The sequence below is a fragment of the Phocoena sinus genome, chromosome 4, assembly GCF_008692025.1.
Source record: "Phocoena sinus isolate mPhoSin1 chromosome 4, mPhoSin1.pri, whole genome shotgun sequence".
Taxonomy (NCBI): domain Eukaryota; kingdom Metazoa; phylum Chordata; class Mammalia; order Artiodactyla; family Phocoenidae; genus Phocoena; species Phocoena sinus.
In genome coordinates this window covers 88,770,776-89,038,731 of record NC_045766.1, presented here as the reverse complement: position 1 = coordinate 89,038,731, position 267,956 = coordinate 88,770,776, and the positions used below count along the sequence as shown (strand labels likewise).

Here is a 267,956-nt window from a genome sequence, read left to right as displayed (position 1 = left end):
ATATATGTGCCTTACTCTTGGGACCCCATATTTGGTGTTGGCTGTGAAATGTCCATGGAAGCAGGGTTTGAATCACAGACATATTGGGAGCGGTGTTAAAGGTTTCTGAGGCAGAACAGGGTGAGGACTCCTGTGAGAAACAAGTCAACAGCAACATGCAGCAGGAGCAAAAATGGTAACAGGGACCTTATGTTCAGGCAACATGAAAGATTCCCTCTAGGGAAGTGGAGGTGCCTCCAAAAACACACTCAGGATTGAATTTCATACAATCTTAACACGTGCATAATTAATTTGATTTACACAATAAAAGCAATGTAACTTTTCCTGTTCCAGAGACTGATCTACTCAAACACCAACCCAAATGAACAGGGTTTCTCTTGCAGAAATAAATCACAGCACTACAGCCAGAGAAACGGGGCAACAGCAAAAATATGGAGCACAACTTCTTTCAAGGCTTTTGTTTAATGATTGCTCAGATTCACCTTGCCTGAGATGGCTCTGACAGTAAGTGCACTAAATATTAACAAAGCAATATAATAAAATTGACTTTTTAAATGTTGACGTTGTTGTGTCCTGATTATTTTATTTGGTGGCTGTTTATCAGTATAAAGCTGTACAAAAGTGATACAAATTTCTGTCTTCAACATTTTATTGGCCTCACTTTCTATCCAGGATAATTAAACAAGTAAAGATAATTGGGCAAATGAAGGTGAAAAAAGCATGGTAATCACTTGTCATTCTAATCTCATCAGCAGATAATTCATCTAGCTCAGACATGCTACTATTTAATGTACCTCCTTTCAATTTGGGTAGTGTTGCACTCTAATCAGGGGAATTAAAGCATACTCAGTTATAGAGGAACGATCTATAAGGTAGGAGGGCTGAAAAAGCTAAGCTCTCTGTATGTGCATTTTGCTTAATAGCACCTGCCTATGTGTCACCAACAAAAGTCAAACTCTTTGACTCTACTTTCAAAGTCAATTGGTATTGAGTGAAAAGTAAATAAATGTTTCCTTAATAATCAATATCTTGTGTTCAGTAAGGAAAAGGAAATGATTCTGAAGAAAAGTGAAAACAAAAGCCTCTGCTAAATTTGAAACTGGCCCATTTTTCCAAAACTAATTAGACTCATATTAAATCATTCCAGTGGTTCTTTGGGCTTTAGTAACTTTATCACGATTTATTCATAATAGCTTTCTCCTTTCATCACTAGATATGGGGGGCAGGGGGGGGAAGCCCACCAAATAGCATAATAACAAAGAGCTGTTGGATGTGATAGAAATTTCCTAAGAAGGAAAATATGCTTAATATTATTTTTCTCATCTTTTTGCTGTGTTTTGAAAGCTGCTTATCACAGAACAGGTTGTATATAATGTATTTATCATGTTACATAAAAAGTGAGAGAGTATACAGTGAGCCTAATCATGCTGTGTGTGTTGGAAACAGTTTTTGCCTGAGTAGGGCCAGAAAAGGATTCCTACCAAAATCCCAAATCCACACTGACTCCAAACTGCTGCCCACTACTTATCATGCCTCTCGGCACTTGGTTCTGACGTTTCTACTTTATTTTTGTATGCTTCCAAGGGAGCTCAGAGAGCTCAGAAAAGCACTGCAGTGGGGCCATATGATCTGAGACACAGCACCCCACCCCCAATAACTCTCAAGGGTTTTGTAGGGCCCCTCCAGGATATGCTGCAAAGCAAAGGGCTTTGTCACTTTTCTGACAATGCATAAACCCAAGAGGAAAGCCTTTCTGTTTGTTTTGTATTGAAATTCAATTTCATTTCAAAAATAGAAGTCGAGTCAAATCGAACTATTTGCTATTTGTTGCATAGATTCTTAAGTTCTTCAAGGAATGAAGTTCTCTACCGGGCAGAATGTCAAAAAGGTCAGGGATCCCTTTGATAAGTGCTGAATCGTGATCTTGTTTCCATTTTTCTAAGGTGTGCGTGGGCTGAGTAGCTTGTATACAGATGGAACAGTCAAGGAAAGAATCTAAGGATTTCATTTTTAAATGTGTACAAATTTTTGCAAGTCTACAGATTGGCTTAGCACATCAGAAAAGGATCTTCTCCTCTCTGGGCCTCTGCCTTGCCCACTTGCTGCTTTTGAGAGAACTACCCAAAGCCATGTGTCCAGCTGAGATGGTCACATACTATACCACTCAACCCATGGCTGACCCAAGGGTAGTCCCTGGTCACTGGACTATAATATGATCTGTTATATGGATCTTTTTCAAGCCAAGGAGTAATGACAATTCACTGGACCAATCAGATTCAATATTGCTATTTTTTTAGGCTGGAGATTACTGAAAAAAACCATAATTTGTAGTGGGTCTAGAATGAGAAAGACAGTAAGAAGCAGAGGGAGAAAGAATATCTGAAAAATATAGTGGCATAACTCTAGAACAAGGATCTGTGTTAAGTGCTCCTAAAGGCAGCTTTACTAGAATTCAGTTTGTATCACCAGAGCTGCCATCCATCAGACCACTAGAGCTATTGCTGTGTCATGAAGATATTTCTGTCTCACTGAAACTTGGACGCATAGGTCATTTATTAATTCAACAGATATTTATCAAGCACTTAGTATATGCTAGGCACGGTTCTTGATGTGGACAACACCACAGTGAAACAGCAGATGAGACAGCATGTCCCTCGTGGGATGTATATTTTAATGGGGAGAGGCAGAGAATACAAAAAATAAATTAGTAAATTGTATGATCTATTAGAAGGAAAATTATTGTGGGGAAAATAAAGCAAGAAGAGGAACATGGTGGGTAGAGGGAGTGATGGGTAGTTACAGTTTCAAATATGGTAATCAAGAAAGGCCTAAGAAGGTTTGAGCAATGATCTGCAGGAGGTGAAAGAGCTATCCATGAGGATAGCTGGGGCAAGAATTTTCCACATGAACTAAACAGTAACTGCCATGGTTCTGAGGCGGGAATACGTTCAACATATGAGCAGAATAGCATGCAGGCCACTGTGGCAGCATCAGGGTGAGTGAGGGGGAAATAGGAGGAAAGGAGTCAACAGAGGTAAATGGGGGTGGGAGGGGAGAATGTATGGGACCTTATAGGCCACTGTATGGATTTTGGCTTTGGTGACAGGGAGCCCTTGAAAGATTTAGGGCACAGTGATTAGACTATGTTTTAACAGAGTCTCTCTGGCTGCTGTATTAAATTTAGATAGTAGGCAGTCAAGGGGAGAGCAATCATGACATAATTGCAATAATTCATATGGGAGATGATGATGGTTTGAGCCAAAATGGTAGCAGTGATGAGGAGTGTTTGGATTCTGGGTATGTATTTTGAGAGTGTCCATGTTCCTTTCTGAGTTTTTTAGATTCTTTTATTTACCAAACTCAAGAAGAGAGCATTTGTTTGATGAAAATACATTAATTGAAAAAAATTGACTTCTGCTTCCAGGAACATGGAATGTACATAATTTTCCTATTTCTCCCACTGAATACAACTAAAACCCCTGAGCATTATATATGTGACAAACATAAGAAGACTTGAGAGGTTGAGAGAAGAAGCAGACCAGCTAGGGACTTAGAGTCCCAAGAAACAACAAAGAAGTGAGTTTCTTTTTGTCTCATACGTCCCATACTTGGAACTAAAGAAGCCAAGCAACCCGAAAATGCCAACAAGCCCAAACAGAAGAGCTTAGTCTCTCTAGCTAAGGGACCAGGAAAGAGGCAGCCTAGCAAGACAAAAAGCTTTTAGACAATAACTGGTCAACTCCAGTCAAATACCATAGAGAAAACTGTGGCCTCATCTCCATTCATGCAAGCAAAGGCTAAGTGAGAGGCCTAGACTTCCACACTCATGACGCTGTAAGAGGCATCCCAAAACCCCCACCAGAGTGGTGTCAAGGAAGGCCAGTAGAGAGCCAGGATTTTCATCTCCCTCCCACCTCAGATGGTAACAAGGTCCTCCTCTCCATCCCGCAGGATCAGTGGAGCTCATACAGAGAACATAGACTTCCCCCTTTCACCCAACCATTTTAAGGGAGCCCTTCTCCTCATCACTTGGCAGGGGTAGGGGCATCAGAGGAGGCTTCATGGAGAGTCAGAACACTCAGCATTGCCCAGCAATAATGAGACCACTCTCAACTGATTGATTAAGACACTCAATAGGTGCCAACACTGAGATGACAGAGATGTTACAATGATCTGAAAAAGATTTTAAAACAGGAATGATAAAATAAAAAGCTTCAATGAGAAATTATGAACATGCTTGAAACAAATGAAAACACAACCTCAGCAAAGACGTAGAAGACATAAAGAACAAAAGAGAAATTTTAGAACTGAAAAATACAAACCTCAAAATGAAACCTCAGTAGATGGGCTCAACAGCAGAATGGAGAGGACAGGAGAAAGAATCAGTGAACTAAAGATTGAACAGTAGAAATTATCCAGTACTTTTTGAACAAAAGAGAAAAAATAGACTGAAAAAAATAGAGTATCAGGAATCTGTAGGATTATAAAAAAAATCAAACATTAGTATCAATGGTGTTTCCAAAGGAGAGGAGGAAAAGGCCAGAGCTGAAAAAGTACTCGAAGAAAAAATGGCTAGAAATTTCCCAAATTTGGCAAGAAACAGAAACCTACATGTTCAAAAAGCTAACCAAACCCCAAACAGGATAAACCCAAAGACATCCATGCCATTAATGGGTGTTGAATTTTGTCAAATGTCTTTTCTGAATCAATTGATATGATCATATGACTTTTCTTCTTTAGTCCCTTAATATGGTGAATTACACTGATTGATTTTTTTGAATGCTGGACTAACCTTGCATCCCTGGAGTGAACTGTTTGGTCATGGTTTATAATTCTTTTACTACATGGCCGAATTCTATTGGCTAATATTTTACTGAGGCTTTTGCATCTATATTCATGAGGGAAATCAAAACCCCTGCAATTTTTTTTTAGATATAAACAAGTATATTCTAAAATTTTTTTTTTGCTGTTGTTTTGTTTTGTTTTGTTTTTTTGCGTTACGCAGGCCTCTCACTGTTGCGGCCTCTCTCGTTGCGGAGCACAGGCTCCAGACGCGCAGGCTCAGCGGCCATGGCTCACGGGGCCAGCCACTCCGCAGCATGTGGGATCTTCCCGGACTGGGGCACGACTGGTGTCCCCTGCATCGGCAGGCGGACTCTCAACCACTGCGCCACCAGGGAAGCCCCTAAAATGTTTTTTTAATGTTTTTATTGGAGTATAATTGCTTTACAATGGTGTGTTAGTTTCTGCTTTATAACAAAGTAAATCAGTTATACATATACATATATCCCCATATCTCTTCCCTCTTGCGTCTTCCTCCCTCCCACCCTCCCTATCCCACCCCTCTAGCTGGTCACGAAGCACCGAGCTGATCTCCCTGTGCTATGCGACTGCTTCCCACTAGCTATCTATTTTACATTTGGTAGTGTATATATGTCCATCTACACACTACCACTCTCTCATTTTGTCCCAGCTTACCCTTCCCCCTCCCCGTGTCCTCAAGTCCATTCTCTAGTAGGTCTGTGTCTTTATTCCCGTCTTGCCCCTAGGTTCTTCATGACCATTTTTTGTTTTTTAGATTCCATATATATGTGTTAGTATACAGCATTTGTTTTTCTCTTTCTGACTTACCTCACTCTGTATGACAGACTCTAGGTCCATCCACCTCACTACAAATAACTCAATTTCATTTCTTTTTATGGCTGAGTAGTATATTCTAAAATTTATATGAAAAGGCAAAGTAACTTGATATAGCTAAAACAATTTTGGACAAGATAAAGTGAACATAATCAGTCTACTTAATTTCAAGATATTATATAGCTAATGTAACCAAGATTGTGTGTCATTGGCAGAAGTTTGGACACATATCAATGGAACAGAATACGGAACCCAAAATAGACTCACATAAATATGTCCAACCAATTTTTGACAAAGTTGCAAAAGCAATTCAATACAGGAAAGATAGCCACTTCAACTAAAGGTGCTGGAGCAAACAGACATCCGTAGGCAAAAAAATGGACTTTGACAGAAGTCTCATATCTTATACAAAATTTAATTCAAAATAGATCACAGACTTAAGTGGTAAATATAAAACTTAAAACATTAGGAAAAATCACAGGAGAAAATCTTTGGGATCCAGAGTTAGTCAAAGAGTTCTTCAATGATACCAAAAGCACTATTCATAAAAGGAAAAAAGTTTGATAAATTAGTGTTATCAAATTAAAAACTTTGGACTTTGAAAGACCCTGTTAAAATGATGACTAGGCTACAGAAAGAAAGTATTTGTAAAACACACATGTGACAAAAGATGAGTATCTAAAATATATAAAGAACCCTCAAAATTCAACTGTTTAAAAAAAAAATCCAGTTGAAAAATAGGCTAAAGACATTTCACTGAACAGGATATACAGATGGCAAATAATCACATGAAAAGATGTTCAACCATTAACCCTTAGGGAAACTCAAAAATATAATGAGATATCACTACATATCTATCAGAATGGCTAAATAAAAAATAGTGGCAAACCACAAGCTGGTGAGAATGTGGAAAAACTGGATTATTCACACATTATTGGTGGGAATGTAAAATGGGACAGCTATATAATCCCTATATTGCACTACAGTTTTGCAAGGTGTTACCACTATGCAAACTGAGGAAATGGTACAGAGAATCTCGCTGTATTTTTCCTACAACTGCATGTGAATCTACAATTATCTAAAAATAAAAAAAGTTTAATTAACCAAAAGCAAGTTACTACATGAAAATCAGTATGGAAACAGAAAATATGGTATCCAATCTGATTCTAAAGTTTGAGAGGTCATGCTGTGCCAACAATTATAGTAACTGTAATTAATTAAAAATAAAATTAAAATATTCCTTTCCAAAGAATTTTATTTTCTTCCAGATAGTAGCACATCTACATAATTCCACCTCCTTGTGCTTTTACAGCAATTCAATCACACATCCTTCAAAGAAACAAGGAAAGGCAGTGATATAAACACTTTCAAGATCTCAGAAGGTATTCTGAAAGTGTCATGAAAGTCCTCCATGTCCACTGAATAATTGAATTACCATTGTTTGTAAAATTCTGAGTTGAACTGTCCTTGCTTTCTTTCACAGTGCTTCTCAAGATTTGCAGTTTTATACTCCTAATGTAATTTATTTGTTTAATAACTCCCACTGGCATTTAAACTCCAAGAGGGCATGGTCCATGTCTGGTTTTATTGCCTCTTGTCTCCGTAGTGTCTCTCTCAGAGTCTGGCAGACAATAGGTCTACAATAGATATTTTATGAATTAAAGAACAAACTAATGAATGTCTCTTTCTGTCTCTGCCCACTTCATCAATCCCACTCTCCTAGCAGCACAGAGACTCATGGACTTATCTTTCTGTCTAAAGAATTCACTGGGCAGTAGGCTCAATGGGGGCTATGGCTAGATAGATGTGGATGCACCTTCTTCATTTCAGTTCATACGTTTAAGGGATATCCAGCTCTACCTGGGGTGATGGCTGCTGCTCCTGCCTCTTATTCCTATTAGAAGTGGTTGGAAAAAATGAAACAAAGAGGTTGTGAAGAAAAGGGAACTCTCATGCACTGTTGCTGGGATTGTAAATTGGTACAGCCACTGTGAAAAACAGAATGGAGGTTCCTCAAAAAATTAAAAATAAAACTACTGGGATTCCCTGGTGGCGCAGTGGTTGAGAGTCCGTCTGCCAATGCGGGGGACGTGGGTTCGTTCCCTGGTCTGGGAAGATCCCACATGCCGCGGAGCGGCTGCGCCCGTGAGCCATGGCCGCTGAGCCTGCGCGTCTGGAGCCTGTGCTCCGCAACGGGAGAAGCCACAACAGTGAGAGGCCCGCGTACCGCAAAAAAAAAAAAAAAACTACTATGTGATTCAGCATTTCAATTCTGCATATTTACCTAAAGAAAACAAAAACATTAATTTGAAAAGATATACACACCCTAATGTTCATTGCTGCATTATTTACAATAACCAAGATATGGAAGCAACCTGTGTCCATTGACAGATAAACAGATAAAAAAGACGTGGTATATATACACATATACACAGTTGACCCTAGAACAACATGGGAGTTAGGGGTGTTGACCCTAACTTCACAGTTGGCCCTCAGTATTCTTGGTTCCATATCCATGTATTCAACCAACCATGGATCACGTAGTACTGGAGTTTGTATTTAGCAAAAAAAAAAAAAATCCATGTGTAAGTGGATCCGCACAGTTCAAACCCATGTTGTTCAAGGGTCCATTGTACAATGGAGTACTACCCAGCCACTACAAAAAAAAAAAAAAGAAATCTTGCCATTTATGACCACATGGGTAGATCAAGAGGGTTTTACTCTAAGTGAAATAAGTCAAAGACAAATACCATATGATCTCACTTACATGTGGAATCTAAAAAAACAAAACGAAACAGAAACAGAGTCATAGATACAGAGATCAAAAGGGTGGTTGCCAGAGGGAACCGCCCTCTGGTGGGGGGTGGGGGTTTGGGAGAAATAGGTGAAGGGGATTAAGAGGTACAAACCTCCATTTATAAAAAGATAAGCCATGGGGATGTGATATACAACATAAGGAATATAGTCAATAATATTGTAATGACTTTGTATGGGGCAGATGGTTACTAGACTCATCATGGTGATCATTTTGTAATGTATGCAAATATACAACTTAGTGATTTGACATCTGAAACTAACTCAATATTGTATATCAACGATATAAACAAACAAAAAAACACTTGGTATCCACTCAGTTGAGAATAATGCAATTGTGCAAAATCACTTTGTGTACTAGTTAATGTAATGTAGATTTGGTTAGGGGCTTTCTTTTCTTTGAGCTACAAGACCATTAGTCTGGTTTTCCTCATAACTTTTTTCAGAGAAAAATAATTGATCTTCTACTATAATAACTATAGTACCTGCATTTTAATGTTTCATGATCCAAAACAGGTCACACATTCTATTTTTCTCACCTGATACGACCTTAGCGTTTTAAATTGCTATTCAGTCAGTATATGAGGTATACTAGCTGTGACCACACTAGCTTTGTTGCAATGTATTTCTGCCTAAAAGAATGTAGCTGAAAATACTGAATAATTTTCAAAATTGAAAACAAGCAGAGTGTGTGTTTTAATGGACAATCTTAGCCTATACAGAAAAAAATAATACATTTCCTAACTTTAATCAGAACAGAAGGCAACACAGAAAGCTACTTATTCTCTTTTGTATAGACACCAATTATTTTACACTGCGAGATCATTGAACCATCTGTTATATGTTAATTATGTTGGGTATTCAGTGCTACTGCACAAATTTCACATTTTTTCACAACAGGGACTCTGGAGGGACTCTTGCCCGGAGAGAACAGCAATTTAGAGTTTTTTGTGTAGGAATTACGTTTCTAATGCAACTGTCTTGATTATCAGTCTCCCCTCCAACTCCCCATTTTCCCCTACTACCAAAACACACTTTCCTACTGCTGGTCTTAACTTTGCTCACCTGTCCTAGCCAACCTCATATTAAATTGGAGGATAGATTTTAAAAGGATGCTGTGCGTTTAAGCCCTCAAAATTCATGATTGGATCACAAACTACCTTTATAGACTATTTTGGGGAAAATCCAAGTAACAAATAATATTTTGAAATCAAACTGTTTTGCTTTCAACAGTGTCTTCTTAAATTATCACTGAACAAAACCACTGAACAAATTGCCGTATCTTCTTTATGTAATGTTTCATATATTTTTTGCTAAGCGTAAGTGTAAACCACCAAAAAAGTCTCTCCGCCAAATGAACAGTATTGGAAAAAAATTAAAGTGACCAGTGCTTCAGATGGTGATTTTACTGCAGAACAGTTTTCCACGTCTAAACTTGTATGTGGCTTTTTGGTAATGCAGCTGTTATCATGAACAAAATGTCTGCATCATACATAAAATATCTGTCTCATTTTTTGTTATTATTCAGTTTCAAATAAACTATTTTTTAAAAACTTACTTGAAGTCATTTTCCTATAAATGGACATCTTATTCCTGAGCTTTACCAGCTTTAAATATAGCTGTGGAAAATGAAGTTTGGACTGGCTTGATAGTACACTGTTCATATTCAAATTGCCATCATTTTTCAGCCTCAAAGCTTTTTGTTTGGTTTTATTTCTTTTTTGTGACCAATATACAAGATTGTCATTTAAAATTATGCCGACACAATGTCTAATACCACCTTTCTAAAGAGGCAAATGGTCAGAATAAATATTCGCTGAATATTAGTGCCTGGTAGGTTTCTAAAAGTGTTGTTGGAAAGAAATTAGACTGAGAAAACATCACTGGTTATAAAAATGTAATCAAGAACTTGTTTAAGCCTGCTTCAAATGTTCAAACGAACATATCCGATTTCTGAAAAATAAAGATATATTTCAGTAATATTTTACGTAACCTAGTGGGCTACATCTGAAGGGAAATTATATGTCAAAGGATTTATAATGACATCTAATTTAAAGATATGTTATATTTTGGATAGAAAATATGAACAAGAGCAGAGTTTGTTATATAAACTTTTGGGGAGCATTCTGCCATGTCCCCCTTTAATTAGTGGAATTCTTAAGATATACTGTAAATAATAAAAAGCAATGTAAATGACACTTGGAAAATTTTTTTTCAATCTCTGTCTGCAAACTTTGACTCCAGCTCTGGGAAAGCGTATTTCCCTATAGATTCATGTTGCTCATTAAACGAGATCTCGGTGACTCCGTAGGATAATCATCACCACAGCCTGTAATTCGCCTTAAGGAAAAAAAAAAAAAAACTACAGACATTTACCCATCTATTTCATTCTACTGCTTGCTGGAAACAGGCACTGCAATTAGAGGGAAAGGAAACATGTAGAGATAAAAAAAAAAAAAGTAGGAGAGAGTGGAGGAAGCCATGCTGAGTCAGTAGGCTGAGGTCTAGCTTCATTTATTCATTCAAAAACTATTTCGCAGCCCCTGCCATTTGCCAGCTGGATAATAGCCCTAAGATAGAATGGGGGAAATGAATAATTATACAAAGAAGTGTAAATCAATGACTCCAGAAAAAAAAAAAAAGGATCTTGTTAGGGAATTTGGGATCATTTACCCAAGGGCGTATCATTTGAGCTAAACTCTGAAGGAAGGTAGTACTGGATAAATGGAAAAGAAAAATCTTTTCTGAGAGTGGTTACAGTAAAGCAAAGGCCCTATGTCAAGAGGAAGCATGATGAAGAGAAATTGAAAGATGACTGAAGCACCCAGTATGGAGGAAGCACAGAGGAAGCACAGTGTGAGCTGAGGCTCACAGAAAAAGCCAGACAAGGTAGAGCCTTATAGAGCCTCATATTAATGACCTGTGGAGGGTTTGAATTCCAATGACTGATGAATTAACTCCCTTAAACACAGGCCACCTGGGCTTGCAATCCTTTCATTGGAAGATAGGCATACTGATCAAGAGCTGGCTGCCCACACTGGCTGCTAATCAGCCAGCAGGGATCTGGAGCAGAAAGTTGGATGGCAGAAGAGCCACACAAAACACTGTGGTTCCAGAAAGTCAATTTTCCATCTGCCTGCTGGTGTGAGGGTCTGCCCTTGGGTCATTAAAGTGGTGAACAGAACAGGGTATCTGAAGGGAGACCAGGAGAGAAGTAATAATACAAAAGTGACTCGTTGTTTTCTCTTTATTTTAATAATCTTTGGAAAGTTATACAGAGACAGATTTAAGACCCTGACAACAAATAACTTCCTAATAGAGTGACCCAAAGACTGGGTAGGCTTTCAAGGAGGAAGACTGTTGCCATGTTTGAGATGTTCATGTAGAGACGACAGATGGGTCAGATGCCTGAAGCAGATATGGTGGATTGATACGCAGTAGCCGATCAGTTTACCATTCTTGATATTTCTTATTATGCTGTGAGCATTATAGTGTTTAATGGGTGAAATTTGTTGCTTCAGTGGGTGGGAAACAAAACAGTAGAAAAATGACCCTTGTTTGTCAAAAGCCAAGGCAAAGAGCCTTGAAGGACTCAGACAATAAAATTTTTGTCCTAAACAAAATTTTGGGAATATTTGGAAATATATATGAAAAGCCAGGCTACAGTGTCCCCTCTTAAATAAAGATTCTTTAGAAGGAGAGTGTTTAATATGAAATAATAGAGTTAGAAGCTGAGATTTCTGAAAATTATCTGTGCCTTATTTCAGGTACCTGATCCCTGCCTCTAACCTGGCCCAAACCCAACTCAAACCTTAAGGAAGGGGAAATCAAGAGCAGGGTAGTCCTCTGACACCAAGCCCCTTCCTCCAATTCTTGTGTAGAAGAGGAAGATGTGAGGCCCATAACCTCCCCCATGTCCCAAGGACTAGTAAAGAAGACACAGTTCCTATGGCCCAAAGTGGGATAAGTGTAGTATAATGCATTTAATATTCCTGTGAAGCACTTGGATACGGCATAGAAACTTCTATGGGGACAAAAATGTGGCTCTGGCTTGGGTGAACCAATAGTTGAAGACCAGAAGGGCAAGGTCATCAGTAAGTGTTGTTCATTTGTACTAATTAGTTACTACAGGCATCAGTTTTGATTGTGCCTGTGCCATTTTGAGTTTTGAATATTCCTAATATATTTGGATGATTATTCTTGATCACTATGGAAGTCAACTGGATATATGGCAACACACACTAGATCCCACCCTCTCATACATCGGTGTCACCAGCAAAGCCCCTTAACAATTCCCAAGAAATAAAAATAGAATCTGGGTGATAAAATGAAATATCACATTTTTCCTTCCTTTGTGCCTAGTCTAGTTTCACCTGCACATAGGGTTCCACGAGCAGACGCCCTGCACCTCGCCCTTCAGACCAGAGTTCCTCGTGCAAAATGGCTGCTCCTGACACCTCAGCTCCGCGGGCGAGGGCAGAATTCAAGATGGCGGCAGCAGGCTGCATGCAGAGATGCAGCTCCCACACTGAGATCTGGAGCGAGAGCAGCACAGCCGTGCCAGCCTCACGAGAACTCTTTCCTTCCCAGCCGATGGGATCCCTGCTTTGTAAAGCAGCCCCCAAGGGCCTTTCTCAGGGAGGTCATGTACTCTGGAGCTCGAGCTCGCACCTCTCCAGTCTTTGATCAAAGAATAAAGCTTTCCTTTGCTTCTGAACCAAACTCCTTCTTGTTCCACTGGTTTGAACGACACTGGGCAGAGGGACCCTCATTGGGGAACGACTTGAAAGGGTTGGTAATGTTTAGTATTCAATAAGTTCACCTTACTACAGGCGAAAGAGAGAATGGAAAAGAGTTTCTAAATTGAGATTAGCGTTCTTCTTGGTAGTAGAAATGTAATCTTAAAATAGTTTTTAAGTACAATTATAGAAAATACATTACACTCCCCACACATCTGACTCTGTGGACTGACAGTTCATGCATACATGAACATTTTACGCACACACACACACACACACACACACACACACACACACACACAGTCCCCAGAGTTTGTAGCAATGTCATGTTGCTATTTCATTAGTGGCTTTTTGTGTAGATTCACTTTCTGTGACATCTATCAGTATGAGACAGGCAGTGCTAATTCAGTACTCTGTTTACCATCTAAAACAAAAATCTCTTCCTCTTTAGGAGAGGAAAATTTACTTCCCTGAGAACAAAATAAATAAATAAATAGAAATATAAACATATCAAAGTAAGTGACAACAAAAACACTGAACCCAGTCAACTTATGAATTCTCCCAGTAAATATCATCTAGGTGTCAAGACTCATCAAGGATGTTGTTTATTTTATATAAACTTTCCACCAATAGCCCAATTCTCACAGGCATCTCAAACCTAATGAACTGCTCACTAGAGGAGAACAGCCTAAACACCATCCTTTTTAAAATTGGCTGTAGTCGCTTTAAGTCAGGGAACATTGGCAAGCTGTTCCCTGCCTCTGAGCCTGGCTGTCAGAACCATTTCAACTAAAACACATCACCAAAGCAGGTACACACATCTCTTTCTGTCCACATCTGGTTGGTCCCTGATGCATACTTCCACTGTTTTTAATATTTATTGTCTTTCAGTTAAGTGCTAGGGAAATAAGTATTGGAAGAAGCTGTATAGGTTAAAATAGGAAGCTCTTTGGTGAGGTTGGCATTTTGGGAGTGGTGGTCAGGGGGGCACAGAAAGTTGCATTCATCAATCTTACTCATTTTAAATTCATTACTTATTTCACCCTTGAAGCCACAATTGTTGGGGCAGAGTTAGGAATAGAATCCAAGCCTTTTAACTTCAAATCAAGGTTATTTCTATTGCACCAAACTGCTTTTAATCATATTCTGCAATGTGGGATGTGGGAGCAATTTTGGGAAGCCCAATAGTATGGAATCCTCACTCTGCCTGGTACCGTGTTTTGCCAAATGAACTGAAAATAAAAGAACAGTGGGTAAGACTAACTCAGCTGATGGCAGACAAATAACAATAAGTGGACAGCGAAGAACATTCTGATTACAGGGATTAATGTCCAGAGAGGCCGGGAAACTTGAAAAAAATCATGTTGTATCTCTATTACCCTCATTTTGTACCAAAGTATCATTCTCATACTTAGTTTCCCTTTCTCCAGTATTCCTCTTTCATATAGATACATTTAAAGATTTTTAATAGAGATAATATGTAAATAGAGTCTCCTTTTTCAAAATCTGACACAGTCTTATCTCTTTCTGGTCTTGAATTGGAAATGAGAGTCAGGGATTGATGTCACTATAACACAGAAGATGCTTTGGTTCCTACATGAAATTTTCCATCTTATTAGTATTTTGAAGTGATCAGGACAAGCTTTTTCACAATTCAAGAGAAAACTTTAAAAACATATGAAACCTTAGAGAAAAAAAGAAAAAAGGAAAATCTTGCAAGAGTATCTTCCTTCATCCCAAGTAGTGGCTGAACTGCCTCAATTTCCACACCTTTAAGCTATCTGGTGAGGCTGCGAGTACAGATAAAGAATCTATGAAGGATATAATTTCCCCTTGGTTAAAAAAAAGTGATTGATGGAGAAGGCTACCCTTTCATTTTAATTCTGATGAGCTTGGCCTCTACCAGAAGCAAATGCTGTCAGGGGTGCACATTCTGATGGAGAAGGCCTGAGTTGGGGTTTAAGGCCATGGGGATCTACTGACTATGGTTGGAAATTTAACTGTTTAGTATTTTTGATACAATTTTTATTAGTTTTTGAGTGCGTGTTCTACTTACACAACTGCATTGTTTTTGAATAGTTTCCCTCTATTTTTTCCATAAGCCCAATTATTTTTCATGTACAATTTTGCAGAACATGTGGCTTTTCAAGAGTACACATGTCACTTTATAACAGAAAGACCACCGTTGCAGGTTGGGTTCTCTGGAAAGCAGACTCCGAGACAGAGTATTCGTGCAGAATGTTTATTATGGACGATCCGTGAACAACACCTGTGGAAGGAAGTGAGCAGGGATGCAAGCTGAACAGCCTCATCTGACTCCATTGGGTAGCTGTGGAGCTAGAGTGGTCCTTAGACTGCTTATCATTGGTCTGAAATAGCTGGGGTTTTCTACCCTCCCTTTGATCAGTTATTCTGTGTGGGACACGCCCTTCTAGCACCAAGGGTGTGACCTTGAATGAGACAGCTCTCTGCAGTTGGAGCAATTCCAGAAGGAGCTGCATCTGGGGGTTGTCTGCTGAGAACACATTCAGCAGCTGGGGCAACAAGCCCTTCCTTGAAGCAGGATCTGGGCAACATCACAATTGTGATGTAGTCAGTAGATCCCCATAGCCTTAAACCCCGACTCAGGCCTTCTCCATCAGAATGTGCACCCCTGACAGCATTTGCTTCTGGTAGAGGCCAAGCTCATCAGAATTAAAATGAAAGGGTAGCCTTCTCCATCAATCACTTTTTTTAACCAAGGGGAAATTATATCCTTCATAGATTCTTTATCTGTACTCGCAGCCTCACCAGATAGCTGTCCACCACATCCTGAATTATATATAAAACTAGAGACTCTCACCCACCACCCTCACAATTAATCATTCTTGGGATTTTTGATGTGTCCCAACAGACCTTTTCCTATGTATCACTGTACTGTTTCCTCTGTGTCTGTGTGTGTGTATGTGAGCGTGTAAGTGGCATTAGACCATAGGTTTCGATCCATAACTTTTTCATTCACCAATAGGACTTAGAGATCTACCTTGATTCTTTTGGATTAGCATGGCCCTAACAATATACCACTTATATGAATATTGTTAAGAACTGATATTTGCCAATCCAGTATCCATTCTACCCTTCCTCTTTCCTCCTGATTTTATTTAGGGTGACAATGTGCCCAGATAAAGCAGTACATTCTCCAGGCGCCTTTGTATGCAGTTCTGGCCAAGATATAGAAGTGGAGGTCACTATGTGAGGCTTCTAGGAAAGCTCTTCAAACGCTGCTGACTCAGCTGTCATGTACTCTCCCTCCTCCCTTCTATTTAGAGCATAGTTGTGATGCCTGAGGAGAGTGTCAGGAACCTCCCTGAGACCAGCTGGATGGGAGCAAGGCTTAAGGACAGCAGGGAGGAAAGGTAGAAGGGACCTGGTCTGTTGATGGTATTGTGGATCTGTTTCACCAGCCCTGGACCAACTATCTCCAAATTCTTCAGTGTGAGAAAGAAATCATCTATTTGGCCAAGGCACTCTTATCTATTATGTGCACCAGGAACCAGTCCCTAACTAATGCAAGTATACTACAGTTTACCAATTCCAAGTTGATAATTTGTTTTCGACTTTACAAAGCCACAATAAGCATCCTTGTATAAGTCTCCTTGTGTGTATGTATGAATGTTTCACTAGACTAGGTTCAGAAACGAGGAATTTCAGGCTGATAGGGCAAAAACATGTTCAATGTTAACCAGAGTGACTCTAAAGACAATGAGATCGTTACAGAACCAGGTTCATTTGGCCCCGAGGCACAGCAAGCCAAAACACTGAGGCCCCGAGGTAGCAGCAAAGAGAGTTTCTTTGCAAGCAGCTAAGCAAGAAGATGGAAGGACAAATCTCAAGTCCTCCTACACGAAGGCAAGGGACTCAGGGTATTTATGAAATAAAGAATAAAAATACAGGGCGGTCTGAGCGGTGGGGAGCATGGGGAACGGTGATTGGAAAAAGGTGCGATAATCATTCTGTGCAGGTGTAATTTGGCTTCTGGGCTCTGCACATTCTGAGGGTGGAGTTTTCAGCCCTCTGATGTTAAAAGGTCACACTCTCGCATGCCTATTTGGAGGGTTGGAAGTTCCAGGTAGTCCTAACCTGCAGCTCAAAATAGAGGCAGCTGACTCCAAGTTCCTGGAAAACAGCTTGGGCAGACATCTTATTGTTTAGGCTACATGCAGCTTAGAGGACTTACAAGTCTCAAAACAACCTTGATTAGTGAAGGCAGGGGAAGTGGATTTGCCTAATAATTACCCACAGTTTCAACATCGCCTCCACTCTTTGTTTTCATCCACCATCAATTTCAATCTTGATATTATTACCTCTACTTTTTCCCAATTGATGACTACAACATTGTTTTATTTTGCATTTTCTATATTATTAGTGGTAAACATATGTTTGGTGAATAACTGTTGCCAAACTATGTACATTTTTCCATTTGGTTACTTATCTTTTTCTTACTGATTTTTAGGAATTTTTCACTTGACATTTAACTTTCTCTTTATATCATGATATTTTAAACCTATGATAAAAAATTAATTCTGGAATTTTATCAATTTAAGTTTAATGTTAGTTGATAATACTTTAGAATTTGGTTTCTATAATAATTAAAATTATAAAGGTAATTTTTCCATAAAACTTTACTGCCTTGGAGCAATTAAGACAAACTAGATTGAATTGGAAGGAAAGCCCAATTTATAGATGAATATAAACCAGTGGTTATGAAATTGTATTAACAAAGTGTTTGGTATAGTCCTTCACTATTCAAAAAAATATTTGAAATTAATGTGCAAATTGTTTAACTTCTAATAGCTATTGCTATATCATTTTGGAAATATTTTGTATTTTATATGTTCCAGAATTTTTCAAAACCACCATCAGGGGGTATTTTTTGGAAATTTATACCTGAAAATTTATAAAATTATTCAGTTTAGTTAAATGTAACAGACATTTATTGAATATATACTAAGTGCAAGGGACCATGGCAAGATTTGTAACATGGGTGGACCTCAAGGGCATTACGTGTAAGTGAAATAAATCAGACAGAGGAAGACAAATACTACATGATCTCACTTATATGTGGAATCTGAAAAAGCCTAATTCAGAGGAACAGAGAGTAGAATGGTGGTTGCCAGGAGCTAGGGGTTGGGAGTAAGAAGGAGATATTGGTCAAAGGGTAAAAACATCCAATTATAAGATGACTAAGTTCTGGGGATAATATACAGAATGGTGACTTTAGTTAACAATACTGTATTATATACTTGAAAGTTTTTAAGAGTGTAGATCATCATATACACATACACACACATGGTAATTATATGAGGTGATGGAGGCGTTAATTAACTTATTATGGTAATCATTTTGCAATATACGTGTATATCAAATCATCACATTGTACATCTTTAACACAGTGTTATATGTCAATTATATCTCAGTAAAGCTGGGGAAAAAGGGACCATGGCAAGGGCACAGAATATAAAAAGTGAGTAGCAAATCGATTGGAAGGATTGCTGTAATAATTATAAGACCTAAATTTTATTGTGCACTTACAATATATATCTAAATACAATGCTAGGTTAGTTTCAATAAGTAGTTGTAAATCAGAAATTGTCGATAAAGATAGGTACATATCCTTGAGGTAGTTGATCACAAAATCCTCAATATGAAATTTGAGTCAAATAATTAAAATATCTTGATAATTTCCTCTCTAAATCCCCAGCAAATTCCATTTTACTATACACTTAGTAAATAACTTGGGATCATATAACAAACTTGCATTGCACGGTTTGTGGGATCATAGCTTCCCGACCAAGGATTGAACCCAGGCCCTCAGCAGTGAGAGCATGGAGTCCTAATCACTGGAGTACCAGGGAATTCCCTGGATCATATAAGTTTGAAAGTGAACAGTAGTTTAGCAAGGATTAAATATTTCATAAATTCTGGATAAGTAGAGTCCAAATTAACATTAACCGTACCTAGGCTGCTCATTTGGCCCTTAACCAAGTTAAAACCCTGACTTTGAACCTCTGCTCTGTGGAGGCCAGGGAATTGTAGTTGATCTCAGCTAGTGCCTGGAATGGTTTGAAACAGACTTAGCATTCATAAGACCGTGAAATTTTCTAGCTCCATTGCCCATCACAACTTCTCAACATTCCTCTCCAACTGTTATTATTTGCGGGGGGAGTACAGTGTTATGACTTAGAGTATAAGATTTAGGATAAAAAGCATATATTTAAGTCCTGATTTGGGGACTTAATGACCTAAGATCTCTTAAGATGATCTGAGCTTTAATTTCTTCATCTATAAATTAGGAAACTTAATAAAGACTCCCTCAAATAGCTTCTATGAGGATCAAATAGATAACGAACGAGTGTGAAAGTTCTTTGTAAATTGGAAAGTTCTGTACAGATGCTATTATTTGTTGTTGCTGAATTAAACTGAATTCAGCTGATTCCCTTTGAAGATAGTATTAATTTTGCCTTGGTGGAGAAGAACAGCATTGAGATCTGTCTCCACGTCTTTTACGGTCCGTTGATAGTCATGGGAAGTCTTGTTAAAGGTGTGATATATCTATATCTACAAGGACATATGTGTCAATATATCTCTGTATCCATATGGAACCTAGTATCTCTATGACTTATTCTGACACAGTCACTCAAGAGAGATTTGTGTCCAGGGGAAAAGTTCAAGATAATAAACACACCTTGCTACTACTGTGAGGCCTTTATCCATAACAATGAGGAACCCAATTCTAATGAGTTACATTCTATTACATAAAGAATTCCTTTTGCCTAGGTTACAGGGAGGCTTAGTACCTAGAAGTGTCTGTAAACTGAAATGCCCAGAAAGCCAAAGCAAATCTTTTTAATTAGTGACCCTGACTGGTCATATCAATACAAAGTGGTGGAAACTGGGAAGAACTTTTTGTCTAGAGGCCACAGCTGCTACTCAACAGCTGCCCACTATTTCCCCAATCTTCCAACTTTAAGAGAAGATAAAAATCTAGATTTTTATGGAATTTGTTTTCCAATTTTCAAAATATACTGTGGGCAGCAAAAAATGGTTGCATCTGGCCCATGAACTTCTTACTTGGGATTCACGGCCTACAACCAACACAGGCAGAGCTACTTCCTTGTCTATTCCCTCTGAGGCTCCGATTACATCTCAGTCCTTTGTGTTTTAGAAGCAAGACCTGTCTAGGGAGGAGTGAGCAAGCAGACTGACATCAGCGGGTCAGTGGTGGCAGCCTTGGTTGCATATTGTGATCATCTGAAGAGCTTTCAAAAATGCTGACGCCTAGGTCCCAATCCCAGAGATTCCAATTCACCTGACCTGGTTTACATCCCAAGCATGGGAATTTTGTAAAATTTCCCAAGAGATTCTAATGTGCAGCCCAGTTGTTGTCACCAAAGTGATAAAGGGAAGTGGAGAGTTTGCCCAACACCTAGAGTAGTGGTTGTTAGTACATTCAGACAGAAGTGGGAAAGTGCTGAAGCCTTATGGGGATCCACATCAGAAAAGGAAATAGTTTTGAGCACTGACATTAAAATCCTAAACAGGAAAGGATTTATACAGTATTTTTAGACCATGTTTAATGTTTCAGACCACGATTAAAATTTGCATAGACTCTGCAAAGTTTGTGTTTCTACAATATTTCATGAAAGATGTTTTGCCTTACTTTGTCATGCACTTAGTTCTCTAAAGGAGAGGTAGTTGAACACTGCCACAGGTGGTGTGAAATGAGGCAGAGTACTTTTGGAACTTCAGTGACATATGCTATTCTCGTCTATCCAGCTTTCCCTCCCCTCTGGAAACAGAGCTCTTCTCTGTTGTGGGAAAACCATTCTTAAGATTCAGGGGAGGCTGATGTTTGCTCCCACTCCCAGCACCTCAATATACACCAATTCAAAGAGGGTGAGCACGTGAGCAAGTTTAGCCAAGCCCCCCATCCTCCTGGCCAGTGATTGATGCAGGCAATGACCTGAGAGAGTCAGTCTTCCCTAAGATTTGATATCTGGGTGCTTTCTGGGAGGAAGGGGGGAAAAGACAGATACTGATAGAGTTGGAGCTATAGAGATAAAGAAAGAAATAGAGAGGGATAGAGAGATGGGGGGGCGGGGAGGCTCTCTTTCTTTGGAATGGAGCATTGTAAAAATAATTTAGGTTAGGTTCATTTGCAGCCATCTGTCTCAGCCTCAGGGAGGACATTGAAAAGAATGAGGCCAAGTACAGAGACAATCAGACATGAGAGATCCAAAGAGCTGATACATTCTTTGAGCCCCGTATCCAGCTGTCTGAATGTTTGTTATGTGAGTAGATTCCCTTTTCTACCTAAGCTATTTTAAGCTAGCTTTCTGCGGTTGACTACTGCATTGGAATTAATCTGCAACCTCAATTCCTAAACTGGTGTGAGTAGGGTCATCAATTTACTCTAAACCATGATACACACACCTGGTAAAATGGGACTTAGTTCAGAAGACAGGAAAAATGAGCTTTCTTTTCTACACCAGATTAAAATTTTATTAGAAGGGAATAATCCAAGTGGAAAAATATACCCATTACACCAGCCAGTAAATCTGCAGAGACCTAAGCTCTCATCAGGTCCAGTTTTATTCCATATACAGGACCTGAGAGAGGAGCTCAGGGAGCATTAACAGAGGAAGACATACACATCCCCTATCTTTCAGTTCATTCTCCCTAAACTGACTTATAAATTCAAAGTAATTCTAGTGATTTTTGTGGAAGTTGACAAGCTGATTTTACACTTTATATGGGAATGCCAAGGGTCAAGAATAGCTGAGACAATTGCAAAGTAGAAAGCAGATATCAAGACTTATAACATCATACTAATTAAGAGTATGAATCACTGCAGAGACAGAGATAGAACAGAGCATCTATTATTTTCCTAAACTTTTTGAACAAATTTTAAACTTACAGAAAAGTTGCAAGAATAGTACAAAACAATTATCTTATATCCAGTACCCCACAACCCCTAATATTACCATCTTATGACTGACTTTTAAAATAAGCTATTTTTTATTGGAGTATAATTGCTTTACAATGTTGTGTTAGTTTCTGCTCTACAACAAAGTGAATCAGGTATATGTATACATATATCCCCTCCCTCTTTGACCTTCCTTTCCCCCACTGCCCAGCCATTCCACCCATCTAGGTCATCAAGATGAGCTCCCTGTGCTATACAGCAGGTTCCCACTAGCTATTTATTTTACACATGGTAGTGTATATTTGACAAGTGAAACTGTTTTGTTTAAATTTGTGGTGTTTTTTTTCCTATTATCTGTGACCTTGAATACTGATTAACAAACACAAAGAAAAGTTTTCAGTTGTATTTTCTACTTTGCACATTTTCTTTCCTGATGACTTCCCAATCTTTGGAGTCTTAGTGTTTTTCCTGTAAATTTGTCTGAACTTTTATATTTTAAGTGTGATGTCACACTGGTACAAATAAATTCAACATATTATTTACCTTTTAATTTTTTTATCCAATAGTTTAGTTAAAAATCTAATACTTAAACATCTTTTTAAAAATCTATTCACATTTTGAGAGCTATATTGCTCTCAATGGTGACATATCATTTTACTCTTTGAGAAATATTTTGAATTCTGAAAAGTGCCAGGAACCATTCATAGCTGGTTCTGGTAACCAGAGTACAGATACACAAATATCATTTTGGTAAAAAAATGAACAAACTAGAAAACAAAACCATCAGCCAGCTGTGATGATAATATGATGATAACATTATGATTTTCTTGTGTGATTAAGAAACTGCTTGAAAGCAAATTTCAAAAGCATTTTTTAAATGGCAGCATCAGATGGATTATATGAGATCTTATGGAAGTTAATTTGAAGGATAATGGAAAAAATTATTTCACCATTCTGACTTTTGTGACATAATGAAGGGACACATGAGGTGGAAGAAAGGCTCTGCAGAGAGACTCAGAGGAGCTCTGTTAGCTCCAGTCACTATTAAGATGTATAATCATTGGCAAGTTTCACAATTCCTCTATTCATTCAACAAATACTTATTGAGCAGAAGCAAGAGAACTACAGTCCTGCCGCCTGTGGAACAAAAACCACATTCACAGAAAAATAGACAAGATGAAAAGGCAGAGGGCTATATACCAGATGAAGGAACAACATAAAACCCCAGAAAAACAACTAAATGAAATGGAGATAGGCAACCTTCCAGAAAAAGAATTCAGAATAATGATAGTGAAGATGATCCAGGACCTCGGAAAAAGAATGGAGGAAAAGATCGAGAAGATGCAAGAAATGTTTAACAAAGATCTAGAAGAATTGAAGAACAAACAAACAGAGGTGAACAATACAATAACTGAAATGAAAAATACACTAGAAGGAATCAATAGCAGAATAACTGAAGCAGAAGAACGGATAAGTGACCTGGAAGACAGAATGGTGGAATCCACTGCCACAGAACAAAATAAAGAAAAGAGAATGAAAAGAAATGAAGACAGCTTAAGAGACCTCTGGGACAACATTAAATGCAAAAACATTCGCATTATACGGGGCCAGGAAGGAGAAGAGAGACAGAAAGGACCTGAGAAAATATTTGAAGAAATTATAGCCAAAAATTTCCCTAACATGGGAAAGGAAATACCCATCCAAGTCCAGGAAGCACAGAGAGTCCCATACAGGATAAACCCAAGGAGAAACACACCAAGACACAAAGTAATCAAACTGGCAAAAATTAAACACAAAGAAAAATTATTGAAAGCAGCAAGGGAAAAATAACATACAAGGGAACTCCCATAACGTTAACAGCTGATTTCTCAGCAAAAACTCTACAAGCTAGAAAGGAGTGGCATGATATACTTAAAGTGATGAAAGGGAAGAAACTACAACAAAGATTACTCTACCCAGCAAGGATCTCATTCAGATTCGATGGAGAAATCAAAAGCTTTACAGATAAGCAAAAGCTAAGAGAATTCAGCACCACCAAACCAGCTCTACACAAACGCTAAAGGAAATTCTCTAAGTGGGAAACACAAGAGAAGAAAAGGACCTACAAAAACAAACCCAAATCAATTAAGAAAATGGTAATAGGAACAAACATATCAATAATTACCTTAAACATGAATGGATTAAATGTGCCAACCAAAAGACATAGGCTTGCTGAATGGATACAAAAACAAGACCCATATATATGCTGTCTACAAGAGACCCACTTCAGACCTAGGGACACATACAGACTGAAAGTGAGGGGATGGAAAAGAATAATTCATGCAAATGGAATTCAGAAGAAAGCTGGAGTAGCAATACTCATATCAGATAAAATAGAATTTAAAATAAAGAATGTTACAAGAGACAAGGAAGTACACTACATAATAATCAAGGGATCAATCCAAGAAGAAGATATAACACTTATAAATATATATGCACCCAACACAGGAGCACCTCAATACCTAAGGCAACTGCTAACAGCTATAAAAGAGGAAATCGACAGTAACACAATAATAGTGGGGGCCTTTAACACCTCACTTACACCAATGGACAGATCATCCAAACAGAAAATTAATAAGGAAACACAAGCTTTAAATGGCACAGTAGACCAGATAGATATAACTGATATTTAGAGGACATTCAATCCCAAAACTGCAGATTACATTTTCTTCTCAAGTGCTCACAGAACACTCTCCAGGACAGATGACATCTTGGGTCCCAAACCAAGACTCAGTAAATTTAAGAAAATTGAAATCATATTAAGCATCTTTTCTGACCACAACGCTATGAGATTAGAAATGAATTACAGGGGAAAAAAACGTAAAAAACACAACACATGGCAGCTAAACAATACATTACTAAATAACCAAGAGATCACTGAAGAAATCAAAGAGGAAATCAAAAAATACCTAGAGACAAATGACAATGAAAACACAACAATCCAAAACCTATGGGATGTAGCAAAAGCAGCCCTAAGAGGGAAATTATAGCTATAAAAGCGTACCTCAAGAAATAAGAAAGATCTCAAATAAACAATCTAACGTCACACCTAAAGGAACTAGAGAGAGAAGAGCAAACAAACTCCAAAGTTAGCAGAAGGAAGGAAATCATAAAGATCAGAACAGAAATAAATGAAATAGAAACAAAGAAAACAATAGCAAAGATTAATAAAACTAAAAGCTGGTTGTTTGAGAAGATAAACAAAATTGATAAACCATGAGCCAAACTGATCAAGAAAAAGAGGGAGAGGACTTAAATCAATAAAAGTAGAAATGAAAAAGGAGAAGTTACAACAGACACCACAGAAATACAAAGCATCCTAAGAGACTACTACAAGCAACTCTATGCCAATAAAATGGACAACCTGGAAGAAATGGACAAATTCTTAGAAAGGTATAACCTTCCAAGACTGAACCAGGAAGAAATAGAAAATATGAACAGACCAATCATAAGTAATGAAATTGAAACTGTGATTAAAAATCTTCCAACAAACAAAAGTCCAGGACAAGATGGCTTCATAGGTGAATTCTATCAAACATTTAGAGAAGAGCTAACACCCATCCTTCTCAAACTCTTCCCAAAAATTGCAGACGAAAGAATACTCTCAAACTCATTCTATGAGTCCACCATCACCCTCATACCAAAATCAGACAAAGATACTACATAAAAAGAAAATCACAGACCAATATCACTGATGAATATAGATGCAAAAATCCTCAACAAAATACTAGCAAACAGAATCCAACAACACATTAAAAGGATCATACACTGTGATCAAGTGGGATTTATCACAGGGTTGCAAGGATTCTTCAATATATGCAAATCAATCAATGTGATACACCATATTAACAAATGGAAAAATAAAAACCATAGGATCATCTCAATAGATGCAGAAAAAGCTTTTGACAAAATTCAACACCCATTTATGATAAAAACTCTCTAGAAAGTGGGCATAGAGGGAAACTACCTCAACATAATAAAGGCCATATATGACAAATCCACAGCAAACATCATTCTCAATGGTGAAAAATGGAAAGCATTTGCTCTAAGATCAGGAACAAGACAAGGATGTCCACTCTCACCACTATTATTCAACATACTTTTGAAAGTCCTAGCGATGGCAATCAAAGAAGAAAAAGAAATAAAAGGAATACAAATTGGAAAAGAAGAAGTAAAACAGTCACTGTCTGCAGATGACATGATACTATACATAGAGAATCCTAAAGATGCCACCAGAAAACTACTAGAGTTAATCAATGAATTTGGTAAAGTTGCAGGATACAAAATTAATGCATAGAAATCTCTTGCATTCCTATACACTAATGATGAAAAATCTGAAAGAGAAATTAAGGAATCAGTCCCATTTACCATTGTAACAAGAATAAAATACCTAGGAATAAACCTACTTAGGGAGAGAAAAGACCTGTATGCAGAAAACTATAAGACACTGATGAAAGAAATTAAACATGTTACCAACAGATGGAGAGATATACCATGTTCTAGGATGGGAAGAATCAATAATGTGAAAATGACTGTACTACCCTAAGCAATCTACAGATTCAATGTAATCCCTATCAAATTGCCAATGGCATTTTTTACAGAACTACAACAAAAAAATCTTTGTATGGAGACACAAATTTGTATGGAGACACAAAAGACCCTGAATAGTCAAAGCAGTCTTGAGGGAAAAAAAACGGAGTGGAGGAATCTGACTCCCTGACTTCAGACTTTACTACAAAGCTACAGTTATCAAGACAACATGGTACTGGCACAAAAACAGAAATATAGATCAATGGAACATGATAGAAAGCCCAGAGATAAACCCATGCACCTATGGTCCACTAATCTGTGAGAAAGGAGGCAAGGACATACAATGGAGAAAAGACAGTCTCTTCAATAAGTGGTCCTGGGAAAACTGGAGAGCTACATGTAAAAGAATGAAATTAGAACACTCCCTAACACCATACACAAAAATAAATTCAAAATGGAGTAGAGACCTAAACGTAAGACCGGACACTATAAAACTCTTAGAGGAAAACATAGGAAGGACACTCTTTGACAGAAATCACAGCAAGAACTTTTTTGACCCACCTCCTAGAGTAATGGAAATAAAAACAAAAATAAACAAATGGGACCTAATGAAACTTCAAAGCTTTTGCACAGCAAAGGAAACCATAAACAAGACAAAAAGACAACCCTCTGAATGGGAGAAAATATTTGCAAATGAACCATTGGACAAAGGATTAATCTCCAAAATATATAAACAGCTCATGCAGCTCAATATTAATAAAACAAACAACCCAATCCAAAAATGGGCAGAAAACCTAGACATTTCTCCAAAGAAGACATACAGATGGCCACGAAGCACATGAAATGCTCTCAACATTACTAATTATTAGAGAAATGTAAATCAAAACTACAATGAGGTATCACCTCACACCAGTTAGAATGGGCATCATCAGAAAATCTACAAACAACAAATGCTGGAGCGGGTGTGGAGAAAAGGGAACCCTCTTGCACTGTTGGTGGGAATGTAAATTGATACAGCCACTATGGAGAACAGTATGGAGATTCCTTAAAGAATTAAATATAGAATTACCATATGATCCAGCAATCCCACTACTGGGCATATACCCAGAGAAAACCATAATTCAAAAAGACACATGCACCCCAATGTTCATTGCAGTACTATTTACAATAGCCAGGTCATGGAAGCAACCTAAATGCCCATCGACAGATGACTGGGTAAAGCAGATGTGGTACATATATACAATGGAATATTACTCAGCCATAAAAGGGAATGAAATTGGGTTATTTGTAGAGACATGGATGGATCCAGAGAATATCATACAGAGTGAAGTAAGTCAGAAAGAGAAAAACAAATATTGTTTATTAACACATATATGTGGAACCTAGAAAATGGTACAGATGAACCGGTTTGCAGAGCAGATATTGAGACACAGAAGTAGAGAAAAGACGTTTGGACACCAAGGGGGGAAAGTGGCGGCAAGTGGGGTGTTGGTGGGATGAATTGGGAGATTGGGATTGACATGTATACACTGATGTGTATAAAATGGATGACTAGTAAGAAAAAATAAATAAAAATAAACAAAATAAATAAATTAATTAACAATTAAAAAAATAAAACAAAAAAACCAAATACTTGTTGAGTGCTTACTGCATGCTGGGCTCTGTCTTAAGCACTGGAGATATGTTAATAAACCAAACAGCCAACAATTTTGCTTTGTAGAATTTGTATTCTAATGGGAAGTGGCAAAGAATAAACAAAACAAGCAGTGAAATAGTAGATTAGAAGATAAATTTATTCGAAATTTATTCCGTAGCACTAGTTAAGTAGAGAAGGGCCATAGGGAGCATGAGGGTGGAGAGAAGGGACATTTGCAATTTTAAGTAGGTAGTCAGGGAAAGACCTCATTGAGAAGGTGAGAAGTTAAGCATACAGCTTGAAGGAGGTGAGAGAAAAAGCCAGGTTGCTATCTGGGGAGAAGCATCCTAGGCAGAGAGAAGAAGAAAGTCCCTGAGGAGGACTGGTGCCAGGGATATTTTAGGAAGAGAAAGCAGCTACTATGGCTGAGGTGAGGTGAATGAGGGGAAGAGTCACAGCAGAGGAACTGAGAAAGATACGGGGAATGGGGAGGGCAGATAAGGCCAAGAACTCTGGCTTTTATTTCGAGAGAAACTAGGAGCCACACGACGTTTGGATTGACGTGATCTGCCTTTCGCTTTAGCTGGAGCACTGTGGCGCTCTGCTGAGAACAGGTTGTGGAGGGAAGAGGGTGGGAGCAGGGAGTCTAGTCAGGAGGTTGCTATGATAATCCAGGTGAGGGACGATGGCAGCCTAGAGCTTCTGGTTGTGTGGGAGGTGGTAGCTTGGTAGAGAATGGGGTCAAGTTCTGGATATATTTTTTATTCAATATTCTCATATGGATTGCTCATAATATGATAATCGTAATATCTAAATTATCTTAATAAATTGTGAATAGTTTTGATATTATGTTTCTTAAGATGCTCATAAAAGTATAAAATGTTATAGAAATGTAAAGTGCGTGATCAGAAGGAATGATCGTATGTACTGGAGCAGGGACCAAGTGTACAGTCTGATTGTAAGACTCTTGTCTGTAAATGCATATGAGGGTTCATTGTCATTTGAAGAACATGGGCAAAATAGTAAAAGTCTTCAGCTGACAGTTAGATGACCCATTCCCTGTGGGCATGTTAAAGGTTTTGCCCACCTAGAGATAATAGTTTATCGATGACTCTTTTCTCAGATTTCATTAGAAGAGCCAATTAAATATGGCTTGAGAAGCTAGGGATTAAAGTATCTGGGACAAGCATATAGTCTCTCTCTAGGCCAGAATGGAATTTATTCCCTAAGAAGTAGGCTTAGCTCCATGTATCTAAGGCCTTAAATATTCTAAAAGTTAGAGAAACAGCATGTACTAAGCGTATACTAGGCCAAGCTCTGTGGTAGGTGCTTATATATGTTCTCTCCTGCCATCTTCATAACAATTCATTGGAGTATTTTTAATCTCATTTCATGAGTGTGGAAACTCAGACACATTGAGGGAAAATGACTTAAAGGGTAATACAGTTCGTGAGTGAGGGAGGTAGGATTTAAATTAGTCTGCAGGCCTACATGCAAGACTGATCTTTTTGTCGAATGTTATAAATGAAGTATGCAGGACTCCATGGCTCCAAAGAACTTAAAAAGATCAATGCTGGGAGACAGTGTGGATGGATGACCGCGGGGGTGGGTATCTCAGAGAGGAGATGTGGGCAGTTGAGGTTTCAACACCTGGTCATGCATTAGAATCACCAGGGATATCGGGGATATCAAAACATTTATTTTGAAAAAGACTTTCAGGTGACTTCTCTGTAGGCAGCCTGTCAATTATCTTCCCTTCCATTCAGGATGGGGAGCAACTCAGATTGAGGGGTTAGGCCCCAAAGTAACAAACGGAAACATAGAGCCCACAGGGAGCAACCTGAAACTCACTGGCCATGAGTCTAAAGAAATCTGGGCTTCATGCAATTTGTGTCAAACAAGTTTTCTCTTAAATTTTGTTTCTAAGCAACTAATCTTTTTGAGGTACTGAGGCGTCATTCCCTGCATTATGAATGTGTCATGGAATCATAGAAAACTAAAGGTGGAAGGGACCTCAGAGATTTTCCCGACACCCACACTGCTTTGTGAGCTGAGCAGACCGAGACTCAGAGGGGTAAATGGCTTGTCAAAAGGTCACAAGAATCCGGGCCACTGCTCTTTCCACCAAGCAATTCTGCCTCCCCAAGTATTTTTCTCAATCTTGTCAGTCATCCTACTGATAAAACTTTGTATTCCCTGGGTTTAGTCTGGATGTCCAATTTTGCCTAACTACAGCTGTCCCCACAGACTCTGAGTATTGAAAAAGCTACTCCCTGTCCACACTGTTTTAACGATTTAGGTTTCTTCAGCAAGCATAAGACTGTAGCTTGGTTTTAAATGTCAGGAATTTTCTGTATTTCATTTTCATTTTAAAGGTTACTCTAATATAAATTTGGTGGGTGAGGGAGGGAGCAGAGGAGGCAGGTTCTTTCCAGCACTCATCTTGTTTCTTTAATGCAGTAACCCTTCCTTTAGGCCTCTTCATTTGCCTCTCAGACATATACTTAATTTTAAACAAACCATATTTTCTCATTTCCTTTCCCATTACACTTATGCCAATACATTTTGGAAAGAAAAATGAAGGAAATATTTGCCCTACCTAAACCATTCTGCTGTCCCCACAAGCATACTCTTCTGCTTTAAACCACAGTTCTATGTCAGTAGACTCTTCTCTAGGGGGAGTGTCCCCTCTCTGTGCCAGAAAGAACCAAGGCAGGCAACAACTACACACCAGTCTCTGACTTGAGGAGAAAGAAGAGAAATTGCATTGGAGAGCTCATTCTCATCTTGCGCCAGCTGCCACTCATCTCTTTTCCCTTCTTATTTCCTTCCTTTGTGGATATTTGGGCCAAAGAAACAGGCCATATTCCTTCTGCTGCATCTTTATGTAGAGAGATGTGAGTGATAGGATTTCGGCCTTCTTTTTTAAGGGGGGGGTATTTTTATAAAGGTAAAGATTATTAGCTCCTTTAATACCTTCCCTTTTATCTTTTTCTCTTCTTAAAATAGAGTCACTTTCCTTCAAAACATCAAAGAATTATTTTTTAAAAAGAGGAAAATACATTGGAAGATCTAGGATCTCGTTAGATGCTATAATTCTACTGCCCTTTGATAAATGGGAGTGACAGAAGTCTCAGAAGTTAAAGTTGTTGAGGTTCTTCACACACCAGTCCCTACTTGTCATGGATCCCTTGCCTGAAATTTTACTGTAAAACCATTAGTGGGGAAACACATGGAATTCTGATAAATATAATAAAAATTCAAAAAAAAATCACTGGGCAGAGGCTCTGATTAAAGCTTATCATCTAAAGGAGGAATTTAAATTTACTTTAAAATATTCAGTTCATTAAAGTAACATGACCTCATATTTTAATTAGGACTATTTCCTTGGACTGAGCGTCACAATGCTAAGTTACAGAAGAAACCATAGAGAAGAACATGACTTTGGGGAGATATGGTCTTAAGAGATGGAGACTGGAAGGAAAGAATATGGTTCTGTTTTTCCAGCTTTTTTTTTTGACCTTACCTATCCATGATTTAATCTAAATTCTTTTGTACCTGAATTGCAGCTCATCTCCTTCTTAGGACCATCCTCAGCAAAACTATGTAGTAGACATTATTTTATGATTTGTTTTCTAATAACAGACAGCTAGTATCTTCACATCCTTCAACTATACCCACAAACCCACTTTCCTAAGAAGCTGACAAGTGTATGCCCTGTGGGCTTACCTACCCTTCTTACAGATGAACAAAGCTATTCTTTGGAAAGGGAAGGGAGTACTGCTCTCACTTCTCCTCCATAAGCCTTGGGTCAACTTGAGAAGAGGTAGATCTGGAGTGAGAGCTGGGTATAGTGATGGAACAGAGCTTAGAAATCTAAGAGGCAGCATCCAAGAAAAAACTGAAACCGAACCTGGTAAATTAAACAAACCAGTCATGATTCCAAAGCGGGTGATGAATGGAGGAGGAGAATCCAAGGAGGCAACAGGGTGACTGGAGCCTGAGGAGGCCACCTGAGAACCACAGGGTTCAAAGCATAAAGTGGTAGATGGGACCTGGGATAAAGCAGAGCTTGGATGCTCTTACTATGGTACCTATGGGTGGGGAGGTGTCCTTAAGTTGTCTACTGGGCTTGTCCCACCTATTCCATCTGTGCTGGTAATTAAGCTATAAACCCTCAGCTCCAAACCCATCCTTCCATATTCCTCTCTGTGGTGCTGGGCTGGGGTCCTGCTGACTACATTGCTCTGTTGCCAGCAGTTTCCCTGTTATGCTCAACCTGTAACATGTGATACTATCAGGCAATAATCTGGGAAAATGATCACTTCTTTGAGTCTCAGCTACCAGACATAAAGTGGGGATAACAGTCACATCACTGGGCTATTAGTATTAAACAAGCCCACTCAGCACAATTCCAGAGTAAGGACTCAGTACATAGAGGGAAAGGAAGGGGTGAGTTTCCCACCCTAAAGAGGACTGACCCTTCAATCGGTCAGGGCCCAGGATCAGTCAGGATCCCGTTAGGGAAACAGGAAACACACCAATTATTTTACCAGAGAGAATTTAATACAAAAAAATGGTTAAAAAGACATTGGAGGACTGGAAAAGCACAGGGAAGACACTAAAGTAACACAGAAATGGCAGGGAGCAGCTTCCATCCTAGACTGGGAAAACAAAGGGAAGGGGTTGAGGTTATTAGAACACAGAAGCCTGGAAGGGGGAACTGGGACCCATTTTTATGTGGAAAGGATATTGGGTGCCTCAGAGGAATGTGGGTGAAAAAAAAAATGAAATCAACCACTACTGCAGGATGGGGCTGATGCTGGGGTAAGACTGTAATGATGTTTTCCTTTTCACCTCTACTGCTAGGGAGCTCAGAGTCCAGTGGGTAGCCCACCTTTGCCAAATGAGCAGGACTTTGTGGCATTATGGCTGCAATGATTTTTCTCACCTTACTTTATCTGTGATCATTTTATTTCAACATATTTTACATTACATTATGTACTTTGTAAATCTCCTCAAAGCCTACTGGAAGATCCTAGAATATTTCTACTTCCATCTATATGATCTTCATCTGTATCTTCATCAATATATTTGCCTATAACTTTCCTACCTCCATTTACACTTCATTTCTACTGCCATGTGTGTCTCATCTATAACTCTATCTATAGTTTATCCACATCTGTAACTATGGAGGAGATAGGGACAGTCCACTCCTGTATTTGTAGTTTAAGTTGTGTGTTTTTAACCCAAATTTGAAAGTGTAATTAGGAAGCTTTTAACATAAAGACAGCTTACATCTCCTCTTCAATCTCCACTGTGCTTCCATAAGAAGCATGGCATTGACAGAGGTACTAATGGGCCTGTGATATAGAACCCAAAACTTTAAAAGTTCTAACCCATCAAGAAATCCCATTCATCATTTCATTTTTGGGAAAGGATATAAAAAATGAAATGTCAGAGCTATAATGTCAGGACTGTTTGAAATGTCAAGTGCTTATTGTTGCACAGCCTGGCTGTCTGCTGTTCTGATCAAACCTCCAACTGGCATAATAATTACAGATGATGCATCGCATTTTCATGCACAATTGGACCCAGATTTTTAACAAATCAGATGGAAACATTCTCATTGCCCAGCTGGAAATTTTCTCCTTTTACTACATAGTTTAAGACTTTTCCTTCGGAGCAGGACATTACTACTGATTCAAGACAGCGTTCAGAGTAGGGGAGGAGAAAAAGGGCAGAAAAAAAAAAAAGTTTCTCAACAGACCAGAACTCAGTCACTTATAATATACAGATGCGACAAGAGCCACGAGGCAGCAAACACATGTGCCAAATGCACGTTTAGTCTAAGAATGCTAAGCTGTGGAGACACTGCCCAGATAATCCAGTTCTATTTCAAGATGCAGACCAAATTAGGTGGGCAAGAAAACATACATGCGAGCTCTATTTTGAACTGATAGCTATGGAGGCAATCCTTCAGTTTAATCACCCCATTCTAATCTGCGGAGAGAGGACTAATGTATAAACAGAAGCAACACTGCTTCTGTCTAGGATCTTTATGACAGTCTCTGTGGGACTTAAGTGGGTTATTCATAAGCGGACACCAATGATAATAAAAACCTGAAATCAATAGCACGTATGTACAGAAAATCACATTTCTTCTCCACTGAAAGTTTTGTATCCAATGAAAGCTGGCTAAGGCGTTCCCATAGCCACTTCATTTTCACCTTCCCTAGACAAGCCTTGTCAGATGGTTTGGAAGAAGCCTCTCTCCTACGTCTATCTGGCTGTTTCCCATCACAGATTACTTGCAGTACATTGGAAAGGTCGAAACTCTTGGAAACAACCTCCAGAAGATGCTATTCTTTTTTCATGCCATTGATAAATTCTTCTAAAGTCAATTCTCCCATAAAATAGTAAAAGAACAATTAGCAAGAGCCTTTGTCTAATACCACCCACTAGCATATACAATATATTCACTGGCATTTTTATCGACATTCGTCTTTTTATATCCTTTCATCTCAACCAGACTCTCAATTCCTTGAATGTCCTTATATAGAAAAGCATTCAATGGTAGGGTTGTTAGGTGAAAATACAGGTGACGAATAAAATCTCTTTTCATTTTGAGTTGAGAACATCAGGTAATGTACCTGTGTTCACATATACATTTACATCTCTACACGATATTGATTATTTGACCTTTAATCTTGAAGCTATGACCAAGTCATAGGAGCATGAAAATTGCAGACTTCTAAGATCAGAAGGAAATGACTGTTTGCAAGGCTGTTTTCAATATTCTTCTCCCTGAGGAAATAATTTCAAGGACCATCCAAAGCTGTGCAGAAGGTTAAACGTTTATTCATTCCCTAGTTCTCCTCTCCTTTTCTCGTTTTTTGATTTCTCATTGTATCACCTTGACTTAAGCCTTAGGTCTATGCTGACCAGCCCAGTGCTATAAAACTATCGCCTTATACCCATGGGCACCTGCTGACTTGTTTCCCACTACCCTCATCCTACAAGACAACTTTTCAACATTTGGGGGTTGGGCATGAGGGGTTCTCGATTTAAATCATTTGGATTGTAATTATGGGCATATTCAAGTTGAAAGGTACAGATGAATTTTCTGATCTTAAGGAGACTGTACTTAATAGGGTTTGTGGCTTGGTGGGAGGTCAACCAAGGACAAGCGAAGTACACTGAGTCACTAACTAGGGAACATGCCCCTGAGGCAGAAAGTCAGCAGGAAGTGAAAGCAAGTGTTATACTCTCCCTGTACTTTTTAATGGATAAAGACAACTATCTAAATGCCACAATAGTGGCTCAAATATAAAGCATACATCATCACATTCTCATAAGATACTTTCCTTTTGGTTTCCATGGCAAAATACTAATATAGGTTTTGTCTTTTTTTTTTTTTTTTTCACAGAGAAATCTAATCTTTGTTCCTTATGTTTTCCTTATGCCAAAGAAGTCTGTGCAAAACCCCGGTAACAGCAGGTAGGATTAGAATTCCCTATGTATCCCAGGAAAAGTCAGGGGATCATAAGTAACAGAAGAATAACCATCCTTTGCAAAGGGAAAACACACTGCTAAGTTCACAACCCGAAAGATTTTTCAAACTTCTAGGGACTCAGCATGACCAACAGAGAAGTGGGAGTGGAGATAGGGGAGCTGAAATCTGTTTTGACCACTTAGTTATAATAACACTTCTCCATTCTCACTGCTGGCAAGGAAAGAAGCTGTATCGGAAGGTGCTGGGAGATAGTTGCCTGTGTTGAAAAGCAATGCAGGTTACTGATGTGGAAAAGAGAAGAAAGAAAATGCTTTTGGGGGATTCTTTTTATTGCAATATAATTGACATAACATATTAGTTTAAGGGGTGCAACATAATAATTTGATATGTATATATTGTAAAATGATTACCACAGTAAGTTTAGTCAATATCCATCACCTCACATAGTTACAAGTATTTTTCTTGTGATGACAACTTTTAATATTTCCTCTTTTAACAACTTAAAAGATGGAATTTTTCGCTGATGTTTCATCACGTTTTTCAAAATACCATGAACTCTGCATATTTGCTTTTTCCACGTTATCACTTACCAAAAAAGAATTTCTCTTTTCCAAATTAAGCCAACCTCTACCTATAGCAACTTATGATGCTTACTATTTCTAAATACGTATTTTGAAGTTTTCCTCGCTCTTTTCCTTCTAAGTCTTAGCATTAATTCATTCATTCTCCGAACATTTATCAAGCCCTGACTACAACTGCCATTTCCATCACTACACGGCCCCACCAGCACAGCCAACCAGGGTTGTGAATGTGGAAGGTGCTCAGAAATCCTAGGCTGACGAATTGCTTTCCTTCTTCTGATATTCTTACACATTGCTTCCTAATCCTCTTCAGTTTGCCTGTGGATTTACGCCCAGACAAATTAGAAGGTTGGTTGCTGGGTCTCCCTAGAAAGGATTGCCTGTGCAGATCCAGAAGCTTCCCATCAAAAGATCGACCAGCCAAGAGCTGAAGCTGCTGAGAGATGATTGAGCTGGAGATCATGGGACTCAGAAGGACCTAAAATCATGTCTGAGTTTTCATTATTTTTTTTTCTATTTAAAAACACATATCAATCTTTGTCAGGCATAATTCAGAATTGCACAGTTTTTATATGTTGAAATATACATATGCACATAATTTATATCCACGTTATTCAGGGCTGTTTGTTGTGTTGGTGAACACATTCGCTACTCCTGGGGACTCTGAAGTTCAGTGCTGTGGATGCTTTTCCATTACTCACTACCAAGTTCAGCAGTTTAATTGGTGATAGGACAGCTGCTCGAATATTGTCTTTAGTCTTGTTTTTGCAATCTGGTTATTTTGTTGATATTTATGGATCATGTATTTCTTCCCATTAATATCTTAAATGTTCTTATAACACTACCCAAAAATTGCCTCTTCCCTCCAAAAAGTCAAAACTTACTGTACACGCTCACATTAGCATTTCTTGCTCTAAAGAAGTCAACCTAGAAAAGAAGCCAACCTGTGTCAAGGAATTGTTTTTCAATTCTTTCAAATAAGAACCTCATGAAAATTTGTGCTGGGGCTGGGAAATTAGCAAAGGTGGGACTGGAGTGTCTCGGGAGATAAGAAGAACCAGATTCTCAAGGGAGGATGCAGGATTTTAAATGACAAGCTCTGTATTCATTAGCAAGGTGGCACTAGAGGCATTTAGCAGTATTTTATAGCAGAGTGTTAAACGCTGCAGTTTTTTCTCTTTTATAAAGAAACTTGATTCCGTATTATCTCCTGGTAGTTCCCAGTTTCCCAGTTTGATTCCATGGTGTTCCAGTCTAAAACACTGGTCTTTCTGGTTAGTCGCTCAGTAAAAGGTCTTCCATTATGTTCTGTCCCTGTTTTCTTTTACTCCAAATATCTGCTCAATAACCTTTCATTTCCTCTCTTTTCACTTGCATGGTTTATTATTACGAGCCACTTAAGTCTCCTTTGTCCCTGGGCTATTTGGCGCTTTGTTGTCTGGACACTTTCTGCTCTTGAGGTTGTGAACAGTATCTATAAATCTTCCTAAATCATGTCAAGAACGACTCCTAAGCAGCGCATGGTAGCATGCCAATTGCTATACTTCCAAGTAAAGTCTGCAGAATTTCATGCTCGATCATGTATCCTGACTTGTCTTGAGGACCCTTCTGTTTTCATTCTTCAATAATATTGAATGTTGAGCTTCAATTTTCTGTCCTTGTGATTCTCTTCAAGATCTCCTTCCTGGAAGCTTTTGTTCATAAAATAAAAATAAAAACTAACTTGTTGAATTATAGCAATGATACATGCTTATGGTAACAAAAACAAAAAACAACTAACCCTACAGAAAAGTGTAATAAAAAGAAAGAATCTCCCTTTAACCTCTCTCTGGCCCCCCAGTGCTACTTTCCACTGGTAATTAACTTCTGCTAAACAATCTGTGTTTATATTTTGACATTTGCAATGCATTTTCAAGTATATGTTAATTTCCAAACTTGTCTCCTAGAGGCCTTTCTTCCTACAGATAGCATTGCATATTGCTCGTTTCTTCTTTATTTCTTCATTTCCTTTTCATATGACATCTTATCAGACACTCATTCATTTTACAACTATTTATGGAGCACTTATTATGTGCCAGAAAGTGTGAGAGCACAGGAAGTACCAAAGTACGTAAAACAGAATAGCTCTTGCCCTCATGGAGCTTATGGCTCTTCATCATTTTATTATCTTAGCATTAACCCTATACCTCTCTTTTGATTAATCTTCTAACTTTGATTTGCTAATGACCATGATAATTATGTCTAGAATTCTACAGCTATTGTGTATTTTTCTGTTCCAACAGATTTGATGTTGGTCATTCTTTTGCAGACAATTGGCATTCAAATTGGGATTTTCATATATGTTCCTGAAGTTGTTTTGGTTGTATCTGGGTGTGCTGGGGATCTGTGGTTTCAATATTCATTGGATCACCAGATACCAGTAGTGTGCTTGCTGCTTTTTATTTTGAGAAATCAAAAAAGATATAAGTTGGCACATAGGCAACACTATTCTGGTACACCTAATCAAACATCCCCATTTCTCCCAACACTGATGTTTCGATAACAATGATAACAACAGAAATCTTATTTGAGGTATATACACTTAGGCTTGTACAACTGCAAATATTCTCTGTGATGCTCACTTTCCCTTTACATGTGAGTGAAGCACTTTATTCTCCTCTGTCAAATACTGGCAAAGTCCTTTTACACTTCTGCAAATATCAGCCCTCTATGTCTTCATTACTTTCTCTTCCTTGTCCTCTGGTGCACCGAGCTGTCTGTGTTCAACAGAACAATTTTAGCATCTTTTTTTCTTGATACATGGAATGACCCAGCTGTCCCTTGACGAGATAATACAACAGTCTCCAATAATTTCCATGTAAAAGCAAGTTCTATCAGTTTTAATTCCGTATATGCATTTGCCAAGAAACAGTGTTTCATTGTTACTCCAGAGTGTAACTAGTTTATTTGATATCTTCATTTTACAAAAGCCAATATTTTTCCTTAAAATATAAGTTTTTATATCAGAGGAAATGAATTGTGCGATTAGATCTCTAAACTGTCCAGAAATCATAATGTATCCTCTTCCTTCTGAGATACTCTTACAGGTCAAAGATCCTAGTTCCCGAATTGCAGGTAACCTCAGTTGCCTGAGCCCAACACCTTCTCTCTTTCAGATTCACATCCTTTTTCAACTTAGCTCTTTCTATTTCTAGGCCCCTTCCAACTACATTCCCTATTTTATTGGTTCCTTATACTTTGTTCTTGAGGAACCAGCACAGATAGGAAACAAAAAGTCCTGCACAATTTTCTGTTTTCTGGAACATGTTTTCCGATTCCTCAAACTGAGCCACCCTCATACTTCTCTATGGGAAGTCACTTTTCCTATTCCCCAACACCCCCCCACCTGCTGCCAGCACTACAAGCAGGATCCATGGATATTTTCAAACATTCTTGACCTGTCCTTTTGAAATTCACTTACAATGCTAAGTCTTAAACGTTCATGATGTTCCGTCTACTTCCAGAATACTCATCCTTTGAGCAACGATTTTGACCCTGGGTTGAATGGTTTATCCTCTCTACTCCAACCCCTGCCATCTTGCAGCCCCTCTGGGATTAAAAATGAAAACAAAACACGACAAAATCTCTGGCATTTCTCCTGTTTGATGATTACCATTTTCGGATGCATATTCCAAATAAAGTTTTCAGTGGCCTCACCGGGCCTTCCTCTCTCCATTTTTCTGGTTCTTTTCTAGCTTTACCTAGCCTCCTTATCAACTCTGGGTGGTCTGAATCTGTTCCTTGCAAGCTTTCACATGAACTGACTTGTTCATTTGTTTTGTTTGTTTGTTTTTTGCGGTACGCGGGCCTCTCACTGTTGTGGCCTCTCCCGTTGTGGAGCACAGGCTCCGGATGCGCAGGCTCAGAGGCCATGGCTCACGGGTCCAGCCACTCCGCGGCATGTGGGATCTTCCCGGACCGCGGCAAGAACCCGTGTGCCCTGCATCGGCAGGCGGACTCTCAACCACTGTGCCACCAGGGAAACCCCACCCCTTTTTAATCTTACTAACATCATATTTTCCACAATTCCAAGCTTTCTGTTTCTCAAGGATCATCCCTAGATATGATGCCTCCATCTCAAATATGCTCATCTCCCAGTTTACAGATTAAAACCATTTGGTGTAAACACCCTCCCTTCTCACTCCTACCTCTGACGAAGCGCACCTTCTCTGAGATAAAGAGGAGACCAGATTTTCAGGTAAAAAACGCAGCTGAAGAAATGAGCAGAAAGAGTAGAAATGTAGAAAAGATAGAGCAGAAGTGGAGGCAAGTGTGGACAACTCTTTCCGGAAATGTACTGCCAAAGGGAAGGAAAAATCTGATAGAAGATGGCATAATTGAAGTTAGGAGGGAAAACAAGTTTATTCGTAAGTTGATGAGAAGCCTCTAGTAGAAAGAAATTCCCAGAGCAAACAGCAGAGGGCCCTTCATCTCCTATTCTCTAACTTTTTTTTCCTTTTATCTCCCTTTACTCTTCTTTATATATACCAAAGTCTCAATCCCTGTGCATTAAGTGTAAATATGGTCAATAAATATTTATTCAATTCAATTGTATCAACTGGAGAACATTGTACCGGTCAAATTATGAAGCCCCAGTGATATTACAAGTGGGGTTTGCTTGAAAGGTTCATGCTTTTGTCTAAATGGGGCATCTCGCACACTGTCACTAACTCCTGCTCGGTAAGAAAAGTGAGACCAAGGTGAGTAGCTACTTTGCTGTCATCGTTTGTATCGATCTTATGGAACACCAAGTTGGTAAATTCTTCAAGATTCAGAGTTTGCTGGCCATTGAGGGCTTGTAGTGCCTGCAAAGAAACTAAATCAGAGAGTTCAACTCTTCTGGAAGCAAACTCATTTTGTGACATTTCTTACCCCAATGTGACAGAATTGGGGCAATTGTTTATGTCAGTTTTGCTATCCAACCTGTTTCAGTTGTTAAAAACAGATAAAAAGATTGTGTATCAGTTCTGGGTAATGAGGCTTGGAAATTAAATGAACTGAGTATAGTCTAGGTTTTTTCTACAGAACAAAGGGATCCATTCAACATATTAAGTAACAAAAGATTCTAAGAGCCCACTGGAGAAAACATCGAAGTGGTAACTGTCATAAGAATTCTGGACCCAGAAAACAGTGTTCTCATTTTAGACTAATTATCTTTGATCTTAAGATGAATATAAAAGGATGCTCTGTAAGCATCTAATCCTTCCTCTCTGGCTTCTGCCACTGGCACCTTTGGTTTTTTTTGTGCCCTTTTGCAGAGTGATCAACTGGGAAGACAGATATGCATGCCTTGGAAGGACACTGAATTTCTCACACCCCACTAGCAACTTTTCATCATAAAAGCTATCAGGGGACGCAGGGAAAATGACATTTCCAGCTTTCCTAGAGAGACGATTCAACCATCCTTCCCCCCCACCCCCACCCTTGCCCCAGGTGATTAAATTAAATGACCCATATTTGATGTAGAAATTCCTAATAAAATGAAAGAGAGACAGAGAGAGAATGGATTAGTCATCTGGGAATTTGAACATAACTATCCTGATTGAACATGAAGGAATCTTTAGAAAAACTGCTGGCAACATATTTCAATTAGAGGCATGGTCTTAAATAGAACTCTCTCTTGCTGCTTCCCAAGCATTACTAATCCTGAATCCAAGGATCAATCATAATTAACAGTGGCAAAGCACCACTCTTGGCCTTAGCAAGCTAAGATCTCACAGTCAGATAATACAAGAGTAACGGTTAGATACAGGTAGCCTATTAGATGAAAGTTTTTAAGGTTTCTCAGTGTCTTTGCAGAGGCTCTGAAAGCCTTGAAAGATTGGCTAGGCATCCAGTATTCCCACATCCTGAAGTGATACTAGACTGCATGCATAAGTCATAAGAAAAGATTATGAAATTTCTAGAATTTGTCCATCACCCAACTCCAGGCAATATAAGTGAGAGTGAAGGATTGACTGGAAGATTGATGAGGCCTAAGAGGATAATAATTTGAAGGGAGATGTCAGGGTGCCTCATACTTTCCCTCTTCTTCTAGGAGAAGCATGGGGGTAGGGCAAGGAGGCATGGTTTGTTTCCTTCTTTCCTTCCTCATTTAGTACATCTACTCTTTCTCCTGCATCTTACTAAGCCCTTCTCTGACCCCTCTGAGTGTGAACAGCAGGAGAGAGGAGAGAAAAGGGGACCAGGAGAGCCCTGACTTGGCAGGTACTGTCATGATCATATAGTTTCAGAGCTCTCCGGATAGCAGATGTTTAAAGACCACTATTTCTCTGAGGCCTCCCACCCCCTTTTCACTACTGAGACTCTCCTGCAACTCCCTAGACATGAATCACGCAGTTTTTTTAAAGTATGTGGAATTCATGCATGTTGTTGTACATAGCAATAGTTTATTTATCCTCATTGTTTTATAGTATATCATTGGGAAAATATACCACAATTTAAAGCCATTCTACTGTTGATGTACATGAGCTATTTCCACTTCTTGATTATTACAAAAATTGTTATGAACACTCCTGGTCAGGTCTTTTGATGATCATGTACACAAATTTTTGTTGAGCATATATGCAAGAATGGTATTTCTATTTCTACCTATTCCAGCTGATCCCTTGAGGCTCCCTCTACAGGCTCCAAGTCTGGGTTTCTCAACATCTGCACCACTGACGTTTTGGACTCGACAATTCTTTCTTGCTCTGCATTGTCCTGTGCATGGTAGAATGTTTAGCAGCATCCCTGGTCCCTAAACAATAGATAGTAGTAGCACCACACCCTCCCCATCTCTCCAGTTGACAACCAAAATGTCTCCACACTTTGCCAAGTGTTCCCTGGGGGAATAGGAGTGGAAAGTCGCTCCTGGTTGAGAACCGCTCTCCAGATCTACCTCTAGTTTTCTTCTTCTGAGGAGTCCTCACTTCTCCAAGTGGCTCAGCTGGACAAGATCCAAGACAGCTCTCTGCCGGCTTCTTCTCTCAGTGGCCCATAGCTGATCCATGGAGAAACCCAAGCATCCTTTGTCCCAGCAGATTCCAGGAATGCATCCTGCTACTCTGCTGCCACGGTCTGCTCTTTAGATTTCTCACGTGTGACTCAAACACTGGAACATCATGTTCCCCAAACTGCAGGGCACGCCACACCTCACTGGTCTCCTTAAACCCTCATGCTACTGACGTGGGGGCTTTCACACAAGAAATCCTCTCCAGCAGTCCTTCTCCAAAACCCTCATCTTGACCGTTTCATACCCTTAAAGTGAGATTAAGATGTAACTACTTCCATTGTAAATTCTGCCTATAATCTAGTACTTCCTTCGAATCTCTTGATACCTAGGCTGAATTCCATTTTAACATCCTGGTATCATATGTTGAGAGAACTTATGTTATACAGTATGTATTATTCTTTACCCTGTTTTTCTTTCACTTGCCATTATATAGAGAGTATTTTTGTAGACCACTGATTTTTTTTATAAGTACATATTCCATTGCATTAATTTAAAAATTACCCTCCTTTAGGTTGTTTTTTATTTTTACTATCTTAAATGATTTTGTGATGTAAAATCATAGAACGTTTATCTTTGGCAACATTAATTATTGTTTTTCCTGACCAAAAGTAAGTAACGTTGACCCTAAAAATGAAGATAAATTTTAGCCTGTTAATGCAGACCACCCAATTTCCAGGAATGTTATATCCATTTATGCTCCCTCTACAGTGTGTAAGGGCGCTCTTCTCACAGTGCCCTTGACAGAATTACATCTTATTGTTTTTAATCTTTATTGATTTAATCAAAGACAAATAGTATCCAATTATTAAATTAATTTCTGCTCTGTGCTTTCATTATTTGTTTCCCTACTTTTATTTTGTTCTCTTTCTAAACATTTTAAGGAAAAACTCAACTAGCTACTTAATATTTCTCTTTCCTTGACTCACTAAGCTATACATTTTAACTAATGAAAACCTATGTAAATTTTCCTATAAGATTTAGAAAATAATCACTTTTATCCTTCTGTTCTTCCTAGTTCTTTTGAAAATATGATGACCCTCTCCCTCCCCTGAAGAAAATGGATCACGTGCAGGCAAAATTTTGCCCTTGATTCCAAGGGGGTGGCCAAGGATTCCTGAAGGCCATAGATCCATAGATCCCAGAATACAAACCCCTGATCTGAGTACTGCTTTGGAGGCACCCCCTAATACTTGTATGCTGTATTACTTTTTTAATGTTTTTAAAATAAGTATATTTAAGAGGATATTTGAAAATTTACATGGGGTTGGGAATTCTCTATAGAATATTTTAGATTCCCAATTTTGTGTTGCAACATGTAGTATGTATGCCGAATTTCTGAATTTTAATGCTTACAAAGTTCAACTACAAAATACATCTTAGTACTCTTTCTGATGAGATTAAAGTGGAAGCAATATTAGTATTATCATACTCTTGAATTCTTTCCATATATTGGTTAACTATACATTTGCTAAAATAGTTTTAAATTTTTAACAGCTTTGTCCATTTGTTAAAATATTCAGTCATAATTGTAGCTCTACCCATTGATTTTTCCTCGCATTTTTGCTAAGATTTATACTATGTATCATGTTTGGGACTCAGCTGCATCTATAGAGGGGAGCATTTGGACCAGATCATTTCTAAGATATCTGATTCTGTGTTACAAATTCAGTGTATTACATTCATAATGTTTATTTTACTTCATATCTTTATTCAGGCACAGTGTCCCACTTAATACTCTTTTACTCTGGGACCCATTTTATCTCATACCATGGTAATCACTATCCTCATTCCACTGGCAGAGGGTGGGGCGGTAAGATTTATAAAGGGACTCCTTGAACTTTAGAGGTGGAAAGGATCTCTGAGATCCCTGAGCTATCTATTAGAAAATACTTTAGTCGAGCTCCCAGAAAGATTAGTTCCTCAGGTACCTTTATTCTTTGTCCATGTCTTTTTGCTATATAAACCATCTTGTATTTTAGCTGCTCCCACAGACTTTCTGCACCGAGGCAGAGAAAACATGATAAGTTGTTTTAGGACATCATGTTTACTTTATTATTATTATTATTATTTTTTTTTTTTTTGCGGTACACGGGCTCCGGACGCACAGGCTCAGCGGCCATGGCTCACGGGCCCAGCTGCTTCGTGGCATGTGGGATCCTCCCGGACCGGGGCACGAACCCACGTCCCCTGCATCCACAGGCGGACTCTCAACCACTACGCCACCAGGGAAGCCCATCATCCTGTTTATTTTTCATCTCAATACCCTGCTAAGTTTGTAAGCTTCAGAGTGGACTGCACCCAGAAGAAAATGCTGATACACAATTGCACATTCAGTAACCAACAGGATGGTGAAACTGACATTGCTTCAGCCATTCCAAACATATATCCCGAGAATAGCCGACCACATAGGGAACTGTCACTGACTCCACAGGGAAGAAAACTGAATTAACTATATAATGTCCTGAAAAGGATAGCCGACCACATAGGGAACTGTCACTGACTCCACAGGGAAGAAAACTGAATTAACTATATAATGTCCTGAAAAGGATACTTTACTACTTCACTTACCACGAAGATGTTCAGTAGTTCCCTTTTGTCAATAGAACCATTTCCATCTGCATCATGGAGAAGTTTTGCTTCATTTTTCCTTGTACTACTAGATTTACAGCAGCAATACATCCATCCTATGGAAAGCAAGGTGGAAAGGGAAATAAATATTTAAGACCAATTATTTTTTATTTGCAAAGTCATCATTCATGAGCAGGACCATCAGTACAATTTAATACAACCCACAAGATTTTGGCATAAAACTTTTCCCTGGCACTTAATTTTTTTTTAATGGGTATAAAGTGTACAAAAACAAGTAACTTTAAATAGGTGAGTACATTTTTAGAGAAAATGTCTACTTCTTATGACAAAAAAAGGTTCTGAAATGCCATGATGGAAGGCTGAGTCCTCACCACTGAGCACCCTACAGTAGTTGTCTTCTTCTGAATATCTTCAGGTTTTGTCGTCCACTCAGCGAGAAGACCAGGAACGAATTTTTAATTGAAGGGAAACATACCAAGTAGCTAAATTCTGTACTGTTTTAGAGAAACTGGTGGAAGTTTTTGGACTGCTAATCTCCAGGATTCCTTTTAATTGCATCATTTTCAGTATGAATCAAAATTTATTAGCCTCCTTTTTTTTTTTTAAATTCTTGGCCTCCCAGGGGAGATCGAACCTGTGCCCCCTGCATTGGAAGGCGGAGTCTTAACCACTGGACCCCCGGGGAAGTCCCCTTATTAGCCTCTTTTTTTCTGTTTTTTTCTTTTTTCTTTTTTTCTTGAGGAGGGACCAGGATCCTGTTTTAATTGCTGCACTACAGTTTCTTGATTGTTCCTCCTTTGTTACTGCATTCCCTCTTTCCTTGATTAGTAGCTGTTTGAATCGGCCCTTTGGAACTCAGGGCAGGTCTAGGAGGCTGAAACCTTTACCCTGGAAATAAGAAATGGGGGACCTGGAAAGTCTTTTGTGCCCAGGAGGGCCCCACAGGGTCCTGCTCGGTTTCGGTAAGAAGTTGAATTCAGCATTGCTTCTTAAATTCTCCAAAAGCATATCAACATGACATTATGACTCCAATAGATTCAAAATTCAGAAACATTTTTGTATTAGACATGGTTTTCAGAGATTGTAACAGCAAGAGGTTTGTGAAGCAGAAAGAGCCTTGAACTTGAAGCCGTGGCAGATTTGGTTTAATCTTGGACCTAATGTGCAGTATAGGAGGAAATTTCCCCTGGTCCTGGTGGAAAGAAGAAAAAGAGGAAGAAAGAAAGAAAGAGAGAGAGAGAGAGAGAAAGAGAAAGAAAGGAAGGAAGAAGGGGGGGAGGGAGGAAAGGAGGGAGGGAGGGGAGGGAGCAGTATCCCTCAGAGAATCACTTTTACATGTTAGCTCATTTCATATTCAATCAAAGTACCTGAAAGGAAATAATGCAGACATATACCAGTGATGCCAAAATCTTGGCCTCTGTGCACCGGTGCCAAATCGAATCTCAGAGGCAGAGTTTTGGGTGAAGTAGAAAAGAATAACTTTATTGCTTTGCCAGGCAGAGGGGGACACAGTAGGCTTGTGCTTCAAAAACTGTGTGTCCCCAGCCTCTTTTTTAATAATGATTTTTGTTATATTCAATCTTAGAAAAGATTGTTTAAGGGGTGCAAGCTTAGGTGGTTCCCCTCGTTCTGTTTTAAATCTGTAAAACATTCTCAGTTGAAAACAGAAACAGCCTGTGCCATTCTTAAGAATCATATACTTCAAACCTTGCTCAGCCAAAGGCTCAGCTGTTTTGAGAAAGGTGGCCAGCTCTAGGCAGGTGTCTGACTCACTCTCCACTGTTTCTCCATGCGCTTTTAGCTGCTCATGGCAGCATCTTCAGCCCAGGAAAACATGCTATCTGCTGCATTCTCTTTGGAATATTTGGGATATCAAGTCCTATTTACAAAACAGAATGTGATATAACATACCCCTTTCCCTTGGAAATAAAGGGCTTTAGGCTTATTGGTCTGTAAAGTGATATGTGTTTGATTTGAGTCTTAAGCTTTTAAGTCTAGTTCCACCAAGTCTCTAAGAAAAGTAACTGAGAAACCGCCAGCAGTTCTGGATGTGAAGCAAGCCTGTTTGGCTGGTTAATGCTTTTTTTTTTTTTTTTTTTTAAGACAACAACAACATCTCAGATATTGGAAGCCTGTGTGTTAATCACTATAGCATTGTCTTCAAAATGTATTACACTTTAAAATTTTCTACACTGTGGAAAGAAAGAAAAAAATATTTAAAAATCATTTCACTACCTTTGGGTATTAGATTTTTACAACAGGCATCTTTAGCCCATCAATAATTAATATGTTTTTTAAGAGATAAGACATCTGCTAACAGATAGGAATCTGGTAGAATGGTTTCCTAAAGGAAGTTGGCTCAAGTATCCAAAACATTAAGTGGTTTTACCTTTTATCCATCTGCCTTTCTTATTGCTTGCTACTGCTTCACTTATTAATCCCTAGCAGAGCTATGGCTGAGACAAGGGAAATACATTATTATAGAGTTGAAATTTATTTAAGATGAATATCGTCTTCAAGATATCATCTCCAGATTTGGTGGGACATGATCATTACAGGATAGAGAGGTATGGAGGATATAAGCTAGGTGGAACAGTATCTAACCACGGGTACATCTGCTCCTAGGTCTTCTTACTCGTGCGTCTCCAGGGCTGACCAATCAATACAGCCATTTCCTGGGTAGTTATTGTGCATGTTTACCAAAAGGTCACAGAAGCATCTTCCCTGGAGGACTGAGCTGGCAAGTTGATATTCCAGCGTTTCCACAAAATCATATATTTCATAATGATTCATTTCACATTGAGTCCCGCTTCAGGAATCACAATTTTCTGTGTCACCTGCATGATGAATGGCGACAGGCTAGATTGAGCAATGTTGTCTTTAGAACTTTTGGTATTTTATGATGAGGCACCATGGGTGGGTGGTCCTAACACCTTCCAATCAAGGCTCTGAAAGCTCTAGGCAAACCCTACCAGGAGACAAGCATAAATATTTTCATTGTGTGGTTTACAAATGGGCAACCTGGGTAATCTACAGCCAAAGTTGATTATGGGTGAGGAAACATTTCTACTTAGACAGATGCAGCCTCTTTCAAAGGCTCCTGCAAGCAAAACATTTCGTGTTTTCATTGCAGCATTCTGTTATGTAGTCAGGCAAATTAATCCTTACAATCCGCACCCTACTACTCTTTTTTCCAATTATCGTCCTATTAAGATTTTGTAGAAATTTGCATTGGTGAGACAACCCCGGTGAATGTAATTTAATAGCTTGTGTTCGTGTTGGAGAGGGTTTTAGATAAATGCTTGTTCTGTAAAACAGAAAAAAACAATTCTTGTCTTCAGTTGATCTACAGATTACAAAGAAGGGTGAGGGGAGATAAAGAGCCCCAGAGAAGGCGAGATGTCTCTGCAAAAATGACTAGGAAGCATGCAATAGAAAATGTCTAGAGACTTTTCTTTGGGCCAACCCAAAGGAACACTGCTAAGATTATATTTCTGTGGTTGAGCTACAGGAGCCCCCATGGCACACAGAACTCTGGAGAAGTCTGACACTTACTGGCCTTGAGCCAGAATGGGGTTCATAAACACTCTGTGTCAGAATCATGTGGGGACAATGAAATATTGCAGATTCCTAGACTCTGACCCCAACAAAGCATCAAAACTACTTGGGATGGGGTCCAAGATGTAAAATGATCCTCAGGTGACTCTTATGTATCCTAAGCTCTGCGAACTACGGACCTACGCTGTTTTTCTTATCCGTGGCTCTTCGTAGGTGATGTTAACATCTAACCAATCACTCCAAGTGGCTCTTATCATTGTGGCTTTGTCTCACATGAATTTAACCTTATTAAGACTAATTAGAAAAATTATGACCCACATGGTTCAGTCTCAGAATAATGACATAGTCATGAATACAGTCCAGCCACCAAAAATTAATTCCAAAATAACAGCAAGTCTTTCATTTCTGGAAAGAACACAACTTGCAAGACATTTATGGGTTTCTTCACAACACCGCCTTCCTCTCCCATCTGTTCCTCCACGTACACCCTGCTGCTCAGTGTTCAGCGATCTCCATGGCCCTATTCTTTCACTGCCAGCCCTACCATGAGAACATTTCATTCTTTTCTTCCACCAACTTCTCTCATAATTCTGCATCACAAAATCCTAAAAAATGAGTTTGGCAAGGGCAGGATCCTCCTTTGAGGTTGAAGGAGAGGGGAAAATTGGGTGCAGACAAAGCCATTCTGGTGAGCCTCAGGAAAGGAGAGTTTGGGAGCCTATGTACAAAAATAATTTTACTCCCAACATGTTTATAGATTTATATATCTTGTTCTTAGGATGGAGTAGATTACAGGGAAGAGTTAAACAGGGGTCAAAATATGGAAACATGAAAGTTTCTCAGGTTCCTGAAGGAGTTTGGCTCCATTAATATGTTATCATTTTGTAGAGGGGGGTTCAAATGAGAGAAAGAGAAAAAAAATGCATGGAAACTTCAAATTTAAGCTTTCTCATGGTCTCTAAAATGTACAGAAAATATAAGGTATACTTTATATCTATAAAGGTTAAAGATTTAAAAACTAAGTTTTTGCTACCACTAAAGAGATGAAATTTTAGAAGTCTAATAAAAAATAAGGAAATCAGTCATGTGTTTTTGTCCAACAGGAAATCCACAGGTGAATGTGTGATCTCCAGGTGATGTTCATGCCCCGCCATAAATCACAGTTGTTTTAAGAGTATAATCAATTTGAAATGAAGGTAGAAAGTTAAATTATAGAGCTGATATGCATATGAAGACAATTGTTTTATTATTTATTACTAAGAATGAAACTTAATATATTTTAAGAAAAGGTCGGGAGTAGCCCACGTCCCAGTGACTGTGCTGGTCACTCTCCATGCATCTCTCTCATTCTAACAGCAGCCTTATAGGTAGCCTTATTCTTATCTTACACAAGAGAAAACTGATTTTCAGAGAGGTTAGATAAACTAGTTAAAGTAGCAAAACTGGGGTATGGGTAGATCCAGGATTTAAGATCCAGTCAGCCTTACTCTAAGACTCTTCATATCATCCAATATTGCCTTCAAAATTCATAACAATTGAATTCTCTTTCTGGAAGAGGTGTTTGTAGACTTGAATAGATGGGACATGTTCAGTGCAGTGGGTTGTTGTGGATTCCTACGTGTGAACTACTTGGTAGTGCAATCATATAAAGTGAGCTAACTCAAGAGCATCTGAAGATGCTGCACCTTGGGTCCTGTTTCCTTCATACCTGGTGTTGCCCAAGGTAAAGCTGGCCATGTGCTCTAAGCCACTCAGCCTAGGGGAGACTTGTGAGCCTCCACTGCCAGGCCTTCCCTCATCCTGCCACCGTAAGCATCTGGCTCAGCAGGACAGAAGGTGTTCATCCTTCCTCTTGCCCTCTCCTGCTCCCATGTTTGATGAACATTTCTGTCCATTCTGGAATCCTTAGCCCCTCTTTCCTGACCCATGGTTTAGCCTCCAGCACCCCATAGAGAACAGCCTCTCTCTGCTTACAGTTTCCCCTAGGAAATGTTCCCAGCTGCTCCTCCAGGATGGCTGATTGGCTGAACCAGCACACAAACTGGTTCTCTTTCAGCCGATCCTGTTCTTAGTTTTCACCCATGCTCTTGGCTGGGAATCTAGAGCCTTCCTTTACTGTGCAGCTGGTCCTTGCTTTGGTTCAGCATTTCCCCCCCCCTCTTCAGGGCTTCACACCTGCATTACATTCTGCATTACAGCCCTCACTCCTCCATTCTCCCCACCCTATAAAACCTTTGGGTAAAATCTCACTGCAGATATCATCTGATAGGCTCAATATGGTCCCGCCATCATTGTTTGCCTGAGTGACCTTGAGATATGTATATTGAAAGTTATCTCAGTATATTTGAGACATTCTCTTTAGGGTTTTGTCCCAATGATAGAACCATGAATTTATGAATTGGGTAATATCATTAGGGAAACTTGGCTTCATTTCATTGATTCAAATCATAGAATTTTAGTGGAAACAGTCCTTCATTTTGCAGATGAAAAATGGACTGGACTAGTAATAACAATTATAATAATAATCATGACGGCAGTGACAACTGTTGGTGTTGATGTAATCTTTGCTATACATATAGGGCCAGGCATTGTGCTTTACATATAGGAGCTCATTTAACCCTAACAAGGCCCTAACAGTATTAACCATGAAGCGCGGCATCTGGGTTCTAGTAACATTAAGATCGTGGAAATAGAAATGAGTGTTATTACAACAACTAGCCATAAAACCCCGTTTGTTCTAGTGCACCCTCAGGAAATAATCCAAATCCAACAAAAATCCAAACTTTAGCCCAGATTAAAACTATTCCCTTCAACAGCATTAACTTTCTGCTACTTTTCACAGAATCACTATCTGTGAAAAATTCATGAATCGTCACAGCCTCTAACCTAGAGACATTTAGATGTTTTCATTCTTTTACATGTGACACTTCAGTGACATTTTGCCAGTTGTGGCAGGTCAGTAGCAACATATGAACTGAAATTTCTGCCTGAAAATGGTTACTCAGATGGTCGGAAGGAAACCCAGAGAGCGAGTATAGCACATTATATTGTTGATCAACAACTGTCCGTGATACTTATGTTGCATTTTAGGAACTGAAAAGAAAGTAGGCAATAAGGGTCATCTCTGTCACATCAAATACATGTGAATACTTTTTAAATACTTTTGTGAATTTTTAAAACCTGTTAAGGGAAACGTGACGTTTGGCATTTATGACCTAGCTCATTTTCACCTACTGACACTTCTACTAACAGCAAACATAGTCTCTTTCGGCCATGGAATTGCTGGAATGTCCTGAGGAGAACCTTGCCTCTGTGATATGAGAAATACGATGCTGGCCTGGTAAATTGGTTCTATAATGTGATTGTTATGCAGATCAGACATGGTTGTTCTTGTCTTGGCCGTGACTATACAAAATCTGAGGATTCTAGGACAAAGCCTTGTCAAACAAGGTCCTGACTGTTAATAGGTCTCCCGGGTATCAGGGAGCCTTGACCATCTGACCCCAGAATGCAGCCAGCAACGTACCCGGCCCATGGTGAATTAGAAGTCAGTCTCGCATATGTTTGGGAGAAGGCAAGATAATCGTCCGAGTTTGATCACTTGTGCACAAGCCAACTTCAGAAGACCTGCCCCCGACTATAGCAACCGCAGCCTTCCGCAAGGAACTTCTTCAACTAGCCAATGTGGGTTTCTTCTTACGAGCACCTGTCTCCTTCAACTGATACTGCAACAGATAAAATAAAAGCCAGCCTCACCCTAACTCAGTCAGCCTGCCTCCTAAGACTGTATTATTTCCCATGGAGGAGGCTGGACCCTAGTTCTTTAGTAACTAGGAGAAGTGGGGATATGGACGCCAGCAGGCTAGAAGGTAGAAAGTGTGTACCTATATAATTCCTGGCTTCAGCACTTTTTTTTTCTTACTATGGCTGTATCTAAAAGAACAGTCAGAGGAACTGTTTCTGAATTAATAGTTTGGGACCCAGAATTCCCTTTTTATATGTATCCATGGTACACAGCTCTTTGTACCAATGGGCCTAGAACCCAGTTTTCTGCCACTCTGCGGTCTTTCTGGTATAACAGCAGTGCTGGCTGCACATTTGAACCCCCTGACAGAGTAAAACAAAACATCATTTTGATTCAGTTGGACTGAGGTGGAGACCCAGCCCCTGGTATTTGTAATACCCCCAGGTGCTTCTGTTACCGAACCAAACTTGGGTCCGCTCAGCTGCGTGCAGTAAGTCCAATCTACCGATACCGGGTTGTGCTGAAGGAAAGTGCAGGGTTTGATTGCAAGGCCAAGCAAGGAGTATTAGCGGCTAATGCTCAAAAGACCTGAACTCCCCAGTGGATTTCAGGGAAAGGTTTTTAAAGACAGGGTGAGGGAGAAGGTTGCTGAGTGCTTGATCAGCTTGTGGACATACTTCTAGTCAGCTGGTGGTGAGGTAATCCGAAGTCAACATCAACCTTCTAGTTCCAACCAGTTTGGGGATCTACGTGCTTGTGGTCAGCATGCAGTTTAACTTCTTCCACCTGGTGGGCATTTCAGTATCTGCCCAAGAGCTCAAGGGTGTGGTTCAGGAGGAACTAAAGGTCCTTGACTTGAATGGCTAAGCTATTATTTTGTCTTGCTTGACTGTTTTCCTTTGTTTCTGCGTTTTCTCACTTTTCTGATTAAATTTGCTCTTTGGAATCTGGGGAAGGCCTTAGAGGCTCAAGTTTTCTGTAAGCAAGAGGCAGGCAGAGGACATGGGGTGGTCTCTCCCAGGAAGGTCCCATAGGGTTCTACTCAGTTGCACCTCTAGTATGCAACGAGAATTAAGAACCACAATTCCAACAGATTTTGTTAACATATGAGTTACAACAGCTTAAGTTTAAATGTACTGTACATCAGCAAGTACAGTTGGTATCTTTAACAGGTAAAAGCCTGAGAGACTCAGCCAAAATGTTAATAATCGGTGGTATACGGGAAAAGGCTTTGTAAATTCTAAAGTGCTAAACAAATGAGGTATTTTTATTAATCACCAACAAATGTTTCCTAAGAATGTCTGTGCTGGGAGTTCTGAAGTTAGTAGCCTTGGTTTTCACCCTTATTAAGAGATTTTGGCCTAGTTGTTTACAATCGAATAGATGGTCATCTGTTTCCAGTAAATGTGTCCTATAGCAGTAATTGCAATCACCTTGTAGGCCAGACAACCAGATACAGTATTACAGGCTGCAGGGCAGCCAGGGGGTTAATGATCAGCAACAATTATGACACAAGTTAAAAAGCCAGGTTGCCTACTGCAATTTTTAAGGGCTCTCACACAAAGAGAAGCTAAGAAACCAGGTAACCAAAGGTCACTTCTGAATGTCAAGTAGAGCTGGGGCTCCCTTTCAGGTGTCCTGGGTTAGATTAAGAAGACAGTCAAAACTCTTAAGATGATTCCCATGTAATAAATTTTGTTCTGTGACTGGCAACCATTACATAGGGCCAGTGTTGCCCCAACCAGCAAGGTGAATGTCTGATGCACTCAGGTCAATAAAAGACAAGAAATTGCAGGAAAGCAACCCCTGCACGTGTAGGCATGTCTTGTCGTTTGGAAGTATAACTGGAGCTGGTAACAAGGAGAGTTAATCTGTTGGGGCCTGAGGTCAGTGTTACCTGCATTTTACAGATAAACATACCCTCCTTTTGTGGGCTGTTTATTACACATATTTTCAAAGTTTTCTCCAACATTATTTCACATGAGCTCAGTGATAATGTAGGCAGTATAGGTTTTGCCTCAGTTTGGGGATTGAAGACTTTGACACAAAGAGGTCATGAGCCTTGTCCACAGCAGTAAGGGTCAGAGGTGGGCCAGAAGCCCAGCAATCCCACCCTTCCCAAGGTACTGCCCCCACTGGCCCTTCGGTGACCGGCCGGTGATTTAAGAGATTCACAGAAGGGCTCCTTAAAAAGAGCAAGGACTTCTGATATGTTAAAGCAAAGATTTGATTTGTGTACATATTATGAGTAAACTATTACATTGTAATCATCATTAAATCCCACAGCTTGCCCTTCTCACTTTTCTTCCTGTAAACAGGTTAATCACCCATGCTTCTAAAACTTCCTCACCATTCCCTCATGCTTGATTCCCAGGATTTGTCTGAGGTCGCTAATTTAAATAATCTGAGAATTTGTGTTGGCGGTTTTGTTTTATCCTAGTGTTCCAATGTATCCTTGTTGACAATGTTTTCTGGCTCAAACCACTGCTCTATTTATGGTTTTGTAACAAAGAACAGAACACCACATTGAAACTGTTTCCCTCATTCTTTAGCCTATGTATTTTACTACTTTAGCCCTTCAGGTCAAAAGTTAAGCGTTAAAGAAATGTTTCTTGTGACCGAATAGCTCATTAAGTCCCCTTAAGAAAGTTCCCATCCCGTAGTCCTGGGTTAGTTACAGACATTACTTGTAGATAAATTCACTTTTAGCCTAGAAACCTTTCGAATAAGCAGAGATAAGAGTGGTAAAGTAAAAGTAACTGCTAACTACTTGAATTTTTTGCTGGAGCTCTGTGATCCAGCCCACCTGAGCAAGCAGAGAAAGAAATGGGATGCTTTCCTTCAAGGCCAAGTGGCTCTAAGAAGTCTGCAATCCCGCTTTTTCCTTAGCAGTAGAGAGGCCTGAATTGTACCCCGAATTAAGATAGCTCTTTAGGATATTAGCCCGCCATCTTCTTGGTCTGCTGGCTTTCCAAAAAGTCTGTATTCTGGCCCTAACACCATCCCCTGACTTATTGGCCTGCCGTGCAGCAAGCAAGTTGTACGAGCTGGGACTCGGTACGAGTTTGAGTTCCAAACCCACAAATTTAGAGAAACTTCTACCTCCCTTGTAAGCCCTCAGAGTTTTACAGGAGCCAAAGCTTCTGACAAGTCTTTTAGGTCCATTTTCCCCCCACCATTTCTTCTAGACCGGTAATCAGACTTCTGTTACCCCACTTCTGTCTGAGGAAATGGCCTCATCCCTGCCCTCCTGCAGGTCCATACCTAACAAAAGATTATTCTTAGAGAACCCTGGACTCAGTCTAAGAGCTGACAATGGCACTGCTTGGAGAGCACCAGTTACGGTTTGTTTTGCCCTGACCACAGCAAGCCAAGATGCTGAGATACCGAGATTTGAGGCAGTTATATATTTGCGGCAAGGCAGTCAGACGAAGAGACAGAAAAACAGAACTCAAATCTTCCCCGCAGAAAGCAAGGGGCGGGGGTATTTATGGGATGAGGAATGAAGCAGCAGGGTGGTCTGAGGCGTGGAGAGCATGGAGAGGTGGGGACAGGTGATTGGAAAAAGGTGCGGTAATCGACATTCTGCGCAGGCGTAACTAGGCTACGGGCCTCCACGTTCAAAAGGTCACTGAGCGACACTCGCGCATGCCCAGTTGGATGGTCGGTGGTCCTATCTCATCTTAATCGGCTCAGCTCGAACTAGGAGCAGCTGACTCTGAGTTCCTGGACAACTCGGGCAAACATCTTATTATTTAGGCTACGTGCAGCTTGGAGGACATGCAAATCTTAAAATGACCTTGATTAGTGAAGGCAGGTGAAATGGATTTAACCCACGGTTTCATCCCCAGATGCCTAGGTGTGGCCCTGAGGGTTGTGCATTGACCTTCACACCTATTACAGCAGCAAGAATGTGGATCAGGAGCCAGAGGGACCGAGGGCTGGTTTTCTGCTTTGAGATTCTCCAGGCAAGTCCCTCCTAGCATCTTGGTTCTTTGAGTGCCTCATTTCTCAGCCACAATGTAAGAATAAATGTAGTCCCAGCAACAGACTGGTTGTCTGCATGGATCAAAAGATATAGGTGAGGTGCCTAGAGTGTGTGCTTCCAAGTTATGCTCTAGCAGTAACCCTCTGCCTTAGTTAGGTCCCCACTGACCCTTCTGTCTCCTACCTTGTACTTTAATTTGAGCTGTTCTCTTGGTTGAAATATTCAACTATTTTGTTAAAGGTGGAATACCATAGCAATTTAGAGTGAAGCCCCTGGAGTCAGACTGCCAGCATTCCAATTCTGCTGTGTAGTTTTAGGCAATTTACTTAACCTCTCTGTGCCTCAGTGTCCTCATCTATAAAATGGGAATGATAAAAATAGTACCTACTTTTACGTTATTGTTGAGGATTCTATAATAAATGTAAAGTGTTTAAGACAGTGACTGGTATAGAAATGTTCAGCAACTGTTACTTTTCTTAGTAATAATTCAATCTCTTAACTTCTTTCAACATCTCAAAATGTCTCAGCTTCTCCAAAAGCCTCTCCTAACTCGGCAACTTAGTTTTCATTGCATCTTCTGATCCCAGTAGATGTACCTTGAATAGCACAACCCTGCTATAGTTTGTTATATTATACTGCCTTATTTTCTTCTTAAGGCATTTAATCTCGACATGACTTTTATCCACTAGACTGTAAACACTTTGGGGGCACAGAAAATCATATCTTCTACCTGCCTGCTCACACACCCCTTCAAAATTTGAGTGTGATTTTTCTATTACCTGCCCTGCTGGGATGGGATTGAAGAGTTCCCCTGGCCCTTCCATCCAGTTTGCCTGTCTAGGCATAGGCTGGATCATTACTCACAATACTGGGCAGGTCTTAAAAGCAGCCTTATAATATCCAAGACTCATCTGGAACCTTGAAGCTAGAGAGTCAGTACAATGCTTTTCCCTCTTTCAATCTGACTCTTCATTTACTAACTTTTATTTTTTGAGGATGCATTTGTCATCTCACTAGATTGTAAACTCCTTTGAGTACAGGGATCAATTCCTATAAATCTTTGTGCCTTCCTTCCTTCCACCATGCCTCCCAGCAGCTCAATAAAGTTTTGCAAATGCAGTGGAGTAATAATATTGTGTATCAAGGATGTGACTTTGTTCCTGGTAATCCCTTCTATCATCCAGCCCTCCCACATTCAGTAAAGACATTCATTGCCTGAGAGATAAGTCATTGTAACAGAAAAGCAGAAATCGAGAGTTCATTCTTAGCTCTTGAGTTTCAATAGTTTAAGCCATTTAGGATTCACAGCATAAAGTTTATGCCACAAACAAAAGATTTGGAAGAACACATAATTAGAGCCAGTTTCTCCTGGCTACTCTCAAGCTAGATAAAAGCTCCATAGGCTGGGGAAGTGTGGAACAGGGAAGGAAAAGAGAATTACAAGAGAGTGGGTTAGGGGCACTGCTCTGTGAGGGTCAAGACTAGTTGGGGGGGGGGGGGGGCGGGGCGGAGAGAGACACACCAGGTGTGGCTGGCAGATGTAAGAGCAGAAGCACTTGTGATTTACTGGGTAGAAACTCACCAAGTTTCCCTGAACCTAACATAGCTTGGGAGGAAAGTCTGTAAGGAGTATCTAGTCAGACAACCCTGAGCCAGCCTAACAGGCTTCCAAGCCTAGGAGTATAAAGTAACTGAGAGAGAATCTGACTCAGGAGGCCTAGCCGTGCGGAGACAGCAGCCTTCTAAGTGAAGCAGGAGATGAGAGATTCTGTCTCAGTGAATACCAGTGTGGACGGGTGCTCCTCTGACCTGTGTTAATACCTTGAGTTTTAGATGCACCCGTGGGGTTTATATGCAACCCTGGTAAGTGGAGGGAGAAATCTCCTTGGTAAAATGGGGACTCAAAATATAAATTAATTTTATTATGAAAATCAAAAGTTACATTTTTAAAATGCCTGAGTGTGTGAGCTGAAATTCTTACCAACGACACAAATAAAAAATACATTTAAAAATTTCCCTTCAGATAATCACTCCAGTTGGGCACTAGGTTAAAATTTGGAAGACACAGTAGCCTTCCTTGGTATAAATACGGGGAAAAGGGGGAGTGAAGGAGAGAGAGAGGAATGGAAAGGAAAGAAGTCCATGTATAAAAGATAGGGTACTGAAGTTGTTACGTCCCTTATTATTTTATTTAATGACTCAGTATATATTTGTTCAACATCCACTTTATGCCAATGTGCTAGGGGCGTAGTCTGCATTAGCACGTGGGGTTTACAGGGGATGATTAATTCTTCATTTTTATTATTCAGTTTCTGCACTGCTGTTTCACGAGGATGAATTCATGTACCACTTGCATTTAAAAAGAAAAAAGAGACACGAAGAAGGGCAAACTGAAGGTGTAGTGTGAAGCAAGCAGTGTGGCTGGAATGCAAGGAGTACAGGATGAAGAGCAGTGCTAGGTGCTCCTTCATTGCCAGGCTCTGCCCGAACTTCAGCAGAGCAGAAGTAAGTTCAGTGTCATGCACTCTGGATGCATAGAGCCCAGGGTGCAGGGTCATGTCTAGTATAGGAAGTAGTTTCCAGGGAACTGGGCATTTTGCATCCATCTCTCAGTGAAGCATGTGGATACTTAGGTGAGAACAGTGTAGTCCATGTCCACTTTCACTGCCTTTTAGGAACCAGTATCCAGCAACATCTACAATTTCACAGTGTTTCTTGTTTTTGGAATATTGGTGCTGGCCTAGACCCAGCTCGAATGCTCATCAGCCTTTCATCAGCTTCTCCTTTGGCAGTGAGTCAGTAGGCAATGACTCATTTTCCCTAGCAAATCAATGGCGTGAATGTTGGGGGAGGAGGTGGCCCTGGTCAGTCCTTGGAGCCCACTTAACTTCAAGTCCCACAGTCTCACCCTGTGTGTGTTTAATACTGACCACGAGAGCCACACACTTTCATCATGTTGCACTTTTTTTTTCAGTTTTTTTTTCTTAATTGGAGTATAGTTGCTTTACAATGCTGTGTTAGTTTCTGCTGTACAGCAAAGTGAATCAGCTATACATATACATATGTCCCCTCTTTTTTGGATGTCCTTCCCATTTAGGTCACCTCAGAGCATTGAGTAGAGTTCCCTGTGCTGTACAGTTGGTTCTCATTAGTTATCTATTTTATACATAGTAGTGTATATATGTCAATCCGAATCTCCCAATCAATCCCACACCCCCTTTCCCCTCTTGGTAACCACACTAAGAAAGTCAGAAAGAGAAAAACAAATATCGTATGTTAACGCATATATGTGGAATCTAGAAAACATCGTGTTGTACTTTTTAATGGAGACTTCATGTTTTGACGAGGTTACTCACTACCAAGTTTGGGCCAGGCTAGACCCTCAGCTTCAAGTCCATAGGATTTCCATAATGGAATGGACAATTCCTAGTTGTAGAAATGAGGGAATCTATGTTGTTTCTTGCACAGAGACAGACCTTTTTTTTTTGAGGAGAGCCGTTTCCATCACTGACCTCACCTACAAAGATTTGCTAATATCTTTCGTGTTACCATCATTTTTTCCATTTCTTTTTTGTTATAAAATTTTTAAAAAATCAGTTTTAATTTTTTATCATGTATGTACATGTATAAGACTAAAAGTCTCATAATTTAAAACTTTGAACTTTGGGGCTATTTTTTCTTTTATTTACATGTTTGCAATTGAGATGCTTATTCTGCTTATGTCCTGATTGATCAATTTTAGACTTTATTTACTTCCTGTTATAGCAAGTGACAAGTATTTAACTCTGTGACTCCTATACATATCCCAGTGGTGTGCTGGAGCTTATTCTACCTGCTGATAGGAGCTGACTGTTAAATTTTCAGAAAATTTGCAAGTCAACCATTAAATGATTGTTAGCTTGGAATTGGCCATGGTGGGAGTATTTATGCCATGGAAACCAGCAAATGTTATCAGGGCTATTTCCCCCCAGAAAACTAGTTGTTACACATTTCCCAGCATACCACTGTTCCTCCTGCATACTCTCACAATTGTAGATTAATCTAAAAGTCAGAAGTTTGATTTTAACAACTCTGGTAAATTTTGTTCTCTGCATAGCTCATTGGTATACCAAAATTATTGACTTCCTTATTTTATATGGAGTTAATAATTGCCTCATTGTGCTGACACCTTCTGAAGTTAACGGACAATCCACAAAAAGTAAGGCAACCAGTAATTATGTGCTTATGAAGTATTCTTGCCAAACAAATGAATCTGAATCTATTTAAGCTTCAACAGCTAAATACCAGTTTATGGGTAATACGAAGAATAGAAAGCAAATTAGATGACACAAGAAAGCAACCAACTAAATCTAGAATGTAGGATATTCTACAGGACCAACGACTCACTTTTCCTACTAACTCAATAGCATAAATGAAGCAGGGAGGTAGGAAAACTATTATAGAAAAATCAGACTTAAAAGTCATAACCCCCTGTTTTCATGTATGGACCTTGTTTGGACCCAAACTCAAATCAAGGAAAAATTAAAAAGTATATTTGAGACAATCAGGAAAATTTGCCCATAGACCAGGTATTAGATGACATTAGGAATTATTGTTGTCTTTGCCATGTATGATAATGGCATAGTAGTTATGGCTAAAAAGTGTCCTTATTGGTAATAGGTGAATAATGAAGTATTTGCAGGTGAAATCCTGCAAAGTTTGAGTAATTTTTTTCTTTTAAAAAACCCTGGGAAAAATATAGGGGGACATGAAACAAAGTGATAAAATTTGGTAACTGTTGATTGAAGATGGATGATGGGTCTATGCAAGATTACTAGATTATTCTACTTAGGTGTAAAATTTTCATAATAAAAGAATGTAATTGCTTCACTCTAAATCTATTCAATAGTTTTCTTTGTGCTTACTAGCCTTGTAACTTTTTTCCAATGTACCACATCAGATTGGTTAAATATCAGCTAATGAATTAATACTGTTTTTGAAATCCTTAAACATAGATAATCCATCAATGTCATTTCTTCAGGTTTTCCTCCCTGAGTCCCCTTTCTTCCTTTTCAATCGGAGAGCAGCACGTTGGGCTTTCTGCATAGCTGTTGATCTGCACTGCCCTCCTCCATGACCCTGAACTGCCCACATCTGTTTTCCTATGTTGGATTCATTTTCTCCCTCTTTGTTGATCTAGTCCCTCATTTTGCTGGAGCACCTGTTCCAGTAGCTTCCTAAGAAAAAATAAATGTGAAGTAAAACTTTTCAGCCCTTGAATGTTATTTTTTTTTTCCCCCACATTTGATTTGGCCTCATACCTTCCTCCTCAAAATTTTGGAAGATTTTCTCCATTTACTTCTAGTCTCCGGTGTAGGTGTTAAGAAGCTCAATGCTAATTTGATTTCCATTTACCCCCCTTTTATGAAAATTACAAAATTTCTCAGCATATGCTATAGGTTGATCTCTATTTTTGATTGTGCCAGGCCCTTATGAAACATGTGTCTGATAGTGTCTGATTTTTCTGGTTTGTTATGTCGTCTTACATTTTCTCTGGGCTGTTTTTCCATGACTCTCACTCACAGGATATTAGACCTATCAATCCCAATTTAAGGATTTTATTTGGAAAAACGCTGTGTGGAAGGAAACAAGAAGGAAGTCAGGGAAGGTTGAACGAGCTGCCAGACCAGGATGCTAATCTGACCCAGGTGAAGAGAGCAAGAGAAGGTTGGGTGGAAGTGTCCTTGACACTCCTGAAACTTACGGTTCAACAAATCCGCCAGGGAATCCTTGAGCCATAGCCAGCTGACAGAGGAGACCCCTTGTCTTAGGAACGGGCTGACCGTATTATTTCTGCTGCACTCAATCACTGGTCATATTCTAAACCTGGGCACAGACTCAGCTCAAGTGCAGTGATGGATTTCAAAGCGATGCACCTGGGGCCCTGGTCAATTACCTTTCCTGGAGGTCTGGGGTGCTAACATCATGGCCACTATTGTAAAGCAGGTTTTATTATCATTATGTTGGGTGTGTTAGTCTATGTACTGTGCCTAGAACAGGGGTAGGCACATCACAAGTGCTCAGAAAGCCTTAGCTGTTTTTACTGAGTGCCAAAGAGCAGGCTGCAAATGTGTGTGATTAGCCAAAGAATAGTTATAAACTTTATACTCTAAATTTTGGAATCTATTTACTTTAAGCACTATTCTAATAGTCTTGGTTAACTTGAGTACAAGCCGAAGCCACTTAGAAATGGCAGAGTAGAAAGAGATTGGAAGCTTTTTGGTATTATAACAACCAGAAAGATGGGTAAAGTGTGTTTGACAGCAGGGAAAGGGACAGAAAAACAGTAAGAGCAAACACAACAAAAGTGCATACTTTCAGGGTTTTTGACATCAGGGAACGTAGCTCCAGCAACTTCAATAGGCATAGATGCTTCTTGGCATTTCATAAATGAAATAACCAATGTTCATAATAATGACTCTAATATCAAGAAAATGTTTTACCAGCACTTTGAGGAAGCAGGAAAGTGTTTTAGAATGATGTCCATCCAGAATAGTAAAACTGCAGAGGAGCTTCTTAGAGTAAATCCTCCAGGTTTCTGGACAGCCGATAGTTTTATTGATCTAATTAAACATGTGGCTTTTTTGTTTTCCTGTGCATAACTGCATATCATTTCTCGCGATCACCTGATAATGAGCAATCCTTACTCTTCTCATCTTACGACCTGATTTTACGTTGACATCTCCACACCTTTCGTGGCATTAGTCATCACTGCCTGCCTAGGTTCACTTGCTCCCTAAGCAAACATGAAATCTCTATGATAAATCATAAAGAGAAGAACTTCCAAGCCATTTCAGTTGAGCTCCTGAGATGGGTTTGGCCATCCCATGACTGTCACTAAGAGGATTCTCACTCCAGTGGCACACAAGCCCCAGACACTTTGGCCACTGTCTGTGCCTGCTTCCTCGACAGCATGTTCCTGTTCTTGCATATGAACCACTGACACTCACAGTGCTTCCACAAACATTGGGCTAACAACAAAATTACTGGCCTGGGACATGACATCAACACCTTTGGAGAATAACTAAAGAACGTGATAGTTCATCTTCTAAACTCTCAGGAATGCCACCATTGGAGCCTAAGAAGCTGCTGTCTAGAGCAACAGACTTCCATTGTGAAATAGGGACGCTCACAGCAGGCACAGTGGGTCAGCAGCTGCCACATGAGTGAGACACAGAATGACAGAGAGGGAGAGAGAGCAGAGAGATACATATACAGACAGAGACAAAGAGAGACAACATGCCAGTGTGCACACAGGGTCGTCCTGTTTAGTCCAGGCTGCTACCACAAAAATACCATAGACTGGAAGGTTTAAACACATTTATTTCTCACATTTCTTAGTCTGGGAAGTCCAAGATCAAAGGCATAGGCAGATTCAGTGTCTGGTGAGGGCCCATTTCCTGGGCCCATAGACAATGCATTTCCCGTAGACAACCGTCTTCTCATTGTGTCCTCACATGGAGGAAGGGGCAAGGGAGTTCTCTGGGGCCTCCTTATAAAAGCACTGATCTCATTCATGAATGCTCTGCCCTCATGACCTAATCACCCCCCCAAGACCCCCCACCTCCAAATACCATCATACTGGAGTTTGGATTTCAACATATGATTTGAGAGGGGAACATAAATACTCAGTCTATAGCATATCCAAAACCTTTTTCAGAGTTAAAAGCAGAATCTGCCTCATTTTTCTACTGATTTGTAAGCTCCTCGGGGGCAGAGCCGGGTTTGCTTGCAACTACACTAAGCAAAAATTTATGAGGAGGGAAACAGTCATGATAAGCAGGCAGTCCTTAATTCATATTTTAAAACAAAGAACAAAGGACAGTAATGTCCTAAAAGAAATGTTCCTGACATTGCTACAAGGATTCAAATAGCTGTTAATTTTGCATAGGTTTAATTTTCCCCAGTTCCTGGATGTTACCTCCTTTTAAGTCATCTGGTTTTTTTGGCCTAAGGGCTCAAAAGGCTGTATTAGATTCCATACATACTAATGGACAGCCAGTTGTTTTAACTGTACTGAATTAATTATCCCTTCTTTATCTTCTATTATCATGCACAGCCTTCTAAAGTCATCTATTTTTCTACCAGTAGTATTTCCCGTTCCCTTTTATTCTAGATGGCATCAGCACATTTTGAAATATACAGATCTAGAAGTAAAACAACTGAAATGTACAAGGAAAAGCAGACAGTAGCCTAGTATTTCAGATTGTTACTTTTTGGCTTATTTTTTTTCTATTCCATATTTTCTTTTCTCGTTTTTATATTTTTTTAAGACATGAAATAAAACGTGCTGCAGCTCAGGAATGAGTAAATTCAAGACAACAGTTGAGTAACAATCTTTAGAAACTAATATTTATCTGAACTTAAAACTAAATTATTTTGTTTTTCCCCAAAATAAATTGGTCAGATATGAAAAAAAGAAAAGGATTATGAAGCATTCTAACTTTTGATTTGAGTGTGAACATGTTGGCTAATTTGTATTTTTATCTGCCGATCTAGATGCAATCACACTTTTAAAAGCAGATTCCTGTAATTTGCTTTTCTATAAAATGTCGCCAATGCATTAAATACTCTGAAAACAGTCTTTGTAAATCAATCTGCACTTACTAGATTTGTTTAAAGGATAGCATTAGAATTCCATGCCAAGATTTAATTTGGTTTTAAAATAACTCCCGGGCTTCCCTGGTGGCGCAGTTGTTGAGAGTCCGCCTGCCGATGCAGGGGACATGGGTTCATGCCCCGGTCCAGGAAGATCCCACATGCCGCGGAGCGGCTGGGCCCGTGAGCCATGGCTGCTGAGCCTGCGTGTCTGGAGCCTGTGCTCCGCAACGGGAGAGGCCACAACAGTGAGAGGCCCGCGAACCGCAAAAAATAAATAAATAAATAAAATAACTCCCTACATGCAGAACATTTCCAAGGGCAGAGAGGCTAGTTCCCAATTATCTTCATGCCGGCAGTGCTAAATGTGTTTAATGACTCACCTACAAGCTGTGGGTTCTCTGAAGACCTCCACATTCAGTGGAACACACACTTTTTACCTTAGGCTATTTTACTGAAAAAAGAGGGAAATGGAGAATCATAGCCAAATGATAAGTGAAAGTTCTTACTTTGTTCTTGTCAATGGTATTACAGATTTGATCAACACGTTGACTGGCTTTTTGATTCAGACCTTGCAGACGCAAGCATGTCTTAAATTCACACAGTGTTTGCAGACCGGATGGATATTGCATTTTAAGTTTTCTGTACCACACACAGGTCTCTAGCAGGAGGTGCTGTCTCACCACCAGCTATAGATTCGCTATTCCCCAACATGATTCACAGTCTACAGGTTTTCTCCCGCTGTTTTCATGTAAGGTCTTTCTGGATTTAGTCCCTCACTCTTCACTAAAACTTGAGGTTAACATATGCACTTAGAAACTACGCTAAACCTCTTATGGCTATAGGCTAAGTAAGAATAGAAAGCCAGTGAGATTAATTTACCTGTACAATTTTAAGACCAAGGTCACTTACTAGCTGATGGGATTGTTGCTTACTGCCATTCAGAGATAGAGTTTTCTGTAAAGGACAGAGACAGTATTTTAGAGGGTAACCCTTGCCATATCGTTAGCCATAAGTTATGCCTACATTATTGAGTGGTACAGTGGGGTTTAATGGAAGGAACTTAGAGTTGCAATCAGAAAGTCTGGGTTCTAGTCTTTGTTTACCACTTGTTAATAACTACATTGAACGATTACTTCAGTTAAGTCTCAGTTTCCCATCTGTAAAATAGTATTAAGAGTATCTGCCTTCTCACATCTGAATATTGTGAAGATAAATTTAGATGAAGAACATTGTTTTAAGCCATGGAAAAATTAAACATTCTGAGTACTGTTAAAGGAATTCTATGTACGAGAGGGAAACAGGCAGAGATAACTAGATAATAAGTAGTTAGAAGAGTTGTAGATGTAGTAGGCTGTAAAGTGTGGACTGCACGTAAAGGAAGATACGGGGCTGTGTCTTCCGGCATTGTACCTGTCACTGCCCGCACCCACCCGCCCCACCCCCGCTTTCTGTTCCTGTCTTTTGTCTCTCAAACCTGCATCTAGCCATACCCTCTGCCTGCTGGTTTTATCCCACTCTAGTTCCTGAGCTTATTTGGTCCCAGCCAAGCCCAAATTGCCAATGGACTTCAGAGCTGATCCAATGGGCCTAAGAACTGTATCCATGGTCTAATAATGGAAATGAATTGCCCCGTGTTGTCCCCAAGCCATCTTGCTACCAAACATACTTAGGAGCAACAGAATTATATTATTTCCTCCTGGAGTCATCTGGTCCCAACATGGCTCTCCTCCCCTAAACTTACTCCATTTTTCCCCCCCGATTCCCATGTTGACTCAGTTCATAAGTCTAGTTACTACTTTAGTCCCCATTCCTTAGTCCTAGCTGATTACCTATTTAAAACCCCAGATCCTCAAAGAACTGGAGACACTGGGGCCTAAATGAACTGCCTTGACAGGAATCGGAGAGGTTATGATTAATTTTCTGTCAAACATACCAATATAGACTTTCAATAGAAAATTTCTATTTCATAACTAGATTTAAATGAAGTGTTCAATCAGGTCATAGAAATTTAGAACTTATTCATTTGGAAGTATTACTTGAAACCATTAGAGTACATGAGATTTCTTACGCAGAGTAAAAAGAGAGATGAGATAATGAGGACTCAGCCCTTGGGAATATTCAGTTAGGAAATATGAGGAATATCCTGTAAAAATCTTCAAAAACCATTCTCTGAGGAAGTCCCCCTTCAGACTCTTTCTAAATGTCTGCCAGAAGAATGCTCAGAGGCATTGACTTCTTATCGCCATTAATATTCATTAATCACCAATTTTTAGATTAAAGGAAGAATGGATACTGATGTAGGCAGAGGAAGATAATGAAAGTTTTTAAGGGGCCAAGAAAATCCCTTGTGGAAGGAAAACTTTGTATAGATCAACAATGCAAGGACCTGAGATCCAGAAACTGTTTGATCATATAAATTATGCTTTAAAAAAAACTGCATAATGATTACTTGAAATAAAGAGAATTCTTACACTGGATACAATATTTATATCTCAAAATCAGAAATCTTGCTATATAAAATATTAACTAGTCATAATGGGAAAAAAGATTCATTTTTTTTTTTTTTTTTTTTTTTTTTGGCACGCGGGCCTCTCACTGTTGTGGCCTCTCCCGCTGCGGAGCACAGGCTCCGGACACGCAGGCTCAGCGGACATGGCTCACGGGCCCAGCCGCTCCGCGGCACGTGGGATCCTCCCAGACCGGGGCCCGAACCTGCGTCCCCTGCACCGGCAGGCAGACTCTCAACCACTGCGCCACCAGGGAAGCCCCAAGATTCATTTTTAATAGGCCATAGAGTACATCTAATTAATTACAAAAAATATAACTATAATATACTAGATATATTTGAAGAAAAATTTTAAATAATAATATGGGTCACTAATGAAGCCCTGAACATACAGAAAGGCATATTTCGGTCTTGGGTAGAAAGACTTATATATATATACATATATATGCACAAACCCAACAAAGTACAAATAAAACTTGAGGGGTAGGTACTGAATTGAAACCTAATTCTAAGTTTGAATAAGAATTATACACGCGGCTTCCGGGAAGATGGCGGAAGAGTAAGACGCGGAGATCACCTTCCTCCCCACAGATACACCAGAAATACATCTACACGTGGAACAACTCCCACAGAACACCGACTGAAGGCTGGCAGAAGACCTCAGACCTCCCAAAAGGCAAGAAACTCCCCACGTACCTGGGTAGGGCAAAAGAAAAAAAGAATAACAGAGACAAAAGGATAGGGACGGGACCTGCACCAGTGGGAGGGAGCTGTGAAGGAGGAAAGGTTTCCAAACACTAGGAAGCCCCTTCGCGGGCGGAGACTGCGGGTGGCGGAAGGGGAAAGCTACGGAGCACCGGAGGAGAGCACAGCAACAGGGGTGCGGAGGGCAAAGCGGAGAGATTTCCGCCCAGAGGATCAGGGCCGACCAGCACTCACCAGTCTGAGGCTTCTCTGCTCACCCACCGGGGCAGGCGGGGCCTGGAGTTCAGGCTCTGGCTTCGGTCTGAGCGCCGGGAGAGGACTGGGGTTGGCGGCATGAACACAGCCTGCAGGGAGTTAGTGCGCCACGACTAGCCGGGAGGGAGTCCAGGAAAGTCTGGACCGGCCGAAGAAGCAAGAGACTTTTTCTTCCCTCTTTGTTTCCTGGTGCGCGAGGAGAGGGGATTAAGAGCCCTGCTTAAAGGAGCTCCAGAGACGGGCGCGAGCCGCGGCTAAAAGCGCGGACCCCAGAGACAGGCATGAGACGCTAAGGCTGCTGCCGCCGCCCCCAACAAGCCTGTGGGGGAGCACAGATCACTATCCACACCCCTCTTCCGGGGAACCTGTGCAGCCCGCCACTGCCAGGGTCCCGGGATCCAGGGACAACTCCCCCGGGAGAACGCACGGCACGCCTCAGGCTGGTGCAACGTCACGCCGGCCTCTGCCGCCGCACGCTGGCCCCGCCCTCCGTGCCCCGCGCCCCCCCCCCCCCCCGCCACCGGCCTGAGTCAGCCAGAGCACCCGAATCAGCGGCTCTTTTAACCCCGTCCTGTCTGAGCAAAGAACAGACGCCCTCCGGCGACCTACACGCAGAAGCTGGGTCAAATCCAAAGCTGAGCCCCTGGGAGCTGTGAGAACAAAGAAGAGAAAGGGAAATCTCTCCCAGCAGCCTCAGAAGCAGTGAATTAAAGCTCCACAATCAACTTGATGTACCCTTCACCTGTGGAATACATGAATAGACAACGAATCATCCTGAATTGAGGTGAACTTTGAGAGCAAGATTTATGATTTTTTCCCCTTTTCCTCTTTTTGCGAGGGTATATGTGTATGCTTCTGTGTGAGATTTTGTCTGTATAGCTTTGCTTCCACCATTTGTCCTAGGGTTCTATCCGTCCGTTTTTTGTTTGTGTAAAATTTTTTTTCTCTTAATAATTATTTTTTTATTTTAATAACTTTATTATATTTTATCTTACTTTATTTTATTTTACTTTATCTTCTTTCTTTCTTTTTCCCCTTCCTTCCCTCCTTCCTTCCTTCTTTCCTCCCTCCTTTCTTTTTCTTTCTTTCTTTCTACTTCTACTAATTCTTTCTTTCTACTTTTTCTCCCTTTTTTTCTGAGCCGTGTGGATGAAAGGATCTTGGTGCTTCAGCCAGGAGTCAGTGCTGTGCCTCTGAGGTGGGAGAGCCAACTTCAGGACACTGGTCCACAAGAGACCCCCCAGATTCACATAATATCAAATGGCAAATATCTCCCAGAGATCTCCATCTCAACACCAGCACCCAGCTTCACTCAACAACCAGCAAGCTACAGTGCTGGACATCCTATGCCAAACAACTAGCAAGACAGGAACACAAACCCACCCATTAGCAGAGAGGCTGCCTAAAATCATAATAAGTCCACAGACATCCGAAAACACACCACCAGACGTGGACCTGCCCACGAGAACGACAAGATCCAGCCTTATCCACCAGAACACAGGCAATACTCCCCTCCACCAGGAAGCCTACACAACCCACTGAACCAACCTTAGCCACTGGGGACAGACACCAAAAACAACGGGAACTACGAACCTGCAGCCTGCTAAAAGGAGACCCCAAACACAGTAAGATAAGCAAAATGAGAAGACAGAAAAATACACAGCAGATGAAGGAGCAAGATAAAAAACCCACCAGACATAACAAATGAATAGGAAATAGGCAGTCTACCTGAAAAAGAATTCAGAATAATGATAGTAAAGATGATCCAAAATCTTGGAAATAGAATAGACAAAATGCAAGAAACATTTAACAAGGAACTAGAAGAACTAAAGATGAAACAAACAATGATGAACAACACAATAAATGAAATTAAAAATACTCTAGATGGGATCAATAGCAGAATAACTGAGACAGAAGAACGGATAAGTGACGAGGAAGATAATATAGTGGAAATAACTACTGCAGAGCAGAATAAACAGAAAAGAATGAAAAGAACTGAGGACAGTCTCAGAGACCTCTGGGACAACATTAAATGCACCAACATTCGAATTATAGGGGTTCCAGAAGATGAAGAGAAAAAGAAAGGGACTGAGAAAATATTTGAAGAGATTATAGTTGAAAACTTCCCTAATATGGGAAAGGAAATAGTTAATCAAGTCCAGGAAGCACAGAGAGTCCCATACAGGATAAATCCAAGGAGAAATACACCAAGACACATATTAATCAAACTGTCAAAAATTAAATACAAAGAAAACATATTAAAAGCAGCAAGGGAAAAACAACAAATAACACACAAAAGAATCCCCATAAGGTTAACAGCTGATCTTTCAGCAGAAACTCCGCAAGCCAGAAGGGACTGGCAGGACATATTTAAAGTGATAAAGGAGAAAAACCTACAACCAAGATTACTCTACCCAGCAAGGATCTCATTCAGATTTGATGGAGAAATTAAAACCTTTACAGACAAGCAAAAGCTGAGAGAGTTCAGCACCACCAAACCAGCTTTACAACAAATGGTAAAGGAACTTCTCTAGGCAAGAAACACAAGAGAAGGAAAACACCTCCAATAACGAACCCAAAACAATTAAGAAAATGGGAATAGGAACATACATATGGATAATTACCTTAAATGTAAATGGACTAAATGATCTCACCAAAAGACACAGATTGGCTGAATGGATACAAAAACAAGACCCATATATATGCTGTCTACAAGAGACCCACTTCAGACCTAGAGACACATACAGACTGAAAGTAAGGGGATGGAAAAAGGTATTTCATGCAAATGGAAACCAAAAGAAAGCTGGTGTAGCAATTCTTGTATCAGACAAAATAGACTTTAAAATGAAGACTTACAAGAGACAAAGAAGGACACTACATAATGATCAAGGGATCGATCCAAGAAGAACATATAACAATTGTAAATATTTCTGCACCCAACATAGGAGCACCTCAATACATAAGGCAAATACTAACAGCCATAAAAGGGGAAATCAACAGTAACACATTCATAGTAGGGGACTTTAACACCCCACTTTCACCCATGGACAGATCATCCAAAATGAAAATAAATAAGGAAACACAAGCTTTAAATGATACATTAAACAGGATGGACTTAATTGATATTTATAGAACATTCCATCCAAAAACAACAGAATACACATTTTCTCAAGCGCTCATGGAACATTCTCCAGGATAGATCATATCTTGGGTCACAAATCAAGCCTCGGTAAATTTAAGAAAATTGAAATTGCATCAAGTATCTTTCCTGACTACAACGCTATGAGACTAGATATCAATTACAGGAAAAGATCTGTAAAAAATACAAACACATGGAGGCTAAACAATACACTAAAAAATACAAACACATGGAGGCTAAACAATACACTAATAACGAAGTGATCACTGAAGAAATCAAAGAGGAAATCAAAAAATCCCTAGACACAAATGAAAATGGAGACACGATGATCCAAAACGTATGGGATGCATCAAAAGCACTTCTAAGAGGGAAGTTTATAGCAGTACAATCCTACCTTAAGAAACAGGAAACATCTCGAATAAACAACCTAACCTTGCACCTAAAGCAACTAGAGAAAGAAGAACAAACAAACCCCAAAGTTAGCAGAAGGAAAGAAATCATAAAAATCAGATCAGAAATAAAGGAAAAAGAAATGAAGAAACGATAGCAAAGATCAATAAAACTAAAAGCTGGTTCTTTGAAAAGATAAACAAAATTGATAAACCACTAGCCAGACTCATCAAGAAAAAAAGGGAGAAGACTCAAATCAATAGAATTAGAAATGAAAAAGGAGAAGTAACAACTGAAACTGCAGAAATACAAAAGATCATGAGAGATTACTACAAGCAACTCTATGGCAATAAAATGGACAACCTGGAAGAAATGAACAAATTCTTAGAAATGCACAACCTGCCAAGACTGAATCAGGAAGAAATAGAAAATATGAACAGACCAATCACAAGCACTGAAATTGAAACTGTGATTAAAAATCTTCCAACAAACAAAAGCCCAGGATCAGATGGCTTCACAGGTGAATTCAATCAAACATTTAAAGAGCTAACACCTATCCTTCTCAAACTCTTCCAAAATATAGCAGAGGGACGAACACTCCCCAACTCATTCTACAAGGCCACCATCACCCTAATACCAAAACCAGACAACGATGTCACAAAGAAAGAAAACTACAGGCCAATATCACTGATGAACATAGATGCAAAAATCCTCAACAAAATACTAGCAAACAGAATCCAAGAGCACATTAAATGGATCATACACCATGATCAAGTGGGGTTTATTCCAGGAACACAAGGATTCTTTAATATACGCAAATCAATCAATGTGATACACCATATAACAAATTGAAGGAGAAAAACCATATGATCATCTCAATAGATGCAGAGAAGCTTTCGACGAAATTAAACACCCATTTATGATAAAAACCCTGCATAAAGTAGGCATAGAGGGAACTTACCTCAACATAATAAAGGCCATATATGACAAACCCACAGCCAACATCATCCTCAATGGTGAAAAACTGAAAGCATTTCCACTAAGATCAGGAACAAGACAAGGTTGCCCACTCTCACCACTCTTATTCAACATAGTTTTCAAAGTTTTAGCCACAGCAAATGGAGAAGAAAAGAAAATAAAAGGAATCCAAATCGGAAAAGAAGAAGTAAAGCTGTCACTGTTTGCAGATGACATGATACTATACATAGAGAATCCTAAAGATGCTACCAGAAAACTACTAGAGCTAATCCATGAATTTGGTAAAGTAGCAGGATACAAAATTAATGCACAGAAATCTCTGGCATTCCTATACACTAATGATGAAAAATCGGAAAGTTAAATCAAGAAAACACTCCCATTTACCATTGCAACAAAAAGAATAAAATATCTAGGAATAAACCCACCTAAGGAGACAAAAGACCTGTATGCAGAAAATTATAAGACACTGATGAAAGAAATTAAAGATGATACAAATAGATGGAGAGATATACCATGTTCTTGGATTGGAAGAATCAACATTGTGAAAATGACTCTACTACCCAAAGCAATCTACAGATTCAATGCAATCTGTATCAAACTACGACTGGCATTTTTCACAGAACTAGAACAAAAAATTTCACAATTTGTATGGAAACACAAAAGACCCCGAATAGCCAAAGCAATCTTGAGAACGAAAAACGGAGCTGGAGGAATCAGGATCCCTGACTTCAGACTATACTACAAAGCTACAGTAATCAAGACAGTATGGTACTGGCACAAAATCAGATAGATCAATGGAACAGGATAGAAAGCCCAGAGATAAACCCACGCACATACGGTCACCTTATCTTCGATAAAGGAGGCAGGAATGTACAATGGAGAAAGGACAGCCTCTACAATAAGTGGTGCTGGGAAAACTGGACAGGTACATATAAAAGTATGAGATTAGATCACTCCCTAACACCATACACAAAAATAAGCTCAAAATGGATTAAAGACCTAAATGTAAGGCCAGACACTATGAAACTCTTAGAGGAAAACATAGGCAGAACACTCTATGACATAAATCACAGCAAGATCCTTTTTGACCCACCTCCTAGAGAAATGGAAATAAAAACAAAAATAAACAAATGGGACCTAATGAAACTTCAAAGCTTTTGCACAGCAAAGGCAACCATAAACAAGACCAAAAGACAACCCTCAGAGTGGGAGAAAATATTTGCAAATGAAGTAACTGACAAAAGATTAATCTCCAAAATTTACAAGCAGCTCATGCAGCTCAATAACAACAAAACAAACAACCCAATCCAAAAATGGGCAGAAGACCTAAACAGCCATTTCTCCAAAGAAGATACACAGACTGCCAACAAACACATGAAAGAATGCTCAACATCATTAATCATTAGAGAAATGCAAATCAAAACTACCATGAGATATCATCTCACACCAGTCAGAATGGCCATCATCAAAAAATCTAGAAACAATAACTGCTGGAGAGGGTGTGGAGAAAAGGGAACCCTCTTGCACTGTTGGTGGGAATGTAAATTGATACAGCCACTATGGAGAACAGTATGGAGGTTCCTTTAAAAAAACTACAAGTAGAACTACCATATGACCCAGCAATCCCACTACTGGGCATATACCCTGAGAAAACCATAATTCAGAAAGAGTCATATACCAAAATGTTCATTGCAGCTCTATTTACAATAGCCCAGAGATGAAAACAACCTAAGTGTTCATCATCAGATGAATGGATAAAGAAGATGTGGCACATATATACAATGGAATATTACTCAGCCATAAAAAGAAATGAAATTGAGCTATTTGTAATGAGGTGGATAGACCTAGAGTCTGTCATACAGAGTGAAGTAAGTCAGAAAGAGAAAGACAAATACCGTATGCTAACACATATATATATATATATGGAAGTTAAGGGAAAAATAGTGTCATGAAGAACCTAGGGGTAAGACAGGAATAAAGACAGAGACCTACTAGAGAATGGACTTGAGGATATGAGGAGGGGGAAGGGTAAGCTGTGACAAAGCGAGAGAGAGGCATGGACATTTATACACTACCAAACCTATGGTAGATAGCTAGTGGGAAGCAGCCGCATAGCACAGGGAGATCAGCTCGGTGCTTTGTAACTGCCTGGTGGGGTGGGATAGGGAGGGTGGGAGGGAGGGAGACGCAAGAGGGAAGAGATATGGGAACATATGTATATGTATAACTGATTCACTTTGTTATAAAGCAGAGATTAACACACCATTTGAAAGCAATTATACTCCAATAAAGGTGTAAAATTATATATATATATATATAATTAAAAAGAATTATACACGCAAAGATACAGAGGAAATTTTCGAAAAATAAAATTATTAGCTAGCCCTACCAAAACAACATGGATTCAATAAGAGAAAAGATGAAACAATCAATGGAAAAAAATAGAGATCTTTTTGTGTTTTAGAACTCAGTGCAAATACAAATAGGAATTTAACCTGCGATAAGGTGGTATTGCAGATCATTGGGGAAAAGGTTTATTCAACTGATAATTCTGGGACATTATTGTGGAAACACACACACACAACAACATCAGATCTCTAACTTACTCCTGACAGCAAAATAAGTTCTAGATGAATCAAAGATTTAGCAATATGATTATCAAAATCATTAGAGAAAACAATGTAAAATTTCTTTACAATTTTAGCATTGGAAAGTACTCTCTAAATATGACTAAAAGTCTCAGAAGCCATAAATGAAAGGAAATTAAAGCAAACATTTTTGAAAATCTCACATGGCTCAAAACATAATAAAAACATTAAAAAATGAAAAATTATGAGAAAACATTTGTGACACACATCATATAAAGAAGATAATTGCCCTAATATGAAAATAGTTCCTATAAATTAGTAGGAAAATATAACCAAGTTGAAAAATGAACAAAGGCCAAATTTGAAAATTCAAATGAATTTTTTTTTTTTTTTTTTTTTTGCAGTACGCAGGCCACTTACTGTTGTGGCCTCTCCTGTTGTGGAGTACAGGCTCCGGACGCGCAGGCTCAGCGGCCATGGCTCATGGCCCCAGCCGCTCCGCGGCATGTGGGACCCTCCCGGACAGGGGCACAAACCCGTGTACCCTGTATTGGCAGGCGGACTCTCAACCACTGCACTACCAGGGAAGCCCTCAAATGAATTTTAAACATGAAAAGGTGCTCAGTCTTACTCATAAGAAATGTACATTAAAGCTACAAGTATATACCACTTTTCACCTATTTGATCAATGACATAAGAATGCTTATAATTCACGGGATAGGTGAAGGTGTGAGAAACAGACATTAATATATTGCTGGAGGGTATTTATTAATACAATTTTTATGAAGTGTTATTAGGCAATATCTATTAATAATATCTGTATGTACCCTTTGACCCAGCAATGCATCTTCTGAAGTTTATTTAACAAGTATAATTGCATATATGTGAAATGAACATATTTACAAGAATGTTCACTGTTGTGTGCATGTAAATCCAAAAGGATGAGAACATGTAAACGTGAAAAAAAAAATGAGCACTAACAATGAAATATCAGAAAGGGAATGTAAAAGAACAATCCGTTTTAAAATTGCATCAAAAAACAATTATTTAGGAATAATCCTGACCAAGGAGGTGAAAGACTTATATGCTGAGAAGTCTAAAACATTAATAAAGGAAACTGAAGATGATTCAAAGGAATGGAAAGATATTCCATGCACTTGGATTGGAAGAATTAACATTGTTAAAATGGCCACACCACCCAAAGCAATCTATAGACTTAATGTGATCCCTATCAAATTACCCATCACATTTTTCACAGAACTAAAATAATCCTACAATTTATGTGGAACCATAAAAGTCCCAGAATTGGCCAAGAAATCCTGAGGAAAAAGAACAAAGCAGGAGGCATAACCCTCCCAGACTTCAGACGATACTACAAAGCTACAGTTATCACAACAGCATGGTATTGGCACAAAAACAGACATAGGGATCAACAGAACAGAATAGAGAGCTCAGAAATAAACCCAAACACCTACAGTCAATTAATCTTTGACAAAGGAGGCAAGAATATACAATGGAGAAAAGACAGTCTCTTCAGCAAGTGGTGTTGGAAAAGCTGGACAGCTGCATGTCAATCAATTCAGTTAGAACATACCCTCACATCATACAGAAAAATAAATTCAAAATGGCTTAAAGACTTAAATATAAGACATGATACAACAAAACTCCTAGAAGAGAACACAGGCAAAACATTCTCTGACATAAATCATACCAATTTTTCTTAGGTCAGTCTCCCAAGGCAACAGAAATAAAGCAAAAATAAACACATGGGACCTAATCATACTTAAAAGCTTTTGCACAGCAAAGGAAACCATAAACAAAATGAAAAGAAAACCTATGGACTGGGAGAAATTATTTGCAAATGATGTGACCAATGAGGGCTTAATTTCCAAAATATATAAACAGCTCATACAACTCAATAACAAAAAATCAAACAATCCAATCAAAAAATGGGCAGAAGACCTAAATAGACATTTCTCCAAAGAAGAAATACATATGGCCAATATGCACATGAAAAGATGCTCAACATCACTAATCATTAGAGAAATGCAAATCAAAATTACACTGAGGTACCACCTCACACCAGTCAGCAACAGCCGTCATTAAAAAGTCTACAAATAACAAATGCTAGAGAGGGTGTGGAGAAAAGGGAACCCTCCTGTTGTTGGTGGGAATGTAAATTGGTGCAGCCACTATGGAAAACAGAATGGAGATTCCTCAAAAAACTAAAAATTGAATTGCCATATGATCCAACAATCCCACTCCCGGACATATACCCAGACAAAACTATAATTCAAAAAGATATATGCACCCCAATGTTCATAGCAGCATTATTTACAATAGCCAAGACGTGGAAACAACCTAAGTGTCCATCAACAGATGAATGGATAAAGAAGATGTGGTACATATATACACAAGGGACTATTATTCAGCCATAAAAAGGAGTGAAATAATGCCATTTGCAGCAACATGGATGGACTCAGATTATCATACTAAGCAAAGTAAGTGAGAAAGAGAAAGAGAAGTACCATATAATATCACTTATACATAGAATCTAAAATATGACACAAATGAACTTACCTATGAAACAGAAACAGACTCACAGACATAGACAACAGACTTATGGTTGCCAAGGTGGGGGGGGAGAGGGAGGGATGAATCGGGAGTTTGGGATTAGCAAATGCAAACTATTATATATATGTATAGCTGAATTACTTTGCTGTACACCAGAAACTAACAAAACACTGTAAATCAACTATACCTTAATAAAATAAAATTTTTAAAAAAGAAAGAAAAGCAAAAGCCTTATAAAAGAGAAAAAAAAGGAAAAATGTAAATGTCCATCATAAGATGGATATTTACCTAAAATAAATTTTGGTATACCTACAGAATCGAACAATAAAGAGCAGTTTAAAGACAATGAGACAGCGCTACATATACTGATCCTGATATGGAATGATCTTGAAGATATATTAAATGGAAAAAAACAAAAGCATATTCTGGATGCTATTACACCCATATTTATATTCACATAATGATTTATATGGTTTTATATACATTGACTGCTTTTGGATGAATTCATAAGTAACTAGTAAAACCATGCCTCTTGAGAAGAGTAATTAAGTAACTAAAGACAAGAACGGGATGAAGACTTTTCACTGTACTGTATTCCATTTCACATGTTCTGAATTTTGTACTATGTGCATGTACATAAAAATTATACAATTACACAAACATTTATTAAATGTTTTATTGCTTTTGTCCAAAGTTGCAGACATTTCTAAACAAATAAAACAAACAGTTGTCAAGGAAAATGTAAAACACAATTCTTACATATATATAATATGTATTCATATTATGCTTAGAAGATTGGTTCTTTTACTATAACTCAATAATAAAATTAACATATAAAATATATCTCAAAGTTCTTTTGGGATGTATATTATCTGCTTTACTGAGTACTGGCTGTAGTGGAGAAGGGGTATAATGTCTTTCTTTTTCAACTCAAGTTTCAAAAGGAGGTGATTCTGTAGTTCTTTGGCTCTTAAAAACCACTGTTTTCCAGTTTTTACAATCTTTTTAGTGAAAACAAAATTTAAGCCTAAATGACATTTCCATCTTTCTTAGCAGCTCACGGGAACTAGAGAACTCTAGAAATGGTTTCTGAAAGAACAGGAATAGTTAGGGAATAGAACTGGGAAACATACAAATTGTAAACCAGTCTCCATTTCTAAAACATAAAATTTTCTTACTGTTAAACAAGATGAACTTTACAATAACAAGTGCAGAGGAGATATTTTTACAGAATCTTCTTTTTTTCTTATTAGCATTTTAAAAAATGGAATGTCTTTTCTTTTAATTTTGAGAAGTACTTTCCTTTTTTTCTGAAAGGAGACTATGTCCTGTACCTGCAGTCATTTTATTTAAAAGTCTTCTGAAAAAGGAGATTATCTTCTTTAAGCAGAGCTTCTAAATAACTGTCAATTTGCTCCAGGTCTCCTGCTGGACCGCCCTGGAAAAGAGAAGCAACAATCATAGGAGGGGAAGAAGCTACAGGGTTTATTCCTGTAATCTGGGTGGCCTTGGACCAGTCTTCCCTATGATTAATGTAGCAACAAAACCCAGCTTGCATTCGAATAATGCTTTTAACCTTTTGAAATGTTTTTGCATTTAATCTCATTTTATGCTCACAAGTGGTTAGGAACTTGAATCTTTTTTTTTTTTTTCTTCTTCTTCTTCTTTAGTGGAAATTAGTTCAACTGTGCTTTTTGGGGTTTTTTTTTTTCCCCTTCTATATAATTACTTGTCATATTCCTAAAGCCCCCACCCTCATCTCATTTTTCTGTTATAGGCTCTCATGAATTTTTAGCCTTAGAGGCAAAACAGACGGGTAGGCAAATTCTGACTTCTCTGTTTCTCCTTTTTCCTCTGTAGCATCTTTTCCCACAACCTTTGGCTTGCTGCCCTGATCTGTCCCCTTTTCTCTTTCCCTCAGTTCTCTATTGGGGTAATCTCAAGCTCTCCTTCCTTGAGCTTCTTGATCCATGAACAGCTGGACAAATGCTCCCCCTCTTTACTGACCTAAGTCTCACTCCCTCAGGCCCAACCATGGGATCAACTCATTCTCCAACTGCGCTGATGGACAGGAGAATTTTTAGGAAGGACCTTTCAGAAATAATCCCAATGTTATTATTGTTTCCAGTAAGTGTCTGGCACTATCACAGTTTCTCCATCCCTCATCTGGTTCCATTAAATGTGTTTTTGCTTTGCTCCCTTTGCCCTAGATTTGCTCAGTCTTCTAACAAGCCTGAATTGTACTGAGTCCCAGCTTTGTAACTAGGACGCTGTTTGAGTTTCCATGATACTGATATTCACTAGGATTTCCAAATATTCACTGACCCTGAGGAATGCCCTGTGTGATCCTTTCTGACACCGACAGCTCTCAGCCTGTTCGGTCTGGTCTAATCCTTTGGCTCCTGCTTTCTACCCTGCAGACTAGACTTCCTGCTAGGACTCCAGGTTGATCCTGTTCCCAGGTTCTTCACGTGCTGCCCCAACCGTCTGTTCCAGGTCCACCGCATCTCATGTGTCTGCTCTACTCCATGGTAGCTGCTCGCGCAATTAAAGGCACTGAAAATGTAAATTTCAAGTGGGGGATGAGAGTAAACATATCTGGGCAGGAGCCTTTTGAGTACCTCTCCAATGATACTGGATAAAACATTTCACATTCTGTGGGCTAAAGCCCTTCACCTCTTTACTAAAGTTTGTGAATAAAACAAATTAAGTTAGTATAATTACTCTGGCTACTGTGAGGGAACCCAGGGGTTTGACACAGAAGGAAGAGTAAACTACTATTCTTTCATTCTGTTTTTCCTAGCTGAACAGATTTGCTATTGTGAGAACCAAATAATTTTTATGAACTTTCTTGATAGACAGTGGTATTCCATTACTATGATAAAGAACTTCTTTGGTCTCTCTAGTTGTTCTTGTTAGTGAAACAACAGTCATCACTGAAACCCTACCATGTGTGAGGCTCCACCAGACCTTTCACATGCAAAAACATTCACCACCCTCTGTAGCCAAAAGAACCCAAAGGAGCTCCACTCAAATCCCACTCTCACAAATTGGCTTAGGTAGTACTGTTGACAGAAGGACAAATATAATTACCATTATGTGAAAATCATTAGCTTTAATCATCCTTTTTATTTTAATAATGAAACATTTTAACTTTGCCTAGACCACCCAAGAAGAGAGGGATCGTCTCTTTTGGCTATATACTTAATCAAAAATACTTTCTGTGTTTTTATTTTGTATTTTATATAAGAGAAATCCCAGCACATCCAAAGATGTGTAGTTTTTGAAAGAGCAATGAACTCTCACACTGACTGAAAACCAGACAGTCGGCTTCAAAGTCCATGCTCATCATGTTCAATACTGATGCTCAGCAAGTTTCCTGTCTGTCTCTCCGCGACCCCCTTCCTGGGCAAAGCCGTCCTCCAGGCCTCCCAGGCAGGTTTCTCTGGGAGACAGCTCCTGCCCTCTCTCCCTGCATGGCCCAGGAAGGACCTGTCTCCTGTTCCAGACTCAGGGCCTATGTCTGAGTTTTGTCTGGGTCCTGAGACAATTTTCTCCCCGTCAGACCCTATTTCCATATACTTTTTTAAAGCAGGCTAGATGATATCTAAGGAGCTTCCAGTTTACCATGACAATAAACTGAGCCAAAGGCTAGTCTTGAGGCAGCCCAGAGAGTGCCCACGTGTCCATCACCAGTGCTGGGGAAGCAACACAAAGTGCTGGGTGCTGAGTGCATGATGCCAAGTTGCTCCAGACACAGACCTGCCCTTGCAGGCCCCCAGAGAGCTCTCTGACCCCCTCTTAGGGAGCTTTCCTAGGAGTCCCACTGAACAACCTTCGTTTATACCCCAAGGAAAGCTGAGAAACACAGTCATAGTTCCTGGGCTCACTGTTGATTTCTCAATTTATTTCTAGCATCTACAGAAAGACTTTTCAACATTGGATATATATACTTTAATTTTTGATGTTTTCTCCCCAGCATTTGTATATGCTATAGTAGAAGATGGGTATTTCCTCACTGGCTCAATCTATCATAGAAGCCCAATTCTTTATGCATTCAAATATATAAATAAACAAGAAGAACAGTAATTCATAGTTACATGATATTTTCCTCTAAGATTAGAAGAGTCTGTTTTTTTAACCTCTGTATTAGGATAAAAATTAAAATATTTTGTTGTCTGAAAAAATTAGGAAAAAATTTCCTACTGGAAATATGCTACTGAGGAGACAGCATGATCGAACTATACCAACAGCACAAGCAAAGCTTCTGATTTTTCAAAGGGAAAATATAATAGGCCTTTAAAACAGTGTTCTAATTTATACTTTCAAAGTTCATTTATTTGTGATTTCAATATCCATTAAGAGAGAGTTGGGGCTCGGTTAAGTGACGCGTCAAAAGTCATAAGTGGATGACGACATTAGGAGAGGAAGCTAGCCCAGCGCTCTCTACACAATGTGTGTTCCTATTACTCAAGTAAAATTTCATTTCTTACCAGCTGAAGTTTCTGCAATAATACTGTCAGTTTCACACGAAGATTATTCAGTTTGTCTTCAGTGATTTTTCTTTTTTTTTCACATTGTCCCAGGGATACTTCATTAACCACTCCTCTTCTGTTTGCATCATAGATAATGGATTGCATGGTTTCCTTTAGTTTTTTTTCATATTGGACCATGTAAACATTATGGATCTGGGAATGTTTTAAAAACAGTTTTAGTATATTCTTAAAATATTACTTTCCTCCCTAATAGCAGAATATCAGATTCCAATCCTACACATATATACCACGTGTCAACTCTGTCCATATGTACTATGGGTGGTCTACATTTAAGATATGTTGATCCCTTAAGGAACTAACAATCTGATGGAAGAGGAAGAGAAAGAAGGAAAAATGCACAATAGTCCAGTAACTATAGTATAAAGAGGCACGCCAAGGTCAGCTCAGAAACCCTTGCTTTGGAATAAAGAAGAAACCTAGTAATGCTTGAATTTGTTCTCCTACCAGGGCTACGTAGTCTTCAAGGCACAAAGGGGACAGGTGCCTGTGACTACTCGCCACAGCACCAGTAACTCATAGATGACGACAGAGTGTCCAGCCACTTGGGGCTTTAAATGTGTGATTTATAACTCAAGTCTGTAGCATCTGAAAAGCACAGAAGCTACAGTAAGAGGAATTCCTAGTCTGCCACTCTCCTTGGGTTCCCTAATCTGATGTAAAGAGTACGGTTATATACTAACGCATGTGACCTTTGCTAATTCATGAGTCTTGGTTATTTTCCAAGAGCTTGTGTTGCGCCTGAGACACTCACAGAGTAGAAAGAAGTAATGGAGTGGCCAAATGCTTCAATTTCAAGATGACATTAATTGCCTGTATCAACATTTTGAGAGGGCCGGGGGATATTCTGAGAAAAGAGATACAGGGCAAATCCTGTTTTGATAAACATTTGAATGTTTCAGCAATAAGAAGATTTCTGTATTCTAATATGCTGGGTTGCCAGGAAAATTGTAAGGTAGCCTCGTTTGTCTTCTGGGTCCACCCTGTCCCCCTTCACCCTCCTCCACTACACTCACTAATACATGCAGGCCCTTCCCCAACACTGCCACATCATCCCCTTTAAGCACTCATTGACCTCACACATTTCTCCTTTTTCTATAAAATTCTTTAAACAAACAAACAAAACCCCCTGAGTATACTGAATTCTGTTTAACAGACGTTCACCAACTACTTCCTAAATTCGAGGCACTGAACTTTATTATAGGTGATGCAGAGATATGTAAGATTCAGTCTTTGCCCTCAAGAAGCTTCTAGTCTACAGAATGAGATAATACAAGTACGCAAATATTGTATCTTTATGGGAAAAAATGTATTGTGCCCCAAGTAAGGCACAGATATTATTAGAGTTGAGAGGTGGGTGTGGAGTCTCCATTAAATAGAAGAGCATTAAAGCCCTGACTTAAGGTATTTGAGTTGGATTGACATCACTAATTTACCTGCAATTATGTATACTATTCATGTGCTATTAACTGAGAGGAATATTTGGGAGCAGGGACCCAAATACCACTCCACAGTAGTAAATAATGGCCATATATGTGTGCATTTATATATATATACACACATACATTCACACATATATATCATATGTTGTATTAAAGGTGAGACTTAATTGTGAAATCTGTAGATTGCCACGTAAAGAAATCTTAGATTTCTTTCGAGACTTACACTGCCTGGATGTTTGTGTGAGGGCACAAGGAATTAGACTCTGAAATCCTTGACCTGGCTCTGCCTATTCTTACCTCATTTCCTGAGTTCTAGGCCTCGCCCTTCCAGGTATACATCAAGCTCCCTCCTGCCACAGGCCCTTTGCCCTTGCTGCTCTCTTTGTTCAGCAGATTCAGCTCCAGATATACACAAGGCTCACTGTTGGTCTCAACCAATATGAAAACATGGCTCAGATATTCCTTGCTCTCTGTATCTGAAATAGCCTCCCCTTCCCCAACACACCATCACTGTCTATCCCCTGGCCTTGCACAATTATTTTATGGCACGTCACATTGTATGTTTATTTATGTTTTATTTAAGTGTTTGTTATCTATCTTTCCCTTGGGAATGTAACCTCAATGTAAAAAAAAATTTCGGTTTTGTACACCTCTCTATTTCTAACACCTGCCACATGGCACTAAATAGTGAAGAGTTAGGACAGCAGATGTTCAGAATTCACAGCAAAGGGACTTCAAATACGAGGGCCAAACCTGCCTTGAAATGCAGGCTACATTCTGAGATCTTGGAGGGGCATCCTTTTTTGAACATGCTCAATTCAACCTACAAGAAGTTGATGGCTTAAAACTAAGGCAATAACCACCTCCTCCAAGAAGCTTCATAGGTGCTTCCCGTGGAGGCTTCTGTCAAACCCAGGAAGTGAGTTCTCCCACGGCCTGAAGGTAGGGTAGGGTAAATAATTCAACACAGCTGGAATAATGAGGACAGAGTCATGGACAGTTCAGATGTCAGCAGCCAATAATAGTTCTTAGTTTTCAGAAATTTAGAATCTTATAGCTTTTGCCATCCTAAACAATAGCCAGGAAACACTTTCTTGTAAAAAGCAACAACAATAATAAAACAAACCAAAACAAATAAAATTAAAAATATAAAATATGGAAAACAATATTACCTAGAAAAAGAACAGTATTGCTCATCAGCAATAAAAAGAAACACACGATTGATATACTTAATGGATCTGAAGGACATTATGCTAAGTGAATAAAGCCAATGATAAAGTGACACCTACTGTATGATACCATTTTGATAACATCCCTCAATAAGTGGTGCTGGGAAAAACGGACAGCTACATGTAAAGGAATGAAATTAGAACACTCCCTAACACCATACACAAAAAGAAACTCAAAATGGATTAGAGACCTCAATGTAAGACCGGACATTATAAAACTCTTAGAGGAAAACATAGGAAGAACACTCTTTGAGATAAATCACAGCAAGATCTTTTTTGACCCACCTCCTAGAGTAATGGAAATAAAAACAAACAAATGGGACCCAATGAAACTTCAAAGCTTTTGCACGGCAAAGGAAACCATAAACAAAACGAAAAGACACCCCTTAGAATGGGAGAAAATATTTGCAAACGAATCAACGGACAAAGGATTGATCTCCAAAATATATAAACAGCTCATGCAGCTCAATATTAAAGAAACAAACAACCCAATCCAAAAATGGGCAGAAGACCTAAATAGACATTCCTCCAAAGAAGACATACAGATGGCCAAGAAGCACATGAAAAGCTGCTCAACGTCACTCATCATTAGAGAAATGCAAATCAAAACTACAATGAGGTATCATCTCACACCAGTTAGAATGGGCATCATCAGAAAATCTACAAACAACAAATGCTGGAGAGGGTGTGGAGAAAAGGGAACCCTCTTGCACTGTTGGTGGGAATGTAAATTGATACAGCCATTATGGAGAACAGTATGGACGTTTCTTAAAAAACTAAAAATAGAACTACCATATGACCCATCAATCCCACTACTGGGCGTCTACCCAGAGAAAACCCTAATCCAAAAAGACACATGCACCTCACTGTTCATTGCAGTACTATTTTCAATAGCCAGGTCATGGAAGCAACCTAGATGCCCATCGACAGACGACTGGATAAAGCAGATGTGGTACATATATACAATGGAATATTACTCAGCCATAAAAAGGAATGAAATTGGGACATTTGTAGAGACGTGGATGGATACAGAGACTGTCATACAGAGTGAAGTAAGTCAGAAAGAGAAAAACAATTATCGTATACTAACGCATATTTGTGGAACCTAGAAAAGTAGTACAGATGCACCAGTTTGCAGGGCAGAAATTGAGACGCAGATGTAGAGAACAAACGTATGGACACCAAGGGGGGAAGCGGCGGGGGTGTTGGTGGTGTTGGTGGGATGAACTGGGAGATTGGGATTGACATGTATACACTAATATGTATAAAATAGATAACTAATAAGAACCTGCTGTATAAGAAAATAAATAAAATAAAAATCAAAAATGAAAAAAAGAATGTTTGTACAGCATGCTACATTCAAAATCATGTTCAGTCTCTCAACGTTCACTATTTTGTAACCAGCAAACTGTATTTCCTTCAAGCACTAGCGGCCAGTTTAGCCAGTTTCCTGACTTATGCTTCTTCCTTTCTCAGGCTAACATCTCAATGAGGTTTCTATAAAAGGTAACACTTTTGACAACTTTTAAAGCTCAATATAAAAGGACTTCTGGTTGTTTTAACATTTTAATTAAGGTGAGTATAGAACTGTAACAGGATGAGAGGCTTAGTTCTGCTGGTTAAACTCACTCTTGTAGAGGTATTTGTGGCAAATCAAAAATGGAATTCTTCCAAACCCCATTAATTCAGAATGGAATTAGGATTTGAAAGAAAGGATATTCAACTGAGATTTTAATTTTCTGCCTTGAATTTAAAAAGTCAGAGTTCTGGCAGCTCTGGAGCTCCAGAATCCTAATAAGTTTGCACAAAGTAAGGCAGGACTACAAAATCTATAGATTTTGCACCCTATTTACAAGAAGATGCATGTGTTTGTGTGGGCAGACACTACAGCAGAAACAATCAACTTTGAGTCAATGCACAATAGTAAAGTCCAGATGCATTCAAAGCTACTTACTGATGTTGCTAGGATATGAGAAGATTGCTAATTTCAAGGATTCGATAATCTAGTTGGGGAGAAAATAAAATACAGGAAACTACTGTAATGCAAGGCAGAAAATTTAATTAATGCTAAAGTAGAGTTTTAAGGTCCTCTCAGAACACAGAAGTCAAGATTAATTTCACACGGAGAGACTGAGGTAGGCTTGATGTAGAAGGTAGCATTGATCAGGCTGTACAAAGGGTGGGCAGGATTTCCAGAGGCCAACCGTGGACTGGGAGAGTGGAGAAGAGTATTCGGGGGGACAGCACGGGGAAACGCTCAGAGGCAGGCCAGTCTAGTAGGTTGGAGCAACTCCACTTTGGATGGAGCAGATGGCTTGCAAGAGGAAAGAATAAAAGATGGTGGTTCAGGTTGGGTTGCAAAGGACCACCAATGCTGTCATGAATCATCTGCTACTCTAATAGTTATGGACACTGCTGATGTGGTCAGGGCGAGGTGACCAAAAAAGTTTGTGCTTTACAAAGGGTCCTCCCTTTATTAAAGGTACACACCTTAAAGCAAGGTGCATAGAGTTAACCCTACATGGATTTCAGTAAATGATTTCAATAGTTTTTATAACCATCCACTTAAAGCCACTAATCATTAATAAAGTCCTTAAGACCAGTTTCATGTGAAGAAAATCGCGATTCCAATTGTTCTGTATTTTGCTTGCAACATCTCCATTTCAACAGGAACTCATGGTCTCTTGACTGTTTATCTTGCTTTGATTCTTTGAACCCCACTTGCCCTGAACATTACGAGGATTCTACTCATCATCTATGCTAACACCTTGAATAAACACTTATTCAGTCTGGCCTCCAAGACCCAACAACTTGGCTCCATTACTGAGTGTAGACACTGAAAAAATACCATTTAGAAACAGACATGAAGGACATGTATAAGCTTGGATACGCTAAGATGTATGATAAACTAATTCTTAGCAAGTTTCTAAGTTTTTTAGTATAAATAGTTAAATCAGAGTTCCCTAACCAGAAGGTAAGGATGTGTCAAGAGGTCCAGGAACCCGGCTGGTGATTTGTCAAGCTGGCTGCCACAGACAGAGTTGGGACAATTCCTGGTGGGACAGTAAACAACCTGCCTACCACATGCCCTCCCCACACCGTATTTTACTGTCAGCATCTCCCCATATACATCTCACCATGTAATATCAAGGTCTCTAGTAAGTAAACAATCATTCTTTTATGCCAATAGGCTGAGAAGCTGTAGTATACCTACTGCAAGTAATACTTGCAAACTTTATCATAAGGATGAAGTATTACAGTCTGGATAAGAATGAGATGGTATAAAGTGAGGTAGTGAAAAGAGCTTTGGAGTGGCACAAATCTGGGTTCCAATCCTGAATCTACTACTTACTTGCATCACGACATTGGAAGGTTATCTTTCTGGTTCTCCATTTCCTCATTACTAACATGGAGAGAGTGGCACCTGTACATCCCAGAGTTGTGAGAATTAAATGAGGTAACATATATAAAAGGCCTAGTTTAGTGCCTGGAGCTAGTGGCTCTTAATCAATCACAGTGTTAGATTTTTTTTTTTTTTTTTTTTTTTTTTTTTGGGGTACACGGGCCTCTCACTGTTGTGGCCTCTCCCGTTGCAGAGCACAGGCTCCGGACGCGCAGGCTCAGCGGCCATGGCTAACGGGCCTAGCCGCTCCGCGGCATGTGGGATCTTCCCGGACCGGGGCACGAACCCGTGTCCCCTGCATCGGCAGGCGGACTCTCAACCACTGCGCCACCAGGGAAGCCCCCACAGTGTTAGATTTGCTGATGAAAATAATACTAGTAAAATAATAATAATAATAGTGCTAGAATAGGGTCAAAAATATGTTGGATAAAAGCTGTCTTTTACTCTAATTAGGAAATGACAACTAAGTCTTCACACCGAAAATGTTCAACTACTGCTTTTTCAACAAAATGCTGCTCAGAAAATAAATTCACTTTTCAGTTGAACAATGATGAGAAATTAAGAACCACAATATTCCTTCATTTCCAGTTGCTTATCACAGGCCAGTAGGCACTCAGGCAGAAATATCAGAGGAAAATATATCAACAGGGGTATTACATTTAGGCACACCCTAAAATCCAAACACTTGGTGACACAGCCTTTCTAAGAAGAAATCTAGTTTAGGTTCTAATTTTCATTTCAAGTTTGCCTAGTTATATACTTTGGGGAACTTACGTCCCAATTCTATTTCATTTATGAAACATGAGTATTCAAATATATTCCATTCCCCACAAAAGAGATGAGGCGGCGCCTGTGCTTACAGCTGTGCTGTGCACAATTCCAGGGAGCATCATTCATCTCCCAGTCTTGCATATTATTATGAGAGTTTTCCAGAAGATGGCTGTAAGCATAAGCACTTGGAAGAAGATGCTAGTATATGTGCTAGTGATAGAGCTGGTGCACCTGTTTGAGCAAACACAGGTGAAGTGTCAGCAGAGACCTAAGCATCTCAATATTGATCCTGGTGGCATGAAAAGTTCTAGACTGTTGTGGCCTCCATGAAGTATCTGGGAACCTCAGTGGCTGTACTGGCTCCAATGCTAATGCCCTGTGTTAGTTGGGCCAGGTTCACATCTTGGAGTCTCAGTTCCCTTGACCGTGATTTAAGGAAGTTGAGGGCATATGATTTTTTGAGATATTTCTCTAGTAGAACTGAAAGACTATGGACTCTTCCCTGCCACCACCAAGGAAATCTTTAAGAACTAGATACACAGTATTATAAGAAAACTGTAAAAAAAAAAAAAAACAACAACAAAAAACAAAAAACCATCTACCCAGAGAGAGAGAAAGGTTGTAATGAAACACACCAAAAAATACCAGTGATCTTGGAATGGTTTGGGACTATGGATGAATTTCTTAAAATTCCTTTTACTTTCTTTTATTAGCATTATTTTATAGCTGCTTTTAAAATAGAAAAATCATAAACTTAAAAAAACTGTTGATAGAATTTTAAAATCCCAGAGAGATATCAAATTGTCCAAAATAATTAAAGACTTTTGTACAAAAGATTTCTGATTTAGCACAGTGTCTCGAGGATCCAGTGAACCTATTACTTAAAGACTCAGAATGTCATGTTTCCTGTTCAAAATATAGTCCTACTCCAAGTGTTTCATAACCTTTATGGTTTGGAAACATTTGCATCTTTAAAATTCAAAAAGATGTTGCTTTGTGGCATCTGATATGCTACAGATTAATCTAAGTCTTGATAAGTAAATGCAAATTTGATTTCCTTTCAAACCTAACATTTGGAAATGTATATTATTTCTCCTTTGGAATACAGGATCATTTAGAATATAAATGATTACGTTGAAAGGAAGCTTACCTGGTTGAAACACATTTTCAGCTTCTTGTTTGTCTGCTCTGGGCATTGCTCCAGCTGTTTTCATAAATGATAACAGAACAGGATATTAACTTTTAGGGAATGAGCTGTCTACAATAGAGTTATAACATGCAAGTACCTAGCATAAAAAAGCATCAAAGCCTAGAACTTGCCAACATTGGTGCTGTGGGTCTTTTAAGCCAGGGTCTAATTATATTATACAACATGGTTTTAAAATTTTTCAGATGAAAAAGAAAATCAAGGTGAAGGAAAAGTAAATGATAAATAATAAAGCCGTTGGAGTCTAGATATCTTGGATGGGGACGCCACAGAAATAGACCGGGGAGAGTCACTGGCATGTGGGATAGTATTTAAAGTCAGAGACTAGCTGAGGTCACCTAGAAACAACATTTAATAGAGAGAAGAAAGTGGTCCAGGAACAAGCCCTCAGACACACCGACATTTAGAAACCAAATAGAGAAGGAGCTGCCAGCGCAGAGGATGGGAGGGAGGGAAGCAGGAAAATGAGAAGTGTGTTGTCATGGAAGCCACATAAAGAAAGTGCTTCAAGAAAGAAAGAGTGGTCAGCTGGGCTGAAGAGGTCAGGTAAGATAAGTGACTACTGCACTTGTCAGCACAGTGGTCACTGGTGGTTTGACAAGACAGTCCCAGTGACGCTGTTGAGTCAGAAGACCCACGGGAAAGAATGAGGTGAGAGTAGATGGTGAAGAAGCAGAAACAATGATGTAGGACTTCATCCAGGATCAGATGAAGACATATGGCACCTCTGCAAATTAATCATGTGGTGCTCTTTTCACTGATAGCTTTTCACGTGTATCCATCCCTTCCACAAGCAACACCGAGCACGAGGGTGGCGAAGAAGGCCCCCACCCTCCTGTACCTGGCAGGGTTCTTCCAGTCCCGTGAGCAGCTCCGGCGGCCTGAGGCCTGCACCCCTCACTCAGCTTCCCCACAGCCTGCTGTGACTCAGCAGCTCAGGGACCGCCCACTGTGGGCCAGTGCCAGGCTCACCCTGTGCACCCCAGGTAGCTGCTGATCAAAGTTTTCCTTCCCATCATATATAGTATGGCCTCTGAGACGAGATTTGGTAAATGCAATTTTCTTCATCTTTCCCTGTGATGTCTTAGTGATTCTAACCCAATCTTCACCTCAGTTCCTCATAAAAGGTAGCTGAGGAAGTGTATCTAAGGGATAGGAACTATTTTTGGTGCAGGGAGAGAAGTTAAGGACTATATCCTGTCTCTTTTCATCTCAGAGACTGACTACTCTCAGTCTGTACAATCTTCCCAGAGTTTATTTAAACCTTGGCCATGCTGGTTTCCCATGCAGCTTTAATTCCGAGTTACCCACTTAGTACAAAGATCCCCATGCTCATTCACTTAAGCTATTCTAGGTCCTCTCATTGGTAACCCTTTACATTTTTCTTCACTGAAGATTCAATTCAGGGTGTTCTGTCATTCCCTCAAAGTTCAAAAAAAGTCAGCTTGCCTCCAAACTTGCTGTAAGTTCCTCCAGAGACGTGTGGCCAAATTCTGATGGTAGACAATACTCGGGGAAAAAATACAGAAGAATCTCCCTAGGAATATAAGCACAGCAGAGATGAGAATATACCAGGAAAAGAGAGGCAGCGCTCAACTGTCCGAACTGGCTCTATCTCCTGGGTTTTGTTAAATATCTTGGCAAAGACGAACATTTGTGCCTGCCAAATAGTTTGTTTTTATAAGTGGCATCAAAGTGTTCTTCAAAAGGCATTGACTGGGGAGAGGGAGGTGGCCATGGCTATAAAAGGGCAACAGGAAGAATCCTTGTGGTGATGGAAGTCTTCTGTACCTTGACTGTGTCAATGTCAATATCCTAATTTCCGTATTGTTCTATAGTTTTGCAAAATGATACAATTGGGAGAAACTGGGTAAAGGGTACAGGGGATATCTCTGTACATTTATCTTCAAATAAAACGTTTATTAAAGCAAGCAAGCATGAGCTCACAATGCCCATCCATAACCAAGCAGTGCAGGAAAGCCTTGCACCTACCTGAATTTCTCCTTGGCAGACAGCTAAGTCAGCATTGCAAAATTCCCGGAGGAAAAGAGGCTGACTACAGGCTTACTGACTTTTCCCTAAGAAAACCAAAGAACTTAACTCTTTGGAGTAATTCTTTCATCGGGGCCTCTGGGACTACCCCTAGAAATCATACATGGACCCTGCTCTTTCCAGACAGCCATGGTCATTGTTCTGACAGGTGCTTCATTTCGTCAAAAGGCAGGAGCACCCCACCCTTCTAGTGTGATGGCTTTTCTAGGATTAATCCCCTAGATGACATACATTTCACTCCTGGGAGAATATGAAATCTAGAAATTTACAGTTACCACATCTTAAAAGGATATAGAGTGTTTTATGTTGAAGTGTTCCAAGAACTTCATGTATATTACCCAAGGGACTTATAAAATTTTTCAATTATAAAATAACATGGCACACAAAGGATAAAACAGCTATTTCTTATATAATTTACATTCCTAGTATTTTAATTATATTATTTGTGGCAATATTCATTTGTAATTTTAAGGAGATTCAATCCAAAAAGTTAAAAATCCTCAGCATTTCACAACATCAAATGTAACACACACACACACACACACACACACACACACACACAGAGTCCTCAGAATTATTTGCCTGGCTGGTAAGAAGATGAGTAGGGAAGAGGCAGGATGAGAAAGGGCTTCTGGGTATTTGAGCTGAGCAGAAATCAGATGGCATAGAAAGAAAAGCTTCAAGTGGAGTCCCTGGGAAAGGAAGCCTGTGGTCAAGTTTACGGTAGGTTTCGTGGAGGAGAAGTGGTGAGAGGTATTTTTAAATACAAACCACCTCTTTCCTCCCCTAAATCCAGCCTCCCTTCCTCCAATACAGGGTTGAAACCCCTGTACTGGTCCTGAGTATTGGTCCTTTTCATGGTGGGTATAAATTCTGTGGGGTTTAGATTTAGAGCTAATCAGCAATCTTCCAAGGAAGTATTTCTAGAAAAACAAATATTCGGAGGTGGTGGCATTTGGTGGGGAGTGGGAAAGGGTGAAGGGGCAGGTTGGGGAGAGACAAAGTTCTGAATCAGTTCTGGATTATTCTCAGTCTGTGAAATCTCTACATCAAAATTTACATGAAACACCATTATAGTCTGAATAATGTCTCACACGTGTGTACTATTATTTCTAAAGACAGGTAAAGAGACAAAGACACACAGAGAGAAGGAGAGATTATTTTAAAGTGAAACACTTTATGTAAAGGTTTTATTGGAATCACTTGTCACAAGTAGCTCATCATGTTGTATTTTCTCAATATCCTCAAGCTCATTAATTCCACAGACATTCCCTGAACGCTACTAAAACAAAGCCTTTATCTAGTGCACCTTCCAGAGCCTGGCATTGTGCCCCATGCTAGGAACCCAATACATTCTAATTACACTGAATTCAGCCTAGTAGGGAACGCAGACAAGGAAGCAAACTATTCCAGTGACAGAAGGTAGAATGGGAATGCAGCACCATGGCTACCTAGAGGAGGGGCCCAAATTCGTATTTGGGAAGCCCCAAAGGAAGGGTAGGAGTCAGCTAGCTGTGCAGGGCAGGCGGGTACAGCCTGTGAAGAAAGAATGCCAGGCCAACTGCACTATATGTTGGGGAACTGAGTATTTTCTGACGGTATTGAGCACCCTGGTCAAATTCATCCATTCTTTATAAAGTGCTGGAAATGTGCTAAGTGTTGCTATAGGCTTCATATACAAAACTTCATGTCATCTTTATGGAAGCTCTTTGATTGAGGACTTATTCCTATTTTGAACGTCTCTGGTTCCCTAATTGTTAAGGATCCTCATGTCCACGCCCACCTGTACTCTCCTTTGCCCCTCTCCCTCCAAGACCTTAGTATCCACCTTTGTACTCTCTCCTCCATCTCACTTCTGCTAAATGGCTCTTCCCTTGGGGATTCTGTCCCACGAGACTGACTGGAGAGGAAGACAAATTATCCTGTTCCTGTAGTCTCTAAGCACAAACGCACAGACCTCCGCATTTTCCTTTTCCTGAAAAAATAATCCAGGAAAACTGTTAGATCCTCTTAAAAACTGTAAGCTACCAAAAATCATAAATGTGGGGGCTGAATGTAGATGCTTAAGAACTCTTTAAAAATTCCTTCATTTATTGTCTTGAGTCCCTTTCTTCGATGCAATTCTTCAATGACACCTTCTTTTGTTCCTGAGGAGGGTATATATAATCAAACTTCTCTCCACCCTCAAACTTCAGGTTTCCTTTAAGACAGAAACAGTGATCCTCTAATTCAAAAAAGGTCCTTCAACGATGTCCTCAGCACAGAACTATAGGAATAACCTGGTGTCTGGAGTATCGAAATGTATACTGTGTATTTTGGAGGGACTCAAGAACCAAGTGCTACCATTCAAGGGGAGTCTTTTCTTACCAAGAACACCCCTTCTTCCCTTGGAGCTTTTATTCATAGTTCCACCTCCAAACTTGCTAATAAAATCAGGAATTTGTCTTTATTAACATTATCTCTCTTCTTGGGGATTCAAGAAATAAGTAACCTGAAGATCTTCCAGAGCTATTGTTTGCACCCAGGACTGTAATAGGTTCTTGGCTATAATGCCCATTTCAGTTGAATTCCTACAGAAACCATATCCATATCTACAAGTTTGAGTTGGAAATTTTTATGGAGTTCAACTAGCTGAGCTACAACACTAAATCAGCTCTGTCTCCATATATGACGACCAAGCTTTGAAAAGCTCCAGCTAAGGGCCATTTCCTTTTCATTCCATGGTCATATCCTTTCTCAACAGGGTAATTTTTCCTTAAGAAAAATCTTTCTTGTGTTAATATAACTCTGCTCTTTCTAGACATGAGCAGAGATACACAGAGGTTCCTGGTTATCCTGCTGTTCTTTTTAAAGAGTAAACTAGTTAATAATAAGCTTGGTCTTGGCTAAGGAGAAGAGCAAGCCTCCTACCTGAGGTAGAGCGAAACTCTCTCCTTCAACCCAGTGAAAGGCTATGGAAATGGCATGGCTCCACTTTCTAAAACCAGGAGTCAGGTCCTGGTTTTTGATAGACCTCAATTGCTAATTTTCTTTTTTTTTTTTTGTGGTCTTTTCTTTTGCTTCAGTAACTGGCAGCAACCTGTAAAAAGTGACTTTCATTTTAAAATTTATTTTTGGTATTTTTAAAAGTTAAGATAACATGAAGCATGTTTGCACTTTTGTAGAGGTGAAATAAATGAAGCCTGACTTATATCGAGTTTACATATACAACGATAAACTAAAACAAGGCATTATAGGTTAGCATTTGTGAGTAAGGACTATGAGACCAGACTGCCAATATTCAAATCCCAGCTCTACCACTTAAGAGTTATGTAATGCTGGGCAAATTACTTAACCTCTGCATACCTCAATTTTCTCATCTGTAAAATGGGGATAATAAAAGTATCTATTTATAGGGTTGTTGTAAGGTTTAAGTGAGTTAACATATGCAGAGCCCTTAGGACAGTGCCTGGCACATAGTAAGTGCATAAAAAATATTATTATTATTGTTGTTGTTGTTGTTGAAAGTGATCTGAGGTTTGATACTGCTTCAATGTTTAGGACCATTTGGTAAAATTTAACAATCTGGATCTCAGTTTACCTTATTTACCTCTGATTTATTCACACAACTCAGTTGCACCCCATTATTTGAAAACACTTTAACATCCAGTAGTACTATTCACTGCTTTTTACATTAATCCCTTTCAATTTAACTAAAATTATTTTTGAAAATCTACTAATACACGTTGGACACTGTGGAAAATTCAATCTGTTTTCAAAGGAGTTACTACATTTGGGGATTAAATAAATTAATACACATAAAACAAAACATAATGCAAGATAGGAAAATGTTAAACTGAGCATAATCGGGTGATAAAAAAGGATAATAAGAATGACTATTGTTTATTAATTTATAACATGAAACTAATAGAAGAGGCCCATTTAGCAGTGTAGGAAGGGATAAGGATGATGTCATGTTCAAAGTGAACCAAGTGGAGGGAACACTCCACACACTTCAAAGGGCCTGACTGCTCTCTTATCTGTGACAAGCAAGGCAAGTCTGGTGAACAATCGTGAGTGTAAAGAACATGGTCCCCTCCACACTGTACATGGCCAGCCACAATCTTCATGCCTGGAGGAATTTAAAGTCTAGTAAACACAAGGACTAATATGTGGACCAGACAATAGAATAGTGCAGTACAGGGAAGAAAACATAAAGAAGACAAGAAATCTGTTTTCACTGGTGAAATGTGAGAAAACATATGACATGCTGCCAAAGGCAAAAGAGAAAATTGGTAAATGAGGAGCTCCTTTTGTTCCAGTTAAAGCCTTGTGTTGTGTACAATTCTTTTCCCACTGAATATTTTTATAAAACAATCACCACAAAAAAATTCAAGCTGGTACAGAAAGGAGCTTATTTATTAATTCATCTGGCTTTCAGAGTGTTCAGTTGATAACAGTATGATGATTTCAAGTACTAAAAGGTTCTACATGTTCATTAGGGAGATGGTTTCTGGGAAATTTAAATTTTCTATTGATGCCTAATTATAGAGGTGGGTGCACCTTAAAGCCTTAGTACACTCAATCAGATTATCTCCTTTTTGATCACATGTAACTCATGAAAATTAATAATGATGATACACTTAGAGGCAGAACAAAAATTAGCCAAGAAAAAATAAAGAAAATGATAATGCAGAGCTGTACATCCAAACTCTGCTGCAACACAACCAGGCAAATCTCTCCAGGCGCATAGTGCGGAGAGCAGCAAAGCGTGTGTGGGTGTCTGTGTGTGTGTATATGTAGTGAATATTACAAAGTGTGTGTGTATGTATGTAAGTATGTACATATGTATGTGTGAGTATATATATACACCGTGATTAAAAGCAAGAGCTTCCAAATCAGGGAGCCCTGTCCTTAGTAGCTGTGTAATTGTCTTTGTGATTTTGAGTGTTACTCAGTTTCTCTTTTTCAGTTTAGCGTTTTAAAAAAAAAAAAAAATTAAAAATAATACCAGCCTTGTAAGTTTGTCTAAGGAGCTAATGTATACAAAGCACTTAGGTGACTGTGTAAAATATAATAATGACTCATAAATAGTGGCTATTATTATCATCAAGAAGGCCTGGCTCACTTGAAGCAATGTCCCAATCATTGACATGACATATCCATACATTTTTTAATAATATGCACACATTTATTCAGATATACACAGGCATACTGATATATAATTTTTTCCATACTACCATGTCTTAGGGACCAATTGACATGCCTGAATCTCAGAACTAGTGAGTAAGAAACCAGGATTCAAATTTAAGGCTCCCCAACGTCAAGGATGAGGATCTTACATACGTCCAGACGAACACTGATAGAAGGCAAGAAGATGGTTGGAGAATCCCATTTTCTAGGGACTATACTGTAGGCCATGGCAGTATGAGACTGACATCCATCCAGATCACTGGATGAACGGCCTTTTCAACCTCATAATATTTGTACAACCCTGAGGTCTGGCTTGCTTCTGTCCCGTTCCCAGGCTCGTGCAAGCTTGCCAACCCAGACACTGTGCAGATCTGGTAGTCAGAACTTACTGTTCAGGAATGCAGCACTCTGGCTTCACTCCTTGATCAGTGACTTGTTTCTGGATCCCTAGTGTCATTAGTGAAAATGTGTCCTGATGCAAAGTCCAAGTTGGATCCACCTGAATATAACAAGAGCGTCCTCCTTTCTCCTAGGGCAGGACGGATGTTAGGTGTGTGTTCCTAAAGGATGGTAGGTGGGGCCCTCATCCATGTAAGCACAGCCCCACAGCCCTAGACACAGAAACTTCCATAAAGCCCAGGGCAACTGCAGAATGGAATTCATGGCTTCCAGTGGTCTGCAGTCTACTGTCACACACAGGAACCTAGACCCTATCCTGGACCTGCGTAGGGGCCATAGCTCCCTATATATATGCCCCACCTCTAACTTTCTCTTCCTTCCTGTTTCTATCCTTTGCCAACTCCTTTCTTCAGGAAGATTTTGTCAGTCACTGGTCAGAAAGTCAAAGTAACATCCTAAGGGAAAACACTATTCCAGCTAGAGCATGTTGTATTTCCCTCTGCTTGAAAGCCTCTTTCCTCACCCAGGCCCCTCAAAGCTTGTGAAGCCCAACCAAACCAACTGGCTGTACTAACTGGCTGTGGTGCTTCTGCTACTGTCCCCCACCCGCTCATATGACACCTATTTGAGAGCACTCTTCTGTATACTAACTTCTTTGGCTTGACTGTAAAGCCCCCTCCTATCATTGGTCCCTACCTGGAAAAACTCTGAACCTTGGACTTTACCCCCTCCCTGTCTCCATCCTTTGAGAACTGAGATCCAGACATTTAAATCCCTCATTAACCGTGCCCACAAATGTTAAGATTGTACACTGAACCACAAAGTAAAACTCAGTTTCTCTCAATAAGTTCAGTAGCTAAAGCTACAAAAAGAGACTTTCTAGAAGGCCATAATGTCATGAGGGTCTTCGTGAGGCAGTAAAAAAAAAAAAAAAAAAAAGAGAAAGAACGGAAAGAAAGGGAGGGAGGGAAGAAGGAAGGAAGGAAGAAATTCAGTAAGAATTTTTTTTTCCCCCGTTCATTATAAATGGCCCCTATTTGTTTTTGGGTTTTTTTTTTAAACATCTTTATTGGAGCATCATTGCTTTACAATGGTGTGTTAGTTTCTGCTTTATAACAAAGTGAATCAGCTATACATATACATATATCCCCATGTCTCCTCCCTCTTGCGTCTCCCTCCCACCCTCCCTATCCCACCCCTCTAGGTGGACACAAAGCACCGAGCTGATCTACCTGTGCTATGCGGCTGCTTCCCACTGTCATACAGAGTGCAGTAAGTCAGAAAGGGAAAAAAAAATACCATATACTAACACATATATATGGAATCTAAAAAAAAAAAATGGTTCTGAAGAACCTAGGGACAGGACAGGAATAAAGACGCAGACATAGAGAATGGACTTAAGGACATGGGGAGGGGGAAGGGTAAGCTGGGACGAAGTGAGATAGTGGCATGGACATATATACACTACCATTTGTCTGTTTTTAATAGCCCTTTCTGTCCTGTCTTCTATCCTTACAAATCCTGGTTCTTTATTACACTGGAGAGAGGATTAACATCCACCATATTGCTGGACCATGTAACAAGAGGGCAGTTAGTGACAACAGTTCTCTTTCAAAAGACATGTCACCCACGTTATATCTAAATCAGTGCAGTTAGGAGACAAGTCATAAAGTCATTCTATTGCATTTTCTCAATAATATCACCACCCAACAGAGAAAAGAATATCAGGAATTGTCACTGCTTAGAAAATTCAACAAAGCATATGTAGAAATATGCTAGTAAGTATCTTTACCTTAAATTAGATGTCAGTTTTCTTACTGTTTCCTTGACAGATGTGCTTTGAGAAGATGTTGTCAGTGAAGAAGCAACTTTACAACCACTCCTCACAGACACGCTGGCTTCGTATCCAGAACTTGAATTTAAATCTTCCACTGGCCTACTGGGCAAAAACAAGCCAAGGTTTATAGTTTCTAAGTAGAAATCACATTAGATACTAATAAATTCAGAAATATTAATACACAACAAATGAAATATTAATACACAAAAAATGAAAGCTAGGACATAGATGTAATGCTGAAAACTGTCATTTATGTAGTTATATAAAATCAATTCTCAGGTATAAGAATTACTATTTATTCCTGACAAATCTTGTTTCAAGGTTTTTGGGTAGCCCCAATTAAATAGAATTGGCAGTAATTTATTCTTAATAACAGTAGTCATATACCATTTGTCTCTTATTTGCTGAAAGAGGCTTTTAAACCCAAGTTCTACTTTAGCCTGGGGGAAGGTAGGTCCAGAAGGTAGGTCCAGAAATAAAGCAAAGTCAGTTGACAGAAATATGCAGTCAAGATCTGGTGGAAGGAGAGCGTTCCAGGTGAAGTGTAATGATCCTGGGGGAGAAACAAGGTAGGGCTGTTGAGAGACACACGAGAAGGCCAGGGCTGCAGGGGGGGTGTGCACAGGAAGAAGAGGCAGAGAGAGGAGGTGAGAGGCACTGGCCATGGGGTGGGGACTGGAGTTTATTTTAAGCAGAGCAGGTGCTACCATTGGAGGGTTTCTTCTATGGGAGTGAGGTGATCTGATTGATACATGTTTTAAAAAGATAACTGGCTGCAGCGTGGAGAAGAGCTCACAATGAGGATGCAAAAAGTAGTGTGTAGTGTGTTAATGAGCCCCAAGGCTTTCAGTACCGGGGCAACAAAAAAGCTCAGGAGGGCTGGGGGACACGCAATACGGGAGGCGAAGCTGGGTAGGCAGGTGGGGGCCAGATCATGTAGGGTCTTATTTGTCAAGTGAAAAGGAGATTTTAGTAATCCCTTCATGCTAACGCCCATGAATTAAGACCACAACTCTAGAGAGTTTCCTATGTTTACAATGTATGGACCTTTTTTAAAAAATTGGATAATAGCTTATATCAAATGGAACATGTTTCTACTGTCAACAGTTCTTTGTCAGTAATTATACTGCCTAACTTCAGCTGATACTTTATATAAGATTAAGAACACTGTGTTATAACTAATGCTTAATTGTCTGTTAAAGAACACTCACACAATGTCTGAAGCCTATTAATTATAACCTCTTTTATGCTGAAATTTTATTAAAGAAGTCCTTAAATTTAATTTTTTTTTTTTTTTTTTTTTTTTACCATTTTTGGGATGCTGGAAATTTGTGCTGGGGTGGGAGGTGGAGGGTAAAATGCACTACACCAGAGCACAGAGATCCCTCCCTGAACCTTTGTTTCTTCTTCTGCCAAATAATAATAGTGCCTGCCTCACAGAGCTGTGCTGAGGATTACATAATACATACACAGAACTTAGCTCAATGCCTACTAACAGTAAGTGCTCAGCAGACAGTACCTAGTTATCAATGTTATTATAATCATCTCCATTATTACTACCACTACTAATGAATTTGATAAGATTCTCCCATTAAGATTGTTTTAATTGGATAATAGTTCTAACATTCATATTGTAGTTATGACTCAAAGATTATTTTTAAAAAAACACAAGTTCATAAAAGCCTAAAAGTAATATATGAAATAATACACACACAGGCAAAAAAACATGTTTTAGTTTTTGGATGGATTTTAAATTTCAACTCAAATTTTAGTAAATAACTTTAGGTTAAAGCATCGTCCATAAAATGACCTAACAACAGCACTGGAGGGAAAATTACATCATTTATTCAATCAACAAATATTATAGAATGCCAACTCTGAGGCAGGTGCTATTCTGGACACTAAGGACACAGTGGTGAGTAAGACAGCCCCTGCTCTTGTGGAGTGAGTTAGTTTCAAGTGAAAATACAGAAAATAAGAAAGCTAGAATGTAAAGTGTTAAAAGAAATAGATAATTGAATAAGATACTTTAAAATAATAATAAAGGCTCTGAAAGAAATACAGTGGGATGATACAATTTGATGGTGTGCGTTATCAGAAGCGGGGTGGGCTATTTTAGATGGAGTGTTCGGGAAAGATCTGTCAGAGGCCAGAGTTACAAAGAAGAAAAGATATGAGCCCTGTCCTTCATGAAGCTCACATGCAGAGGGAAGACAGATACTCAGACGACAATTCCACCTGACGTGAGGAGTTGTTCACACTGTGTGTCAGAACGTGGTTGGTATTTAACAAATAATTACTGCAGTTGAATGAACTATGATGCAATCTGATCCCCGCAGTGGTGGCTCTGTGAACACCTGAGTCTGTCCAGGAGAATCGGGGCCCCCAACGGAGAGAACACTTGCACTGGGACGTGAATGAAAGGATAACAGACCAGTACACAAGAGGGCATTCAAACCCAGGAAGTGGTGTGGAAAAAGAGGTGGAATTTTGTGATATAACAGAACGGGAAGCAACTTTGAAAGTCTGGGAAGCAAAGTGGGAGCTAACCTGGGAGTCATGAGCACAGGGGGCTTGTGCCATGCTCAGGAGTTTCTGCCTTGTCTTAAAAGTGGCGGGGCTATGAAAGGCTTCTGAGTGGAAGAGTGGAGGGATGGGATTTGAGGGTTAGAGTGACTACTCAGTCAGCAAGTGCAGGACAATAACAGCTCCTCTTAGGTTTGGTTTTGTTTTGTTTTTCTTGTACTTAACTCAGTGCGCCCCTCTGCAAAAAGAACACAGGATTCTTCCCAGCAACACTGGGTCTGAATGCTTGGAAAGCAGCTTAGACAAATTTGGAGCAGCGTGAGGATAAGAATCTGCTTCCTTGAAAACATTTTTTTTTCATTCTATTGGATAACCAAAATATCCAGCTTCTATTTAAAAGTGACAAGAGTCTTATGTCAAGAAAATTCTAGCATACGACGATTATTGCACATATGTATGGCAATAAGATAATGAGAGACACAAAAAAAATCAGCTCATGATTTCATAGTCATACGTATATGTGACATTTTTAGTTCTTTGACTATATTACAATAATTTGAATTAGTTGCTTTCTGTGAGCGGGAGGGAAGTTAAGCCTGTTCCATTTCGTAATTCCCAAATCCTCACAAAAGAAAATGAAAAAGTTTGGGAAAAGGGTAAGAAATCTAGTGTATTCTATTCTTTCCTGTCTCCTTTGTAAAATCTGGTTCCACTCTTCATTGCCTTTGCTTGTTGCTATTATTTTCTTTCTTCTTGTATTTAAACATTGATAATTACTTTTCAACAATATAATTGTACTCCCTTGGAATTTGTATAATTGCAGTACACTCACCTTTCCCAGTTAGGTGACGAAGGGTTTCTCTCTATTTCTGCAGTATCACTGCACAGCTCCTGTTTTTCTTCAAAAGAACATAGACAAAATGAAGAAAGTCAATCACATTTTGGCAATTACACAATGAAGTGAACTGAAAGAAGTGTTAGCAGTTCATTAACAAATTGTATATAATTTGGCTTTGTATTCAAACACTCTTTTGTAAAACTGCACCAATGTGTTCTTAAGGCAAGTTATAATAACCTCTTAATAAAGAATCCAAGAGCCTCTGTAGCTTGTTTTTTATAATTTCTTTTTAATGATGCTTATTTTTTGCTATTGCTGTGCACGGGATGACTAATGGGAACTGTCCAGTGTCCCTTCTCTCAGCAGCCTCTGCCCAGACAACCACTTGTCTTCCCCCAGTATCTTACTCTCTTCCATTTTGAGTTCAGGTTCAAAGACATCCTGACAGATCCCAATCAGAAATGTGCCTCTAGGAGAGAGCAGAACTTTAAAGCAGAAAGCGACCTACAGTCATCGAGTTAATCTCACTCAGGGAACTTCAGAATCCGAGGTTCAGAGAGGTTAGTGATTTGTTTACAGTCCATAGAAGAGCGGAAATGCTTTGATCCCCTCGGATTGGTTTCAAGAGTGTCTTGGGGAGCGTGTTAAGGAATAGGTCAATGTGTTCTTCTTCCAGCTAATATCTCTAGAATTCTTTTTGATAACTGTGATCTTGTGCCACCAAGTAAACCCTTGCCAATAAGTTTAGGGCCACTGAAGGCCAAGGGGAACAGGACAGCAACAAGGAAAGTTTTGGATGGTGAGTAAATGGCTGAGGACCTGCCTGACTCCTCTAAGGAAACATAAAAGAGAAGAGACAGGTTTTCCAAGCACACTGCAGGCACAGTTGGTTTTGCTCATGATCTGCATGCAAAGTACAATTTCTTAACCCATTAGCCAACTAATTCATAACTACAGTCATTTGAAAATATTTCACAATTCGTTCCTTCCAAATCCAGGGTGAGTATTTGAAATTAAATATTAATTTTAGGATCAAAATTGTATTAACAATTTTTTCATTACAATTTGGAAATCCAACAGGCACATACTTGAAGGCATGTTAATAGTTTGAAACTTCTATAAAAGACTGGCTTTAAAATTAAGAGACCCTTACAAAAGAAATCTTGATTGTGGAATGGCTAACTATCCTAGTTATGATGAAAGAGAAAAAGTGTGATTTCTTATGGACCTCACTAATGGGTTCAAATATAAAGATGTGACTGATTAGGTTACCTAAGCAACGAAGTATCAAAGAAGGGAGAGCTTACAACCAAGAGTGAACACGAAATGATGGCATGGATCGACACAAAAACAACTGGAAATTATGGAGTCAAAATGAACTGAGACCTGTTTAGGAGACTAAGAAAGGCTTTAAAACTTATTTCAGAATAAGAAGATGACAATGAAAAGAATGGTCCTGCTGCTTAGGCCCAATGGTATAATTTTACAGTAAAGGAGACAATGGTATAATAATAATATAACACATAATAAAAGAATTCTACTAATAATAATGAATGGACACTAAGAAAATAAAATTTTCTGAGTCCAGCTTGTTTCCAGCTTCTCTATGCAGGGAAATTGTCTTTAGATTGAATATTATCAGATGGCAACTTTATGCTTAAAAGAAGCTCAAGTCTCTCACCTAAGACAAATTACATCCCATGGACATGAAGGAACTAATAAATGCGTTTGTTGAACTATTCTTAGTGATCTCAGAGGAATCATGCAAAATAGCGAAAGAACTAAAATGACTGAAAACAGAGGAATGTCATCGTAATATTCAAAAATAGTTTCTGAAAATTATAGGCCTGATATCAGTCGTCAGCAAATTTCTAAGTAGAATTCAATGAGGGGGTGACAGACGTCCACTGTTGGAATTTCAGGCAGTGAGGTAGTACTGGGGGAAGTGCGCTCAGGCAGGAAGTGTCCCCCTGCCCCTCCAAAATGTGTGAGGTTGGCAGCTCACTCTCTATCCACCTCTCCTCCCACTATTGGAACAACAGATTTAATTTTTTAAAATCCGAACTGCTACCAAACTTCTGATCTATATCCTACATAAGATATGTGGCATAAGTCATACTGAAAAAGACTCAAGACATTACAGCTAATATATGTAAACTGAATTCTTTTTTTACCTTTATTCATAAGAGAAACTTCCTTTTCTTCTTGTCTCAGTGAAACATCAGGGTCACTTTTATCTAAAACCTGAAAAACAAGCTCTGTATTTAAAGCTGTACAAAAACAAAGGACATATAGTAAGGTGCAAAACTGACCTTGAACATCAATGCCCATATCAGAGAGAGACCATAAGGTTGCCAGGACAGTTTAGGGACATGTTCTAAAGGTAGACAATCATACGTGTTGTCAAAAATTATACTGGCATGCAGCTCAAGGATGGTTGCATTATAATTGTCATGTTTATGTCTATCATTTCTTTAGTGGGATTTTTACATTTCTACCAATATTTGCATAGAAAACTTACATTTTGGGAATGTGCTTCTTTAGATCAGACAGAGAGAGAGAGAGAGAGAGAGAGAGAGAGAGAGAGACAGATGGAGTTTGTTTATGCCACCCAAGAAAACAGATCCAGAAGCTCCTTTCACGTATTTTTAAGTGTCTGAGAAGGTGGGGCAAAGGCAGTAAAAAAAAGGAATCTGAAGAAGACAGGGGTAAAGCAAAAGCTCTGTCTGCTCCTTGATCTGAAGACCCCTCAACACGTGCTGAGACACACTGGGCTCCTGACTCCGTCACCTGGTGTGAGGTGTACAGCTCTCAGTTTTCTGGAGCTTACCCATTGTGTGTATCCTTCGCCTTTCAATGCCCCCTCTAAACTGCTAAACAAACGTGGGATGGGGAGGCTATCAATCTTCCTTTTCTCCCCTCCCAGGAAACAAAGGCATATATTTTACACGGCATTCTGGAAACTGTGCTCTGTCAGGAAGCAGGTTAAATGGACACACATGTAACCTAGCAACGAAAGAACTGTGAGGCCGTCCATCACCGTCATTTTCTATTTTATCCAAATTAAGAGAAAGCAAGCCTTGTAGTAGGGGGAAATAAATAAAACTGATTCTAAGTTACTTTGGTCCATTTCAAAATATTTTTATTCTTATACTGTAAATAAATTCATGCCCCAGGAAGTAAATAAAATGCATATATATATTTTTTAACATCTTTATTGGAGTATAATTGCTTTACAATGTTGTGTTAGTTTCTGCTGTATAACAAAGTGAATCAGCTATATGTATACATATAACCCCATATCCCCTCCCTCTTGTGTGTCCCTCCCACCCTTCCTATCCCACCCCTCTAGGTGGTCACAAGGCACCAAGCTGATCTCCCTGTGCGATGCAGCTACTTCCCACTAGCTATCCATCTTACATTTGGTAGTGTATACATGTTAATGCTACTCTCTCACTTCGTCCCATCTTACCTCCCCCTCCCTGTGTCCTCAAGTCGCAGGACAGAAATGCATATATTTTTAAAGTTCATTTTGCAAAATGACTTTAAAATGGTATCTTCTTTATTTCTGATGTAACATAAAATCTAAAGTTTTCTCCTGATGTGTTGATATGTAAGGAAAAGCTCCATACTTTGTGTCTTCCCTTTGAAGTGAATATTTTTTGACCAGTTTATAAGCAGCATAGACTATTTCCTACCACAGTTAACAGCAACCACAAGATAAGCTCATGAGAAGAACGACTTCACGCCTTTAGTAATAACCACTTTGTAATAATCTATGATGATCCTACTCAGGATGTGTTCATTTTCTTTGGTAACTTCTCCTTATGACGGAAATCAGACAAGATAAAAGTATCCAAGCTTAACAAAAATGACAGCACTTCCAGCAGGGAACTCCTGGTGGCGGTATTATTAACACAGCCTCTTGAAATTATTTTTGCATTTTATTGTTTGGTTCTCTGCTTTGAGCTCTGCCGTGTGAGGGCTGTTTCCATGAGGGTCAGATATGGTCCCCTCACCCCAAAAGTGTTACTTACACGAGGCTTTACCGTCTCTATTGCAGGAGAGATTTCCTTCTTTTCTTTTCCTTTCTTTTATTTCCTTTATTCTTTGGCATAGTAATGTTTAAAATATTTTGGATAAACAATTCACAGCCTACAGTATTTCCTTTTAAATGACACTGTGTAAATATCTGAGTTCATAGGATGCCGCCTTTTTTTTTTACAATGTACTTGCAGCTTTGAAGGTCTGGATTTTTTCAAGCTGAGACAAGAAAACGCGCAGTTGTCTTTTCAATGACACTATTTGTGTATTTTGATACTTGTGAAGCTCTTTCACATACATTACTTCATTTCAGCATTAGAAATGCTCTCCAGCCACTTAGGCTTAACTGTGTCTCATACTCTGCAGTTTGAGTATATCGCTTTCCTAAGATTTTACTTCCGGTCATGGAATAGATAATACTTCCCACACAGTAAATGAGATTACAGTTAAGTCTTAACAAGGGGTTTTAGACACCTTAATTAAAATTATGTTAACAATGAGTAGAGTGGGATTTGTCAACTCCCCGAGGCATGCAAAGGATCAGCATGATATCACATGCTCAATTTTGTGAAGTATCTATTTAAGAGGATAAATAAATCATAACTAAGTTAGAGAGAGGAAAAAGAGCATAGCATAGCCAACTGTGTAACACTTTTCTCATGCAACCCGCGTTAAGGAAGCTTAAGAACTGGTTGATGGGGGGGACCTTGAAGATGGCGGAAGAGTAAGACGCGGAGATCGCCTTCCTCCCCACGGATACACCAGAAATACATCCACACGTGGAACAACTCCTACAGAACTCCTACTGAAGGCTGGCAGAAGACCTCAGACCTCCCAAAAGGCAAGAAACTCCCCACGTAACTGGGTAGGGCAAAAGAAAAAACAGAGACAAAAGAATAAGGACGGCACCTGCACCAGTGGGAGGGAGCTGTGAAGGAGGAAAAGTTTCCACACACTAGGAAGCCCCTCCGCGGGCGGAGACTGCGGGAGGCAGAGGGGGGAGTTTCGGGACCGCGGAGTAGTGCACAGCGACGGGTGCGGAGGGCAAAGCGGGGAGATTCCTGCACAGACGATCGGTGCTGACCGGCACTCACCAGCCCGAGAGGCTTGTCTGCTCACCCGCCGGGGCGGGCGGGGCTGCGAGCTGAGGCTCGGGTTTTGGTTTTGGACGGAGCTCAGGGAGAGGACTGGGGTTGGCGGCTTGAACATAGCCTGAAGGGGTTATTGCACCATGACTAGCCGGGAGGGAGTTCGGGGAAAAGCCTGCACTGGCCGAAGAGGCAAGAGACTTTTTCTTCCCTCTTTGTTTCCTGGTGCGCGAGGAGAGGGGTTTAAGACCGCTGCTTAAAGGAACTCCAGAGACGGGCGCGAGCCGCGGCTAAAAGCGCGAACCCCAGAGACGGGCGCGAGCCGCGGCTGAGGGCGCGAGCCCCCGAGACGGGCGCGAGCCGCGGCTGAAAGCGCAAACCCCAGAGACGGGCGCGAGCCGCGGCTAAAACCGCGGACCCCAGAGACGGGCGGGAGACGCTAAGGCTGCTGCTGCCGCCACCAAGGGGCCTGTGTGCGAGCACAGGTCACTCTCCACACCCCTCTTCCGCGGAGCCTGTGCAGCCCGCCACTGCCAGGTTCCCGGGATCCAGGGACAACTTCCCCGGGACAACGCACGGCGGGTCTCAGGCTGGTGCAACATCACGCCGGCCTCTGCCGCAACGTCACGCTGCCTCTGCAGCCGCAGGCCCGCCCCGCACGTAGTGCCCCTCCTACCCCCATCCCCCAACCCCCGGCCTGAGTGAGCCGGAGGCCCCGAATCAGCGGCTCCTTTAACCCCGTCCTGTCTGAGCGAAAAAACAGACGCCCTCCAGCGACCTACACGCAGAGGCAGGGCCAAATCCAAAGCTGAGCTCCTGTGAGCTGTGAGAACAAAGAAGAGAAAGGGAAATCTCTCCCAGCAGCCACAGAAGCAGCGGATTAAAGCTCCACAATCAACTTGATATACCCTGCATCTGTGGAATACCTGAATAGACAAGGAATGATCCCAAATTGAAGAGGTGGAATTTAGGAGCGAGATCTATGATTTTTTTCCCTTTTCCTCTTTTTGTGAATGTGTACGTGTATGCTTCTGTGTGAGATCCTGTCTGTATACTCTTGCTTCCACCATTTGTCCTAGGGCTCTATCCGTCCATGACTTTTTTTTAAAAATTCTTTTTCTTAATAATTAAGTTTAATTGTAATAACTTTATTATACTTTACCTTCGTTCTTTCTTTCTTTCCTTCCTTCCTTCCCTCCTTTAGACAACGAATCACCTCAAATTGAGGAGGTGGTCTCAGGGAGCAGGATTTATGATTTTTCCCCCTTTACCTCTTTTTGTGAAGGTGTATGTGTATGCTTCTGTGTAAGATTTTCTCTGTATAGCTTTGCTTCCAACATTTGTCCTAAGGTTCTATCCGTCCCTTTTTTTTTTTTTTTTTCTAAATATTTTTTAATTCAATAACTATATTATACTTTATTTTATTTTTACTGTATCATCTTTCTTTCTGTCTTTTTTCCTTCTTTCCCTCCTTCCTTCCTTCCTCCCTCCCTCCCTCCCTCCTTTCTTTCCTTCTTTGCTTCTTTCTTCCTTCCTTCCTTTCCTCCTTTCCTTCTTTCTTTACTCATACTTCTACTAATTCTCCCTACTTTTTCTCCCTTTTATTCTGAGCTGTGTGGATGAAAGGCTCTTGGTGCTCCAGCCAGGAGTCAGGGCTCTGCCTCTGAGGTAGGAGAGCCAACTTCAGGACACTGGTCAACAAGAGACCTCCCAGCTCCACATAATATTAAACGGTGGAAATATCCCAGAGACCTCCATCTTAACACCAGCACCCAGCTTCACTCAACGACCAGCAAGCCACAGTGCTGGACAACCTATGCCAAACAACTAGCAAAACAGGAACACAACCCCACCCATTAGCAGAGAGGCTGCCTAAAATCATAATAAGGCCACAGACACCCCAAAACACACCACCAGACGTGAACCTGCCCACTAGAGAGACAAGATCCAGCCTCATCCAGCACAACACAGGCACTAGTCCCCTCCACCAGGAAGCCTACACAACCCACTGAAACAACCTTAGCCACTGGAGACAGACATCAAAAACAACGGGAACTACGAAAGTGCAGCCTGCAAAAAGGAGACCCCAAACACAGTAAGATAAGCAAAATGAGAAGACAGAAAAACACACAGCAGATGAAGGAGCAAGATAAAAACCCACCAGACCTAACAAATGAAGAGGAAATAGGCAATCTACCTGAAAAAGAATTCAGAATAATGATAGTAAGGATGATCCGAAATCTTGGAAGTAGAATGGACAAAATGCAAGAAACAGTTAACAAGGACCTACAAGAACTAAAGATGAAACAAGCAACGATGAACAATGCAATAACTGAAATTAAAATCACTCTAGATAGGATCAATAGCAGAATAACTGAGGCAGAAGAACGGATAAGTGACCTGGAAGATAAAGTAGTGGAAATAACTACTGCAGAGCAGAATAAAGAAAAAAGAATGAAAAGAACTGAGGACAGTCTCAGAGACCTCTGGGACAACATGAAACGCACCAACATTCGAATTATAGGGGTTCCAGAAGAAGAAGAAAGAAAGAAAGGGACTGAGAAAATATTTGAAGAGATTATAGTTGAAAACTTCCCTAATATGGGAAAGGAAATAGTTAATCAAGTCCAGGAAGCACAGAGGGTCCCATACAGGATAAATACAAGGAGAAACACGCCAAGACACATATTAATCAAACTGTCAAAAATTAAATACAAAGAAAGCATATTAAAAGCAGCAAGGGAAAAACAACAAATAACACACAAGGGAATCCCCATAAGGTTAACAGCTGATCTCTCAGCAGAAACCCTACAAGCCAGAAGGGAGTGGCAGGACATACTGAAAGTGCTGAAGGAGAATAGCCTGCAACCAAGACTACTCTACCCAGCAAGGATCTCATTCACATTTGATGGAGAAATTAAAACCTTTACAGACAAGCAAAAGCTGAGAGAGTTCAGCACCACCAAACCAGCTTTACAACAAATGCTAAAGGAACTTCTCTAGACACGAAACACAAGAGAAGGAAATGACCTATAGTAGCGAACCCAAAACAATATATAAAATGGAAATAGGAACATACATATCGATAATTACCTTAAATGTAAATGGACTAAATGCTCCCACCAAAAGACACAGATTGGCTGAATGGATACAAAAACAAGACCCTTATATATGCTGTCTACAAGAGACCCACTTCAGAACTAGAGACACATACAGACTGAAAGTAAGGGGATGGAAAAAGATATTCCATGCAAATGGAAACCAAAAGAAAGCTGGAGTAGCAATTCTCATATCAGACAAAATAGACTTTAAAATAAGGACTATTAAAAGGGACAAAGAAGGACACTACATAATGATCAAGGGATCGATCCAAGAAGAAGATATAACAATTGTAAATATTTATGCACCCAACATAGGAGCACCTCAATACATAAGGCAAATACTAACAACCATAAAAGGGGAGATCAACAGTAACACATTCATAGTAGGGGACTTTAACACCCCACTTTCACCCATGGACAGATCATCCAAAATGAAAATAAATAAGGAAACACAAGCTTTAAATGATACATTAAACAAGATGGACTTAATTGATATTTATAGGACACTCCATCCAAAAACAACAGAATACACATTTTTCTCAAGTGCTCATGGAACATTCTCCAGGATAGATCATATCTTGGGTCACAAATCAAGCCTTGGTAAATTTAAGAAAACTGAAATTGTATCAAGTATCTTTTCCGACCACAACGCCATGAGACTAGATATCAATTACAGGAAAAGATCTGTAAAAAATACAAACACATGGAGGCTAAACAATACACTACTTAATAATGAAGTGATCACTGAAGAAATCAAAGAGGAAATAAAAAAATACCTAGAAACAAATGACAATGGAGACACAACGACCCAAAACCTATGGGATGCAGCAAAAGCAGTTCTAAGGGGGAAGTTTATAGCAATACAAGCCCACCTTAAGAAGCAGGAAACATCTCGAATAAACAACCTAACCTTGCACCTCAAGCAATTAGAGAAAGAAGAACAAAAAAACCCCAAAGCTAGCAGAAGGAAAGAAATCATAAAAATCAGATCAGAAATAAATGAAAAAGAAATGAAGGAAACAATAGCAAAGATCAATAAAACTAAAAGCTGGTTCTTTGAGAAGATAAACAAAATAGATAAACCACTAGCCAGACTCATCAAGAAAAAAAGGGAGAAGACTCAAATCAATAGAATTAGAAATGAAAAAGGAGAAGTAACAACTGACACTGCAGAAATAAAAAAAATCATGAGAGATTACTACAAGCAACTCTATGCCAATAAAATGGACAATCTGGAAGAAATGGACAAATACTTAGAAATGCACAACCTGCCAAGACTGAATCAGGAAGAAATAGAAAATATGAACAGACCAATCACAAGCACTGAAATTGAAACTGTGATTAAAAATCTTCCAACAAACAAAAGCCCAGGACCAGATGGCTTCACAGGTGAATTCTATCAAACATTTAGAGAAGAGCTAACACCTATCCTTCTCGAACTCTTCCAAAATATAGCAGAGGGAGGAACACTCCCAAATTCCTTCTACGAAGCCACCATCACCTTGATACCAAAACCAGACAAGGATGTCACAAAGAAAGAAAACTACAGGCCAATATCACTGATGAACATAGATGCAAAAATCCTCAACAAAATACTAGCAAACAGAATCCAACAGCACATTAAAAGGATCATACACCATGATCAAGTGGGGTTTATTCCAGGAATGCAAGGATTCTTCAATATACGCAAATCTATCAATGTGATAAACCATATTAACAAATTGAAGGAGAAAAACCATATGATCATCTCAATAGATGCAGAGAAAGCTTTCGACAAAATTCAACATCGATTTATGATAAAAACCCTCCAGAAAGTAGGCATAGAGGGAACTTTCCTAAACATAATAAAAGCCATATATGACAAGCCCACAGCAAACATCACCCTCAATGGTGAAAAACTGAAAGCATTTCCACTAAGATCAGGAACAAGACAAGGTTGCCCACTCTCACCACTCTTATTCAACATAGTTTTGGAAGTTTTAGCCACAGCAATCAGAGAAGAAAAGGAAATAAAAGGAATCCAAATCGGAAAAGAAGAAGTAAAGCTGTCACTGTTTGCAGATGACATGATACTATACATAGAGAATCCTAAAGATGCTACCAGAAAACTACTAGAGCTAATCAATGAATTTGGTAAAGTAGCAGGATACAAAATTAATGCACAGAAATCTCTGGCATTCCTATATACTAATGATGAAAAATCTGAAAGTGAAATCAAGAAAACACTCCCATTTACCACTGCAACAAAAAGAATAAAATATCTAGGAATAAACCTACCTAAGGATACGAAAGACCTGTATGCAGAAAATTATAAGACACTGATGAAAGAAATTAAAGATGATACAAATAGATGGAGAGATATACCATGTTCTTGGATGGGAAGAATCAACATTGTGAAAATGACTCTACTACCCAAAGCAATCTACAGATTCAATGCAATCCCTATCAAACTACCACTGGCATTTTTCACAGAACTAGAACAAAAAATTTCGCAATTTGTATGGAAACACAAAAGACCCCGAATAGCCAAAGCAATCTTGAGAACGAAAAAAGGAGCTGGAGGAATAAGGCTCCCTGACTTCAGACTATATTACAAAGCAACAGTAATCAAGACAGTATGGTACTGGCACAAAAACAGAAAGATAGATCAGTGGAACAGGATAGAAAGCCCAGAGATAAACCCACGCACATATGGACACCTTATCTTTGATAAAGGAGGCAGGAATGTACAGTGGAGAAAGGACAGCCTCTTCAATAAATGGTGCTGGGAAAACTGGACAGGTACATGTAAAAGTATGAGATTAGATCACTCCCTAACACCATACACAAAAATAAGCTCAAAATGGATTAAAGACCTAAATGTAAGGCCAGAAACTATCAAACTCTTAGAAGAAAACATAGGAAGAACACTCTATGACATAAATCACAGCAAGATCCTTTCTGACCCACCTCCTAGAGTAATGGAAATAAAAACAAAAATAAACAAATGGGACCTAATGAAACTTCAAAGCTTTTGCACAGCAAAGGAAACCATAACCAAGACCAAAAGACAACCCTCAGAATGGGAGAAAACATTTGCAAATGAAGCAACTGACAAAGGATTAATCTCCAAAATTTACAAGCAGCTCATGCAGCTCAATAACAAAAAAACAAACAACCCCATCCAAAAATGGGCAGAAGACCTAAATAGACATTTCTCCAAAGAAGATATACAGAATGCCAACAAACACATGAAAGAATGCTCAACATCATTAATCATTAGAGAAATGCAAATCAAAACTACAATGAGATATCATCTCACACCAGTCAGAATGGCCATCATCAAAAAATCTAGAAACAATAAATGCTGGAGAGGGTGTGGAGAAAAGGGGACACTCTTGCACTGCTGGTGGGAATGTGAATTGGTTCAGCCACTGTGGAGAACAGTATGGAGGTTCCTTAAAAAACTACAGATAGAATTACCATATGACCCAGCAATCCCACTACTTGGCATATACCCTGAGAAAACCAAAATTCAAAAAGAGTCATGTACCAAAATGTTCATTGCAGCTCTATTTACAGTAGCCAGGACATGGAAACAACCTAAGTGCCCATCATCGGATGAATGGATAAAGAAGATGTGGCACATATACACAATGGAATATTACTCAGCCTTAAAAAGAAATGAAATTGAGCTATTTGTAATGAGATGGATAGACCTAGAGTCTGTCATACAGAGTGAAGTAAGTCAGAAAGAAAAAGACAAATACCGTATGCTAACACATATATATGGAATTTAAGGGGAAAAAAATGTCATGAAGAACCTAGGGGTAAGATAGGAATAAAGACGCAGACCTACTGGAGAACGGACTTGAGGATATGGGGAGGGGGAGGGGTGAGTTTTGATAGGGCGAGAGAGAGTCATGGACATATACACACTAACAAACGTAGTAAGGTAGATAGCTGGGGGGAAGCAGCCGTAAGGCACAGGGATATTAGCTCGGTGCTTTGTGACAGCCTGGAAGGGTGGGATGGGGAGAGTGGGAGGGAGGGAGACGCAAGAGGGAAGACATATGGGAACATATGTATATGTATAGCTGATTCACTTTGTTATAAAGCAGAAACTAACACACCATTGTAAAGCAATTATACCCCAATAAAGATGTTTAAAAAAAAGAACTGGTTGATGACACTTTGTCTGGCTTCTTTCCTTCTGCTTCTTTGCCCCTCCACACCGACCCCAAACATTTTATCAAGGACCCATAATGGCTACCAGTTCTTGCCCTCCTGCCAAGTTCAAAGGCCCTTCCTGTTTTTACTCTTCCATGGTTAACATTACGTTCTAGGTGCCTCCCTTTTGTTCATTAGTTTATTCAGTAAAACTGAGTTCCCAGTTTGAGTCAGACACTGTTATGATGAAGACTATGGAGCTCATTTTCTAGTGAGGGAGAAAGATATTAAATAAATAAAAAGATGGATATGTAATAATATAAGTTCTCTGAAGAAAAATATCACAGGTGAGAGAAGGAGAATGACCTGGGTTACCCAACTGCCTCTCTGGGGTCACTGTAATCATCTACACCCTCCTTTCTCCAGGTCTTTGAGTTGCTGTTGATTTGTTTATTCCCCTCAACTTTTTTCTAGTCTTTCCTCGAGCATCTCCCCTCAACTGGGCCTTGCTTGTCCCCTCTATATAAAATTGCTCTCACTCTCACCACACCCACACTGACACTTCCTGTCCCCTTAACTCTGCTCTATTTCTCTCCTTGGCACTTACGATTGCCTACCATGCAACATGTTTTCCTTATTTATCTTGTCTATTGTCTGACTTCCCCACTAGAATGGAAGCACCATGAAGACAGGGAGTAGTGCCTAATTTTTTCCTGCTGTATCCCCAATGTCTAGGACAGTAACTGATGCTCCATATGCTCACAGAATAAAAGAAAGTTGAAACACAAGTCAAGAAAATCCACGTATGTTGCTGGGGGTAGGAAGCAGTGGAGTCCGGGCATTATGAACAACAAAGGAAGAGGCTGTGAAGGAAAAATAAGCTTAGGGTGCTGGAGGCCAAGGAAGGTGAGGGTGACTAGAGTGGAGTGAGAGAAGGAATGAATTATAGGCAGTGAGGACAGCAAGGAAGTCAGGCCAGGTCATGTAGGGCCTTGGAGGGCACTATATTTCATTCTAAGTGTGAACAGAAGCCATTGGAGGGTTCACCTCTTACACTGTTGGTGGGAATGTAAATTGTCACAGCCACTATGGAGAAGAGTATGGAGGTTCCTCAAAACACTAAAAATAGAGTTGCCATATGCTCCATGAATCCCACTCCTGGGCATATATCCAGACGAAACTATTATTCGAAAAGATACATGCACCCCTATGTTCATAGCAGCACTATTGACAACAGCCAAGACATGGAAACAACCTAAATGTCTATCGACAGAGGAATGGATAAAGAAGATGTGGTACTTATATGCAATGGAATATTACTCAGCCATCAAAAAGAATAAAATAATGCCATTTGCAGCAACATGGATGGACCTAGAGATTATCATACTAAGTGAAGTAAGTCAGAAAGAGAAATACAAATACCATATGATATCACTTATATGTGGGATCTAAAATATGATAAAAATCAACATATCTATGAAACGAAAACAGACTAACAGACATACAGAACAGACTTGTGGTTGCCAAGGGGGAGGGGAGGGAAGGAAAGGGAATTTGGGATCAGCAGATGCAAACTAGTATATACAGGATGGATAAACAACAAGAGCCTATTGTATAGCACAGGGGACTATATTCAATACCCTGTGACAAACCATAATGGAAAAGAATATGAAAAAGAATACATGGGGGGCTTCCCTGGTGGTGCAGTGGTTAAGAATCTGCCTGCCAATGCGGGGGACACAGGTTTGAGCCCTGGTTCAGGAAGGTCCCACATGCCACGGAGCAACTAAGCCCGTGTGCCACAACTACTGAACCTGCACTCTAGAGCCCGCGAGCCACAACTACTGAGTCCGCAAGCCACAACTACTGAAGCCCACGTGCCTAGAGCCCGTGCACCACATAAAGGAGTAGCCCCCGCTTGCCACAACTAGAGAAAGCCTGAACACAGCAACGAAGACCCAACACATCTAAAAATAAATTAATTAATTAAAAAACGAAGAATATATGTATATATGTAAAACTAAGTCACTTTGCTGTACCAAAGAAATTAATACAACATTGTAACTCAATTATACTTCAATAAATTTTTAAAAAAAGAAGCCAGTGGGGTTTCTAAGTAGGAGAATAGCATAATCTGACTTATGTTTTGGATGGGATACTCAGATTTTTAGACTGTGGAGGCCAAAAGCAGTGGAATCATTTATAGGGCTACTGCTATAATCCTGGTAAGAAATGTTAGTGAATTGGCCAGGTGGGTAGCTATGGAGGGGGTAGAACAGAGTATGTGTTTGAAGGTTGATTCAGCAAGATTGGCTGATGGGTTTAGTGCAGGGTGTGAAAGGAGAGAAATTCAGGTGTCGGCCTGAGCAACTGTGAGTGATGGTATTATTTACTGAGATGGGGAAGCATGAAGAGGTCCCTTGGAATTCTTTCCTCTCTTGATTTTGATAACCTTCTGTGTCTCAACTCTTCCTGGGTAATTATTATTTTTCCCTCAAAGAAAATTTCAGGGGGTTAAATTATCACCCTTATGCAAACAATGGCTTCCCAGCATCATCAACCCTAACTTCTCATCTGTGCCCCAGTTATTTCCAACTGACTTCAGGACACTTACCCCTGAATGTCTTGCTGAACTTCAAATCCTCAGTCTCACCTTTGCCCACTTAGATTCCTCTGGTCAAGTCCTCTTTCTATTTATAATAACATTTTCATTCCAGATTGTGCCATCTCAAAACTGCTGTCACTGTTTAGTCTACCATATGCCTTTCCAAGTTGTGCTATTTTCCTTCAAGATGTTTCACTTTTCCTTGTCTTCTTGTACTACAATCTCCAGGCAGCAGCAACGTACTTGGTTTTTTGGTCTTTAGTTTCTCCTCTTTCCAGTACTGCTTCATTATCACAACATTTTCATAACACAAAGAATTAATTCTTTAGACAAAATCTCCATGATTAAATGTTCCTTCTCAAAACTTGCCTACAGGTCCTGATTACTTTCTCCCTCAAGTACAAACCCTTTTCTGGTATTCAAAACTCTTCTCAATGTGATTCTAAGATATCTGGAAATATTAATAAACATTCTCTATAATAACCAAAAAGTTCTCTTCAGAATTCCCTGTAACCACTAGGTAGACTTCTGCCTCCATACCTTTGCCCACATAGTTCTCTCTACCTGAAATACATTCTTTCCTCCTTTTCTTATGTCTTTCCCACTTTTTAAGACAAGTATAAGTCATACTCTTTCCAAAATGTCTATTTTATTTACTCTAGCACCTGCTGATTTCTTCCTTTCTCTGAAAAAGTATTAACAGTAAATTACAGAGAGTTTTAATTATTTTTAATAGCCAACCCTCATATCTACGGGATCCAGATAAGACTGGGATCCTGTAGTAGCCTTGATTCTTGCCATGACACTTCAAAACAGAATTCAACACTTGGGTCCACCTCCCAAAAAGAAATCCAACTGTACAAAGCATTAATAAATATATTAATTATATAAGTTATATTTATATATAAATATATATTTATATATAAATATAATTATATAACATATTAATTATATAAGTTATATATTCATATATATAAATATATGAGTTATATTTATATTATATATTAATATAATATAAGTATATTAATTAATAAATATACAGATTTTACTGAAAATTGTGTTGAGAAATGGAGGAAATAGTTACACAAGGCAAAAATCAGCTTAAAATTACCATGAAGCAGGTCTACTTTACTTCGTCAATTGTTAGCCTACTCATCTCTCTCTACAAACCTTCCCCTCCAGACTCTCCGATTCTGCAGCACCAGTGTTTTTCTGCTTGTGTGATTACATCCTTTCTCCTTCCTCCCACCCCTTCCCACAAACACAGGGTCACTCTCTAGCTCTATCTTTTCTTCCACAAAGCAATGTCACTCTCTCAATTTTCATTCTTTACTCCCATCTCCTGGCCTACCCAAAGCTGAATTTTCCTTCTTTGGAATTACAAAGGTGTGTTTTAAAAACGTTTTTTCTGGGGACTTCCCTGGCGGGTCCAGTGGTTAAGACTTCACCTTCCAATGCAGGGGGTGTGGGCTCGATCCCTGGTCAGGGAGCTAAGATCCCACATGCCTCGTGGCCAAAAAACCAAAACATAAAACAGAAGCAATGTGGTAACAAATTCAATAAAGACTTAAAAAAAAAAAGATTCACATCAAAAAAAATCTTTAAAAAAATGTTTCTTGTAACACAAGGAATTATTTTCATTCTGTCACAAATCATCCCATTAATTCTCATAATAACCTTGAGAGTCAGTAATATTATTATTCCCCTTCTATAGAAAAGAAAACAGAAGACCATAAGTTGATACAACTGACATGTGGCATGCAGGTCTGAATGTGAACCTGGGTCAATCTGTCAGAGTTCACAGCCTGTCTCCTTTCCATAAAATAATGCTAACTCATGGTTCTGTAGAATTGTCTTCCAATTTTTCTGCTCCTTTAGAGAAGAGATCATGTTTTTTTTTTTTTGGTGTCCTTCAAAATCTCTAACATAGTACTGTTCAGTAAATGTGTCTTGAATTGGTGCATGGTTCCTGATAGTTCACACACTAGCACATGAATATTTAGATTCATTATAAATTGCCCAGGAGATTTTCCTTTAAGTCAGGGGATGTATCACATATTGTCTTTGTGTCTGTAAGTCTGTTGGTGAGTTGATGGATGATGCTATGGAGGGTGAGTATAGGCAATTCTTCCTCCAAAGCCCTTGGGGCAGCTCTGGTTTATATCTCATAAGGGGGCAGCTCTGTCTGTGAAAGTTCTGATACTGTTAGCAACAATCACAGGAATGTGAAAGTTCTGATACTGTTAGCAACAATCACAGGACTATACAGGTTCATATAGAGGCAATGGTAACATCATCACCCAGGAAAACTGACTAATAAATGTCTTGCTTTTGAAATTAAGGCAACTTTAATCATCAGAAATCATGTTATTGCAATATCAATGCAGTTTCCCATTTAAAATAAATTTCTGTTAGAAGAGTCAGAAAAATTTGCCTATTTAGGGTGGATGCAGCTGATTTAGGTACTGACTATGCAGGTTATTTGCTTTTCTTCTTTCTTCACCTCTTTTGGGTTACTGAGTCACCTTTTCACTTTCATTGTTATATAGTAGTGATGCCAAAACAGGGTACTTACTGTCATTTTTTGTCTGTTTGTTTGGGGGTTTGGGGTTTTTTTTTTTTTTGGCTACCACAGAACATAAACCTAGACACTGGAAACTCATCAACTCTTCCAGACATTCCTCAGCTTTTGTAACATACCACAGAGGCCCCATCAATGACCCCAGGGATTCAGAGTGGGTTGATACCTTTCCTGAGCTGGCATCAGCTTCTTTTGAAAGATGCCCTAAAGAGCTAACCAGATGTAGTTGGTAAAGGATTATTAGCTCATGCCAAAACAGGAAGATGGTTCCATCCATTCATTCCTTTATTCATCAATCTTTCTTCAGCCCCAGAAAGTATCACACTCTGGACTAGATGCTGGAGGTTACACCTTTCAGAGTAAACCCCAGAGACTCCATTGCCAAACTCTTAAAATACATCTGTCAGTGGTGATCTGGCTGTTGAGTTTTTTAAATGTCTGCAGATTGGGAAAATGAAATGAATCCATCTGCCAGTCTGCTCCTGAGGCCAGGTGAGAGGCAAAAAGACCTAAATGACCACAGAGGACAAAAGGGCCAAAGCCAGTCCAACCAAAAAGGTAGTATGGTTCCTGGTTATTAAACAGGCAGGTCCAACCTGACTTAAAATAACCACACCCATAGATGTTCTTTCACTGCCTTAGCAACTGATATTCAGAGCAGAAACTGAAAGAAGGTTATTATAAAATATGGAAAAACAACAAATACTAGCATAGGAAAAAGGTAAATGTTCCTTCATATGAGAGTCAGAAAATATGCATAATGTCAACTTGGAGTACATACTCCACCAAGATGAACAAAAGCACGCCCATGTGTAAGAAAAAGTTACTACTTCCATCAGTCTGACTTAACATCTCAGAATATTTTTCCTGCTCAATTTCTCTAACTTACTGTTGGCATTGGTAATTTTATTCCCCTGGTGTTCCTGAATTTCCTCCCAATTGATCATCCGCTTGCCTGACCATCTGCTGTGGTTTGGCAACCTAATTTTCCCAGTCACCTTTCAGAATAGATCCTCTAGGATGTCTATTCTGTATAGTCATTTCTTACATCTCAACTGGTGACATAACTTAAGACTGCTTACCTCTTGGACAAGATGCTTGGGAATCTAGTCCCATTGCTTCATTTTTATTTTTATTGCTTCTATTAAGCATGGTACAGTGACAGCTGATCAGATTGCATTACTCTGAGGGGCACTGGGGTCCTACGGAGCTCATATGTCAAATTTTTGCCTGGAGTAAAGTTGAAGTGCCAATTTATCACATAGCAGTGCACAAGGAGTTTTTAATTGAACTTAGAAAAACCCTTAATTACAACAGTACCACAGGGCATTGCTCCAGTAAAGCAGAGCTGTAGCAAGCTTCACTTAGCTGTTGATTCCCCTGACATCTGTAAGGGGTGCAGAAAAGAATTTCTACTTCCTCCCCATCTGGGGTTAACTGGGACATATTTGAACTTTACACATGGGTTTGTAAATGCTTGAGACAGAAACAGTTCAGAACATCCAGTATTCATTAAAAGAGAGGGCAGGGCATGTGTTTTGAGCTGGAAGATGGGAAATAATAGGATTTTCTGGAGGCCAAGGGTCAGGAGACACCAGCTCATGGGAGGGGTTGGTGCTATGGTTATGACCGCAGCCATATTACTAGACTCATAATCTTGGGCAAGGAGAAGACGCTCCTTTCCAGGAATCATCCCTGAGATGATGATCCTGGTGGTTCCAGGTTGACTGGAAAGAAAAGAGTCAGATATTGAGCACAAAAGAACATTACTGTGTAGGTCAGATATGGAGAGAATAAGGTCAGAAATGGGCTAACAGGAAGTTAGCTTAATCTGGGCAAGGAGTGGATGATGGCTTGATTTTTTTTTAAACGAATTCAAGACTCTTGGCTGGAGAATGACCATCTATGAAACTTTGGAAACCTGTCTAAGCCAAAATATTCAAATCCTCACCCCTGAGAAAAGTGTATTTGTGCACTCCAACCCACCTGTATGCAATAGGCTGAACTGATATGGGGGTCAGCCCATGCAGATGGGCAATAAAGGGAGAAGTCATAATGAGGAGTGGTTAAGAAAGTGGGAGCTGAGGTTGAACAGCTAGGGTTTAAGGTGACCAGTTCCTGACTGTGATCCTGAGTGAGTTTATTTTCTTCCTCTGTAAACTGGGGATGAAAAGAGAATGTACCCCTCAGGTTATTAAAAGGATTAGATGAGATGATACATGTGAAGAATAGCAGCTGAATTTCATCGCAGCCGCATTGAAAAAGGAAAGGCTAACTCCACTAAAACACACATGCATGCACACACAGAGTAGAATTTCAGAAAAATACAATTTTGCAGGAGCTGAGATAATAAATCGGGATCACACTAGTTGCCCTGAAATGGGGGATGGAATGGTAGCTGTGCTAACAAGATCATGTAAAATAATGAAAGAAGTTTGCTGCAGCACAGACTGATGGCTCCACACATAATGGCTCCAAAGGTCCAATCAAGCAGCTATCTAGGGCATTATGAAGAGGATTAAGAGGTCCTTAAAAAAAAACCTCCTCATTATTTTCATGACAGTTTTTTAATCTCTAAAAAAATGTCTGGAGTTTTAACTGAATCCCAGCTGGAAATTGCCACAGCCACAAACGACATATGCAAGCAAGCTCTTACCAAGAGCACTCTCACTGCATGGACTTTGAAAACAAACGGCCCACCCTGGCTGAAAGGCCAAGCACAAAGTAATATCGAAAAGGAAAAAATGCCACAGAAGTGACACCCACAAACTATGTGATCAGAAGCAACTGGAGAGACCCTGGGAGGGCTCACGCCAAGGAGTATTTCCCAGAAATTCTGCTGCCAGTGTCCTCACAGTGACACACAGCCATACCCTGCCTCAGCAGGAGACCCTCCAACACTAACAGTACAGGCTCTTGGTGCTCCAGCCAGGCGTCAGGGCTGTGCCACTGAGGTGGGAGAGCCAACTTCAGGACACTGGTCCACAAGAGACCTCCCAGCTCCACGTAATATCAAATGGCAAAAATCTCCCAGAGATCTCGATCTCAACACCAAGACCCAGATTCACTCAACGACCAGCAAGCTACAGTGCTGGACTCCCTATGCCAAACAACTAGCAAGACAGGAATACAGTCCCATCCATTAGCAGAGAGGCCGTCTAAAATCATAATAAGGCCACAGACACCCCAAAACACACCACCAGACGTGGACCTGCCCACCAGAAAGACAAGATCCAGCCGCATGCACCAGAACACAGGCACGAGTCCCCTCCACCAAGAAGCCTACACAACCCACTGAACCAACTTTAGCCACTGGGGACAGATACCAAAAACAACGGGAACTATGAACCTGCAGCCTGCTAAAAGGAGACCCCAAACACAGTAAGATAAGCAAAATGAGAAGACAGAAAAACACACAGCAGATGAAGGAACAAGGTAAAAACCCACCAGACCTAACAAATGAATAGGAAATAGGCAGTCTACCTGAAAAAGAATTCAGAATAATGATAGTAAAGATGATCCAAAATCTTGGAAATAGAATAGACAAAATGCAAGAAACATTTACCAGGGACCTAGAAGAACTAAAGAGGAAACAAGCGATGAGGAACAACAGAATAAATAAAATTAAAAATACTCTAGATGGGATCAATAGCAGCATAACTGAGGCAGAAGAACGGATAAGTGACCTGGAAGATAATATAGTGGAAATAACTACTGCAGAGCAGAATAAAGAAAAAAGAATGAAAAGAACTGAGGACAGTCTCAGAGACCTCTGAGACAACAGTAAATGCACCAACATTCGAATTACAGGGGTCCCAGAAGAAGAAGAGAAAAAGAAAGGGACTGAGAAAATATTTGAAGAGATTATAGTTGAAAACTTCCCTAATAAGGGAAAGGAAATAGTTAATCAAGTCCAGGAAGCACAGAGAGTCCCATACAGGATAAATCCAAGGAGAAACACACCAAGACACATATTAATCAAACTATCAAAAATTAAATACAAAGAAAACATCTTAAAAGCAGCAAGGGAAAAACAACAAATAACACACAAGGGAATCCCCATAAGGTTAACAGCTAATCTTTCAGGAGAAACTCTGCAAGCCAGAAGGTAGTGGCAGGACATATTTAAAGTGATGAAGGAGAAAAACCTACAACCAAGATTACTCTACCCAGCAAGGATCTCATTCAGATTTGATGGAGAAATTAAAACCTTTACAGACAAGCAAAAGCTGAGAGAGTTCAGCACCACCAAACCAGCTTTACGACAAATGCTACAGGAACTTCTCTAGGCAAAAAACACAAGAGAAGGAAAAGACCTACAATAACAAATCCAAAACAATTAAGAAAATGGGAATAGGAACATATATATCGATAATTACCTTAAATGTAAATGGATTAAATGTTCCCACCAAAAGACACAGACTGGCTGAATGGATACAAAAAGAAGACCTGTATATAGGCTGTCTACAAGAGACCCACTTCAGACCTCGGGACACATACAGACTGAAAGTGAGGACATGGAAAAAGATATTCCATGCAAATGAAAATCAAAAGAAAGCTGGAGTAGCAATTCTCATATCAGACAAAATGGACTTTAAAATAAAGACTATTACAAGAGACAAAGAAGGACACTACATAATGATCAAGGGATCGATCCAAGAAGAAGATATAACAACTGTAAATATTTATTCACCCACCCAACACAGGAGCACCTCAATACATAAGGCAAATACTAACAGCCATAAAAGGGGAAATCGACAGTAACATGTTCATTGTAGGAGACTTTAACACCCCACTTTCACCAATGGACAGGTCATCCAAAAGGAAAATAAATAAGGAAACAAAAGCTTTAAATGATACATTAAACAAGAGGGACTTAATTGATATTTATAGGACATTCCATCCAAAAATAACAGAATACACATTTTTCTCAAGTGCTCATGGAATATTCTCCAGGATAGATCATATCGTGGGTCACAAATCTAGCATTGGTAAATTTAAGAAAATTGAAATCGTATCAAGTACCTTTTCCAACCACAACGCTATGAGACTAGAAACCAATTACAGGAAAAGATCTGTAAAAAATACAAACACATGGAGGCTAAACAATACACTACTTAATAATGAAGTGATCACTGAAGAAATCAAAGAGGAAATCAAAAAATACCTAGAAACAAATGACAATGGAGACACGATGACCCAAAACCTAGGGGATGCAGCAAAAGTAGTTCTAAGAGGGAAGTTTTACAGCAATACAATCCTACCTTAAGAAACAGGAAACATCCCGAATAAATGACCTAACCTTGCACCTAAAGCAATTAGAGAAAGAAGAACAAAAAAATGCCAAAGTTAGCAGAAGGAAAGAAATCATAAAGATCAGATCAGAAATAAATGAAAAAGAAATGAAGAAAACAATAGCAAAGATCAATAAAACAAAAAGCTGGTTCTTTGAGAAGATAAACAAAATTGATAAACCATTAGCCAGACTCATCAAGAAGAAAAGGGAGAAGATTCAAATCAATAGAATTAGAAATGAAAAAGGAGAAGTAGGGCTTCCCTGGTGGCGCAGTGGTTGAGAGTCCGCCTGCTGATGCAGGGGACACGGGTTCATGTCCCGGTCCGGGAGGATCCCACATGCCGTGGAGCGGCTGGGCCCGTGAGCCATGGCTGCTGAGCCTACGCGTCCAGAGGCTGTGCTCCACAACGGGAGAGGACACAACCGTGAGAGGCCCGCATACTGCAAAAAAAAAAAAAAAAAAAAAAAAAAAGGAGAAGTAACAACTGACACTGCAGAAGTACAAAGGATCATGAGAGATTACTACAAGCAACTCTATGCCAATAAAATGGACAACCTGGAAGAAATGGACAAATTCTTAGAAATGCACAACGTGGCAAGACTGAATCAGGAAGAGATAGAAAATATGAACAGACCAATCACAAGCACTGAAATTGAAACTGTGATTAAAAATCTTCCAACAAACAAAAGCCCAGGACCAGATGGCTTCACAGGCGAATTCTATCAAACATTTAGAGAAGAGCTAACACCTATCCTTCTCAAACTCTTCCAAAATATAGCAGAGGGAGGAACACTCCCAAACTCATTCTACGAGGCCACCATCACCCTAATACCAAAACCAGACAAAGATGCCACAAAGAAGGAAAACTACAGGCCAATATCACTGATGAAAATAGATGCAAAAATCCTCAACAAAATACTAGCAAACAGAATCCAACAACACATTAAAAGGATCATACACCATGATCAAGTGGGGTTTATCCCAGAAATGCAAGGATTCTTCAATATACGCAAATCAATCAACGTGATACACCATACTAACAAATTGAAGGAGAAAAACCATATGATCATCTCAATAGATGCAGAGAAAGCTTATGACAAAATTCAACACCCATTTATGATAAAAACCCTGCAGAAAGTAGGCATAGAGGGAACTTTCCTCAACATGATAAAGGCCATATATGACAAACCCACAGCCAACGTCGTCCTCAATGGTGAAATACTGAAACCATTTCCACTAAGATCAGGAACAAGACAAGGTTGCCCACTCTCACCACTCTTATTCAACATAGTTTTGGAAGTTTTAGCCACAGCAATCAGAGAAAAAAAAAGAAATAAAAGGAATCCAAATTGGAAAAGAAGAAGTAAAGCTGTCACTGTTTGCAGATGACATGATACTATACATAGAGAATCCTAAAGATGCTACCAGAAAACTACTAGAGCTAATCCATGAATTTTGTAAAGTAGCAGGATACAAAATTAATGCACAGAAATCTCTGGCATTCTTATACACTAATGATGAAAAACCTGAAAGTGAAATTAAGAAAACACTCCCATTTACCATTGCAACAAAAAGAATAAAGTATCTAGGAATAAACCTACCTAAGGAGACAGAAGACCTATATGCAGAAAATTATAAGACACTGATGAAAGAAATTAAAAATGATACCAACAGATGGAGAGATATACCATGTTCTTGGATGGGAAGAATCAACATTGTGAAAATGACTCTACTACCCAAAGCAATCTACAGATTGAATGCAATCCCTATCAAACTACCACTGGCATTTTTCACAGAACTACAACAAAAAACTTCACAATTTGTATGGAAACACAAAAGACCCCAAATAGCCAAAGCAATCTTGAGAACGAAAAATGGAGCTGGAGGAATCAGGCTCCCTGACTTCAGACTATACTACAAAGCTACAGTAATCAAGACAGTATGGTACTGGCACAAAAACAGAAATATAGATTAATGGAACAGGATAGAAAGCCCAGAGATAAACCCATGCACATATGGTCACCTTATCTTTGATAAAGGAGGCAAGGATATACAGTGGAGAAAAGACAGCCTCTTCAATAAGTGGTGCTGGGAAAACTGGACAGGTACATTTAAAAGTATGAAATTAGAACACTCCCTAACACCATACACAAAAATAAACTCAAAATGGATTAAAGACCTAAATGTAAGGCCAGACACCATCAAACTCTTAGAGGAAAACATAGGCAGAACACTATGACATAAATCACAGCAAGATCCTTTTTGACCCACCTCCTAGAGAAATGGAAATAAAAACAAAAATAAACAAATGGGACCTAATGAAACTTCAAAGCTTTTGCACAGCAAAGGAAACCATAAACAAGACCAAAAGACAACCCTCAGAATGGGAGAAAACATTTGCAAATGAAGCAACTGACAAAGGATTAATCTCCAAAATTTACAAGCAGCTCATGCAGCTCAGTAACAAAAAAACAAACAACACAATCCAAAAATGGGCAGAAGACCTAAATAGACATTTTTGCAAAGAAGATATACAGACTGCCAACAAACACATGAAAGAATGCTCAACATCATTAATCATTAGAGAAATGCAAATCAAAGCTACAATGAGATATCATCTCACACCAGTCAGAATGGCCATCATCAAAAAATCTAGAAACAATAAATGCTGGAGAGGGTGTGGAGAAAAGGGAACCCTCTTGCACTGTTGGTGGGAATGTAAATTGATACAGCCACTATGGAGAACAGTATGGAGGTTCCTTAAAAAACTACAAATAGAATTACCATACGACCCAGCAATCCCACTACTGGGCATATACCCTGAGAAAACCATAATTCAAAAAGAGTCATGTACCAAAATGTTCATTGCAGCTCTATTTACAATAGCCAGGACATTGAAGCAACCTAATTGTCCCTCAACAGATGAATGGATAAAGAAGATGTGGCACAATGGAATATTACTGAGCCATAAAAAGAAACGAAGTTGAGTTATTTGTAGTTATTGAGTTATTTGTAGTATTTTTCAAATGTAAAATAGATAGCTAGTGGGAAGCAGCCACATAGCACAGGGAGATCAGCTCGGTGCTTTGTAACCACCCAGAGGGGTGGGATAGGGAGGGTGGGAGGGAGGGAGACACAAGAGGGAGGAGACATGGGGATATATGTATATGTATACCTGATTCACTTTGTTATACAGCAGAAACTAACACACCATTGTAAAGCAATTATACTCCAATAAAGATGTTTAAAAAATAAAAATAAAGTAAAACCCTAACTGATTTTTGAAGAGAAGCTCAATTAGAATAAAAATTCAATTTTATTATTGTAATAAAATCTGACAACCCCCCCAATAAAAAATGATTAAGGGGAGTAGGAGGAGGAAGAAGTTAGGAAAACAGATCAAACTGTTATAACCCTGAGCCACAGCAGATGAGGTGATCTTGGACAATATAGCTGAAATAATCAGCAGTGGTCAGATTCAATATAAATCTGAAAAGTAATCAATACTCTTATCATTTCACTTGAAATCGCACAACTGTTGGTACAAGAGCCAGAGTGACATGTGCCTGAAACTTGGAAGAGAGGGAAATGAAATGCCCTAATATGAAAAAAAATCCTTTCCAAAGGCAGACTGACAGACATTAACAATACACAAAAGTAAGAACGTGCTGACCGGAATAGAGATGTTCTGCATATAATGTGAAAAAAACACACTCAGAAGAGCACAGGGAGGCACAGGACGAGGGTGCTGGGCCAGTGCCCTTTTAATGTTACAGTTCCAATTGGTAACATCAACCCTGTCATCCCATGCAGGGAGATGGACACAGTGGGCTGTCTTAGCTGGAAGCCCTTTAAATATTCAGGCACATAGCTCACCAGCACCATCAGACTGTAACTGGCCAACCCATGCAGACTGGTATAAAGGGAAAGAATACACGATGAAAGTCAGAATGTAACTTCCAAGTGGACTGAGGCTGGATTTATCTTTTAAATGACTAAACTGCTGTTATGATATAATATGACAGTCTTGGGAGTTTGGATAATGTGAAGTCATTCCTGTGAGATGGACTTTGTTTGTGGAGCTGAACATATATTTTGGAGCCTATTACATCTGAAAATAAGATCCTGGGCTGCAGTAGATTCACCAAAATAATAAAAAGCACCTAATTGCAGCAGGTGGTAGGTAGCCAATTGCTCTTCCTTAAGTGATAACCTCTTGCAGCCCTGCATACCCTCCTTCTTTAAATTTGACAGGTGCAGGGTCAGAATTAAAGCACATACACACACACATACACAACACAAGCACCACAGTTAGCCGATAATTGGGGAGGAGCCCAGGGGTTAAGAACAATCTTTTTTTAATTTCTGAGTTTAAGAAGTCCAGGCAGACAAGCATTCAGAAGCAATTATTTCCTACTTGAACTGCTGCAACCGCAGCCAAACAGAAAAATTAATGGGCATTACTGGATAATGTACAGTATTTGTCCAAATTAATTAGATACCATGAATTTGAGAACAGACCTCCTGTCAGGATCATAGAACACAAATAAATCATACCACACACATTCACACAAGTAACATAAGAACTTGAGAAATATTACATAAAAAGACAGCAAAAAATTTAATATAAATGTCATACCTAATTTGTGAAAAAGCACTTGCTAAAAGCTGCATGCAAAGCTTAGGGAGGTGACAAAGCAATGGCTACATGAAAAACACACAAAGACTTTGAAGATTCTGCAAAGCAGGTCGTGACTAGTAATATTCACAGGTACAGTTATATCACATTTGGCTTCAAAGAGGTAAAGAGGTTGAGTTATTGACAACACCAGTTGTAGTCTTCTGGCCTCTGATTAAAGTTTGACCCTTTTCCTTTTGGAAACATGTTGGTGCTCACTTTCTTCACATCCTGGATTTAACTGTCAATAAATTCTCATTCACAAATCACTCACTCCTAGAGCTTTTCAACATCACTTCAGATACCTTCTTAAACCAATTATAATGATGGATGAAATGATATGATGGTTGGGAGTAATGAGGGTGGCAAGGGAGGGGGAGGATACAGATGAAACAAGACCAGCCATGAGTTGATAATTGTTGGAGCTGGGAAATGGGCACATTCGGGTTGACTGTGCTATGTCTGAAATGTTCCATAATGAAAACTTTTAAAAATAAAACCTCCATTACTGTTATATCATGTGGCTTGTGACAATATTGTTTTGCTGAAGAACACATAAATTAGGCTAAAGTCAGAAGACATTATGCTCCTCACTGATAATTGAAACTTAATCCACAATCCTAAATAGCATTTTGAGGTAATTTACCTTAAGACATGTATAATGACACAGGCCTTTTTCTGAATACTCTCACTTATATTATTATGTCAGAAAATAACAACAATCATGGCAACTATAGTTATTCTTATTTCAATTGAAATTTAGTTATAAGCTTCTTGGCAACTGAGGTATAAAGAGAAATACAGTGAGTAATAAAATTCATATTCCGATAAAAGAAAATATGAAATTGATTTTTTCCTGATATTAAATTTAAACATTCAAATGAACCTTTTTATTATAACACAAAGGGCTCTCTATAACATAATGGACAGTGTCTTTAACATGGCTTCACAGATGAAGTGTTGCTCATATTCCTTGAGTCGATTCTTCCTATACGCTAAGGGCTTTTACACTTGGTTCAGTGAGGGAAGGCAACTCTGCTGGGGTCTAGGGTACAGTAGTCCAGATATGTAGGTCTTTGAAATTGACTACCAAGTTAGAATCAGGGATACACAATCTACAGAAGTAAATGGAAAGTATGTCCATATTTCTTGAAAAGACTTCTCTTAGCAGGACTTATGGCAGTGGCCTAATTTAAGTCAGATTACAATTATACTTTCTGGTGAGAATCCACACTGTGAATTACAGAAGGGTTCAGAGGCTTTGGATTTGGGCATGCAGGTTTTGAGATGAACTTTCAGTTTTATATATACACACACATACACATTAACATAATATTAAAGCTTTCTCACCCTGATAACTAAAATTAAAAGCATTATGGACTAGTGGTCAGGAGGTATAAGTTCCAGTTGTATTTTTACTAGTTTCTGTAGCTTTGGGCAAGCAACAAACTTTCTGAGTCTTGTTTCTTCACCTAAAACCTAGGTTATTCAATTAAACGTTTCCATTACTTGAGGCACTAATGTGAAGTGCTTCTTGGATTCCTCTCATCTTTATGGATGTGAATAAATTTCAAGGTGTCATTTAGTCAGTAAAGTTTATCTCACCTGGATTATATCCAAATTGCTGTTGCTGGTTTCAACTTCAATCAGAGCCTTACATTCCTGCACAGGGTTTTGTCTCTGCTTCCTCTTCATTTCCCAGGAAGAGGCCTATAGCAAGGTATTAACAAAAAATATACAAGGATTAGTAGCAATCAGTGGTACACATTAAACCACCTTCACTCTTTCCTTCTCCAGCCTCTAGTAACTGCTGACTTCTGTAGGATAAACAGAGGAAACTCATTTTTTGATCTTTGCCTTCAAGAAGTATGACTTAGATATTCACATGTGAAGGCTAAATAATAGAAAACAACAACAACATAATATTATAATGCAAGTTAAGTATGAAATGTGTGGTGTAGATTATAGTGCTCAATGGTGAATCAAAGGGCTTGTAGTATTTTGCAAAGAATCTGCATGAATTACTGTCTATATACTGAATATATAATGTCTCATATGGATATATACGTTGTTCTTAAAATTTATGCCGATGTCGCTGGGGGAAATAAGATATATATTCATTTCAAAATATCTATGATGGCTTTCTTTTATTTTATTATTTTTTAAGTAAATTTATTTATTTATTTATTTTTGACCGCGTTGGGTCTTTGTTGCTGTGAGCAGGCTTTCTCTAGTTGCAGTGAGCAGGGGCTACTCTTCATTGCAGTGTGCAGGCTTCTCATTGCAGTGGCTTCTCTTGTTGCAGAGCACAGGCTCTAGGCGCATGGGCTTTAGTAGTTGTGGCACACAGGCTCAGTAGTTGTGGCTCGCAGGCTCTAGAGCACAGGCTCAGTAGTTGTGGTGCACGGGCTTAGTTGCTCCACAGCATGTGGGATCTTCCTGGACCAGGGCTTGAACCCGTGTCCCCTGCATTGGCAGGCAGATTCTTAACCACTGTGCCACCAGGGAAGTCCCTATTATATCGTTCTTAATCAGTAGACACTGAATATGCCTAGTATCATGTGAGATGTCTGCAGTCATTTAAAAAATTTTTTTGACAGTTTCAACATACATTTTATAAAATATTGGCTATATTCCCAGTATTGTACAATATATCCTTGTAGCTTATTTTATACATTAGTGGTTTGTACCTCTTAATTCCCTACACCTATATTGCCCCCCTTTCCCTTTCCCCACTGATAACCACTAGCTTGTTCTCTATATCTGTGAGTCTGCTTCTTTTTTGTTATACTCACTAGTTTGTTGTATTGTTTGATTCCACATATAAGTGATATCATACAGTATTTGTCTTTCTCTGTCTGCCTTATTTCTCATAGCATAATGCCCTCAAAGTCCATCCATGTTGCTGCAAATGGCAACATTTCATTCTTTTTTATGGCAGAGTAGTATTCCATTGTATATATATGAACCACCTCATCTTTAGCCATTCATCTGTTGATGGACACTTAGGTTGCTTCCATATCTTGGCAATTGTAAATAATGCTGCTATGAACAATGGGGTGGCTTGTATCTTTTCAAAGTAGTGTTTTGGTTTTTTCGAATATATATCCAGGAGTGGAACTGCGGGGTCATGGGGTAGCTCTATTTTTAGTTTTTTGAGAAACCTCCATACTGTTTTCCACAGTGAATGCACCAATTTACATTCCCACCAACAGTGTACAAGCATTCCCTTTTCTCACCAATATTTGTTATTTGTGGGTTTTTTGATGATAGCCATTCTGACAGGTGTAAGGTGATATCTCATTATGGTTTTGATTTGCATTTCCCTAATGTTTAGTGATATTGAGCATCTTTTCATGTACCTGTTGGCTTTCTGTATGTCTACTGTGGAGAAATGTATACAGTAGTTAGATCTTCTGCCGTTTTTTGACCGGGTTGTTTGTTTTTTTGATATTGAGCTGTATAAGCTGCTTTTATATTTTGGAGATTAATCCCTTGTTGGTTGCATCATTTGCAAATATTTTCTCCCATTCTGTAGGTTGTCCCTTCATTTTGTTTACTGTTTCCTTTGCTGTGCAAAAGCTTTTAAGTTTAATTAGGTTCCATTTATTTATTTTTGCTTTTGTTTCCATTACTATAGGGGACAGATCAAAAAAAATATTGCTGTGATTTATGTCAAAGAGTGTTCTGCCTATGTTTTCCTCTAGGATTTTTATAGTATCTGGTCTTACATTTAGGTCTTTAATCATTTTGAGTTTATTTTATTATCAATTACAAGGAAAAAACTGCAAAAAACAGAGACACGTGGAGGCTAAACAATATGCTACTAAACGGCTAGTGGATCACTGGAGAAATCAAAGAGGAAATCAAAAAATACCTAGAGATAAATGAAAACAAAAACACAATGATCCAAAACCTATGGGACACAGAAAAAGCAGCTCTAGGAGGGAAGTTTATAGCAATACAAGCTTACCTCCGGAAAGGTAAATCTCAAATAACCTGACTTTCCACCTAAGGGAAGTAGAGAAAGAAGAACAAACCAACCCAAGTTTAATAGAAGAAAAGAAATCATAAAGATCAGAGCAGAAATAAATGAAATAGAGACTAAAAGAAAAAAATAGAAAAGATAAATGAAACTAAAAGCTGGTTCTTTGAAAAGATAAACAAAATTGATAAACCTTTAGCCAGACTCATCAAGAAAAAAAGGGAGAGGGCCCAAATCAAAAACATCTGAAATGAAAAAGGAGAAATTAAATGGACACCACAGAAATACAAAGGATTATGAGACTACTATGAACAACTATATACCATTAAAATGAACAACCTAGAAAAAATGGACAAATTCTTAGAAAGGTACAATCTCCCAAGACTGAACCAGGAAGAAATAGAAAATATGAACAGACCAATTACCAGTACTGAAACTGAATCAGTAATTTAAAAAACTCCCAGCAAACAAAAGTCCAGGAACAGATGGCTTCACAGGTGAATTCTATCGAACATTTAAAGAAGAGTTAACACCTATCTTTAGAAACTATTACAAAAAATTACAGAGGAAGGAACACTTCCAAACTCATTCTATGAGGTCAGCATCACTCTGACACAAAAACCAAAGATCTCACAAAACAAAATTACAGTTCCATATTGCTGATGAACATAGATGCAAAAATCCTCAACAAAATACTAGCAAACTGAATCCAACAATAAATTAAAGGGATCATACACCATGATCAACTGGTATTTATCCCAGAGATACAAGAATTTTCAATATCTGCAAATCAATCAACGTGATACACCCCATATTAACAAATTGAAAACTAAAAACCATATGATCATCTCAATAGATGCAGGAAAAGCTTTGGATAAAATTCAACATCCATTTATGATAAAAACTCTCCAAAAAGTGGACATAGAGGGAACATACGTCAACATAATAAAGGCCAAATATGACAGACCCACAGGTAACATCCTACTCAATCGTGAAAACCTGAAAGCATTTCCTCTTAGATCAGGAACAAGACAAGGGTACCCACTCGCACCATTTTTATTCAACATAGTTTTGAAAGTCCTAGCCACAGCAATCAGAGAAGAAAAAGAAATAAAAGGAATCCAAATTGGAAAGGAAGAAGTAAACCTCACTGTTTGCAGATGGCATGATACTATATAGAGAAAATCCTAAAGACACCACCAGAAAATGACTAGAGCTCATCTATGAATTTGGTAAAGTTGCAGGATACAAAATTAATATACAGTAATCTGCTGCATTTCTATATACTAACAATGAAATATCAAAAAGAGAAATTAAGGAAACAATCCAACTTACCGTCACATCAAAAAGAATAAAATACCTAGGAATAAACATACCTAAGCAGGCAAAAGGTCTGTACTCTGGAAACTATTAGACACTGATGAAAGAAACTGAAGATGGCACAAACAAATGGAAAGATATATCATGTTCTTGGATTGGAAGAATCAATACTGTTAAAATGACCATACTACCCAAGGCAATCTACAGATTCAATGCAATCCCTATCAAATTACCAATGGCATTTTCACAGAACTGGAACAAAAAATGTTTTAATTTGTATGGAAACACAAAAGACTCCAAATAGCCAAAACAATCTTGAGAAAGAACAAAGAGGCTAGAGGAATCATGCTCCCTGACTCCAGACTGTACTACAAAGCTACAGTAATCAAAACAGTATGGTACTGGCACAAGAACAGACACATAGATCAATGCAACAGGATAGAAAACCCAGAAATAAACCCATGCATTTATGTTCAATTACTGACAAAGGAGGCAAGAATATACAATAGAGAAAAGACAGTCTCTTCAATGAGTGGTGCTGGGAAAACTGGACGGCTACATGTAAAGGAATGAAATTAGAACGTTCTCTAACAACATATACAAAGATAAACTCAAATGGATTAAAGACCTAAATGCAGTCACTTTTTGATATTGAAAAGTGTTTCTTCATACTTGAAAAGGTGAGAAACCACTGGAATGAAAAACTTATGATACAGGGAAAGGTCTCCTTTGATTGGAATGGCTAGAGGTAGACTCAACTTCTTGAGGGCAAAACCTGTTTTATTTATCTCTGAGTCCACAGCACCCAGCCCAGAGTAAATGCTTAATAAACGTTTGTTGAGTGAAATGAATTAATCAAGGAAACTAAGGGAAAATTCAAAGGAATTAAAAGTTGCAGATGTAGGAAACAAATACATTATTTTTATTGGAAGCCCCATCTTCAGGAAATGGTGGGGGGGGATTAGTATAAAAAAAGTGGAATCTTCTGAGAAGTTCAAGTATGTGATAAAACAATTCTCTAGGAAGAACAATTAATTAATTACCTGTATTAAGAGAGCTGAATTGTGGTATATATAAGGTAAAACACTGGCTAATTCCAGAGCCATTTTTATCAAGCTTTTGGAACACATAATAAGATTTAGTTGGAGTGTTTAGCCTGTCTTCCTAATTCCATCTACTTAGGCTAATATCAAAATTAATCACACTTCCTGTACTTCCTCTGTCTGGAAGTGGTAATGCCTATTGTTGTGTTAACTGGATAGGAGATTAGAATGTACTGCAAATAATCCTCAAGTAATCAAAAGCCTTTTGAATTGCAGTTTAAACCTGACTAAATTCATTTTTCAAGTTCTTATCAAAAATTTCACAGTCTTCTGATCTATCCACTTCACTTCCAGATTTTCTTAGTATAGACTATCTTCTGAGGTAAACTTATCTTCCCAAGAGTTGATGTACAACATGTCTTCATTTCTTTACCTTCCACTTGCTAATCAATCCATTCTAATCTGGTTTCTATTCTCTCTAGTCCAACAACAATAGAATTCTTCCTGTGATCATCCCTATTACCACTAAGTCATTAAGTCAATGGACTTTTTAGGCCTTTGCCTGGTTGAGTTAGCCTCTCAACAGAATTCAGCTTCTCTGACCATCTACATCCAATATCTCAACAAACAGGTCAGTGCTCCCTCCTCAAGGCAAACACACAAGGAACAAAGTATCCACTCCTCTTCACTCCACAGGATCACCCTCACCCACACCGTTATTTCCCCACAGGGCCATTGCAATAGCCTTTTAACTGCTCTGCCCACATTCACTCTGCTCTCTACTAATCCATCTTTCATACTCAACCAAAGCAATCTTTTCTAAAGGAAAATAAGATCACACCACTTCCCTGCTTAAAACCCTTCAGTAGTTTCCCGTTGCTTTCAGGATAAATACAAAACCACTTATCAAAGCCTATAGGCCTGCATGGTTCTGATCACACCACAGCCCCCTTTTCCCTCTCTGCCCCACCATAGCTTAGTTGTCTTCTTAAGTTACTTTGTATTACATGTTCCCTCATTAGCAAATGATGTTTGCATTGATTGGAAATGCTCTTCCTCTCCTCTTACCCACTTAGCTGGAATTCAATCCTAAAAGTTATATGTCATTGCTTTTTCAGGGAAGACTTCTCTGTCCTCCCAGAGTCAAATCTCCTATTACAAGGACTCATGCTACTATTTCATAAAAATTACCATAGTAGCATTTCACATTTGTCTGTATAATCATTGGATTGTCTGTCTCCATCACTAGACTATAAGTTCAGTGGGGGCTTGGGACCATATGTGATTTTGCTCATAGTTGAATCCCCTGTAGCTGGCTGGCATACTGAATGGCACATAATAGATGATTTTATATATATATATATATATATATATATATATATATACATATATATATATATATACATATATATATTCACATATACCTATGTGAATCTCCATATTTAATGTCTAAAATGTGTTATTCTAACACCTGGGCTCACTTCAACTTTGTGATCACTTGTACGTTGTTTTTGGAGCATGCAATCCACCCATAAAATAGGCCTACAAATCCCAAATCTTGAAATTCCACAGCTAATGAATGGAAATCAGGGGTTAAAGGAGATATAACTATAAAGTAATAGCAACTACTTTTTATACTATAAGCATGAAGTTTTTTAGACATAGCAGAAGTTGAGTATCTGCTGAACAGATGAATTTTTACATTCAAATATGATACATAATTCGAAGTAAAATTCTGAAGATTGTAGACAGATTCAGCTTAGCTTCTTCTATAGTCTCAAGAAAAGACTTAGGACCAAAGTTTCAAAATTATAGGGAACTGGATTTCAAATATTTTAAGAGAATGAGCTACCCAAAAATGAAATGAGAAAGGCTGCCTTAGGAGGTAATGAGTCTCCATCACTAAAGATTTTCAAGAATCCATACCATTTTCCAAAGATATTACAAAGATATCTCACAAATGTGTGAGATATTTCTGTAATGTAACTATTATTCAGAATAATTCCTTCTGAAAGAACCATGTCTGAAATCTTTTCTCCCACCATGCTTAACACAGTATCTTACACAGGGCTCAGTGGATATTTGCTAATCAAATTAGTTTCTTGCTTTCAGAACCTATGGTAACTCATTTGAATATTTTCCATGTGCCCCATATTCACCCTTTAAGGGTGAATTTAATTTTTGGAAAGAGTAAAAAGACATTAGAAGTCAAATTTGATTAAGAAGGCAGATAAACTAGGCAATAAATTTTGGCTTATAAAAGATTTTTTAAAAGGTAGTGAGATAATATCTGTAGTCATTTAACACTGAATCTGGCACAGGGTAAATGCCCACTCAGTTGTAAGTGTTGTTACTGTTATATACTGAATCTGAGGGCAGATTCTCAAAAAGGAATTAAATAAGTGTAACCTTGTAAGAATAAAAGTGTAATGATTCCTTTTAAAAGAAACAAACTCACTTAGATACGTGGAAATTCTAGGGTGGTACATTCATTAAAATCAAGCTCAGCACTTAGTTATATTATCAACATCACATCTCATTTTTCCAGAACTTTGACTACAGGGATAACTACTTATGTAAAATTTGGCTAAGCATTTTTGCTATAAAGCATTGAATGCAAAATCCTCAAGATTACAGGTTTATCCTATACAAATATTTCTCTCTTAAATACAGATTAAAATCTTTATCCCACAGAGGTGTTCTTTAGGAGCCCTTCAGTGCTGATATTAGCAACCTGACTTTTGCTCCAAAAGAGAGAATATAAAAAAAAAAAATAAATAAATAAATAAAAAAAAAAAAAAGAGAGAATATAGAAAAAAAAAAAAAAGAAATTGGGACCTTGTCCAGGAAACTCAGATTACAATGTGTATGCTATAATTAGAGTGCTTTAAAAATGTGAAAATGAAGCAAAACCCTTACAGAATGCTATTCCTGGAAAAGTGAATTACTATACATTTGTGAATAAGAGAAGAAAAAAAAAAAAAACACCTGGGATCTCTCAGCTAGTTTGACATTTTCCAGCAGGGCGGCTGGATGTCTCCACTGTTGAGGTTTCACTTTCTTCTGCATAGGCTTCTTCGTAATTTTAGTCTCTGAAACATACTCTACACCGGAATCTGCCTCTCCTGTGTTACTTTTCCAGTCTCTATGGTTGACCGAAAGCTCAAAGGATGAAAGAGACTCTTGCATCAGGTCATCACCGGAAGGCCTGATTCTCTGAATTTTTGTATTTCCCTTAAATAACAAAGAACATGCTTTTAATTTTTGGCAGCTGGCTTATTTATAATTAATTACCATTTCCCTTATAATCTTATGACATTAGATGATATTAATTTCTAATAAAAATTATAAAAATCAGAAGCTTAGAATTTTGGCAAATGTATGTTGCAAATACGTTGGCAAATGTATACAGCTGTAATGGCTCATTCAGAATTTGATTTAGCAGAGCTCAGCTGAGTCAAGAAACGTTCTGATTTTGAGGATGCAAAAGACCCCAAATTGAGAATACACTTCCTGACTTCCTCCCCAACAAAGACTTTCTTGCTTTTGGATCCCTGGTGCATACAGGTCAGTAATCTATTCATCTGAAGTTTGGCTGGGGTTATCAATCCCACCATTTGCCTGTTAAGAAATGTGAAGAAACAAAATTATAAAGAGTTTTCCATAATTTTTTGTGTGTGATTGGTATAACTCTAAAGGTTTGAAAAATTTAAAATTTTAGATAATAACAGACATTTGAGGAATATAATATGACATTTAGCAGAAACAAGAAACAATGTAGAAATTACATACACAACATATTTCTAGGCAAATATATATCCAAGGACAAACACACACTCACTCTGATTTTAAATGTATAATTTTATATAATACACAAATATATATTTTTCTATGAAATATATCTTGAAATATATTGGAAAGAATATACTGAAAAGATACAATTATAAATACATTAAAATATTTAAAATGGTCAATGTCTCCAGGCAGTAAAACAATGGGTGATTTAAATTTTCTTATTTATATTTTATTTTCTGAGTTTTTCCTAATAAACATGTATTACTCTAATAAGAAAAAAATGATGACAGTGAAAAAATATGTAACAGTGCTTCACTTTCTGAACCTATTAAACCATGATGACATTTAGCCCTTGATAAGTCTTATCCTTCATTTGGGAAATGTTACAAATGGCTCAATCCCACTTTAATTACTCACCTTAGATGCTGAAGTTTGGCAGGTGGTAGTGAACTCAGTGATCCTAATTGTTGGTATAAACTGAGGCTATTATGGAAAAAATCATTAGACAAATGTAAGTAAAAATAACTTTCAACTGACATATTAAAATAATTCAATATTCTTCATTTCTTAAAGAAGTGCCAAGATCACATACTCTCACCAATCATTATTAAGGAGTCCCTTTCAGTTTAGACATAGAGCAATGATGTCTGACTGGTAGTGACTGGACAGTACAAGACAATCCAATGAAGTGTTATAAATCAAATGTCTTAAAAGCAATACAAGGGGCCACTGTATTAAACACTGTCTCCACAGCCCTCATCTCCCCTCTCTGGAGACCTTTTGTCTCCACTTGTAGGTCCCAGCATCTGGAATAAATCTTGACCTTCAGCAACAGCTCTGTATAGTTCAGAGCTCTGGGCCTGAGCTTCAAGGGACTTTTGAGGATAGACTGGCCTTAATTGTGTCCCTAATAACGGAGATGCTGCCTTACCCTCAGCAACCAACTCCTGCCTTGTACTCAGAGGCATAAGTAGAGAGAGAAAGCATTTGTTTTTCCTGAAAAAGAAGCACCTTCTAAGCTAATACTTTGATGTGATAATTGTTACACTAAAATGATGAGATGTTAATGAAATATTCAAAGAGAAGATAAAGAGTAATGTGGGCCTGCACCCCAGACCCAGGGTCACTCCCCTTGGAATGAGACCCCGGTTAGGAAATCTGCTTGCACCTCCTTTTTGGTGCACCCACTTTCTTTCGCTGTGCCACAGATGCCATCGTGGTATCTAGCACAGTGTCCACGCTCTCTAGGACAGAAAATTTACTTTGCTCTTGTTAATACCCTAACATCCAAACTGGAGTCCTGACTCCAGTTTGGGTTGGATGTTAAGGGTTGGAGCTGCTGAAAATTTTTTCAGTGTGAATGGCCTGCATAGATGTTGAAATAGGGCCTTTTCCTCTGTCCTGAGATCCAAATGGCCCTTGGTGGCATCTTATAAGTTGTAGGTACCTTTAAGGCAACCCTTCCAAACCTGAATTATTTCACCTGTGTACCTGTACCCAACCCCAATCTGTACTTCCTCGTGCAGTCCCTCTTTTGACTAGTAACATCACCAAACACCCAGACATTCAAGCTAGGCTGTCCTGGGCTAATAATCACTCTCAGTCCACAGGTTTGCATTAGCCTCAAGTCACCTCCCTGTTTAAATGACTTTATTGTCTTTTGCTTGAACTATTTTCTATAACCTCCTCATTTTCTTGCTTCCAGTTCAGAGACTTCTCCAGACCTGTGCCACAACCCCTTTCTACACAATATTATTCACTTCATTAAAATAAGGAAGACAAGAGAGAAGAAGAGGAGGAAAGAGAAGGGGAGGTGGAATTCTCAAACTTGGATCCATTTGCTTAGAATCACCTGGTAAGACTTTTAAAAAAAACTATTGATGCCAAGTCCTTACACCCTGACGTTCTAATTCAATTATGTGGGGATAGGGCCTGGCATCGGTAGTTATTAAAGCTCTCTGAGTGATTCTCATACGCAGTCAGGACTGAAACCACTAGCTTAGAAGACAGAGTCTCATTTCGGTAGCACCTGCCACATGGTGTGGCACACAGACCACATTCAATTCAAGTTTGTTAAATAAAGCCAAACAGCACCTAGCATGACATACAAGCGGCTTTCACATGGTTGCAACTAACTTTCTAAATTCTTCTTCTGAACGTTTTTCCCTCCATCTGACACCCCTTGTTGCCCTCATACACTAAATGCTCAGTCACATTTACTATTCCTCAGGTTCACTTTCATGTCCCCATGCCCTTGTATCACCCATTTCCTTTGCCTGGAATGACCTTTCTGATATTCTCCAGTTGTCGAATTTGACTTATCCTTCAAGTCTCAGTTCAAGTATTACCCACTCCGAATTCCTCCTCCTATTCCCCAAAGGAAAATTAATTGCTTTAACTTCTATACTCCCCTGACATTTTTCTGGATGTTTATATAGATATCTCTCACTATATATACAGATTCACATGGAAAAACATATATTTTTAAAAGTTTTTTTTTTTTTTTTTTTTTTGCGGTACAGGGGCCTCTCACTGTTGTGGCCTCTCCCATTGCGGAGCACAGGCTCTGGACGCGCAGGCTCAGCGGCCATGGCTTACGCCCCAGCCGCTCCGCAGCATGTGGGATCCTCCCGGACTGGGGCACGAACCCGTGTCCCCTGCATCGGCAGGCGGACTCTCAACCACTGCGCCACCAGGGAAGCCCCTAAAAGTGTATTTTTAAGTCTCCTTATTACTCCATTCTCTATTTGTCCAGTTCATATTCCACTAACAAGTAACCACTGCTACTTATTTCTTGTTTATTTTTCCAGAGATTTGCTTATACGTCATCTATAATACAAGCGTATATACATAAGGTTTCCCTGCTTTTCCGAGGTGGGGAAAAATGGTAGTACATTATACACACAGTCTGCATCTTTCTTTTTTACTTAAGGATATATCCTACAGATCTTTCTCTATTAGTACTTAAAAAGCTTCTTCATTCCCTTTTTACAGCTGCATTGTATTCCTTCCCCACCTCCAGTTAGTTTTGAGATATAACTGTCATACATCATTAAGTTTAAGGTAATGGCTTGGCTTACATATATTGTGAAATGATTACCACAATAAGTTTAGTTATCATCCATCATCTCATATAGATACAATAAAAAAAGAAAAAAGTTTTTCCTTGTAATAAGAACTCCTAGGATCTACTCTCATGATAAGTTTCATGTATATCATACAGTGTTTGCTATACTTAACTATGCCCAAAGGTTTCCTTGAGCTCCCTCCCTCTGACCCCTCCCTACACCTCTTCCTACCCCCATCCCATCCATGGGCAACCACTGATCTGCTTTCTCTCAGCATAGATCATCTGCATTGTCTAGAATTTTATCTTAAGTGGAATCATAAATCTTTTTCATCTGGTTTCTTTCACTAGGAAGAATTATTTTGAAATTAATCCATATTGCTTTGTGGATCAATAGTTCATTCCTTTTTATTGCTGAGTTCTATTCCACTGAACGGACATACCACAATTTGTCCTTTCACCTATTGATAGTCACTTGGGTGACTTCCAGTGTTTGGCTATTACAAACAAAACTACTATGAATCAAGACAGTATGGTACTGGCACAAAAACAGAAATATAGATCAATGGAACAGGATAGAAAACTCAGAGATAAACCCACACACATATGGTCACCTTATCTTTGGTAAAGGCAAGAATATACAGTGGAGAAAAGACAGCCTCTTCAATAAGTGGCACTGGGAAAACTGGACAGCTACATGTAAAAGAATGAAATTAGAACACTCCCTAACACCATACACAAAAATAAACTCAAAATGGATTAAAGACCTAAATGTAAGGCCAGACACCATCAAACTCTTAGAGGAAAACATAGGCTGTACACTCTATGACATAAATCACAGCAAGACCCCTTTTGACCCACCTCCTCGAGAAATGGAAATAAAAACAAAATAAACAAATGGGACCTAATGAAACTTCAAAGCTTTTGCACAGCAAAGAAAACCATAAACAAGACCAAAAGACAACCCTCAGAATGGGAGAAAATATTTGCAAATGAAGCAACTGACAAAGGATTAATCTCTAAAATTTAAAAGCAACTCATGCAGCTCAACATCAAAAAAACAAACAGCCCAATCCAAAACTGGGCAGAAGACCTAAATAGACATTTCTCCAAAGAAGATACACAGATTGCCAACAAACACATGAAAGAATGCTCAACATCATTAATCATTAGAGAAATGCAAATCAAAACTACAATGAGGTATTACCTCACACCGGTCAGAATGGCCATCATCAAAAAATCTAGAAACAATAAATGCTGGAGAGGGTGTGGAGAAAAGGGAACCCTCTCGCACTGTTGGTGGGAATGTAAATTGATACAGCCACTATAGAGAACAGTATGGAGGTTCCTTAAAAACTACAAATAGAACTACCATACGACCCAGCAATCCCACTACTGGGCATATACCCTGAGAAAACCATAATTCAAAAAGAGTCATGTACCAAAATGTTCATTGCAGCTCTATTTACAATAGCCAGGACATGGAAGCAACCTAAATGTCCATCAACAGATGAATGGATAAAGTAGATGTGGCACATATATACAATGGAATATTACTCAGTCGTAAAAAGAAATGAAACCGAGTTATTTGTAGTGAGGTGAATGGACCTAGAGTCTGTCATACAGAGTGAAGTAAGTCAGAAAGAGAGAAGCAAATACCATATGCTAACACATATATATATGGAATCTAAAACAAAAAAAAAATGGTTCTGATGAACCTAGGGGCAGGACAGGAATAAAGATGCAGACATAGAGAATGGACTTGAGGACACAGGGAGGGGGAAGTGTAAGCTGGGAACAAAGTGAGAGAGTAGCACTGACATATATACATTGCCAAATGTCAAATAGATAGCTGGTGGGAAGCAGCCACATAGCATAGGATGATCAGCTCGGTGCTTTGTGACCACCTAGAGGGGTGGGATAGGGAGGGTGGGAGGGAGACGCAAGATGGAGGGGATATGGGGACATATGTATATGTATAACTGATTCACTTTGTTATAAAGCAGAAACTGACACACCATTGTAAAGCAATTATACTCTAATAAGATGTTAAAAAATTATTTAAAAAATAAAAAAAACTACTATGAGCATACAAGGTATAAGTTTTTGTGTAGATGTATGCTTACATTCATGTGTTTATTTGCTGTCTGTATATCTCCCTTAGTGAAATGTCTGTTCAAATGTTCTTCCCACTCTTTTAGAACAGAAGGAATTTACTACAGTGATTGGTAACAGAAGACATGGAAGAGGCTAAGAAGACTACCAGCAGATGGAAGGTACCCTAGATGTTAGCAAAAGCAGGAAGCTCTTAGAGCCCTCAGGTTGGAGGGACAATAGGAAGAACTGATAGTACCAGTTCTATAGGGCAGAAGCCCAAGTACAGTGTGGCTCAGCTGAGTCCTCTGTTTAGAGTCTCAAAACTGCCTATTTTTTAAATGTGTTGTGTGTCTTATTATTGAGTTTTTAAAGTTCTTTATACATTCTAGATATCAGTCCAGATCAGATAGAGTTTTGTAAATGTTTTCTCCCCGTCTGTGGCTTGATTTTTTGATGTGTCCTTTGAAGAGCAAAGTTTTTAAATTTTGATGGAGTCAAATTTGTTAAATTTTCTTTTATAGCCCATGCTTTTGGTATCATATTTAAGAAATCTTTGCCAAATCCTAGGCCACTGAAATTTTTTCCCACGCATTCTTCTAGAAGGTTTATAGTTTTAGGTTTTACATTTGGCCTATGCTGCATTTCCCATAATTTTTATTTGGTTTGAGGTAAGAGTCAAGGTTCATTATTTTGAGGTATATATGACTATCCAAGTGTTTTGGTATCATTTGTTGAAAAAGATTATTTCTTTCTCCCAATGAAATGTATTGGTCCCGTTGTTGAAAAACAATTGACCACAAATGTATGAGTCTATTTCTGTACTCTTTATTATGTCCCATGGCTCTATTTGTCTCTTTTAACACCAATACCAAATTGTCTTGATTACCATAGGTTTATAATGCCTTGGAATTAGATGGTGTCAACCCCACCAACTTTGTTCTTTTTCAAAGTTATTTTAAATCCTCTGCACTCCATATGAATTTTATACATTTTACAATTTCTACAAAAAAAAAAAAAAACCACAAACAACTAGCTTGGATTTTGATTAACATTGGGTTAAATCTATAGACCTATTAGAGAGAACTGACATGTTAACAATATTGGGTCTTCAAACTCATGAACATAGGTTATCTCTCTATTTATTTGCTTTATTTAATTTTTTCATCAGTGTTTTGTAGTTTTCAGTGCAGGTCTTACTCATCTTTTGTCAAATTTTTCCTGAAGTACTTCATGTATTTTAATGCTATTGGAAATGGTATTATATTTTAAAATTTCAATTACAATTGTCTGATGCTAGTAAGTCAAAATAGTTGATTTTTATATACTGATTTTGAACCCTGCAACTTTGCTAAGCTCATTTTATCAATTCCAGTAACTTTTAAACAGATTCCATTCAATTTTCTACATAGACTATCACATCTGAAAAGAACCAGTTTTACCTCTTCCTTTGCAGTCAGAATGCCTTTTCTTTTCTGTCTTTCTTGTACTTCTAGAACCTCCTGTAAATGCTGAATTGGAGTGATGACAGCAAACCTCCTTGTCTAATTCCTGATCTCAGGGGAGAGATTGTAGTCTTTCACTAGTAAGTACAATTTTTGCTGTAAGGTTTTTGTAGATGTCCTTTATCACACTGAGGGAGTTTTCTTCTGTTCCTGATTTGCTAAGAGTTTTGTTTTTTTTTTATCAGCAACGGATGTAGTTCCTCCTTTTTTGTCATTTATATCTTACTGGATTTTGTTTCCTTTTTGTTTATGATATTTATATGTTATATATTTATATGGTGCCATATTCATATTTTACGGGATTTTCTTTTTTTTGTAGATATTTAGCTATGCTACTAGTTTGTTTCTTAAATACATCATTATAAGAGTTAGGTTTTCCAGGACTAGCTCTTTCCCAGAATTTTCTATAGGAAGGGTAGATAGAGGATAAGAGTTTAGGCAAGTTTTTTTTTCCACAAGCAAAACCTCTTTTCTTCTAATCTTTATCCAAAAATCACTGCTTCTGCAAATATGGCTTTTTGGAGTACTTTCATATGCATTCCACATCTTCTACTTCTGTGAACCAAAGCAGGTTCAGTAAGGTTCCTGTTGCCTCCCAGCTGTTGTAGATAAAGGCTATAGCTTTTCCATCTCCAGATGAACCCTTCTTCAGTAAGTGTATTTGTGTTAATTCTTTAGAGGTGCTATTGCTGTGCTCGTCTTTCCATTCCTCTTCCTTTCCTCCTGTGGAGCTCCTGCATTATCTTGACTGCTTTTGGCAGCACTGCAGTATTTTGGTATATGTTTCCTAGCTTGACTGAAATTGGAGTTGCATTTTTGTTTTCTGTTTTCTTGTTGCTCTTAGAAGACTCCCAGGAAAAAAACAGGAAGATGCTACATCTATATAGCCATATTTATAGCAGAAGCCTCCTATATCCCTTTCTACCTATATTTATCATGGTATGTATCACACTGTCTTATAGTTATGGTAATACGGGTATCTCTCTCAACAGACTGTAAACTCTCAAAGTCAGTTTTTATCTGTAGTACCTATCACAACGTTTAGCACTTTATAGGTACTCAATAAAACGTTGGTGATTAACAGATGCTCCCAGGGTCTACTGCTCATCTCTTCCACTGTTGAAACACTGCCACAAGTCTATTCTGCACTCATAATGTGACTGAACTTCTCTACTACCTGTCAGATGTTATCACATCTTTGAGATGCTTTATATTAAATGCCAGTGTCTTGTTCCTAATATAGCTAAATGGATTGAGCCTAGCCTAGTAACAATGTATGATACACTTAAATCATTTGGGTTTGTATAATTTTGGTGCTAGCTTAAAGATAATTACTTTTGGCTATAAAATTTTACTGTAATGAGTTTTGACCTGAACTACTAATCTCATCACTAGAGTTGTGAGTAATAAAAAAAATTTTTTTAATTCCATTAGTTTTCCTCTTTTTATATTCATTTCAGAGTTGTGTTTCTACAAAAGAACTTCAGACATCGTAGAAAAACACAGCAAAAATGTCTCAACTAGGGACTTCCCTGGTGGCCCAGTGGCTAAGACTCCACATTCCCAATGCAGGGGGCCCAGGTCCATTCCCTGGTCAGGGAACTAGATCCCACATGCCGCAACTAAGACCCGGTGTAGCCAAATAAATAAATAAATACAATATTCAAAAAGAAAATGTCTCAACTACATTTTGAATAGAAAAATATCAATAATGTTGGCACATCTTTGTATTTCTTTGCAAAACAGAAATCCATGTAACATAGCTAATCCAGTTCAAATTCTGTCTCAGTTACTTAATGAGTAGTTGTTTACTAGTGGTATCATCTTTATCATCACCATCACCTTTTCAGATTTCAAAGAATCATCATCACCTTAGAAACCTTTCTAATATCAGTATTTATTTTTATATGACACTCATAAACTCTCCCGGCAAGACTGTTACATTTCCTTACATGTTTGGAAAGTCCTGAAAATCACAGATTCAATAGCAAAAGCTGCATAATATGAAGTATCTCTGGCAGCAGAAAACCTGAAGGAAGCTTAACTCAGGAATAAAGAAGAGAAAGTCTGCGGTGCATAAGCATCGTGTGGGGAGCTGTGCAGAAATGCAGATTCTAAGGCTTCTGTCCCACAGATTCTTGTTCAGTCAGTCTGCTGTAGATCTCGGGAACCTGCATTTTTACAAACATGTGACATTCTTACACAGATGGCCCAATCATCATAGACTCACAGCCCTGGAAGGCAGGGGATTCTCGCTTTTAATTTTATATCCATGCTTCGTGGGACTGTAGAGAAAATATTTTTATGTTTCTGCACCGTGAAGGCTTTCTGATCAAATTTTACCAAAACTTGAGACCTAGCCTAGAAGAACAAATCTTGGAATTTAATTTATGACTAATTATTAGTGAGAGAGCATCTGAAGAAATTTACCTCCCTGGAGGTATGTGTTTACATTTTAAGGAAGGAATGAGATCTGGGGCCATGGAGACATAGCCGAAGAAGCTAGTCTTATCTTGCCCCCAAAATATTTATTTATATTCCAAAGGGTAAGAGTAAGAACCCAGAATCCTTCTCAAAGAGCAAAGAAGTGTGCTTGTCTGTCAGGGGGTAGTGTAGGGCTAGGGAGATGGCCGTCCCTCTCCTATATAAATATCCAGATTCATTTCTTTCAGAGTTCCATGCTAGTGGTACAAACTCCAGTATATGTAGGATAGCATACGATCTGCCTCATCTCATCCGTTGCCCCAGGGGTACAAATTAGGGCAAAAGGGAATCAGCACGATTATTTGCTATAATTAAATAATGACCTGCTCTGCTCCAGAAACCTCATGTTTGCATTCAGAATAAAATTAATATATATAGATATTTTAAACTTAGCCTGTAAATGAAGATGGGCAACTAATACGCATAGGCTCTAAAATTGGATGTGTCTTCATAAATATCTAGTCTAATCCCCTTTTACTGAGCTGGAGGGGGAGGGGTATACTAGGATCAAGGACTAGTGACATCAGACAGACCTGAGGTCACTCAGCTTATAAACAGCAGAGCCAGGACCTGAAGTTAGGTATTCTGACAGCAGGCCAGTGTACTATCCGCCATATTCTGCTTCCACAGCCTCCTTCTTCAAGGAGCCCCTAAGCATCCCTCCCTCTGCACAGCTTTCCAAAATGATCACTGCCCTCCAACTCTGCCTAATATAGTCAGAGCTCCTCAAAAAGTAAAAAAATCTGATTACCATTAGTTATTAATTACCCAATTTCTCCCACACTGAAGAGCTATCAATCCAAACTGAAAGCAGGAGAGCAGAGTAGTTCAAACAGCTTTGAACTGAGAATTAATCTCATTTTTAATTTTTTTTGGCCATGCTGTGTGGCATGTGGGATCTTAGTTCCCTGACCAGGAATCGAACCTGTGCCCCATGCCGTGGAAGCACGGAGTCTCAACCACTGGACCTCCAGGGAAGGCCTTCAATCTCATATTTTTGATCTAGCTCTATTCCTACCTTGTTTCTGTGACCTCAGCCAGAGAGGCAACATAGTCTAGTAATAGAATGAGGGGTCTGGAGCTTGACTGTGTCAGTTGAAATCACAGTTCTGCAGATTCCTAACCCCACACTTGGCAAGTTACTTCTCTGTGTCTCGGTTTCCTCGTGGACAAAACAGGACTCACAACAATCATAAGGATTCAATGAGTTGTTATATTTAAAGCACGTCATAGTTCCCTGATAACTCAGTGGTTAAGAATCCACCTGCCAATGCAGGGAACACAGGTTCGAGTCCTGGTCCGGGAAGATCCCACATACCGTGGAGCAACTAAGCCCATGCACCACAACTACTGAGCCTGAGCTCTAGAGCCTGCGAGCCACAGCTACTGAGCTCGTGTGCCACAACTACTGAAGCCCGCACACCTAGAGCCCATGCTCCACAACAAGAGAAGCCACCGCAATGAGAAGCCTGCGCACCGCAACGAAGAGTAGCCCCTGCTCGCCGCAACCAGAGAAAGCCCAAGCGCAGCAACAAAGACCCAATGCAGCCACAAATAAATAAATAAATAACTTTAAATAAATAAATAAAGCACCTCTAAGGGGGGCACATTGTAAGTGCTCTTATCATTTAATCCTTCCATTCACCCTTCTCATTTAAGTTTCCACATGTATGTAATATGTACATTTAGAGTAATCATTCAGGGTAGTTTTAGAATTCACCAAAATATACATAACTATGGAAATCTTAGGGAAGAAACTGGAGAGGAGAAGGGAATTGGACATACAAAAACTATACAATTATCTTTTACTACAAAAAACCTGCTGTGATCAAACGGTACAGTATATACAGAACCACGTGGCAGATAAATCATGAAGCAAATGAAGTGTGAGCTTCAGGACCCCTCCCTTACACAGGGCCCTGTGTCTCACTTCGTGTTTATAACTTTGCACCTTATTTTTTGAAGGGGATCCCCCAAAATGTATAAACCTCAGACTCCAAAAAACTAGATCTGCCCTTGTTCAGAAGTATTTCAAATAATACTTAGTTATTTTCAAATGCCAGGTATTACTACTAGTGGTCTCAGCTAGAAGACCTTCTTGAGGATTCTCAGAGTAGAGGAAGGATGATTCTAGACCACTGCAAAGCAAAAGTCATGGACAAACTTCAGTTATTTCTCTTGGATTGGATTAGAACCCCCCAGTGTGTCAAGAGACCCCATGCCCTTTGTTAGAAGGCTGGGCCCAGCCAAGCAAGATTGACTGGAGGAGTGGGAGGTTAAATCATATACTGGTAAGGGACAAGGTGGAAAATGTAACTCAAGTGAGATTAAGTTTAAATTCTGCTTAAGCCTACAGGAGTTAGGACAGAAGAATGATACAGATTCAGATCAAGAATATGATCAGGAAAAAAAAAAAGAATATGATCAGGAGACAAAGACTTAACAAGGTTAAATTGAGGGGCACAAGCTATGGAGTTTGAGTTCAAAATCAGAAAAATCATGAGGTACATTTCCTTAAACTGAATTCAAAATGTAAAGTTGGGTCCTGAGTAAGAAGTGAGATTAGGTCTAACAGATGAGAAACAGTATTCAAGCTCAGAGGGGAGGGCTCAGGAGGGCTGGTGCTCAGAGGTACAGGCTCAGACACACAGGGTTCCTTCAGAGGGAACCAGAGAGTAGCCTGCTCTGCAAGGAAGCCAAACACCTGAACCTCACTCTGAGAAGAGTCAGGAAACAGGCCCTGAGGTGCATCTGGGATACGAGGCAGCCTCTGACTGTTCCTGATTAGTACGTGCACTCATCAAAAACTGGTTGTGGATAGAGTTCAGGTGCTTATGGGCACTGATCAAATAGGTGTATTTGCAGTGAAACCCAAATTAGTATTCTCTGCAGTGAAAATCATTCAGGCAACACACCTAAACCTCTCCTTCTCTCTGCGTCTCTGCAGATGTGACTAAGAATGGCTGATTGACATGCAGAGAGGGAAGTAATGCGGCAAGACTGCCAGCCACTGTCAAAGCTACTTCTGTCCTTCTCAGAGGAAGGATGAGCTCCCTCTGGAGTTCCTACTGTCCCTCAGCAACAACGTTTGGTCACTTATGTGAAACCCAGGAGCAGACAACAATGGATGGCATTCCTTGGTCCCAACCTCCAGGACAAAACAGGGTGACTTATGAAGCCAGGAGCTGGGACTGTCATAGACTCCCCACACCACACTGTTCCCTGAAGCCAGGCTGTTCTGATGCTCCTATCACAGGTACTATCCTGGTTTGTTTAGTAAACTACAGTGCTGTTCTGTCAGGTAGTGTGACATCAGCTCCTCAAGAAACGATGAATAAGAAAATAATTTGACGGACCATTTTCTCATACCATATACAAAAATAAACTCAAAATGGGTTAAAGACTCAAATGTAAGACCTGAAACCATAAAACTCCTAGAAGAGGCTTCCCTGGTGGCACAGTGGTTGAGAGTCCACCTGTCGATGCAGGGGACACGGGTTCGTGCCCCGGTCCGGCAGGATCCCACATGCTGCAGAGTGGCTGGGCCCGTGAGCCATGGCCGCTGAGCCTGCGTGTCTGGAGCCTGTGCCCCGCAACGGGAGAGGCCACAACAGTGAGAGGCCCGCGTACCGCAAAAAGAACAAACTCCTAGAAGAAAACATATGCAGTAAACTTTTTGACATCAGGCTTAGCAATATTTTTTTGGATCTGTCTCCTCAGACAGGGCAACAAAAGGAAAAATAAACAACTGGGACTACATCATACTAAAAAGCTTTTGCACAGCATAGGAAACCATCAACAAAAGGAAAGGCAACCTACTGAATGGGAGAAGATATTTGCAAATCTGACAAGGGGTTGATATCCAAAATATATAAAGAACTTACATAACCTCAGTATCAAAAAAACCCCAAACAACCCAATTAAAAATGGGCAGGGAACCTAAATAGACATTTTCTCAAAGAAGACATAGAGATGGCTGATCAACACATGAAAAGATGCTCAACATCACTAATCATCAGGGAAATGCAAACCAAAACCACAATGAGATTAGATGACACCTCACACCTGTCAGAATGGCTATCATCAAAAAGACAAAAAATAACAAGTGTTGGTGAGGATGTGGAAAAAGGGGAACCCCTGTGCACCACTGGCAGAAATGTCTTGGTGCAGCCACTATGGAAAACAGTATGGATGTTCCCCAGAAAACTAAAAACAGAACTATCATACGATCCAGCAATTCCATTTCTGGATATTTATCCGAAGAAAACAAAAACACTAATTCAAAAAGTATATGTATCCCTATGTTCACTGCAGCACTATTTACAATAGCCAAGATATGGAAACAACTTAAATGCCCGTGGACAGATGAATGGATGAAGAAGATGTAGCATATATACATACAATGGAATACTAGTCCACCATAAAAATAGAATGAACTCTTGCCATCCGTGACAACATGGATATATCTAGAGGGTATTATGCTAAGTGAAATAAGTCAGACAGAGAAAGACAAATACCACAAGATCTCACTCATATGTGGAGCATAAAAAAAAATGGACAAAGCAAAACAGAAACAGATTCATAGACACAAACTGGTGGCTGCCAGAGGGGAAGGGGATGAGGAAATGGGCAACATAGGTGAAAGTGATTAAGAGATACAAAATTCCAGTTATAAAATAAATAAGTCAAGAGGATGTAGTGTACAGCATAAGGGATACAGTCAATAATATTGTAATAACCCTTTGTGGTAGCAGATGGTAGCTAAACATTGTGGTGATCATTTTGTCACATAAAAAATATTGAATCAGTATGTTATACACCTGAAACTACTATAACACTGTATGTCAATTATAATTCTATAAAAAAAAGAAAAGAATTTGGACAAGTAAATCAACCTAAGGAGTTGAACAGCTGCAGTTCAACGTCTACTGTGCCCAACAATGAGCCAGATGTGATGGTGAGAGGTACATGAGAAGATGAACACATGATACCTGCTCTCAAGGAACTCCTACATTAGTTCCTCATGAGCAATAACATCTCGTCTGCTATGCTGTAAACACAGGGCCAACCAGGGTGAGTATATCATGCATTATCCTTTTTGGAAAGGCAATGCATCACCATAGAAAAATGGGATCTTTGTAGCAAGAGTAATAAAGTAAAACATTTCAATCACAGGGAGTATATTAGCCTCTTGTTAGACAAGGGTCTTTAGGTGTCATAAATTTTAGATCATGGCAGTTTATGTAAGGAGGCTGAAAATTACTCAATGAATAAATATATTTTCTAAGGCATCTGTCTCCATAGTTATACAGATTTGAAATCTCAGCATCCTACACAATAATGACACATTAAAACGATTAAATTCTAAATGGGAAAATGCATCCACATTCTTCATTATAAAGTTGTGCTCAGACATGCCATTTCAATTTGAAAAACACGGCTACAAGTTCAGCAAGCCTTCTTTGCCTCACATTTACCGCTAAAACAGCCAATGTGGGAATTGCCAGACTATACGGTTTCAGTTTGTGTGTCCACATGAGCACCGCAAAAGAACAGAATGCTACTGCTGGAGTTCCTTTCCAACAGGCATGGAATTTTACAAAGGCTATTCATTTGACGCAAAAACTATGAATGTGACAAATGAAATCCAAATATAGTCTCTATACTCCCACTCAAATGCAACACTTTATTTTCACCAAGTGTAAGAACATTATGGTCTCCAAGAATATATGCAGAAGATTTTAAGTCTAACCTACATAACTTCAACCAATCCAATGAAAAATATCTATTATCTTTCTACCTATTTGTGAAGAATCCTTTTACCTATTTGTGAAGGAACAAATCAAATTGTTCCTTCAATTCTTCACTCGTTTGGTGAACACCTACTCCGTAAAATGGCCAGGCCTAGGTGTTGTTGGAAACGCAATGAATAAGAATGGTCTCTTCTTTCAAAAATCTTATAGTCGAATATAGGAGACCGATCAGGTATACAACTAACTATAATACCAGGTAGAAAGTGAAACATGCTCTTGAGAAAGACAAACATCAAGGGCAAAGGGGGCTGGAAGGAAGGAGATATTTTTACAGGTAGGGAAATGAGAAAAAACTTCACACAGCAATGACATTAGTTTGGGATCTTGAAGGACTAGGGAAGGGGCAGAGGTCATTTCAGAAAAAATGGCAGGAACGAAGGCACTCAGCAGTGTGGAAGCGGAGAAAGCAGATAAGGAACATGGGGCAGCTCAGTGGGAGAATGCTGCAGAAGGGAAGAAACTCAGGCCAAAAAAGGAGCAGTGTCAGATTAGAGAGAGCCTGAACTATGGCTCCAGATGAGAAATAAACATTAATCAGAAAAGATTAACCCAGAAAGACCTAGAGAATACATAAGCAATACAGCACATTTGCACAAACATATTGATTATATAAATATACTACCCATGAACTATACTTATGTACAAATGGGTAAATATAGAGCAGGCTTCATTCAGGGAATCAAGTTATCATCTGCCTTATAATGATTTGAAGACATTAAGTGGATTTGAAGTGATACCAAAAATCCCTGAATGAAATGGACCTAAAACTATATTCCATGTGTTTGATTATGACATAGTTGTCCTGTCGTACAATAGAAGGTAGAAGAGACTGTAAATTGTGAGTTAAAACTGAGAAAGGGGAAAAATTGAGGACTGGAAAGTCCTCAAATGCAGAGGACTTGACTCTGTAACTCTACCTTATGGTTTTAAAGTTATTGTCTAGGCTTACTGAAAAACAGAATAACAATTATCTAGATGATAGGCCAATTAGTAGCTAAACAATCACGAGAGACGATGAAAATGCTTCATTGCTTGGCCAGCAGGTGGCACTTGTCACTCAATATAGAAGGATGAGGGGAAACGTGGAGTTAGGAATTCATCTATTCAGAAAGGAGAAAAAGAATGGGCTGTTCCAGAAGCACAATTTATAAAGAGCCCTTGGCTTGCTGACACAGCTTATCAATAACATCTTGGATTTGAGTCCTCCTATTAGGTTTACGGAACTTACACATTTCCCTTAACAAATATGATTTGCATTTTATCAGTTTGTTACCTTTGTCAATGTTCTCATATCCTTTTTGTCTGTATTTATCATATGATACTGTGAGCAGATCGGTGCTGGAATTGGGCAAAAAGGAAACAAAGTCCAACTTCACCATTTAAAGATGTTTGGCTGATTCAAGTTATCGAACTCCTCTGAAATTCACTCCCCTTCTGATGCTATAATTGATATAATTAGCTGTAATGTTGTGGGGATTAAATATGATACCATCTGTGGAAATGACAGCTTTGGGCCTAGCTATTTCATTTTCTCCTAGAGGACAAGATCTAATCATTGAGGTACCTCTTCTACCAGAAGAGTTTTCTGAATCACTGTGAATTTTCTGTAACTAGGGCACCCTGTGGGTAGGACACCTAAAATTTAGACTTTTGTCACCCTACATACCAGTAGGGTGTATGAGGGGTGGAAAAGAGGCTGTAGCTGCTGATTTCTGATACTAGTACCATAATACTACCCTTCCTACCATTATTCTATCCCTTTTGGTTGTCAATGACACAAAACCCAGAACCAAAGAATCTAAGATCCAGAAAGGTCTTTGATTTACTAAGTCAACATTTCATTTTCCAGATCAGGATGCCTTCTGCCACTAAAGCTGAAATGCAAGACAGTAAGAAATAGCGTGGGCAGATATAGGTCATTTTTATATTTGCTCCCCAGATTTAATCAATGGATAAGTGAGCATTGGCAGTGGGAGGCAGGAAGAGAGAACAGGAGGTGGGCAAACCATAATTTCATAGCATGCAGCTCATTATTTCCTGATATTGAGAGACTGGGCACCATTAATAGACAGTGGAATCATGGTAATACACTAGCCATTACTTGATTTTCCAGTGGTGCCTACCCTACACCTGAATCACATCTGCCCTGAACGTGAATGGCACCAACGCCCTGTTTTTGTAGCTTTCCCACCCTTCCTATGTCAGAGTCTAACAGCACTTCTTCTAAAAAGCAGTCAGGAAGAAAGTAAATTCTCACTGAACATTGGATGGTTTTGAGTCTTTTTTCTGGCATCAGGCAGCTATCACCTAATTAGTTTTTGAATACTTTCATGATTTATTTTTGTGAAAGGGGAACTGAGGTCACCTTTCAGAGGTCCTCTATTCAGTAATTACCATATTTTATAATGAGTTACACAGTTTTTAAAAGACAAATATGTCACACAAATGCTGACTTTATTTTTAAAAATACGTAAGTTTAGCATGTAATTTAAAAGATTGGTTCTATGAAGGAACAAGCCCATGCTCATCTCCAAGTCTACATTTATAATGTTCTTCTCACATATAAAATGCCCTGTACTTTCCCTTTATTTACCCTAAATAGACTTCAAGATACAAGTTAAGTGCCACTTCCTCTATGAAGCTTTTTTGAATGAAGCTGCCCTCACTATCTCCTTGTAATAAACTTCTAATTTAGTTTCCACTATGATCAGACAAGTAGTAAACTAGTACTGTCTTACAGTAGTGGCTATCTTTTAAATAGCTGTCAGACTTGGTCCTCAAAGGGACTGTATATTATCTGAGGGCATATTTTATTTTGTGATTCAACCACTATCTGTTGAGTACATACTACATGCCAGGCAGTGTTTTTGGTAATACAGACAATGAACAAAACCAAAACCAGCCTTGCAGTCACGGGGCTTACATTCTGGTGTTAGAGTCACTCTATTCCCCACCATGCTTAGCATGGGACAGACCCAAGGGCAAGTATGTGTTCAATGACCACATCAAAATCAACTGGTTGCCCGTGGTTAGGTGACCCCTAGCCAAACTCTTCCTTGACTACCACAAAAATAGGGTCAGTGAAGGGCTCTGCATGCTGGAAGTGTGTTAAAGATGCAAGGATTGGGACTTCCCTGGTAGTCCAGTGGTTAAGAATCTACACTTCCACTGCAGGGGGCACGAGTTTGATCCCTGGTCAAGAAACTAAGATTCCACATGCCGAACGATGTGGCCAAAAAAATTAAAAAGGAAAGAAGAAAAAAGATGTGAGGATTATTTTCACAGAACGGGGTAGGGGAGGATGGTGAAGAGTCTTAAAGTCCTTTCAACTGGTAGGAGTATGTTTCTATTTAAGTCCTGCCAAAACTTCTTTGTTTATATCTAAAGCAGACTGAATCTATAAACCTGGCTCAAAATTTTTATGAAAAAATCAACTACCAAGAAAGAAAGAATAAGTAGAACAGATGGCCCAAATCTGTTACTCCATCAGCCTCTATCAAAATCTCTACCTCAATGATGAATAAAACATCCAATCCCAAACAAAGAAAAAGTAGTTAAGACTTAGTGATTGGCACTATCACTATCTAAGGGTCAGCTCTGACCTCTGTAAGAAAAGAAATATCCAGACTACAATAAAGATAAAATCAATTCAGGATGTTTTGAATGCCTTCACAAAGCTACAAGAAGTGGTAAGCAAAATAAGAAACAAAACAAATTAAGATATTTCACACTGAAAAGATTTGACTTCACCTAATTGTTTATAAAAATAACCACAGGGCTTCCCTGGTGGCTCAGTGGTTGAGAGTCCACCTGCCGAGGCAGGGGACACGGGTTCGTGCCCCGGTCCGGGAAGATCCCACATGCTGCGGGGCGGCTGGGCCTGTGAGCCATGGCCGCTGAGCCTGCGCGCCCGGAGCCTGTGCTCCCATGGCTGCTGAGCCTGTGCATCCGGAGCCTGTGCAGAGAGGCCACAACAGCGAGAGGCCCGCGTACCGCAAAAAAATAAAATAAAATAAATAAACACAGGTGGTGATATTTTTACATCTGACCTGTTCTCAAAACCACAACCAGATGCTCTAAGAATTGTAAAAAGTTGAGCCACTTTTAGGGATTGAAGAATGCTTAGGAGAATATGTTTCTAAATAACTCTCAGTTATCTTCCCAAAAGAAACCCTGAGACTCCAGACTGAAAAGGGAGGGTCAGGTTTTGTTGTCTGTGATCACAGGTGCTGGCTGACCTGCATGGCAGATCCCCAGCAACGTGGGAGGGGTAAGAAGATGAAGCTGGGGTAGAAAAGAAAGTTCATCTTCTAAGAACCCAGGAATACATGTAATAATCAGGTGGTAAGCCTGGATGTCTTAACTCCCACCCAGAAAGGCAGTTTTCTACTCAAGTAAGCATCTTATTTCCTGACATCTACACAGGAGTCAACATATTTGGACATATGCTGCGGACCTCCTCAATTCCTATTTGAGGAGCTTGACAGGCTACACAATTAAAAAATGCTGAAGTTGGGTGCTAAATTTATAAACAGAGATGTAATTAATTTATTAAGAGATTAAAACAATAATTCTGCATGCCACTTTCACTTGCAACTGTCATGGTTACCTACATTTACTGATAGTAATATTTATTGAATTTTCTTAATAATTAAATACGACTTTAAATTGCTGTATTAACAGGCTAATATTTTAAAAGAACAACTCTTTATCTCAAAAACCCAGGGAAGAAGCCCAAAGAAATAAAAAGAGCCTAATCTTTGGAGTCATACAGACCAGTGTCCCAAACTTGACCCTGGGCCCTTCGACACGCTGGTTGGCTTCTACATCCTAGAGTGGAAATATATTCCCCTGTTCCTCACACACACTGTTGTGGAGATGGACTTGGATATCACGTACAAAATGTAGTATTATTTGAAGAAGTTCTCTTCCTTTCTGGACCCTTGGAGTACTAGGGATCAACTCTAGAACAGTCCTTAGATCCAAAATTAAGAGGGGGTGACAAAAAAAGATGAAAAAAAGAGGCTACATATTTTACTCGGGTAAAACACATCAGTCAATTTGAACACACAAAATCAACAGCTCAAGACTCTGGGTAGACTTTGGAAAGAATAACTAACGGCTCACCTGTTGATGAGGTTCTTCCAGTCGATTTTGATACCTCTGGACTGACTCTCGAAGTTGCTTGTCTTTCTCATTTTTTGATGGTGATACTGTGCTTGTAGTGCCCAGGGGGATGGAAGGTAGTCGTTGGGTCTGATGACAACTTTTCACAATCAACAAGTACAAGAGATAACATCAGGAGGAAATATAAAACTATTTACTGTCCGTAAAAGATTATTTACTTCTACCAGGAGTAACTTCTCTGGCTTATATCCAAAACTCAAATGCAGCCTTGCTCAAATAGAGCATTATATTGAGAATTTAGGTAATACATGACCTTAAATCTCCAATTTGCTTGGAAAAGAACTTACTGGAAAATGTGGAGGGTAGTATATATTTATGAGAATGGGAGAATATTCATTATTTACTAATGCTTCACTTATCCTGCGTTATCATGAAATGAGGCCTTTTGCAAAAATGTTTTTTTAGATAATTGAAGCTTACCTTATTACTACCAAGCGTTTTTTTTCTTCCAAAAAAATTTGGGATTGAAATCTATATGTCTCTGTAAAATACACCAAATAATTCTGCTTCTGAAACATAGAGATCCTTCGTTTGATGACACAGAATCACTGTGAAGACCAGCAACTACTGTGATGGGAGGTGGTACTCAGGGACCACTCTGGGGGTTATGGAGCCACGTAGTGGAGTCCTTCATCAAGCTGCCCGGTGACCTGATACAGCACCCTAGCACCCTCCTCTCCCTGCTGCACCTGATGCTGGTGGGCACTCTGCTTCCCAGCCTTACTGATGTGCTGTCTCCAACCACTAGTAGGTTAATACATGTATTATTGTACATAGTCAAGTAGAATTGTGTTTAAATTGTGATAAAAAGGCTGTGCGTGAGGGCGTCCATCTTTATGGTTACAAAAAATACTAATGATTTTTGAGACATATGGTTGGAGAGGTTTGAAGCCTTTTTTTTTTTCCTACTTCTGGTTTCATGGCTATGTTTTGGGGAGCTGAGCTAGCCAAATTGTTGAAAAATTGAGATATCATCTTATTCACTTTGGTATGGAGGCTTGGCAGAGACAAGAAGTTCCATTCCCACTGGACATGGCCTCAGTTCAGGGCATGGCTGGGGACATGGTGGGGGGGTGGGAGGAGGGAACAAAATGCTGAGGTCTATTCTTAGAGCCTGCTTTACACAAGAATGATTTTTCATCATTGGTAGGTACCAAAAAGAGGGGGAAGTTCATGTTCTAAAATAAATGGGTATTAAGCTAGGAAAGGGAGGAGGAAGTTGAAAATAGAGAAAAGGACTTCTCCCACCTGAAACAGTGTAGGAAAAGCAAAGCATATCATACCCACTATATTTCTCTATTTTTCAAGGCTGCAGCATATACTTTTCTTGCTCCCACCAGCAGAGAAGAGTGAGGACTACAATCAAATTCAAATACTACTGTGAAAAAACACTTAATTTCACCCACATATGGTATTTGTTTTTACTGTTATTTTCAAAGAAAGGTGGTAGGTAAACAAACCAGGGGACACCTACCTACATATATATAACCACCTGCAGTGTTCATTTGAAGACATCTGTGGGGTGGTGCCTACACAGGTTTCTATTTCATTTGAGAAAAGAATCTTGTGGCAGCATTAAGTTTTTATTTAGAAAAGAGAAACCTCAGATATTTTATTAAAATGCAATCCATCCAATTGTCCTCAAAGATTTTTAGAAACAAATTAAATTTTAATATGAAATACAAGCCACAGATATTTTTTAACATCCTTTTCAAAATTCAGATTTTTGGGTTTAGTCAAATGACAGGCATCATTTTTACCCTGCTGGTGAACCCTATTTTCAATACAGAGAAATGTATAGAATGAATGTAATGGAAGCACACTGATATTTACTTCTTGGGTACTGTGACAAAAATGTGTAGCCTCCCTCTGTGCTTAAGGTGGAAAACAAAAAGAGGTTTCGGTGGTCTGAAAAAGAATGGCTCCTTTTTACCCTGCCTGGGTCACCAACTCTAAATACTACCATTGGTAAAATGGTGTGTTTTGTCACCATAAAGTATTTGTCTGGAATTAGGCTTTCTGAGATAAGGATCCTTTCTGAGAGTCCATGATATAGTAAAGCAGAAGGAGTACAGGTTTTGCATCAAACTGCTTGGCTTCAAGTTTCAGGTTTAGGGAGGAATCCTGGACAGGTCACTGGACCTCCCTTAGTCTCACTGTTTTCTCCTCTGAGAAACAGAGAAAGCTCACGTGATTATTGTAAAGAGGAAATGACATAATGTGTAATTGCTATGTAAGAGAGAGCTATTATTATGTTTCCTGCCCCAGTTCTGGTTACACGGACATTGTTCACTCAAATGCTATTCAGTGGCATTAACCCTGAGGACAACAGGCAATTAACTGCTGACAATAAACCGTATTTTCTGTAAATACAGACGATGCCACTTTTCGCCCCATTACTCTGTCCTTCCGCTCATCAAATGTTGCCTAATAAATAACTATATTTCACATCTCATCACTTTAACACACTTATTTTATGTGATTCTATCCAAATCCAATAGCACATATGTATCAGGGTTTTGCTATTTCATGGCTTAGTCTCAAATTATGCATGGCCCATCCAAACATACTGGATCAGAGGACTGAGCGAGGTCATCAGATCAACTCCTCTTCCCTTGGGAATCTTCATCTGCATTGCTGTTAACGATCTCCCATAAAGAAGTGTCAGCTCTCAAAAAACTGCCTGGGCTTCCCTGGTGGCGCAATGGTTAAGAGTCCGCCTGCCAATGCAGGGGACACGGGTTTGTGCCCCAGTCCGGGAAGATCCCACATGCCGCGGAGCCGCTGGGCCCGTGAGCCATGGCCGCTGAGCCTGCACGTCTGGAGCCTGTGCTCCGCAACGGGAGAGGCCACAGCAGTGAGAGGCCCGCATATCGCAAAAAAAAAAAAAAAAAAAAAAAGAAACTGCCCTTATAATCAGGAGTTTTTCTCTACAGCTCCCATTTCTAAATCTCTTGCTATCACTTTAAGCATATTTTTTTGTCCTAATCTTTTCAGTGGAAATGAAATACAGATGGTCAAAATTATGTCAGTATATTTAAAGAATCAAGGACTTAAGAAATTAGAAATATAAGAAGATTTTTTGCATTTCAGGCTTTTAAGGTCCATCAGTTTCCTGCCAACATGGCAAATTTATCTTGCCTGTCATCACAAGTGGCAGTGTTGTGATGTGTAAAAGAGAATTAATACAGTTCTGAAACTAATTTTATAACGTTCTGTGATGGCATCATCACTTTTCAAGGAGACGAGGGGGCAACCATGCCAATTCAAGGACAATAGTAAGTTTGAGAAAAGGGAAGCTACAGAGGACACATTCCCAGTTCTGTGGGTCCGAGAAGGCCTAAGACTGGGGTGAGAAGTAATGGGTATATGGTTAGAATGTGGGGAGGAATCTAAATTCTCATGGCTTGTTACCAAGGGGCCCCCAGTGACCAGGGACTTAGATTGTCCTTACAAGGGGCTCAGTTGGACCTAGAAAACATGCAGAAGGTCCTATTATTACACTCCATCCTAGGTGATGGGAAGATGAGTTAAAGAGAGGTTATATCATTTGTCCAAGGCTTCAGAGGCTAATGAAGCCAGGAGTCAAACCCAGGCAGTCTGGACCCAGAGTCTAAACTCTAAACACTATCCTCCACTGTATGAAAGTTCTGAGCTCACAGAAAGTGATCAATATTATTAACTTTTTTTTTTTTTGACAGTTGCGGGCTTGGACCAATTTTACTTACATTTCCTAGCATAAGGCTTTCCACGCAGAAATTTAAAAATCAAAACCAAAACAACAACAAAAAAACTTCTCTTAAACAACCCTTGGGTGAAAATCATGACAGTGACAACGAAAACACTACCTATTCTTCATATTGAAACTGAGCCGCCACTGTGTTCCTATTTGGGAGATATTTAAGTTACAAGTTAGGACTAGAATCAGGTTGGGAGTTAGAAGACCTGGGCCAGTGGCTTCATGAACAGGCTTCTCACCCCCACATTTTGGGCTTCAATTTCCATTTCTCTAAAATGAAGAAGTGAGACTATATCACTGTTTTATAATCACGCTCCCTGGAGCTCTAAGCTTTTTAGAGAGAGTAGGGACAGAAATGAGAAGTGGATACTTCTGGCCTCCAGATTCTCAACCCCCAATTAAATCAGGACAGTTCTGTTTTTATCTGTTTTATATACTTGAGGTCAGAGACAAATTTTATTTGGGGGAGAAAAAAAAAAAAGATTCTGCTGCAAACCAAGAAAGGGAGACTGAAAAACCCCTTGGGCCATGTGAAATCTAAGAGCCCCTGTCACCTCTGACATTTTTTGTTAATCTCTAAATATGATTAACCTGGAGACTCCAGGTGGCAGGGGTTTTAGTAGCAGTTTCTAAATGTTTTCTTCTTTCTAATTTTTATTCAGTTGCTCTTTATTTTTTATTCAGGGCTGGATAAAAATAAACAAGAGTTACTACCCTAATGTCTGTATTAGCAATATTGATCCACTTATCCAGGTCAAAGTACTTAGAATAAACTCCATGGAAAAGCGATGCTTCACTTAAGGGTGCCTTTGTTAAAGGGGAGTATTAACTCTTTTGCCCACAAGGAAAAGAAGTAAGTCAAAAGGGCTTGTAATAACATTGACATTCATCAATATTTAATTTGGTTTTTTTTCCTGTTTTAGTCTGAACTTCTTCCTCCAAAAGCACAAAGCAATGAAATCAATATATGACTTAAACAGGAAAAGCACATAGTCTAACAGTTTAGTGCCTCTAGAGACACCCTCTAGATAAGACTCCTGCAGGATAAGATTGTACATTGCGTGTAAATGAACTGGAAGGCAGAACTCTTAAAACACCAGGGTAGGTCTCCCGCTAGTGGAAGCACAGAGCTGCACACCAAATGCTGACAAAAAGTTACACCCAGGACTCTTCTTAACTTGATGGAAAAGAATACTAACGAAATATCCTTCCAGAGGTGGCAAGGAGCTAGAAAGAGTTAGAAGAAATGACAGCTACTAAGCTAAAAATTATCTATGTATCCAGTGTCACACATATATATTTTAGGAATTAAAAATGAATAAAGAATTTTAGAAAACTATCAAAAACTACCTGTTTTCCAAGAGGTTAGCATTATTAGCACAAATCCAGATGTCATAAATTTCTTTTTCCTGATAATTACTAGAGGGAGGCAAGACTCTCCATTTAAGGCAAAGATCTAAAATAATAAAAACAAAACCATGTACATACAAGAAAGACCACAATCAGAAGTGAATCTAACATAGTAAGATGTCAGGTTGCATATACCGAAAGTATGAGGTATTTCAATCCAAAGACAAGTGAATCCTTGATCATATACCATTATATTTGATGGCACAAATAGTTCAGGATTCTATGAGCTACCCTAGGACACCATCAATAAATTATTATTGTTGCTGCTGTTATTATTATTATCGCCATTATTGCTTAAGTTCTTTCCAGTTGGTTTCTACTAGTTTCAGCCAGAAGAATCTTAATAGGTCCCTCTTCACCTCTTCCCAAACCATATGAAGAGTTCCAGTGACCTGACTCTCCCATTTTTTCTGACCTATTATCTATCTGCCAACAATACCACTGTTCATCTCCAACCACATGACTAACATAACAAGGAAAATCAAGCTTTCTCTACCATTTACACATAGTTCCTTGCTCTGCATTGTTTTTTTTTTTTTACATCTCTTATCCTACTCTCCAGTCTACAGTCTTAACTTCTTTATCTCTTTCTCCCTTTCAGTCCCTTCTGGTTTTTAGGACTAAGGCACTCTACTCTCCCCAGGCTATTCCTTTAATCCTCAGTTCCCTCCAGACCCACTGTTAATGGCTCTTGGGTAAATACTTCCCTCTGCTCATATAAGATGGAGGCAGTTTGCACAGTGGTTAAGAATCTGAATAGCCCAGAAAATTAAAGTTATGGCAAACTCACTCATTTTTGTAATTCCCACAACCAATACCTACATCTCACTGCATCTGGCAACACAACAGCAAGCACCAGTTTTTAATAGAGTAGCCCTCACATTAAATAAAACCATCACAGACTATGTTGTACAGTTATATTGTTAATTTTCCTTTGAAATGTAAAATATTTTAAGCTTTTTTTTTTTTGGTCAAAAGTGGTAACATCTTAACATACAAATACAAACCTTTTTGTAGTTGTAAGATTTAGCTTATAAATCGTTCAAATTGAAGTGAAAGATTACCAGGTCATTGTTAATGACTTAGTCTATTAAGAATATGTGTATTTTTGTAAAGGAAAAGCACTTGTAGATATTTAATCAGTACTATATGTCTGTTTTGAAGAAATAAAATGCTGCTTAGAGATTCTCTTTAAATATTTTTTATTTTTGTGCTCAAATGTATTTTCTGTTGATCTATGGAATGTTCTGTACAAAGCTGTATGGTTGTACTGTTGGGCTAGACACTTGTGTTTTTTAAAATCTGTACTTAGCCAAATGTATCTGACCATATTAAAATATAGTCTCTTTGTTATTAAAAATTTGATTGCAAAAAAGAATCTGAATAGCTCCACAATGACTACCTCTATAACTCAGAAAAATTACTGTGCTATGTTTCAGCATCATCATCTGTAAAAAGAGATTAATATTACTACTTACCTAAAAGAGTTCCTGAGGATTATATGATATAGAAACAATGATAAAAGCCAACACTGCTAGGTATTATCTGTGATGGTTACTTTTATGTGTCAATTTGATGGGGCCAAGGGGTGTCTGGATATTTGGTCAAACATTATTGTGAGTGTATCTGTGAGGATGTTTTGGATGAGATTAACATTTGAGCTGGTAGAATGAGTAAAGCACACTGTCTTCCCTAATATGGGTGGGCCTCAACAAATCAGTTGAAGGCCTGAATAGAGGGGGAAAAAAAAAAGCTGACACTCTTGCAAGTAAAAAGAAACCTCTGACTGTCTTGAACTGAGACATCAGTTTTTTTCTGCCTTCAGACTAGAACTAAAACATCGGCTCTTCCTGGGTATTGAGCCTGTCAACATTTAGACTGGAACTACATCATCAGGTCTTCTGGTTCTCAGGCCTTAAGACTCAAACTGGAATTAAACCAATGGCTCTTCTAGGTCTTCAGCTTGCTGACTACAGATCTTGGGAGTTGTCAGCCTCCTTAATCATGTGAGCCAATTTCCTATAATTAATATCTATCTAACTATCCATCCATCCGTCCATAAATCTATCTATCCTATTGGTTCTCTTTCTCTGGAGAACCCTAATACACTATCCCAAGCACTTAGTAAACTTTACATGTGTGAATTAATTGTATTTTCACAAAACTTCATGATGTAACTACAAATACTAACCTCATTTTATAAATAAGAAAACTGAGGCTTAGAGAAGTTAAGGAATTTACCCAGTTTCACACAGCTCTCAGGTACTGGAGATTGGATTCTGACAGTACCTTGCACATATCAAAAACACTGTCATTTTTAGCCAGTAATATTATCATCCAATAGGCTGTTGCATATAGTCATCAATTTCCTCAGTTATACCTTCTAAGCATCTGTCTGTCATTTGTGTTCCTCTTAAATCTCACTGCCATGCCTTTATTCAGACATTTACAGTTTCTCACCTGGATCCTGGATTATGCCAGTAGTCTCATCAGAGGTCTCACCCAACCTCTGCTCTAGCCCTCCTCCAAATCATCCTGCACTAAGCTGCCACAGCAACCTTACTACAAGTGACATCTAACCAGTCAGGTCCTCTTTGGACCACCCCAGGCTCAAGGCTGGGGAGGTGTTCCCTTGGCCCTGTGTAAATAGCTACAGGGTGATATTTTGTTTGCTTGACCACCTTCCCCACTGAATGGCCGATTCCCTGCAGACAGTAGAGACACATAATAACTGTTCAATGCTTCAATGATATCACTCTCCTTCTGAAAAACTTCTGGTGCCTCTCCATTGCTTATTAAAGTAAAAACTCCTTATCCTGGCATTCAAGGCCATTTAACATGTTTACTCAACCTAACAGTTTTGTCTTTTGTTATTTATTCATCATTCATTCAGTCAGTAGTCAATTACTAAGTACCTACTCTTATTTAACATAGTGTTAAGTATTAAAAATAGAAAAATGACTGTTTCTATTATCCACCACAAAAATATTAGCTGAAGCATACACCTGATATTAACACAGATTTCCAGCTACGTCTCTGCCCTTCAAAAGTCTACTTTAAACACCATGGCAAAGCTACCTCTGTCATGAAGCCTTGCTTTAATCTCCTCCTCTCCCCTTTCTTTGAACCCTCAAACAACTTGGGCCTCTTTTACATCATTTACACTATTTTCACCTCTATTACAATTATTTTCATACTCATCTTAACCTTTCTCCTAGACCCTAATCTCCTTAGAAGCGAAAACCCTGTCTTACCCACCTTTGTCTTCCTCATGCCCTATTTTTTAACACAACAACTTGCATATTAGGCTCTCACTAAAAGTTTGCTAATTGGAATGAAATTTAACACTCACCACACTGAATAATGAATGGGATGGCCATGGCTTGTCTTCTTTGATATTGAATAGAATCTGAAGATTTCTCCATGTCCTTATTATTCAGGTATCCAAGTTCATTCCAAAACAATGTTAGATTTCTATTACCTAAAAAAAAAGAAAGAAAAAAACAGGTAAAGAATAATGAAAGAAAATAAAATCAGTAAGATAAAGATGATAATAAGCAAAGGGAAATTTGGATATAAACATGTATATACAATACGATCTCGAACATGTAAAAACTAATACATATACAAAAATGTGATTAAAATATTTGACACTGGTTTCCTCTGAGTATGGGTGAAATTTGTTTTCTGCTTTACACTTTCTTACATTTTTCCAAACTATATGTAATAAATATGCAACATCTTTATAATAAAACTGAATACAATTGCAGTTATAAAAATAATACGTACTTTTATTGTTGCAATAAAATACATTGACACTTAAAACTTTTTTCTTAAATACTCCTAGGAGAGACTGCACTGATTAAACTTAAAAGCCACCCTTAAGACTATTGATACAAATATTTATCATCTTGTCTCACAGTCAGAGTTTCTATTTTATCTCTGGTTCCCTTCTCTTCCAGTCTCTATTGTTTATGCCCTACCCTTGCCCTAGATTCTAAACTTCCTCCTTGCTTAGAACAGTACTTGTCATGGAGGCCCATTCAGGAGTCCTCCTTAAGAGGCTGTATTCTTATCTGTTGATCCAGCAATTGCACTGCTAGGAATCTTCCCTACAAACATACAACACAATGGCCGTATATATCATAGCACTGTTTGAATAGAAAACAAAAAAAAACCCTGGAAACAAGGTAAAAGTCCAGATTAGGGAACTGATAAATCCCATTTTCAAACAAGGGAACATTAGATAAACTTTAAAACACAGAGTTAGAGCTAAATATATTATTGCATCAAGATCTCCAAGACAGAGTTTTAATAATAATTTTTTTAAAAGATGTAAAACAGCAAACCTAGTATAATCAGCTTTTGTAATGTAAAAACAGAGCATATACATATAAAATTTTGAAGGGCACACTTTTCTTTTCCTAAAAGGACACAAAAGAAAGTTTTAGTAGTGGATACCATTGGAGAAAGGACAGAGGTAGAGAGGAAGGCAGGGGAAGGAAATTTCACTTTTCTTTTTTTACTTTCTGAACACTTTGAGTATTTTTACATGTGCATGTATTACTTTAAAAATACTTTTTTGAAAAAAGCACCCACATTTACCGTTCTGTCCAATATGGTAACCAACTGACCACATGTGGCTACTGAGCATTGAAATGTGGCAGATACAGGACATTTCATCAATGTACAAAGTTCAAAGAGTAATATTCTAAAATATATACCTTGGAAATAAAATATACAAAATAGGGCCAGCCTTACATCAACCTTAACAATTGACTGTGTAATCCAGGCAAAATACCAATAAACGTCTTTACACTTTCCTATACCTTTTAAAATTTAGGTTCAGAATGCTATGTGCCTTTAAGACCAGCAGGGAAGGAACTCAGTGTTCAAAAGGGGCTTTGCAATTGAGCTGGGCTGACAGCTACCCTCACAAATTCCCTTGTCTCCTACCTTGTTTCTTCACAAAATCCCTACCAGCTCTTGCCTCAGATTTCCCTTTGGATTCTGCTTCTTGGGCTTTTCTCAACTCAGACTCTTGGTTTTCTGCTCTTGGCTCAGCATTTGGTATTGGCCCAGCCCAGACTCCACTTTTTCGCTGCACACCAGATCCTGAAACACTCTTTAGTGTCTGGAGAAGGCTCGTGAGACCTTGTTCTCTGATTTCCACATGAACTACTCAGTTCTTATTATGTCAAGGCAGGAAGTGCTGTAGATTAAAGTCAGGTGACTTTGAGTGCTGTCTACCACAGACTTATTGTGTAATTGCGGGAAAGCCAGTAAATTTTCTTATCCATAAAGTGAGTGTTAACAATAACTTGCCTTACATGGTTATCACTAAGAATAAATATGAAGGTGCATTAAAAACAGTAGTGCTGTGCAGAAATTTAAGTTACTGCTGCTCTGTATTTGTTCTCTCTCTAAATGTTACTTCCCCAAGAAGACCTCACCTTTGCAAACAAGGAACTGTGCTTTATCACTATGCATGCCCTCAACTCAGAGCTCAGCAACGTGCACCTAATAAGCCCTCAAAAAATCTTGCTGCCATTCTTGATAAAATAGCTCATTAATGTTTTGTTTGGGATAAAATGGAAGTGAAATAGCATCTCTCCCTGAAAATATTAACTAATCACAGTTAACACAACCCAGCAAACTTATAAAACGAACATCAACTGTGAATCCCAAAATAAACATTTTAAGAGCGATAAAACTACTAGCATGTTAGAAACACAGGCACATGCCTCTCAAGGGTGGGGTGATACCTGCTCTGTGGTCACACCACTCTTACAATGCTTACATGTTACATTTCAGTTCACTTTATGTCTATTTTCCCTCTAGAAAGTGAAATCCTTGAAGACAATGGCTATGTTTAGGATCTTGCTTTCAGTAGCTGACACTCAGAGCTTAATGTTTACTTATAAGACTAAATAATACTAAAGAATTACTGGCTATCAAAGATATAAATGAGAACACTCAGTAGCCCAACATCTAATGACCAGGACTGATAGAAGATATTATACTATTCAAAGTAGATATCAGGACAAAGGAAATAACCAGAGATATTCAATCTGGGAATCAGAAATTGCTTTTCCTAACTGCCAATGGAACTTTTTTTTTCCTTCAGATAGCAGCTACTCCAATACGCATAATTTATAATATGTTATTAAAACAAATTTCCATGGAGTGGACCCTGAAGACAAGGTAGATGCTTCAGCAAGTGGATAAGTAAGTTGGCCAGAGAAACGGCAGTAGGAGGAAACATATCACACCAGTGTCTGTTTTCTTTCATGTGTTACTCAGTCTCTAGAGATTTATACAACTAACCTGAGAAAAAAATTCCTCCCATACAAGGGAACCCCCAAAAGTCTATCAGTGGATTTTTCAGCAGAAACCTTCTAGATCAGGCAAGAGTGGGATAATATAATCAAAGTGCTGAAAGAAAAAAATAACCTGCCAACCATGAATACATTACCTGTATTGAAGCTATCCTTCAGAAATGAGGGAGAAATAAAGAATTTCCCAAACAAACAAAAGCTGAGGGAGTTCATTACTAGACCTGCCTTACAAGAAATGCTAAAGGAAGTTCTTCAAGCTGAAATGAAAGGAAACTAATTAGTAACTTAAAAATGTGAAAATATAAAACTCACTGGTAAGGGTAAGTATATAGTCAAATTCAGAATACTCTAATTCTATAATGATGGTATATAAATCACTTAACTCTAGTATAAAGGTTAAAAGACAAAGTATTAAAACCATAGCTACAATATTTATTAATGAATACACAATATTAAAATATGTAAATTGTGAAATAAAGAACATAAAATGCTTGTGGGGGGAGGGAGTAAAACAGTTGAGTTTTATATGTGATAGAAGTTAAGTTGTTGTAAACTTAAAATTGAGTGTTATAACTATAACATGTTTTATGTATGCCTCATAACCACAAAGCAAAAACCTATAGCAGATGTACAAAAGATAAAGAGAAAGGATTCAAAGTATAATACTACAGAAAATTATCATATCACAAAGGAAGAGCCCAAGAGAGGAAGAAAGAAACAAAGGAACTACAGAATAGCCAGAAAACAATTAATAAGATGGCAATAGTAAATCCTTATCTATCAATAATTACTTCAAATTAAGTGGATTAAATTCTCCAATCAAAAGACGTAAAGTGACTGAATAGATAAAAACCAAGACCCAACTATATGATGTCTATAAAAGACTCACATCAGTTTTAAGGCCACACATAGGCTCAAACTGAAGTGATGGAAAAAAAGATACCATGCAAATGGAAACCAAAAGAGAGCATGGGTAGCTATACTTATATCAGACAAAACATACTTTAAGTCAAAAACTGTAGGAAGAGAAAAAGAAGGTTATTATTTAACGATAAAGAAGCTGATTCATCAAGAGGCTATTAACAATTGTAAATACATACACCCAACATCAGAGCACCTAAATATATTAAGCAAATATTAACAGATCTAAATGGAGAAATAGACCACAATGCAATAATAGTAGGGGTCTGCATTACCCTTCTTTTAACAATGGATAGGTCATCCAGAGATAAAATTATAAGAAAAAATGGACTTGAACTATACATTAGATAAAATGGACCTAACAGACATACACACAATATTTCATCCAATAGCAACAAAATAAACATCCTTCTCAAATGCATACGGAATATTCTCCAGGATAGATCATACGTTAGGTCACAAAATAAATCTTAACAAATTTACAAAGACTGAATCATACCAAGTATCTTTTCTGACCATAATGAAACTAGAAATCAACAAGAGAAAGCTGGAAAATTCACAAATAGGTAGAAATTAAATGATGGACTACTGAACAACCAAGGAGTCAAAGAGGAAATCAAAAGGGCAAAGGAAACAATCCATTTACCATCACATCAAAAAGAATAAAATACCTCGGAAAAAATCTACCTAAGGAGGAAAAAGACTTATACTCTGAAAACTATAAGACACTGATGAAAGAAACTGAAGATGACACAAACAAATGGAAAGATATACCATGTTCTTGGATTGGAAGAATCAATATTGTTAAAATGACCATACTACCCAAGGCAACCTAAAGATTCCATACAGTCCCTATCAAATTACCAATGGGGTTTTTCACAGAACTAAACAAATAATTTAAAAATTTGTATAGAAATACAAAAGACCCTGAAGAGCCAAAGCAATCTTGAGAAAGAAGAACAGAGCTGGAGGAATCAGGTTGCCTGATTTCAGACTATACTACAAAGCTACAGTCATCAAAACAGTATGGCAGTGGCACAAAAACAGAAATAGAGATCAATGGAACAGAACAGAAAGCCCAGAAATAAACCCATGCATAGCGATAAACACCTACATTAAGAAACAAGAAAGATCTCAAATAGCCTAATTTTATACCTCAAGGATGTAGAAAAAGAAATAAGCCCAAGTTAGCAGAAGGGAAAAAAGAGCAAAGATCAGAACAGAAATAAATGAAATAGAGAACAGAAAACAATAGAAAAGATCAATGAAACTAACAGCTGCTTTTTGAAAAGATAAACAAAAATGTTAAACTGTTAATAAGACTAGCTAAGAAAAACAGTGAAGACTCAAATAAATAAAGTCAGAAATGAAAGAGGGGACATTACAGCTGATACAACAGAACTATCAATACAAAGGATCTTAAGAGACTGCTATGAACAATTATATGCCAACAAATTATATAACCAAGAAGAAATGGGTAAATTCCTAGAAACATACAAACTACCAAGACTGAATCATGAAGAAATAGAAAATATGAACAGACCAAGAGTGAGTAAAAAGATTGAATCAGTAATCAAAAATCTCCCAGAATTTTTTGATTGGGTTTTTTTTTTTTTTTGATATTGAACTGCATGAGCTGTTTGTATATTTTGGAGATTAATCCCTTGTTGGTTGCTTCATTTGCAAATATTTTGTCCCATTCTGAGGGTTGTCTTTTTGTTTTCTTTATGGTTTCCTTTTCTGTGCAAAAGCTTTTGAGTTTAATTAGATCTCATTTGTTTATCTTTGTTTTTATTTCCATTACTCTAGTTGGTCAATGAAAAAAGATCTTGCTGCTATTTCAAAGAGTGTTCTGCCAAAGTTTTCATCTAAGAGTTTTATAGGGCCTGGCCTTACATTTAGGTCTTTAATCCATTTTGAGTTTATTTTTGTATATGGTGTTAAGGAGTGTTCTAATTTCATTCTTTTACATGTAGCTGTCCAGTTTTCCCAGCATCACTTATTGAAGAGACTGTCTTTTTCTCCAGTATACATTCTTGCCACCTTTGTCATAGATTAGGTGACCATAGGTGCATGGGTTTATCTCTGGCCTTTCTATCCTGTTCCATTGATCTATATTTCTGTTTCTGTGCCAGTACCATACTGTTTTGATGACTGTAGCTTTGTAGTATAGTCTGAGGTCAGGAAGTCTGATTCCTCAGCTCCATTTTTCTTTCTCAAGATTGCTTTGGTTATTTGGGGTCTTTTGTGTTTCCGTACAAAAAATGGGCATAAGATCTAAATAGACATTTCTCCAAAGAAGACATACAGATGGCCAAATAGCACATGAAAAGATGCTCAACATCACTAATTATTAGAGAAATGCAAACCAAAACTACAATGAGGTATCACCTCACACCGGTCAGAACGGCCATCACCAAAAAATCTACCAACAGTAAATGCTGGAGAGGGTGTGGATAAAAGGGAACCCTCCTACACTGTTGATGGGAATGTAAATTGGTGTAGCCACTATGGAGAACAGTATGGAGGTTCCTTAAAAAACTAAAAATAGAACCACCATATGACCTAGCAATTCCACTCCTGGGCATATACCCAGAGAAACCCATAATTTGAAAAGATACATGCACCCCAATGTTCATTGCAGCACTATTTACAATAGCCAGGACATCTAAGCAACCTAAATGTCCATCAACAGAGGAATGGATAAAGAAGATGTGGTACATACATACAACAGAATATTACTCGCCATAAAAAAGAATGAAATAATGCCATTTATGGTAACATGGATGGACCTAGAGATTGTCATACTGAGTGAAGTAAGTCAGACACAGAAAGACAAACATCATATGATATCACTTATATGTGGAATCTAATAAAAAGGGTACAAATGAACTTATTTACAAAACAGAAGTAGAATCACAGATGTAGAAAACCAACTTATAGTTACCAGGGGATAAGGGGCAGGAGGGATAAATTGGGAGACTGGGATTGACATATACACACTACCATATATAAAATAGGTAACTAATAAGAACCTGCTGTATAGCACAGGGAACTCTACTCGATACTCTGTAATGGCCTATATGGGAAAAGAATCAAAAAAAAAAGTGGATATACGTATATGTATAACTGATTCACTTTGCTGTACGCCTGAAACTAACAGAACATTGTAAATCAACTATATGTCAATAAAACATTTTTTAAAAAATCTCCCAACAAATAAGAAGCCCAGGACCAGATGGCTTCAGTGGTGAATTTTATCAAACATTAAAGAAGTGAATACGTATCCTTCTCTATCTCTTCCAAAAAACTGAAGAGGAGGACACCCTTCCAAACTCATTTTATGAGGTCTGTATCACCCTGATTCCAAAACCTGATAAGGACACTATAAGGAAAGAAAAGTATAGGCTAATATCACTGGTGAACATAGATGCAAAAATCCTCAACGAAACAAAGCAAACCAAATTCAACAGAACAATAAAAGGATCATGCGGTATTTATCCCTGGATGCAAAAACAGTTCAACATACCTAAATCAATAAATATGACACACTACATTAATGGAATGAAGACTAAAAATCATATGATCATCTCAATAGGTACAGAAAGAGCATTTGACAAAATTCAACACCAATTTATGATAAAAACTCTCAACAAATGAATTATAGAAACTATGTACCTCAACATAATGAAGGCCATAGACAACAAGCCCACAGCCAACATCATACTTAACAGTGAAAAGTTAAAGTTTTTCTTCAAGATCAGGAATAAGACAAGGATATCCAATTTTGCCACTTCTATTCAACATGGTACTGGAAGTCCTAACCAGAGCAATTAGTCATGAAAAAAGAAATAAAAGGCAACCAAATCAGAAAGGAAGAAGTTAAAATTTTCTCTGTTTGCAGATGACATAATAGTATATATGCAAAACCTAAAGACTCCACCAAAAAACTAAACAAGGAATTCAGTAAAGTTGCAAGATACAAAATCAACATACAAAAATCAGTTGCATCTCTGTCACTAACAATGAACTATCTGACAGAGAAATTAAGAAAGCAATTTCATTTACAATAGTATCAAAAACAATAAAATACTTAGGATTAAATTTAACCACGGAGATGAAAGACCTATACACTGAAATCTATTGACTGACGAAAAACACTGAAGACATAAATAAATGGAAAGATATCCTGTGTTCTTTGATTGAGAGAATATTTGATTGAAAGAATATGTCCATACTACTCAAAGCAATCTATAGATTCAATGCAATCCCTATGAAAATTACTATGACATTCTTCATAGAAGTACAAAAAACAATACTGAAACTTGTGTGGAACCACAAAAGACCTTGAATAGTCAAAGCTATCTTGAGAAAGAAGAACAAAGTTGGAGACACCACACTTCCTAAGTTCAAGTTATAACAAAGCTATAGTAATCAAAACAGTATGGGACTGGCATAAAAACAGACACATTGACCAGTGGAATAGAATAGAAAGCCTAGAAATAAACCTACACATATATAGCCAACTAATCTTTGACAAGGGTGCCAAGAACATACATAAAGAACATTCTTTTCAATAAATGGTGGGAAAACTGGATATACTCACAAAAGAATGAAACTATTTTATACCACTCATAAATATTAACCAAAATGAATTAAAGACTTAATTGTAAGACCTGAAGCCATAAAGTTCCTGGAAGAAAACATACAAAAAGCTCTCCTTGACATTGGTCTGGGTGATGATTTTTTTTTGATATGACACTAAAAGCACAAGCAAAAAAAAAAAAAAAAAAGTGGGACTATATCAAACTGCAGTCTCTATATAGCAAATGAAACAATCAAAAAAATGAAAAGGTAACATACAGAAGGGGAGAAAATATCTGCAAGTAATTTATATGATAAGGGGTTAATACCTAAAATGTACAAAGAACTCACACAACTGAATAACAACAACAAAAAAACTCTTACTGAAAAATGGGCAAAAGACCTGAATAGACAGTTTTCCAAAAAAGACATACAAATGGCCAACAGGTACATGAAAAGGTACTCAACATCACGAATAATCAGGGAAGTGCAAATCAAAACCACAATAAGATATCACTTCATACCTGTTAGGATGGCTATTATCAAAAAGAGAAGATAAAACAAATGTTGGGGATGTGGAGAAAAGGGAAGCCTTGTGCACTGTTGGTGGGAATGTAAATTGGTATGAGCATTATGGAAAACAGTATGGAGTTTCCTCAAAAGTTAAAAATATAACTATTATATGATCCAGAAACCCACTTCTGGGTATATATCTGAAGAAAATGGAATCGGTATCTTGAGAAGATATTTGCACTCCCATGTTCATTGCAACATTAGTCACTACAGGCAAGATATGGAAATATGGAAACCACCTAAGTGTCCAACGATGGTTGAATGGTTGAAGAAAATGGTGTGTGTGTCTGTGCACATGCATGCTAGAGAGAGAATAAAATATTATTTAGCCAAAAATGTTGAAGATCCTGCCATTTGCTATAAGAATGAATGTGGAGGTCATTACTACTAAATGAAATAAGCCAGACAACAATATATGATATGACTTATATGTGGAATCTAAAAATAATAATAATAAAGTTGAACTCATAAAAACAAAAAGTAGAATGGTGGTTGCTGGCAACTGTGGGCCAGAGGTAATGGGGAGAGGTTGGTCAAAGGGTACAAGCTTTCAGTTATAAACTCAGTAAGTTCTGAGGATCTAATGTACAGCATGGTGACTATAGTTAATAATACCATATTGCATACCTGAAATTTGCTAAGAGAGTAGATCTTAAGCATTCTTACCCCCCACACATGCAACAAGGTGACGTGACAGATGTTTTAATTAACTTGACTGTGGTAAATATTTCACAAGTATTTCATGAATCGTCATGTTGTTCACTTTATAAACATACATGATTTTTTTTTGTCAATTATAGCCCAATAAACCTGGAAAAAAATTCTTGTCTATCCTAGTCTAGCAAGAAATAGTAAAATTAATAATAAAATTTATTAAACTAGGTTGGCCTTAACATATGAAGTGGTATACAATTATGGATATTTTTAATATATGGTTTTAATAAACTATTTTTTGTTAATGTGTATTAATGAAGGTTTTTAAATTGCCCTTTCATCAAGAAGTCAATTAAGAGCAAAAAAGTGAAATTTCAAAATATGAAAAAGTACTTGACTTTTAAAAATACATCTTAAATATTTCCACCCAATGGAGAATGTTATGTAGGTAACCCAAAATTTATTAATTTCATAATTATATTATTTTAACAACCTCAAGGTATTCTGATTTTAAAATTTAGTTTATATTTATAAACAGGAAATATTTATAATATTCAAAATTATAGAATACATACCTTGAGACTTTTGTTTGAATAATCAACAAGCTTGTTAAATTAATGGAATAATCAGGGATCAATGCACACAATTAAAGTCCTGATTTCTAGAATAAGTATCTGAGAAAAGCTGTGAAAATTTAATTTATTGCTATGTATGGAGTACTGTATTCAGAAGATTCCTAACATTTAAATTAATTTGATTAATTTTTCAGAAGCCTCTTAAAACCAGGGAAAAATAGTGGGAACTAGTGCAATAACTTACTAAAAAAATTGTCAAAAACCAGTAACTAAAAGAGCAGTTCACGTAGATTTTGCCTCTTAAAAAGAGGAGAAATGTAACAGCCTCCTAGATGTCAGTTTCATATCTATTCATAGAATGTATAATGACATTCAGGGAATCAGTTAGCCAAGTGGAGAAGTAATAAAATTCAGTAATAAACTACCAAAGCAAAGCTTTGATGTTTTCAATCAAAATAAGGAAACCTAAAACGGTTTATGAAATCAAAGCACCAGGAAAATCTTAAGATGGAGAAGGTATTTAAATGAGGTCCCTACCTTCAGGTAGCTCTGCATCTAAATAGATGATTATATTCTATTTTCAAAGATCTCAAATAGAAATTACTCATCCATTCTCAGAGGACTGTTGATCATACCTCCTCCTCTGTTGAATATTGTCCTATTTGTCATTACCTTAGCTAAGCTAGACATGAGACTCTTGCTAAGCTGATTCATGGTGTGATCATTTATGGCATCTCTGGGTTAGGGATAGTAAACTGGTTTCAACTGATATGCCAACTCCCATCAGCTGGTAGTGAAGCCTGTACACTCTTGAGGCCAGCGGCCACTTATCAGGAAGAACTGCCATGATGGCTAGAGAATGTGTGGTGCATTTGAGATGAGAGAAGGCCTATATGATCACTTCCCAAAGAAGTCTATTTAAATTGAGGCGAGATGGGGGCTTCCCTGGTGGCGCAGTGGTTGAGAGTCTGCCTGCCGATGCAGGGGACACAGGTTCGTGCCCCGGTCCAGGAGGATCCCACATGCTGCGGAGCAGCTGGGCCCGTGAGCCATGGCCACTGAGCCTGCGCATCCGGAGCCTGTGCTCCGCAACGGGAGAGGCCACAACAGTGAGAGGCCCGCGAACCGCAAACAAAATAAAAATGAAAAACCAAAAAAATTGAGCCAAGATGAAACAAGGCAAGATGTCTTCAGTGGTGCTGAAGGTGCTTCCAGCGCCATTCTTTCTCTTGGCTCATACATGTGGCAGAGTGGGGTTGGGTCAGTCTCATGGTACAGTACAGTCAATGGCAGAAGTAGGTGGCAGCTGCAGTCAGAATACCTTACCTTCTCCACTCTACCGTGAACACAGCAGACTCCACAGACTCCAGGAATCTGCGGAGTTGGTCCAACTTCATAGTAAGGTCATTACTTCACCTGACAATGCCGCATCATTTTCGCTTGTTCCATATCAGCTGCTTCCCACGAGGATCTCCTTAAGCTGCAAAAATGATTTCAGAACCACCCCCTGCTCCCGACTTGAGAAAATACATGATGACAAAAAATAAATAAATAAATCATGAATTTAATCATACTTCTGTGTGATTTTACATCTTACTACCCACAACTACATCTATACGTATTTGAAAAACTGTAGCATGTACATGTACAAGACATAATGCCATCTTAGACAATCACTGGTAGCCAGGGATTCAAGGACTCCAAGCCACCCTCTAAGGTCCCCTAGGGCTTCCTGCCTACCAGTTCAGAACCACATCGTTCTGCACACTGGAGACTAGAAGGAAGATGGATGGAGGTCTCAGGGTGACAAACTTTCAAAAACAAACCTCAGGAGAGTTAGGTTTCTACTGGTTCTTTCCTCATAAAGGAACAATTTTACTTTCCCTTTTTAGGTTATACTTTTATTTCGTCATGTTCATAGCTTTCTTTAGATAAACTCATTTTTTCTTATTCTTTCTAAAATGTGGAAATCAAAATTAGACATAATAATAGAAATATATTCATAAAACATTCTGTGTTATCATGGGCAATAGCTTAGTTAGCTACCTAAGTCTCCTCAATACCTGGATTAGCATAATTTTTCTTTCTACCAGGACTCTCTTTACCTTACTCAGACATACACAAAGCCCCCTAACTGACTTAATGGTCTCAAAAGTGTAAAGACTCTTTTTGCTGCTGTTAATACAACTTGTGTTTAATTCTGATTGCACTGTCTTAATATCAGAGTCATTAGATACAGCTTACTCTTTCTTCTAAGGTACACATATACAGACTAATTAAGAGAGTTTTGAGGTCTTGCTTCTGGTATGGCAGAGGAAAATCAAAGTGTAAGAATCCAAGTGTATTTAATTCCAGACAAAAGAAGAAGGGCTGGCTTTTTCATATTTTATTTGCAATATAGGTGAGATCCTCTGAGATATTTTAGCAAGAAACTTCATTGTAGATGTAAAAAATGTCATTATCATGATAATAATACAAGTACAGTCAGAAAGAAAAGGAAGTGTAAGTGCTGTCAATGGTGATAATTTCAATTACCAGGTGAAAGCAGTGTAAATGGATAAAATCTAAGAATGTGATCATTTTTAAAAAACAGAAATCTATCCACTGAACTCCTGAACCATCCTGCTGTTTTCTGGGAGCTGGCACAAAGTAACAACTTTAAACAGAATACATATTTATGCCATATAAATCAGTTAGGCAAATGTCTATAATGTTTTTTAATATTTTAATTGTATCTCTAACTCCTCTCAAATCAAGCTTTCAGCCAACGTAATTTGTTTAGTCATATAGAGTTCTATTGTTTCTGCTCTCAAATAGTAAATTACCAACTAACATGGGTAACCAAATAGTAGATGAAAAAAGTTTTTCTTTACAGAAGTATCAGAGTTAATAATCAAAGAAAATATGAAAGAATTAGAATATAAGATTTTGGAAGTCTTAAGGGATCTGAGCTTTGATCATTAACTGTTAATATCATTAAAAGAGAGACAATCGAATGACTTATGGCCCCTGATGGAACACACTACCACCTCTGAAGCATCTTGATGAAACAACAACAAAAAAACACATCTGAATTTGGTCAAGCTGCTAGATTCTACCAATTTACAGAAATAAACAGAATGGAAGAATCTGTTAAACTACACCCAGTAATTCAGTCAGCAAAATTTAAACCATGAAAACTATAAGACAACGAACTCAGTTTTTCCTACAAATAAATTCCCCCTGCCAAAAAAAAGAGAGAGTGAGCAGTAAAGAGAAATATGAGGATGGGGTAGAGGGGCTATGAATTATAATAGAAAATAATACGAAATATAAAAGGTAGGCAGGATATTTTTATGATATTAAGTATTGGGCTTCTCTGGTGGTACAGTGGTTAAGAATCCGCCTGCCAATGCAGGGGACAAGGGTTCAAGCCCTGGTCCGGGAAGATCCCGCATGCCGCGGAGCAACTAAGCCCGTGCACCACAACTACTGAGCCTGCACTCTAGAGCCCGCAAGCCACAACTACTGAGCCCATGTGCCACAACTACTGAGCCCACGCGCCACAAGTAGAGCTTGTGGTGCCGCACACCTAGAGCCCGTACTCCGCAACAAGAAAAGCCACTGCAATGAGAAGCCCACACACTGCCACGAAGAGTAGCCCCCGCTCGCTGCAAGTAGAGAAAGCCCGTGCACAGCAACAAAGACCCAACGCGGCCAAAAATAAATAAATAAATTTATTTAAAAAGTTCTTCCATGTGAAAAAAAATACACACACACACACACACACACACACACACACACACACACGGATATAATTATAAAGTGTCTGGAATGTCCTTCATAACCCAGTTGTGGGGGAGTACGTGGGAGCATGGATAAAACCAGTTTGCCCAGAAGTTGATAACTGTTGAGGTTGGATGAAGGGTTTACGGATTTCATTTTCCTTAAATCTGTCTAATTTTGCAATTTCCCATATATATTACTTTACTAAGGCTGCCATAACAAAACACCACAGACTGGGTGGCTTAAACAACAGAGATTTATTTCCTCACAGCTCTAGAGGCTGAAAGCCCAAGATCAATGTGTTGGCAGGTTGGTTTCCTGTGAGGCCTCTCTCCACCTTCTCACTGTGTCCTCACATATTCTTTTCTCTGTGCGCACCCATCCCTGGTGTCTCTTCATGTGTCCACATTTCCTCTTTGTATAAGGACACCAGTGACATTGGATAGGGCCCAGCCTAACTGCCTCATTTAAAATTAATCACCTCTTTAAAGGTCCTATCTCCAAACACAATCACATTCTGGGGGTTTCTGGGAGTTAGGACTAAAACATATGAATTCAGGTGAGGCACAATTCAGCCCATACCACCATAATAAAAATGTTTTTAAATAAAAGATAAAATACAATATTTTAAAAATACAATAGAATAAATACATAAAATCCGTAACTTCAAAAACTGAATTAAAAAAAATGACTTGCTTCTCAACCTACACCTTCAAATAAACTTGTCTCAAGCCTCATCTTTCAATACTTACACAGGCCTCCTCACTCAACGTGTGTATCCCTAACAGAATGTTGTGTTTCACTTTTCTTGAAGTGCCTTCCTGAGATCTCAGAGACTTAAGTATATAATAAGAGAAACAAAATTTTGTTGTGAGCAGCTAGCTACATCTAGCTACTGGACTGTTACGAGCTGAACATCTGTGTCCCTCCTAAATTCCTATGTTGATGCCTAACTCCCAAGGTGATGGTATTTGGAGGTGGGGCCTTTGGGAAGTAACGAGGTCACTAGAGGGAGCCATCATGAATGGGATTGGTGCCCTTATAAGAATAGGGCAGAGAGCTCACTCACTCTTTTTCCACCATGGGAGGATACAACAAGATGTCAGCAGCCTGCAAACTGGAAGAAGGGCTCTCACCAGAACCCAGCCGTGCTGGCACCCTGATCTTGGACTTCCAGCCTCCACAGCTATGAGAAATAAATTTACGTTGCTCATAAACTGGTCAGTCTATGGTATCTTGCTATAGCAGCCCAAATCTATTTTTAAAAGAATTATTCATCTAACAAATATTATCCCTTACTTTCAAAATTACACAAACTGAAAAATTAATATGGTTAATTGTTCTCACCCAGTGTCCCATTTCTACCTCATTGGAGGTCATCGGTGGAGGGCCAAGTGCTTGATTTCTGTATCCAGTGCAACAGGATTTAAATAAAATCAGAGAGAAAATATTGGCCAAACCTAACATATCAGGAAGAATAGCACATTAGGTAAAAGTCACCATTAGATTCCAAAAATGGTCCTGACAACATGAAAAAAATGAGCCTAATAAGGTAATAACATTTAATAGGAATAAATGTAGGATTCTACACTAGGGTCCAAAAGCACTTACTGGAAAAATATAAAAGAAGTATGGCTTAACAAGAACACACATTAAACATTTTATTAAGAACTTTAATTGGTAATAAAGATACTGAGGGTCAATAATGTGCTTACTCAGAATATATCAGGCTATAGCAACAGAATTACAACTTAAAGAGATGATGATCCCATTTTATTCAAGGTTTCATCTGAACCTTTTGTTTCCAAGTAATAGACTTCACAAAAAATAATGTGAAAATGGTGAATATATTTAATGCCTTGTCAAATAAAGAATAACAACAGAACTTGGAAATGTTAGGATAATATAAGACTGAAGAGAGACAGAAAACTTCAAATAGAGGGCTGTCATTTGAAAAGGCTTTAGACCTATCCTTCCTGGCCCCAAAGGGGAGAATGATGTTACCCTTGCTAACTCCTCCTTGAGGCCTTCTCTGGCCTCTAAACTGTGAGCTCCTGATCACTGGCTCCCACTTCTTCTTTGTTGGGCACCAATCCCATTTCTAATTGTGAAATTGCGTTAGCCCTGCTAGACTGTAAATTCCCAGAAAGGGTGGACCACATCTGATGTGTTGGTCCTATAACACTCCATGCCTGGCACAGACGAATGAGTAAAAGAACATATGAGAAACAGATTTGACATTAACGTGAAAGTATTTTCTAACACAATTGTGCAAAGATTCATGGGCTGCCTCAAGAAGTAGCGATTTTTCTTTCATGGAAAACCCTTGTTCAGGCTTAAAGTGGCTTCCACTTGCCTAGGGCAGGGGTGCGTGAGGTAGAGGGGAATTAAAGCATGGGGTGGGAGGTAGTGACTCAATTAAATGATTTTTAACCTTCTTACCAACCTGAGGCCCTATGATTTGAGTGCTGCTAGGAAAGACTGTGCTTATTACATCATAGATTTCATTTTAGCACGTTAGCTATATTCTGATCCATTTCGGAAAATTTTAGTAATATGCTTCTACGTAATTGCTGCTGCTCAAACTCAAATTTCATTTGATATTTCCCTCTATCTTCTTCTTCTCCTTCTCTCCCTATTCCAAAAAGCTGCTGATTAATATTTCCATTTTACTGTAAGGATGCATAAAGTTTCAGAAAACATAGTAGCAGACAGTGAGGTGAGGACAGACTCAAAGACAAGAAAAACGCTTCTGAGATTCTTAGCATGAACTGTGCCAAAAGTAAATGCAGATTTGACAAATGACACAAACGTCATTACCTCTCCATTCCCCTTTCTGCTGATTCGATTTTTACAAGGGCCCAATTTTCCACAGAAACTGATCAGACTTGCAGCAAATACAAAGACTGCATCTTTTATTTATAAGGCAAAAAATCTACCCAAATACTTTTCATTAAAATGCGTGTCCTGGAATACTAGCTTTCAGAGTATTAGTCAAGCATTACATAACTTTGCTTACTCCTGTGGGAATTAATAAGCAAAGACCTTGAAGGTCGATCTCCTCAGCACAGTTCCTGAGTCTACCAGTTCTGACCTTGATCACTTGATTCAGTTTGCTAATGATGTCTGGGGATGAAATTGCGAGATACGTGAGCAAATGCACATGCTCACTCACTGTCCTTTCTCCATTCTCTGCTCTCCTTCTAGAGGAACATCTTTTGTGAGAGTATCCTCTAGCCCTAAATCAATTCATAGACAATTATGGAATTAGGAAATCAACATGTTATTAACCATCAATAATTACAATACAAATATAACTTACTAATCTTGAATCTTGTTACATCTACTGAGAAGGTTTTGAAAAAGTTAGGTAGATAAGATAGAAACAGGAAGTTACATACAGGGGGGGAAGGCTGGCAAGTCACACCCTGGAGTTGAGAGTACAAAGTTGGGAGGCTACCCACACTCCACACAAAGGAGCTTCCAGAGAAAATATGAGGATGGGAGAAGTGACATAATTTTCAAATGCTCAGCGTTTTCTTTTTGAACCATGTCATGCTAGCACTTAAAGACCAGCAAGTAGATCATTGATTTATACCACCTCACCCTGTATATTCCTATGTGTTCTACAGCTTTAAGCACAGCCAGCCAAATAATGTAGTCATTCCTACATTTAGTAAAACTTCAAACATGTTTCTGAGAAAAAAAAAACACGTGAAAAAGTATGCCTATGATAAGCAAAAGACGTACTCTTCAGAGAAGTGCTTCTTAAACTTCAGTGTGCATACACATCCCCTGGAGATTTTGCTAACATGCAGATTTTAGTCCAGTAGTTCTGGGGTGGGACCTGAGATTCTGCATTTATAACAAGCTCTCAGGTAATGCTGATGCTGCCGGTCCACAGACCACCTCTGAGGAGGCTTTAGACTGTGACAGGAAAATCCAGTCTGGGCAGGAAATCTGTGCCCTCAACGTCATTCCCCCTTTACATTTTTCCCCCTGAGTTCCTGCACTCTTTCCTGTTTCACTGGTATGAGAAAATTTCAGAACCAAGCAGAGTGGGTACAAAAGAAAAGAAAATATTCTAAGATTACAACTTCAAATGGGACAATAATAAGATTTTAAGTTGTCTCAAGGTTAGAGACATAATTTTTGATATACATGAATTATACATACTTCATGCAATTCACTGAACAAATACACAGTAGCCTCTTTCTTTCCATAAACGAAGCCCTATGTCTGCATAATTTAAAGGAAGTTTATTTAATTAATGCACAGCACACCACTGTTCAGGTATCTCTGGAGAGTGAGGTGATCTGAAAAAGTCAAATTTTCCAGATAACTAAAGTTTATCTTTTTACGTTTCCAAGCATATGTACTTTAGTGATTTTTTTCATCTAAATCTTTCTGGAGTTAACATATTGAAGACTTATTAGACATACAAAACATGGTTTAATACATCTACAATTATCCAGGGTCAACCATGATTATTCTACAGCATGCTATAACAATACTGCAGGTGCTACTCACGTCCACGTGGGTCTCTGTGCAACTCCTACACAGTAGAGTCCTAGAGTGTCCTTTGGGGGTTTCTCAGCCTATTTCCAGCAAACTTCTGCCCCCTCTCTACATGATCAGCTGCCACTTCATAGTGCTCTCTGATTGCCCTCCTCTTAGAATTATTAATCTGCTGCTTTATTTCTCATGTAATATTCTGGGGTAGATTTTAAGACTAATTTCCCTTATGTTTGTTTTTTTAATGCAGGCACTCTCTTTCAGGGTTTGGGGCTACTGGTTACCCGAATCAGTACATTCATTCCAGCTTAAAGACATCACCAAGTTAATCTCCCATTAAGTATCTCTTACTATGACTACTGAATACTCACTGATTCCAGTGTCCTTACAGTACTGGACCAAGTATCGTCCCATAACTTTTAGAAGATGATTATATTCTTGGACATTGAGAAATCCCTGCTTATTATGGGATGGTTCCATGATCTCCAAGGGTATATCAACAATTCCAACCACACCTGCATCAAGTCTGGAAGAATAAATACATATAGAAATTATACGAAATTGAGCTAAGAAAACAGAAAAAGCTAATATACCCTCATCTTTCAAAATAAATTTTTTAAAAAACAAATTCAGTCATTTGGTCCAAACCATGTCAAAGTTAACAAGTTATCTTATAATTGTACTTTTTAATGTAAGTCTACGGTTATCCTAGTTGTGCTTGGTCCCATAATACAAAATCTCTTAACACATCATTACTGAATTAATATGGCTCCCTTTCCAAACCTATAACCTGACATGGGGAGTCAAGGTGGGTGGGAAGAGGAGGCCGTTCAGCAATAAACATCCCTAACAATCCCTTACAGCAATAAACTGACATGGTCCTCTTAACAATATGAGCCAGCCACTTTTTTCATCCTCATTTCACCTGTCGGGTTGGATTTCTCCTCATCATTGCAGAGGTACACAGGTGCTCAGTGGGAATATATGGGCTGGATTATCTGAGAAGTAACAGCCTGATGGATAAACTCAATTTTTTTTTTCACATTTTTAGCAGCTCATGATGTATGTAGCTGGGCTATTCTGCTTAGTGCTATAACCTGTTTAGGGAAAGGGCATCCAGAAGTCTAGCTCTTCAGGGGCTCCCCAGTGCCCGCAGCCTGGCACACAAGTCACACCTTCCCAATTTGGGGCCGCTGCCCATCATGTTTTTCATTACTTTCCCCTTCCACCCTGCCCTCCCTTCAGCCAGTCATTCTGTAAGTCTGAATTTGGGCATCACTTCTTCCAGGAAACCTAACTTAAATTCCCCCAGTTTCATCTACTGCCCCTCCTAAGAGGCTTTTTGCACCTGATACTTGCCTCTAACATATATTTGTTCATTCATTCACGCTCAGCACCTGGCCCTATTCGAGGAACTAGGAATACGTTATGAATAAGAAAGACAAGGTCCCTGTTTATGAAGTTTCTCTTCTATTAAAGGACGGCGACAATTAAGGGTGATAAGGGCATTTCAGATGGCAATAAGTTGGTATAAGGAAAATACAGCAGGTGCTGTAATCTGTGAAGAGAGAAAAGGTAGAGAGGGGTGATGGCAGGGGCTGGTTTTAATTAGACAGTCTAAGAAGACCCTCCTGTGGAGCAAACTTCAGAGCTGGTGCCTGAGTGACATGCTAGGACCAGCAGTAAGAAGATCTGAGGACACAAGGTTCAAGGCAGAGGGAATAGCAAATGCCAAGGCCCTACGGCAGGAACAAGCTTAGGATGTCAAAGGAACAGGGAGCCTGCTGGTGTGAGGGGAATGCAGGCAGAGGCTGGGGATGGGTGGGGTGTGTCCCTGAGCCAGGCAGCAGCCAGATCACTGGCAGACTATGAAAACCAGTTCTATTCTACATGCACTGGGATTTTAAGCAAGAGAATAAACTAATTTATGTTTTAAAAGATCATTCTTGCTGTTCCCACACAATAATAAATACATATTTATACATTTGTCCATCTCACTGGACTACAAGTGATAGGTTTTCAACATTTTGTCTGCAGAGCTTAGTACAGTGCCTGGCACAAGATACTGCAATACAAGTGCTTGTTGAATGAACAAATGAGTGAGTCACTAATTCCTTGAGAGTGAGGGAACAAGATGAAAAAGTGTCCCCCTGAGCCATCCTACTGCTCGCAGTTATCCTGTCTGACTCTGTGCTTTTCTATGGTCTCTCTTCGGGACTCTACATAATTCATGAGAGCAGCTTGTGGAGTTTCAGACCCACCACCGGGAAAGCACCAGAATGTATTACTCTGGGATCGAAGCAGGCTGAAGAGTGTTAAGAATATACGCTCATGCAGGTAACTGGCAGGAACTCATACATGCAGGGGCTGCACAAAATGTTAACAGGGCTGTGGTATAAGACTATGGATTTTTCTTTTCCAAAATTTCTTTACTCTGCTTATATTATTTTTTAATTGGTGAAATATCAGAAACTTAACCCTAGTAGATGGCACAAGAAATGGTAAAGTTTCCAAAAGCATGCTTTTTCCTTAGAGCAGGCACACAGCTCCACTGACATTATAAATTAGGCAGATGAATGCCTGCACACTGATGGGAAGGGTGGATGGGGGATATGACACCTGCTCCCATTATGATTAATCACTTAACTCCACAGACAAAATCTTACTGCAACTTCCCTCATCCTGCCTGTGCCTCTGAAAACAAAAACATACTTACAAGGACTTCAGTTTCAACTGTGGGCCCACTTTCTCATGCATTTTGATCAAGCGGTTATTACTGTAAATGAACATCCCGGCTTGGCTTCGGTTTTCTATGTTCACACCAAAGAACAGGGTGAGTGTCCTTGCTTTTTTTAATTCTCTAGCATTACATTTAGAAAGTGAAAAAAATATATTAATAAAAATATACAGTTTACAAACTGTTAATAAACAAACTCAGAAGATAAATATCAAAGGAACTATATACATAAAATATACAGATATTTTGCAAAACTTAGTTAGCACACTCGGTATCTCTGTATGGCCAAGTATTTTGCATAAACGTGATAGGCAATAACAATACCAGTCAAACACAAGCACTCTGATTCAAAAATGAGTTTGCCAATTTAAATTTACAAGAACTAGAAAGTTTACAGTTTACAAGAACTAGAAAGTACAAGTTGTAAAATGTTAACTGGTCTAATATGTACGTCACAGCATTGTTTGAAAAATGATGATTTGACCATTTTAAAATTTAGGTATTTCTAACTTTCAGCATGTTCTCAAACCTCCAAATATTCTACACAGATTGGAATGTGCCAAAAGATATTCTTTAGTTTTCTCTCTTTTTCCAAATTCAAAGGTAAATCAAAGTTAATTAAGCAAGTTTACAAGGGCAACAGACATTAGCTCCTGTTTTTTCTGACTCTGTCTGCTATACTATGTTTTATGTGACTTTTGTATTAAAAGTGTAAAAATAGAAAATGAGACATAGCAGACATGACAGAAACAGTCATAATAACAGGAGGCTGCTTGGAGCTATGAAAAACACCTGGATGTAAGAACCAGAAAGATGGATGTGACTTCAAATACAAGCTTGTCTTTGCAACAACCATGTGACTATGGATGAGTCGCTTCAACTTTCTGTCTCGTGTGAAAAATGGGAATAATACCTGCCTAGCCACTTGGGATTCCGTGAGGAGTAAAACGGATAATGTTCAGTACAAACTTGGAAGACATTAGGTGCCTGGCAAGTTATTCTCCTTTCCCAACCAAGAATGGTACCAAATATAATTCTTTCCCTCCACCCATCCTGTAGCTCCTCTCATTCCACAAAAACAGCTTTTCTTTTCAAATTCATGATCATGGGCTATTACAACTGACATACTTACTGGACTGATTAAATATATCTATCATTAAAGGACAGTGACAAAGTTGTATCAGTCCTTCTATATGGATATGATATACAGAGTACATCAGACTTTCTGAGGGAGTTACTGACATGAATTAATATATTATGTAATTTTTAAATGCATATACATGTAGGGTTAAATATATATGAATCAAAGTTTTTCTCAAAAATGTCTACTCTATAATTAGGTTCCCATTGTTTAACTAAATAGAATACTGACTTTGTAAGGGACCCCAAAACAGAGTATTGGAGGGTATGACATAATCACTCTGCGACAGTAAATGGCATACTGATTGTCTTCAAATTTAAAAAAAGCATTGTACTATAAAAATAAGTTCACACCAACTGGCATTATTGTAATAGGATGGTCACCTTTCATGCCTATCACTGTGATGACAAAAAAAGTCATCAACCAGCTTTTTCTTTCTGAAGGCTTTAAAGAGGCCTTTGCTTTTCACTGAAGATTTCTATGACATTTATTTTACATTTATTTTGATAAATGCATAATTAACATTTCAAATTTAAGTTTTGAAGAAAGTTACTGTTATATAGCACATCACGGTTCACACACACCAAAAAATGCTGAAAACTAACAACACTTCCCTAAAAATTTGTTTCTCAAAGTTATCACAGCTTCCAAAGTCTGACTTTACTTGGACAACAGTGATTATTTTCAATTTAACTTGCTTAACACCTGAATTGGACATCAAGTCAACCCTACCAACGTAAACAATGGTTTTGTAATATAGGCTTGCTATTTTTATTTTAACCGTATATAAGTGATACTTTTACTTGAAGCATACTCTATCTTAAATTGTAAGCAGTACTAGAAGAGGGAAGGAACTGGGACCAACCCTCCAGAGTTTAAATGGCAAAGGACACAGGGAAAGAGAAGTTGTCAGCTGGACCCCTGGGCAGTTCTCTTCTTCATCTAATCAAACACTGAACTAATTTTTCACTCTGTATTGAGAAGTTTTAACATATGTGTACATGAAAATATATACTTTATAAATACTTTCCATTGATTACGCTGGTTGAGGGATTTTGACCATATTATGCTTAATATCATAAGATGTCACAAGTTAGGAAGAGAAACTGTCATAATAATCACCAAATCTGCCTACTCAGAAATCAGAATTAGTTTTAACATAGTACAGAGGATTCTAGCAAACAGAAAATCTTATGTCTTACCTCCGTTTCTCTTGAAGAATCTTCTGCTTTGCTTTTACATCTTCCAAAGCTTTCCGTAATACATCCTGGAGAAGTACATTTGGTCAGGAGAGCACATAATGCCATTAAATAAATGAGAGCTGAGTTGATATTATCCTATTATCTAAAGGTTTCACAAGGGTAATAGTGATAGGTCATATTGCCTAATGCAATTCTACAATAGCAGATACTCAATAAATACTTGATAAATAATTAAGTTCCAATAGCTAAGAAGACAAACCAAATCCAAGCCCACAGTTCTCTCTTTGCACATATCCCAATGTCCTCTCTGGCTTTTAGAGAAAGAGTCATTGCTTCCTGTAATGTCACAGTGGCTTTCACACAAACTATGTGAAAGCTTGGGAAAGTCGTTCAATGCACCTAGACTCTGGCTTTTGTCTGTGAGAACAGAAAATGCTGAATCACGTGATCCATCACTAAGGCTTCCTTCGGGAAAAAAAATTTTATCAGAAGCCAAAAGAAAATGTCTCCTCTATATCAAGTTCCATATACCCCTAACTAATCCTCCGCAAACTTTCCCTTTATAGGGTATCCCATCCTGGGCTTTCTCCCTTTCAGAGTGCCTCAATACCGGTACCCACCTGTCTTTCTTTTTTTCTCTTTCAATTTGATATACTGGCTGATTCACTACCCTATTTCTGGTATGCTCTCTATAACCAGGCAGAAAATAAAAATGCATTGTTATTATTTCACAAATAAGAATAGACTTTTAATGTGCTCCATCCACTTGATGTGAAAGATGGGCATCTCATTTGATGGATACACCTCTGACTGAACCTTATTTTCAAGGCCTTTAAAGTAAAAGAAAATGGTAAATGCTTGTTAAGTATTTCACTTCAAATTCAACCACCCAACCGCCTAGAGGAATTTAAGAGGTCAAAAGCCGAGGTCATTCTGCTTAGCTCTCTTCTCTGAGTTAAAGAAACCAGTGTGAATCAGAGCAACAAAGCAAGCTGCTCAAAGACATCCCTGCCCTTCCTGTCAATGAACTTAGAGCACAGAGCAAAGGGGCAGCAAGAGGTAACTGGCTAAGGCAAGAAGAAAGCAAGGTCCTGACCCGTTAGAAAGAGTCTGTTTCTCTTGTCTCCCAAATACATACAACTAAGGAAACTGATTTTTTTAGAGACAAAATAAAGAAAGCTTAAACTCTTCCTTAAAAGTCAACAACAATAAGATAGGTCTACGTCTACCTTAAAAAAAATAAGTGAAAAGAAAAAGGTAAAAGAATTTGGGGAAAGTCATGGATAGATTTGGGGAATTAACATGTGCTACTCTTTGATTTCATCCCATATTCACGACCATTAGATATGAGAGCTCTTTATCAGACACGCTCTTGAAAGTTTGAGGGCAAATTACAGAAAGAATTCATATACTGAGTGCGCAGAAGAGGATGAAGGAAGGGTGAAGTGAAGCATTTTTTTCTCCCTATACCTCCTTATCCCATGCAAGCACGTAAATATGTCGTGCAATGACTTACTGTGGTAGCAAGCTTGGTACCATATTTTTGGTAAAAGTTAGCAAACTTAAAATACATGTCCTGCTGCAATATTCTTTTTCTCTTAGTTTCTATGCATTATAATTAATAATAATAGTTCTTTATAACCTATCTTACTCATGGGCATATTGCAAGGATTACATAGAATGTTTATGAACTGTGTGGAGCAACTCATAAGAAAAGAGCTTTGTAAGCTGGAAGCATTGTTATTAATATTCATAATTATAGTAAATAATTCTTAGCACTAGAAAGAAGGATTGCTTATTAGTCTTCTCCTTGTTCTCCCTATTTATTTAGGTCCATAGGGAGCTATAATTTGAAGAGATATTTTCAGGGAGACTTGATAGGCTAGTTTTCTCTGCTAGCTTTTCATTATTTTCTCTATCACTTTTCCCTTCTTCTTTTTTCTTTTGGTATGCGGGCCTCTCACTGTTGTGGCCTCTCCCGTTGCGGAGCACAGGCTCCGCGGCTATGGCTCACGGGCCCAGCCGCTCCGCGGCATGTGGGATCTTTCCGGACTGGGGCACGAACCCGTGTCCCCTGCATCGGCAGGCGGACTCTCAACCACTGCGCCAACAGGGAAGCCCTCCCTTCCTTTTAAAGAAATGAGTTGTGATGATCTTCCTTACTTTTCAATTCACCCCACATTTTCTTCACCTTTGCTCTCAATCTCAGCCTTCCCCCCACTTGCTGAGTTTCCTCCCCTTTCTCTGCACCCATCTATTCCGTTTACCTGTGTTAAAATTAACAATCTTCTGAGCTTGTTTAAAGGTTTAAGAAGCAAGTGATAAATAAGAGTCATCTGTGTACAGGAAAAAGCAAATGACCCTGTTCACCATTTAAGAAGACTACTCTGTATGTCATACCTTGGCAGGAGAAGACAAAGAAGCTCTGTCAGAGTGGTTTCCTTTGATTTGTGCTTCTTTCAATAAGAGTTCAGCTAGAAACAGAAGCAAGATGATTCAATAAAATGAAACCATTTCAAGCATCTTTAAATGAATATTACATATATATAATATATCCATGGCCAGTAAGAATGGCTTACAGATGACAATCTCAGAAAATCCTGTATTCCTTCTATAGCTTTCACACATTCCAAGACTAGGTAGCCATACAGGGTCCTCTAAGGCATGACAACTTATAGGGCATATATATATATATATATATACACATACAAATTCAAAAGTCATGACTGAATGTTCGGCTGACTGGAAACTCTCTAAAATCCATGAAATATGGATATAGAGCTACTCCTCACTCCTGGATCATTGGGGAAGGATGGCTTTGTCCTTTTGTGGGAGGAGTGAACGTGTAGAGCATGCCTTCTTAAAGTGGATGCAACACCAGTCTCCAAAATGATCTAACTCTGCATCAGGACAACCCTAATATACATCAATCTAGTTCCAAGTGTGTATGCAGAACTTGAATTACTTTTATAATAATAACATCATATTTAGACAAAACCAAAGATGGAAAACGTGTTATGAAGTTCCTTAGAGGTAGGAATTACATTTGATTACTTGTGTTTATTCCTATAATGCCCAAAGCAGGGTATGTCTCAGAATAACTGCTCAATTAAGGTCTGCTGAATAAATTAACAATAATGATGTAGGCCATAGGTAATTACATACCTATCTTTACTGCTTCTTCTGCCTTTTTAACTTCATTTTTAAATGCTCCTTTAAAAGAAGATGTGACATACAGATACTTTCTGAAATGAAACAAGAAAGAACGTAAGTCAAATTATAATTTTAAAGTTCATAATACAAAAATGTTCTTTAGGAAGACTATATACTCCAGAGATACGTTATTATTAAGAAAAAGTCATCAAGTAAGTTGCATTCAGCTGGTAAGTCAGCAAAGTTTAGGCCTAAGAAAAATTTCTTGCCTTTTAATACTTGGCAATTTTGCTTTAGTAAGGGAACTTCAGGAGAGATATAAGAAAATCTCTGGCCACACAAATGTTCACTTATACATGTAAAATAGGACAATTTTCTTAAAAAGAAAATTTTCTATGTAACTGCTCCATTATCAAAGTTTCTGGTTAATATACCTAGCCCTCTTACCCAGATAATCACTGATAACTGGATAAACTGCTTCTCTCAGTCCCTAATTTTGTCTGATACCCATGTAGACTCAGGAGCTTAACATTCTCTGATAACTTCAATGTTTAGAAAGGCAGTGAGAGTTAGATGGAGAATTCTAGAACATCTCTTGAAGCCAAAACATTTAAAGACATATAAAAAGAGGCATCTCTTCAGGCAGAGGAGAGCGTCTCCATCTATATTCCCAATGAGCCTATGCCAGGCATAGGCAAAATACTGCTCGTGGGCAATTAGGCCAGCAGCTTGTTTCTGTTACAGTCTAAGACCTAAGACCTTGTGCTCTGCAACAAGAGAAGCCACCGCAATGAGTAGCCCACGCACCGCAACGAAGAGTAGCCCCCACTCGCCGCAACTAGAGAAAGCCCTCGCGCAGCAACGAAGACCCAACTCGGCCAATAAATAAATAAACAAATAAATTTAAATAAATAAACAAACACCGATAGAAAAAGGTAATCTGTGTGTCTCTGCCTTGCAAAAACAGCCTAACACTCTCATGCTGAGCTAGCTCTGTCTTCCACTTCTATCCAGCCTTGGATTCTATCTGATCCAAGTTCTGCCCTCTAGAATTCCAACCTTCATATGGCAGCTTTTCACGTTTTCACTCAGGCCCTGTGTATTCCCTCAGCCACGGCATGATGCTCAATTCCACCAATGACCCCCTACCAGATAACCAGATAGTTAATTGATACTGTGAGCTAGGAAGTCCCTTCCCTCCTAAAGCATCCTCATCTGAACATCCCCCTCCAGACATGGTATAAGCAGGACATGGTTTATTGGTAGTGTTACCATCTTGTTCTTTTCTCTTTTTTTCTTTTATAATTGAGATTTTATTGGTTGTTTTGAGGATCAGTATACAGACATTTCAATCTGTACACAATTCTCAATATACGTACCAAAAATCTAAAAAATCATGTAGTTGTGATTCTTTTCTGAACAGTTATTCCAGTGACTTTCCAGCTTAAAATCTGGAGGCAAATTTCCCTTCACAGGATATCAAGTACCAATACCTTCAAATACTAATATGCTATTACACCGTAAGTCCAACTAATGCACAATTTAATATCATATACACTACATACTCAAATTGTCAGTCGTCCACAGCACATTAACAGTTACTAGAAGAACTGGACTACCATTGCCAAAGATGTTACAAAGTGCACAAAATTCTGCCCAGGAGAGCCAAGATCAAGGGGTGAGTGGTTTCCTTTAGGAAACAATTCTACCAAAAACAACATGGGAAGACAAGTAATTTAAAGCATTTAAGACATTAAATGCACAACTGACTCCAAACTGCCATTTAGTATGCTTTGTATTATAGGATATAAAAGCTACCCCCGGGATTCCCTGGTGGCGCAGTGGTTGAGAGTCCGCCTGCCGATGCAGGGGACACGGGTTCGTGCCCCGGTCCGGGAAGATCCCATATGCTGCGGAGTGGCTGCGCCCGTGAGCCATGGCCACAGAGCCTGCAGGCTCCGCAACGGGAGAGGCCACAATAGTGAGAGGCCCGCGTACGGCAAAAAAAAAAAAAAAAAAAAAAAAAAAAAAAAAGCTACCCCCCATCTGTGGAATGTTAAGCTGACACCCAAGGCAATCAAAGCCTCCCATATTCAATATCCCACTATTTTTTAATTGTACCAAAAAATAAACAACCAGCAAATGATTTCACCTCTTAAAAAAGAGCGTTTACACTTAAAAAATGGGATGAGGTGGGACTCCCTCCTTTTTAAAAATGTTTCTAGAGTTACTAGAAAAACCTGCATTTACAAAATAGTTGATAAAAATGTTCCTCTGGATTGTACAAGGAGGGAGACAGGGACCCCTGATAGGACCAGGTGTGTGATATTAATCAGACTTGGCTTCTTTCCCTCCTGCTTCATCAGAAGCTGGGCTCTCCTCGTTTTTAGCTTCTCCATTTTCTGCAGGTGAATCTGTCTTAGTGTCTTGGTTAGCCACTTCAGCCTGTTTTCCCTTTCCTCCCCTTTTCCCTTCTGTTTGCACTTTTTTGTCTTAAGATTTATCCTTTCCTGCCGCCTTTTTTGGCTTCGTTTCTACATTTGCAGGAGCCGGTTTCTTCCTCTTGGGCATCGTGGCGGCGGGGCGGGCGCGGGCCGGGTGCCCCCGGGCGCAGAGCCTTCGCGAAGCTGGGCTGCCTGGCCGCTGCCGCTGCTCCCGCCGCCCGAGCCGCTGGGACCCGCGGCGGGGCGGGGGGAGAACGGATGGCTACCATCTTGTGCTGCTCGCTAAGTTCCATAAATATTTTCAGCAACCCTGTCGCACTATCAGCTTAGATTAAGCTTGTGGTCAATGAAAACATCTATTTTTTTTCATGTAAATCACTGTCCAAGTCTAGGATATTAACACAATAGATTTTTAAAATCTGAATTCGGGACTGTAGGTTATTTATACTACATTTATCTTTCGTATTTCAACTCTCTCACATCTTGTTCGCATTATGCCTGATATAAGATACTCCTTCTAGTTCAGGGTCTATTATGAATTCAAACATGCCTGTTTTTTACCCAAGCTATTGATAAAAACACTGAAGAGAATATGATTAAGGGAGGAAACCAATGACATGACACCAAAAATTCCCCCCTAGCACCTTCTGAACTTGTTAGAGACATTGGGGTAAAGGAACTACAGCAACTGTAAGTCCATCCACACAATTAAAATACAATCTTCTTCTTTCTGTTTGCTACGAAAATATAGAGAAATGACTGACCATAAAGTATAGGTATGTATTCTTATAAATAATACTTCAGGGTTCATGTCTAGAAGTTTATTGGAGGCTGGATGGTCAAGTGGACAGAGTATTTAATCATTTTTAATATATTTTACATGCTTCTACTCTGGTCCTATAGGGTCATTCCCAGCTTTTAATTTGTTTCCATACAGCCATTAGAGCTAGAGTGCCTTTTAAGGAAGAAATAAAGTAAGGGTCACCCCACTAGGGGTGAGATAACATGGAGAGAACGCCACATATTTCTTACACAAAACTTTTGCCACCAGAGAAGCTATGAGGAAAACAATATGCAAGTAAATAAGTCAAATGGAGAGAAAGTTAAGCCTAAGGGATAAAGCCATGAAAAATTAAACCTGTCTATACTGTAGATCCCAAAACATATCAGACTTAACAGTTTATCAGAGCCCCATGTAAGTATCAGAGCCTCCTTAAGTATCTTTTAAGGAATAAAATAAATATTTGTATTATATCTACTTCCTGGTAAGATATATCTAAGATATTACACTGAAAGGTGCATTAAAAAATATACTAGGGTAGGAAACAGCCATCACTTGATATAAGTAATTTAGGTAGACGAAATTCAATTTAATAAAATTCCCTCAGAATATAGAGATAAATCCACATTTTCCACTGGCTTAAACCATTTTTTTACCCAAACTCACTAAGAGAGGAATAATTTAATTTGAAAAGATGAGCTATATTGATTTATCCAGGAGACCCTTGGTGCTTCCCAGAAGAATGAGACTGATGAAAAGGAAGTATCACTTTGATATGAATTAAGAAACAAACAGATTTATACAGTAAGTCTCAGGCTTGGTATACTCCATTTTTCAAAATATGATCTGCAGTAGAATCAGAAATCAAAAGTAAAGCTTTTGAGGAATCCATTCGTGTGTGGTCAGGGCATTCAATTCAGAGATCCACAATTTTTCATATTAATATCAATATGAGTGATTGCAAGGCCCCAGAACAGCAACTACTTATTCATGGAAATAAGACAACATAACAAATATGGGTCTGTTATAAAGAATTAGTGTGGTATAGGGGAAAGAGCATGGAATTTGAATTGGTAAAGAATTCGGAGCCAGAAGATTTGAGTTCTTATCTAGTTCTGACATTTATTTCTTTCTAAATGATGATAAAACACAACACACAGGGTCACTGCAAAAATTAAATAACATAATGTATATCAAAAGGCGTACATACAGACAATGTACAAGCATTAAATATTCCTCCCAGTAGATAGTAAACTCCTGAAAACTAGAACTAATCTTATCTTTCTAGCACAATCTCAGACTAACAGGTTTTGATAAATGTTTAGAAAATAAATGAATGACCACCCACATACCACACACCAAGAAAAAAAAAACTGTTCTCATAGCATGCATAGTTGTGCAAGATAAGTTATATAATAGGCAAATGTAAGCTTAAAAAAAGCTTATGCTAAAATATAAATGGTAATTAAAATATAAGTGAACCAGATGTACATATGTGCATTCTATATATAAAATATACATACACATATATGTATATGATTTAATAGTTCAAATATATTTGAGTAAAAAGAAAATATAAGAACAGATTTTTTTAATAGAACCCATTACAATCAAAGCACCTAGGAGTCACTGAAGTAAATAACATATTCCTACTTGGGGGGACCATCTAACTTAGAGTGTTCACTGCAGTATGTTACTATTATGGCCAAATATTTGTTTCATATAATTACTCTTCAGCAAACCTTCCAGAATGCAGTTTGAATTTTATTTGCAATTGTAAAAATCTTACTATCAAATTATAAAAATCTTACTATCAAATCACTTTAACAATTGGGGTGGGAGGTATTTTACAAATGAAAACTCTATGAAGATAATTGAACAAAGGTGAGTTACCTGGGTCTGTAGAGGCAATAACATAGGTATTTTGTTTTAACTCTTTTGGCCTGGATGAATATTCTCATCAAAGGGTCAAAATACAGAACAGATGTATAGGCTCTGAATGACCGTCTCTCTGGAAAACTAGAAAAGAAAATATCAAAGGCCATACTGTAGACAATGTAATAATGACATTATTTGAGAAGAAAAAATAAGACTACCAAGTCATAATGGTTACTACTAGCAGCTTCAAGGACTTTTTTCTAAACCTAATGACACAACAAATACCAGCAAATCCTGCAACACTCACACACCCCTAAATACAAGGGCTTCCGTGAATAACCTACACATTGATTAGAACTGAACTCTGGTTGGCAACTAGCTGATTCAAAGTAGACTTACATCAGCAATAGAAAAGATACTTTTCATTAAAGCTATCAGCCCAGAAGGACGAAACCGCCTCAAATATACAAAGCAATCCCCCTGCTCAAACATAACAAAATGAATCTAGGCCCACATGAATGAAATACATTTCCATGAAGTTACTGCAAACAGAGAAATACAATAAAATGTTTCATTTGCTTTGAAAATTATGAACAAGAAACATAAAACTTCATTCTGTAAGTGCAATTAAGTGTTAAAATAAGTATTAATGGCCAGCTGAGGGGAGAAGTCTGATAACATGATAAGTGAAAAAGAAAAGAGAAAAATAACGGGTGGAAAGGCAATAAAATGGGAGCAGAAACAACATAAATAGCCTATGAAGAAAACTACGTTGTAAAACTGCATTGTTGAGAAGTCGCTGTGTTGCTGTATAACAACAGCTCCAGGGACCTTCTATATTAAAGTCTACTTGTGAACTGTAAATCCTCTCCAATTAGAGCAGAAATAAAGATCAAAAACAGGCCCAGCCATGCTTAAGAAGTAGTGCTCTTCATCTACTGGGTCCTAGAAAAGTCTACAGGGGAAGGGCTACAAGGCACAAATAGAAAGCAGGGAGCAGTAAACCTATCATTTTTATAATCCTACCTCAGTCCAGAGGGAGACAAGTTGGTGGAAAGGAAATATAAAGCCTGTTGAGGGGTGGCTGCTCAATGGGGTCACATTATTGGCAATTACTCAGTAAGAAAGAACCAAGCTCCAAGGAATTTACAAAAATGAAGACGAAATCTATAGGCAGTCCAACAGGATTTCCTGGTTGGTTATAAGTTCCTCCAGGCAGGATCTGAAGCTCATTATGAAGTCAGGAATTTCTATTAGTTGTTTAAAAAGAAAGCCTTCAGTAGAATTTCCCAATATAAATTACGTAAAAGTATCTAGTCCATGGCTATTACTCCATAAATACAAGTGCAGCTTTAATGTGACACGAAGGGCTATCTGCATGACTACAGTAATGTAGTCAATTATTAGTATACCAGAAGCTGCACAGTCAAGTAAGTCCTCCCCTGTTAAGAGAAAAAAAAAAAAAGTCACCTTGGGACACTATAAAAATTCTGAGGACTTCTGCCATTATTCAAATCCTTTCTGGATCTCCTGATTTGAAATTGCCCTTACAGCTAGAAGCTCCTTCTTTTGACTCTCCTCAAAGCTAACACTTCTTTGTCATTTGAAGGTAAAAGTCAAAAGTAATTCAGAGACAAGTTTGAGAATTTGAGAAATCTGGTGAGAGATCCAACTGGGTTAGACAAGTTTTGGTTAAAAAAATATTATACAAATATAAAATAAGGACACTAATATGTCTACCTCTTAATAGGTCACTTCTTTACTCATTCCATTAATATTTATAGGTAAATATTCATAGCATGTTTGCTGGGGATCCTCAAGACCTCCCCTACGTGAGGAAGATGCGCTAGAAGGTCTCATGGGACTTAGCATGTAATTGTATTCATGGCTAAGCTTTATCATGGTGACGAACTAAGGATATACAATGGCTCCTATGGAAAAGAGAGGTGATGTCTGGAGGGATCCTCGTGTGGCTTTCTTATGTTCTCCCCCTCTCATGAAGGGTCACACAGAGAATACCCTTTCCCCAGCTATGAAAATGTAGCAACGTGTGTGCGATGCTTCTGCCTCAGGAAGCCCATTAGAGACTCTGGGCCCTCAAGGCTTTTTCATCATTGTTTGTTCTTTGCTTCTGTTTTTGTTTTTGTCTTTTTACTGGGGCTGGTCATATAAACACCCTCTGCCTAGCATGTATAAAAATTCCAGAGTCCCAGGAAAAAAAGTAGATTTTCAGCATATACCATGTTATTTGCACAGTCTGGACACAGTGAGCCACCCTCACCTGTTACAGAAAGTTTTATATCAGTGAGGGGAACTGTTTACCAGCCAAGTTCCCAGAAGCCAGCCAAGGGCCAATCTTGCAAGCAAGACTTCTAGCATTAACCCTTTTCTACACACACACCTACTTTTTTTTTTTTTTTTTGGGATACGCGGGCCTGTCACTGCTGTGGCCTCTCCCGTTGCGGAGCACAGGCACCGGACACGCAGGCTCAGCGGCCACGGCTCACGGGCCCAGCTGCTCCGCGGCATGTGGGATCCTCCCGGACCGGGGCACGAACCCGTGTCCCCTGCATCGGCAGGTGGACTCCCAACCACTGCGCCACCAGGGAAGCCCCCACACACCTACTTTTGAAAGTTCCTATTTACTTGTGACAAAGAGAACAGCAATACTTCTTATGCTATTATCATGTCAGTGATAGAAAGACAAAGAAGGCTAAATATGACATCTGTATATGAAACAGGCTACCCAATGTCACTTTCAAAGTCTTTATATGATACATAAAGTCCTTCATGATCTGGACCCCACTCAACTCTCCAGCCTCGTCTCCTGCCAGCTTCAGTCTAGCCATTTAGGACCACTTCAGTTCTCCAGATATGGCATCATGCTTTCTTACCCCCAAGCCTTGACACATTCAATTCTGTGGCCATTTTCAGTGAGCTCCTCTTCACGCTTCAGATCGCACTTCCTCTCAAAGCCTTCCCTCACTCCCCAAGATTGGGTGAGTCACTCTCCGGTGCTCCCCTCCACAGCACTTGCCGCTTTGTGGTGTCGTTGACTGTTTACTTACTTGTATCTCCATCAGGCTGTACCCTCCATGAGGCTAGCATCCTCATCAATAAACATTTGTTGAATAAATGATAATTATTCAGGACTTCCTTGGCTTAATTTAGAACGAACAACAGAGGGTTCCCTATACAAGACTTTTTAATGACTGATCATCTTCAGTGATGATGTTACCAGTGTTTACAAATAAAGCTACCCACTGGGGAAACTGAGATACAAATGTACTCTGTCATCATGGTATCTTCAGAAGATCTAAGGAAAAATATAGTGTTACTCTCCATCATGCAGGAGCTGCTTCATATATCTTCAAGAGGTGTTCGTCTCTTGTTTCCTCCTAAATGTCTTTTCCAACCTAAAGTTTTCCAGAAGTATCCATATCTCTCTCTGTCTGTATCATCTTTCTCTCTTACTTTCTATTTAACTGTCTGTAATAAACTGAGAAAGGAAGAGAGCAAGCTCCCTAACATACACACACACACACACACACACACACACACACACACACACACACACACACACCATCATGTGACAGACTTGAGAAGGGAAAATTTTCAGGCAGAAACTGGCTTTATAGTCTGTAGAATATGATAGGAGGAGCTGGGGTAATCTATGTGCTTGTCCCCTACTCAGCAATGGGTATTCTCAAAAAGTCTCAAATTTAGCCTCCAGCTGTGGCTGTGGCCTCTGTGTGGCTTCTCTCTTCTCCCAGACTAATCACCCTGTCCTCCTGCTGTTGGAAGTGTTGCTCCATATGTGGCAATATCATGGGTGGATTGGTGTGTTGGGACCACCAAACTATGTTAAGGGTAGGAGAGGGTCCAGAAAGAGGGGTCTCATGACCAAGGTCAAATCTCCTTTACCTACCGATTCAGATTCTCTGTGGCTGGAGTCTGAGAATGTGAATTTTTTTAAACTATCCAGGTGTTTCTTTAACTCTACCAGTTTTAAGAACCATTGCCTGGTAGACCTACTGGACAGGGTAGTATGTAAAGCAGTTTTCCTGAAAGAAGGGAGCAGAACAATCTCTTGAAGGTGTTTGGACCTAGGACACTCTCCACATTTATCTACACTGGGTACACAGACAACAGACTCCCATCCAGTCCTACCACTGAACTACCTTCCATAGTTGAGAAAACAACTCTAAAATCTGGGCACCAGACTAAATTAGATCCCTTTTGGAGTATCTCTGAAGTGCCATATTTCTATTCATGAAAATACTGTATACTATAACCAAAACTGGTTTATAATTTTCTAAATTTATTGCTAAAGTCTCTATAAAATCTCTGAAGAGTGCTTGAAGTTGAAATTAACAAGGCCTATATTATCTTGAATATAAAGAAGTGCGTAAAGATTTTTAACTAGGTTAAGTTCTGAACTATAAAGTTCTAACCAAATTTAATCTCAGGGTAGGTTATACCTAAGAGAAATGTCAACTCAAAGAGGCAATTTAAAAGAAAAGTTATAAGCTGTGCAAAGTAATGAAAGTGCTTCTGCCATAACCGTAGTGTGGCAAGCACTACATTGTAGCAATCTGAAGCTGTGACTTTTGATGTGTTCCTAGCCAGCTCAGTTAAGACATAAACTAGAGACATTATGGAATGCTGCCCAATGACTGTCAATCTAGAAACACACTGGCAACATGACACCTAATTTCAAAACATTACTTAGCACAAAATTTCAACTCCATTACTCCGTATTATATCATTACTTTTGGATGGATTCCTCTAGTTGCCTAAGATCCTGAGCCATGATGGATTCCAGGGGCAAGAAAGGCCCTTTTGATAACAGCCAATTCCATGACATGCCTTTTTTTTTTTACTAGAGTCCGTGGTTTCTTCCATTTTTTCATAAAGTTGAATATGTTAAGAAGATATTAAGTAATTGAAAACAACATGGGCACAAGGAAATTGCATATATAACAGACCAAGTGAAATGGTCATATGATCCTGGCCCCCCAAAAGGGAATCAGGAAAAATGCTATAGGAGTGATCAAGCCTTCACAGTTTGGAAGTCAAAAAAGATTTCAAAGGTAACAGAAGCACTTTACAAAATTTCCTAAAACTCCCCCTCTCAGCCTAATAAAAGTCCCCAGTGATCTTCAGGGATGGAGGACAGTAGAACCCACTACGGAAACTGCCAGCACCTTCCAATGAAAGTATCTGCAATATCCTTAGAAAATTACCTAGACATTGACATTCAATTCAGTTTACCTTAATTCATTTGTTACTTGCTATGTACCAGGCACTGAGTTAGTTTACAGAGCATTATAGTAAGTGCTAGAAAGAAGTGCTATGGGAGAAGAAGAATGGACAGAATTAAAATGCACTGAGAACTTCCACATGCCCAGTACTGTGCCTCTTCTATTTCTACAGCATTCGTATTAAGTAGATGATGCAATAGCCTCATCCTGTAGATGAGAACACTGAAGTTCAGAGACTACAAATAACTTACCGTTAGAATGAAAGCTCTCTCAACAGAATTCAAGCCACTTGGGGGCAGAGATATTTGTTTTCTTCCCTGACATATCCCCAGATCCTAAAGCAAGGCCTGATACTTACACTCAATAAATATCCACTGAATGAGTGAATGTAAAATGAATCTATCTATAGTCCGTTACTCAGTGGAAGAACCAGAATTTGAGACCCGTTCTAAGTGACTACAAAGTCTATGCTTTTTATAATGTACCTACTGCCTCCAAGGCTGAGTGGTTGGATGCACAGCACTGCTGCAGAGTGGTGGGAATTAGCGGACGGGCTCAGGCAGCCTCCATCCACAGCCCCTACCTGCCTGTAAGCCTGAGGTTCTGGCTCCTTCAACTCCATCCACAGAACAGGATTCAAGGATATGGTGCCCATATTTTCTTATTCTGTATGGACTTTACAAAGAATATATGATATGGCATTAGACTGCAAATGCTGCCTATTCATTCAATTAACCCTAATGTCTCTGCTGACAGACCATGACATCATATAAAGGAATATTTTTTCAAAAATCAAAGACATAGCTAGAATCAAGTTGGTAGACTTAGAACACATACTAGTCTCCTGCTGAAATCCAAGGAAGAATAGTAAGGATGCTTGGGTGCCTAGAGAGGAATGAGAAAAAGGGGAAAAAAGATCAGAGAAATATAGGTGACTAATATGCAGGATGCTGCAGAACACTGTATAGACACTGACTTTTTCTCTGGGTGAAATGGGAAGTCACTGGAGAATTCTATACAGAGACTGTTTAAAAGACTACTATGGCTGCTACAGAGGAGCAAGGGTAGAATAGTTTTTACAGGGCCAAGGGTGGAAGCAGGAAGACCAGTCGACCAGTGGGAGGACTTCTGCAATAATCCAGGTGAGATATGAGGGTGGCCTGGACCAGGATCGTAGCAGCAGAGGAGATGATAAGTGGTTGGATCTGGATCTATTTGAAGGCAGAGCCCATACGAAAGAAATAAGTTACAAGAGTCCTCCAACTGCTGAGTATGAAGAACTAGAGAAAGCCAAGACCCACATTATGGAATTATTAAAGGTTAAGAGAAAATCCTAAAAGCTATGCACAGGAAAAATGAGCATTACAAAATTTTAATAATTACATCTTCATCAGACTTCTCACTAACAACATGGATTCAAGAAGTCAAACAAGTAATAAGTACTGAGAAAAACAATTTTTAAACCAATATTCCTTTATCCATTTAAATACTGAGGTATAAAGGGGAAATAAAGGTACGTTTTTTTGAATTTTATTTTATTTTTTTAATACAGTAGGTTCTTATTAGTTACCTATTTTATACATATTAGTGTATATATGTCAATCCCAATCTCCCAATTCATCCCAGAACCAGCCCCCACTTTTCCTCCTTGGTTTCTTCTCTACATCTGTGTCTCTATTCCTGCCTTGCAAAACAGTTCATCACTACCATTTTTCTGGATTCCACATGTATGTATTAATATACGAAATTTGTTTTTCTTTCTGACTTACTTCACTCTGTATGACAGGCACTAGGTCCATCCACGTCTCTACAAATGACCCAATCTCGTTCCTTTTTATGGCTGAGTAATACTCCATTGTATATATGTACCACATCTTCCTTATCCATTCATCTGTCGATGGGCATTTAGGTTGCTTCCATGTCCTGCCTATTGTAAAGACTACTGCAATAAATATTGGGGTGAATGTGTCTTTTTGAATTATGGTTTTCTCTGGATATATGCCCAGTAGTGGGATTGCTGGATCATATGGTAATTCTATATTTAGTTTTTTAAGGAACCTCCATACTGTTCTCCATAGTGGCTATATCAATTTACATTCCCATTAACCGTACAAGAGGGTTCCCTTTTCTCCACACCCTCTCCAGCATTTGTTGTTTGTAGATTTTCTGATGATGGCCATTCTAACCGGTGTGAAGTGATACCTCATTGTAGTTTTGATTTGCATTTCTCTAATGATTAGTGGTGTTGAGCAGCTTTTCATGTGCCTCTTGGCCATGTGTATGTCTTCTTTGGAGAAATGTCTATTTAGGTCTTCCAGCCATTTTTTGATTGGGTTGTTTGTTTTTTTAATATTGAGCTGCATGACCTGTTTATATATTGAGGAGATTAATTCTTTCCCCGTTGATTCGTTACCAAATATTTTCTCCCATTCTGAGGGCTGTCTTTTCATCTTGTTTATAGTTTCTTTGCTGTGCAAAAGCTTTTAAGTTTCATTAGGTCGCATTTTTTGTTTTTATTTCCATTACTCTAGGAGGTGGGTCAAAAAAGATCTTGCTGTGATTTATGTCAAAGAGTGTTCTTTGTATGTTTTCCTCTAAGAGTTTTAGAGTGCCCACTCTTACATTTAGGTCTTTAATCCATTTTGAGTTTATTTTTGTACATGGTGTTAGAGAGTGTTCTAAATTCATTCTTTAACATCTAGCTGTCCAGTTTTCCCAGCCCCACTTATTGAAGAGACTGTCTTTTCTCCATTTTATATCCTTACTCCCTTTGTCATAGATTAATTGACCATAGGTATCTCTGGGCTTTCTATCCTGTTCCATTGATCTTTATTTCTGTTTTTGTGCCAGTACCATATTGTCTTGATTACTGTAGCTTTGTAGTATAGTCTGAAGTCAGAGAGTCTGATTCCTTCAGCTCCGTTTTTTTCCCTCAAGATTGCTTTGGCTATTCGGGGCCTTTTGTGTCCCTATACAAATTTTAAGATTATTTGTTCTAGTTCTGTAAAAAATGCCATTGGTAATTTGATAGAGATTGCATTGAATCTGTAGATTGCCTTAGGTAGTACAGTCATTTTCACAATACTGATTCTTCCAATTCAAGAACATGGTATATCTCTCCATCTGTTTGTGTCACCTTTGATTTCTTTTATCAGTGTCTTATAATTTTCTGCATACAGGTCTTATGTCTCCCTAGGTATGTTTATTCCTAGGTATTTTATTCTTACTGTTGCAGTGGTAAACAGGAGTGTTTCCTTAATTTCTCTTTCAGATTTTTAATCATTAGTGTAAAGGAATGCAAGAGATTTCTGTGCATTAAATTTGTATCCTGCAACTTTACCGAATTCATTAATTAGCTCTAGTAGTTTTCTGGTGGCATCTTTAGGATTCTCTATGTATAGTATCATGTCATCTGCAAACAGTGACAGCTTTACTTCTTCTTTTCCAATTTCTGTTCCTTTTATTTCTTTTTCTTCTCGGACTGCCATGGCTAGGACTTCCAAAAGTCCTAGTCTCTGGTGAATAATAGTGGTGAGAGTGGGCAACCTTGTCTTGTTCCTGATCTTAGAGGAAATGCTTTCCGTTTTTCACCACTGTGAATGATGTTTGCTGTGGATTTGTCGTATATGGCCTTTATTATGTTGAGGTAGGTACCCTCTGTGCCCACGTTCTGGGGAGTTCTTATCGTAAATCGGTGTTGAATTTTGTCAAAAGCTTTTTCTGCATCTATTGAGATGATCATATGGTTTTTCTCCTTCAATTTGTTAATATGGTGTATCACATTGATTGATTTGCATATATTGGAGGATCCTTGCATCTTTGTAATAAATCCCAATTGATCATGGTGTATGATCCTTTTAATGTGTTGTTGGATTCTGTTTGCTAGTATGTTGTTGAGGATTTTTGCATCTATATCCATCAGTGATATTGGTCTGTACATTTATTTTTTTGTAGTATCCTTGTCTGGTTTTGGTATCAGGGTGATGGTCACCTCGTAGAATGAGTTTGAGAGTATTCCTTCCTCTGTGATTTTCTGGAAGAGTTTGAGAAAGATGGGTGTTAGCACTTCTCTAAATGTTTGATTGAATTCACCTGTGAAGCAATCTGGTCCTGGACTTCTGTTTGTTGGAAGATTTTTAATGACAGTTTCAACTTCACTACTTGTGACTGGTCTGTTCATATGTTCTATTTCTTCCTGGTACAGTCTTGGAAGGCTATACCTTTCTAAAATTTGGTCCATTTCTTCCAGATTGTCCATTTTATTGGCATAAAGTTGCTTGTAGTAGTCTCTTAGAATGCTTTGTATTTTGCAGTGTCTGTTGTAACTTCTCCTTTTTCATTTCTAAATTTATTGATTTAAGTTCTCTCCCTTTTCTTGATGAGTCTGGGTAAAGGTTTATAAATTTTGTTTATCATCTCAAAGAACCAGTTTTATTTTTATTGATCTTTGGTATTGTTTTGTTTCTATTTCATTTATTTCTGCTCTGATCTTTATGATTTCTTCTGTTCTACTAACTTTGGGGTTTTGTTTCTTCTTCTTTCTCTGCTTACTTTAGGTGTAAGGTTAGATTGTTTATTTGAGATTTTTCTTGTTTCTTGAGGTAGGATGGTATTGCTATACACTATCCTCTTAGAACTGCTTTTGCTGCATTCCATAGGTATTGGATCGTCATGTTTTCATTGTCATTTGTCTCTAGGTATTTTTTATTTCCTCTTTGATGTCTTCAGTTATCTCTTGGTTATTTAGTACCATATTGTTTAGCCTCCATGTGTTTGTGGTTTTTACAGTTTTTTCCCTGTAATTGATCTCTAATCTCATAGCGTGGTCATTGGAAAAGATGCTTGATATGATTTCAATTTTCTTAAATTTATGGAGGCTTGATTTGTGACCCAAGATGTGGTCTCTCCTGGAGACTGTTCCATGTGCACTTGAGAAGAAAATGTAATCTGCTGTTTTCAGATGGAATGTCCTATAAATATCAATTAAATCTATCTGGTCTATTGTGTCATTTAAAGCTTGTGTTTCCTTATTTAGTTTCTGCCCAGATGATCTGTCCATTGTTGTAAATGAGTTGTTAAAAGTCCCCCACTATTACTGTGTTACTGCCAATTTCCTCTTTTATAGCTGTTAGCAGTTGCCTTATGTATTGAGGTGCTCCTATGTTGGGTACATATATATTTATAATTGTTGTATCTTCTTCTTGGATTGATCCCTTGATCATTATGTAGGGATCAATAATATGATTGATCATATTATTGATCATATGATATGATCATATAATATATTGATCATATAATATAATCATAATGATGTATGTAATACAACATACATCATACATCATTATGTATGTATCCCTTCCTTGTCTCTTGTAACATTCTTTTTTTTAAGTTCTATTTTGTCCGATATGAGTATTGCTACTCCAGCTTTCTTTGGATTTCCATTTGCATCAAGTATCTTTTTCCATCTACTCAATTTCAGTCTGTAAGTGTCCCTAGGTGTGAAGTGGGTCTCTTTTAGACAGCACATATATGGGTCTTGCTTTTGTATCCATTTAGCGAGCCTGTGTCTTTTGGTAGGAGCATTTAATCCATTAACATTTAAGGTAATTATCAATCTGTATATATTATCAATCTGTATATATTACCATTTTCTTAATTGTTCTGCATTTGTTTTTGTAGGTCCTCTTCTTCTCTTGTGTTTCCCACTCAGAAAAGATCCATTAGCATTTGTTGTAGAGGTGGTGGTGCTGAATCCTCTTAGCGTTTGCTTGTCTGTAAAGCTTTTGATTTCTCCATCGAATCTGAATGAGATCCTTGTCAGGTAGATTAACCTTGGTTGTAGGTTCTTCCCTTTCATCACTTTAAATATATCATGCTACTCCCTTCTGGCTTGTAGAGTTTCTGCTGAGAAATCAGCTGTTAACCTTATGGGAATTCCCTTCTATGTTATTTGTCATTTTTCCCTTGTTGCTTTTAATAAATTTTGTCTTTAATTTTTGTCAATTTGATTACTATGTGTCTCAGCGTGTTTCTCCTTGGGTTTATCCTGCCTGAGACTCCCTGCGCTTCCTGGACTTGGATGGCTATTTCCTTTCCCATGCTAGGGAAGTTTTCAACTATAATCTCTTCAAATATTTTCTTGGGTCCTTTCTCTCTCTCTTCTCCTCCTTGGACCCCTGTAATGGGAATGTTAGTGCATTTAATGTTGTCCCAGAGGTCTCTTAGGCTGTCTTCATTTCTTTTCATTCTTTTTTCTATATTCTGTTCTGCGGCAGTGGATTCCACCATTCTGTCTTCCAGGTCACTTCTCCGTTCTTCTGCTTCAGTTATTCTGTTTGATTCCTTCTAGTGTATCTTTCATTTCACTTATTAAATTGTTCATTTCTGTTTGTTTGTTGTTTAATTCTTCTAGGTGTTTGCTAAACATTTCTTGCATATTCTCAATCTTTGCCTCCATTCTTTTTCTGAGGTCCTGGATCATCTTCACTATCATTATTCTGAATTCTTCTTCTGGAAGGTTGCCTATCTCCCTTTATTTAGCTGTTTTTCTGAGGTTTTATCTTGTTCCTTCATCTGGTACATAGTCCTCTGTCTTTTCATTTTGTCTATGTTTCTGTGAATGTGGTTTTCGTTCCACAGGCTGCAGGATTGTAGTTCTTCTTGCTTCTGCTGTCTGCCCTCTGGTCAATGAGGCTACCTAAGAGGCTTGTGTAAGCTTCTTGATGGGAGGGACTGGTGGTGAGTAGAGCTGGGTGTTTCTCTGGTGGGAAGAGCTCAGTAAAACTTTAATCCACTTGTCTGCTGATGGGTGGGGCTGAGTTCCCTCCCTGTTGGTTGTTTGGCCTGAGGCAACCCAGCACTGGAGCCTACGGGCTCTTTTGTGGGGCTATTGGAGGACTCCAGAAGGGCTCATGCCAAGGAGTACTTCCCAGAACTTCTGCTGCCAGTGTCCTGCTCCCTGCCATGGGCCACAGACACCCCCTGCCTCTAGCGGGTAGGAGACCCTCCAACACTACTAGCAGGTAGGTCTGGTTCAGTCTCCTAAGGGTCACTGCCCCTTCCCCCTGGGTCCTGGTGGGCACACTACTTTGTGTGTGCCCTCCAAGGGTGGAGTCTCTGTTTCCCCTAGTCCTGTCAAAGTCTTGCAATAAAATCCCACTAGCCTTCAAAGTCTAATTCTCTGGGAATTCTTCCTCCCATTGCCAGACCCGCAGGTTGGGAAGCCTGACGTAGGGCTCAGAACCTTCACTCCACTGTGTGGACTTGGTGTGGTATAACTGTTCTCCAGTTTGTGAGTCCCCCACCCAGCAGTTATGGGATTTGATTTTATTGTGATTGTGCCCCTTCTACCATCTCATTGTGGCTTCTCCGTTGTCTTTGGATGTGGGGTATCTTTTTTGGTGAGTTCCAGAGTCTTCCTGTCAATGAAGGACAGGAATGACTGTTCAACATTTAGTTGTGATTCTGGTGCTCTCACAAGAGGGATTGAGCCCACGTCCTTCTACTCTGCCATCTTGAACCAATCCCCCTCAATAAAGGCACTTTTATGGATATAAAGCTTCCATAAATTTACCTCCAATAGACTCTGATGTAATTATTTGAGAACATAATCCAGTAAATTAACCAATAAAGAAGATACGGTGTGGCAGATTTTGTGGTAAGCAAAAAAAATTTTTCTTAATCTTATAATTTAGTCTAAATAATTACTTATGCAGGGTGTGATAATAATATTGTAAAAATTTGTAAATAAATTTAATATAAAATAATTTTAAAAGAAGGAACTGGTAAGGAAGAGAAATAAAAGAGCATACTAAGGCATTCTTTGTGAGGTGATATAGATACTGATTAACTGTAAACTTTAATAAGAAAACTATATATAAGTTTATATATGTTTATTTAAGATGTAAAGATAATCCACTGAAAGAACAGAATGGAATGTATAATTTTTCAAACATGGAATGGAAAATAAATGAATATTCCTCCTTGAGAAAAAAAAAATCACATCTCAACCAATCTGACAAAAGGGGAGAAAGGAAAAATAAAGCAGAACAAAATAAAACAAATAAAAACCAAGTGTAAACAAATAACAACCAAGGAAGCAAAGAAAAATGAAACATAAAATAAGAAGGCAGTGTAATTCCAACCATATCAGAAGTCATTATACATGTGAATTAGACAAATTTCCTATTAAAAGATAGATGCACTTAGACTGAGTAGGAAATCTAGTTTTATAACACTTATATGAGGCAGACCAAAAACAAAATAACACTGTTGTTAGTAAAGCAGTGGTAAAACATATAGTAGAAGAAGTTAACTAAAAGAGAGCATAGGTTAATTGTAGACAAAAGTAGAATCAAAGTTATTGGAAAGCATTAGCTGGAACATAAAGGGATATTTTAAATTAATAAAAGGTTCACTTAAGCAAAATGAGATATGTGCCACAAATCTAATGACTCAGAAAAATATACAGCAAATACTAATAGAAGTACAAGAAACATGGACATATTTATAGGCACTTCAGAAATTCTAACACACTTCTCTCAGAAATCGAGGGATTAAGGGGGAAAAAAGATATGGAAGGTTTGAATAATTTAATTTGAAAGCTTGATGTATCAGAATCTCACCTTATCAGAGTGTCACATTTTTTCCAATGTTTAAAACATTAGGTCACAAGAAAATCTCAGCAGATTTCAAAGACCAGATATAATACAGGTTACATTCTCTGATCACCATATAGTAAAATTAGAACAATAAGAAAAAGGATATTTGATATGTCCCAATATAACTCTTGTAGATATTTTAAATATTTTTAAAAATAATTTTTGAGCTAAAGAGAAAATACAATGGAATTTATAAATTATTTAAAAATAAGCAACAATGATAGTTCTACATTTTGAAATCTGTATAATATAGCCATATGCAGGGGGTAAATAAGAGCCTTAATTGTTTAGATTAGAAAATGAAGCAATTATACTCCAATAAAGATCTATTAAAAAAAATAAAAGTAAAAATATATATGAAAAAAAGAAAATGAGATTGAAAGTGAACAGATAAAATACACACCTCAAGGAAATAGAAAGAAGGGAAATAAATCCAAAGAATATGTAAAAAAATTTTTTTAAATTTAAAATTAACATAAACCTAATGGACTTAATAAGAAGAATCCAAAATTGTTTTATTTTTAAAGACAGTTGAAACAATTAAATATCTCTAGCCAAGAAAAAGAAATGGCATAACTACATGATAAAAGAAGTAAAAGTGGGCTTCCCTGGTGGCACAGTGGTTAAGAATCTGCCTGTCAACGTAGGGGACAGGGGTTCAAGCCCTGGTCCAGGAAGATCCCACATGCCGCGGAACTAAGCCCACATGCCACAACTACTGAGCCTGTGCTCTAGAGCCCACGAGCCACAACTACTGAAGCATGTGCACCTAGAGCCTGTGCTCTGCAACAAGAGAAGCCATCACAGTGAGAAGCCCTTGCACAGCAACGAAGAGTAGCCACAGCTCACCGCAACTAGAGAAAGCCCATGCACAGCAATGAAGACCCAACACAGCCAAAAAATAAATTAATTAAATTTAAAAAAAGAAGTAAAAGTGGACACAACTATAAGATTTGAGGAAAATAGAAATTTTATAAGAATATTTTCTGTAAAACACCATATCAACAAATTTGAAAATCTAAATAAAATGAATATTTTTATAAGAAGTTATAAATTTGGCCCAAGAATTTTAAAATTTGAATAGATTAACGGTTATAACACAATTGAAAAGTATTGAATGTAAAAAGGAAGTAACAGGACCACAGATTTTTCAGGGGACTTCTACCAAACCTATAGGTAAACTAATGATTCATTTTACATAAACACTTCCAAATCAATAAAAGAGGTAAAATACTTCACAACTTATTCTACTATAGTCTATATACACGAATACTAAATAAGACAAGGATAATAAAAGCATAATTATCGCCAGTCTCATGTGTAAACATAAAAGCAAGAAATATTAAATAAAATACTAGCAAAATCAACACAGTGAATAATACATCATAAACTAGTTGGGTTTATTTGGGCAATGCAAAGATGGTTCCACATCATAAACTCTAATATAATAATACACTGCTCTAACAGATTAAAGGAGAAAAACTAAATAACCTCAACAGATATCAGAAAGCATTAACTAAAATTTAATACCCATTTCCTGATGTGAAAAATAAATAAAAGGTACTCAGTATACTAGGAATAACTGACTTCCTCAGTTTGACAAAAGACATTGATTTGAAGGAAGAATAACTAGAACAAGTATCACACCTAATGGTCAAACGTAAAAGAACCCCACTGAGACAAAAACAAGACAAAAAAGCATGTCTTCTATTACCACTTCTATTTAACTAGTTAATTAGTTAAAATAGGAAAAACAGAAATAAGTATAAGTAACAGAAATGAAGACAAAACCAACACTATTTGAAAATAAAAACGATATAGAAAATTTAACTGAAAACTATTAGAATAAAATGGTTCAGTAAATGCTGAGATATAAAATCAATGGGCAGGGCTTCACTGGTGGCACAGTGGTTGAGAGTCCACCTGCCGATGTAGGGCACATGGGTTCGTGCCCCAGTCTGGGAAGATCCCACATGCCATGGAGTGGCTAGGTCCGTGAGCCATGGCCACTGAGCCTGCATGTCCAGAGCCTGTGCCCCGCAACCAGAGAGGCCGCAACAGTGAGAGGCCCGCGTACCGCAAAAAAAAAAAAAAAAATATGGGCAGGGACTTCCCTGGTGGCGCAGTAGTTAAGACTCCGAGCTCCCATTGCAGGGGGCCCAGATTCGATCACTGGTCAGGGAACTAGAACCCACAGGCATGCCACAACTAAGAGTTCACATGCCATAAGTAAGGAGCCAGCGAGCTACAACTAAGGAGCCCACGAGCCGCAACTAGGAGCCTGCCTACCACAACTATGACCTGGCAAAACCAAATAAATAAGTATATAAATAAAATATTTTAAAAATTAAAAAAAATAAAATCAACAGGCAAAAAGTCAATGGCATTCCCAACTGTACACTAATAAATAAAAAATCCAAAAAAGAAATGGAGAAAAAAAAAGTCTTATTTGCATGCCAAGAAGAGTCACAAAATACCTATGCATAAACATAACAAGAAATATACAGGGCTTCCCTGGTGGTGCAGTGGTTGAGAGTCCGCCTGCCGATGCAGGGGACACGGGTTCGTGCCCCGGTCCGGCAAGATACCACATGCCGCGGAGCAGCTAGGCCCATGAACCATGGCCGCTGAGCCTGCGCGTCCAGAGCCTGTGCTCCGCAACGGGAGAGGCCACAACAGTGAGGGGCCCGTGTACCACAAATAAATATATATATATATACAAAAGAAGACTGGTTTAAGATGGCGGAGTAGAAAGACGTGCTCTCAATCCCTCTTGCGAGAGCACCGGAATTACAACTAACTGCTGAACAATTATCCACAGGGAGACACTGGAAGTCACCAAAAAAGATACCCCACATCCAAAGACAAAGGAGAAGCCACAATGAGATGGTAGGAGGGACACAATCACAATAAAAGCAAATCCCATAACTTCTGGGTGGGTGACTCACAAACTGGAGAACACTTATACCACAGAAGTCCACCACTGGAGTGAAGGTTCTGAGCCCCACGTCAGGCTTCCCAACCTGGTGGTCCGGCAATGGGAGGAGGAATTCCAAGAGAATGAGATTTTGAAGGCTAGCGGGATTTGATTGCAAGATTTCAACAGGACTGGGGGAAACAGAGACTCCACTCGGAGTGCACACACAAAGTAGTGGGCATATCAGGACCCAGAGAAAGGAGGAGTGACCCAATAGGAGACTGAACCAGACCTACCTGCTAGTGTTGGAGGGTCTCCTGCAGAGGCCAGGGGTGGCTGTGGCTCACTGCAGGGATAAGGACACTGGAAGCAGAAATTCTGGGAAGTATTCCTTAGCATGAGCTCCCCGAGAGTCTGTCATAAGCCCCACTAAAGAGCCTGGGTAGGCTCCAGTGTTGAGTCGCCTCAGGCCAAACAACCAAAAGGGAGGGAACTCAGCCCCATCCATCGGCAGACAAGCAGATTAAGGTTTTACTGAGCTCTGCCCACCAGAGAAACACCCAGCTCTACCCACCACCAGTCCCTCCCATCAGGAAACTTTCACTATCCTCATAGATAGCCTCATTCACCAGAGGGCAGACACAGAAGCAAGAAGAACTACAATCCTGCAGCCAGTGGAACAAAAACCACATTCACAGAAAGATAGACAAGATGAAAAGGCAGAGGGCTATGTACCAGATGAAGGAACAAGATAAAACCCCAGAAAAACAACTAAATGAAGTGGAGACAGGCAACCTTCCAGAAAAAGAATTCAGAATAATGATAGTGAAGATGATCCAGGAGCTCGGAAAAAGAATGGAGGCAAAGATTGAGAAGATGCAAGAAATGTTTAACAAAGACCTAGAAGAATTAAAAAGCAAACAAACAGAGATGAACAATACAATAACTGAAATGAAAAATACACTAGAAGGAATCGATAGCAGAATAACTGAGGCAGAAGAACGGATAAGTGACCTGGAAGACAGAATGGTGTAATTCACCACTGCATAACTGAATAAAGAAAAAAGAATGAAAAGAAATGAAGACAGCCTAAGAGACATCTGGGACAACATTAAACACAACATTCACATACAGGGGTCCTAGAAGGAGAAGAGAGAGAGAAAGGACTAGAGAAAATATTTGAAGAGATTATAGTTGAAAACTTCCCTAACGTGGGAAAGGAAATAGCCACCCAAGTCCAGAAAGTGCAGAGAGTCCCACACAAGATAAACCAAGGAGAAACATGCTGAGACACACAGTAATCAAACTGACAAAAATTAAAGACAAAGAAAAATTATAGAAAGCAACAAGGGAAAAATGACAAATAAGACACAAGGGAACTCCCATAAGGTTAACAGCTGATTTCTGAGCAGAAACTCTACAAGCCAGAAGGGAATGGCATGACATATTTAAAGTGATGAAAGGTAAGAACCTACAACCAAGATTACCATACCCAGCAAGGATCTCATTCATATTCAGTGGAGAAATAAAAAGCTTTACAGACAAGCAAAAGCTGAGAGAATTCAGCACCACCAAACCAGCTCTACAACAAATGGTAAAGGAACTTCTCTAAGTGGAAAACACAAAAGAAAACAACCTACAAAAATAAACCCAAAACAGTTAAAATATGGTAATAAGAACATACATATCAATAATTACCTTAAATGTGAATGGATTAAATGCTCCAACCAAAAGACACAGGCTCGCTGAATGGATACAAAAACAAGATCCATATATATGCTGTCTACAAGAGACCCACTTCAGACCTAGGGACACATACAGACTGCAAGTAGGTGATGGAAAAAGATATTCCATGCAAATGGAAATCAAAAGAAAGCTGTAGTAGCAATACTCATATCAGATAAAACAGACATTAAAATAAACAATGTTACAAGAGACAAGGAAGGACTCTACATAATGATCAAGGGATCAATCCAAGAAGGAGATACAACAATTATAAATATATATGCACCCAACACAGGAGCACCTCAATACATAAGGCAACTGCTAACAGCTATAGAAGAGGAAATCGACAGTAACACAATAATAGTGGGGGACTTTAACACCTCATTTACAACAATGGACAGATCATCCAGGCAGAAAATAAATAAGGAAACACAAGCTTTAAATGACACAATAGACCAGATACATTTAATTGATATTTATAGGACATTCCATCCAAAAATAGCAGATTACACTTTCTTCTCAAGTGTGCATGGAACATTCTCCAGGATAGATCACATCTTTGGTCACAATCGAAGCCTCAGTAAATTTAAGAAACTGAAATCATATGAAGCATCTTTTCTGACCACAACGTTATGAGAATAGAAATCCATTACAGGGTAAAGAACGTAAAAAACACAAACACATGGAGGCCTAACAATACGTTACTAAATACCCAAGAGATCACTGAGGAAATCAAAGAGGAAATCAAAAAGTACCTAGAAACAAATTACAACAAAAACATGATGATCCAAAACCTATGGGATGCAGCGAAGCAGTTCTAGGAGGGAAGTTTATAGCAATACAATCCTACCTCAAGAAACAACAAACAAGAAACCTACCTCAACATAATAAAGGCCATATATGACAAACCCCCAGCAAACATCATTCTCAAAGGTGAAAAACTGGAAGCATTTCCTCTAAGATCAGGAACAACACAAGGATGCCCACTCTCACCACTATTATTCAACATAGTTTTAGAGTCCAAGCCACAGCAATCAGAGAAGAAAAAGAAATAAAAGGAATACAAATTGGAAAAAAAGAACTAAAACTGTCACTGTTTGCAGATGACATGATACTATACATAGAGAATCCTAAAGATGCCACCAGAAAAATACTAGAGCTAACCAATGCATTTGGTAGTTGCAGGATACAAAATTAATGCACAGAAGTCTCTTGCATTCCTATACACTAATAATGAAATATCTGAAAGAGAACTTAGGAAAACACTCCCATTTACCACTGCAAAAAAAGAATAAAATACCTAGGAATAAACCTACCTAAGGAGGCAAAAGACCTGTACTCAGAAAACTAAAAGACACTGATGAAAGAAATCAAAGATGACACAAACAGAAGGAGAGATATACCATGTTCTTGGATTGGAAGAATCAATATTGTGAAAATAACTGTACTACCCAGGGCAATCTACAGATTCAGTGCAATCTCTATCAAATTACCAATGGCATGTTTTACAGAACTAGAACAAATAATCTTAAAATTTGTATGGAGACACAAAAGGCCCTGAATAGCCAAAGCAATCTTGAGGGGAAAAAAGCGGAGCTGAAGGAATCAGACTCTCTGACTTCAGACTATACTACAAAGCTACAGTAATCAAGACAATATGGTACTGGCACAAAAACAGAAATATAGATCAATGGAATGGGATAGAAAGCCCAGAGATAAACCCACGCACCTATGATCAACTGATCTATGATAAAGGAGGCAAGGATATACAATGGAGAAAAGACAGTCTCTTCAATAAGTGGTGCTGGGAAAATTGGACAGCTACATGTAAAAGAATGAAATGAGAACACTCCCTAACACCATACACAAAAATAAACTTAAAATGGATTAGAGACCTAAATGTAAGACCGGACACTATAAAACTCTTAGAGGAAAACATAGGAAGAACACTCTTTGAGATAAATCACAGCAAGATCTTTTTTGATCCCCCTCCCAGAGTAATGGAAATAAAAACAAAACTAAACAAATGGGACTTAATGAAACTTCAAAGCTTTTGCACAGCAAAGGAAACCATAAACAAGACAAAAAGACAACCCTCAGAATGGGAGAAATATTTGCATATGAATCAATGGAGAAAGGATTAATCTGCAAAATATATAAAAAGCTCATGTAGCTCAATATTAAAAAAACAAACAACCCAATCCAAATATGGGCAGAAGACCTAAATAGACATTTCTCCAAAGAAGACATAAAGATGGCCAAGAAGCACATGAAAAGCTGCTTAGCATCACTAATTATTAGAGAAATGCAAATCAAAACTACAATGAGGTATCACCTCACACCAGTTAGAATGGGCATCATCAGAAAATCTACAAACAACAAATGCTGGAGAGGGTGTAGAGAAAAGGGAACCCTCTTGCACTGTTGGTGGGAATGTAAATTGATACAGCCACTATGGAGAACAGTATGGAGGTTCCTTAAGAAACTAAAAGTAGAATTACCATGTAACCCAGCAATTCCACTACTGGGCATATACCCAGAGAAAACCATAATTCAAAAAGACACATGCACCCCACTGTTCACTGCAGCACTATTTACAATAGCCAGGTTATGGAAGCAACCTAAATGCCCATTGACAGAAGAATGGATAAAGATGATGTGGTACATATATACAATGAAGTATTACTCAGCCATAAAAAGGAAAGAAATTGGGTCATTTGTAGAGACGTGGATGGATCTAGAGACTGTCATACAGAGTGAAGTAAGTCAGAAAGAGAAAAACAAATATCGTATATTAACGCATATATGTGGAGCCTAGAAAAATGGTACAGATGAACCAGTTTGCAGGGTAGAAATTGAGACACAAATGTAGAGGACAAACATATGGACAGCAAGGGGGAAAGCTGGGGGGACAGGTGGTGGTGTGATGAATTGGGAGATTGGGATTGACATATATACACTAATATGTATAAAATGGATAACTAATAAGAACCTGCTGTATAAAAAAATAAATAAAATAAAATTCAAAATCTCAAGAAAAATATACAAGAGCTATATGAAGTAATAATAATAGCTAACAATTACTGGGTATGAACTATGTGCCAAGAAGTGTTTTAAGCACTTTTTACATCATACATTGCTTAATCTTCACAACAACCTGTGATATAACACTATTATTATTATTACCATTCTCAAATGAATAAATTGAGGCTCTGTGAGGTTAACTACCTTCCCCATAATAACACAGGAGGTAGAAGTATAAATTGAAGACAGTCTCACTACCAAAGCTCTGTTCTTAATTAGTTTGATATATTATGCTGTTATAAAACTCCACTCAGCTATATAATAGAAGACAGGAATAAGAACCAAAACATAAATATGCTAGTTCTCCCCCAATTAATCTATAAATTTAATGGACTACCAATCAAAATGCCAAGAATTTTTTATAATAAAACTTAAAAAGCTTATTTTAAAAATTCATATAGAAAAGAACATCTACAACCATAGACAATTTTTAGGGGTACTTCCCTTACCAAATAACAAAACAGATCATAAGGGCTATGGCAATTTAGAAATTCTAATGGGGGAGGAATAAACAATTACATCACTGAAAAGGAACAGATTATCTAGAATCAGATCCATGTATGGTGGAAATCTAGTTTATATTGACAATGCATTTCAAATAAGTAGGAAAGGCTGGACTATTTTAAAAATGCTATATCCATGAGGAAAACATGAAATTAATCTATCCTTCCCCATGTGCGCACACTTCAAAAACAAATTCCAGATGGATTAAAAGGCTATACAGAAATAAACTACAAATGTTAAAAGAGATTATAAGAAAAAACACATTTGGCTGAGGAAGGACTTTCTGAGTTTAGAATGCAAAAGTAAGAAGCACAGAAAGGAAAACACTGACAGAATCGACCTCAAAAAATCAAAAATATCTATAAGACAAAGGACAATATTAACAATGTTAAAAGTCAAATGGGGAGAGAGAAAAGAAGGTATGTGTATTTATAAAAAGCAAAAGGAAGGATCCTTGCACTGATGCACTGATGGATTTTCATCAAAGTTGGTGGACTGTATCAATGTCAATATCCTGGTTGGAATATTGCACTATAGTTTTGCAAAACGCCAACACTGGGCAAGCTGTGTAAAGGGTACATGGTCTCTCTCTGTATTATTTCTTATAACTGCATGTAAGTCTACAATTATCTCAATGAACATTTCAATTAAAAAAAGGGCAAGTGTCTGACTGGAGGAAAATAATTTCCACATATTTAACACCCAAAGTATTAATAGCTAGACTAAAATATTCCTATAAATCAACAAGAAAAACTACATAATAGAAATATAAGCAAAACACACAAGCAAATTAGGGAAGCAAAGTAAGTATTCAAAAAACATGAAAATATATTTAATTTTGTCAATAATTAGGAGAAAACTAGAGTGCAGAGAAATATTTAATCTACCCGCTAAATTTTTTTAAAACAACAAAAATTCATCGTCTCACAGTTCTAGAGGCTAGAAGTGTGAGATGAAGATGCCACCATAGTTGGTTTTTCTGAGGGCTGTGAAGAAAAATCTGTTCCCTGACTTTTGCCTAGGTTCTGATCGTTTGCTACCTGGCAAAATTTTAAAGATTGATTATATAAATTCTTGGTAAGAATCAGGGCATTAAGAAAACTCAGACCATTGGTTGGGTGCACAGAAAATTTAAGCATTTCACACAATACTTTAGCACTATTTAAATTTAAAATTACCATCACTTAATCTGGCAATATTTTTTCTGAGAATACTAAAGAAATATCAATACTTGTGCATGTGCCCCAAAATATAAGTATAAAGATCAGCATTGTTAAAAGAGTGAAAAAACTGAAGTCCCATCAACAGGAGAGTGTTGATGTATAATATCATGTTATACATTATATTATAGTGTATAGTAACTGAATATTATGCAAAATTGTTATATACCAACATAGAGTAATTGATCAGTATACAGCTATTTCAAAGATTAAGTATACCATCTTTAAAAGCGTTATCTTTTAAGATGAAATATAGCATTATCTACTAAAGGGAACCAGGGTTCCTTGGAGAAATGGCTTATTGCAGACAGGGGAAACACGAGTATAATATGAGCCTGGAACATCTTGTGGTTCCAGCAAGTACAGAAATGTTCAAAACTTATGGTGACATGAAAAGAACATAAGATTCAGCTTAAACAGGCTCCTACTAGCCAGAGCCAAATCTAGGACAACTTTAGACACAAAATTCATATTGATAGTGATGGATTATAACCCTTAGAATAAAGAGAATAAGAGAGAATCCATGGATCCATAGTACATATAAAGAGAGGAAGAGCGAGAGGTTGAAAGATAAAGCCAAGTGCGGTAAAATAACATTTGTGGAATCGGAGTGCAAAGTATATTGGAATTCTTTGTATTATCTTTGCAACCCTTCTGAAAAGTCTAAATTATTTCAAAATAAAAGGTTAAGAAGAAAAATGTCTGAGTTAAATCTAATATAAACTGACAATTACTAGAAAAAAAATTAGATGATATATTTAAAAACTCAACTTGCAGAATTATTTCTATAGAAGAAGAGAGACTAAGGGAACTGGTGTGGAGAATGAGGAAGCACTATTACTCTGATCTGTGTGTTTATGTAGGTTTGAAAAATTTTCAATAAATTAATATTTGTGTACTACTTGAAGCCCCTCCCTTCATACACACTCCACCCTCTGCCCCAAAGATTAATGCCCCTGGAACAGGTGATAGACGACCAGGTAAACAAGGAAGAGTGAGATATAGGAGAGAATAAAGAAAACTAATACATGGATCCAGGATTCACTGGCATATCTTACCATGAAATTTCAAAATCCCAGTTATGAAATTATAATTCCATACCAGTATCCACATAAAAAAGCTGTATGTCTTATGAATGAAATTTAAAATATCCAAATTACAGAATTATAATTCCACACCTGGCATCTACATAAACTCTCTGAGTAAGGAATGCCGAAGTAGAATTACAACCCTGCAGATTTTGCAGATGCCAATTTATACTAACCACATATGAGGTAGTGATGGGCACTGACTCATTTTAAAACCCTCCACCAGCCTGTCATCTTCCATTTGCTTAGTCCTACTGCACTCTAGCAATACAGGACCTTTGAAAATGACTCTAAATTTCAATAATTTGTATGACTGTGACTGAAGGTTACTAACAGGCACCAGTGAGGAGAAAATGGATTCACTTGATTCTCTTTTGCACAAATGGACTACTTCAAAGGAAAAAAATACAACTCGGTGGGGGGGAAAGTTACAAAGGTTTGAGGTGTGGGACTTGGTTCAGAGTTCCAAAAATTACCACAACATAAACTAATAAACAAAAATTGTCTAAGCAGGCCCTAAAGAAGCATCTTGTTTTCTGTTATTAGTCCACTTTTATTCCTTTAATATTCAGTATTCTCAGCCCTCCCCTGCACCTCCATTTTATTCCAAACTCTTGATTTTCTTCTGATTTCTTACAAAGCTATTTTTCATATCATCTTCTTCCCTTTCTGGGAACTAAGTTTAACATGATATAATTCAACATGATTCTTTCCCTACAGATACAACTGACTTTCTGCATGTCACCCTGGAACCTCTGTACGCTTCCCTGGCACTCTCCACATACCACAGTCACAGATTCAAACTGCAGTTGGATATATCACACATTAAATGCAAACTTCTGCCTCATCTGCATTCTGAAATTCTGAGATGACCGTTATCTATCTACATACAATTTTTTTAATTTAAGGGAAAACAGGTTGTCTTTAGACTGACATTGCCAAAGCACATGCCACTGCCCTGTGCTTAAACATCACTCCTAATGAAATTTTCATGAGGTTACTGTCATCTTGAAACAAGGCCCTGCCAATGGTCAGATTACTGCTCTTAGAGTCTCAGCCCAAAGCAGAACGATAAAGGGTTTGATTCCTAAGTTTAAAACTGATACCAAATACTCACAAGAACTGTATCAAAGTTCAGACCCTTTGACTCACTGGTTCCCATCCAGGGAATCTGTCTTAAGAAAATAATTCAAAAAATTAAAAAATCTATCTGTATGAATATGTTTATTCCAACATCATCCACAAATAATGTGAAACACTGAGACCAATGTCACCATCCAAAAATACAGGAATTGTTACGTAAATTTTGACGAATCAGTTCAGTGGTCACTTATCAAGAAATCATTATGAAATGAGGCTTATTAAGACTGTATAACTTAGAATAAAGTTTAGAAGCAAATCATAAATGAAAAAAGAGAAACTGCACTTAAAAAACACTAGAATGGAATAATAAATTAATAATTATGAGGGGCTTTCCTGGTGGCGCAGTGGTTAAGAATCTGCCTGCCAGTGCAGGGGACACGGGTTTGAGCCCTGGTCCGGGAGGATCCCACATGCCGCGAAGCAACTAAGTCCATGCGCCACAACTACTGAGCCTGTTCTCTAAAGCCCGCGAGCCACAACTACTGAGCCCATGTGCCACAACTACTGAGGCCTGCATGCCTAGAGCCCATGCTCCGCAACAAAGAGTAGCCCCCACTCTCAGCAACTAGAGAAAGCCCGTGTGCAGCAGCAAAGACCCAATGCAGCCAAAAATTAAATAAATGAATAAATATTTTAAAATAATCAATTATGATATAGAAATTCTTTTCCTTAAAAAGTTAAAAAATATTGTTTTACTTTTGATTTTACAATAAACAAAATTGGAAGAAAGTAAATAATACGAGGAAACCTCTTCTCTGAGGCCAAACAAAAGTCTGAAAGCCTGGATTTTCCTATTCTTATGTAGAAAATTAAATTATTTTCAGAATCAGCAGGACCACACCATCTAAGACTAAAGGTGAAAATTACACAATTGGAAGGTTTGAAACTTGCTTTGGACAGATGTCAAATCATGCCCAATGGCTTTGAGGGGATACAATAGCCAGAAGAAAAAGAAACGGTAAAAAAGTTGTTATATTACAAACCACTTGTTCTCGAAACCAAGATTATGTAAACTGTACCTGATTGGAAGTTCAAAGATCAGAAGTCATAAATGGAAAAGGAATCAGAAAAAGAGCCACCTTGGGACAAGATGTATTCTTTCAGCCTTAAGAGTTAATGTTTTTCTAGTCCCTTAGTGAAGAGGAATTAGGTGTTATTGTCAGAATCCACTGACTTTTTAGAAAAGAAAACTACAGTGGCATTATTATCCCATCCCCAGGAGGAGGTACTGCTGTCCCTTCTTGGCACCATCAAGGTGCTCATATCAGAAGCCATGAAATGTATAGCATCTTTGGTATAGAAAGTATGCCTCCTCTTTACAATAATCCTTCCTCATAAAACCCCATCCTTGTCTTTAAAAAAACTTCTCTTGTGATTAAAGTGTGAAAATTTTTGTTGAAAAGTCAAACAAACAAAAAATTCCAATGTGAACAATGTTCCATGTCAATTGTACATGTCCTGGGTCTGATCCATTTTCTTTATTTTGTAATTAACTGCCTAAATGCTTTAAGAAGCTTCTGGCTTCATTAAACAATCTGGAAACAGTACGAATTTTTTGCAAAGAATTAGCTGTCAAATTATTCCTCTAATAACATATTGTTTCCTGATGCTAGTGTTGAAATGCCAAGGCACTCTGAGAGATAACTTTTGGAAAATTTGAGCTCAAAGCTTTTAAATAGTATAAGATATTGTTTTTTGAACCAGCTGTTAAGCAGAGGACAAGGCCAGCAAGAAAAGGAGGACACAGTAATGGAGCTGCCAGTAACAACTCTGGGCCTCCTTTCTGACATTGGCACATTAATGTTGGCAAAAGGGTTCCCAGCAATTGCAGAACAGTAATTAGGCAGGATATTTTTTTCCAAAAGGAAAAAAACCTCTATTTCTGTGTAAATTAAGAATTCCACATGTTAGAATAAAATGAGAAAAAATATAAATTAGAAAAATATAGAAAAGCTAATCTAAAGAGGTTATCAAATGTTAAATTCTCTAACTGGTAAAAGAACTTTCAAAATTTCACCTCCAAGGAAAAAGAAAAAGAAGTTGTCTAAGCTGATGTGTTTACTTGGGTCTCAAGATCTTAGTCTAAAGCTGCACTGTCCAATACGGTAGCTACTGGCCATGTGTGGCGATTGGGCACTAGTCCAAATTGATATGTGGTATATGTGTAGAACACACACTGGATTTCAAAGATTTAGAATGGAAAAAAAACAATGTAAAATGTCTCAATATTTTGCATACAGAAATTGAAATTATAATATTTTATATTTACCAGATTAAATAAAAACATTATTGAGGGGAGGAGTCAAGACAGAGGTGTGGGAAGACATGGAGTTAGCATCTCCCCACAACTAGGGCACCTGCTAGCCACTGGTAGGAGACTCTGATGCCCAAGGAGACAGAAGGAATCCCAGAGTGAACTGGTAGGACACAGGGGGACTGGCAGGGGAGGAGAAGTAGAGGCCAGACAAGATCGGCACCCCTGAGGCCAGGGAGATAAGGAGAGGCAGGTCGGGGGGGGGGGGGAATCTCTAGGAAGAGCAGGAGAGGAGCAGAGGGCGATCACCTGACCCACTTGGACCAGGGAGCCTGCTGAAATCCCAAGCTGGTATCCCCCCGCAAGGCCCCATCCAGGCTGCGTGGGTCCTGGGGGCATGGAGGGAGGCTGGGGAGATCAGGAGAGGCAGGCGGGAGGGGCCTTCCCAGACCAGAGAAGCAGGAGAGGAGAGGAGGGCATTTACTCTGCCCACTCGAGCCCAGGAAGCCTACTAAGCTCCCAGCTGAGGTCCCCTGCCCTCTGAGACCAGGGGTGGGAGGCACACCTGGGCCCCTTCTGTTCCTTAGCCTAAGCCCCACCCCCCACAGTCCCCAGGGCCTTTTCCAGCCCTGTGGGTCCTGAGCATTGGCTCCACCCAACACCCAAACCTTGCCCTTGCTTAGGACCCGCTCTCCACAGCCAAGGCCTTCCCCGCCCCCCCCCATTTTTTTTTCTTCTTTTCCCTCCTCCTCTTTTTTATTACTGTGGTACTGATGTACCTTCCAGTTACTGACTCATCTATATTTTTATTTTACATTCTCTTTCTATATCTCTTAGCTTCCTAGTCTAATTTTATTTTTTACTTTGTTATTGCTCTCTTTTTTTTTTTTGGCCAACCCACATGGCTCCTGTGGTGGGAGCTGTGACTCCAAACCACTGGACTAACAGAGAACCTCAGACTCAGGGAATATTCATTGGAGTGAGGTCTCACAGAGTTCTTCATCTCAGCACCAAGATCCAGCTCTACAAAATAGCCTACAAACTCCAGTGCTGGAAGCCTCAGGCCAAACAACCAATAAAACAGGAAAACAATCCCACTCATAAAAAAAAAAAAAAAGAAATGAGACAGCAAAGCAAGGAGCAAGGTAAAAACCTATAAGACCAAATAAATGAAGAGGAAATAGGCAATCTACCTGAAAAAGAATTTAGAGTAATGAAAGTAAAGGTGATCCAGAATCTCAGAAATAGAATGGAAGCATGGATTGAGAAAAATACAAGAAATGTTTAACAAAGATCTAGAAGAACTAAAGAACAAAAAAGAGAGATGAATAACACAGTGAACTGAAATGAAAAATACACTAGAAGGAATCAATAACAGAATAACTGAGGCAGAATGAATAAGTGAGCTGGAAGACAAAATGGTGGAAATAACTGCCAAGGAGCAGAATAAAGTAAAAAGAATGAAATGAATTGCAGACAACTCAGAGACCTCAGGGACAACACTAAACACACCAACATTAGAATTATAGGGGTCCCAGTAGAAAAGAGAAAAAGAAAGGGTCTGAGAAAATACATAAAGAGATTATAGTGGAAAACTTCCCTAACATGGGAAAAGAAATAGTCACCCAAGTCAGGGAAGCACAGAAAGTCCCATACAGGATAAACCCTGGGAAAAACACACCACAGCACATATTAATCAAACTAACAAAAGTTAAATTCAAAGAAAAAGCATTAAAAGCAGCAAGGGAAAAACAAAAAATAACATACAAAGGAATACCCATAAGGTTATCAGCTGATTTTTCAGTGGAAATTCTGCAGGCCAGAGGGGAGTGGCAGCATATTCTTAAAGTGATGAAAGAGAAAAACCTACAGCCAAGATTACACTACCTAGCCAAGAGTCTCATTCAGATTCAATGGAGAAGTCAAAAGCTTTTCAGACAAGCAAAAGCTAAGAGAATTCAGCACCACCAAACCAGCTTTACAACAAATGCTAAAGAACCTTCTCTAAGTGGAAAACACAAGAGAAGAAAAAGACCCACAAAAACAAACCCAAAACAATTAAGAAAACGGTAACAGGGACATACATATTGATAATAACCTTGAATGTAAATGGATTAAATGCCCCAAGGGAAAGACACAGACTGCTCAATAGATACAACAACAAGACCCATATATATGCTCTCTATAAAAGACCCACTTCACACCTAGAGACACATACAGACTGAAAGTGAAGGGATGGAAAAAGATACTCCATGCAAACGCAAATCAAAAGAAAGCTGGAGTAGCAATACTTGTATCAGATAAACAGACTTTAAAATAAAGACTGCTACAAGAGATACAGAGGGACACCACATACTGATCAAAGAATCAATGAAAGAAGAAGATATAACAATTATAAATGTTTATGCACCCAACAGAGGAGCACCTCAATACATAAGGCAAATGCTGACAACCATGAAAGGAGAAATTAACAGTAACACAAAAATAGTAGGGGACTTTAACACCCCACTTATACCAATGGACAGATCATCCAAACAGAATATAAATATGGAAACAAAAGTTTTAAAAGATACAATAGACCACAGACATCTAATTGATATTTATATAACATTCCACCCCAAAGTGGCAGAATACACTTTCTTCTCAGTGTGCATGGCACGTTCTCCAGAATAGATCATGTCTTGGGTCACAAATGAAGCCTTGGAATATTTAAGAAAATTGAAATCATATCAAGCATCTTTTCTGACCACAGTGCTATGAGACTGGAAATCAATTACAGGAAAAAAACTGTAAAAAACACAAATACATGGAGGTTAAACAGTGTGCTACTAAATAACCAGGAGATCACTGAAGAAATCAAAGAAGAAATTTTAAAAAACATAGGAAAAAATGACAACAAAAACACGACAACCCAAAACCTATGGGACGCAGCAAAAGCAGTTCTAAGAGGGAAGTTTATAGCAATTCAATCTCACCTCAAGAAACAACAAAAATCTCAAATACACAATCTAAACTGCACTTAAAACAACTACAGAAAGAAGAACAAAGAAAACCAAAAGTCAGTACAAAGAAAGGAATCATAAAGATCAGAGCAGAAATAAATGAAACAGAAATGAAGAAAACAATAGCAAAGATCAATAAAACTAAAAGCTGGTTCTTTGAGAAGATAAACAAACTTGATAAACCCTTAGCCCGACTCATCAAGAAAAAAAGGGAGAGGATGCAAATCAATAAAATTAGAAATAAAAAAGGAGAAATCACAACTGACACTGGAGAAATACAAAGGATTATAAGAGGCTACTACAAACAACTATATTCCAATAAAATGGACAACCACAAAGAAATGGACAAATTCTTGGAAAGGTACAATTTTCCAAGACTGAGCCAGGAAGAATTAGAAAATATAAACAGACCTATCACAAGTAATGAAATTGAAACTGTAATTAAAAATCTTCCAACAAACAAAAGTCCAGGACAAGATGGCTTCACAGGCAAATTCTATCAAACATTTAGAGAAGAGCTAACACCAATACTTCTCAAACTCTTCCAAAAAATTGCAGAGGGAGAAACACTCCCAAATTCATTCTACAAAGCCCCCATCACCCTGATACCAAAACCAGAAAAAGATATCACAAAAAAAGAAAATTATACATCAATATCACTGATGAACATAGATGCAAAAATCCTGAACAAAATACTAGTGAACAGAATCCAACAGCACACTAAAAGGATCATACACCATGATCAAGTGGGATTTATCCCAGGGATGCAAGGATTCTTCAATATACGCAAATCAATCAATGTGATACACCATATTAACAAACTGAAGAATAAAAACCATAGGATCATCTCAATAGATGCAGAAAAAACTTTGCCAAATTCAACACCCATTTATGATAAAAACTCTCCAGAAAATAGGCATAGAGGGAAACTACCTCAACGTAATAAAGGCCATATATGACAAACCCACAGCTAGCATCATACTCAATGGTGAAAAATGGAAAGCATTTCCACTAGAATCAGGAAAAAGACAAGAATGTCCACTCTCACCACTCTTATTCAACACAGTTTTGGAAGTCCTAGCCACAGATATCAGAGAAGAAAAAGAAATAAAAGGAATACAAATTGGAAAAGAAGTAAAATTGTCACTATTTGCTGATGACATGACACTATACATAGAATATTCTAAAGATGCCACCAGAGAGCTACTTGAACTAATCAATGAATTTCATAAGGTTGCAGGATACAAAATTAATGCACAGATATCTCTGGCATTCTTGTACACCAACAATGAAAAATCAGAAAAAGAAATTAAGGAAACACTCCCATTTACCACTGCAACAAAAAGAATAAAATACCAATGAATAAACCTGCCTAAAGAGGTGAAGACTTGTACTCAGAAAACTATAAGACACTGATGAAAGAAATCAAAGATGACATAAACAGATGGAGAAATATACCATGTTCTTGGATTGGAAGAATCAATATTGTGAAAATGACTATACTACCCAAAGCAACCTACAGATTCAGTGCAATCCCTATCAAATTACCAATGGCATTTTTTACAGAAATAGAACAAAAATCTTACAATTCATATGGAAACACAAAAGACCCCAAATATCCAAAGCAACCTTGGGAAAGAAAAACGGAGTTGGAGGAAGCAGGCTCCCCGACTTCAAACTGTACCACAAAGCTACAGTAATCAAGACATTATGGTACCGGCACAAAAAGAGAAATATAGATCAATGGTACAGGATTGGATGCCCAGAGATAAACCCACGCACATATGGGCACCTAATTTATGACAAAGGAGGCAAGAACATACAATGGAGAAAAGACAGCCTCTTCAGTAAGTGGTGTTGGGAAAACTGGACAGCTACATGTGAAAGAATGAAATTAGAACGCTACCTAACACCATACAGAAAAATAAACTCCAAATGGATTAAAGACTTAAATGTGAGACCAGACACAATAAAACTTTTAGAGGAAAAACATAGAAAAAACACTCTTTGACATAAACCACAACAATATCTTTTTTGACCCATCTCTTAGATTAACAGAAATTTAAAAAATAAACAAATAGGACTTAATGAAACTTAAAAGCTTTTGCACAGCAAAGGAAACCATAAACAAGACCAAAAGACAACCCTCAGAATGGGAGAAAATATTTGCAAATGAAACAACAGACAAAGGGTTAATCTCCAAAATATACAAAGAGCTTGTGGAGATCAATATCAAAAAAACAAAGAATCCAGTTAAAAAATGGGTGGAAGACCTAAATAGACATTTCACCAAGGAAGACATACAGATGGCCAAGAGCCACATAAAAAGATGCTCAGCATCACTAATTATCAGAGAAATGCAAATCAAACCTACAATGAGGTATCACCTCACACAGGTCAAAATGGCCATTATCAAAAATGCTAGAAACAATAAACGCTGGAAAGGGTGTGGTGAAAAGGGAACCCTCCTACACTGTTGGTGGGAATGTAAATTTGATACAATCACTATGGAAAACAGTACGGAGGTTCCTTAAAAAAACTAAAAAAAAAAAACTAAAAAGGGAACTACCATATGACCCAGCAATACCACTGAGCATATACCCTGAGAAAACCATAATTCAAAAGAAGGCATGTACCACAATGTTCACTGCAGCACTATATACAATAGCCAGGACATGGAACCAACTGAAATGTCCATCAACAGATGAACTGATAAAGAAGATGTGGCACATATATACAATGGAAATTACTCAGCCATAAAAAGAAATGAAATTGAGTTATTTATAGTGAGGTGGATGGACCTAGAGACTGCCACACAGAGCGAAGTAAGTCAGAAAGAGAAAAACGAATACCATATGCTAACGCATATATATGGAATCTTAAAAAAAAAAAATGGTACTGATGAACCTAGAGGTAGACATAGAGAATGGACTTGATGACATGGGGTGGGAGGGCGAACCTGGGGCAAAGTAAGAGTAACATTGACATATATACACTACCAACGTAAAACAGCTGGCTGGTGGGAAGCAGCAGCATAGCACAGAGAGGACGGCTCGGTGCTTTGTGAGGACCTACAGGGATGGGATAGGGAGGATCAAGTGGGAGGGGATATGCGGACATGTGTATGCATATGGCTGACTCACTTTGCTGTGCAACAGAAGCTAACCGGGTATTGTGAAGCAATTATTCTCCAATGAAGATCTATTAAAAAATTATTAAATTAATTTCATCTGTTTCTTTTTACTTTTCTTAATGTACCTCCTAATAAATTTATGATGACATATGTGGTTCATATTTTGGCTCTCACTATATTTCCTTTTTTAAAAGAATTTTATTTTATATATATTTTTATACAGCAGGTTCTTATTAGTCATCCATTTTACACACATCAGTGTATACATGTCAATCCCAATCTCCCAATTCATACCACCACCCCCCACCCCCGCCACTTTCCCGCCTTGGTGTCCATCTGTCTTTTCTCTACTTCTGTGTCTCAATTTCCGCTCTGCAAACCGGTTCATCTGTACCATCTTCTAGGCTACACATATATGCGTTAATATACATTTGTTTTTCCCTTTCTGAGTTACTTCACTCGATAGGACAGTCTCCAGACCCATCCACATCTCTACAAATGACCCAATTACATTCCTTTTATGGCTGAGGAATATTCCATTGTAAATATGTACCACACCTTCTTTATTCATTCGTCTGTCAATGGGCATTTAGGTTGCTTCCATGACCTGGCTTTGTAAATAGTGCTGCAATAAACATTGGGGTGCATGTGTCTTTTTGAATTACGGTTTTCTCTGGGTATATGCCCAGTAGTGGAATTGCTGGGTCATATTGTAATTCTATTTTTAGTTTTTTAAGGAACCTCCATACTGTTCTCCATAGTGGCTGTATCAAATTACATTCCCAACAACAGAGCAAGAGGGTTCCTTTCTCTCCACACCCTCTCCAGGATTTGTTGTTTGTAGATTTTCTAATGATACCCATTCTGACTGGTGTGAGGTGATACCTCAGTGTAGTTTTGATTTGCATTTGTCTAACAGTGATGTTGAGCAGCTTTTCATGTGCCTCTTGGCCATCTGTATGTCTTCTTTGGAGAAATGTCTATTCAGGTCTTCTGCCTATTTTTGAATTGAGTTGTTTGTTTTTTTAATATTGAGGTGCTTGAGCTGTTTATATATTTTGGACATTAATCCTTTGTCCGTTGATTCATTTTCAAATGTTTTCTCCCATTCTGAGGGTTGTCTTTTTGTCTTGTTTATTGTTTCCTTTGCTGTGCAAAAGCTTTGAAGTTTCATTAAGTCCCATTTGTTTAGTTTTGTTTTTATTTCCATTACTCTAGGAGACGGATTAAAAAATATCTTGCTGTGATTTATATCAAAGAGTGTTCTTCCTATGTTTTCTTCTAAGAGTTTTATAGTGTCCGGTCTTACATTAAGGTCTCTAACCCATTTTGAGTTTATTTTTGTGTATGGTGTTAGGGAATGTTCTCATTTCATTCTTTTACATGTAGCTGTCCATTTTTCCCAGTACCACTTATTGAAGAGACTGTCTTTTCTTCATTGTATATCCTTGCCTCCTTTATCATAGATCAGTTGACCATAGGTGCATGGGTTTATCTCTGGGCTTTCTATCCCATTCCATTGACCTATATTTATGGTTTTGTGCCAGTACCATATTGTCTTGATTACTGTAGCTTTGTAGTATAGTCTGAAGTCAGTGAATGTGATTCCTCCAATGCCATTTTTCTTCCTCAGGACAGCTTTGGCTACGCAGAGTCCTCTGTGTCTCCATACAAATTTTCAGATTTTCTGTTGTAGTTCTGTAAAAAATGCCATTGGTATGTTGATAGGGATTGCACTGAATCTGTAGATTGCTTTGGGTAGTAGAGTCATTTTCACAACATTGATTCTTCCAATCCAAGAACATGGTATATCTCTCCATCTGTTGGTATCATCTTTAATTTCTTTCATCAGTGTCTTATAGCTTTCTGCATACAGGTCTTTTGTCCCCCTAGGTAGGTTTATTCCTAGGTATTTTATTTTTTTTGTTCCAATGGTAAATGGGGTTGTTTCCTTAATTTCTTTCAGATTTTTCATCATTAGTGTATAGGAGTGCAAGAGATTTCTGTGCATTAATTTTGTATCCTGAAACTTTACCAAATTCAATAATTAGCTCTAGCAGTTTCTGGGTGGCATCTTTAGGATTCTTTATGTATAGTATCATGTCATCTGCAAACAGTGAGTTTTACTTCTTCTTTTCCAATTTGTATTCCTTTTATTTCTTTTTCTTCTCTGATTGCAGTGGCTAGGACTTCCAAAACTATGCTGAATAACAGTGGTGAGAGTGGACATCCTTGTCTTGTTCCTGATCTTAGAGGAAATGCCTTCAGTTTTTCACCATTGAGAATGTTTGCCGTGGGTTTGTCACATATGGCCTTTATTATTTTGAGGTAGGTTCCCCCTATGCCCACTTTCTGGAGAGTTTTTATCATAAATGGGTGTTGAATTTTGTCAAAAGCTTTTTCTGCATCTATTAAGATGATCATATGGTCTTTATTCTTCAATTTGTTAATATGGTGTATTGCATTGATTGATTTGCGTATATTGAAGAATCCTTGCTTCCCTGGGATAAATCCCACTTTATCATGGTGTATGATCCTTTTAATGTGCTGTTGGATTCTGCTTGCCAGTATTTTGTTGAGGATTTTTGCAACTATATTCATCAGTGATATTGGTCTGTAATTTTCTTTTTTTGTAGTACCTTTGTCTGGTTTTGGTATCAGGGTGATGGTGGCCTCATAGAATGAGTTTGGAAGTTTTCTTTCCTCTGCAATTTTTTGAAAGAGACTGAGAAGGATGGGTGTTAACTCTTCTCTAAATGTTTGATAGAATTCAGCTGTGAAGCCATCTTGTCCTGGACTTTTGTTTGTTGGAAGATTTTTAATCACAGTTTCAATTTCACTCCTTGTGATTGGTCTGTTCATGTTTTCTACTTCTTCCTGGTTCAGTCTTGTAAGGTTATACCTTTCTAAGAATTTGTCCATTTCTTCCAGGTTGTCCATTTCATTGCCATAGAGTTGCCTGTAGTAGTCTCTTCGGATGCTTTGTATTTCTGTGGTGTCTGTTGTAACTTCTCCTTTTTCGTTTCTAATTTTATTGATTTGAGTCCTCTCCCTCTTTTTCTTGATGAGTCTGGCTAATGGTTTCTCAATTTTTTTTATTTTCTCAAAGAACCTGCTTTTAGTTTTATTGATCTTTGCTACTGTTTTCTTTGTTTCTATTTCATTTATTTCTGCTCTGATCTTTATGACTTCTCTCCTTCTGCTAACTTGGGTTTTGTTTGTTCTTCTTTCTCTAATTCCTTTAGGTGTAACATTAGATTGTTTCTTGAGGTAGGCTTGTATAGCTATAAACTTCCCTCTTAGAACTGCTTTTGCTGCATCCCATAGGTTTTGGTTCGTTGTGTGTTCATTGTCATTTGTCTCTAGGTATTTTTTTATTTCCTCTTTGATTTCTTCAGTGATTTCTTGCTTATTTAGTAACAGATTGTTTAGCCTTCATGTGTTTGTGTTTTTTACATTTTTTTCCCTGCAATTGATTTCTAATCTCATAGCATTGTGGTAAGAAAAGATGCTTGATATGATTTCAATTTTCTTAAGCTTACTGAGGCTTGATTTGTGACCCAAGATATTATCTATCCTGGAGAACATTCCATGTGCCCTGAATAGAAAGTATAATCTGCTGTTCTTGGATGTTATGTCCTATAAATATCAATTAAATCTATCTGGTCTATTGTGTCATTTAAAGCTTGCGTTTCCTTATTAATTTTCTGTATGGATGATCTGTCCATTGGTGTAAGTGAGGTGTTAAAGTCCCCCTCTATTTTTGTGTTACTAGCGATTTCCTGTTTTAGAGCTGTTAGCAGTTGCCTTATGTATTGAGGTGCTCCTATGTTGTGTGCATACATATTTATAATTGTTATATCTTCTTCTTGGATTGATCCCTTGGTCATTATGTAGTGCCCTTCCTTGTCTCTTGTAACATTCTTTATTTTAAAGTCTATTTTGTCTGATATGAGTATTGCTACTCCAGCTTTCTTTTGATTTCCATTTGCATGGAATATTTTTTCCATCCCCTCACTTTCAATCTGTATGTGTCCCTAGGTCTGAAGTGGGTCTCTTGTAGACAACATATATATGGGTCTTGTTTTTGTATCCATTCAGTGAGTCTGTGTCTTTTGGTTGGAGCATTTAATCCATTCAGGTTTAAGGTAATTATCAATATGTATGTTCCTATTACCATTTTCTTAACTGTTTTGGGTTTGTTTTTGTAGGTCTGTTTCTTCTCTTGTGTTTCCCACTTAGAGAAATTCTTTTAGCATTTGTTGTAGAGCTGGTTTGGTGGTGCTGAATTCTCTTAGCTTTTGCTTGTCTGTAAAGCTTTTGATTTCTCCATCAAATCTGAATGAGATCCTTGCTGGGTAGAGTAATCTTGGTTGTAGGTTCTTCCCTTTCATCACTTTAAGTATATCATTCCACTCCCTTCTGGCTTGTAGAGTTTCTGCTGAGAAATCCTCTGTTAATCTTATGGAAGTTCCCTTGTATGTTATTTGTCGTTTTTCCCTTGCTGCTTTCAATAATTTTTCTTCGTCTTTAATTTTTGCCAATTTGATTACTGTGTGTCTCAGCATATTTCTTCTTGGGATTATCCTGTATGGAAATCTCTGTGCTTCCTGGACTTGGGTGGCTATTTCCTTTCCCATGTTAGGGAAGTTTTTGACTATAATCTCTTCAAATATTTTCTCGGGTCCTTTTCTCTCTCTTCTCCTATGAGGTCTCTTATGCTTTCTTCATTTCTTTTCTTTCTTTTTTCTTTATTGTGTTCTGCAGCAGTGAATTCCCCCATTCTGTCTTTCAGGTCACTTATCCATTCTTCTGCCTCAGTTACTCTGCTATTGATTCCTTCTAGTGTATTTTTCATTTCAGTTATTGTGTTGTTCATCTCTGTTTGTTTGTTTTTTAATTCTTCTAGATCTTTGTTAAACATTTCTTGCATCTTCTCGATCTTTGTCTCCATTCTTTTTCTGAGGTCCTGGATCATCTTCACTATCATTATTCTGAATTCTCTTTCTGGAAGATTGCCTATCTCTGTTTCATTTAGTTGTTTTTCTGGGGTTTTATCTTGTTCCTTCATCTGGTACATAGACCTCTGCCTTTTCATCTTGTCTTATCTTCTGTGAATGTGGTTTTTGTTCCACAGGCTGCAGGACTGTAGTTTTTGCTTCTGCTGTCTGCCCTCTAGTGGATGAGGCTATCCAGCTCTCACTATATTTCTATTGCACCACAATGGTTCATGAAATGAATCAGACTAGATTAAATTCCTTTAAAGTCCCTTCTAGCTCTAAAGGGAACCCTCTTGCACTGTTGCTGGGAATGTAAATTGATAGAGCCACTATGGAGAACAGTATGGAGGTTCCTTAAAAATCTAAAAATAGAACTACCATATGCCCCAGCAATCCCACTATTGGGCATATACCCTGAGAAAACCATAATTCAAAAAGAGACATGTACCACAATGTTCATTGCAGCACTATTTACAGTAGCCAGGATATGGAAGCAACCTATGTGTCCATTGACAGATGAATGGATAAAGAAGATGTGGCACCTATATACAATGGCATATTACTCAGACATAAAAAGAAATGGAGTTATTTGCAGTGAGGTGGATGGACCTAGAGTCTGTCATACAGAGTGAAGTAACTCAGAAAGAGAAAAACAAATACCATATGCTATTCCATATATATGGAACCTAAAACAAACAAACAAACAAAAATGATTCTGATGTACCTAGGGCCAGGACAGGAATAAAGACACAGATGTAGAGGATGGACTTGAGGACATGGGGAGGGGGGAGGGTAAGCTGGGACAAAGTGAGAGAGTAGCATTGACATATATACACTAACAAATGTAAAATACATAGCTAGTGAGAAGCAGCTGCATAGCACAGGGTGATCAGCTCGGTGCTTTGTGACCACCTAGAGGGGTGGGATAGGGAGGGTGGGAGGAAGACGCAAGAGGGAGGGGATATGGGGATGTATGTATACATAGAGCTGTTACACAGCAGAAACTAACACAACATTGTAAAGCAATTATACTCCAATAAAGATGTTAAAAAAATAAATCCCGTCTAGCTCTAGCATGCTGACACTAAGAGACTATAGGTTCAAGCTAACAAATTTTAATTTCAAAGTTACTTTAGAGAAATCCAGGGTTAATTACTATTTCATATTTCTCCACACTTTTTCACCCATGCCCACTACTGTTTTCTCAATTCTGTTTCCTATGGATCCCCAATAGCCAAGAAAAATGAATGTCCATTTATTTATTTATAAACTGCAAGTATACAGTTCATAGGGCCATTCTGAATTGTCATTCAGTCATATTCCTCTGAATCACCTGTGGAACATATAAAAAATATTGATTCCTAGGCTTGATATCTGGAGATTCTGACTCAGTACATTTGGTATGAGATAGGATCCTATACTTCTCAAGAAGCTACCTACATCACTCAGAGGCTCAGCCAGGTTTGGGAATCAGTTGTCTAGCCTAACTTACTTCATCTGTAGCTGGGGTAAAATTAATTGTTCTAGAGACAAGGCCTGGTGGCCCCCAACCTGGAGCAAGGATGTAGAGCTCCTAACTCCAGCTCACTGCCATTGTTGACACCTGTTCTGACAAACACTCATATTACTCACTCCTCAAGAGCTCCAGCCATCAGTATATCTTCCTTGTCAGTTTTAACATCCAACTCAGGTTCTCCACTAAGCAGAAGCTTCAAGTTATAAATAACCAGCAAAGTACCTAGAGGAAAAATAGATATTTGACTCGTCAATATTTAACTATACTATGTGTTAGTTATGGTGCTATTATCTCACCTATGGAATTAAGCCTGCTATAGACCAAATTTCTTTTTGTACTTCCGTAAATAATATGCTTGGATAAGTTCCAAGATATACGTCTTATAGCAAATTCCACTCTCTGCCAAACAGTGTTGAGTTTCTACAGTATAGCGCTTCTTTTTACTATTCATTATGTCTTTCAATGTGGATTCTTAAACTTTGGAGCTCTATTCATAATTTGCATTACAAAAACTGTTAGAAGCCTGAACCAAATTTGTATTATAGGCAAAGCTCTCACTGGCAGAACTGAAATCAATGCACATAAGAACAAAGATGAATTTTCAACATTTGTATAAATATGAAGTACTGCTTTTAGATCCTGAAACAGGTGTTGGTAAACTTTTTCTGTAAAGGGCCAGATAATAAATACTTTAGGCTTTGCAGGCCTCTCACATCTACTCACAACTCAACTCCACAGCTGTAGCATGAAAGCTGCCATAGGGAATACACAAATGAATGATGTGGCTATTTCCAATAAAAATTTATTAACAAAAACAGCTATGGGGCCGATATGACCTGCAGGCGCTAGAGTTTGCTGACCCCTGCTCTAAAGCACAGTAAACAAAAAATCCAAATTCTTTATGAAATTGATTATAATATCAAGACATACACCATTGTCAGAGAAATTTTAAGAACAACGAATTACACTTTTTTTTGGTAATACTAAAACAGAAGGGAGAATAGCAGAGTGACTAAGAATTTGGACTTGGACTTGGGAGCCTAAATACTTGGGTCTACATCCTGGATCAACCATTTACTAGCACAATGACCTCAGGTAAGTTTCCTAACCTCTCTGAACCTAAGTTTTCTAATCTATATGATGGAGCTCATGAGGTACCTAAAAGACTGAGTTGTTTAGAGGACTAAATGAGTTAATTTTTATAAAGCATTTAGAAAAGTATTCAGGAAACAGTACATCTTTCATTTATATGAGTATTTCACAATTAGAAGGCAACTAAGAGATTACATTAACTGTCCATAAAGTATGCCACATATGTTAATGAAATGAATATTTATTTAATTGCCACTATTTTTCCGCTGTGAGAAAGGGAAAAGGATGACATAAAATATCACTTTTAAACAAAATGACACAGGTTTAGAGAAGAAATTTTGAAGGTAACACAGGCCAAGTCACAAAAAAAATCTCAGAATTTTGCTATAAGCATAACATAAAACAGAATTTTAATATAAACATAACAGAATTTTGCATATAAACATTACAAAAAGTAGAATGCAAATAGTTTTCTCTAGAGCAGGAATCTTTTTGCTTCCAGATATGAAAAGTGGTAGAAGTCTGGAGGAAGACTGGCACAGAAACCTGGATTCGTTATTTTATAAATTGCTAACTCTCTTATAAACCCTGGCATCATCTAATCTTGGATGCTGCAGTAAAGCATCTGGTGCAGAGACTGTGATTCCCTGCGGTAATAGCCTGTATCATCCTCTTCTTATCCAGTTTCACCAAGCTCACACAAGTACAAACCTTTCTCCCAGTGTCAGGGACTTAAGAATGATTCCCGTTTGGACTCTCCTGAGACAAAACTTATATAAATAAAATGAATAACTGCCCCATATGAGACTCCATGTGATATTGTAAATAGAAGAGAATACGAAATCATATTTATAGTCTTTCAAAAGACACTGAAAACAAATACTTTCACATCAAAATTTCAGGGTTGTGATGATCTTACCACATTTCCCATAGATCACATCAAACTGCTGCATCAATTCAGCCTCAGTTTTAAACGGAGAATACTTAAAAATTATAGACAATTCCGTTGAGAATTTCTGAGGATCATCTGTGACAGATTCTCTGGTTCTTGTTAACCATGAAGGTATTGGAACCACAACCTATTAAAAAAACACACATCAATTTACTATGAAATACACAAAGAAAAACCATCATTCTTTTGTCTGATCCTAATTCAGTTCATTTACCATGCAGCCAAATTATAAAACACTAGGTTAAATGTTTATTTTTCCCAGGTATTCTAGTTTTATAAGGAAGAGACACATGACAAATATGTATACTTGGAGTCTTATCCTAAAATGTTCCACTGTAGAATGTGGGAACAGATGGAATCTACCTCAGTCCCCTATGGAATTATGGGTAGAATGGAAGAGGGGACAACAGTATCAGCATTTTAGAAGTTGAAAAGCATATCCAAGTATGACAGCATATCCAAGAAGTAGGACAGCATATCCAAGTAACCAATCTAAAGCCTGTGCCAGGCAGGAGAAGCACTAGCCTGATTTACAATTCAGAATCTGCTAAAAGGCTCAGAGATTGATGGCATGAATTAACTCTGGAGGTAGGGTAAAAGGAGAAGAGAGCTAGAAGTAGCATCCAGGTCCCCACCTGGCAATAGCTCCTCCCCCACCTCCACAGGGACTGATGTTTATTAATTGGAAAGAGTGGAACAAAGCACATCTGAATTAGAGGATATATCAGGCACAGTTGGCAGGGGACCTTACTTAGATTAGAGGGATTAAATAAAAGTATACATATTGGATGCTGAGAACCCCAGATCTCTTCTCTCATTTGGCTCCCAGGAAGCTGTCAGCTAGACCTTCAGGCAGAAGCCTGTAAGAGTCTGCTTTGAGATATCTGACCAGCCCAGAAGGAAAGACATGAGGCAACTTATATTGAGGACTTTCCAATAAAACATCCCAGTTAGATCCCATTATTGTGACCTGCATAGCTGTCAAGCCCCACCCACACTCTCAGAGCTTTCAATTGGCACTTTATTGAACTAATCTTTAAATTATTCAGGATTAACAGTCATCTAAGAAAAGCCTCTAATGTGACAGACAGAGACCAAATAAACAAGCACAAACAAAGCAACTCAGTGGTAACAAAAACCATAAGAGGAAGATGAAAATTTCAGGGGAAAAAAATCAATTGTAGTTAATATCTTCAGAGCTCTAAGAAGAAATACTGTATCCATGAAACAAGAACTACATATCTTTAAAAAGGAATATTGAGAGACTAAAAAGACTCCTTAGAAGTAAAGAATGTGATTACAGAAAAAATTTTCTTTTTAAGGGTTGGAAGATAAATGTAAGAAAATCTCCCAGAAAACAAAACAAAAATATAAAGGACAGAAAACAGGAGAGAAATGGTAAGAAAACTAAAGAACTGTCTCTAGACATCCAAGAGCTAAGAACAGGTATTGTAAAAGGAGAGAAAAGATAATATGGATGGAAGAAAATCATGCAATATTACAGGAAAATATCCCAGAATTAAAGGACATGAGTTTCCAGACTGAAAATGTTCAACAAGCACCCAGCACGATGGGTACAAATAGACCCACCCAAAGGCAAAACACTGAAATCAGAACAGAGGGGGAAAAGCCCTCCCAAAAATAGAGGGGGAGGGGAGAAGAATGGGTCACCTAGAAAACTCAGGAATTTAAATGGCTTCAGACTTCTCAACACTAGAAATTATAAGATCATGGAACAATGCCTTCAAAATCCTGAAAGAAAACTAATTCCAAGAAAAAACATCAAGCCAAACTATCATTAAGTATTTGGGTGGGATAAAAACATTTTCATGCATGTGAAGTCTCAAAATATTTTACCCCTCATGCACTCTTGCTGAGAAAGCTAATGGAGGATATGTTACACCAAGAAGAGGGAGCACACTAGGAAAGACCTGACACAGAAGAGAAGTAAAGAGAATTGCCAGAATGATGGCAGGGGCATATCCCAGGATGGCAGCTGAATACCAGCCATGGAAAGCAGGAATGTGAGGTGCAGCACATAAGATTCCAGAGTAGAGTTCTTCAAGATGGTGGAACCATCAAAATAACAGGTTGAGACTGGGGTTAACACAGTGATAAAAGACATATAAGACCAAGCAAATATTCAGTGATAGCGATAAGCATACAGAACACTAAGCAGGCAATTAGTAATTATTAATTAAAAGTTTTGCAGGAGAGAGAAAAATCATAGTTTATGACATGGTATAATTGTATGTAGTGCCTGTATAGTCTCTAATGTAAATAGTGAATATTGGCACAACCAAAATTACAACTGAGCCATACTGAGGGTGGAGAATTGGAAGGGTATGTATGTGTGATGGGAGCAAAGAAAAAGAAACAGATAAATCCTCCCCTTTTACAGTGGGAGGTTAACAGAATAGATAATGCCTAAATCAAATCAAGAAGTAGCAATACAAGCATGTTATATAGAGATTTACAGGAAAGTAGCAAAAGAATCAGCTAATACTGTTGAAAGAGACTGCCTCTGTAGAAGTGGAAATGGAAATGGAAAGGGGCTGCAGGCTTTAGTTTAAAAAAAATAAAAGGAAATGGCCCATCTTAGGAAAACTATAACCTCAGCTTTGGCCCAATTTCCCATGTCCTTTACATACAAAAAGTACAATATAAATGCTTAAAGTATTGCTTTTCCTCAGGTCAGAATCCCACTCAGCTACTCCCTATTGCTTCCAGACTATTCCTGTCAACCAGCCCCACTCCACTGCTGCCAGTGGGCATGCTGGGCTCCTGCTGGACAGTCCCCCATCTCCACACTGTCCCTCCGAACCCCACAGTCATCTCAGGTCTGAGACTTGCCACATGCTATTTCTCACCATATACCAGCCTTTCCAGTTACACGTTGTCCTCTCCCCATAAAACCCTCATTGGCCACTCAAGGCTCTCTCATCTCTCCATCCATATCACTGCTTTTGACAATTGAGTAACAGCAGGAACACATACTCATTGAACAGCATGCTTTTTAAACACCCCTGTTTTTTTATTTATCCAGTTCATACGTGTCTGCCTTATTTGGTGTTAAGGCTGAAAATACTGATGGTCGGGTGGTCCTGCTTGTTTTCTACCTTCCACAGGGTCTACCCAGTGCTAGGCAGACAGCAGTTCCTCAACATGTATTTGCTATATTGAATTATAACTGATGTTCATAATACTAAACTCAGACACTGCAAATTAATAAAATGTCTCTGGGTCAGCAAATGGAATTGAAATAATGGTCAACAGAGTTACAGTTTTAAGTCTGGTTTGCATTCAATTTCTTTAGATGTTGTTTTCCAAGTCTTTTGAATCCAATATTCTATTTTTAAAATGATACTCTAGGGCTTCCCTGGTGGCGCAGTGGTTGGGAGTCTGCCTGCCGATGCAGGGGACGGGGGTTCGTGCCCCGGTCCGGGAGGATCCCGTGTGCCGCGGAGCAGCTGGGCCCATGAGCAGCTGGGCCCGTGAGCCGCGTCCGGAGCCTGCGCGTCCGGAGCCTGTGCTCTGCGGCGGGAGAGGCCACGGCGGTGAGAGGCCCACGTACCGCAAAAAAAAAAAAAAAAAGATACTCTAATTTACAGACAAGTAGTGGAAATGTTTTGCAAGCTTCTTCCAAAAAGCTCATTGTGCCAAAGGGAGCCTCTTATTCTGGAAAATTTGTGTACATGGATAATAAAAATAAAGTTCTGAAAACTGTCTAGGAGTTACAAACCTACTCAAGGAAGGATAAATAGGACAGGCCTCCAATGACCCCAGAATGGCCAGCTACCCTCTCTCCATTTCCCAAATATACTCTTAAATTTCTAAAGCATAAGAACCCACGGTAGACTTTACCTCCTGAAACGGTAAATGAAAACAATTACATTACCATGGGAACTGAAGGAAAATTCTCAACACTTACCTCACTTAGACCTTCTCTTTCACAAAATGTCTGAGAAAAAAACACACAGGTCATCGTTTCTTCCTTCTTTGTGAAAAGAATAAAGTCTTTTCCGATCCTCATGGATCCACTATATTAAAAATCAAGAACATAACGGTTTACATCTCAAACACTAGAAAGAAGGAACAGGCGAGCATGATATTGTGTACTGTACCAGGTTGTTCTTTTCACAGAAATAATTCCCCTGTTTTGCTGACTCATCACCAAGAGTGTATAAGTATGATTTTTTTTTTTTTCTCAAAGCAGAGCAGAATTTGAACTAATCCAGGCCCACATTCTGGCTTGAGATAAGGTGCTGTCCAGGGCTCCAGCAAAGAACAATCATCTGTCCCTGGCAGGTGCTACACAGGTGATCGTAGCCTCATGTCCTCACTTTTCTTTGAGGCAGACCAGTAACATAAGCTGTGGACACATATAACACCTACACTAAGATACACGTTGAGAAACAATAGGACATAGAGGTGTGATGAAGCTTTAAGCTACAGGGGTGCTACTTCAGCCATCTCTGAAAAAAAGATTCATCATCTATTTAAGAATTAAATTTTAAATTTTAATTAAATTTTAAAACATTGTAAAGGTTCAAGTCAGTTATGGGTAGTGGAAATTCTAAAACAAGATAGGACTCTCAAGTTTATATTTGTTTCTAAAATTTCCTTTAACCAAATATTATTCCCAATAATCAAAATCAATAATATATGCATTAAGGAAAACAATTCTCACCTTTTAAGACCATTGCCATATTGCCCAATAAACTTCAAACTTGGTAACTGTTTCTTGGATGTTCCAAAGTAAATGATATCTGAAGCTTCCTCTATAATTGACAAAGACATGTAAGTGGTTAGGACTTATGAGTCATTCACACCAGCCAGAGGTCGAGTTGTCAGGATGTCACACATATATTAGAACAAATCCATACTTCTTGGGTCAGTCCAAAGACAAGGATCCTTGTCAGGCCCCATAATCTCTGACCAGGATCATAACAGCAATATATTGAAGGAGGTCAGACAGACCTAGCCATGTGACCCTGGGGAAGGAGAGCCTTAATTTCCTTTTCCCTGGGCTTCCCTGGTAGTGCAGTGGTTAAGAATCTTCCTGCCAATGCAAGGGACATGGGTTCGAGCCCTGGTCCGGGAAGATCCCACATGCCATAGAGCAACTAAGCCTGTGTGCCACAACTACTGAGCATGTGCTCTAGAGCCTGTGAGCCACGACCACTGAGCCCACGTGCCACAACTACTGAAGCCCATGTGCCTAGAGCCCATGCTCTGCAACAAGAGAAGCCAGCACAATGAGAAGTCCGCGCACCACAAGGAAGAGTAGCCCCCACTTGCCACAACTAGAGAAAGCCCACGCTCAGCAACGAAGACCCAACACAGCCAAAAATTAATTAATTAATTTTTAAAAAATTTTCTTGTCCCTAAAAGGGAACTACTAACACTTATATCACAGATTTGTTGATGAAGATAAATGAAATGAATTAAATGAGATGATGTGTTAACCTTAAAGACAATACATGCCATTTAATAAATGCTAATAAAGGTCCTATAATTATTTGTACCACTAGTAATTTTCTATGCTTTTGGCACTTATCCAGTCCCATGTGAGACTGAGAAGGGCAGAATAGCTTTTGGTCTGCTACTAACTGGGAAGGGCTACTTATTTCAGACTTTGAGAGTTATTCTCCTGATCTCTCCAGGGCATTCTGGAATTCTAGAGAAGAATCCCCTGAACTTCAGAATATACATACCTCCAAGAACAGGAATGCTCCCAGGGAAATAGGAAGAGATAGAAATGGGTCTCCCAATTGGGCTACCTGAATACATGCTCCAGAATTGCCCTGAGGACCCTGTGTCAGTCTGGGGGCAGACATGCTATAGTTCAGTGGCACGTGGCATGAGGTGTGTAAAGACACTCTGCTTGTCTGAAGCTAACTGGACATTTTATCACATGTTCTTATTAAGGGTTGGCTATTAGATGAGCGTATCCATAATGATAATATTAGCTACTGCTTATTATTTAGTATGTGCCAGGTACTATATCATATACTTTATTTGCACCAACTACTTAATATTTATAACAAGCCTACAAGGAAGATACTATTATTATTATTATCTACACATTACACATGAGGAAATTTAAGTTTTAGGAGTTTATGTAACTTTCCCAAGGTCACACTGATAAATGGTACCCACAGAAATAGCACCCAGAGTTGCAGAAGACCAAATCCCATGGTTTTTATCACACACCATACAGACTCCCATGTATGGTGGCCAGAGTTCTGAGCACAGGGACAGAACACTGAATAGGACAGGCATGACCCCTGTCCTCAATAACTTTATGTCATGGTAGGAGAAAGAAGTAGACAAACAAGATCCTTTCGGAGAGCACTAAGTAAAGGAAATAAAACAAGGGTAATGTTACAGGGAATTAACAAGAATGTAGCCTGCAGATAGAATGCTCAGGGAAGGCCTCCTTCATAAGGTGTCATCTGAGATGAGATTTAAATGATGAAGGGCCAGCCAGGTGTGGCTGGAGCGCTGTGAGCAAGGAAGTGCGAGGTATGAGAAAAGGTCAAAGAGGTGGACAGAGGCCAAATAATGCAAGAAATTGAAAGTGTTGCTGAGGAATATGAATTTTATTCTAAAGTAATGGAAAACCACTAAGGGTTTTAAGCAGGGGCATCAATATGATCTATTAAAAGAAAAAAATGCACTCAGGATTGCTGTGTGGGAAATGCACTGTAATGGGGCAAGACTGCAAGTGAAAAGAGTTTGGAAATCACCGCAGTCATCTTCTAAGGGTCAAGACTGATTGATCTCAGCTTGGACAACAGATGGATTCTATTTTCAGTCATCAGAAAAACTCTTCCAACTTATCACCTGAGTTCCAACATTAATAAAGAATTGCTCTCAACACTACTGGGCCTTTTTAAAATACAACTGTATATGTCAACTGAAGTGAGTTTCTTCTGAAGATCTGAATATTTGTCTTACCTGTGTTTTGATTATTTTGTTTGTGGACCCATATAAAGGAGTTGCTTCTTTTTTTAAGGAATTGCTTTAGAATATGTCACACATAGTCTTTTACCATTCAGACCAAGGGGGTCTTTGGAGACTCAAAAGAAGATAATTGCCTTATTTTTTATTCTTAGCTTCTATCAGCACAGATGATCATTCTTTCCTCTGGTGTGGAACTGACCAGAACACTACCATATTATTTGAACTCCCTCACTGTTTGTTAAATCTGTGGTCAAAAAGCCTAGCTTGAGGGACATACACAAGTGTTATAAGAATTCAGGGATAAGGTATCCCAATTCATGCAAATCCTTTATCTGAAGGAATAACATCTCAGTTCCACAGCAAACAATATTATGTACCTACTCTGTGCTGTCTTTTGCTAGCCTTGAAGATACGAAGATAATCATGCAATGCATTGTAGGTGTTTTCACTACGCTGAGAACATTCAAGAAGCAACTAAATCTTTGAATGTGCAGGGAAGAAACACAAACTGCTAAAAACAAGGAGAGGTGACCTCTACCTCAAGGTTAAACAAAAAATTTAAAATAGCCTAAAGACACTAGAAACTGCCTCGGGTCTCTTGCAAGCAGTACCTGAAGGGTGTGCTAAAGACAATCTCACAGTCTGTGTTTGTTTTCCATTCATTCCCAGATGCTGTTCCTTACAAGAAGTCTGTGCCCTGTGCCTGTCATTTTTCTGGCAATATTGATTTACATTCACTTTTGGTCTTGCTTTAGATGGTTACAGTGAATTTACTCTGTCAGCTGGAATATTTAAAGCTAAAAAGCTCAACAATATGTTAAGTCTGGGGTTTATTTTCCCTAATAGCTCCATACTTGTTTATATATATATATATATATATATCTATATATATCTCAATTTATTTTTATTTATTTTATAGGTTTTCAGGCTGTTTGTTCTAACAGCCAGGTAGGAATCTAGATAATTCACTTACCAGGGCTCATACCACATCCATCATCCAGGAAGCACAACATGAATCCACCCTGCAGTTCTTCATTATCCACTGTAAGAGAAAGCAGTTATTACTAATAAATAGTGGGCTTAATTTGTTCATCAGACAGTCATGCTGCTCACATAATTATTTGTCCTCCTCAAATGCAGCCACTGAGTGACAGAGTTATGACACAAGAATAAAGCTCACAAAGGCATCTTGGCTACAGTTTCATGAGAAACTGCAGGGGGAAAACAATCATGCAACAAAAAGGCTTTAAATTAACATAAAACATGTACATATTAATAAATTATGTATACAGCATGACATGCCCTGTTCTGGAATCTGACTGGTCCTTTAAACTTCAGGTATTTTCTCCCTGGGGGAGGGAATAAAGGTAGCCAGTGATGTGGCCCCAAGATCCCTCTATCAAATTGATCAATCCTGATGCCCTTCCACCAAAGCACTAATTCTAAAGTCAATCCAGGTCATTCTTATTAAATTCATCAGGCTCTCTTCCAAGTAGCTAATTCCCATAAGAGCCATTCGTGCATGCTTCTTAGTGGCAGAAAATATTTGCCTCTTGAAAATGTATTTGATTTTTGAAAATAGCTAAGTTATTTGGAGTCAATTTTGATGATTAAGAGATATTAAATTACATAATATAATCTCCTGTTTAAAAAATGTTGAAGGTGTAACTAAAAGTAATGAGAGTAATGTCAATGCACAGTTTGTAATCTGGCTCTTGAAGTAATTTCAGCATTTGGATACGTGAATTCTAGCACACCTCTCTCTTTTGTTAACATAACAACTTTATTGAGAAATAGCTTACACACAAAAGAGCTACACGTTTAAAGTGTACAATGTGACACATTTTGACATACGTAAATACGTGTGGAACCATCACCACAATCAGGATAGTGAACATGACCATCACCCCAGGTGTTTCCTGGTGCCCCTTGTAGTCTCTGCCTTCTGCCCCTCCCATGCCCTGTCACCCCCGACCCCATCTCCAGGCAGCCATGGATTTACTAACTCCATCCTTACAGATTCATTTCTAGCACATCAGTTAAGTCAACTCTGGGTTCAATGGTCACCTCTAATCTACATTTTTTAAATGTTCAAAATAATCTATAAATACATATCTAAAAATCATACCCAAGTTTTCTGGGTTCATAATTTTATGTTCACATGTCCACTTGTAATCCCCCCCCCTCTCTCTAATTCACCTCCTGTTTACAAACCCTTTGAATCTTCCCTACCATCTCATTTCCCCAGTTCTTCTCCCTACCTGGTTCTCTGGTCTGCTCAACTTCTGTGCCAGAATATTCCTCCCCGCTTTAGGTATTTGCTCTGTTCAGCTGTCCCCTGACTAAGGCTGACACTTCTCCACTGTTCAACTCTTGTTGAGTTCTTTGCACAATGCGATAGTTCTCAACCTTGGCTGCACATTTGAATCACCGGGATATATTCTAAATTAATTGGTCTTGGATGCAGTTTAGCAATAAAAACTCCTTCCTACTATCCTAAGGTTTATCAGAACTGGCAACCACCTAACACAAGCCTCAGCCTGTGACGTTGCAACAGTTGATTTTGCAGCTCTTGGTATATAGTTCTCACGTAAGAAAGCAGGGCATTTCTTTGGTGAATAGGTGGGAAAGGCTCAAAATTCCCAAGAGTCTTAACAGAGTGCTTAATTTTTCTATAAATTCCCATGAAGGCCTGCAGACAATCACAGCCTCAAAATTTAACGTTCCCCAAGTACCCACTCAGAGGCTTGGCCTTGTTTGTTTCAATTCCTTAAAACTATGTATTTCAGATCGATTTCTACTAACCATTAAGCATGCATGTCTGAAACAAACCACAGCACCTTCTCCCCAAGCAGACTGCCTCCTCCTTCTGGTATGTCCTGCTCAATAAATGGCATCTCTCTGCTATTAGGCTTCAGCTGCCCAAGTCAAAGCCTCAAGATCAAGTTCTCCACCTCTTCCACCCATGTAGACATGTCTTCTCCATTCCACCTCCTCACATCTCTCAAATCTGGCCACTTTCTCCATCCCCATGACACTGCCTTAGTTCAGGAAACCACCCCTCTCTTCTGGATTCCAGTAGCGGCTCCCCCACTTCTTGCTCCCACAAATCAGAGCACGCCGAGAGTCTGCAGCCAGTCGTGCAGTTCACCCCTCTCCTGCTTATAACCCTTGCATGCCTTCCCACTGCCCACAGGGTGCAACCCAACCAGTTAACAAATCTAGCTTGCCTTTCATCACCTGACCCTCCGACCTCTCTGTGGTGGTGAATTTTATGTGTCAACTTGGCTAAGCTGTGGTGTCCAACTGTTTGGTCAACTCAATGTTGCTATGAAAGTACTTGTGGATACAATTAACATTTATAATCAGCTAATTGTAAGTAAAGCAGATACCCTCTATAATGTGGGTCAGCCTCATCCAATCAGTTACAGGCCGTAAAGGCAAAGACTGAGGTTTCCCAAAGAAACAGCAATTTTCTGCCTCAAGACTGCAACACAGAAACCCTGCTTGAGTTTCCAGGCTGCTGGCCTGCCTGAAGATTTAGAACTCAAGACTGCAACGTCAACTCTGACCTGGATTTCCAACCTGCCAGCTGCCCTACAGATTCCACACCTGCCAGCCCGCACAATCATGGGAGCCAGCTTCTTAAAATAATCTTCCTCTTCCTCCCTCTCTACTATATGTATATCCATAGATAGAATGAGAGAGACTGACAGAGAGAGAGAGAGAGAGAGAGAGAGAGAGAGAGAGAGAGAGAGAGAGAGAGAGAGAAAGAGAAAGGGGCAGGGAGAGATATCTATCTACTATTGGTTCTGTTTCTCTGAAGAACCCCTCCAAGCTCATCTCTTGTCATCCCCTCCCCTGCCCATACTGCACTCTTCCACTTCCACACAAATAACCACCTGGGACTAATCCTGAACATCTCAAACATTTCTTCAACACCATCAGGGTGTCCTATGTTCTCTCCAGATTCAAGCGACTATACATTCTTCTCCTTTGTCCTTTCCATCCTTGATTTTCTAGGTTAAGGCCTATTTTCCCTTTAGGTCTCTAGTTCATACATGATTTCTTCCAGGAAGCCTTCCTAATCCTTCCACATCATCAGGTGCCCATAATGAATGCTGTCTTTCTAATCTGTGTTTCCCACTTTTCAAAGTATATTCAAATACCCGTTCATGCATCTATTTCTCTTTCAGACTAGTGGTTCTTCCACGTTTTGGGACTCAGTTGCCTCAGAGATATGATGAAAGCTCAACGGCCTTCTACCCATAAAAGTGAAGCTGCACACAATATCTTCCACAGATCCCTTTACTAGGATGCCAATTCCTTAAAAGCAGGCACTGTATGTACTCAGCACTTGGCCCAGTGCCTGCCACTTGGTAAGCACTAAAAATATGTACTGAATGCATATCCATGTTTACTAGAATAATACACACAGAAAGATAAAACATCCATGGCTAAACATATTCAGTTTGAATTTTATAGCCCTCAAGTTACTTGAAGAAAACTTAAGACTGGAAAGTAATTCACATGCCTCAGTAAATAATTTTAAAACTAGTCCAATGCTTAGATTAATTATGTACCCCCATACCAATTCTATCGGTGCATAAGCCCTGGCCATAGTTTATTTATTTATTTTATTTTCTGAAGAAAAATCAGTTTGCTAGGTTGATAGCCGTATTGTGGTTTGCTGCAATAACACATATTACCTAAATAAAGAAAGAAATGCCCCTTTCAAACCAAACTGCAAAGATTCTTTTTTATTTTTTGTGACAATGCCAAGTGCTAAAGAAAGGGGGGTGAAGTAAATACTGCCATGCCCTGATGTCTTGCACAAATCCAAAAGAACATAATGTGTGAATTCTGATCACAGTTGTTGTACTTTCTGTGATTCCAGATAATTCTTCTCAACCCTTCAACCCTTCAATAATATGTGTGCTCTTTATGAAATTCAGCTCGAATCTTTTCTCCTTCCTCCACTGCTAGGACCACTGCCTTCGTTCAAATCCTCATAAAATCTTGTGTAGATCATCCATAGCCCCACTTCCCTGCTATCGTTCTTTCACACTTCTACAGACCATCTACAAACCATCCTGTATGCTCTTGCTAGAGTATCTTTCTTTAAAAAGAAAAGAGCACATTTCTATTGAATAATTTGCCAACTGACATTGCTCAAAACTCTTTAATGGTTCACTGGCTACAGAAAAACAAACAAACAAAAAATCTTAGTATGGTATTCAAGGTGCTCATCCATTTGGCTCTAACACTCAGCTTTAGTCAACCAAGCCCCATCATTGTCTCCTGGATGCTTTTTCTCCAAATATATACATGGCTCACTGCCTCATGTCATTTAGGTCTTTGCTGGTATATCACCTATTTAGAGCAACTTTCCATGAGCACCATGTGAAAAATAGTACATCTTTCCCATTCCTCTCTGTTCTCTTATCCCACTATGTTTTGTTTCTTTTTAGCACTTATCGTGACCTGGTATATTATTTATTTGTTCACTTCTTTATTGTCTATCTTTCCTCATTAGAATGCATGTTCCATGAGAGCACAGGCTTAATCAAACACTTTACTCATTGCTCTATCCCCAGCACCTAGAAAAACTGCTTGGCTCATTCATAATAGATACCCAGTAAATTGTTATTGAATAAATGAATGAGTCTCTGAACTAGTCTACCTCCATTCTTTTTTTCACAATAATTCCTCAGACAGGACTATTCTTTTCTTCCTACACTACCTGACAAAAATCACATCCATATTTCAAGCCCTGGCTCTTTAATATGGGGTGTTCTTTCTCTGTGTTCCCACTATGCTTTGAGTCTCTCCTAGGCAAGAGATGCTTATTCTCTTTTACTCTTATATAATTGGATATATATATGGAAAGACCACCCTTTCTCCACTACTGGCATTTCCTTCTATGCAGAATGGAGTTCAATCAGCAGTAGTAAAGGGGCCCTTCTCTGTACTTTGACCATTTTTTCCCTGAAGCAGTGAGCTCACTCATCTGACTAGTAATTTGGGGAAAAGTAACTTAAGAAGGTTCTGCTCAGATCTCTCCTGTTCCCTCTGAGAGCAAGCTGCCTGCAGAGAGCGTGACTCCACTAGGTGGGCGAGTGCCTGATGCTCTCCCACACTAAGCTCCACACTCCAACCTAGCATTTATCAGCAATGAAGACTACTCTCTTATTTGATTTCTCAAACTTCTCAGAACCTGGGAGTAGAAAGGGAAGAAGAGTGTCATTTATTATGTTTCTTCAGATCTCTCAAGATGTCCATGTCTCTCTTCCTCGTGAACCAGAAGCACCCACCTAGCACAAAATCTTAAAACATTTAGAAAACTGAATTGAACTGAGTTGCTTTTTAAATAATGAAAAGACTTTATATCATGGACCACATTCTCTGGCCTGTGACCAACAGCCAATATTTACAGAAGAGCTGATAGAATCTGGGTTGGGGATCAGTTTTAACACCATAGGCATTTCTCCAGGTAGTGTTAACTACAGGACTGGATCACAAAACCTAACTTCCTCTGCATCATATTCAGTGAAATGAACTAATAAGTGCAATAAATACTTGGTGACTGGAAATGAAGTCAGTAAAGAAAACATGCTTGGTTTGAATTTCATAGCCTTCAAACATTCATACTACACATTCACTTACACACTTTAAAACTGTGATATGTTGGGAACGATGTATACTTAATTATGAATAACCATTAAGTTAATATGCATTTTAAAATAAAACTGTTTTCTCGTGGCAGACAAACTGACTGCTCCAAATCACTGATGCTTTCACAAAACCCTGGAAGATCCAATTTTGTAAATGAGTCCTCTAACAAGTGAACAATTTCACTCAAAGAGTATATTGTTCTCAACCTGGCTCCCCACGGGGTCACTGAACTCACAAAGCACTTAGATTACATTAAAAATCTATAGAATGTGGTTTGATTTTCATGAAATAAAAGAAAATCAAAATAACTACAGGCTTTTCCATTAGAAGAAAAAAGGAGAAAGCAAATCTGCTCACCTGAAAACACATCCAGTCTTGCAGCCCCTGCATCTCTGAAAACAATACAAAAATACTGCTTCAGTATGAAATTGTATTTTTAAAAATTACATTAATCTGAATTGCTCATGTGACATATGATCTACTGTCAGATAGCAAACAATGGAGAAATCTGCTTAAATTGCTTTAAAAACACTAAAATGTTTCACCCTGCATTTGTAGACTAAGACCTATGATCACTTGTAATTTGAGAATATTACAAAGCCTGAAACTCAGAAATGTAAAAGAAGAGATGGAATTTAGTGGTAGTTACACAAGAAGCTCAATAAAATGGATATGAACATAAAAAATGGTTGGAGAATAATCCAGAAGTCATATGAAGACTTTCATGATATATTTTAGTACAAAAAGAAAAAGAAAATTACTAAGTACTGTGTACCATATAATCACATTTTTAAAGAACCTATATGATATTCATGTGCATATCTGTAAGGAAAGAAATCAAATGTTAACAGTGGTTTTCTCTAGGTCAGAGGTTGGCAATCTACGATCTATGGGCCCACCAGCTGTTTTTGTGAATAAAGTTACGGGAACACAACCATGACCGTTTATTTACATATTATCATTTACCTATTGTTTATAGTCTGCCTTCACACTACAATAGTAGAGTTGGGTAGTTTCAACAGAGAACACATGGCCTACAAAGGTGAAAATATTTAATATTTAGCCTTGCACAGAGAAGTATGCTGGACACCCCCTCTCCACAAATGATGAGGTTACTGGTGCCTTTTCTTTTTTTCTTATTTCCTTAGTTTTCTACAATTCACAGATATTATTTATGTATTTTCTTAAATTACTTTTTAAAGTAGAGACTTTAAAAGTAAAGGAGAAAGAGCCAGAAGATCCTGGTTTCCACATGAAGGCTGTGAGAGAAAGGAGAAGGACAATGAGGGCTTAGCTGACGAGGAAGTGGGTATGTTGAGGGAAGGAAGAGTCTAGAAGGAAGCTCAGAATAATAACAACCAGTGGGACTCTGATGGGAAAATCTGAGTGTCTCCCAAAATTTCCATCAGTCCTGACCCAAAACTACCCCAGATAAATTGGAGTAGGTACAAGTACAATGTACCTGTTCTACAAAGTTGGCCCCTTAGCTCCTTCCTCTGGCCAACTGCTGCTTCTAAGTGCCTCCTCTAAAGAAATTCTGGGTTACCACTGTCATTTCTTGGGCATTATCCATGTGACAAATAAATATTAAACCTTCCCTTCTAATCCTTACCACAGACCCATGACACATAGGTATCATTATCTCCATTGTATAATTACACGTTATACAAAGTACCATGTATACAATAATTGCTCAATAAACGCCACTGTACTGAACGGTTTTTTCCATAGAAACAGTTTCTTCATAGAAAAATTCCATGGGATGAGACAAAGAACAGTCATTTACCTTTACAGCATATTAAGACATTTCATAATAAGCTTTGTACTTGAGACCAGCTACTTTCTCTCTGAACATGTGTTGTATCAGGAAGAGTCCCCTAACAACCCCTTCCTATCCCGCCACATTTTTTCCTCCTCTTTCCACAACATTCTTTTAATACCTTCCAGTTCTAATTTTGACAACTCCAGAAAATCATCAAAATCTTGAATACAATGATATAAAATAACGTCTTAGAGTAACACAGGGACTTTATGAAGACCTCTGTAAGACCAAGCAAGCATCTCGCGTAAGTCTGTTAAATAGCTTCATTTGCTGTCAATTACTAGCATCTAAGCAGCGGTGACAAACTTCAGTGTGCCCTGAAGACAGAGGAGCTGAAGAGTTCAGGCTGGCCGTGGGGAACACTGGGAATGGCAAAGCTGAAAACACAGGCTGGTCCCAAGAGTGCACCTGCTACACACCTGATCCCATTGAGGAAGGCAGCCTCAAGGTTGGTACGTCTAATCTTTAAAAAAACACAAAAAAAGCATGGGATCCAGATTCTTTTATGTGGCACCTCATGTTTCTCAAACTTTACAAACAATTCCTTCCTTTCTTTCTTTATAAATATCGTGCAAACTTTCAGTATGAGTCAAATAAACATGAGACAGGCTGGACTTGTTCGGGGGCTGCCAGTTTACAAATGCTGCTTGAAGAATTGCTTGATTGATCACATTTCCCTCACTCCCCTGAGTCTGCAGTCAATCTTTCTTTGCTAATCACCCTCTCTACTCCATAAACCGTTCCCACTGTTCTATTTCTTCTACATTCTGATTTTACTTGCCCTCCTTTGTTGAAATGAACGAGTGAAACAACTTTATAGGAGAAAAGACAGTAGGCAAAAGAGACAGATGTGTTCTTTCACAGTTACAGATGTCAAGTTGCTGGAAATGGACACTGAGTAGGACAGAGGACTAATGGATACAGGAGGAGCCTCGCTTCAAAGCTTTGGGCAGAGGCAAACGGTAGAAACCCTGAATTCCTGCAGAGACTAACCATGAACACTCACGTGTAGTAGCCCCATCTCTGTTAGCTCCACCTAAGTTGCATTCACAGCTCTTCTGACCAAGCAAATTTCTTTTTCTCCTCTTCCCTCCTTTTTTGCGATGACTGTGATTCCATCAGTTCTGCAGAGTTTCATATAAAGAGGAGCTAGGGACTTTTTACTTAGCATTGAGCATGGCTGTGCAGGAAGTTCTAGATGGCTGGTTAAATGACTACACCCTGTGGTCACACTCAGTCACCTCCCTTCAAAGGCCAGAAACGAAAGGAAAATGCAAAACGCTGTAATACAGTCATCAATCAGTGGCAGGGAATTCAGATCTCCCCACTGAGATCCCTTATCTAACAACCACATACTACTGCCTGGGTGGACTTTGCTTTCTGCAGAAAAGGTGACAAAATCTTCTGTCACAGGCAAATACAAATATAAAAAAACCAAATGCCATATTCAGCGAGCTGAAAAACTGACTCCTTCACAAACACACGATTGAGCAGGTCTTAAATTGTTAAAGAGATTTCCTTAAACATCAATGCCTTTGTCAGAGACAGTAAAATGGGGCAAGGGAGTTCTGTAGCCAGACAGCCTGAATTTGAATTCTAGCTCTACCAAATATTAACTGTATCTCCTTGAATAGGTCATCTAACCTCTCTGTGCATCGATTTCTACAACTGGGGAATTCAAATAATGATTCCCAGGTCAAAGTGCTGTTGTCAAGAATAATGAGTTAATACCTGTACATGAAGAGCTTAGAACAGGATCTGATACACAGCAGGGTATCAACAACACTTAGCTCTTTTCTCCTTAACTATGCAATTCACTTTGATGCAGACTTCAGTAAATGCCCAAACCCAAATCTAAATTCTCAATACATAGTATACATTGATACATAATTCAAATAAAATCCAAATGAATATCTGCTATTACATGGTTATAAACACAAAAACAGATGTCCAGATGAATGGATAAAGAAGACGTGGCACATATATACAATGGAATATTACTCAGCCATAAAAAGAAACAAAACTGAGTTATCTGTAGTGAGATGGATGGAGCTAGAGCCTGTCATACAGAGTGTAGTAAGTCAGAAAGAGAAAAACAAATACTGTATGCTAACACATATATATGGAATCTAAGAAAAAAAAAAAAAGGTCATGAAGAACCTAGGGACAAGACGGGAATAAAGACACAGAGCTACCAGAGAATGGACTTGAGGATATGGAGAGGGGGAAGGGTAAGCTGGGACAAAGTGAGAGAGTGGCATGGACATATATACACTACCAAACGTAAGGTAGATAGCTAGTGGGAAGCAGCCGCATAGCACAAGGAGATCAGCTCGGTGCTTTGTGACCACCTGGATGAGTGTGATAGGGAGGGTGGGAGAGAGGGAGACACAAGAGGGAAGAGATATGGGAACATATGTATATGTATAACTGATTCACTTTGTTATAAAGCAGAAAGTAACACACCATTGTAAAGCAATTATACTCCAATAAAGATGTAAAAAAAAAACAGATGTCCAATTTACCTGCACTTCAAGTATGATCATAAATACAAACTGAATAAAGATGAATAATTCCTCCTTTCATCTGTTCTTTTTCCTATAATACCTTGATTTTATAGGAAATCAAGTCACAAAGCATTCCAAGTGGGGAAATGACAACGTATTTTCATCTCTTAATATGACTAGACTTTATTAATGTCATAAAATGCCTTTGTCCCTTTGAATAACCTTTGTTTACACATAATCCTTACCTTGCATTGTCCAGCAATTCAGCCAGTGCTCCAAAAAGGAAACTGTGAGTGGTGCTGATGAAGAAATAGAGGGAAAACCAAAGTTAAACCAACTCTGTAATCAATGTAAAAGGTTCAAGACACGTTCAGACAATGTTCTCCAGTTCTAGGCAGATAATCAATTACAGAGTTATTCTAGAAACTACTTTCTCAGCATGGTCAAGATTCTGAAGTACATGACAAAGCCAGGGCTAAGAACACTATTGCCAAAATATCCTGTCTACTCCGAATAAAACAAAGACTTCAAGGACCTGACTGTACTTAAAGCAAATTTTGACATTTTAAAATTGCTTGATAAGCATTTACTCAAGTTTTTTTAGAGAATGTTTCATTAAAGCTGTATTATTTAAGGCCAAATTACTTCTGAAAAACCTTGATCAAAATCCAGGCTCACTGAAAGACCTTAAGACTCCATCTGCAGACACAGGCACTGGCAGGGGACCCTGTTTGCACCACTAATCTACACTTTTCTGTGCAATCTTTTCACCTTGGACAACCCTGATCCTTAAATAATCTCACAGATTACCAGGGGTCACTCTCCCCTGTATCCCTCTTGCCAAGTCCTGGGCAATAGAACACACTAGATAGCCATCCTTATTTATACTTTGAAGGCTGAATGCTCCTCTGGGGTGATATCAAGCCACCTTCAGGGTCCCACACTTGCTTTTCATTTGTTGTTGTGGATATTTCAATCAGCAACCTTATCGCAGCATTAAGGTAAGATTCGGTAGGCAATTTTCTTTTTATATTTAGTAAACAGGTAGCAGAAGCAAGAGAGACCCATTTATCAAAAAACATCTGCTCGTTTGTACAGGAGGAAGGATAATCTGCAATGTCTCAGTGACTCCAAATACCTCAGGCCACAGGATGATATGTTAGCTCAAAATTTATTTTAAAACAATATATACATGTATCTATTTTTGGAATTTTAAACTATAAACACATGCTGCTGAGGGGTCTCTTGACTCCAGTCAGCTTTCAAATTCGTCATCAGAATAAACCTACTATGCTTCTAATGAAGAGACAAGTTTGTGAACCACTATCCTCATTGCTTAGTACACCATTCATTTGACTCTTAATTATACCCTACAGTAGAACTAACTCCTTTAATGGCAGACATCAGATGTCTCTGATTTCTGAGCTTAGCTGCTCTTATAAAATAGTGGCCTTTTAATAAATATTCACTGTTCATGAAAAAAAGCATAAACCTACTAAATGCAATTATTGCAAAAAGGTGTCCTTCACTCAAAAGAAAGCTAGTACTTAAAAATCTAGAACAGAGCAAAAGAAAAGTGTTGGTGACATGCTTTACAAAAGCAGCACTTCAAACCACAAGCCTTTCTAAACAATCCTTCAGGAAAGTAACTGCAATCATTCTGATCTCCCCGCCAAAAATGCCATATAAGCTTCTGTACCATTTCACTTGAGATTTTTACTGACTGCCTGCTATGTGCCAATGTGGGCAGACATGTTCTTTACACTTTACAGGCTCAAGTTAGTGGGGGATATGAAAAATACACAAGTAAACAAACATATAAAGATGAAAACACAGATTATGATTCAATGCTACTAAGAAAGAGGTATGGGGAAGAGTAACTGGTGAGGAAGGGAAAGCCTTTCTTCACAGAAGACATAAGCTGAACCCTGAAAGATAAGAGCTCAGTCCCTTGCAGAACTGGAGTGAAAATGCTCCAGCAAGAGCAGGAGGTACAAAGACCTTGAAGCAGAAAAGAGCTAAGCAGGCCAGTCTGCTCTGGCTATGGTAAAACGGGGAGATCACAGCAAGACATGGGATGGCCAGGTCGTGCAGTGCTTCCTACTCCATGGTTAAGAGCTCATACTTGGTCCCCATTCAACTGGAAACCACTATCATGTCTTAAGAAAAGTGACACACCTTGGGGCTTCCCTGGTGACTCAGTGGTTAAGAATCCGCCTGCCAACGCAGGGGACACGGGTTCGAGCCCTGGTCCAGGAAGATCCCACATGCCGCGGAGCAACTAGGTCCGTGAGCCACAACTACTGAGCCCACATGCCACAACTACTGAAGCCCACGCGCCTAGAGCCCATGGTCCGCAACAAGAAAAGCCACCGCAATGAGAAGCCTGCACACCACAACGAAGAGTAGCCCCAGCTCACCGCAACTAGAGAAAGCCCGCACGCAGCAACGAAGACCCAACGCAGTCAAAAATAAAAATAAATAAGTAAATAATATTAAAAAGAAGAGTGACATATCTGGTTTAAGTTTTTAAAAGCTCACTCTGGCAGCTTTTAGGAAAACGGATCATAGGGGAGCAAGAAGGGGAAGCAGAGAACCTAGTTTAGAGGCTACGAGAAATCCAGAGGGGAGATGGCCGTAGAGATGGGGAGAAATGGATGAATTTGAGACACAGAGGTGGCATGAAGAGGACTTGATGACTGATGGATTGGATGTGGGGGTGAAGCAAAGGAGGAATAAAAAATCACTCCTGTTTTTACTGAGGCCAGTCTCAGATAAGAATTTTATCTCTGGGAGCTGAGACTATGCCAATTTGTATCTGATATTGTTGCTGTGGCTTCACGCTGCTGTCACTTTTGTTGTTAAGTTACCAGACCACCAACTGATAATGGGGTAGTATGGGGGGGGTTGGGGAGCAATAGCTATAGAAACTATGCAAACTGAGGCTGAGGAACTTTTCTAAGATAAAATTCAGTCTTTCCAGCACTCAGCTTATAATTTTTCAACTTGCTGAAAATTGCTATTTCTTCATTCTACCTGTCTTCTACCTGTTAACTTTTAACTACTTGTACCATCCTTTCCAGCTTGAAATCATTCCCCATGATAACAAGATAAAACTAAATATCTGCTGAATATTGCCTGTTTGTCTTATTCTGTTGTCTATAAAAATTACACTGTTTTTCCCAAGCAGCAAGGCCAGGATTCTTTACATTTCCATTTCTGTGGTTTTAGATCCGCTGCATCCTTTCTATCAATCAGTACTTTCAGTAAATACAAATTACTAAAAGTTTCCCAAAATATCAACATACCACTGTGAATTACACAGCACTCACTGCTATGCTTTGCTCTGTTGGAAATAACAGATGGACAAGAAAACCTCTGTCATCTGCCTCTGCAATCTGAATATTCGATATAACACCTAAAGAGTAGCCAAAGGGGCTACCGGCCTGACAGAAGAAACAGTGCCCTAGTAGTAACTAAAATGTGAGATTCCTATCCCTCATAGAGGTTACATTTTCAGAAAGACTCAGGATGCAACAGCGGCTGGAATCGATAAATACAAATTACTCTTTGGAGGGCAACTTTAAACTTTAAAATGTCAGTGTGTTAGGGAGAGAAATCATTAGAGATAGGCCAGGATGGTAGAATGAGGAGATGGACAAACGTCTCCATTGTGTGGACAGGCTCCCCCGTTCCGGCTACGCCAGGGTACTCACGAGTTGGCGTGGATGAAGTCCAGATTCAGCTGGGCCCGCCGCAGAGCGGTATACTTGTCGTCCATGGCCTGGAACGCGACCCGCGCGACGCTCGGGTACCCAGACGCCAGGCCCAGCAGCCTTTCGCCCATCTCCACGCCCACGCCCACGCCCTTGCGCAGACACCTGGCTCGGCGAGCACGCGCTCCCCCTGGTGGCCGGAGCGCGAAGCTCACCCTGCACTGTGGGCCCGAGTGTCTGGCAAGTTAAGTCTGGTCCTTCCTGATCTTGGATCCACCTGGTGATAAGGCGTCTGGGCTAGGCTCCTCTTCCCGAATTGAGGTTTACGTAACCTTACTAAACACTCTTTTCTATCATTCCCCAGCTGGAAAATGGAGCCCAGGGCTGGGGGTAGAATTCGATCAGAAATGATCGCACACACACATACACACATAAACACACAGAATGGGAAGAATCTGGGAGGCGAGGTCGGTAAGGGAGCTGGGGACGGTAGGGAAGGAAAACGGATAGTTTCCCTTTTGCGGTTGTTACACAGCAGAGGTCAAGGCCCTTTGTGTTCTCACCCCAGCACTTACCCATGTCCCTTGGGTTGTGTTTTCTCCAGTTGAAAGAAAGAAAGAAGAAAAGCGGTCAGCCAGAGAGAGAAAGGAAGGAAGAACTAAAGGCAATCAGAACAGAATGTGGAGGCTTGTGCTCCGTGAGAACCTTTTTCACCTGTCAGCTGCCATTCAATTGTTTGATGTGCTGGCGCGATTCAAAGAATAGACATTCTGTATTGTTCCAAAAGACAGAATTGGGCAAGTGGAAGGTGGAAAGGGGGGATTGGGGATAAATATAAGGAAGGGCTGTGTATGCCAGCTGTCCAAAAGGGGATACAAAGCACTGAGTCACCA

General features: G+C 38.7%; 2 protein-coding genes across 2 annotated transcripts; both read right to left on the bottom strand.

Annotated features, from left to right (window-relative positions):
* Positions 1-34,660: 34,660 nt before the first annotated feature.
* Positions 34,661-66,721, bottom strand: GUCA1C (guanylate cyclase activator 1C). Its single transcript, XM_032629421.1, is given in 6 exon segments — positions 34,661-34,766; positions 41,168-41,301; positions 46,059-46,120; positions 46,123-46,174; positions 66,517-66,670; positions 66,672-66,721. Coding segments are annotated over 6 exon segments (558 nt in total).
* Positions 66,722-66,731: 10 nt separating this feature from the next.
* MORC1 (MORC family CW-type zinc finger 1) lies at positions 66,732-259,956 on the bottom strand. The gene is given in 29 exon segments (XM_032629419.1): positions 66,732-66,799; positions 80,480-80,498; positions 80,500-80,583; positions 83,639-83,833; positions 91,694-91,747; positions 93,200-93,287; positions 101,166-101,309; positions 104,569-104,635; positions 106,749-106,818; positions 133,723-133,827; positions 141,158-141,209; positions 141,452-141,699; positions 142,678-142,743; positions 162,351-162,489; positions 167,500-167,605; positions 170,912-171,040; positions 189,856-190,010; positions 192,201-192,344; positions 194,565-194,629; positions 196,965-197,038; positions 197,730-197,809; positions 202,836-202,961; positions 243,447-243,552; positions 245,342-245,501; positions 249,306-249,414; positions 250,065-250,155; positions 253,317-253,385; positions 259,376-259,410; positions 259,943-259,956. Coding segments are annotated over 29 exon segments (2,862 nt in total).
* Positions 259,957-267,956: the final 8,000 nt, after the last annotated feature.